This window comes from Muntiacus reevesi, chromosome 6 (genome assembly GCF_963930625.1).
Source record: "Muntiacus reevesi chromosome 6, mMunRee1.1, whole genome shotgun sequence".
NCBI lineage: Eukaryota > Metazoa > Chordata > Mammalia > Artiodactyla > Cervidae > Muntiacus > Muntiacus reevesi.
The window spans coordinates 33,554,193-33,842,550 of record NC_089254.1 but is presented as its reverse complement, the minus strand read 5'-3'; the positions used below and the strand labels follow the sequence as shown (position 1 = coordinate 33,842,550).

The 288,358-nt window shown below is 37.1% G+C and overlaps 1 protein-coding gene and 1 non-coding gene across 3 annotated transcripts; one reads left to right on the top strand and one right to left on the bottom strand.

Annotated features, from left to right (window-relative positions):
• Positions 1–50,843: 50,843 nt before the first annotated feature.
• Positions 50,844–281,445, bottom strand: SEMA3D (semaphorin 3D). 2 transcript variants are annotated; one of them, XM_065939525.1, is made up of 18 exons: positions 281,327–281,445; positions 197,188–197,378; positions 166,888–167,048; positions 145,584–145,646; positions 135,778–135,897; positions 130,814–130,907; positions 127,965–128,093; positions 113,175–113,317; positions 97,832–97,946; positions 96,549–96,618; positions 92,003–92,147; positions 79,970–80,192; positions 77,777–77,865; positions 75,990–76,031; positions 72,981–73,138; positions 70,185–70,249; positions 62,054–62,193; positions 50,844–55,129 (listed from the first exon to the last, which is right to left on the bottom strand). In XM_065939525.1, exons 2-18 carry the CDS (start codon positions 197,336–197,338, stop codon positions 54,704–54,706), a joined length of 2,334 nt encoding a protein of 777 aa, XP_065795597.1. In that variant the 5' UTR covers positions 197,339–197,378; positions 281,327–281,445; the 3' UTR covers positions 50,844–54,703. The 2 variants fall into 2 exon arrangements, with proteins under 2 accessions (XP_065795597.1, XP_065795596.1); XM_065939524.1 differs by lacking the exon at positions 281,327–281,445 and adding an exon at positions 245,275–245,358.
• On the top strand, positions 152,269–152,373 carry LOC136171265 (U6 spliceosomal RNA). The gene has a single exon (XR_010663812.1). It is a non-coding gene; the product is annotated as a U6 spliceosomal RNA (small nuclear RNA).
• Positions 281,446–288,358: the final 6,913 nt, after the last annotated feature.

Below are 288,358 nucleotides of genomic sequence, written 5' to 3'. Positions count from 1 at the left end.
ATCTGAAGGAATCTGTAATTCTCACAGTTCTATAGTTGGGCTTGAACCTTTTTCATTATGATTATGACACTGTTGAGTCCTTAGCTTCCTGTGGTGGTCTAAAGAAATACTGGTTACACAAGCTGATTGCATTCCAACTTGTGTAAGAGTTGTCATCAGTCATACAACACCTTCAAATTTCAACTGGAGGGGTAAACAAGAATGGACGTGAACCTTCCTGAAACTGTTGATAACCGCAAAATTACTGGTTCCTTTCTCTCATGACACCAGTAATTTCCACCTGGAAATCATAAATTGATTCTTTTCTCCATCTATAAATTTTGCAGAACATTATAATTGTAATGCTTTAGCAGAAACAATATAAATGTCCCTCTCTGAATTACAAGTGCTTTTAAGCTAGCTGCTGGAGGCAAATGCACTCCTTGCATCAACAAGTCAGTGAAAGTTGATTGAAAGAGAAGTAAAGCTAAGAGATTCTCTCAGTGATAACTGCAACACCTGTATTAAAGGGCTAGCCGCTAAAAATTATGAGAAGTAATGAAGCAGCAGCAAATTTTACATTTGCTCTTGATTCCTTGACAACATAATTGTGTCTTACTTGCTGTTATTTTAATCATAGTATTTGGAGAACACCCGGTGAAACCAAAAACAAAAAATCGTGAAGACATCTATGTCCATGTTTTTCACCTATAATGGTATATGTGTCTTGGTTTATAGAGAAAGTTGTAGTAACCAATGAGAAGTATGTAACTAAATATATCTTTTACTTCCATCTTGTTTTAAAACCATTTTCCATGGAACTATTTTCAATAGTATCGTTATAAAAACAATGAAATAAAATTTAAGGTGCCAAAGACATATGACATACAATGTAATAGAAGTCATCTATTCTTGAGGTATCTTTGGGCAATAAGTAGATTGTCTTTAGCCATAAATCTTATGTTTTATTTTTACTGTAAATACACACAATGTGAGGAATGTTCAATTGCTCATGACCTATTGGATTTCCCATGCATTCAACTTCTTGACTTTTCCTGATTTCATAAAAAAATAGGCTACAAAAGCCACTGTAAATTAAAAATATTAAAACTTGCCTGTAATGTCATCATTGAACAATTATTTTGCTGGGGACTATAGCCATTCTCAAAATCCACTCAGATTCCACAGACAATGATATAGTCAACTACTAATAACACATCTACTTTAGTATTCCTCCAGGATGAGGGAAAAAGAGGAAATGGAACGTGCTCTCTATTTACATATCAATAACTAACATTGCATTTTCAAGCCAAATTTCTGTCATTTATTATTCAAGATAGCAGAAAACTTCTATAATTATCAAATTAATGGCAATTTTGTGAAACCTTTTATTTTTCTAATTTCTAAACTTCATGGCCTGCAAATAATACTCCCCTAAGAATAACTTGTCTTCAGCAAAAGAACATATTATAGTAGCAATGAACAGTGCTACTCCTGTTTATGTTTTTCTTGCCCTTATTCAAACTGAATCCCCAATGTCTTTTTCTGTACCTCTTATAGCATTGCCAAAATGTTAACAAAGGCTTCCTGGACTATATTTTCCCCAAATGCAACACAATCCTAAATTTGGCATATAGCTGTTTGGCCATATTTTCTTTAAATACTATAAAAGCCAGTTTAACTTCATGGTGTCATTTTGAATACTGTTTCTCTCAATTGTATAATAATATGGTCCCATCAATTATATGATTGGTATTATATTCTTACTTGTGACTGTTTCTAAATCCAGTACCTTGCCAAGGTTAAATAATAATAATAATAATCTTAACTATAGCTTTCTTATTTCTATGTACCATTTTATAGACATCCAGAATTTTTCTAGTTAAAAGTGAACTTCTGTTACCTCTGTTGTCTTCAATTAAACCCAGATTTATTGAGTGTACTCCTTATGTTTTAACATACATTAACATTTGTTGGAACATTTGGGGAAAAAACTAGAAAATTTTAATGAAAAATGTTTAAATAATAGAATATCCATCTTGTACTAATTAACTTCTTTAAGACTTCAAAATACATGGTACAAAATCAAGGTATTTTTAAACACTCTAATATTGCTTTTGAAAAAATTAAGATTCCAATTAAATTATTTCGACCCATTCAGATTATATTTCCACTTGGATACAACTAATTTTTTAATGAATTTTTATTATGTGGTCCCATGGTTGATTTGTACCCTCCTCCTGTTAAATGATGCAACATACTTTGAAACTGAGATGTTATTATGCCTCACACAAATCCAAAACCAACTAGCCACAGGTGTCAACCATGTGAGCTGCTGAAAACAGGGCCATGAGGATTGGTGCATCAAAAATATGTTCATCTTAAAGTGAAGCTGGGCACTGTTTATACATCAAGGTATTTTTACTAGTAGCCTTTGAAATATTTAGGCAGGTGCCTCTGTATGATTTTGGTCTGTGGAACAGATGTGTATCTATCTCTACCTAACAGATCATAAAAGCCTAAAGGTTAATAAAGGGATAAAAGGTATGACCAAGAGGAGGGCTAGGTATGAGTCCACAGTATAATTTAACTGTGAAGTTGACACAGTGTCTAGAGAGGCACACTAGAGATAGCATTTCCTTCCCTCCAAAGAGATACTTAAATGTTTCCATCTCCCTGAGACGTGGTGAGATGCAGCCCTGTGCTAGATTATTTTCAGGTGGTGTGGCGTTTTCATGAAATGAGTGGTGTGTGAGTGAAATTTAGAAGCCAATTTTTCCCTTATTAGAACAATAAAAATCTGATAACACAGAGGATTCATTCCACATCATTCCACAGAATATAGTATTTCAAATGTAATTCAGTATGAGGGACATTTGAGTTTGCTCTTGAAAATTTTAGTTTCTTTTAAAAATAAATTTATAGGAGATGAAATCCAGTTTTAGAAGGCTATAGTTTTGTGCTAATGTTATTGTCATGTGAAGTGTATAATTCTAAATTTGAGTTGCTTTAAGAATCATATTAAGTCACTAAAAGTAATTTATGGAATGCAGTTTGAGTTCATAATGTGAAATAAGGTATTTGTATTAGAATACAGGAATTATTAGGAAAGACCTATCTCTGAAATTCTTTTAAAGTGGAATAAGCATCTGTTATTGAAGCAAGTATAATCTGACAACATGCAAAAAAGAGCCGATACAAGAAATGTTAAAATAATTCATAATTAGTATAGATTAGCAGGATCAATTTTGAAATTATAAACTGAGGACAGGAAGTTAAAATGATCAACATAATTCTTATGCACTTAAAATCACTTCTTTTCAAACTTTGTGCAATAATTGAGATAAACTTGGAAATATCCAGCACACACACACAAGTATGAAACAGTCAGAAATTCATGAATTTGTTACATGTGTAAAAGTATTACACATTTTGGTGTTTTAGGAATTATTTACAATCTTTGAAGTTTCTTTGAAAAATATCTTCTTTCAACTATTCAACAAAATATAAAGCAAGATTATAGAATTGTAACACTGGTTCAAGTCTAGGTTGGTCCTGCATTGTCTGTTGGTTTGCTTCTCTTGTAAACATAATGTTTGAATTTTGTGTAGAATTTGTATGAGTATCTCTGTACGCAAAGTGTAATATTGGGCAATCTGCTAAATGATATAAAGATTTTTCAAAAGGTAAACTTAAACTCACACTGAGTCTCAACAGTGACTGAGGAAAATGCTTTCCACATGACTTTTAACATGCCACAAACCAATTCTCTGCTTTGAAGATGATTCTCAATGGCAGGAGAGGAACACACCAAGGGCAGACTGATTTTAGGTCCAAATCCACTGGCAGTACTCGGCAACTGCAGTCAACAAGGTTCTGGATCCTCAATTCAGTCTTTCTGATCGATTTCTTAGGTACCGCATACTGTTTCTATTTTAGTCCCTCTCAATCAAGTTTTAGAATATAGATTTGCTAGCACACAACGTTCACCAAAAAACAGTTGGGGAAATTGTAATGCCAGTTGGTAGGCAGAATTTGTCTGGATATTTAATTTTTAGTCTCATATTGAAAGCAACTATTTAGTGCTGTAACTGTCTTTCACACAGAGTGAAACTACAGAAAACTTATAAAGAGAACCTCATCAGACTTCAGTTTCCCCAAGTCTGAGAAATGAGATTGAAGTAAAGATTAAATGAGGTGATGCATGTCAAATACATCATATGTGTGTGGTTAACAAATATACGGTTTTAAATATTATTGTCATCATAATTTTTTAATCTGGAGCTCTACCTTCATTTCACAATTCAAAATTGCAGTAGGCAACATATTTAAATGGTTTAAAATTTAAATTAAATGACTTAAAAATGAAGATTAACAAAGAGTATATATTGGAGACTCTTCATTCCTCCTTCTTTCCAACTAGTTGGTTTCCTGTCAGGAGAAACTCATGTGATCAATTCTTTATGTATCCTCCCAGAGATAGTTTGCATATATGAAGGTAAATATAAAAATATTATTTACTTTAATACATGTTGCTGCAGAGTATTCTTAACACATTTTTGCACCCTGCTTATTGTTGGATATATTAATCAGTAAATTTCCCCTCTCTTTATTCAACCTCCCTGGAATTGACCACTAGTTTGTAGCATAGTTAACCTTGTTGGCTATCTCTGGGTCAAACAAGCTCCTACCTTGTCTTCTCTTCTGATATATATAATAGAAGTTTTGCATCCCATCCTAAAAGTTCCCACAATCTACCTTCCCCTTCCCTGGGGGCGGGGGTGGAGGGGGAATATATATATATTCTAAGGAAAACTTTGATAAATAAATCATCCCATCATTTCTTTTTAATATTCAACTAACTGAATATTCATTGCAACTAAATGAGTCTGCTTTGGTTTTATTTCTCTCTTCCCAGATATATAAGGACATAACAGATAATCAGAGAAGTCCAATAAACAAACCTTTTCAGTCTAAAAATTAAGACTTCATAAATCTGTGAGAAGTGGGTAAATGGGGGAGTGCAACACAATAGTCGGGCTTCCCTGGTGGCTCAGACAGTAAGGAAACCTCCTGCAATAAGGGAGACCTGGGTTCGATCCCTGGGTTGGGAAGATCCCCTGGAGGAGGTCCTGGCAACCCACTCCAGTGTTCTTACCTGGAGAATCCCATGACAGAGGAGACTGGCAGTCTACAGTCCATGGGTTCACAAAGAGTCAGACACCACTGAGCGACTAAATACACAGCACAGTAGTGGGGGTCCTAGTTTTTCTAAGTATCTGCCAACTCCATCAACTCATCATCTTCTGTGTGTCCACAATATTATCTCTAAAATAAGGGAGTTGAGCCAAGTGATTTCTAAGTTTTTCAGTACTTACATGATGGTTCTGTTTTATGTTTGCAAAGACCTTTTTGCTTTCATCACACAATACAAATATCAGCAGAAACATGGAGAAATAATGAGAATTGTAATAAGTTCAAGACATTTTAAAGCCAACTGGTACCAGTTACCCCACATTTTCTGAAGAATGAGGCATTATGCTTTGGGTTGAATCATTGGCATCCCTAGTTTATACAATAGAAATTGCTAAAAAGGTGCTTTAAGACCATTACTGTATTTTCTTAAGGTCAAATTCAAAGGTAGAATTTCATTTGTCTTTGAATTGTTTATAACTGGTATAAAATATCCTATAGAAATAAAATTCAAACATGGAAAGGAATGATAAGAGAATTTAAAGGAATGAGATGAAAATAAAATTTAAGTGAAAAATTTTAAATGTTAGGTTCCATCCCCATACCCAGCCACCCAGAAATATCTGCAGATCCTCTTTACTCGATGGATCACCCATTCCCCATCTTCTGTGAGTGTTAGCTGCAGAAGTTTCCCAACATACACCAAGTCCATAGGTCAAGGAACATATGTAAGGATTCTACTAGTTACTAAGTTTGTTTATTCCAGCAAAGAATCCCAGAAGTGAATTAAAAAACAAAAACATAAACCTGGAGTGTATTTATGGACCAGCAGGACTCACCCTGAGATGGACTTGAGCCAACCCTCCATTGATCATGTAGCTTCCATAACTCCAACTCACACTGCTGGGCCGGTGTTAGTGTTTGGTGTATCCAGGAATTAGGGTCCGTTCAGAGCCAGGGCTCAGTAATCCATGAGTAGTTTGTTTATTCCCCCTTCACAAGTGCAGTCACTCTGAAAAATGACCAGAAGTTCTTTGAAGAAGGAGGAAGATTTATGGTATGTTTTTGTCATTATAGCAAGGTCCTTCTTCCAGAGGTCTTGCCCTCTTATATAGCCTAGGGGTTCTGAGTCTGTGAACTGGATCAAGTATAGGAATTGGTGGAGGGATTGTAGCTCTCTATTTTGTTAATTCAAGTCAGACTTCTATTAACATTAACCAGATTTAGAACACTTTTACATATATAAATCAAGTAAGATTTTTGTAGAATGCCATCTATTTCAGTTATAGGGAAACCAGGGCCAATTAACCAAAGGCAAAAATGTCAGCTGGTAAAGCCATTTTAATTACTGCCTTGATTGTAATACCCATCATGGTCACCACAATCACCTTTTCTGTAGTGATTAAGTGCCACTACTTGGCTTCCACTGTCAGGGCACGTCATCCATAGTGAATTCATGGAGTCCAGTTCAATGGCATTCTGAAAGTATCCCTAGCCAGTGCAGAACAGCCTCCACAGAACTCCTGTAGGATGTCAGGACTCCCCTCAACACTGTAGTCCTATAAAACTTTGTAAAGAGAGTGTCCACTAGACACTCCCAGGGGACATATTAAGAGGATGGTTGAAAGAAAGTGAAGTCACTCAGTTGTGTTCAACTCTTTGTGACCCCATGGACTGTAGCTTACCAGGTTCCTCCATCCATGGGATTTTCCAGGCAAGAGTACTGGAGTGGGTTGCCATTTCCTTCTCCAGAGGAACTTCCCAACCCAGGGATCGAACCCTCATCTCCTGAATTGTAGGCAGATGCTTTCACTGGTTGAGTTGACCTTAAATGATAAATCTACTCTAGGCTTCCAGTCTCTGTGAGCTTTTGCATACCTTCCTCTATAACATACCAAGGAAGATCTGCAATTTCAAATTCGTTTGGTGTAGACCAACCAAGAAAACTGTCAGGATCATTCTCTTTGCTTGAGTTAACACCTTAAATCCAGAATCTCTGCTTAATAATATGAGAAGGCAGATTACATTCCTATCAGACTAAGCTTTATTTGTTCCACTACCTTTAGACTTTAGCAAATTCTTCACGAATTCACTCCTCAGTTGGGGCCCGCAAATACCCAGCTTTGTTACTGTCTCTTTGCAGCTGCTAAAAGCTTTTCTGGGATTTTCTTTCCCCTCGTAAAGGCTACTTGCTAAGTCCATTCTCAGAATCACCAGATAGCATGGAAGGAAATAAGCTGCTTCTTGTTAGCTTATACGTGAATGACGAGCATATTTCTGGAATTTTAGCCAGTCAGGACTTCTTTCATTCTACAGATCTCTCATGCCTTAGAAAGTAATATGAACTTTGTAATTTAATCAGCTTTTTCTACCTATCGTAATGAGAAATTTGGTCTTGCCTAGACTTATTACTGGAGAAGGCAATGGCAACCCACTCCAGTACTCTTGCCTAGAAAATCCTATGGATGGAGGAGCCTGGTAGGCTGCAGTCCATGGAGTTGCTAGGAGTTGGACACGACTGAGCGACTTCACTCTCACTTTTCACTTTCATGCATTGGAGAAGGAAACGGTAACCCACTCCAGTGTTCTTGCCTGGAGAATCCCAGGGTCAGCGGAGCCTGGTGGGCTGCTGTCTATGGGGTCGCACAGAGTCAGACACGCCTGAATTGACTTACCAGCAGACTTAGCAGCAGACTTATTATAATTTACATAGCAATAGAACTCCCCATTTGTTTGTGCCAATTAGAAACAGTTTATATTTATCTGGCACTCCTCAGATAAATATGGGAGGGCAGAGAGTCGGTTATTATTGTTTAAAGTTAAAAAACCCAGACCTCTCTATTTTGGGACACTAGATCCCTTAGATCGCTTGGCAAAATTCATTTAGTTTCTATAGAAAAAAATTTTTTTCTGAGTATAGGACCATTTATTAAGGCCTTTGTGACTTCAGAGAAACATGCTTCTTCCATTCTATACTTGACTATAGTGCCCTCCACAGTGCCCATGAAGTAATTTACCTAGTCTTTTAGAAATCTACTGAGATACCTTGTCTGCTAATGCTCAGTAACCATTCTCTTCATTGATGGAAGTTCATTTTAATGAGTGGTCATGGAAAGTAGATAATACATGTGATCAATCTACCACTGGCCCTAGATACCTCCTTCAAGATATTATGAAATATTTTAAATATTTAAAAAATTAGACTACAGTGTTCTGCTATTACATTTTTCAGTGAATATTTAACATACCTTGTTATAGAAAGATGTGTGGTAGAAATAAATGAGGACCACCAAATGAGAACAAACAGAGGCTACTTATTCAGAGCTTGCTATTACAAAGGAGTTGGCCACCATCGCCTTGGTTTGGCAGAGACCCAAAGACAGTTTTATAGTTTAAAAAGGGAGAGGGAGGCTTTATATGATTGAAAGTTGTTGGCAAGGGGAAGCTAGATGAGGTTAACAATAGTGCAGAATTCTATATGGTTCGTTGAGGAGCGCGTTTGACTTTCACTGGTTGATCACGAGTTGGAAGCAGGGATAAAATTGACCAAATGTTGTCTGTTCTGGGCTGCAGAGACCATGGTTTATGGATTGCCTTTCCTGCTGATCATTCAGATTATGAGTCAGGAGTCTTTGTCATATATGATCTGGCCGCTGCCCATTTGTATATCCACTTTCTTGAGATAAAAGTAGTTCCAGGTTTGTTCACTGGCAGTTTGGCGAAAATATTACTTTCCTCCATATTGTATACCATTAAGCAGGTAAATTACTGCAGAGAGAGTGCCAGCTCCCCCTTTTCCATAATTCAATCTTACTAGAAAGTGGCTTTCTAAGTGAAAATAAATGAGAGGCTAACAATTCAAATATCGTTGTTGCTGCTTGATTGCTATCTTGTGTTTGACTCCTTGCAGCCCCACGAACTGCAGCATGCCAGGCCCCCCTGTCCTTCACTGTCTTTGCTCACCGTCATGTCCCTTGAGTTGGCAATGCTATCTAACCATCTCATCCTCTATCAGCTCCTTCTCCTTTTGCCTTCAATCTTTCCCAGCATCAGGGTCTTTTCAAACAAGTTGGCTTTTTGCACCAGATAGCCAAAATACTCAAGCTTCACCTTCAGCATCAGTCCTTCCAATGAATATTCAGGGTTGATTTCCTTTAGGATTGAGGGGTTTGATATCCTTGGTGTCCAAGCAAGGGCCTCTCAAGAGTCTTCTCCAGCACTACAGTTCAAAAGCATCAATTCTTTGGTGCTCAGCCTTCTTTATGGTCCGACTCTCACATCTGTACATGACTACTGGACGTATTCAAATATCACTGACAGCTAAAGGAAAAATCCTAGTAAGTTACTGCATTAAGTTAAATATCCTTAGGGTTTTGAGTTGATGATTGACAGATGGCTTTATTTTGGAAATGTTTGATTGATAGAAAATTACTCCAACCCTTCATGCCTGGACAGGAATTTAAATCAATGGCTTTTAAATTTTGTTGTGCTTTTTATTTTTTTTCATAATTCATTGTCATTCCACCTGGCCAAACCTGCACCACACCTCTTTGTTTTCTACATGCTACATCAGTAATGTGTTTATCATCCATGCACAGATGAATATAGGCTTATTACTTTGTCACTGAAGACTTTTTAAAAATTCTGATTTATCTATATGTCAGAATAACTTTCAATTGATGTCAAACTTGGCATTGTACCAAAATATATAATGAGAAATATTGTCTGTTTATGATAATCCCCTAAGTATACTGTGTATTAAGTCAAATACAAATTAATATAATACTTTGTCCTTCATCTAGCAAGAAGATTCATATACTCTTTCAATAGTATACTGTGCAGAAAGAATTTTTTAAAAGATTCTGATGGTTTATGGATTCTATTTTTGGAAGTTTTTTGTGATTTTTCTTGGAGACTTTTTTTCCTCATTCTGATACAAAGACATCAACAAGAAAACTTAGAGAAAACATCATCAGTTCAGTTCAGTCACTCAGTTGTGTCCAACTCTTTGTGACCCCACGGACCACAGCATGCCAGGCCTCCCTGTCCATCACCATCTCCCAGAGTTTACCCAAACTCAATGTCCATTGAGTCAGTGATGCCATCCAACCATCTCATCCTCTGTTGTTCCCTTCTTCTCCTGCCCTCAATCTTTCCCAGCATCAGGGTCTTTCCGAATGAGTCAGCTCTTAGCATCCGGTGGCCAAAGTATTGGAGTTTCAGCTTCAACATCAGTCACGTTTAGTAGTAAAACACTGAAAACCATAAGATGAGAATAAGGCAAGGATGAATATTGTCTTTCCTGATAGTCCTCTTTGCCTCACATCCTAGGCAGGGACACATGGGGGGTGAGGGGAAGGGTTGCAGGGAGCCAGAAGGACAAAATGGGTTGAAAAAAGACTAAAATTTGTACCAGGATTACAGAGGGGCTTATGCTTTAGTTAAGTGATCTGTTTCTCAAATTGGTTGGTAGGTACATGAGGTTGATATTCTTATTACAGTTTAATATGTAGATGTAATGTTATAAACTATTGTTCATATCAATGTATAGTTTTGAGATAAAGTTTAATCCAGGAAAAACAACAGAGTATTTAATTTGGGTAAAGATAAGGAAATAACTTTAGGCTATTTAAACCAATTACTTTTTTAGGCAGGTGATAATTTAGTCTCATTAAAATGACCACATGTGAAACTACATCATACAGAATGTTGAGGTTTCACTTCTCCTATATTGTCCTCAGGTCTTAAAATAGCTGGAAGAGCACACATTCCCTTCTATTTAGTGAATTCCCAAATGAAAGATTCAATTCCAAATTTCTACATTTTATGTCCCTGTCTACCCAAAACTTTTTGAGAAAGCAGTTGTGACAAGTCTTGGACAGTTGGAAATATAAAGGGAATACTGCTGAAGGAACTGGCACCCCCATCACTATATCATTTAATGGTTTACAAATGATTTAGCAGTAATACCACCAGGCTTCTCAGAGTTCACAATTTCCATTCTCACATCTGAAAATAGATCATAGTTCTGCTAACAGGCCACGCCATTTTTCAAAATAGGTCAGCAGAGCCTTTAATATCCAGTGTTTAAAAGGCATCACCACAAATGCTGTTCCTGCCTACACTTAGATAAAGTGGGGTGATTTGTGAGGTGCAAAGGAAATCTCCTAAAACAGCATAATCACTTAAAAAATAAACTTGGATTGCTTATTTGTCTTACAAGATGCTTAAAAACTTCATCTTCCTATTTAATTGCAAGGAAAATAAATGTAGAGAAATTCAAGTTTAAAGAGAGATGGAGAGGAGGAAACAGTTAGAGGGAGAGAGAAAAAAAATGAGAGTGCAGAAGAGTGAAAATGGAAAGGACAGAAAGGTAAAGAGACAGGAAATAAAAAAGAGAAGGACAAAGAGAGGGAGATTCGGAGACCAAGAGAGTAAGGGAAACTAGGGAAGGGAGGAAGAACAAGAAAGTGCAATAGAACCCTAGGGAAAAAACAAATGATATGCAGCAGATAAGACACACGCAGTCAGTGTGTGTGTCAAATGGCTAATTCAAATTCCAATAACCCATTCAACCATTGTTGTTGTTTGTTATTTGCTGTTTATTGCTAAGTCTAAGTTGTGTCCGATTCTGTTGCTACCTCATGGACTGTAGCCCAGCCGGATCCTCTGTCCATGGGATTTCCCAGGCAAGAACACTGGAGTGGGTTGCCATTTCCTTCTCCAGGAGATCTTTCTGACCCAGGGATCAAACCCACGTCTCCTGCACTGACTGGTGGCTTCTTTACCACCAAGCCTCTAGGGAATCCCCAATCCATTCAAGTAATCACTATTGTAAGAATGATGATCCAGAGCTGACTATTGTGCTAGAACTTATAGCAGTTTTTGGACGGTGGTTGGGCAGGAGGCAGAATCTGCACGGTGAGAGTCAGGGGAGGTAGGAAGAGGAACTGAGTTGACTGGATGAGACAACAGGAATGGATGATGCTGATTTGTGAAATTTATGTTGGAACACGTAGATTAGTGTAGATTAGTGTACTGATTTTTCCAGAAGTGATTTCCATGTCCGTGATGACTGCAAGCCCCTCTATTAGTACAGAGGGGGGAAAAAAAAGACAGTATTTCATATTCAGGGAAGGGAATCTGTCTCTTAATCCCCATTTTCTATGAAGCTTCCTCTGAGCCTGCTGACCCTTCCTGGACTGCCCCATTACCATCACCCTCCTCCACACTGGAAAACATGAAGACTCTGTTTTTGATTCTGACATGAGACTGAGCCCCTGCACTGACATGATTAATATACAGCACAGTAGAAATTACTGGAACCATACTCTGAAGTCACGCCAAACACATGCTCTGTAGACATGATAGCCTTCAATAAAGATCACAAATGAATGTTTTCATTTTCAAGTGAGAGGATTAACTGCAGGATTACCACCCAGAGAGCTCCATTCACGTAGCTGGGGCATGATTATTTTGAAATATGAAAATAGAACTCCTTTCAATCATGTCTGAAATTCCATTCAACCTGGTATGAAAGCAACTATAATACACAGAAATACCTCGAAGGGTGCAAATTAAACCCACACAAAGAGGGATTCGGGCCAGATTTCTGGGAGGATATTCAAGCTTAGCTCATGTCACTGTTGTGCAAACATAAATTAAAGAAGAGAAAGTGCCAATATCCTGACCAAGTAACAGCATGAATCTAGCTTCAGGCCTAAAGTCTAAATTATCCATTAATAATATTTTCAGTTTTATTCAAACCGGGCATGATCCTTGGAGCAATTCAGAAGAGTCTAATGCATGGTGAGCATTACTAGCTCATATAAGTGAGGGAATATCAATCTCTCATGGTAGAAAAGAACAGAGGTAATTTACCAAATGGTACCCTACTGACCCCAGGAAAAATGATTTACCTCTTATGGAGGTTTCAGTTTAGAGGAGATTTTATTTACCAGGCTTCATTGTAAGACCGACATATTGTATGCTGATTAAGAATGTATTGGAATATTTTTCTTCCCTATGGTCATTTTTTGAAGTAGGAAGGTTGATATTTAGTTGCAGGTTACAAAGTGCTGAGTTAATATTCTAGAAAATCATTGGTGTAAAATATGAAAATCATTGGTGTGCTGAAGCATATTGGGCTGTATTCTCATCTGCACTGAGTCAGGATGATACCTATTATGGAATTATTAAAAATGCAGACTGTTTAAAACCCTGAATCACAAAGGAAATTCTTTTCTCCTTGACTTATTCAAAATACACTATTTCAAATTCTGAGTTACTCTATACTGTATGTCCTTTAGAAAATAAATGCAGCTAAATGTGATATATTAAAGGCTTCCATGTCTGTAATTTAGGGTCAGGTTACTAAACATGATACTGTTTCTTTTACTAAAGGGAAAGAGAAAGATTTTGGACAAGGATTTCAAGCAAAGAATTCATATTCTTAGATTCTTAGAAAGAAAGGTTATCACTTGTAGCGCACCGTGTCACTATAATTTCTATTTGACAGAATCATTTTCAGGATAATGTTGAGACCTCTCCAAATTTCTACCATCATAAAAACCAAATTGCTTCTTAAGCCCACAGAGTGGAAAACTCAATTGCCTTGGAGGAGTAAAAGGGAGAAATAATTATTGAAACACAATTCCAAGTGCTGTGAGTATGGCATATCATATTTTGTCCTGTGGGTCTCTGAAGGACTCAACTGACAATAATGCTGTTGCTGGTCCCTATGATACTCCCATGGCATCATTTAGAGCTCACTAATCATTAAATAACAGACATTTTGTGGAGCTGATAAATATAGTCTTCAACATTAACTAAATAATCCTCCAGATAGTCTGGTAAAACAGATGGAGAGAATAAAACAGAGAAGTTGTTAAAGGGTTTAAGTCAGTCCATAGAGACAATCCCATGATTTAGTTAGTACTGGACCTCCCTAGTTTAACTTTATGACACCTTTTCCATTCTTACTTATAAATAGTAACCTAGTCTCCAAACCACAGCTACCCCAATCCCACTCTCTCATGCTTATCCTTCTTTCCATTTAATCAAGAACAGGACATAGTATTGCTGTAAAGGGAATTACAACTTTGTCATGTATACATTTTTTTGTGTATACCTTTAAGAGCCTTAAAATAGCTTTTAATAATATATTTTTTCAAATGGATAAATATTTTATGTTTTCCTTTTTTTTTAAGGGGCAAATTCATTTGAAACACATTGTTTCTATCAATTTCTAAATTATTTTTATTTCTTGTTCTTTGACATAATCAGCTCCTTTTTAATTAAGTGGAATAAGCTGATTATTGCATTTCTTCTTGATGACAAGCGTTTTGTTGGCCACTTGAGGGGCATAAATGAGTATGATATGGCTGCTATCTTGAAGGAAAGCAGAATAGGGAAGGAAATTGATGACTAAATAAATATAACGGTCATAGTAATGATAATAATTCCTGGGAGTTTATTATGTTCCAGACCCTGTGCTGAGATGCCTTCCTTCATTTGAGCCTTTGATGTAAGAGCTGTTTCTATTCTCATTTTTCAAAGACCATGCAACTGAAGCTTGCCAGGTTAATGATCTTACACATTGAACCCATGTAAAAAACAAATACTCCATTCTCCCATTCAAAGTTTATCAAACAATCTTTTAAGATTTCAATTTTTCATATAACTTTTCCACATAGAGCTTGTCTGGCAGTTTTAGTTCTCAATATAATTAATACTTTTCAGTCTGGTTTATATTTTTATGATTTTTTTGGCTTGAATTCTATCCCCAAGTCTAATCAATTCTGGGTCAGTGACAAATAGCATTTCAGAAACTGCAAAGTTGAGAACTATTTTGACAATTATTTTTAGGTCATTCTACCATGTCAGTTTTTGTGGTTAGTGGTTTTTCTCTCAAATACCAACTAATCTTTGGAAACTTTCCTGAGTTTCAGAGGGATGTGAATATTACTTTCTCCTGCTCTTTTAAAATATCCCTACATTGCTATATTTATTTTTATACCTTATTCATATGATATTCTTTATTTTCAAGTGATAAACATCTTCTGAGCTACAAGGGAAGCCTTAAGACAAATTAAATATTCTAAATTTGGATCCTTCAGAATTTAAGTTCAAAGTCTGATATATAGTAAATCTCAGTATTTGTTGAAGTGAATTTTGTTTTCTTGAGAAGAGACCTCTATGAGGTCTTCAGTCTTTCTTTGCATTACCTAATCAATGTCTATCTCTTTTACCTCTCTTTCATTTGTTCCTTCATATTTCAGAGAAGTAAAGTTCTCCCCTCTTTTTCAAGTGTGATCCCACCAGTTTTACATCATGGTTGTTATTGATCTATTTTTCCCCAACATCACTAGTCACTCAGTATCTATGCCTTCCTTTCAGAAACTCTCATGGCCATCTCTTTTGATTATAAGTTTTATTTTGACTTGTCACAATACCTCCCAAAGAATACAGTATGCAAAGGAGGGGGAAAAAGAGTAACTTAATAGTGGGGAAATACTCCCTGAACCAGATGATCAAGGTCAATATCATCAGTGATAAATCATGTTGATAGTATGTGCATTTGATACACTGTGTACTTTATCTCTGTGGTTTTCCTCCCAGGAATGCATATCCCCATTTTAGCGATGAGAAAAACATCAGCCAAGTTCTAATAGAGAGTATGTGAGGAAAAAAACCTGACTGGTACTGTCAGAACTGTCAAAGTCATTGTTTTAATTTATCAGTGAATTGGCAGTGCTGTTCTCTCCAAAGAGGTTCTAGGTGATATTCTGTCCCTTGACTTTTCCAGCTTCTGCATTCCTGTGCTTTTGGTGACATCACTCCAATCTCTGCCTCTGTGATCACATTGCTTCTTCTTTCTCTATTTGTGTCTTCTTTGTTTGCCTCACATAAGGACACTTGTAATTGGATTGAGGGCCTGCTCAGATAATTCAGGAAGATCTCACCTGGGATCTTTCACTGATTGTTATTCAGTCACTCAATTGTATCCAACTCTTTAAGACCCCATCTACTATAGCACACCAGGTTTCCCTGTCCTTCACTATCTCCCAGATTTGCTCAAACTCACATCCATTGATTTGGTGATGTCATCCAACCATCTCATCCTCTGTCATCCACTTCTCCTGCACTTAATCTTTCTCAGCATCAGAGTATTTTCTAATGTCTCTCTGCATCAGGTGGCCAAATTATTGGTGCTTCAGCTTCAGCATGAGTCCTTCCAATAAATGTTCAGGGTTGATTTCCTTTAGGATTGACAGCTTTGACTCCATACTACCCAAGGGACTTTTTTTTTTTTTCTAATCAGCCATGGAGTTATATGTATTCCCCCTCCCAACCCCTCCTCCCACCTCCCTCTCCACCCGATTCCTCTGGGTCTTCCCAGTGCACCAGGCCCGAGCACTTGTCTCATGCATCCAACCTGGGCTGGTGATCTGTCTCACTGTAGATAATATACATGCTGTTCTCTCGGACATCCCACCCTTGCCTTTTCCCACAGAGTCCAAAAGTCTGTTTTGTATATGCAAAACAGAAAAAGAGACCCAAGGGACTTTTAAGAGTCTTCTCCAACATCAGTGTTTGAAGGCATCCATTCTTCAGCGCTCAGCCCACTTTATGGTTCACACCTCGCATTCATACATGACTACTGGAGAAACCATAGCTTTGACCATAAGGACCTTTGTCAGTAAAGTGATGTCTCTTTTTTCATATGCTGTCTAGATTTGTCATAGCTTTTCTTCCAAGGAGCAAGTGTCTTTTAATTTCATGGCTGCAGTCATGGTCCTCAATGATTTTGGAGCCTGAGAAAGTAAAGTTTGTCACTGTTTCCATTGTTCCCCCATCTATTTGCCATGAAGTGATGGGACTGGATGCCCTGATCTTAGTTTTTTTGAAAGTTAAATTTTAAGCCAGCTTTCTTACTCTCCTCTTTCACTTTCATCAAGAGGTTCTTTGGTTCCTCTTCACTTTCTGTCATTAGGGTGGTGTCATCTGCATATCTGAGGTTACTGATGTTTCTCCCTGCAATCGTGAGTCCAGGTTGTGCTTCATCCAGTCTGGCATTTCTCATGATGTACTCTGCATATAAGTTAAATAAGCAGGGTGACAATATACTGCCTTGATGTGCTCTTTTCCCAATTTATAAGAAGTCTGTTTTTCCATATTCAGTTCTGACTGTTGCTTCTTGACCTGCATACAGGTTTCTTAGTAGACAGGTAAGGTGATCTGTTTAAGAATTTTCCATAGTTTGTTGTGATCCACACAGTTGAAGGCTTCAGCGCAGTCTATGAAGCAGAAGTAGAAGTTTCTCTGGAATTCCTTTGCTTTTTCTATAACCCAATAGATGTTGGCAGTTTGATCCCTGGTTCCTCAGCTTTTGTAAATCCAGCTTGTACATCTGGAAGTGCTTGATTCATGTACTGCTAAAGCCGAGTATGAAGAATTCTGAGCATAACCTTGCTAGTAGTTGAAATGAGCACAACTGTGTGGTACTTTGAACACACTTTGACATTGCCTTTCTTTGAGATTTGAATGAAAATTGACCTTTTCAAGTCCTGTGGCCACTGCTGAGATTTCCAAATTTGCTGGCATGTTGAGTACAGCACTTTAACAGCACCATCTTTTAGGGTTTTAAATAACTCAGCTGAAATTCTATCACCTCCACTAGCTTTGTTGGTAGTAATGCTTCCTAAAGCCAACTTGACTTTGCATTCCAGCATGTCTGGCTCTAGGTGAGTGATTACACTGTTGTGGTTGTCTGGGTCATTAATACCTGTTATCTACAGTTTTTCTATGTATTCTTGCCACCTCTTAATCTTCTCTTCTTCTGTTAGGTTCTTACAGTCTCTGTCCTTTTTTTGTGTCCATCTTTGCAGAAAATATTCCCTTGATGTCTCTAATTTTCTTGAAGAGATCTCTAGTCTTTCCCATTCTATTATTTTCCTCTATTTCTTTGTATTGCTCACTTAAGAAGGGTTTCTTATGTCTCCATGATATATTTTGGAACTCTACATTTGGATGGATAGATCGTTCCTTTTCTCCTTTGACTTTCACTTCTCTTCTCAGCTATTTGTAAAGCCTCCTCAGATAACCATTTTGCCTTTATTTTTCTTGGGGATGATTTTGATCACTGCCTCCTGTCCAGTGTTATGAACCTATGTCCATAGTTCTTCTGACACTCTGTCAGCTCTAATTGCTTAAATCTAGTTTTCACTTCCACTGTATAATCATAAGGGACTTGATTTAGGTCATACCTGAATGGCCTAGTGGTTTTCCCTGCATTCTTCAATTTTAAGTCTGAATTTTGAAATAAGGAATTCATGATCTGAGCCACAGTCAGTTCCTGGTCTTGTTTTTGCTGACTGTATAGAGCTTCTCCATCTCTGACCATGAAGAATATAATCAGTCTGATTTTGGTATTGACCATTTGGTGATATTTATGTATAGGGTCATCTCTTTGTTATTGGAAGAGTGTGTTTGCTATGACCAGTGTGTTCTCTTGGCAAAACTCTGTTGGCTTTTGCCCTGCTTCATTTTGTACTCCAGGACCAAACTTGCCTGTTACTCCAGGTATCTCTTGACTTCCTGCTTTTGCAATTCAGCCCCCTATGATAAAAAGGACATCTTTTTTTTTTTTTTTTTTTTTTTTTTGGTGTTAGTTCTAGAATGTCATGTAGGTCTTTGTAGAACCATTCAACTTCAACTTCTTTGGCATTAGTGGTTGGAGTGTAGACTTGAAAAGACTATTCTTCCAGTAAAGACACATTCATAGATTTCAGGAGTTAAAACATGGAAATTTATTTTTGAGGACCACCATTTCAAGGACCACCAAGAATGTCTGAAAGACTGTGACATCCAAGAAGAACCTAAGTAGACATGAGCACTAAATATAATCTGATATCCTGAATGGGGCCCTGGAAAAGACAAGGACACTAGGAAATAGCTAATGAAATCTGAGTAAAGAATTAATTTAGTTAATAATTATATACAAACATTAGTTTATCCATTGTAACAAATGAACCATTCTAATGCAAGATGTTAATAATAATGGAAATTGGGTGTGGGGCATATGGGATCTAAACTGTTCTAAAGCTCAAAGTCTACTTTAAAACAACTCTATGATTAATCCCTTATAACAATTCTGTCAAATAGAAATATAATGTAAACCACATATGTGATTTTTTTCCCTAGAAGTCATTTCAAAAAGTACAAAGAAATAAGTGAAATTAATATTAATAATACATTTCATTTTATGTAGCCTAATATATTCATGAAGCTTCCCAGGTGTCTCAGTGATAAAGAATCAACCTGCCAATGCAGGAGTCACAGAAGATACCAGTTCAATCCCTGGGTTGAGAAGTTCCCCTAGAAGAGGAAATGGCACCTCATGTCTGCATTCTTGCCTGAAAAATCTGATGGGCAGAGTAGCCTAGTGGACTACCGTCCATGGAGTCACAGAGTCAGACATGACTGACTGAGCACATACGCTGGGCTCATACACTGAGCACATGCACGCAATATATATCCAAATGAATATCATTTCAATAATTAATTGACATAACTATTATTAGCAACATTTATCACAATCTTTTCTTGGTAATATGTGTAGTTGTCGATGACACAGGTTATGATAGAACTACAATCTAATAACAACACTACAAATAATGCTCAAAGTGAAACATCACCCTAAATAAGTGAAGTTGTGTTCAGTGGGGGAAAAAAGTACATTGCTACAGCTTTTAAGTTTAAATTAATTAGATTATAAAATTCAAAATTATCCATATTTAAGCAATATTATATGATATTTGTTTTTGTCTGACTTACTTCACTCAGTATGACACTCTCTAGATCCATCTGTGTTGTTGCAAATGGCACTATTTCATTCTTTATAATGGCTGAGTAATAGTCCATTGTATATATGCATCACATCTTCCATATATGTGTGTGTGTGTGTGTATATATATATATATATATATACAGAATAAAAAATAATAAGTGAACTTATTTGCAAAACAGAAACAAACTCACAGACTTAGAGAATGAACTTACAGTTATGTGTGGGGGAAGTATAGACTGAGAGTTTGGGACTGACATGTGCACACTGCTGTATTAAAATGGATAGCCAACAAGGAAGGACATATTGTATAACACAAGGGACTCTGCTCAATATTATATAACAATCTAAATGGGAAAAGAACTTGAAAAATAGGTACATGTGTGTATATATACATATACACACATATATATGTGTATGAATCACTTTGCTGTTCATCTGAAATTAACATAACATTATTAATCATCTATTTGTTGTTCAGTCCAAGTCATATCCAACTCTGCAACCCCATGGACTCCAACACACCAGGCCTCCCTGTTCCTCACTATCTCCCAGAGTTTGCCCAAGTTCACGTCCATTGAATCGGTGATCCCATCCAACCATCTCATCCTCTGTCACCCTCTTCTCCTCCTGTCCTCAATCTTTCCTAGCGTCAGGATATTTTCCAATGAGTCAGCTGTTTGCATCAGGTGGCCAAGGTATTGGAGCTTCAGCTTCAACATCAGTCTGTACAATGAATATTCAGAGTTAATTTCTTTTAGGATTGACTGGTCTGATCTCCTTACTGTCCAAGGGGCTCTCCAGCATCTTCTCCAGCACCACAGTTCAGAAGTGTCTCTTCTTCAGCCCTGAGCCTTCTTTATGGTCCACCTCTTATATCCATACATGACTACTGGAAAAAATATAGCTTTTACTATATGTACCTTTGTTGGCAAACTGGTGTTTTTGCTTTTTAATACTGTCTCAGTTTGTCATAGCTTTCTACCAAGAAGCAGTCGTTCTAATTTCATGGAAGCAGTCACCATCCACAGTGATTTTAGAGTGTAGGTAGAGGAAGTCTGTTACAGCTTCTACTTTTTCCCCTTCTATTTGAACTGAAGTAATGGGACTGAATGCCATGATCTTAGTTTTTTTAATATTGAGTTTTAAGCTGGCTTTTTCACTCTTTTCTTTCACCCTCATCAACAGGCTCTTTCGTTCCTCTTCACTTTCTGTCATTAGAGTGGTATTGTTTGCATATCTGAGATTATTGATATTTCTCCCAGCAATCTTGATTCCATCTTGTAACTCATCCAGCCTGGCATTTGGGTGATGTTCTCTGCATATAAGTTAAATAAGCAGGGTGACCATATATAGCCTCTTTGTACTCCTTTCTCAATTTTAAACCAGTCAGTTTTTCCATATAAGTTTCTAACTGTTGCTTCTTGACCTGCATACAGGTTTCTCAGGAGACCAATAAGGTGGCCTGGTATTCCCATCTCACTGAATTTTCTACAGTTTGTTATGATCCACACAGTCAAAGACTTTAGCGTAATCAATAAAACAGAAGTAGATGTTTTTCTAGAATTCCTTTGCTTTGTCTATGATCCAGAAAATGTTGACAATTTCATCTCTGATTCCTCTGCCTTATCTAAACCCACCTTGTACATTTGAAAGTTCTTGGTTCACTTACTGCTGAAACCTGGCTTGAAGTATTTTGCACATACCTTACTAGCATGAGAAATGAGTACAATTGTCCAGGAGTATGAATATTCTTTAGTACTGCCCTTCTGGAAAATTGGGATAAAGGTTGACTTTTTCCAATCCTGTGGCCACTTCTGGTTTTTCCAAATTTGCTGACATAGTGAGTGTAGCACTTTAATAGCATCATCTTTTAGGATTTTAACTCCAGCTCTGCTGGAGTTCCATCACCTCCACTATCTTAATTGGCATCAGTGCTTCCTAAGGCTCACTAGAATTTACACTCTAGGATGTCTGGCTCTAGGTGAGTGACAACACCTTCATGGTTTGCCAGGTCATTAAGAGCTTTTTTTGTACAGTTCTTCTGTGTATTCTTGCCATCTCTTCTACTTCTACTAGGTCTTTAGTGTTTCTGTCTTTTTTTGTGCCCATCTTTGGGCACAAAATTTCATCTTGCATGAAATTTTCCTTTGCTATCTCCAGTTTTCTTGAAGAGATCTCTAGTCTTTCCCCTTCTGTTGTTTTCTTCTACTTCTTTGCATTGTTCATTAAAGAAGGCCTTCTGTCTCTCCTTGGTATTCTCTGGAACACAGCATTCAGTTCGGTATACCTTTCCTTGTTTTCTCTTGCTTTTCTTCTCTTCTTTCCTCGGCTATCTGTAAAGCCTCCTCAGACAACCACTTTGCCTTCCTGCATTTCTTTTCTTTGGGGTGGTTTTGGTCAGAGTCACCTGTGCAGCATTACTACCTTCTGTCCATAGTTCTTCAGGCACTCTTGTTTACCAATTCCTTGAATCTATTCATCACCTCCACTGCGTACTCATAGGGGATTTGATTTAGGTCATACTTGACTGGACTAGTGGTTTTCCCTGCTTTCTTTAACTAAAGTCTGAATTTTGCTGTAAAAGCTGATGATCTGCAATCATCAGCTCATCATGTCAGATCATCAGATCATTAATCATCTATACTCCTAAATAAAATAGAAAATCAAAAAGTAAAGTGAAGTGCAATTTAAAAAAAATTCAAAATTTCATTTCTCAGGCTTGCACGCTACATTTCAAGTGCTTAACCTCACTGAACAGGATAACTCCAAATGTGTTCCTTGTTGTTGATTTCTATGATCTACTGTATAACAAACTACCCCTTCCCCCCAAAATTATTGCCTTAAAATAACAATAGCTTGTTATATCTCATAATGCTTTGAGTTGACCTTGCAATAATTTTCTATTCTTGCTTTATGTCTCTCATGCTGATGGTGTTAGAGAACCACTGGGGCTGGAATATCCAAAATGGCCTTATCACAGGTCTGGCTCTTTGGCTGGGAGAGCTGGAAGACCAGGCTGAACTAGGCCTCTCTCTCCTGCCCTGAAGCCTCAGGACCTCTGCTTGTGGTCTCTCCAGTAAGATGGCCAGATGTAATATATCTGTGGTTCAGGGCTCCCCAGAGCTCAAAATAGAACCTTCTAGACCTTCTTAAGGATTAGATGTAAGACTTGCCACAGTGTCACTTGTGTACTGTTTCAATGTTATTGTTTAAAGATTTATTATTTAACATGAGTCATGGAGCCAGCAGATTCAAGATGGAAGGAAAATACACAATGGCATAAACACCAAGAGACTTGGAGCCTAGTGTTCTTGAGTGTTAGTTCAGTCTTCAACAAGTATTTATTTCATGAGGGTTGTCACTATTAATTCTCACAATCGTGTACTATCACTCCAAAGTAACAGAGATACAGAAGTTAAGAAACATGCTCAAGCAAGGGTTCCTCAGTAAGTGGGGAACCTGGGCTACAAACCCAGGCACTTTGGATTCCTGAGCCCCTGCCCATTTTGTTCATTGTTTCAGCGTTAAACTTGTTTATATAAACAACTTTTAAGGACAAAAATTTAGCCCTACTAAGAAATATTTTAAATGCTTGATGTTATGCTTGTTATGCTTAAAGAAGTTCTCGTTAACTGAAACTTCTTATGGTCACAGGATTATTTACATTTGCGGTGGAAAGATCTGACTCTCTCTTCTATCTCATGCTTGCTCTTGTTCTCTTTCTTTTCATGGATAAATTGTGATGGTTGTGTGAAAATTTCTGCTTGCTTTACACAAACTTTTCACTTAGAAATTTCAGTAAAATGCATTTTTATCTGATCACCCAGAGCTCTTTCTGCTGACCCTAAATTCTTTCTTACCCTTCATAATCACTGAAGACTCATCAGTGACATTACTAGTTCCGTGTAATATAATATGTTTGCATTCCATATTTTCCTTAGGCAGAGAAATCAACTATGACAAAGTAATGACCTTAACATAACTGTCATTAACAAAAAGGTTACAGTGTTCTCACCAGAATAATAGAGCCAGAAATAATCCTCTCTTGTAATTCTACATCTTACTTTGCTCTGAGCTCTTTAAGCATAACAAATAATCATGCCTTATTAAGCACCTGCTCAGTGAAGTTGGGGAATCAGACTATGGTGACATTAAATCCTGACCTTTGACTTCTTCTGTCAGATGTCAGAATGATTATTTCTACTGGGTCTTGGTTTGACATTAGGGAGCAATTGGCTAATCCTCAGATTCTCCAAACTTGCTCTCTGGTCTCTTGCTAATGCTCATCTTGTTCTGAGTCTTAGATTTATTATGATTTACTCACCTTGTGGAGTAACAGTATCTCCTTTTATCTTAAAGGGAGCAGCATCTATATGATTTTGAGTCTTAGTTCTCAAGAGAACTCAGGGGAAACCTTTAAAAGCTTAGAAATGGGTTTTTATCTCTTCCCTTTGTTTACTTTCCTAATATAGGATTTGGACAAGTGGCTAAGTGAAGAGATGTGTAAAAGGAAAAGACTCTGTGCCTAATTAGTTGGAACAACTTCCACAAAGGGTGAATATTAGAATAGCATCATATCCAGAAAAAGAACTATGGATTTGATAACTTTTCCAAACAATGGGCCTAACATTTGTTTTAAAATGTAATCACTGGGCCTTTAGTATTTTAAAAGCATAGTTGAAGTTGGCATTGCCATTAAATTACAAATGTGATGAAGTCCAGAATTGTGAACAATGTCAACCCAGATTATATACAAAAGGAAGTGTGAGAAAAAGTATGGAAAAAAATTTGGTAGACTAGATAGGAGAGAAGAACCTTGGGGAAAAGATCTACTCAAGCAGAAGATTTAAGAAAAGTGAAACTCACCTTAATTTATCATCTATTATGTGTCAGACGCTGTATTGAGAATGTCATAAATAAACAGGAAAATGGGCAATAGCAGTAACATCCCACTAAAAGGAGCTAGAACAGAAAGAGTAGAATAGGAGAGAGCAGCATTGAAATAATGAATTTATATCTGGAATTTGCTAAAAACACCTGAACTTCTAGAGCACAGCTTCTATTACAGAAAACCCCTAAATAGGACACAGTGCGTGTATGTTTGTATGCTTAGTTATATCCAACTCTTTGCAACCCACTGGACTACAGCCCGCCAGGCTCCTTTGTTCAGGGAATTTTCAGGCAAGAATACTGGAGTGGGGATCTTCCTGATCCGGGCTGGACCCACATCTCATTGTGTTTCCCGCATTGGCAAGCAGAGCCTTTCCCACTAGTGCCACCTGGAAGCCACAGGGCACAACAGAAATCTCCATCCAGCTATAAAAATTCAATAGGGCCCAGCAGCACTTCTCCTACTTTAAGGCACTTTACTAAGCTTCATCAATCTGAATTTGCTTACAGTTCACTCATTCCTTTTTTACAGAAGCTATACACAGTGTTTCTCTTCTTTGCTGCCATGAGCTGATGCTTGTTTGCCAGTAACAATTTTAGGAATTTTGTGGGTTGTTCATCCATGTATCTTAATGCAATCCTTTTAAGGAACTGAAGTGAAGGCTGCTAAAGAAAGAGTTTAGGGCTTCCCCGATGGCTCAATGGTAAAGATCCTGCCTGCCAATGCAGGAGACACAGATTTGATCCCTGATCCAGGAAGCGAAGATCCCACATGCCAAGGTGCAACTAAGCCTGTGTGCCATTTTACTGAGCCTGTGCTGTAAAGCTGCTGAAGCCCATGTAGCCAGAATCTGTACTCTGCAACGAGAAGCCACTGCAGTGAGAAGGCTGCTCACTGCAACGAAGAGTAGCACCCTCTCGCCACAACTAGAAAAAGCCCGCGCACAGCAACAAAGACCCAGCACAGCCAAAATGAAATAAATAAATAAAATTATAAAGAGTCTCGGTTCAGATTCCTGAAGAGGAGGGAGAAAAAGATAGAAGACAGGAGCTGCATGGTAGTAGGAGAGATGGTAGTAGGAGAAACAATCGGGCTTCCCTGGTGGCTCAGCAGTAAAGAATTTGCCTTCAGTGTAGAGAGGCGGCTTCAGTCCCTGGGTCGGGAAGATGGCCTGGAGGAGGGCATGGCAGCCCACTCCAGTACTCTTGCCTGGAGACAATCCCATGGACAGAGAAGCCTGGTGGGCCACAGCCCATAGGGTCACAAAGAGTCAGTCACGAATGAAGCAACTGAGCACACAGGCAGGAGAGACGATAAAATTGGAAAACTTGAAGCGTCCTTAGTGGTTTTGTCCAGTTGTTCTACAGAACTAAGCGCGCCATGATCAGTACTGGTTACTGAATAAGTCAAGTGTTCAAGGCCATCTCAGGCCTTGATATTTCAGGTTCCTTTCCAGACTCCAACTCCATCTTTTCATGTCACAGCTGGCTCATGAAATGTATGGCAAGGAGGGATGAATAGATGTGGTTACTTGCAGCTGGAGAGGATTGACTTTCAGGGTTCCAGCCAACTCCAGATCCTAGGGGTGCCCAAAGGATGAGCAGTTGAGTTTCTGACAATCTGCATGTGTTGTGGCCCACTGCGTGGGAAGCACTAACCTAAATCATGAAATATGCCTGACACATACTTTTCTTCAGGTCTGTCATTAACATATTCTAACCTTTATGTATTCTGTACAGATGGTGCTTTGAAGAGGGGGATGGTAAAAGTGCTTCCCTTCTTTAGGTGGATTCAGCTTCTTGAAACCTACTGCTTGGCACAGGTTACAGGTGCCGGATTCAATCCCTGCTCATTCATCCACTGTGTGCTTTATATCATTATGTCTGCTCAGCATTCCACTGTCCTCTTTCACTCAGCTGATTTTAGGCAATCTCCAGTCTAATGGTCACTAACCACCTTTTTTCCTTTACTTTTAAATTTATGGATTCTGCTTCTTGTCTTCATGAAATCTACTTTTGGCTCAAATTTCTCTTTATCAATCTGCTCAGGCTTCAGAGTTCTATATTCTCTTGAATAAACTTGAAAAGGAGAAAAATAAAAGAAATCTGAAATTTTCTCTTCCCCGTTATCTTTAGTGTTGCCATTTTTGTTTTGATTTGCTTTTTGTCCAACTAATTCATGTAATATCATAGCCTCTGATGAGTCAAACTGGGATCAAAGCCCACCAGCCATGACATCCAAAAACAGACCTTATTTGCCTTGCTATCAACATGTGGATTTTCTGGAGAAGTTTTGGGGGATGAGCGATGCTTATTGTAATATTAGGGTTTGGCCTATGTGATTCCACAAAAGGATGGAGAAAATGGAGGTCTATTTTGGAGTGATTACTCTCAGGAAACAGAGCAGTTCAGTTACAGTTGTCTTAGTCATTTTTATCTGGAAAGAGAAAGGATTAAAGTCAAGCTAAAGTTGTCATTGATAAAGAAGCCGTTGTCCCTTGTGATAATTAGCAGAAGGGCTGTTATTTTTATAGTTCTGGGTATCCTTGTCTCTGTCTTGTTTCAGGCATAATCACTGAGTGACCTCATCTGTCTTGTCCACCATAGTCACCAGGTGGCCAGGTTTGAGTATTGTTTATACAGACATACCTTTGAGATATTTCAGGTTCCTTTCCAGACCACAGCAACAAAGTGAATGTTGCAATAAAATGAATCATATGCAGTTTCTAGTTTTTCAGTGACTATAAAAAGGATGTCTGTACTGTACTATCGTCAGTGAAGTGTGGAATAACATTGTTTAAAAAAAATATGTCTGTACCTTTAGCTGAAAAATACTTTGTTGCTAATCATCATCCAAGCCTTTAGCAAGTCATAGTAGTAATGTCAAAGATCACTGATCACAGATCACCATAACAAATATAGTAACAACAAAAAAGTTGGAAATGTGAAAATTGACAGAATGTGACACAGAGACATAAAGTGAGCAAATGTTGTTTGAAACATGGCACTAATAGACTTGCTTAATTGTCATGAAATTTCAATTTGTAAAAAAATGTAATATCTGCTGAAGGCAATAAAGTGAGTCATAATAAAATGAGGTACAGCAGTATTCTGCAAGCATAGTTTATGCACGGTTGGAGACATTAGGTCTAGCTACCAGCTCATGACTGCCAGACCTCCAACTTTTTCAGTGCAGAATCCTTTTATTCATATGGTTATAGTTCTTGTTCCCCTGTTATTGTTTGCCCCTCCCTTTAAGCCTTTTCTATGGAGATTACTGATTCACAATCAAGCCAGAAGATGAGAAAATCCTGTCAGATATTGATGGGTCTCTTCCTGAAATCTTCAGATCTATCTAAAGAGAAAAGGAAAACAGAGCTACTGTGAATTTACTTTGTAATGTCTGAGCCCTCACTTGGGGAATGAAGACAGAGTCAAGAGTCAGGGAAGTCACAGCATGGAATCTCCTATGAAGTTATCCTGTCCTGTGGCATAAATGAGCCTTGTAGGCTCTGCAGTCTGGCTTGGCTGCACAAATCGACAGCCTCCAATTATCTACTTTTTGGATTGATAATCCTTCCCACCTTAAATTGCACTTGTTGTTTCTATTATGTGTAGGTGATATTAGTGGAGTTTGTCAGTACTCTGAACTTCAGTAATAAAGGGAAAATTCCAAGTATTTTTTACCATGCTCTCCTTTAAACTTATCCCATCTGTCTAGATAAAACAGTTTCTGAAATTTCTGGGAAGTCTTCAGTAATAGACTTCTTTAGTTTTCTGTCCTGATGTAACTTTTTCTTCTTTTTATATCCTGTTGGTAATTTCCATGGGAGGTGGTGGGGAGAGAAGAGTAATTTCTTCGGGAGATAGTCATCACACTCTGTTATCTGGAGAAATGTTTGTGATTTCTAGAGAATGAAAGAGAAAAGATATATCTTCCGGAGTATTTTTTTTCACATGCAAATGGTTGTAGTTGCTGCAAAATTTCATCACCCAAACTTCTCAGGCAAATTTCCCTTTTGAAATAGGAGATGAACTGATTGTAGTAAATAGACTTAAAAATGATCTCAGTACCCTTATGGAAGCCTCAGTTGTCCTGCCACGGAGCCCAGCATTCCAACATACACTAATCTAGTGACTGCCAACTTTTAAACCTGCTGACCTGTTCTTAAGGAAGATTTTTATCAATAGAAGCTAAATCAAGTTAAAGCTAAATTGCCAACATTCGTTGGATCATCAAAAAAGCAAGAGAATACCAGAAAAGCATCTACTTCTGCTTTATTGATTACTCTAAAGCATTTGACTGTCTAGATCAAAGCAAACTGTAGAAATTTTTCAAGAGATGGAAACACCAGAACACCTAACCTGCCTCCTGAGAAATTTGTATGCATGTCAAGAAGCAACAGTTAGAGCTGGACATAGAACATACTGGTTCCAAATAGGGAAAGGAGTATATCAAGGCTGTATATTGTCACCCTGCTTATTTAACTTATATGCAGACTACATCATGCGAAATGCTGGGCTGGATGAAGCACAAGCTGGAATCAAGATTACCAGGAGAAATATCAATAACCTCAGATATGCAGATGACACCACTCTTATGACAGAAAATGAAGAACTAAAGAGCCTCTTGATGAAAGTGAAACAGAGTGAAAAACTGGCTTAAAATTCACTGATTCATGTCAGTGTATGGCAAACCATTACAATATTGTAAAGTAATTAGCCTCCAACTAATAAAAATAAATGAAAAAAAATTCAACATTCAAAAGACGAAGATCATGGCATCAAGTCCCATCATTTCATGGCAAATAGATGGGAAAACAGTGGAAACAGTGAGATACTTTATTTTTGTGGGCTCCAGATGGTGCAGATGGTGACTGTAGCCATGAAATTAAAAGATGCTTGCTCTTTGGAAGAAAAGCTGTGACCAACCTACACAGCATATTAAAAAGCAGAGACATTACTTTGCCAACAAAGGTCCATCTAGTCAAAGCTATGGTTTTTCCAGTAGTCATGTATTGATGTGAGAGTTGGACTATAAAGAAAGCTGAGCACTGAAGAATTGATGCTTTTGAACTGAGGTGTTTGAGAAGACACTTGAGAGTCCCTTGGACTGCACGGAGATCCAACCCGTCCATCCTAAAGGAGATCAGTCCTTGGTGTTCATTGGAAGGATTGATGCTGCAGCTGAAACTACAATAGTTTGGCCACCTGATGTGAAGAACTGACTTATTGGAAATGACCCTGATGCTGGGAAAGATAGAAGGCAGGAGGAGAAGAAGATGACAGAGGATGAGATGTTTGGATAGCACCACCAAGTCGATGGACGTGAGTTTGAGCAACCTCCCGGAGTTGGTGATGGACAGGGAAGCCTGGTATGCTGCAGTCCATGGGGTTTCAGAAGAGTCAGACATGACTGAGTCACTGAAATGACTAATGCTTCAAACTTCCTCCCTTCTCCCATCCAAAAAATCCTAATCACTTGTCCTTGATCCCAGTGAATATTGTTAAAAGAATGTAGGCATTTCCGTGACATGCTCAGAAAAACACAGTTTACAAGTAAGATAGGGAGGACGCAATTTCCATATCCATCAGTGCCTGATCAAAGCAAAGTACCTTAAAATCATTTCTATTCTTGTCATTGTTCACAAATTTAGATGCCATTGATAAAGACAGATTTCTTTTAACTGGCATGTTATCCAAACGCTCTCAGAAAGACAATCATGGACTTTTAAAAAATGAGGAAAAACTTTGAAAGTCATCTGGCTTATAAATGGGTCTAAAAATAGCATGATTCTGGGCATACACACCGAGGAAACCAGATCTGAAAGAGACACGTGCACCCCAATGTTCATCGCAGCACTGTTTATAATAGCCAGGACATGGAAGCAGCCTAGATGCCCATCCGCAGATGAATGGATAAGGAAGCTGTGGTACATATACACCATGGAATATTACTCAGCCGTTAAAAAGAATTCATTTGAATCAGTTCTAATGAGATGGACGAAACTGGAGCCCATTATACAGAGTGAAGTAAGCCAGAAAGATAAAGAACATTACAGCATACTAACACATATATACGGAATTTAGAAAGATGGTAACGATAATCCTATATGCAAAACAGAAAAAGAAACACAGAAGTACAGAACAGACTTTTGAACTCCGTGGGAGAAGGTGAGGGTGGGATGTTTCAAAAGAACAGCATGTATATTATCTATGGTGAATCAGATCACTAGCCCAGGTGGGATGCATGAGACGAGTGCTCGGGCCTGGTGCACTGGGAGGACCCAGAGGAGTCGGGGGGAGAGGGAGGTGGGAGGGGGGATCGGGATGGGGAATACGTGTAACTCAATGGCTGATTCGTGTCAATGTATGACAAAACCCACTGAAATGTTGTGAAGTAATTGGCCTCCAACTAATAAAATAAAATTTAAAAAAAAAAGAAAAGAAAAGAAAAAAAAAAGAAATAAATAGAGTTAAACATGCAAAAAAAATAAAATAAAAATAAAAATAGCATGAAATATGTGTTTCATGTTCAACTAAACTTGTTAAACACATGACCCCGGAAAGTTAAATTGCAGCCTTTATTTAGAGTCTCATTTATAAATATACACTGTGGATTTTCAAGGCCTGATATAAAATACAGTATCTCTCAAACTTATATGATCACTCACCCTCTTTCAGTTTCATATCTGTTAATATTTTTTAGAAGAATATTCTAAAAAGTACTGTTTGGAAAACTCATATTTATCCACACATTCTCATTTTTCTGAAAGAAATCTGATAGAATTAATCTGTTAGAGTCAATTCCCAGAATAGCACCCAGGATCATGATTTCCAGCCTAATTTTCCACCGTATCACATACTTCAAAGATGTACACGTATCAACACTAGATAAGCATTGTTGAACACACTTATCTATATAAAATTATATTGTATCTTTACTATTTTCTAATTTATTAAACAGTTGTTTCATTGTCTAGTGAACTTCCAATCAAGTAAAGAGTCCAAAATTGCCAAAGCTGCTATGTTTTATTCAGCAGCTTTGTTTATATTTGACTCTCTTTTAGTATAAACCAAACGGTGCAAGTGATAGGAATCAATATAAGTTGATTGATTTTGTTTAAATCTTTGATTATAGTCAGCAAAATATGGTCAAATAACTCATGTTAGTCTATAGCATGTTTCTCTTCGTTCCCACAACTGTGCATTTAATCTGAGTCCAATGTTTATATATCTACTGCCTATTTGGAATAAAGCATTGATTGAAGTCCCGTTTATAAATAAGCAGTTTTGCTATTAGTCAAATTTTACATTTCAATAATATACATACTATATTAGTTTCTTGGAGGAAAGTATTGATTATGAGGAAGGATAATTGTATTGATTATTTCTTGGAGGAAAGTAAACCATTATGAGAGCACTTAACTCATTAAACAGAACTAGGTATGATTGTAACTGTTAAAGACTGATTTAGGGAAAAAAATAACACTGTTTTTATGCAAAGATTTTTTGGAACTTTCTTCTAAAGGCTTTTAAACTATGTGGTATATTGAATCATAAGTGAACTTTTATCAAATTGGTAATAACACAAAAAGTAAAATATGCTTTAAAATCTGTTTATTTCCATTACAGAGAATTATTTTTTCAAATCAAGATAACATTTGGATTAATATAAGCATCTTGTGCAATAATTGCATTGTTGTAGTGCCTTCACAGGGAATGCTTCAATATTATTTGTTATAAAAAAGGGAGTTTTTGATTTCAGTATCACAAACACTATAAACAAAATTATCAATTTCTAGTGTACATAAAAGAAACCTATTTATTTTTCTTGCTTGTGATTCTCACACATGGATTTCTTGATCTTCAAGAAACCTGATAACATGTGGTATAAAGAAACAGAAGCTTCCTCCCATCTTTCTCCATGTATGTTGCTCCTTAGCATGCTTCTCCTTTCTATGTAGTCAAAATCTTTCTTCAAGTTCCTACCTGACTCCCAGGTAAATACAATGTAAAACTAGTTCTAGCCTTTACATGTTCTTTTTCTCTGGACTCAGTCTTTAGTTATTCATCCCTATGAAGAATCCCACAATGAACCAGCACTGCCTGATGATTAGGATGTCCAAACTGTGGAACAGTGACACCAAATGCTGGTGAAAATGTGAAGTAACAGGGAATCTTACTCATTTTTGGTGGGAATATAAAATGGTACACCCACTTTGGAAAATAGTTTGACAGTTTCTTACAAAACTAAATATATTTTTACCACATAATCCAGTAATCACACTCCTTGGTATTGACACAAAACAAAGGAGTTTAAAACTTAAGTTCACACAAAACCTGCATGCAGATGTTTATAACACCTTTATTCATAATTGCTAGAATGTAGAAGCACCCTAGATGTCCTTAAGTAGGTGAATGGATAAATAAGAGATAGTACATACAAGCAGTCAAATATTATTCAACAGTAAAATAAATGAGCTATAAAGCCATAAAAAACAAAGAAACTTAAATGCATATTACTAAGTGAAAGAAACCAAGCTGAAATTAATTGAAGAATTTGCTGTTTTAAGAATTCACTACTTTAGGAATTCACTATTTCAAAATTCAAATTCAAAAATTCAAAAATCAGAATTCCACACAATCTGAAATTAATTCAAGAAGAATTCACTATTAATCATCAGTGTCAGAGTTGTTAGAAAGAGTAAATTAAAAAAACTAATGAATATATGTTGAAATTATCACCTCTTACATTACAGGTTATCATAAGAAAACTGAGTGATTTGAGGAATACAAGGAAATGGAAGAAATATATACAACAATTATAGCAACATCATCTTGAACCATGACTGTAAAAGAAAGGAGACTTGAAGAGATGTAACCAGAGAATATAGTCAAGAAAGAAGTAATGTTGAAATTTGATGCTGTAAGTTCTTGGTGACTGGAATGCAAAAGTAGGAAGTCAAGAAATACCTGAGTAACAGGCAAATTTGGCCTTGGCAAATTGAAGCAGGGCAAAGCCTAACAGAGTTTTGCCAAGAAAATGCACTGGTCATAGCAAACACCCTCTTCCAACGACACAAGAGATGACTATATACATGGACATCACCAGATGGTCAATACTAAGATCAGATTGATTATATTCTTTACAGTCAAAGATGGAGAAACTCTATACAGTCAGCAAAAGCAAGACTGGGAGCTGACTGTGGCTCAGATCATGAACTCCTTATTGCCAAATTCAGACTTACATTGAGGAAAGTAGGGAAAACCACTAGACCATTCAGGTATGACCTAAATCAAATCCCTTATGATTATACAGTGAAAGTGAGAAATAGATTCAAGGGATTAGATCTGATAGGCAGAGTGCCTGAATAACTATGAACGGAGGTTTGTGACATTGTACAGGAGACAGGATCAAGACCATCCCCAAGGAAATGAAAGGAAAAAGGCAAAATGGCTGTCTGAGGAGACCTTACAATAAACTGTGAAAAGAAGGAAAGCAAAAAGCAAAGGAGAAAAGGAAAGATATTCCCATTTGAATGCAGAGTTCCAAGGAATAGCAAGGTGAGATAAGAAAGCCTTCCTCAGTGATCAATACAAAGAAATAGAGGAAAACAATAGAATGTGAAAGACAAGAGATCTCTTCAAGAAAACTTGAGATACCAAGGGAACTTTTCATGCAAAGATGGGCTCGATAAAGGACAGAAGTGGTATAGACCTAACAAAAGCAAAAGATATTAAGAAGAGGTGGCAAGAAAACACAGAAGAACTGTACAAAAAAGATCTTCACAACCTAGATAATCACGATGGTGTGATCACTCCCCTAGAGCCAGATATCCTGGAATGTGAAGTCAAGTGGACCTTAGGAAGCATCACTACAAACAAAGCTAGTGGAGGTGATGGAATCCCAGTTGAGTAGCTCAAATCTTAAAAGATGATACTGTGAAAGTGGTACACTCAATATGTCAGCAAATGTAGAAAACTCAGCAGTGGCCACAGGACTGGAAAAGGTCAGTTTTCATTTCAGTGTCAAAGAAAGGTAATGGCAAAGAATGTTTAACCTACTGCACAATTGCACTCATCTCACCTGCTAGCAAAGTAATGCTCAAAAGTCTCCAAGCATAGGCTCAACAGTACATGAACCATGAACGTCCAGATGTTCAAGCTAGATTTAGAAAAGTCAGAGAAACCAGAGATCAAATTGCCAACATCTGTTGGATCATGAAAAAGGGAGAGAGTTCCAGAAAAACATCTATTTCTGCTTTATTGACTATGCCAAAGCCTTTGACTGTGTGGATCACAACAAACTGTGGAAAATTCTGAAAGAGATGGAAATACCAGACCACCTGACCTGCCTCCTGGGAAATCTGTATGCAGGTCAGGAAACAACAGTTAGAACTAGACATGGAAGATCAGACTGGTTCCAAAATAGGAAAGAATTACAACAAGGCTGTATATCATCACCGTGTGTATTTAACTTATATGCAGGGTACATCATGAGAAGTGCTGGGCTAGATGAAGCACAAATGGAATCAATATTGCTGGGAGAAATATCAATAACCTCAGATATGCAGATGACACCACCCTTAAGGCAGAAAGTGAAGAAGAACTAAAGGGCTTCTTGATGAAAGTGCATGAGGAGAGTGAAAAGTTTAGCTTAAAACTCAACATTCAGATAGTTAAGATCATGGCATCTAGTCCCACCACTTCATGGCAAATAGATGGGGAAATAATGGAAACAGTGATAGACTTTATGTTTGAGGGCTCAAAAGTCACTGCAGATGGTGACTGCAACCCTGAAGTTAAAAGACGCTTGCTCCCTGGAAGAAATATTATGACGAACCTAGACAGTATATTAAAAAGCAAAGACATTACTTTACCAACAAAGACCCATCTAATCAAGCTATGGTTTTTCCGGTAGTCATGTATGGATGTGAGATTGGACTATGAAGAAAGGTGAGTGCCAAAGAATTGATGCTTTTGAACTGTGGTATTGGAGAAGACTCTTGAGAGTCCCTTGGACTGCAAGGAGATCCAGCCAGTCCATCCTAAAGGTCCTCGATGTTCATTGGAAGGACTGATGCTGAAGCTGAGATTCCAATACTTTGACCACCTCATTCGAAGAGTTGACTCATTGGAAAAGACCCAGATGCTGGGAGGGATTGGGGGCAGGAGGAGAAGGGGATGACAGAGGATGAGATGGCTGGATGGCATCACCGACTCGATGGACATGAGTTTGAGTAAACTCCGGGAGTTGGTGATGGACAGGGAGGCCTGGCGTGCTGCGATTCATGGAGTCGCAAAGAGTCGGACACAACTGAGTGACTGAACTGAACTGAACTGAATAATTATAGAAGCTAATGTTTATTTAATACAATCTTCATTAAAGTCTCTTAACAATACAATGAAGTAAATACTATTTTAACTTTATTAATGAAAAAACTAAGAATTCCAGAGATTAAGTTTTCCAGTGATATTTTCTTTTACACATAATTTTATAGACACACTTGGTACTAGTTAAAAGGACTTGAGAAATACTAATTTGTCTAACTCCCACAACCTCATGTGAAATGGACTGTTTTCACCCAGATTTTACAGATAAGGTAACTTAAGGCGCAGAGAGGTGATAAAACTTGTCAAAGTCACACAAAGGCAGAGACGGGGTTTAAAGCTAAGCCAATTGGGTCTAAATCATTCTGGGTTCCCTTGCAGCTGCAAGTTGATAAAAGCAAGCTAGCCCTGATGCTAAAGCCCAACTCTTAAACTGTGTTCTGAGAACATTTGTATGACATTATTTCAGTGAAGAAATTATACTTAGGATAATTTAGGTAACAAAAAATTAAATAGTCACACTAATTTTCATGTTGCAGTAGAAGAATTCTTATTAATTGAATTTGTTTTTTCTTTTCTTCTGAGATGATGTCCATCCTTCTCATTCTTTGGATTAATCTCAAAGATTTGGAAAATGCCTTCATGGAGTTAGGAATAAACTGGGTAGTAGCTGGGACACAGGTTAAAATATTCATGTTCATAAATTCAGTTAGTAATGTTACAGTTATGTATTCATATTTGGAAAATTAAAATCTTCCTTTTTATAAATAGTTACTTTTGTGTTTTAACATTACCCTTTCAGCTAAGATCAACTGTGGTTTTTAAAGTATCAAGTAAATATCAAATGAAGATTCCTTTTTACATATGAGAGAGTCTGTTGGTCAAAAGTTAATGCTCTTCTGCTTAGAAGTAGAACTTAAGTGAATTATGGCTCCATTTTAGGAGGGATATTAGACAGAAAGCCTTTGCTGGAAGCTCAGAGGGTTTCAATCCATTTTTCCTTTTGGCATAGATTGCTTTTTTCTCCAGGGAGCCAAGTCTGTAATCAGGATATATGTCAGTAACACTATCAGTTGGAGCAGGCTGTGCTTTTCTGCAGAACAGCATTTGTATATATTCTGTGCTGACCAAGGTGCAGGACTGGTTACACCCAAACATTGCACACAGGAGAATGGAGTGGATTCCAAAAGAAAGTTGCAGGCAATTACTATCATGACTATTTATAAAGAAAATGAACAAGAGAGAACACCTTGTCCTAAAATTTCAACTGACTAGGAACAAATATAGAAAAAAAAAAAGATAAGGGAGGGGTGAATAATAATGCTCTAAACTGTAAGTTTCTGGTGAATGAGAGCCTGACAATTTTACACCAATATTTTATGTTTTTTTTTAAATTTCAAATTGTCTTCTGTCATTTTTTAAAGAAGGGTTTATTATGCAAACACATTGTGAATTAATATGTACTACATAATCATCCAGTATTACAAATAAAGAGTGAAATAATGCAGTTTTATTAACTGTGCTTTATTAACACAGTTTTATTTGTATCTTTACTTTCCCCTTGGACCTTACTTTTGAACTGGAGATATCCCTAAAGCAATAGGATTAGACATATTTTATCAGGAAAAAAAATCTCCTCAGAAACAGAATCTAAACTCCTCAGGGGTGTGTGTGTGTGTGTAGGGAATCTTTACTCATTATTCTGACTTATTGTGTTTCGAAGATGTGTGAGGTAAGAAATAAATCTGGCCAGGGAAAAGAAAGCAAAAAGTGCATGAAAATGTCAATGCTTTTCTAAGAGGACCTTAGTATGCTAGGATGTTAACAGATACCTCTCTCTTCCTCTTCCTGAAATCATCTCCCATATGATTTTCAGAGTTCTTTCTAGCCTAGTAAAGCTCTACAGTATCCTTCCTGGCGATGAGTCCACAGCTTAGCCACAATTCTTGAACCTCATGCTTATTTGACTGAGTAGACATAGACATGCACTGAGTAGTAGGCATCAAGTGTACGTTTAGTTGCATATCACACTCATAGATATAGACATAAAACATGCCCACGTCCAATAGATGTTATGGGATTTTGACACAAAAAGAATTAAAAGAAGTCTAGTGATCAGAGGAAGGGCAATGGGATAAGATAAAAAGGAAGATGGAATTGATGAGACAAACAATAATAGAGATTATGGCTAGAAAATTAACATGGAATAAAACCTGGATGAGAAACCAAGTGTAAGTAAGGCCAGAAAGTGTCTCATTATATGGCTCTCAAGTTCTGAGATTGATTTGGAAGTGATGCAAACACCAGAATCTGGGGCTGTAGGTGTGAGATAGAGAGAATTACATTACATAAACTGTAGGGAAAGAATCTGCTTGCATTGCGGGAGGCATGGGTTTGATCCCTGGGTTGGGAAGTACCCTGGAGGAGGGCATGGCAACCCACTCCAGTATTCTTGCCTGGAGAATCACCATTGACAGGGGAGCCTGGCGGGCTACTGACCATGGGGTTGTAAAGAGTTGGACATGACTAAAGCGCTAAGCACATAGTGGAGTTAGAGTGAGAAAACACTTCTTTCTTCTCCAGGAAAAGAAATAATCCTCAGCTGGAAGGATCCCAGGGATGAAAAATAATATGTAAATTAAATAATGGTACCTCTTACATCCAGGGGACAGACCTGGAGTGACTGCTGAAGGTGAGAAAGAAGGAAGGATTGGGCTACAGCCATGGAGATGACAGAGATCCTAAGTTCTCTCCTTCATCACTGTTAGACTCAGACTCAGTTTTTCTAGGAAAACCAATTGAAACATCTCTAGAAAGTTTGCCTAGCACTAATTTTTTTTTCCTGCAAAATAACCAGCTCTAGTCAAGTTTCCACTCATTTCCAGGTGTACTTAATGGTCTTGACAGTGTGAAATGGAGTTGTTAGAAACTCTCCTCTGACAATAGAACAATTCCTGTCTTTCATCCACTATGATGTTTGACACTTCTGTTTTTAGAAATATGAAGGGTTTTCCAAGGATAAATACTTCTATCTCTTTTTAAATTAAAATGTTTTATATATTTCTCAAAGGAAAGAGACACAGCTGCAAATTTATTCAACCTCCCCCTTATCTATATTACACCTCTACCTATTCTTATCCATTAAAACTGTACCTTAAAATTTGAAGCTAATTTGTCCATTTATGCTCTTGACCTCATCCACTTCTGTCTTCACCAAGAAATTCAGTCACTTCAGTCACTCAGTCGAGTCCAACTCTTTGAGACCCATGGACTACAGTATGTGTTTGAACCACAGTTCAAAAGCATCAATTCTTTGGCACTCAGCTTTCTTTACAGTCCAACTCACACATCCGTACATGACCACTGGAAAAACCATAGTCTTGACTAAACTGACCTTTATTGGCAAAGTAATGTCTCTGCTTTTTAACATGCTATCTAGGTTGGTCATAACTTTCCTTCCAAGGAGTAAGCATCTTTTAATTTCATAGCTGCAATCACCATCTGCAGTGATTTTGGAGCCCCCCAAAATAAAGTCTGGCACTATTTCCACTGTTTTCCCATCTATTTCCCATGAAGTGATGTGACCAGATGCCCTGATCTTCGTTTTCCGAATGTTCAGCTTTTAGCCAAATTTTTCACTCTCCTCTTTCACTTTCATCAAGAGGCTTTTAGTTCCTTTTCACTTTCTGCCATAAGGGTGGTGTCATCTGCATATCTGAGGTTATTGATATTTCTCCCGGCAATCTTGATTCCTGCTTGTGCTTCTTCCAGCCCAGCATTTCTCATGATGTACTCTGCATATAAGTTAAATAAGCAGGGTGACAATAAAAGCCTTGACGTACTCCTTTTCCTATGTGGAACCAGTCTGTTGTTTCATGTCCAGTTCTAGCTGTTGTTTCCTGACCTGCATATAGGTTTCTCAAGAGGGAGGTCAGGTGGTTTGGTATTCCCATCTCTCAGAATTCTCCACAGTTTATTGTGATCCACACAGTCAAAGGCTTTGACATAGTCAATAAAGCAGAAATAGATGTTTTTCTGGAACTCTCTTGCTTTTTTGATGATCCAGTGGATGTTGGCAATTTGATCTCTGGTTCCTCTGCCTTTTCTAAAACCAACTTGAACATCTGGATGTTCACAGTTCACATATTGCTGAAGCCTGGCTTGGAGAATTTTGAGCATTCCTTTACTAGCGTGTGAGGTGAGTGCAACTGGGCGGTAGTTTTGAGCATTCTTTGGCCTTGCCTTTCTTTGGGATCGGAATGAAAACTGACCTTTTCCGGTCCTGTGGCCACTGCTGAGTTTTCCAAATTTGCTGGCATATTGAGTGCAGCACTGTAACAGCATCATCTTTCAGGATTTGAAATAGCTCAACTGGAATTCCATCACCTCCACTAGCTTTGTTCGTAATGATGCTTCCTAAGGCCCACTTAACTTCACATTCCAGGATGTCTGACTCTAGGGGAGTGATCACACCATCGTAATTATCTGGGTCGTGAAGATCTTTTTTGTACAGTTCTTCTGTGTATTCTTGCCACCTCTTCTTAATATCTTCTGTTTCTGTTAGGTCCATACCATTTCTGTCCTTTATCGAGCCCATCTTTGCATGAAATTTTCCCTTGGTGTCTCTAATTTTCTTGAAGAGATCTCTAGTCTTTCCCATTTCTGTTGTTTTCCTCTATTTCTTTGCACGGATCACTGAGGAAGACGTTCTTATCTCACCTTGCTATTCTTTGGAACTCTGCATTCAAACGGGAATATCTTTCTTTTTCTCCTTTTCATTTCACTTCTCTTCTTATCCCAGTTATTTGTAAGGCCTCCTCAGGCAGCCATTTTGCTTTTTTGCATTTCTTTTCCATGGGGATGATCTTGACCCCTATCTCCTGTATACGAATCCATCCATAGTTCATCAGGCACTCTGTCTATCAGATCTAGTCCCTTAAATCTATTTCTCACTTCCACTGTATAGTCATAAGGGATTTGATTTAGGTCATATCTGAACGGTCTAGTGGTTTTCCCCCACTTTCTTCAATTTAAGCCTGAATTTGTCAATAAGGAGTTCATGATCTGAGCCACAGTCATCTCCCGGTCTTGTTTTTGCTGACTGTATAGAGCTTCTCCATCTTTGGCTGCAAAGAATATAATCAATCTGATTTCAGTGTTGACCATCTGGTGATGTCTATAATTATTGGCTATTAATAAATAGAAACAAAATTAAATTTCCATTTATCAGTAATGAGAATACTTATTATAGACATTTTCAATTTAGAAATGGGTCAAGAGACATAACTGTTACTGTTAACAACTTGGAATTTAGAATTAGACAGAGTGGACGTAAATCTTGGTTCTGTCACGTACCAGCTTTGTAATATCTATAGTGACATCAAATCACACTTTTATTCTCTGCTAGTGTCAGCTTCTTCTTTTGAAAAATGTGAATAATTATTCTTGCATCTAAGTGTTTTTGTGAACATTAACTGAGACCATGTTTGTAAAGTAGCTGGTACTGTGTGTGCATTTAATAATTACTGGGTATTAGTAACTTTCATATTTATTGGGTTCCACAGTTTGAAACTCAATTCACATTTTTCCCCAAAATACTATATTTTCAGGTTGTGACCAATATTTTGGAAAAGCCTAGGTTAAAAAAAAAAAAAAAAAAAAAATATATATATATATATATATATATATATATATATATATAAACTGATTAGCTAAAACAAAAGCTGTATTCCAATGAAAACCTAGCGATCTTGAGAACCCTCTGAGGAAATCTGGACCATGAGTGCCTTCACAGGAGGCAGCCCTCTTCTCCCAGTCACAGTCACGGCAGGGTGTTCTTGTCCATGAAGCCGCAGATGCTCTTACGGACCAGCAGGCAAGTGACTGTTCTCTTGGTCTGCACAAACGCAACCCTCCTTCTCTCTCTTGTACCTTCAGCTACAGAGACTTGAGTGGGTCATAGTCCACAGTACATCACACATTATTATCACTGGTTCATTCAAATTCTTTCTCTTCGCTTACTCGCTTGTTTATTTTATCCCCACATCTAGGCTGTGCATGCTAAGTCGCTTCAGTCATGTCCAACTCTTTGCGACCCTATAGAGCGTAGCCTACCAGGCTCCTCTGTCCATGGGATTCTCCAGGCAAGAATACAGGGATCTTCCTGACATAGGGATCAAACCCACATCTCTTATGTCTCCTACATTGGGAGGCAGGTTCATTACCACTTTTGCCTTCCGGGAAGCCCAATATTTGCTGGGTTGGGGCAAGAGTATAAACGGAGGCCTCAGGCCCATGATTCTGTCTGCTTCCTGAATTTCAGGGAACCTCAAGCAGATGCATGTGAATGCCACAGGTTACACGTATATATTCCATCCTCCTTCACTACTCCACATTCTCGGCTTGGGCATGCCACACTAACAAAAAAAAACACGCTTTCCTTGAAAACCTCAGTCAGGCTCCTTGAAGGCCTCTGAACTGATTTAATCTTGGACCTCAGTGTCCATCTTTGTTGGATCTGTGTCACCCCATTTTAGCAAAGATCCTGTCAGGTCAGTTAAGCCACTGGTTTGTCTTAATAGCTTTCTATCCCCTGAACCCAACTCTCTTGTTTCTTGGCTATAAACCTCCACTTTATGTTGAACTTGAAGTGGAACCCAGTTCTTTCTCTCTCTCTCTCTTTCTTTTAATATTTATGGAGGTTGTCCTTAAGCCAATTAATTAACTGTCACTGATTCCTTACTCTTATCAATATCTTCATTTTCTACCACTAATACAAGAATTGAGCACACTTTTATTTCCTTTTGGTCCTTTTCTTCCCTCACACCATAATATTGACATTGAAAAGCATGAATCAAACCTGAACCAATTTGCCATCTTTTTGAGAGATGCAACAAACCACTTCATATCAGTCACTCCGTTGGTGAGATAAAGTGGAAAACAAAGGAAAATTTCTAAATGTGTTTGGTGTGGGGTTCCTACTGAGATTCCCCAGATATGCATCTGCATCATATAAAGTTTCAGACAACTCTTTATATACTCAGAAAGAATTATTTTTTAATTACATTTCTTCACTAGAAATGTAAAATACTGCTATATAAATGCATTTATGAATAGCATTAATGAATATTAACGGTCCAAAATAAAGGATTGTTGCTTGCTTCTGTTTTTATATAGTCAAAGAAAGCAAGTAGTTCCAAGCTTTGCCAGCGTCAACGCTTGTTTTTCTGCTGGTTTTCCGTTGGTTTCTGCTCTAGTTACATATATCATCCTGGGTCCAAATAAAAATCATATGTCAATAATTCACTTTTTAAAAGTATATGTATGATGCATCTTAAGCAATACATCTTAATAGCTCTAAATCAAAGAAACTTTTGCTATTTGATTGATAAAATGTATAAATGTAACCAATATGCCTAATTCAACTATATTTTTGAGAAAATATAAACAGGATGGAAAATGGATAAACAGGGTTATAAGTTTGGTTGACTCTCATTTAATGCTGGGCTGTAAAGGTCTAGTAGAATGTTTTTCCAAGAAGATTTCACTTAGGACTTATGTGTTCTTTAATGTAAACAGTACAGGAAATGCTATGGCACAAATAAAATAATTTAAAGTATTATTATCAAAGAATATCTGTCAGATAAATCTATATTCTTGACTCTCCCATTAATTTAAATCTTTAAGGTTTTCTTCAAAGACCTCTTCAAAGTCCTTGTGTTTAAACAAACCATCTATTACAAATTATATGGACCTTCTTTCTACCAGTTTAAATCTTATACATTATGGCGAATTCACCTCACCTGAATCAAAGAAAAAGAAAAAAACCCACAACACCAGTTTATAATAACTTTGTTTGAAACAGATAAACATTCAAAAGTGAAAATAGACCTTCTTCAGTTTACCAATTTGATTTTAAAAGAAGTACATGGGGTAGGAATTTTAGAAAATGCTTGCAGTAATGAATCATGAGAGTTTTACAGAAAAGTTGTTTCACAAGTTGCTAGAGACTGCACCAGATATGAAGAATAGAGACTTTGTCTTCCAGAAATTAAGTTTCTGGTGGAAGATGTAAGAAAAATTCATGAATTTTAAGCTGTTTGATACCTTAGAGACACTTCATTAGAGAAATTAATGATAACTCACATCAGCATACACACTAGCTTAGGCCAAGTTGACCGCCAGCTCACTTACATTCACTGCACTCCCTACTGCACTTCTTTCATCTGAAAGATGGTTATTGCTGGTTACCAATAACCACAAAAAACTTCAGCTTTCATTTGTCCTGAGCAGCAAATCCATATATAAAACTTTCTACCATTCACTCCTCAAATCATCCGAACTCAGTGTTCAGTGCTGAAACTGTGATCTTCCCACCTTAACCTCCTTTCCTCACTATAATTCCTGGTTTTGTTTTGCTTTTAACTATCCAGTTGTAAAACATAGAAATTTAGGGGTCATTTATCACTTTTTTTCCCCCTCAAATGCTAATTTGATGAAAATATCATTATATCATGTCAATTAAAAATACCAAAATGTCATTCCCTGTCTCCAGGATTAGATCTTCATCTAGTCTGAATCGTAAAGTTTCTAAAAGTCAGAACTTTGCCTTCTTGGTCAGCTTTCTATAATTTCCACTCCTGAGTAAGATATGGTTATTCTCACGCTTAGCTTGACCTGTGAGCACTGAAACTTAAGACTGCTTCCAAATGTCTCTAAAAACTAATTACAGCACAAATTACCACGGGAGATTCGGCATTTTTATTTGTTTTTCAGTAGTAAAAATGACCTGTAGGAAAGGGCCTCAATTATAACTAAACTCGATAATTGGAGATAATTGCCCAATATAATTTGTTTCAATATATTAAAAGCTTAGAGGGATATGGCCCATGAAACAACCCCTTTCCTGATGCTAAAGGATAACTTCCTACCTGGTAAATTGGTCTCATTTTCTTCTTATTCAAGTTTATGTACTTTGAATTAATACTCTCCACTATGCCCCCTTCTACTCCTACAGTGCTTATGTAAATATACTAGCCCCTCATTAACAAGGTCCATTAAAACTGAGAAATTTGCAAAGGGCAAAAATGTTGGGCCAAATCCTGGCCTTTCTCTACACATGAGCAAAACATCCACAGTAGATTAAAAATGTATATTATATTGATGTAGAACTTTTCCTAAACAAAATAATGATTTTGGGATCATTTAAAGGCATTTTACAAGATATAAATATTTCTTCAGGTTACCTAAAAAGCATGAGTTGGTTTATAAATTTTGATATGTAAGCCAGAAAGAAACTCTATATTTTAAATATCAACCTTGAAAAGTGTTCATTCCAAGAAAGGCCAACTCAGCTGTTTGGAGTCCTTTGGCGCATTAAGCACAGGTTTCGATATCCTAGATGCCTTAGGCATTTCCATAACAATAAGGTGTTGCTTTGAAAAATAGACATTATTCCAGGGTCCCTGAGGCCAAGCAAGGTCCTCACTTACATTTTTAAAATAATCAGGTTGTCCAAGAAAGTCCATAATGTAAGTCAGTGGAACTGGAAGTTTGCATTTATTACGATGGCTGCATATCTAGTATTTCTATATGTTATTCTTTTCTCTTTCCCTCTCTTTTTAGATTTTACTATTGAGTACTTTGTTCTTTTACTGCAATTTAAATCTTTCATCTACTTTTTGTTATGAAATATTTCAAGCATGTAGAATTATGTTGAGCAATATATATAAATTATAAATCAACACACAACTTTGTGAAATGCTAACACTTAAATTTACTAGTTACTGCAAATATATGTAGTATATAATATGAAGTTTTTATTTTTTTAGAGAAATAATACATTATTGAAATAGCCAACCTCCTTATTTCCTCATTCTCTTATTTCTTAGGGAAAAATATATTCTGAATATAGTGTTTAACTTTTCCAGAAATGTTTTTTATATTTTTACTGCTTACATATGAATGTATGTATCCATAAGCAGTATCATTTGCTTCTTTCAACTTGAAAACCCAGTATAATTCTTTTTGTGTTCCTATACACTGGGATTCTGTTTCTTTAACACTGTTTCTTAAATTTTTCTTTAAAGATGCACACAGCTCTTCCCCACCTCCATTTAAACTTCTATATCCATCTAGTGACTATACTTCAGTCACTTCTGTAGAACATAGACATTGTTCTCTTTTTTCTATTTAATCTTACAATAAATATTTTTTAAAATGTCTATTACTGCACATGTGGAGAAGGTACTCAAGGATATACTTAATTGTGAAAAATTGGTTCTTGGTGTATGTGTATTTTAAAGTTCATCAAGTATTGTCAAGACACAGTTTTACCCAGTTTCCCCCTCAGGAAGACTCTCTCATCAGGAAGCTTCCATAAGCCTCTTATTCTTCTCCATCAGAGGGCATACAGACTAAAAACCACAATCACAGAAAATTAACCAATCGGATCACATGGACCACAGCCTTGTCTAACTCAATGAACCTATGAGCCATGCCGTATAGAGCCACTCAAGACAGAGGGTCATGGTGGTGAGTTCTGACAAAACATGGTCCACTGGAGAAGGGAATGGCAAACCACTTCAGTATTTTTGCCTTGAGAACCCCATGAACAGTAGGAAAAGGCAAAAAGATAAGACACTGAAAGATGAACTCCCCAGGTCTGTAGGTGCCCAATATGCTACTAGATATCACTGGAGAAATAGCTCCAGAAAGAATAAAGAGATGGAACCAAAGCAAAAACAACACACAGTTGTGGATGTGACTAGTGACAGAAGCAAAGTCCAATGCTGTAAAGAGCAATATTGCATAGGAACCTGGAATGTTAGGTCCAAGAGTCAAGTCAAGTTGGAAGTGGTCAAACAGGAGATGGCAAGAGTGAACATTGACATTTTAGGAATCAGTGAATTGAAATGGACTGGAATGGGTGGATTTAACTCAGATGACCATTTTATCTACTACTGTAGGCAAGAATCCCATAGAAGAAATGGAGTAGCCATCATAGACAACAAAAGAGTCCAAAATGCAGTACTTGGATGTAATCTCAAAAACAACAGAATGATCTCTGTTCATTTCCAAGGCAAACCATTCAATATCACAGTAACCCAAGTCTATGCCCTGACTAATAATGCTGAAGAAGCTGAAGTTGAATGGTTCTATGAAGACCTACAAGACCTTCTAGAACTAACACCCAAAAAAAGATGTCCCTTTCATTATAGGGGACTAGAATGCAAAAGTAGGAAGTCAAGAAACAGGCAAATTTGGCCTTGGAGTACGGAATGAAGAAGGGCAAAGGCTAATAGAGTTTTGCCAATAAAATGCACTGACTATAACACATACCCTACTCTAACAACAACAAGAGAAAACTCAACACTTGGACTTAACCAGATGGTCAATACTGAAATTAGATTAATTATAGTCTTTGCAGTCAAAGATGGAGAAGCTCTATACAGTTAGCAAAAGCAAGACTGGGAGCTGACTGTGGCTCAGGTCATGAACTCTGTATTGCTGAATTCAGACTTAAATTGAAGAAAGTAGGGAAAACCACTAGACCATTCAAGTATGACCTATATCAAATCCCTTATGATTATACAGTGGAAATGAGAAATAGATTCATTGGATTACATCTGATAGACAGAATGCCTGAAGAACTATGGACAAAGGTTTGTGACTTTGTACAGGAGGCAGGGATCAAGACCATCCCCAAGAAAAAGAGTGCAAAAAGGCAAAAGGTTGTCTGAGGAGGCCTTACAAATAGCTGTGAAAAGAAATGAAGTGAAAGGCAAAGGAGAAAAGGAAATATATTCCCATTTGAATGCAGAGTTCCAAAGAATAGCAAGGAGAGATAAGAAAGCCTTCCTCAGTGATCAATGCAAAGAAACAGAGGAAAACAATAGAATGGGAAAGACCAGAGATCTCTTTAAGAAAATTTGAGATACCAAGGGAACTTTCCATGCAAAGATGGGCATAATAAAGGACAGAAATGGTATGGACCTAACATAAGCAGGAGATATTAAGAAGAGGAGGCAAGAATACACAGAAGAACTGTACAAAAAAGATCTTCACGACCCAGATAATCACAATGGTGTAATCACTCACCTAGAGCAAGATATCCTGGAGTGCAAAGTCAAGTGGGCCTTAGGAAGCATCACTACAAACAAGCTAGTGGAGGTGATAGAATTCCAGTTGAGCTATTTCAATTCCTGAAAGATGATGCTGTGAAAGTGCTGCACTCAATATGCCAGCAAATGTGTAAACTCAACAGTGGCCACAGGACTGGAAAAGGTCAGTTTTCATTCCAATCCCAAAGAAAGGCAATGCCAAAATGTTCAACCTTACACAATTGAATTCATCTCACACACTAGCAAAGTAATGCTCAAAATTCTCCAAGGCAGGATTCAACAGTTCATGAACCATGAACTTCCAGATGTTCAAGCTGGATATAGAAAAGGCAGAGGAACCAGAAATCAAATTGCCAACATCTGCTGGGTCATCGAAAAAGTGAGAGAGTTCCAGAAAAACATCTATTTATGCTTTATTGACTATGACAAAGCATTTGACTGTTTGGATCACAACAAACTGTGGAAAATTCTGAAAGAGATGGGAATACCAGACTACGTTATCTGCCTCTTGAGAAATCTGTATGCAGGTAAGAAAGCAGCAGTTAGAACTGGACAGGGAAGAACAGACTGGTTCCAAATTGGAAAAGGAGTATGTCAAGGCTGTATATTGTCACCCTGCTTATTTAACTTATATGCAGAGTACATCATGAGAAACGCTGGGCTGGATGAAGCACAAGCTGGAATCAAGATTGCCAGGAGAAATATCAGTAACCTCAGATATGCAGATGTCACCACCATCACGGCAGAAATCGAAGAAGAACTAAAGAGTCTCTTGATGAAAGTGAAAGAGGAAAGTAAAAAAGCTGGCTTAGAATTCAATGTTCAGAAAACTAAGATCATGGCATCCAGTCCCATCACTTCATGGCAAATAGTGGGAAAACAGTGGAAACAATGGCTGACTTTATTTTTCTGGGCTCCAAAATCACTGCAGATGGTGACTGCAGCCATGAAATTAAAAGACACTCACTCCTTGGAAGAAAAGTTATGAACAACCTAGAAAGCCATATTAAAAAGAAGAAACATTGCTTTACCAGTAAAGGTTCATCTAGTCAAAGGTATGGTTTTTCCTGTGGTCATGCATGGATGTGAGAGTTGGACTATAAAGAAAGCTGAGCACCAAAGAATTGATGCTTTTGAACTGCGGTGTTGGAGAAGACTCTTGACAGTTCCTTGGACTGCAAGGAGATGCAACCAGTCCAACCCAAAGGAAATCAGTCCTGAATATTTATCAGAAAGACTGATGCTGAAGCTGAAACTGCAATAGTTTGGCCACCTGATGTGAAGGACTGACTCATTTGAAAAGACCCTGTCCTGGGAAAGATTGATTGTGGGAGAAGGGGACGACAGAGGATGAGATGATTGGGTGGCATCACCGACTCAATGAATATGAGCTTGAGTAAACTCCAGGAGTTGGTGATGGACAGGGAGACCTGGCGTGCTGCAGTCCATGGTGTCGCAAGGAGTCAGACACAACTGAGCGACTGAACTGAACTGAATATTGTCATATCCCTCTTCCAAGATCCATTTGTACTAATATATACACAAATGACAGGTCTGTGAGCTTCTGAAGCAAAAAATTGTTGTTTACATTTTCATCATCCTAGGCATGAGTTTACTGGACTAGCAAATCATACAAATGCAGGTACCAAGTTGTGTGGTTATAGATGTTTTTGATTCTCAAATGCTAAACTTCTGTCTCCTTTTTTCTCAGGATCACTCCCAAGTCTTACTATAGTCAAACAAATACACGTGGAATTTTTTCAGTTATTAATCTTAGGTTGTATTTTTATTTATAATAACAGCTTGGGTATGCTCTTTAAGAGGACCCTATATAATTTTTTCTCTTTTTAAAATTTTATATATACACATTACCATAAATTCTCATGTTTGAAGCTTGTCAAAGCACTCAGAAAACTTGGCATTTCTTTATATAACATCCCTACAAGTTATTTCATTACAGGTTTGGGATATTATAATATTATCTATTTGCAAATATAAAATATCCTACATGGGTGTACCAAATCAATAAGAAATGTAATTTTCTCTAAAAGAAATTCAAGTAAATTCTTTATAAAACAAAATCAGAAACCTCAACTAGGCCTTTAAAAATTTAAATTCATACAGTTAAGCATACAGATGACTATTTTTAATTTTCACTTATAGAATGGTAATTAGAAATCTTAAAAGTTGTTACTTGAGTAGTAATATTAATTCAGTCTACTCAAGTCTAAATTAAATCACAGTAAAGCTTAAGTATATAATTATAATGATTGGGAAGAGAAAATTATTCCTTTTTCTTCATAAGGGAAATTATCGCATACTTACAGTGCAAAATATATCTACTAAAATTTTTTAGGAGATATTTTCCTTTGTATTTGATTCAGTGTGATTCTATGTGTAAAATTTGGTTATCATGTTTAGGGTTTGAAAACAAAACTTGCACACAAACCAACATTCTGTTTATAACCATAAAACACTAATGTTTGTATTTTATTATAATACAACCAAAATATACATTTAGCAACTTGCAATTATTTTAGATTACAAGACTACATTTCTTTTAAAATAGCAAAACTATAAATTCAACATAGATTGCTAACCACTTACAATTATTAAGAATTAAATTACACAATTAACTGACTGATTTTTTGCCCTTTCCCCCCAAATCACCTATTTCAAACATACCATAAATACTTTAATATGACAAAATATTTAAATGAGAGGTATAAATCATGTATATGTTCCTGTCTTTGCACTGTCAATGTGTCCAATCTTGGAATTTAGATCTTTTTTAACCTCAAATGTAGATTTAATTATTTAAATATTGTCATTTACTGTGAGAAAAACATTTCTATAAAAACATTTTAAATATCTCATTTTTCTAAATTTTCCATTCCCAATAAGGCTAATGAATTCCAACATTTTGTCCAAGACAAATTGGAAAGCTGTTTCAGCTTTCATTTCCACTTTTATTTATGATATTTCACGAGATATATTTAAGTTTTAAAATATCAGTGTTTAATGCTCTTGTTCAATTTAACATTATGTGGACATCTGGAGGCTGTCTAATTGTCCTTGAAATTTTAATTTTCAATATAATGTAGAAATGCAGGCACTGGCAACTGTAAACTTATCTTTTGCTTGAGTTTATACAATTCAGCAGAAACAAAAGTTAATAATAGCATATAAAGAACTGAAACATGGACCAAAGGACCAATTCAAGAGTAAACCCCTTTTGCAGGCAGCATATTGTAGGTAAGCAGTACTTAGCTAATGGATTTGTGAGGTATGGTGTGAGTTATAATTCTTTCACTACTGTTGTGGCTTTTGCACATTTCTAATTTTCTATATTTTCCATTTCTTAAATAATTTGGCTGATTTTCAAAAAATTTTTTTAATAATGTGAATGTGGTGTTTTGAGCTCTTTGGGGAAAAATAGGTTCTACATTAATTATTTAGACTATCCATTTCTAAACAAACTTAAAATTCCCAATACATTGGATGTAAATGAATGCACAGTCAGGATTTAGCAGCATGAAATTCAAATTTAGCTGGAATGAAATTCAAATGATGAATATGCAAGTCAGAGACAAGTATTCAAACACGGGGGTAAAAAAACCCATAAAACTAAGGCTAAACACAGACATTTTAAGACCTCTCCATAAAAAGCTGATTTTTTAGCAAATTTAAAACTATTAACTATAATTTTATTTTGCATTATTTCAAAGAAAATTTGGTAAAAACTTTTAGTGGTGAGGAAGTATACATTGTGTCTTATCTCTAGACTTAATATATTCACACTGTTCCCCTAAGTGTTAGGGGCACTTTGCCCCTACACTTAAAGTGTAGGCAATTAAAAAATTAAAAAATTAAATGTAGCAGCTTAGATGTCTTATTTTTATAAATATACATAAATCTTTGCCAATAAAACTTTTATTTATTACATGACTTTTTTACTAACAATATTTCAAACATATTTAAGTCATTATCATAAAGTAATAGATTTAGATCCAAAGCAGCCATTAAAATTTAGCTGTCCATCAAAATTTCTAACTTTTTTCTGAATAAGAAAGAATTAATTAAAAAATGGCTTGGACATTCATATTTTGATGAAAGCCAAATTTATGTTCACAAGCCAATCCTAACAATTGAGTTTCATATAATTCTCTCAAAGCTATACATAATTTGATCATTACTGTCTAATATACACATATTTGGAAATCTTTTTAAAAAACATACTCATACTTATATGCTTTGAGCTTATTATGAGTTCCCGGAAGATTTTAAGCCAGCAAATCAATAGTTTCAAACACTCTTGTTAGCAGTCTGATCTTGCTTGAACTATTCTTATGGATTACTTTTTAATAGAGTGACTTGTTCTGGTTCACTTTAAAAAAAATTATCTTCCTTAAGTTTTCCTTATAATAAAACATCTACAAATGTTTATAAGTATCCTATCAAAAGGTGACTTAACATCATAGATCAGTGTGACTTCTTTGAGTAGGTAAGCAATGCAAGTACAATGAGTGTAAGAATGTTTTGAGCATAAAGCCAGGAACAGACATGATACTGAACTCTGTAATAAGTTGCCTTCTCAGAGGCTTTTACTTTCAAGACACGTACAATGCATGAGAAACAAGCAATGTCTGCTATTTAGTTTTCTGAAAAGCTGCCTTCTGTATGAGGAAGTGACTAATTTTTCATTTCACACTAAAAAGAGCGTGAAAAGGCAAAACAGAAGAAGGCTAAGGGTTTTGTGTTGTGTGAAGGAAAGGTGAGTCCTTCTTAAACAGGCAGGAAACATACCATACATATTCAGAGGGAAGGTCAAATTGGAAACATTTGAAAGTGCTAACAAAACGTGAAAAATGTTAATGTGAGTTTGTTTTCTTTACATGCAGTAGACTTATTTATTATTAAATTACTAAAACAATGAGATTATACAGCATATAATCTCAGAAATGCAGAAAAGGTTGTGAAAAGATGTCAAAGAGTTAATTTAACCCTTTCCGTTGTAAAATTTTTTGCATTTCGTTATTTAACAAATACATAGTATTCCCACTCCCCACGACTGTTGTCTATCTAATTCTATCTCTCTATATATGCATATATTGTTTTTTTCCTATTCACTCAAATAAAATCTAGTAATTCATTATTTAGGAGAGAATAAAGACACTAAATAGAAATAATTTATAGAGTATGATGAAATTTTTAGAAAAAAGAGAGGCAGTACACACTGAAATTCCATTGGTTGTAAATAAATTTGTGTTCTTTCTTCCCATGATCCTTTAGAAAATGTAACTTTTCCTCGACTTTTGCTTAGTTTCTTATAATCTAGAGTTTTTGTTTTTTTTAAACAGATAAATTACAAATTGGCAGCTACTTATACTCCAGTGCATAAAGCCACATTACCTTTCATCCACTGTGTTTGTGATTGTTCTTCCTTTTTATGGGGATAGGAGTTTCCCCCAAAGCCAGAATTTATGGTTGTCTTTCTTTCTCTTAACAAATCCCATCTGCGTGCCCTTCCATTAGGATGCAGTATACTTCGTGATGTTTTCTTTTATTAAAATGCTTTCCCACATCCTATTAAAATATTTATTAAGCATTCTGTCCCTATATAGCTCAGCATATATTCTAAAAACACATAACTGTACACCAAGCTCTCTCTGTCAACCTGTTATCCTGATAAGTCACAAGGAATCCTGGGAGGAACATTTATGCCCTTCAGTAAATCAATGCTGCAGGACACTAAATTGTAACCCCTGGGGTCTGAAAGGAGTAACGCACCTGTCCAAATTTCCAAACCGTACACCAAGAGCAAATGGCTCACTGGGAAAGTTCCTGTTGATACTGTGAGCCGTATTTTGCATCTTCCCTCCAATCCAACCACCAGGTAGCCAGTTCTAAAGTGGAATGATATATCCGTTCATAAGAACATAAAGCAACAACTGCATGGTAAACTCCATGCTTAAAGGCCATGCAAAGGACATAAAGCACCTTATTTCAATGTCAAATCTGATGCTTTCTTAGCTCAGTTATTTACATAATAATTCAAAAACTCAGAATATAAAACATTTACAAGTGTAAAGCCCCTGTTTTGAGGATAATTCTGATACTTTGCAGGTATAAGTTCTAGTTCTTGGAAAACTGGTTCAGATGAATGATTCACCCTTACTAATGCCATATCCACCATATAGTCTTGTTCAGATTACTGTTCTTGTGCTTTAGCAAAACTCCATGGAAAGCTCTATTGAGTTAGTATAAGGATGAATAAAACAGACAACAGTGTTTTTGCAGGTAAAGAGTTCTTTTCATTAAATTAAATAGAAAACTATGTGGCCACAGCTCTGGGAAGTTCTTCCAGGTCTCTGTGATGTCTCCGATTTCGCTTCTTTTTCATTTCCTGCATGTGCTTCCACTTCGGGCTGCCCTTGTTCCGCTGTCTGCGCTTCTCCCGGTGCCACATCTGCTCACAGTACTGGTCGAGGCTGAAGTTTGGGCTGCTCAGGATTTGGATGTAGTCTTTGTATCTCAACCTTGACTCAGCCAACAGATCCTTGACCCGCCCCTCCTCATGCTCTGCCCTCTGGGTGTTTTCCATCTGCTCATTCTCAATGACATTCAAAGTCAGCTTCACTATGGTGTGGATAAAAGTGTGCTCCTGTGCTTTGCAGTAATACAGCCCAGAGTCCTTCTTCTGCAGACTTCGAATCAGTAGCCCATATTCTGTTTTGATGATCCTTTCATCGGGTTTTACCTGCAGAGTTGAAAAAAGGTAGGTAATAAATGAGAGCCAGAGAGGCTGCATAGTTTTACTTAGATGAATCCAAAAGATCTAGTCCCCATCTCTCTGTCATTAAGCATAATACTGTCAGCCATCGTGAAAGAGAGTGAAAAATTCAACTCAAGTAGCTGCCCCCAGATCGGTTGCATCTGATCATATCTAACTGAGTCTTTGGAATATAATTAGTTTTTCCTCCCAATCTACAGATAGGAATAAAAAGTCATGAAAATGAGGTAAACCTGGAAACTATCAGCTGACCATCTTTACAAGAGATTTCACATACTAATAGGTATTCTAAGAATACCGATTTGTGTCTGAATTTTAGAACTAGAATGTAACATTGGTAGTCACTGTGTACAAAAAGAGCTTTAGTGCACACTACTACCTATCATGTAGAGGAGAATGATGATTCTGAAAGTAATTTACTCTTTTTTCTAGATATTGCCAAATAAATGAGCTGAATAGCACATGGAAACTATAAGTGGTGACTTGTTAAAAGTCAAGTTGAAAGGAATGGAGGACACAGTCTTTGGGATGTTAGAGGTGTAACTGAGCAGGACCATACAGTCAGAAGGTTAGCAACATTTAAAGCTGAATTTGTCTGTTTACTATGAATTGAATTTTGATAGTGTGTGTCTGTATGATACTTTAGACTATGTCATCTGTGAAAATACTTCTCATACCTCAGCATACTATAACATTGTGATGTGACCTCGAGTGTGAGAAAGCTCAATGAACAGAAAGAACCTCCCCTGGAATGTGATGCTCTTTGCCCTTTGAAGCAATAGTACAGAAAGACAATTCAAATGTTTAATCTTGCCTGGCCCCCAGTCTGGTGTGAATAGTGAACCTATCTTCAATAAACTAGAGGCATGTTTACCAACACAAGAGCCCTGTTTAATGTGGAGTATTGTTGAGCGGGCTCGGCACTGAGTGGAATAACGACAACAACAACAAAGAAGTCTGGAAGATTTCCCAGTTTACACATCTGCCCCTGTATTGTGGACTTTGAGCTGATGGAAATCAAAGAGGCATCAAGACGGCTAAATTAAATTTATTCACAGTGGGTGGACTATACTCTGCATCTTTATGTGAAAAATATGTAGGAAAAAATCCCCCTATTCTGGAAATATGAGAAAAGGAAAAGAAACATCTCTGGCTACCAGCCCAGTTAGCTCACAAGTATATGGCCAGCCACCCTCTGTGCCAGAGAAGTGCAGCTGGCGGGGTACCACACGAGGCCAAAGGCAGGTCACAGCTCAGATCCCTGGTTAATGAGGCTGAAGGGTCTCCAGCCCTGCCTTTGCTCTGAATCCACACCATCAGGGGTTTGCTTGTGTCCCTTACTTTGCCTATTTGGTTGAGCTGATGTGTAGTTTTTTTTTTCCTAATGGATTTATTCTAAAGGCCCAGACATTTTAAAATGCTACTGTAATAAAACTCATGTTGAATTCATTTACATTCTTAGAAACTACAGAAATCTCCTGCCTAGGGTAAAAGTTGAATTTGAATTGGTAGAGCTTTAAAAGATTAAATAAAAATAACAATCTCAAATTTAACATGTACTATATTTTATTTTGTTTTAAATAATTTTATTGTAGGAATCATTTTTTAATTTAAATACATCTTAGATCAAGAAACTGAAATTCTGACTCCATAGCCTAGGTTCTGGTTCCTTTCTGCTCTACTTCCTATGACTACTCATTTATCTTCCCTGATTGGTCTCCCATTTATCAAGTTGGTGACACGGCATATGGTATATTTGGGAGGGGGACTGGTTAAAAGTAAAGCTCTTTGAAGGTTAAATGTGAAGTATTATTAGAAGCATCATAGACTACTGCTATTCTGCTGGAGAGGTGATGTTCTGAAGCTTTACTTCTGTGATTTAATGGAAAATGGCCTGTGGCTATTATTAATAGCAAGATGATCAAAGCGGGTGACTTCAGTTACAGTTCATCTTTGGATTTTCTTTTCTAGCTGGTATTCTTGCTAATTTTTTTCTTAATTTATCTGTTTTAATTGGAGGATAATTGCTTTACAATATTATGATGGTTTTTGCCATACATCAATATAAATCAGTCATAGGTATACATGTGTCCCGTCCATCCTATCTTGCTAAACTGTATTTAATGTGACTCTTAGAGATTGTTGCAACTCTGACTCAATACTTTTTATTGTTCTTTTCAAGCTTCTCACAGGAAGGAATGATGACTTTGTGATTTCACACATATTACACAACACTTTATCATTATTTTTGCTATTCTTGTTTTGTGTCCCGTTTACGTTATTTTACTCTGAAGTCTGGCCCCCTTCCCTCCTTTCCAGTCTACTTCTGTCCCTACAGGATTCAGGGTTTCATAAACACCTGGCATTTCATTACCCCATAGCGGTCCTTCACTTTTCCTTTCTATGATGGAATGCTTACATTTTCTTTGGTTTTTGACCTACAGATAAAAAGTTTGCTTTAATAAATTTCTTTTTGGATTTATCTAAATTCTATGAGATAATTTAAGGGATTTTTTTTTCTCTTCCTAAAATTTCAAAAATATGCCTTTAATAAAATGGTATCTCTAACAAAACATTTTTAACTGATAAATTTTCATAGGATTTTTGCAATCTAGAGATAGAAATCTGTGACCCAGAAATTAAGTGGTTGATTAACACTTGCCTCCTTCACATTCTCATTCTCTGTAATGCTTTCATTCCATGCTGGAATAGGATGCATTATGCAGACTACATCTCGACAGTGAAATGTCAGCACAGTCAATTTAGAAAATTCAGCTCCTGTACAAAGAGATAATGTAATCTCTGGCCACTGATTTAAACTCATAGAATTTTCTCCACTCTAGTGATATGTAAAAGCTGCTCAGCCTTACAAATCAAAACCACGCTTGAACTGGGGTCGACTATCCATTTGCCTAATGTGAACAAGGATAATATATCTGGCATTATTAAGTGTGGATCTTCAGTGAAGGGCAATTCATTTAAAATGAAAAGAGAAACATGGAATGGGACAAAGGACAGTTAGGTATTAAGCAGCAGGCGAAGGTCAGGGACTTGATTCTCTGATAACAGCAGCCTAATGGTAACTCCTTTGCAGATAATTCACCTGTCAGCTCTTCCATAGCTAAAGCATGTGTCTTCGAAGTGACTAGGGCTTCAAGAGTATTTCCCGTCAACAAACATAGACGAAGACATTTAAAAATAGTGCTGAGGCAACTGGCTCATTATTTAAAAGAGAAAAAAAATAAAATGAATACATAACTCATTCTTGATTAATATCCTGGAGTAAATGTAAATATAAAATATAAACTGTAATTGTAGGGACTTCCCTGGCAGTCCAGTAGTTAAGACTCTGTGCTTCCATTTCAGGGGGCATGGGTTTATCTCTGGTTGGGGAACTGAGATCCTACATGCCATGCAGTAGGGCCAAGAAAACCCAAAAAAACAAAAAATTGCAATTGTAAAAGTAAAATCACAAAATGATGAGAAAATATATAATGTTTTTATTGGGGAAGGAACTTATAAGCACAAGTGAGAAATCATATAAATCAACAGATGTGTCCAAATGTGTGTGTTATGAACACACAAAAGAATTTTAGAGATATAAAACATAATAAAAAGTTACTTATGCATAATGTTAAATGTTACTATCTAAATATATAAAGAGTTTATTAAAATTTTTAAATGAATGTATCAACATAAACTAAGCAAGTAATAGGTAAGGCAATTTGCCAATATGGTGATTTTGATGAGAAATTAGCAGTATACAGTTGTTTATCCAAAGCTGTAAGAATATTAAAGTCTTTAACTCTCTTATTTTACATTTAAGAATCTGTCCTAGAAAAACAGACAAGTAGGGAAAGATTTAGCTAGAGGAAAATTGATTACTTTAAGAGGTAACACAAGCTATTTAAATAAAACATGGAACATGAGTGGATGATTGTGGCATCAGGCTAGCAAGGGTGTGGGACAGGAAGCATGTAATAAAATTGAATGGCAGGGGAACTTGCTGATAGTATAATCGTTAGTAGGAAAAAAACCTGAAATAGAGATCAAAATATATGTGTGATTAGCTACACTTTGTGATCTCATAGTCTTTTATACGTTACTGTAGTTTCAAAACCATTTATATTGCTTTTATAATAAAAGCAACAAAAATAAAGACCTACAGATAGAAACATACAAACATTTGAAGGTGTTTTTAAAATATTTTAAAAATCCATGGAAAAATTACTATCACAAATGGCATATTATTTATTCAGATCTCAAAAGTTCAATAGAAGCTTGGGGACTGTCAATTAACTTACTGGTTACAGCATAAACATCATCAATTTCAGGGACAGCTCTATAAGAAAGTCAGCAGACAACTGACTCATGACCTTCCCAACAGCACCCAACTGTGAAACAACTCGGCAAGGAAATGTTCTCCTCCTGGCAGAGAATAACCTGGTGACAGCCTCTGTGCCACAGGGGATCCTGGGCCTTCCCTCAGGCTTTTTTTCTTTTTTTGAGTGGAGGAAAGATTTCAAGCTGTGACCTTCTTGGTAAAGAGCAGAGGGTATCCTGCCGGGAAAAATGCTTCAAATCTAGTCTGGATTGTGTCCCTTTCCTCAGCTCAGGAAGCAGTACTGCATATCCTGGACAATGTACAACTGCCTATTTACAAAGATAGATGAAAATATCAGTTGAAGCATTACAGCTAAAATATTTTAAGTATAATTCAATAAATACACTATTTCTGCTCCATTGAAATTTATGGAGTTTGGTACCACCATGACTGTATGATAAACCATTAAAATGTACATTAAAGTAATGCATAGGTTTTTCTGGAAACATAAAATATACGAATGCAAACATGCATAAGCAAATGTATGTATCTATAACTGGCAGGGCACCCCAAGCAGAGTTCAACATTTTTTTTTTAAAGTTAGATTAAATTTGTCATGGAGGAAGAAAATCGTTATTAAAAAATTATATTTAACTGAAAAGAAATCATCAAACTTTATTGACTAAAATTAAAAATAGTTATTTGAAATATTCAAAAATAAAATATTGTAATTTAACTAAAAGAAAACCTGCATGTTAAAAAATTCAGATTAATGTCCTTCCAATATCTCATGGATAAATAATAAATGCTTTATATCTTGAATTTAAATCATTTGTACATCAGGTAAAACTTTACTGTATATTGGTAAACAATGAGACTCTTAAACACTTGGTATAAATATGGATATGCCATATTCTTAAAACTTCTGAATGTAATAGCAAGAGTCAAGTTTTCTAGAGAATTTGACATAAGGACAATTGTTTGTCATATTTGACACGAGGACAATTATGACATAAGGACATGAGACAATTATTCCCTTAGTATTAAATATGTGAAGGGTCAACATTTTGATAGAAAAATTATTCTTAGATGAAGAGACTAACAGCTTCTTAGTTTAACAGTGGACCATACCATAAAAGTTGGTTCTCTGGCTCCAAGGTTTCTCAGCCTCAGCACTACTGACATTTGGGTGGAGCTGGATAGTTCCTTATTGTGAGGGATGGAGCACTGCCCCATGATTAGCATCATCCTTGACCTCTACCTACTAGACATCAGTAGCACCCTCCCTTCATGCAGTCACAACAATCAAAAATATGAATACTTTGGGAGCAAAACTGCCTGAAGTTGAGAACCATAATTCCACAGTAATGTTTGACTGATTACATTTTCTATTTAAATGTTTATAGAGTTAACAAGAAGGCTGATATTTTAGAGGACATCTGGTCCTCCTACTTATATGGCAGAGAAACTGGGTGCTAGAGAAGTCACCACCTGCTCAGAAACCCTCAGCAGTCAGGGTGAACACATCATTACTGCTACTTCCTATTTCACACATCCTCCCAGACAGAGAGTGTCTGCGATGTTATATGAATTATTTTACACTTGTGAGTAATCCTCTGCTTTGAAATTCACATTCTCAGATTTTTTTTTTCATTTTATTTTGACAGGAACTTTTGCATTTATTTTATTTACCTTAGAAAATTTTGGCCCATGGGATTTCAGTAATATTACCAAAGAGTCATCACTCAACTCACCTAATTCTGACCCTGTGTTCATTCCATTACAATTACATTATCCTTAATTTAATACTGGGACTTTCAGATTTCTAGATTATCACTGATTTCTCAAATACTGTCATTTAACCTGTTTCATGATGTTCAAATAATATTAATATACAATTTCTCAGACTACCCAAACTCATCTCATTAAATTCAGTAACATATATAACTTAGCTATCTCACAAAATCTTTGTAATATATTTTAAACACATATATGTGTTAGAAACACCAAAACAGGGGAAAGTCACAAGTAGAGCAACCATGTTACTTTTCCCTCTCTGTTGATTTAATTTTAATACACTAGAGTGAAAAGGTACAGTTGTCTAGATACTTATCCAATGTATTCATGTGATGATATGATAAGATATATATTTCCATTTTTGTACAAACTTGACATGTTTCATTTTTAGTCTAAACTGAATACAATGTGAGTTAGAATTTAGTCATTGTGCTACTGTGAGGGAAAAGTCTCATTCTTGAACAGGAATTGTTCTAAAATATAGAGAGTCTATGAAAAACAAAAAGTTGAGGAAGCATCATGTACATTTTTTTATTTGTCTGCTTCTAAATGTATTTTATTAACACATTTGCATTAAATTGGGCTATTTGTCTCTCAAAGGCATTGTTACCTTGGATACCAGAGTATAAAATTTTACTTTCCTTGTTATCAAGTAGTGATAAGAGCTGCATTTGGCACTAAAAGTTGAACATCTTCTCTCACAACCTAAATTTGATGTAAGTTTTACACTCTTCCCTCAAGGTGATCTTTCTTTGATGACCATAACTTACCTCTTCTCGATGTTCATCTCCTGACCGCTGGATATACCACTTAATAGATGCTTGCTGGGATTTAGGTATACATTCCAGAAAGGTTGAATTAAATTCAATGCCAAAAATCACCTTTTCATCAGCAGCTTCATGACTAATGCCTGGAAAGCAAACATGGAATAGGAGATTAACCTTGACCTGATTTTAAAAGCAATGGGAAAATAGACTGATTTAGAACAGATGCCATGAGGGAAAGATTCATATACATTATTAAAGAGAAATGAAATTCATAGCATAGTATTTGTTACCTGAGAGTAAAATACTAATAGATTAATTTTTAAAACTTTGTCCTAGCATTTCAGTTTTTATTCTTTCATCAGTGTATTAACTTTTGCAGTTTCTTTTTTTAAATAAGAATTCACAAGATATAATGAACATTGAGCCGCTTTGAGTTGCACTGAATAAACTTCAACATCTTTTAACTTTAAATCTTTTAATTTGTAGAAAATATAACCAATTTTGTAGATAGTTCTGCAAGAACAACTTACTTCACCTTTAAAGAGAAATTCATTATGAATTGGTCCACAGAGCTGACCACAAACCGTATGTTATGACCATATGACATTTCAGTATCAGAAAAGTAAGTGCACTTCTCTATACTTGATGAAATTCTATGATGACACTAATACAATTGGATATTGTAATACTCTGAATCAGGATATTATCTACCCCCAAAATGTTCTCTTTTATTCAAAGAGGGATATTATAGCCCCACACGCATCTGCAATGACAGTTAACGGGAGGCTAAAGGATCAGTCTCTCAGACACCTTCTTCTCGTAAATCAACTGCACCATCTGAAATACATTCCATCCAGAGTAGCCAAAGGCTGTGTCCCATGTGTGATCTAAGATCTGTAGCTCAAATTTGATCAAATAAAAAATGACAGCTTCTCAGCCTGGCCCAAACATGCACTTTTTCAACATATATTCAGATGTCTCAATTCTGCAGATGGGCCCACTTAGCATTTTAGGTATAAACCAGAGTAAGGCTTAAGGGACCTAAGTGAATCCTAAATCTAAGCACCCTGAATTATCAGCAAATGGCACGAATGCACATGCATCCAATAGTTAGGTTTTTTTCCTAGAAACTTCTTTTGAACTTATTTGTGCCTTACCAGCAAAGATTAAGTCAAGCATGCTGACCCTATTATGAATTAACCTTATCTAACCTTCAAAACGGAGAAGGTGATGGCACCCCACTCCAGTACTCTTGCCTGGAAAATCCCATGGACGGAGGGGCCTGGTAGGCTGCAGTCCATGGGGTCGCTAGGAGTCAGACACGACTGAGCGACTTCACTTTCACTTTTCACTTTCATGCATTGGAGAAGGAAATGGCAACCCACTCCAGTATTCTTGCCTGGAGAATCCCAGGTATGGGATCGCACAGAGATCCCAGGTCGCACAGAGTCAGACACGACTGAAGTGACTTAGCCGCAGTAGCAGCAACCTTCAAAATGCATGGATTCCACTTGAAATCTGCAGTCTATCAACTCTCTCTCTGCCAATTCAACAGATTACAGCCACAATTTTCTGTTAGTAAATTCCTAATGCACAGGAAGATCACCGGTGCCAATTACAGAGGAGAAAGACATGTATCATTTCATAGTAACAGAGTAACAGACACCATTTTCCTGAGCAAAGGGAGTTCATGAACAAAGCAGGGAGGATGCAGGCTGGTCTTAGGTGAGTGGGCAAGGGCTTGGGAGAAATTCAACTAGACAGATTCAACCAAAGAACTAGTCAATTAAGTAAAGGTTAAATTAGTGAAATCAACTGGAAAAGTGGGCTGACTATATGAAATCCATCTTCAAAATCAGTAGAAATTGACCCTTTGACACAAAGTCATCTCCACATCAGTTTTACTACACATTAATTTACTGAATTTTCCGATAATGTTTATCTGAGTTTAAAATTTTCTACTTGTAAATTTAAACATTTGTGTGTATGTTCAAAAGCATCAATTCTTCAGCACTCAGCTGTCTTTATAGTCCAAATCTCACATCCATACATGACTACTGGAAAAACCAGAGTTTTGACTAGACAAACTGTTGGCAAAGTAAAGTCTCTGCTTCTTAATATGCTGTCTAGGTTGGTCATACTTTTCTTCCAAGGAGCAAGTGTCTTTTAATTTCATGGCCGAAGTCACCATCTGCAGTGATTTTGGAGCCCCCAAAAATAAAGTCTCTCACTGTTCCCCATCTATTTGCCATGAAGGGATGGAACCAGATGCCATGATCTTAGTTTTCTGAATGTTGAGCTTTAAGCCAACCTTTTCCCTCTCTTCTTTCACTTTCATCAAGAGGCTCTTTAGTTCTTCTTCACTTTCTGCCATAAGGGTGGTGTCATCTGCATATCTCAGGTTATTGATATTTCTGCTGGCAATCTTGATTCCAGCTTGTGCTTTATCCAGCCCAGCACTTCTCATGATGCACTCTGCATATAAGTTAAATAAGCAGGGTGACAATATACAGCCTTGATGTACTCATTTTCCTATTTGGAACCAGTCTGTTGTTCCATGCCCAGTTCTAATTGTTGCTTCCTGACCTGCATACAGATTTCCTAGGAGGCAGATCAGGTGGTCCGGTATTCCCATCTCTTTCAGAATTTTCCATAGTTTGGTGTGGTCCACATTCTCAAAGGCTTTGGCATAGTCAGTAAACCAGTAGTAGATGTTTTTCTGGAACTCTCTTGCTTTTCTGATGATACAGAGGATGTTGGCAATTTGATCTCTGGTTCCTCTGCCTTTTCTAAATCCAGCTTGAACATCTGGAAGTTCACAGTTCATGAACTGTTGAAGGTTGGCTTGGAGAATTTTAAGCATTACTTTACTAAGCGTGTGAGATGAGTGCAAGCTTCCCTGGTAGCTCAGATGGTAAAGCATCAGCCTGCAATGCAGGAGACCCGGGTTCAATCCCTGGGTCAGGAAGATCCCCTGGAGAAGGAAATGGTAACCCACTCCAGTATTCTTGTCTGAAGAATTCCAAGGACCAAGGAACCTGATGGGCTACGGTCCATGGGGTCACAAAGAGTTGGATACGACTGAGTGGCTTCACTTTGAACATTCTTTGGCATTGCCTTTCTTTGTGATTAGAATGAAAACTGATCTTTTCCAGTCCTATGGCCACTGCTGAGTTTTCCACATTTGCTGGCATATTGAGTGCAGCACTTTCACAAGTGTTTTATTACTATCCATTTTTAAAAGTACAAAAGTTGCATGCAGTAATGTCTTTAAAGACTAGAATATATATCTTTCATTTAAGTGTAAAATAATTTTAAAGAATATTTTAATCTTTCAGATTGCAGGCAAGAATTTTTTTTTCATAGATAAATATCTGGAATGTTTCTTCATAATACACTTAGGACATGTCACTGATGTCGATACAGCAAGATTATATATAGTTAACATTGTTTTAACAGTATCATTAATAACCATGAAATATCATAGTACATACAATTGATGAACAAAAGAAGGAAGAAAGAAAACATCTACTTGCTAGTTATTCAAAACTTGATTACCAGGTTAATGCAATGCATATTTATGGTGGGTTATAAGCAACTCATCTCCTCTCTTCTTTACCAAAGACAATTGTTCAAATGTGGCCTTTTCTCTTCCTTGAGATTGAAAGCCCTTAGTTTGAAAATACCCTCTTAATTTCTACTTTAATTCTCACAGTTAATTCTCTATCACTGACTTCTCCTATTCCAATCAATCACCAAACTACCAAAATAAATTACTTTTATTTTTAAAAACAACTTTTATTAGTAATATGAAAGAGTTCCTTATCACTTACAGGGTAAACACAAACGCCATAGAATAACATAGGGATCGTCACAAACTTAACCAAACCTATGTAAGTCCTTTCTGATTTTAATACCTGTTACTTAATCTACTTAGGAAAGTGTAATTGTTTCTTTAAGGAATAGCTCAACTGCTATCCCTCCGAGTATCCCTTCCTTCACCTAAGTATGATGCAGACTTTTTTTTTTTTTTTTTTCCTACCACACTGGCATTACTTTCAATGTAGGGAATATATTAGTGATTATTGCAGACAAATTCACCACTTTTATATTCCAGTGACAGAGACAAAGTAATCAAGTGAATGAATCGATAATATAGTATCTTGGCTGTGTTATGCAGTACAAGTAAAAATAAGGCAGATTAGGGAATAATTAGAGATAGAAGGGAAGAAAGGTATTTCAGGTAGGTTGGTCAGAAAGGGGTCTCTGAGAAATTAACACTGATACTAACATTTCAATCATGGAATAAAATGTGAGGATAGAGCCATGTGGATACCTGAAGTGAAGAGTTCTTCAGGTACAGAGAAAACAAATGCAGACAGAGCTGAGATAGGAACCAGACTAATGCTTTTGAGAAACTAATTTCAAAAGATCATGGGCTTCCCAGGTGGCTCTTAATGGTAAAGAACCCACCTGCCAATGAAGAAAACATAAGGGATGCAGGTTCGATTCATGGGTCAGGAAAATCTCCTGGAGGTGGGCGTGGCAACCCACTCCAGTATTCTTGCTTGGAGAATCCCATGGACAGAGGAGCCTGGTGGGCTACAATCCAACCCAAAGATTCTGACATGACTGAAGCAACTTAGCATACACACACACACACTCTAAATGTTCACAGCAGCAATATTTACCACAGTTAAGACATGGAAGCAACCTAAATGCCCATCAATAGATGAATAGATAGAGAAGATTTTCATAATGTTCATACACACACACACACACACACACACACACACAAACACACATATATAATGGAATAGTACATAGCCATAAACAAAGATGCATTAATGACATGTACAGCTGCATGGATGATCCTAGAGATTATCATACTAAGTAGGTCAGAAAGAAAAAGACATATACCATATACCACTTATATGTGGAATTTAAAATATGACACAAACGAACTTATCTATGAAACGGATTCACCCACACAGAAAAAAGACTAAGGGTTTCCAAGGGGAAGGGGATAAGGAAGTGATGGATTGAGAAAGTGGGATTAGTGGATACAAATCATTATATATTAGAATGGATTAAAAAACAACAACAAGGTCCTACTCCTTAGAAGATGACCGCTTTTCAGCAGGAAAGCTATGACAAACCTAGACAGTGTGTTGAAAAGCAGAGATGTCACACTGCTGACAAAGGTCTATATAGTCAAGGCTAAGGTTTTCCCTGCAGTCACATATGGTTGTGAGAGCTGGACCGTAAAGAAGGCAGAGCACCAGAGAGAATTGATGTCTTCAAACTGTGGTGCTGGAGAAGACTCCTAAGAGTCCCTTGGACTGCAAAGAGATCAAACCAATCAATCTTAAGGGAAACCAACCCTGAATTGGAGGGACTGATGCTGAGGCTCCAGTATTTTGGTCACTTGATACAAACAGCTGACTCACTGGAAAAGTCCGTGAGGCTGGGAAAGATTGAGGGCAGAAGGAGAAGAGGGAGTGAGAGGATGAGATAGCTTGATGGCATCACCAATGCACTGGACATGAACTTGGGCAAACTCCAGGCGATGGTGAGGGACTGGGAGTCCTGGTGTGCCACAACCTATGGGGTTGCAAAGATCCAGACATGACTTGGTGACTGAACAATAACAATAACTGTATTTCACAGGGAACTATACTCAATATCCTGTTAAGCCATAATGGAAAATAATATGAAGAAGAATAAATATATACGGCTTCCCTGATGGCTCAGTAGTCAAGAATCAGCCTGCCAATGCAGGAGACGCAGGTTCGATCTCTGGGTTGGGAAGATCCCCTGCAGAAGGAAATGGCAACCCACTCCAGTGTTCTTACCTGGAAAATCCCATGGACAGAGAAGCCTGGTGGTCTACAGTCCATGGAGTCATAGAGAGTCTGACACAACTTAGCAACTGAACAGCAAAATAACTAAATCACTTTGCTATACACCAGAAACTAACACAACATTGTAAATCAACTATACTTCAATTAAAAAAAAAAAAGCCTCCGATAGTATTGAAATGGACGGTGTTAAGGAGTGAATAGACAGAGATGGAATGTTTAGGTAGTAGAATGAAAAGGAAAGCTAAGAACACTCAGAAGGAGAAGCCTATATGGTAAAAGAAAAACCAGAAGTTTTCCATGTGGTGCCATGAAGCATACATGTGCTGGGAGACCATCTCTGTAAACACAAGGCCCTGATTTGTAGTGCTGGCTGATTTTTCTGGTATAAGAACTCTCACCGTGGCTGATTCAAGGTACCAATGGTTTAAAACCAGCTCAAAAAATGCCTACAAAATAAACAATCGGCTCTCATGGGGCCATAAGAACTGGCTCCAGCGTATCACTGCACCACTGCATGCAAGTCAAGTGAAGAAAGTGTTTCGGGGAGGAGGGAGCTAGAGAGTAAGTAATAATGAGTGCTGAAAAGTGTGTGTTGGATTTGGCAAGGGAGGAAATCACTTGGTGATCTTGACAAAAACTGGACTGAGTTAGAGTGGTGATGGTACTTAGAAAACGCAGTGTACAATGGAGCATAACAAGAAGGGCATGTGATGAAGTGGAGAGAGAGACTGTGAGTGCCTTAGACAGCAACAGTGTCTTATAAGTCCTTATAACATGGCATTTATTTTACTTGTTTTTATGTTTGTTGCTCACTCCCACCCCTCACACACACTTAAATTTAAAATCCATGAAGGTGCAGGTTGTTTTCTTTTTTGTTCATTTGTTGTCATTTAGTCGCTAAGTTGTTTTCAACTCTTTTATGACCTGTGGACTGTAACCCTGCCAGGCTTCTCTATCCATGGGATTTCCCAGGCAAGAACACTGGAGTGGGTTGCCATTTCCTTCTCTAGGGAATCTTCCTGACCTGGGATGGAGCCCACATCTCCTGCATTGGCAGGAGGATTTTTTTTTTTTTTTTAGAAGGATTCTTTACTGCTGAGCATATCCACCATACCTAAAACAGTCCCTGCTAATCTCATATGCACATGTGAAAAACTGTATGCACAGCACAGAGTAATGACTGCTAAATAAAACACAGGCTGTTACAGTGAATCACCTGCACATTGGAACAAGAAAACAAACGTCCTATTCTGGACTAGAGCTTGTTTTTCAGAAGAATGATATTTTAAATTATAAACAATTGTGTTGTTTTTAAATTAAGAAAACTCTGCCAGACCACCAGTTACAGACTATGAAATGTGGTTGTTTATTCAGTGGTGGGTGGTTACTAACAATGTGATGACGGGAAGGCAGTTCCTTTCTTCCTCCAGTTGTATGTGTGTTTGTGTGTGTGCATGCACTTGTGTGCATATGTTTTCTATCTGAAGACAGAACTTGAGAGTGGAAAGTACCTAAAGCTCTGGAATATATACGTTTACAGATTGTATTCTCTGTTACCAGAGTCACTCAACAGACTTTCTCAATTTTCTACTCCTCCCTTCTCACGCTCAGACTTTCAAGATCCTCCTTTCCATGACATTTTCTCTGAATAATACAGCCTCTGGTGATCTCTCTCTCTCTTTTTTCCCCCTAAACTCCCACATCACGATTTGTACATTATGACATTTCCCCAAAGAACTGTAAGTTATCTAAGGAGTCTCTTTGTCTCAAAGTATGACCGGGTCAATTATATGCACATGGAACTCACTTAATAAATATTTACTGATTGAATGATACATGAATTAATAAGTGAATACAAATAATGCAGAGGCTACCTAAAGTTTCTTTCTAATAAGTCCAGCCCTTTTATCAAACTTTTCTTGGAGGGTCTCTTCTGGGATGGTCTAAATGTCCATATGTTTTAGACTATATTCTGCTTTATCTCTAATGGCAGTTTCAAACTTTACAAGGATGGACAAGGCAGTAAAAAAGGGCGGAAAAGGTATAGGAATTTTAAAACCCATATGAAGCAAATAACAATATAACAAAGAATTATATTCACTTAGGCATGTGAACAGGGGGCTGATTTATAAAACCTTCTATTGCTTTTCCAGAGCACAAAATGGGATCTTCCTACATAAAAGATATTTTAAGTCATATAATAAAAAAGACACACCAAGGTTAGGCTTACAGTTTTCAGTGAGAGTAAAGAATAATAGACCTATACTTACTGTCTTCTATGTCCCAGCACTGGGTTATTGGGTCCCCATACTTGACATCTTGGCGTCTAGCTCGCCTATGGAAAAGGGATTAAACTGTTTAGAACTTCAAGCATGGTATCTGGAATATGAAAAGTCTATATATAACACTAATAACAGTAGCAGAAGCAAAACTGTACTTGTTTCACTTCTTAACTTAAATGCAGGTCAGTATTCCTATCGCTGCAACATTAATCCAAGTACTACCAGTTAGGTAGAGTCCTAACAGAATGGATCTTGTTTCAGCAATAAGATGGTCTGAATTTTATTTAGCCACCACAATTTTTCTTTGATTTTGACAAATTATTCAGCACAACAGGTTGAATATAAATGTATTCCAGTTTTTATTTACACCCAGTGGGGGGGTAACTATTTGTATCTTCTTTTTTTCAGTCAGTCAATGGAAAGTAATAAGATATAAAAGAGCTTTAGTCAGTGGGTAAGAAAGTATGCACAAATATAAAATGCTTTATCATACGAAGATTCATTATTTATGTGATTAAACAAGATAGATATTATTTGAAACAGAACTACAAGTTTGATATGGCATGAATGGCTAGATGTTATTTCTATCTACTGACACAGTTCACAATGTTTCTCTCATAGTGGTGCTAATGATAGTAATAAAATAATAGCCTTGTACATTATTGTCACATGTTTTCCTTAAGAGAAAATAATAACTATTGTATATTAAAGAAGTCTGCTACATCTAAGTTAAATAAATTTTACACTCAGTGTGCAGTTTCATTTGCTTTGGCTATTTGATGCTGCCCCATCAGAGATCACAGATGTCACAATGAACAGTCTGTGATACTAGGTATTCCTTAAGGGGAATGTTGACTGGATGACAGTCTTGTGGAAGATTCATCTATCACACACATTTTTTGGCTCATACAAACATTATGTTAGGTAAGGGAGAACATCACAGTGGCATGTCTGCAAGATCAGAGATACAGTCCTGGGAAATACAAAAAGAAAAAAATATGATGGTATAAGGTACATAAGGTCAAGAATGTTTTTAAATCTTGGCTTCATAAGGAACAAGATCAATTTATCAAACTGAAGGTTCATTACCAGCTAATGAGCATTCTTGTCTTTTAGGTTCTAGAAAAGAAAAGCATTGCCCAAAGACTACCTAGGATGAGTATATTCTTTGTCAAAAACTAACAAAAATGTTGTGACTTTTTACTTTAAACTTGAAATAATGGTATGTGCCCACTTACATTCAATTCAGAGATTTCAGGGAATATAAAAAGGTCTTGGCATTGTGTCTGTTTTTGTACTATACATTCAATCTGAGATACTAGAATTTACAATTTAACAGATTAGTTAACTTTCAAAAAACAGAAGTGCATATGTAGTAGTAAGATTATTGTATGCTCACCTGCTATCTTGTTAAGATCTAAAGATTAAAAAAATATATATATACAGTTTGCTGACATTTTACCTAGAACAAAACATACTTTGGGTGATACTTTAATAAATAGTGTTACTGTAAACCACATTTTAAAAGAATGATATTTTAATATACCAACCACCATAACTCATATTAATGAGCACTCAGGTTGTTTCCAATAATTTTGCTATTGAAAACAGTGCTGAAATGAACAAACATATAATTTGTGGTACTTTTTTGCCCATGTGTGTATAAATAAATTCCTAGCCTGGGTACTGTTGGCCTACAATGACATTACTTTTAAGAGTACATAAAGCAATAAGTTACAAACAGTGGGACATAGTTTGATATTTAAGCATATCTGGGTGGCAGAAATTGGCCAAGTTGGAGTAAAAGCAAAATTCCACATAATCACTGGGATGTACTGTGGGCTGTATATAATCTACAGTATTACAAAAACATACATTTAAACATTATTTGTAAAGTAGTAACTATGAGTATATGCATATTTATAAATAAGGGAAGAAAGGAAGAGTGTACAAAGGATATAGTAAATAAAGCAAACTTTTTGTGCTTTCTGACAAAGATGAAGGCAAAGGATATAAACAATTAGCAGAATTTTTTAAAGCTCTGAAATCAAGGGTTATCAGTTAAATCCATTAAACCTGTAACCTGCCTTCATTGATCAAGCTTGCTTTAATTGCTGCTATAAAAAGGTGCATATCTTCAAGCCTTTTTGCCCAAGTTGTTGGAGTTGGTTGTGTCCCGTTTGAGCTCTAGCCAGTTAAGACACTGGCCTTCCCTCTGGGCATGTGAGGGTGTCCAGTGACCTTTTGACATCAGAGACCAAAACTCCACCCTCCGAGCATGCATCCCAGGAAGAAGCCTGTAGCTTAGTTCCATCTGCACGGCCATTGCTTACCTCACCTTTTCTATCTCCAATTACCTTTCCCAGGCTCCCCAGCTCTCAGCTTTATCCCATACACATCTTGAGTCCCTCACCTTTGGGGAGGCGGATTTGAGACTTGTTTCCTGTCTCTTCGCTTGACTGCCTCATGAATAAACCCCATTCTCTGCTGCAAACCTTGGCATCTCCACAACTGGCTTGCTGTGCGTCGGACAAACAAACCTGGTTTGATAAAACCTCCGCAATTCTGGATTTCAGAACGTTCTATTTTATCCTCCTTAAATTTAGCTTTATGAAAAATTATAAAGCACTTAGGTTATAATATCCCTACCACAGACCATGATTCCTGTGTGTTTTCTCTTTAAACTAACTACAAGAGAAATTGGCCAACTTTTACTCAAAACTTCATGTGAGCTGTTCATCATGTAAAACGGAAGACTTCCTCCTAACATGAGGTGCTGCTCACCTTTTGGAAGTGGGTGCATATCGAGAGCATGCATGTCCGTCCCAGGCACAGTAGGGGTCCCGGGCAAGACAACAGTCTGCGCACGCTTTCCCGTAAGTGTCGCATCTGTGCAAGGAAAGCTGAACCAATCCGTCTCGGGAACCGACATACAACTGTTGCTGCAAATCAGGCAAAACAAATGCATTAGAAGCATCTTTCAGCCTAGTCTTAAGAACTTCCCTTTCTTGAATACCATATCACAGATCTAAATCTGTCTCCTCGGGTGCCATAGGAAGAGTAAGATAAGTCAGTCTTCAGTCTGGCTGAATGGTGGTTTGAAGATGTTGATCCTGAATTGGACAGCATTCTATAGAGCTAGAGTAACCTTGGCAGTAATTTAAGAAGGTCAAAAACCAGCTGCTAGACTGAGGAATTAAGATGTCAAATTCTTTCTCAATAGTTGAAAATACACTTTGGTGGATTATATCAAGCACAGATGCTATAGGCAACACTGACGGTCTTCTCCTGCCATAAGAAATGACCAAAAGGAGGTTTCTAGAGCTTTTTCTGTGGTTTTAACTAACCATTTCATTTGCTAATGAAGTACAGATCCCTGAAGGAAAGTGAGTTATAAATGAGAGAGAAAGTATTTGGTATCACTGTGAAGAAAGTATTAAGGAGGCTGGTAGGATGCTATATCACATGTGAAAGCTCGCAGGATTCCAACAACTCAGCAAAAAAAATTGCATTTTGAAAATAAGTCCTAAAAATAAGGCATCCTCACATCCTTACATGAATCTGAGGACATGTGGTGGTGGCAGAGAGGAGGGATCATCCAAGTAAACAAGCCATTGTCTGTGCCTTCAAATGACATGCGGTCAAGTCTAGCAGACATATCAAACTTTAAATGGAGGGGAAAGAAATCTGGAAATAGACACTGGTACAAATAACAGATGAGTACTCTACCTATAGCAACCTGTCTTATACCCCTACCAGCCACTAATCTGCCAGTTAAGACCTCCAAGAGGCTAAATGCATATACTGTTTAGTATTTATTTTACTATATAATTCTCTATAATGTCCTTGAAACTCTTCCTTTTCTCCTGTTCTCCCGCTTTATTTCTGTCTAAGATTAGTTTCGTTTGATGACTCCTTTCTCTGCAGTGAATGTTGGGTTTCCTTTTTTTCAGTTCTCTTCTTTACTCTTCTTCCTGTACAAAGACTCAGTGGTATCTTGAAAACAACATAAATATGCACATACTGATTCCCTAAATCTATGCTTCCTACCCTACCTTTCTTTTTATTTTAGCTGTGTGGCATGTGGAATTCTCAGTTCCCTGACCAGGGATGGAACCTGTGCCCCTTGAAGTAGAAGCATGGAGTCTTAGCCACTGGACCCCCAGGGACGTCACTTCCTACCCTACCTGACCAAGAGACAGCATCCCAGTCACCCAAGGCACAAATCTGGGAGTTGTCTCTGAATCTTCTTTCACTCCCATTCCGTCTGCCACCTTATCTCTCCATTCTCTCACGCAGAACTCTCTAATCTACTTCCTCCTCCCTCTCCCCTGTCTTTGTCTCAAGTCCTTATCATCTCTTTCCAGGATCACTTGTAACTGTCCTACTGTTACCCCAGGACTCAATCCATCTTCCACACTGCCACACCAGACTGCTCTCTGTAAGAGGAAAATCTTATCATGACACCCTCCTGCTTAAAATCTTTCAAGGTTTTCACTGTCCTGGATAAACATGTTAAACTTCTCAGGAGGGCATCCATGCAAAGATGTGTCTACTCTTCTGCTGTTTTACTTCCCCAGGTTCCTTTCTAGCATCCTTGCTCCACAAGTACAGGCATGCTCTTTGCTCCCACTGTACACAAACTTACTAGGATAAGTTACAATCTTTCACTCTTTATACCTTTTCAAATGTTCCCCACTTCTACTTGGCTTCTCCATCCCATCCTTCTTTCTATCTGATTAACTGCAAGAGCTTTCATAGCTCAAGTTGTCTTTCTCTTAGCTTCCTCTCCCTGCTCCCCGGCCCCCTTTTCCATCAGTTCCTCTCTTTTCCATCTCCCTAGTACATGGTTCCATTTTTGCACTACTGTGTTTGCATGTGCCTTTGCCTTTCAGCTCCACAAGAGTTTCTAGAGATGAAGACTTATGCCATTCATCCATTTCTGTACCCTCCAAGGGCAGTAGCAGGCCTAAATGTTGAATGAATGAACAAATTAACAGAAAAGACTGAAGAAGAAATCTATTTGGATATTTTCCTAATAATCCTTGTATCATACTAAGTGTTCTTACTCTACAGATTAAGATAATTTTAGCAACACCTTAATGTTGAACATATTATCTATCACGTGTTTTACTTACATATCAAGAGTATGTATAGAAATGGTAATGCAAGTCTGAATCTCTTGAATCAACTGGGGTTTGGAGTATCATATCCAAGAACTGTGACAACATATTAAATATTATTATTGTTATTATTAGCTACCACCTATTTTACACTTAGAAAGTACCAGCTCTCTGTCTAGAATTTTACATATAGCATCCAATTTATTAGGAGGTAGATATTATTCTAACTTTACTGTTGAGGAAATTGACTCCTGGAGTAAGATATTAAGTGGAAGGTTGGAGGTTAACTATTGGGCTGTTTGCCACTGCAGTCTAACTCCTACACTCCCTGATTAAAAACCATTTTTAATGTTTAGTTCTAGTATTCTATTGTTACATGAATTACTTTACAGCCTTGACAGAATGGCATTCTCATGAGACTAGAAAAGTGAGCTCAACTTTCAAGAGCCAAAGAAAGGGAGAATGTATTATTCAATTAATGAAATTGGGTTCCATGTCTCCTAAGGCAAGGCTGAAACAATGCCCAATAATCAGTTACAAAAGAAACAATCTAAAGCTTTTTATAGATTTATAATTTAACTTCCTGCCTCAGTGGATTTTCCCTAAAATAAACTTTGATTCAAACAGTCTTCCTTTTGTGGCTAATTTTTACAAAAATATTAAAAAGTACCTGCTTCAGAGACAACTCCATGTTCAAGATGATTGAGGAATGCTGAAAATAGAAGTTAACCGTTAGTAATCATGAACAGTCTTTTAGAGTAGCCAAGATTTTATCTTGCACCAAAGATAACTGGAGTAAATTTCAAAGCTTTGTTATGTAGAAGAGAAAAAGATCTTAATGTTTGCTATTATCTTCCCATGTGCAGTGATTCAACCTTAATAAAAATTATCAAAATAGTTTCTTATTAAAGAGAAATTACCTAAATATATGTGGAGGAATTCTGCACTGGAAATTGTTCCCAGTTACCCATAAGGTTTCTCCCTCTTCTGACTTTGCTTATCTTAACTGCTTCCATATAATTCAAACTAGTGTTGACAAGAACATCTCCATAATTATTTATTGCCTCTTTCTGCTCTCACTTAGATCAGTAATTCAAAACTTGTTCAAGTAGCAGAATTCTAAAGAGTTATAATGCTCCTTGTGAATGAGCATATTCTTTATAGACCCCTAACACAACATGATGTGTATAATTTCATGGGGAGAAAGTTTTATTTGTAGGAAATACATCTCTATGCAAGCAATATAAAATTTAAAATATGAACAGAAAAGTTCCCAAACTAAGAAAGATGGGATGTTTAAAATTTTTTTCCTCTATCATCAATCTTTCTCTATTTATTTCTCAAAATCGATATGCAAATTTAAGAAATTATATGAAAAAAATGAAAAGAAAAATGTTAAATGAGGAAGTTCTATCAAATAACTTTTTTTTAATGAATTAAGCAGACAGGTTCATTGTTTAATCTTAAGAGTGGAATCCAAACAAATCCTTTTGACCACTAACAACCACTGAACAGACTCAGTCTTACATGCCTATATGTGTTGTGGGGGCTTTATTTTTGGCCTCTGGGTTCACACTTATATTTGACATTGACTTTTCCCTCAGGAACTACGCAAGGCTTTGTTTTCAGTAGATAGCAGACAGCAGGTCTGCTCTTGTTAACTCCTGGACCACTAGTATCATCACGGTGTAAACAGGAACCAATGAAGCCCGGCATGTTAATTAACTTGAGCCCTTCACAGTGGAGGGTTCTACTCTCTTTTATGACAATAGACATTCACATGGAAACAGTATATTTTAATAAACTGTCTCAACAAAAATGTTACAAAAGACACAGCATATTTTTCAAAAGCACTTCTAAGAAATGCAATTTTATTTCTAATTTCATTTTTAGAAAATAACTTTGAACTGAATCTCACTGAACATCTACAAAGAATGCCACAATTCAGATTTACTCTTAAAAGTCTGGATATTCCCCAAATCTGGAGAAATATTATTTTAGATCTACTAACTTTTTGGGTGATTGAGAGGAACTTAGCATACATAAAGATTTACTATCAAGCAACTTTAAAAAAAAAATTTCCTTATAGAAATGCAGGGAAACATGATTTATACACTTTCCAGTTTTCTCAAATTCAACTGAGAAAAGTAAAATTTATAAAGCAGAAAAGCATCTGGATAGTAAAAGAGATCCCGGGCTTTCATCTACTGTAGTGATTTGTCTGAGCATATGCTTAGAAAACTCAGTCATGAGGGGTAGTCCCAGGAGTCCCAAGCTAAGTTATATTCTACAGGGGAAAGTGAGTCCCACTCTTGGTTGCTTTTTAAACTTTTTTTCCTTCACTTAAGGAAATAAAAAATAAAGGAGTTAATTGCAAAGACTTCTCCAGAAAAAGTGATGATAAATTGAGACAAACATGTCCCATATCTTCTCACAGAACTCTGGCCCAAGTCTTACCTTGAATATCTGTAACTCCTCCAGTACTACCTCTTCCATATTCCACTTCTCCTTTGAAATGCTGACAACTTTGAGGACCGTTCCAATGTCTGAAAAAACACATTACCCATGATCCTTCTGTTTCTACTTCAATGTTTAAACATTTTCTTAGCAACCTTCACATTGCTCCCCTCATTTTTTTCTCAATGCCTTTCAAGAAATCAGGTTAAACAAAGCATGCAAGAAATGAAGCTTAATGTATTAATATATGATTCTCCTCTTCTGAAATATTATAGCTTTCAGCTCATAGAACATATGTTTATAAAGAAATTATTAAAAGACACATACTTGGAGTGTATTCCTAGCACAGGAATATCTATGTCTCCTTTAAAACTTAGTTGAAATGATAACAAAAGAGAAACAACATTTTTGGAATTTAAAGGGTTAAAATATATTAACAGTTTTTCTTTCTTTCTAAATGTAAGAAATACTTTTTCAGTACTTATCCAATTCACTATGAAAGACAAATATATTTTAATACTTTTATTAATATTTTTAATAATATTTTAAAAGCTATTTTTAATAATCTTAACAAATGGAGGAGAAATCATTGAGGTATCGATAGGAGAAAAGTGGCCACTACTAATCAAATGTATTTAACTGACAGAAACATTAATGGGATAGAAAGTAAAGTTTTTATCTAAAATTATTTTAGAATTAAAAAAAAATTATCACAAGATTAATAACAGATTGCAGTTCCACAAGGTGGCATGTTATTACAGAAAGATGATCAAAAGAGCATTTTAGAAAAAGAAAAAAAATTTCCATTTGGAGATTAATGTCTAGACTGACCTATATAAAAATAAAAATAGTTGCTTATAAACTTCTGAGCATTGTGGTTGGAGTATGTAAACATGTATGGTAATAATCCTGTTAGCACAAAACAGCGTGAATTGTTTTTAAATGATTCTAGAATCTTTGAAAAATATTAAACATACATTTTCCAAATATCATATTTGGAAATCAGTCTACCTCAGTATCCTTACAATTTTCTCAAAAAAAGTTAGGTAGTACCACCTAGTGGCTAAATGGCGTTTCTGACCCAGAAATGTTGAAGAGCTAGGAATGAGCTTTGGGTGGGCCATGCAATTAAGAGGCGAACTCGTTAGAATTCATGACAAACTAATTATTTCATGTTTTGATGCTTCAGTAGTAATCTCCATAGTCTAGAAAGCATTATTTTTTTTTTCCCTGGGCCTTGGTACCGCCATCTGCAGCATAATCAGGTTTGACAACTGGAGTTCTTGAAAGTCCTTTGAGTCTGTCACACAGATGCTTCCTGATATACCCAACTTTTGTAAAACCAATACACATTTAGAAATAAAATGATCCTAAAATTGTTTTGTAGTCCTAAAAACCTTTTTTGGTAAAAGTGACAATTTCTTCAAAACTCATCAAATTTCTATTTTTTTTAATGCACTGCTTGATCCATCAAATTATACATTATCCAGGATGCAGTGCTTTTGTTTTAATGATACAAGTTATTTTTATTGCCATTAAAATTCACAGTACACTATTAGATATTACTTTCTTGAAATGCACCAAATAAATAATATTTCTTTTCCTAGAAAAAAGTAATCATTTTAATGAGTTGGCAATCAAAAAGTAAATAAAATGGGTTCTAATAATGAATAATTAACCCACAAAATTCAAAGGCAGGAAAAATAATTACCAAGAAGTTTTTACTTTAAGTTCTTTACAAATTAATGATTAACTTTTTTGAAAAGCCATCTTATGTCAGCTAAGTCAGAGATTCTCAAAATTGGGTGAAAGGATCTTTTGGGGTAAAATTGTCAAATATCTCTGTAGAAAGAAGGAAATGTGAAGTTTGAAGATAGAGAAACTTTTCTTTGCCTACTTGTTTTAGTCCATAGTCATTCAGCAAATATGTATTGAGCACCTCATCTATAGCAGGCACACTGCAGTTATAATATAGAAATATGTTTTGAAATCTCACACAACTCTAATGGAGACTGGGAGATAGGTATGATGGTCAATTAAAAGCACTTGTTATGCAAGTTAAAAAAAAATATTGACGAGGTATGAACTAATAATTACTCATTTTGATTTTGACCAGTAGACTTTTCTGAATTTTTTGTTTGTCTAATAAAGAAAAATTCATGTGAAAGAAAGCATAACCTGGCTCTAGCATACCTGTTCCAAGAAACATCACGTCGTACTGGCCATCTTCTGCAACGACGTGATCCACCACGATCTGTGTCAGCCTGTAATCCACATTGATTCGCTTGAACGTTGGTCCTCCCACAACTGGATATACTGATTTATACATCACAGGGTGCCGCTTTATGAAACTGATGACATCATCTGGAAAATCTCGGGTGGATTTGACCAGTGGGTCATAGGTTTTGCTTGGACACTGAAAAGAAATGAGGTGGGGAGTAAAGATATTGTTCATGCACCTGAGAAATTTTCATTTACTTCCAGAGTTTTTAAAGCTTATTACTGGTAATATTAAAGGAATGGTCAATAGGATCAACATGAAGTCACATCTAGATATAAATAAATACAGTTTGCCATGAGTGTATTTAAATCAAGTTTTTGCTTTCAAAAATACTCTAGAATATTACAAAGAAATATTATTCACACAAAAAATGAAATCTTACCTTTTGCAACAACATAGATGGACCTTAAGGGCATTATGCTAAGTGAAATAAATCAAAGAAAGAAAGAAAAATACTGTATGATCTCACTTACATATGTGTAATCTAAACAATGGAACAAACAGAAGAGTTCATAGATACAGAGAACAGATTGGTGGCTGCCAGAAGTTGGGGGTGAGGGATGGGCAAAATGGGTCAAAAGGTATAGACCTCTACCTATAAAATAAGTCCTGGTGATGTATGGTGGCTATTAGTTACAGACACTGTATTACATATTTGAAAGTTGCTAAGAAAGTAAATTTTAAAAGTTCTCATCACAAGAAAAAAAAAAACTAACTATGGATGGCAACTGATGCTAACTAGACCTATTGCGATCATCTTTCAGTTCAGTTCAGTCGCTCAGTCATGTCTGACTCTTTGCGACCCCATGAACTGCAGCATGCCAGGCCTCCCTGTTCATCACCAACTGCCAGAGTCCACCCAAACCAATGTCCATTGAGTCGGTGATGCCATCCAACCATCTCATCCTCTGTCATCCCCTTCTCCTCCCGCCCTCAATCTTTCCCAACATCAGGGTCTTTTCAAATAAGTCAACTCTTCACATCAGGTGGCCAAAGTATTGGATTTCAGCTTCAACATCAGTCCTTCCAGTGAACACCCAGGACTGATCTCCTTTAGGATGGACTGGTTGGATCTCCTTGCAGTTCAAGGGACTCTCAAGAGCCTGCTCCAACACCACAGTTCAAAAGCATCAATTCTTTGGCGCTCAATTTCCTCACAGTTCAACTCTCTCACATCCATACATGACCACTGGAAAAACCATAGTCTTGACTAGACAGACCTTTGTTGACAAAGCAATGTCTATGCTTTTTAAAATGCTCTCTAGGTTAGTCATAACTTTCCTTCCAGGGAGTAAGTGTCTTTTAATTGCATGGCTGCAGCCACCATCTGCAGTGATTCTGGAGCTCCCAAAAATAAAGTCAGCCACTGTTTCCCCATCTATTTGCCATGAAGTGATGGGACCAGATGCCATGATCTTCGTTTTCTGAATGTTGAGCTTTAAGCCAACTTTTCCACTCACTTCTTTCACTTTCATCAAGAGGCTCTTTTAAAAAAAAAAATAAAAAAGAGGCTCTTTAGTTCTTCTTTGCTTTCTGCCATAAGGGTGGTGTCATCTGCATATCTGAGGTGACTGATATTTCTCCTGGCAATCTTGATTTCAGCTTGTGCTTCCTTTCCTCCAGCCCAGCATTTCTCATGATATACTCTGCATATAAGTTAAATAAGCAGGCGACAATATACAGCCTTAACGTACTCCTTTTCCTATGTGGAACCAGTCTGTTGTTCCATGTCCAGTTCTAACTGTTGCTTCCTGACCTGCATACAGGTTTCTCAAGAGGCAGGTCAGGTGGTCTGGTATTCCCATCTCCTTCAGAATTTTCCACAGTTTGTTGTGATCCACACAGTCAAAGGATTTGGTATAGACAATAAAGAAGAAATAGATGTTTTTCTGAAACTCTCTTGCTTTTCTGATGATACAGAGGATGTTGGCAATTTGATCTCTGGTTCCTCTGCTTTTTCTAAAACCAGCTTGAACATTGGGAAGTTCACGGTTCACATATTGCTTAAGCCTGGCTTGGAGAATTTTGAGCATTATTTTATTAGCATGTGAGATGAGTGCAATTGTGCAGTAGTTGGAGCATTCTTTGGCATTGCCTTTCTTTGGGATTGGAATGAAAACTGACCTTTTCCAGTCCTGTGGCCACTGTTGAGTTTTCCAAATTTGCTGACATATTGAGTGCAGCACTTTCACAGCATCATCTTTCAGGATTTGAAATAGCTCAACTGGAATTCCATCACCTCCACTAGCTTTGTTCGTAGTGATGCTTTCTAAGGCCCACTTGACTTCACATTCCAGGATGTCTGGCTCTACGTGAGTGTGAGTGATCACACCATCATGATTATCTGGGTCATGATCTTTTTTGTATAGTTCTTCTGTGTATTTTTGCCACCTCTTCTAAATATCTTCTGCTTCTGTTAGGTCCATTTCTTTCAGTGTATACAAATATCAAATTATGTTATACACATGAGACTACTATGCTATATGTCAATTATACCTCAATGAAACATTAATAGTGCACACATTTTAAATCTTTTATCCATGTCCATTCGGGCTCCAGTTTTTGGAACAGTCTTTTTCAGTTGTATTAGCATAAGTGAAAATTGGTAATTCCCATCCATATCTTTTCTTCCAGGAAGTATAACTTCAGAAAACTGACTATAAAACCCCCGTGATAGATATTTCTATTGTCTTTTACACTGTTCTCTTTTTGAATTAACCTCAGATCTCAAAAGACAACTGTCTTAACTTGTTGGCAGGTGGAATGGCTAATGGTCATCAAAGATATCCTTACAAAACAAAGTATCCTGCTTATTAAAGCTCAAAAGAAATGTCTAAATTCTATCCATTTATCTGTATTTTCTAAAGTTTCCAAAATGAACTCTATTTTTTACAAAGGTACATGGAATTTGAGTTGAAAGAAAGTGATCTATAAACACCATTATTTTCAACTTCCTTTAATTAATGTAAAATTTCAGTTTTAAATTAAAACCATGATTGTTAAAAAATAAAATGGAACAAATCAACATGTCATAAAATTACTTGTAAAAGAGCTTTAATAGTTTGACGTTATAATCATTTAGCTTTTCATTACTTGTGTGAAAATTTACTGTGAACAATTCAACAATTCAGCAGCTCTTTCCCTAAAGGATCTGTGGAGAAACCCTCAGGGAGATTGATTTTTCACTTGTCTTAACATCTCTCCATGTGTGCCTCTTGGCATCCACTAATCAATAGTTAGTATACACTGCCCCCTAGTGGTAAAAGTAAAAAATTTACACTGCTACAAATTAAATGAATTCGATGTGCCGCTATCCAAAAATATGAAAAGGGAATTACTTCATATTTGACTTTTTTTCCATCAAATATCTCCCCTCCCACAAACTAAATCTACTTTATTTATTATAGTTTAGTAATTTATCTCAGAATAATGCTGTTATCACATTTAAATTCTTAATTGGCTAATACATTTTTGGGGGGAATGAAAAAATTTAGCTATATGATGAAAGCATCAAAAAGAAAATGAGCAATATTAAGGAAAGTTTATAAGAAAGTCCTGCTTTCTCCCTATTTTAGCTCTTCAAGAAGTTGGAATCATAATCTGCACTGAACTGAGTTGTTTATAACCAGCACTAATTAGAATCTTGTCAAGGCTGAGATTGTACTTCTCAGTCAAAGCATGCACCATGGTTATTCTATGAAACTAAACATGCTAAAGTTAGTCACAATAAATGACGCTGACCATAAATTTACAGCAATAAAATTATAATAGCTCACCAAATTATAAGAAATATCAGAGAAGTTGTAATTTAAAAAAATCTGTTAATGATTTCCATAAATAACTTAAGAATATATTTATCTGTCATAAAAATCTTGCATGTGAAAAGAAACTGATCTTTTCTTGATCAGTTTTATTGTCTTGTCCCAGATCTGCACCAAAGAGGTTAGAAATGTCCTAGAATGTTAGCCATTTGGTACTTACTGAGCATATTCTTAGCTGGTTGTTGGTCTGAACCTATATCTGTATCTTTAGTCACTGTTTCTTGCACTTTGCTCTTAGCCAAGTGAAATCTGTCCACTAGATAATGGAAGAAACCCTGTATTAAGCAGATTAAGCTGTAACTCAAAGTGGATATGGAGCTCAAATGATACAAAGCTCTTGCCCAATTACAGGCTGCATGTCTGAGTCAAAGGCCATTCATGGTGGGCTTATAGCTTAAAACTCCCGTGGTGCCTTCTGGTGGGTCTATCATTAAAATCAAAGCAAATGCAAGATTTCTGCCTGCATTACATCTTTGAGACAGCTCTCTAAGTTAAGGAAATCAGCTCTTTTGACTGTGTAGCTACAATCACACAGTAGCCAATATTTCAAAAGCTATATCGTACCATTCAAGCCAGATTTTACATCATATTTTCAAATTATAAGAAATTTTAATGTGAGAAAGTATAGGTGAATGAAGCTATGACCATTTACCAAAAAACAAGTATAAATTTTCCTCCTTGCTCACCTTCTGACAAAAAGGTTTAAGTATATTAAAATCTAAGAAAAAATAAAAAGAAAGGAAATCTGGTTTCTATTGCCTATTAAAAAATGATCTTTGAAAATGTATTTTTTTCATATGGCAGCTCTTCCTCATGGCATGCAGCCAGTGTTTGGACAAGATCTTTATCCTCTAGGTTGCTGTGTGTGATCTCTGGTCTGCGTCTCCACTCTGCTTTCACAAATGAAAGTGATTTGGTAGAGATACTCCCTGAGGTTTAAGACAGTACAGTTTGAACCAAATATTGTTATTTTAGTATGTTAAAAACCAGGGGAATTTTCCCCTTTGATATCATATACTTGCATCACATAGAAATCTAAAAGTAATTTGAGATGCCAAGCATCTTATGGAGGTAAATAGAAACTAGGGAAGAATTCCATAAAGGAGAAAGAGAATGTGTGGGGAAATGCTCCATCTAAATAACCAACTTCAATTATCTTCCTTCCACAAGTCCTAGAAGATTTTCCGTTTGCAACCATACATCCCAGGTATTCACAATCTAGTTAAGTTTTCTCTGTACGTATGTACTTTACGTTCTACCTGTTGACTCAGCCCATCTGGATATACTGTACAGGGCAATTTATTTCTGCCCCAGCTTTCTAACATTTGCCTGACTTGCATCACTTTAGCTCCTGTGATTGTAAGAAATAAATCAAGGAACTTATCTGTGTCTCCACCTACTGTTTAGAAAAACTCTGAGTTTAAAATTTGAAGGGTGAAAAAGAGGAGAGAGCTAGTCCCCAAACTCTCAAATGTCCGTATCTTGCTGGAAACAATACCAGCACAAGCGCAGAAGAGAAATGGACCTGGTAGGCAGCTCTGAGATGAGAGGGTAAACCCAGCATCAGTGAACCCTGGTTCCACGCCTCTCTATCTTCCCTGGAAGGCTGCCACCAGACTAGGTGTGATCATGTTATGCTTGGCACATCTGCATGTTTGCAGAGCGCCTTCAATAGTGCATTGGGAAGCAAAGGATAAGAGGAGAAAAATGGGTTTTATCCAATGAGAGAACTTGGCTCCTTGGTGGGCCCCAGACAGCTGTTACAAGTTTTCTCCCCCTGCTGCTTAGAGCTTTTCTCTACAGGTTGCAATTTCCTTTTAAACCAACCAGAGGGATGACCCCGTGCAAGGGAAGACATGGCATGGGGAACAACTGAACCGGGCTTTCATTTTTTGCAAAATGGGAAAAACAAGCTAAATGTTAAAGCAGTCTGATTTTTATTTATAAAGTAAAACATGCAAATTTAATAGGTGTCATCCTAACCCCTTTATTCCTCTGAGAGTTAGTTTATAACATATATGGGCAACAAAGATGCTATATTCAATTTAAGAGTTAGAAGAGCTGGAGGTAACGACAGGTAAATCTCTCGTTTCTGAAGGTTGTCTTTTAGAGAGAATTCTATACCAGAAAAATGAAAACATGATTGAACACAGTCAATAGTCTGGGATTTGGAGAATCTTATTTTAAAAGCGAATGCTAGTCCTTTGGAAAGGAAAGCTGAAAGCCAGTTGAACAGATTGACTTGTTAGAATCAGCTAGAACTGACTTGTTAGAATCTGACCCTGTCAGAGAAACATGTCCTATATACAGTTAAAGGAAAAAGAGAGATATGTTTTGTCATATGCTCGCCTCAGTATATCAGATTAAGGAACCAGGAGTCAGGAGGCCCAGGTTCTAGTTCTGCCTCCACTTCTCCCTTCCAGAATCAAAAACCTAGAAGGATTAGAATTAAAAATATTCTTGGTAATTTAGAAGTGGTAGCTCAGTCGGTAAAGAATCTGTCTGCAGTGCATGAGACCTGGGTTTGATCCCTGGGTTGGGAAGATCCCCTGGAGGAGGAAATGGCAACCCACTCCAGTATCCTTGCCTGGAAAATCTCATGAACAGAGGAGCCTGGTGGGCTGCAGTCCATGGGGTCCCAAAGAGTCGGGCACGACTGAGCGACTAACAACACTTAATAAAGAAACAGCTTGTTATTCAGTAAGTGGAAAACCATACTGTGGACAAATATTAGGGAAAAAATGAAACTGTGACTTTAACATGATAGAGAGGCATCTATGAGGTAGTGACACACAAAATTAATTTCCCCAAAGATTTCCACATACTTTAAATTAATTAGGAACTCTTAAAGGAAATGGCAACCAAATTTTAGACATTTATCAGATGCATAAATGAAAAGACAGGGCAACACTGTGAGGGGATTCTTCCATTACTTTTTTCATCTCGTTTGGTAAGATTCAAAGTCTATGGTTTTCCTGGTAGGTCAAGTGGTAAAGAATCGGCCTGCAATGGAGGAGACTCGGGAAACACAGAAGATTCAAGTTTGATCCCTGGGTAGGGAAGATCCCCAGGAGAAGGAAATGGCAATCCACTGTAGTATTCTTGCCTAGGAAATCCAATGGATAGAGGAGCCTGGCAGGCTACAGTCCAAAGGGTCACAAAGAGTCGGACATGGACATGACTGAGTAACTGAGCACACGTGCACTCCAAGTCTAAGACAGAAAGGAAGTTTAGAATACTTTTTGGAAGCATTTCTCTTTTTGTACCCTTATCTTTGAATCAATCTTAAAACCTTTTTTTCTCTGAAGATAATCAGAAAATCCTTACTTAATGAGGCCAGTCTACATTACAACTCAGATCTAATTTAGGAGATTCATGAAGACATCTATAATTTAGGAAATTCGTGAAGATATACAATTCTAAGAATCATCAGCTCTATAAAAACAATGTTTTGCAGAAATATGTCATTACTCAGGCCAAATATTTTAGGTAGATCAGGAAGAGAAAATAGGGTGAGTTTTGGAACACATGAATTCCATGTTTTATTTCAAACCCCTGCTCTTGAGGACATGGACCAATGTAAAAGTTGGAATTTCTCAGCAAGCATTCTAATAATAAGTGAAGCACCAATGCATATATCCTGTCTGCTCTAAAAACTGAATTATTGTCAGTATGTATTACTATCCTATGATATGATAACCACATCTCCTTAAAACAAGGAATTCAGATATTTTCAGGGTCACCATTTGCATCAACTCTTTCTAATATTTATATACAAAGGAAGAATGGGTTTTGCTGATGTGTAAGGTATTCATGGGAATTTTACTGTATTTCTCAGTCATCAAAATACACATAATAAAAATAAGTTATGAAATTAAAAGGCAATATGGATAATTACATCTTATTGCTCCCTACCAAAAAATGAAGTCTTAGTTGGGAAATTCACATGTAAGTTTGATCTTTAAAATTAAAGCTGAAACATTTAACAATAAAAATGGTAACTATTTGAGAGAAAATGTAATTTAAAAATGAATTGTTATTTTTACAAAATTAGAGGTTTAGAAATTGTTTAAAAACTATGGGAGAATGGTTCAAAAGTAGTGAAACATACAGTCCTTAAATGTTTTAAGTTCAAAAACTTCATACATTTTAGTTATTGTGAATAATGCTGCAAATGAACATGGGAGTGCTAATCTCTCTTTAAGATTCCAATTTTAATTCTTTTGGATAAATATCCAGAAGTGGGGTTGCCGGATCGTGTGTTAATTTTACTTTTTAATTTTTTGACAACCCTTCAGATCTTATGTGAAAACAACCTAATGTTCATTAACTGATGAATGGATTTTTTAAAGTGGTACATATATAGGGAAGAATATTCAGTGTTAAAGGGAAGGAAACCCTACAACTTGTAGATAAACCTGGAGAACATTACACTAAGTAAAATAAGTCAGTCATGAAGGACAAAAATTGCTTAATTCCACATATATATATATATATATATATGTATATATATATATATATATATGTATATATATATACATATATATAAAACATGTCCATGCATGCTAACTCACTTCAGTTGTGTCCAGCTCTTTGCAATCCCATGGACTGTAGCCCACCAGGCTCCTCTGTCCATGGGATTCTCCAGGCAAGAACACTGGAGTGGTTGTCATGCTCTCCTCCAGGGGATCTTTCTGACCCAGGGATTGAACCCACATCTCCTGCGGCTCCTGCATTGCAGGTAGATTGTTTACCACTGAGCCCTTGGGGAAGCCCCATACAGATAACATAGTCAGAAGTACAGAAGCACAGAATAGAACAGTGGTTGCCAGGGGTTTGGGGAAGCGAAGAATGGTAAGTCACCAATTAGTGGGTATACAATTTCAGTTACACAGGGTAAATTCTAGAGAGCTGCTCTACGACATTACAGCCTGTAGATAATAATACAGTACTATACACTTAGAAATCTGGTAAGAAGTGTTCTGACCACAGTAAATTGTTTTCAAAAAGTCCTTTCTTCTTACCTTTTTGATAAGAGATTGTTTTAAAAACTGAAGCTCACATTGAAACAAACATGTATTAATAGTTAACATTTATGCATAAATCATTGGGGCTTCCCAGGTGGTGCTAGCGCAGGAGACATTAGAGATGCAAGTTCTACCCCAGGGTTTGAAAGATCCCCTGGGGCAGGAAATCGCACTCCACTTCAGTATTCCTGCCTGGGAAATTCCACGGACAGAGGAGTTTGGCAGGTTACAGTCCATGGGACCACAAAGAGTCAGACACAGCTGAGCAACCGAGCACACACACACACAAAAACACATAAAAACTTATCAACACAGAATAAAACTACAGAGTAAAATTTTAATAATAAACAAAGTCTCCTGCTATTACAAATCTTCCCCAGATTCTGCTATTTTTTGGCCTGATCTCAATCTGATTTCTATATCTGACCTATTATCACTCACTGTTTGGTGGATTCTTTCATACTGTATTTCACTTTGAACTTATTACCAAGACCCAGCAGTTCAATAATGGTTGAAAAGGCCCATTTATTCAGAGATTTTGTTTGGACACCAGAGGGCAGAAGAATCACTTGAAGGGAAGGAATTCCATTAGCAAATTTTGTGCATTCTTGAGTTGCCAGGCTCATTAACATTGTAGAGCAGTGATAACACCGTAAGGCTAGGAGTTTAGGTTTGACTTTTTATCACAGGAAGTACAAAAGTCTGTTAAACTAAAAAAAAAGAAAAAAGAAGTAGCTACGGCACACAGGAAGTCTCGTGCGTATTTACTGGAGTGATAATGTCAACAGAAGGCGCTGTTGAGAGAACAACTTAGAATTCAATCGTAATAGCAACATGGTTGAGAAAATAAAAGTTGCAAAAGTAGTTTTAAAAATAATCTATTTAAAATTTTTAACAAGTGAAAAAGCCACTTTTCTGACATTTCATAGAAAGCAAATTATTCAGCCCATGCTTTTGATTAAAGTAAGCTGTGTTCCCTGAATTACAATAAAAGAAATGACAAGTGAAATAAGGCTTCAACACTTCATTATTTTTGTAGAGAACAGATTGATCCCTGGAGAAACAATGTAATGTTCTGTTTGGTTGTTTGATTTTATCACTTTGAAGGCAGAATGGCATGGAGGTTAATGACATTTGATTTAGAATTATGTGAATCTAAATTTAATCATGGTCTCACTTCACAAACTATGAGACCATGAGCATATGTCATAAGATTTTCTCAACTAGAGGAAATTTAGTTTAACTATCCTCCTCAAAGTAAATAAATAAAACCCTCAAACTTCATGGACTGTAGTCCATTAGGCTCCTCTGTCCATGGGATTTCTCAAACAAGAATACTGGACTGGGTAGCCATTCCCCCCTCCAGGGGATCTTCCCCACCCAGGGATCGAACCCAGATCTCCTGCATTGCAGGTGGATTCTTTACCGTCTGAACCACAAAGGAAGCCCTATACATGTAGGGCTTTGTGTGTGTGTGTGTGTGTGTGTGTGTGTGTGTAGTCACTCAGTCGTGTCTGACTCTTTGTGTCCCCACGTCTCCTGCCCTGGCATGTGGATTCTTTACCACTGGGCCAGCTGGGAAGCCCTGTAACTGTACATACGTATAGCATGTATATCCAGTAAAAGATCTCCCATGCAAGAGGAAAACAGATATAATTTAACATGACAAGTTTTTAATATAGTGTCAAAGTACAAGGACTAAGAGCTTGGAGTCTGCCGACAGGCTTATCTGAGTTTAAAACTCAGCTGCACCACTCACCAACTTTGTGACCTTGGGCAAGTTTGCACCTACCTGGGTCTGATATAGCTCGTCTGTAAAATGACATTAATAACAACAGAACTTGCTTTATGATGACAGAGTCATCATAAAGATGGCATTAAGATTTGTAAAGGCTTTAGAAGAGTACCTGCACACCTGAAGAGTGCCTACAACCTATGTTACTGTCTAAAAAAAAAAAAAAAAAAAGAACAAGCAAATACAGCTATGATGTTCAAAGAAAATTAAAAAGTGAACACTGAAAACCATAATGTTGCATGCAAAACTTCATTTCCAAAGTTGTGATTACTCTTATCAGTTCAGAAAACATCCGTGAAATAAATTTATGTTGAGGAATTTTGAAACTGAAAATAGTCATGGTAGTAAACTATGTTTCCCCAATTTAATTAGGTTATATAACAGGAAGATGAAAAGAGAACTCAGAAAGCCTGGCTACCAGATGTTTCCTCTTTAAGAACAAACATATGAAAAGATAAAACTCATTAGAATTAGATGGGTTAAATCAGTAACTTTTCTGAGATTTTGATGATTATTTTAGTGCTCTTCGTAGAAATAGTTATAATGAATTAATCTTTTTTAAAAGGCATTTTCCCTTTCTATTAGATCAACCAGTCCTAAAATAGTAACATAACAAACTGTTTTAATCAACAAAACAAAAGCCTTCCATTCATCATGTACAGATTTTTAAACTACAAAGGTTTTTTTTTTTTAAACAGATGCATAAACTCTAAATCACATTTCTTACTTTTTTCACCTCTGTTCCAAACATGATTTATGCTGTCTGAATAGAATTTTGGACTCAGTGCTTCCTAGGTATTTTCCACATCTAAAATAAATTCCAAGGTGCAACATAATAAAAATGAATGCAGAATAAAAGAAAATATAAGTTAAATGAACAATTTTAAGTGATGTATAGTCTTTTTAAAATAGAAATAGGGACTAGAAGCCTCTAGCAACATGCAGAGTTGTATGTGAGGAATAAATACTTATTTGGCATTTCCTTCTAACTTGGAATATTTGTCATTCTAGATATTAAATCATTTTGACAATTCTACAGACAATTTGAGGATAAATACTATATTCCCAGGGTAGTCTGCTCCTTACCACACAGCCCATTATTTTCTGTAGTAACTTATAATTCTTACTCAAAAGAAAAATGTTAAATTCCAGTAAAGGTCAGACATTTTAACACATCGCTGTAAATAATTAGTTATTTTAAAACCACAGTGCATGTTGCTGTGGTGAGTAACATAGTTTATTAGAATTAGGAAGAGAACATGGGCCTAAAATAATATTTTGATTATTAAGTTGAATACATACTGTGCCAGGTCGGGGATAAGGAATCCTTCCATCATACTGTACCCAGCGATGGTCTGCACTTTCCTTATGAGCATAGGGACCATTAAAAACTGCTCTGATGTCAGCCATGCTATACACACACACGGCAGAGCCTTTGAAGATGGAGCTGAAAGAAAGCAACAGGATCCAGTCATTCTCTGGTCCATTCTATCTGGCAGGTGCTGCAGACAAAATGGGCCTATGTCCTAAAGGAGCTTATAGCCAAATAATCCTGAATAAGGTTTGATAGCAGTTACATTACAGGTAATTATAGTAAACTGTAGTATAACTATAGTAATCACAGTAAACTATACACGCAGATGGGTACCCAGTACAATGGTTTCTAGTAAATTTTCAGGGAGTGGACAGCGCCTATATTGATATCTGATGGACAAATAGGAATCACCTAGAAAAACTAGAGGATAGACAGGACTATGAAAGAAATAGTATCATTTACTCACACACTCTTGAATTTTATTTGAAGTTACTATAGCATAATGCCTTCTAAGGAACTTACAAAATTGAGTTACACTACCTACTTTTATAAAAAGGAATATTTAGGTATGGAAATATCTTGTTTATCTACTTTCTTAAAAATGAATGTCCATAAATACTGGCTATTAATAATTTCCTCATATAATTTTTATTAATTAAAAAACACTGAAATAATCTCTTTAATCCCTTTTTGGATTTCTGAGTTTATGTAATTTATCTGATGCTTAAAATTCATCACGATTACACAGGAAGGGGACACATCCAATTCAGGAGCAGAAAAGCTCCATGGGAATTCAACACATGTCTCAAACTGATGATGAAAATTGTTAGCACTGGCAGACATTTCATTTTTGTTTCATTTCTAGAAATTAAAAGACATTTTTCTGAATCTAAAACTTACAGTGATTTGTGTTCTTAAAAATAAGATCACCATTTACACTCTAAGAGGCTCAGTTTGGCACTACACAAATGAGCTTAGAATTCTCTAACATAAGTAACTCAATTATTAATAATTCTTGGAATGACATTAATGGGAGGCATTGGGATCTGACGGTAAACAAGCAGCTGGGAGAAAACTAACTGCTACGAAGGGAAATGATGACCCCCATAAAGATCACATGATCTGCCTTTGATACATTAAAGGAATTATGCTTAATGGTATTGGTGTTATTGCGGATTAATTACATCTTGTCATTGGACCAAGGATGTGACTTGCATCCTGACATTACCTCACTCGTCAGGGCAGCATTAAAAATAAAAAAGCAATCTATAGATTCAATGCAATCCCTATCAAGCTACCAATGGTATTTTTCACAGAACTAGAACAAATAATTTCACAATTTGTATGGAAATACAAAAAACCTCGAATAGCCAAAGTAATCTTGAGAAAGAAGAATGGAACTGGAGGAATCAACCTGCCTGACTTCAGACTCTACTACAAAGCCACAGTCATCAAGACAGTATGGTACTGGCACAAAGACAGAAATATAGATCAATGGAACAGAATAGAAAGCCCAGAGATAAATCCACGAACCTATGGACAGCTTATCTTTGACAAAGGAGGCAAGGATATACAATGGAAAAAAGACAATCTCTTTAACAAGTGGTGCTGGGAAAACTGGTCAACCACTTGTAAAAGAATGAAACTAGAACACTTTCTAACACCATACACAAAAATAAACTCAAAATGGATTAAAGATCTAAATGTAAGACCAGAAACTATAAAACTCCTAGAGGAGAACATAGGCAAAACACTCTCTGACATAAATCACAGCAAGATCTTCTATGACCCACCTCCCAGAATATTGGAAATAAAAGCAAAAATAAACAAATGGGACCTAATGAAACTTAAAAGCTTTTGCACAACAAAGGAAACTATAAGTAAGGTGAAAAGACAGCCCTCAGATTGGGAGAAAATAATAGCAAATGAGGAAACAGACAAAGGATTAATCTCAAAAATATACAAGCAACTCCTGAAGCTCAATTCCAGAAAAATAAATGACCCAATCAAAAAATGGGCCAAAGAACTAAACAGACATTTCTCCAAAGAAGACATACAGATGGCTAACAAACACATGAAAAGATGCTCCACATCGCTCATTATCAGAGAAATGCAAATCAAAACCACAATGAGGTACCATTACACGCCAGTCAGGATGGCTGCTATCCAAAAGTCTACAAGCAATAAATGCTGGAGAGGGTGTGGAGAAAAGGGAACCCTCTTACACTGTTGGTGGGAATGCAAACTAGTACAGCCACTATGGAAAACAGTGTGGAGGTTTCTTAAAAAACTGGAAATAGAACTACCATATGACCCAGCAATACCACTTCTGGGCATACACACTAAGGAATCCAGATCTGAAAGAGACACGTGCACCCCAATGTTCATCGCAGCACTGTTTATAATAGCCAGGACATGGAAGCAACCTAGATGCCCATCAGCAGATGAATGGATAAGGAAGCTGTGGTACATATACACCATGGAATATTACTCAGCCGTTAAAAAGAATTCATTTGAATCAGTTCTCATGAGATGGATGAAACTGGAGCCCATTATACAGAGTGAGGTGAGCCAGAAAGATAAAGAACATTACAGTATACTAACACATACATACGGAATTTAGAAAGATGGTAACGATGGCCCTATATGCAGGGCAGAAGAAGAGAACAGACTTTTGAACTCTGTGGGAGAAGGGGAGGGTGGGATGTTTCGAAAGAACAGCATGTATATTATCTGTGGTGAAACAGACCACCAGCCCAGGTGGGAGGCATGAGTCAAGTGCTCGGGCCTGTTGGGCTGGGAAGATCCAGAGGAATCGGGTGGAGAGGGAGGTGGGATGGGAGACCGGAATGGGGAATTCGTGTAACTCTACGGCTGATTCACATCAATGTATGACAAAACCCACTGAAAAATAAAAAAAAAAAAGAAAAAGAAAAAAAACAAACCAAAAAAAAAAAAAGAATTGAATAGAAAAAATAAATAAATAAAAATACATATATAAACAGAAAAAAAAATAATAAAAAAAAAATAAAATAAAATAATCAAGTACACCAAGAACAAAGAGCTCACTTGTAACTTCACACTCTGGGTGGGCAAAAACTTAGTAGTAGAAAAAGAGAACTATCTTGGGGCTATATTTCCCTGGCACATATCTATGCCTTGTGTGTGAAAGGCACAGTGACTTCAAAGCAAGTTCTGTCAATGAAAGGATGTCAAGAGAACCAGGGGTCAAATACTTGAATAACTACAGGCACATGCTCTTCCTGCACCTTTTTAGTTAAGATATAAATTATTATAATAGCAGAAAAATGGAGTTCAAAATAGCAGCTTCCGAGCATATCCTCTCTATCCTTGTATTTAAATATTTCCACCCTATATTTTATGATTAACTAAATAGTATTTTGTTTTCTGATATATTCTGAACCAATAGTCCATTTGAGTTTATTCTTAAGGTATTGTGAACTAAATGACAGCAAATTCTCAGAAAACATAAGTTGCCCACAAAATATTTTAATAATTTATTCAAAAGGAGGCAGGAACACCACTTGTCCAATGCTAATGCCAACACTGACAATTCCTCCAATACTGCAATCAATATACATTCATAATGATTGATAGCAGTACTATGGAAAAAATGAAAAGTATTTCAAAGAATGTAATATAGGCAGTAATAAGTAAAAAGAATAAAAGTACATTTGGAACGGAGTCAAATGTGAGTTACTGAGTTAAATAAAGTTATCATTAAATAAGATTAAGTGAGGTCCAAATATTCTTTGAGAATGCTTCCTGGCTGCTAGGAGAACTTTTAAGGAAGTCACAGAGTCTCAATGACAATTATAGGACAGCATTATGCAGAAGGAAGATAAGAATACAAGTGCAGACGTTAGGAAAGCAACTTCAGCTCTTGTCCTAGTAATTACCTACTCTTCTTCAGTCAAATACACATAATACCAACTTCCTTTGCTTAAGTTAGTAGAGCAGTGATGATGTGGTGATAGTAATAGCCACTCTCCCATCTTTGTAAAGGGGAAGTGCAAATAAGTCCATGTGAAGACATTCTAAAAGTCAAGAGTGTCATCTCCTGATTAGAGCCTAGACAGTATTTTGTTAATGTTACCTCTATGTCATGCAATTTGACCAATTTATTATGATTAATATATGCATGCGCCCTTGTATCCAGTAATTTTAGTCTAGCTCACAGAGATATACTCGCTCCTACAGGGAATAGCATATGTACAAAGTTAGTCACCAACACATTATGTGCATTAGCAAAGGACTGGAAACAATGGAAATGTCTGTACTGGGGGCTGATTAAATAAATTGTGGTAGTCAGTATAAGGGATGTCCTGCTGATGTAAAGAGAACAGAGACATTTTATGTATTGATATCTAGGAAACACTATATGAAAAAGTAAAATGAAAAAAATGTATATATTTTTATACGAAAGAAAGGGGCAAAGAGAACATATAACTATTTTCTTACATACTTAGATCAATTCTCTGGAAAGATTATAGCATTTTTTTTTTAACTTACCTGGTTGTGGTAAAGACTCCATATACTATAGGATTTCTTTCATCTCTTGTGGGAAGTAAGTAAATGTCTTCTATTAACGGGAAAAAATAACAATTCACTGTAATTTGTATTTCTCAATATCACATTTGCTTTTTCCTTAATAATGTAATATTTCTGAGACTCTAAATAGTATGTAAAATTAAGATAACAGTGACAGTCATTACCTTATGACAAAATAAATTAAGGGGAAAGGTCCAGTTCTCGCTAGCTATCTCGCATTGTGTTGAACATTTAACCTCCGAGGTGTTTACTTCAATCACCTGTAAATGTGATGGTTCACTTGATAAGCTCCATGTCTGTTTCCTATTAGGTGTATGTGACTTCATGGAGAATTGAGAATAAAAATGGGTTATTTTTACCCTCCAGTGCTAAAACAAGGTGTTTTCCTATAACTGCACCAGCTTGTTAGTAATTCAATTACCTGTTTGGTAACAATATGAAAACAGCTGGAGTAGTGCATTTCTTGTGCAGTATTATTGGTGTAATTACTTGTTCAACACTGATACTAAAGCAGTGCAAATAATATACCTTAAAATATTATTTAAGAGGTGTGCATGCTTACATACAGCAAGAGAAATCATCCATGAATATTGGACATAGACTTTAATATTGTAAATGCAATGCCGACAAAAATTATTCAATGATACAATTTTTACATTGCATGACAAAACCAAAAAAAAAAAAAAACTTCAAAAGGTAAAAGCTAATGATACTAACTTTATATACAACTGACAAATTCTTTCTAGCATCACACTCAGAGGAGTAGAGAGGGGAAATGAAAGAGAAGAATCTAATGCTTCTTGGCATATCCTTTTTACTAGCAAGTCAGAAGGGACAGAGCTCACCAGATCTGCAGGGCATCTCCAGCAGAGGGCATCTATAGAACGAGGAGCCCACATTCTTGCTACCTACAGCTGGTGGCTCCTTCCAGATAAAAGACTGCATGAAGAATGAATGGACTGTGGGATCCCAGAGCTCATAAGTGTCCATTTCTGACCACAGTTTAGTTTCCATCATAACTTTGAGGGTGCTTACAAAGAAGGGAATTGCTTCATTACAATGTGCACCCATGTTCTTTTGTGTGTGGGAATTTAGTAAGTACCACTCCGGCAAGCTGTCCTGGGCTTTATAATCAGGTATTTGGGGCTAAAATAAAATATATGCTAAATTACTTAATTAGGCAGTAAGACTCCTTTTTTTTTTTTTTTTTTTTTTTTTTAAGAGAAAAGAAACATGTGACTTACGAAGCTCATCAAAATGAGTATCTGCCCCATCACTTCCAGGAATTGAGCAAATCAATCTGGCCTTGAGAAAAGTGGTCCATTTGTTTATCAGGCTGCGTTGTCCTCCTACATCATTCTGAAAAAAGAAAAAGAAAAAATAAGATACAGATTTACCAACATGATTTTATCACCAACTAAAACTGGTGGTTACTATCAGTTCAGTTCATTCGCTCAGTCGTGTCCGACTCTTTGCGACCCCATGAATCACAGCACGCCAGGCTTCCCTGTCCATCACCAACTCCCAGAGATTACTCAAACTCATGCCCATCGAGTTGGTGATGCCATCCAGCCATCTCACCTTCTGTCATCCCCTTTTTCTCCTGCCCCCAATCCCTCCCAGCATCAGGGTCTTTTCCAATGAGTCAACTCTTCGCATAAGGTGGCCAAAGTATTGGAGTTTCAGCTTCAGCATCAGTCCTTCCAATGAGCACCCAGGACTGGTGGTTACTATAAGCAGTGTCTTATTGATGTCATTGCTTATTCTGTTTGTAAGCAATTCAAGAGCTTTCCTCCTTGAATTTTTTAAGGAAGGAAAAGGCAGTTTTGTACTTCAACATTAAATGCTTTTTTCACAGTTAAATGTACAGTGTAAACACCATAGCTCTGCTGAATGAGCAGATGCGTGCAAGCCAACAGTAAATAATACAGGCTTGGAATCAACTCCTATCTGTCAATTTTCTCTCTATGACTTACAAAAGGCAATTTAATTCTCCAAGTCTCTGTTTTCTCATTGACAAAATATGATAAATGCCTTGAGATATCATTATTTTGATGATTAAATGGAAAAAATTTTGTCAAGTGCTTAGAAAAGGCCAGAAAACTTGTATTCAATAAATGTTAGCACTGATTTGTACATTAGTCATATGATTTAGATGAATTATTTGCATTCTTTAGAAATATGCTTTGGTATGACCTAAAAATAGCCTTTTCCAAATTTAATACTCTACTAATTAAATGCAAGACAACACAACGTACACATAATAGGATAAAAGCAATCTTGTTTTAAATACTAATTGATTTTTTCCCACACTATTTTATTCTGAAAGATTTCATTAACCATGTTCTTTAGTGGTAGGTGAGTGAAATGGGGAAGGGGGTCAAAACGGACCAACTTCCAGTTATAAAATAAGACATGGAGATATACCAGACAGCATGGTGACTATAAATAATACTGTATTTCATATTTGAAAGTTGCTAAGAGTAAAAAATGTTGCAACTATATATGATAATGGACATTAAGTAGACTTACTGTGGTGATCCTTTTACAGTATATACAAATATGAAATCATTACGTTATCTACCTGTGACTAATGTTACATGCCAACTATACCTCAGAAAAAAATTGAAAAAATATATTCTTTAGACATTTAGCAAGATGTAGGCATTTAAATCAATAAGGTAGAATAAACAGGGTTATGCTGTTCAATAATTCACCATAAAAAGATATTTTTCTTATTTTTAACTTAATATCCCTGTGAACACTAAATTAATATGATTTTTTTATTTGGGTCTGCTAAATCTGCTATGCTTATAATAAATAAATAAGACTTTCATGGTATAAATGCATTCAGTACTTAATTTTGACTTTCAAAAATTATAAAGTCATGATTTCCATTACTATATTTCCATGTAAAGATAAATTATATGAATGACAACTCCAAATAGGAGAATTCAAAAACATATACAATAAATAGTTGCTTTTTTTGAAGAAAGAAAAGGAGAGGAGGAGAGAGAAGGGAGAACAGGAGAAAGAGATCAGTTTGAGTTTTAACATGGGTAATATGGAAATCTAGATTCTCAGATGATGTCCTAACAGACCAGAGCAAATCTCAGAGGGCTACTGAATCTGTGGCAGAGCTAACAGGGCAAGCAAGGCCCTTGAGACTGGAGACCAGAGCTGTCTTTATAACCAACACCAAGGGTGTACTGTGACACCCAGAGTGAGTGAATGGTGTTTCACATCCACATCCATCTCTGCTAAACAACAGAAGTAGTTCAAGTATAGCTCCATATAGATGAGTAATTATTATTTGCTTGAATTCTTTAGGTTTATAACAAACTACTTAAAAAAATAATTTAAAATTTTAAATACATTCAAAATCAATAAGCAGTATGAACTCAAGTTTGCCCTTAATGAATAAAATGTCACACCTCACAGCTTGCATTGTCTCAATGTTATAAGTTTTAAATAACTCCAAGTGAGTGTGAACCTACCCTTTCCTTTTTATTTTTGGCCTCATGGTGAAACTTGTGGCATCTTAGGTCCCTGACCAGGGATCAAACCTTGGCCCACAGCAGTGGAAGTGTGGAGTTTTAACCACTGGACCACAAGGGCATTCCCTCAATGTGAGCTTACCCTTGAAATGTGTGTAGCTGAGTTCATTTGTGCTGGGAGTTGATTATACATATACATGTAAGTATACATAATAGAAACACAATGGTAACCACAGCAATTGTTTAGAACTTGGACAAACAGAAGATATTTCTGGCAATAATATTCTGCCACTGACACTGTATAGAACTGTTAACACATGGCAATAATAAAAAGCAAAATAACTTCTAGTTGATTTTTCTGAGAGTTTTTAATTCTCATCAGAAAATGTATCCTTATTCTTTTTATCCAACATCTACTCCAAATATACCAGTAACATCCTGACTGTCAGGTATTTATTAAAATATACTGAATAATTAGTGAATAAAAATACAAGATAAAGTTGACAGAAGTCTTTAGAAAACGTACAGATAAAAATAGAGATAAATGCCAAAACAATCTGAGTCTTCTCTGAAATTTGTTGGGAAAATGAGGACAGAACTCACTAAGATTTAATATTGTCTAAGATTATGGGTGGATTCACACATTCAGAGATTGGTTCAGTAAATATACTAGATGCTGGAAACGAGGGGCAAAGAACAACTGGGAAAACAGAGATGGGTAAGGTGAACCAGGACAAATCTGGTTTAGATGAAGACTGGGATAAACTGAAATAGAGGAAAATATTACAAAGTAAACTGGGGTTAAGATCAAGGAAGGCTCTGATACCGGACCAAAGCATCTGTATATAATTTAGTACATAATGAAGAATCACTAAAAGATTTAGTAATTAGCAAAGAAGTGAAAGAAAATGAATACATAATATATTTTATATAATAACCCTCTAGAAGCAAACATGACTGTAATTGCTCTTAAATTCATATTTTGTATATTATGCCTCTATTACCTGAGTTGTTGTTGTTGTTTAGTTGCTAAGTTGTATCTAACTCTTTGTAACCTCATGGACTGTAGCCCACTAGGCTCCTTTGTCCATGAGATTTCCCAGACAAGAATACTGGAGTGGGTTACCATTTCCTTCTCCAAGGGATCTTCCCGACACAGGGATCTAACCCACATCTATTATTTGAGTATCACTGCTCAATAATAAAAATATTTCAGCTAGTTAGTAAATGATTACCAATGTCTGCAGATACAAAGGCAGATTTTCCTAGGCATAGTTTTTACTTATACTGCTAATAGCCTCAGATCACTTAATGTAAATCTAGATGTTAATACTAATGCTTCCTCCTAAGGTAACAATGAATTCTGTATAATGTTCTGTATAACGCTTATGAAAAAAATATGTTATCTGTAATTATTCCAAAAGAAAGATTTTAAATAAATTTAAAAATAAGTTATCTCCTCATCTTTCTAATGACCTTTAGTCTTTTTAAATTCTCACACCTAGCCTTTATATATTTTACTTTAGCAGAGCCTAGATTGTACTAAGCAGAACTCTAAAGTCTATTTTAATGCATTCTTCTTACATATTTATGATATTTATAAAATTGTCATCACTTATATTTGTACATTTTGGGAGTCAGTAATAAGTACTAAAAATAGGACTGACTCAATGTTCATGAAGAAACAGAACAACTATCATAACTACAATACTAGGGATCATGTTTGGTTCACTGATTTACCCCTAGCATTTATCCAAATGATTTTGCTAAATGAATAAGCAGATAGTATCAAGTACTTGCTCCATGACATTACTATGTCATCATAACATTGAGCAATCACATTTTCTTTTCAACATACTATTAGATAAAAGTGACAAGAAATGGCTGTTTTTCAAACACCATCCCTCTATATGTTTGCATTATAAACCATATTTTAAGATAAACCATCAAAAACTCTACCTATTCTCTTAGCTCCAAATTTGTTGAAAAGAGATTTATACTGTACCTGAATTTTTTTTTTTTCAATCTGACAAATAGAAACTGAAGTCCTTTGAGCAAAAGAATCTTTAAAGGCTCTCGCCTACCCATTGAGCCGCCATGCGTGGCCTCTCAAGGAATAAAAAGATAAAAACAAACACAAAAATCCAGGTCAAAGATGAAAGCCACCTGCTGTCAACAGGAAAACAAGTATGGTTTCTGGGATAATAGCTCAGGAATGGATTATAAGCTTTAATGACTGGATAGCAACTCTTACAGACGTCCAGAAGCATGACCTGGGATGGCAAAGTTCAGTTCACAAGGAGCTGAATTTCTCCTGCAGATAAATGTCAGTTGACTGATTTTGTGGGCCAGCTCTCAGTCCCTGGATTTGTTTGCAAATCCACAAAATCCCCTCTGAGAACTTTAAGCCCAGTAGAGGGCTGAAAGGGAAGTAGCCACTTTTGTACTAAACTGTCACCTCCTTGCTTATTTTTTTGAGGTTCTAAAGAACACAACTATCTCACTAACACTGTAGATTTATTATGGAGATGTCAAAATCAGCAGCTTTTAGTCACTGGTCAATTCTGTGTGTCTCCGCTCCACAGCTTCTTTGTGGTCAGACTGCTAAAAGCCTTGCCATCCTCTCCACAAAGATGCAGATGCAAGTAGCAATGAAATTAAATGTAAACAAGCCCAACCACATGTGTACAATGTGGGTAGTGAGTGTAGAAGGTGCCTGTTTTTTCATTCTCTATAGTTTTTTATATGTTTGCCATATTCCTTAATTTTAAAGTGATTAATGAAAACCAAAAATTTTAAAAATGAAAAACAATTCACAATCTTTGTGCAGTTTAAAATAGAGTATCTCTGAATCATTTGATTGGGTGATAGCTGCATATTATAAAACACTATGATCTTCTAATCCTGGAATCTCCTAATGGGGAGATCAGTCAGGAGGCAGGTTAATGGTGATTCCATTTTCCTTCTTCTGTCACAGCAAACTCAAGTCCTTATAAATCTTACATGGACACATAGAGTAGCTACAAGCTGTCACACATGAACTTTTATTGAGTGTATCTTTTGACCTTTAGGTCACTATGCTGGGTTCATCTGTTAAACATGATTTTATCTCTGTACAGCATCCTCTCCAAGGATCTCTCAACACTTTATAAATATTGTCATGTTCACCTTTATACTGAGAAACAGAAGCTCTTAGAAAGTGTATTAACTGCTGTTCAGCTCCTATGCTCTTAAATCCTGAAGATTCTGTAAATCAATGCATTCTCCAAGACATTTGTGAACATTGAACACAGTGTATTCAATTAAAATACAGATGTGCATTCAGAAATCTGTAACCCTATTAATTATTTAAATTTGAAGGAAACCAGACTTTTCAAATAAATAAACATCTTAAACACTTAAGAAAAACAGTTTGATGGTTGAGTCAGAGGTTATAAATTCTCCTTTGCTTAAAAGTTATTTTGCCTAATGGAACTCTCCTGCATCTTTGTGCAGACAAGAGAATGCAATTCCCTGAAGCACTTTAAAAACCATAATCCATGCATGTTTATGCACCCCTCTTCCCCATTCTAGCTGTCAATAACATTTATACTCAGATATTTTATCTTGAGCTAACACTACCCACTTTCTTCTGAAGTATGATCTAAATATTAAAATACAAGACACTTGTTTTTCTATAACTGACACTATCACATTGAGACAAATATATAGGCTTTCTATTGATCCTTTTTACAAATATAAAAATATTAAGGCAAGTTAATACTTCTGTGTCTTTAATGCCTGTTGAATAATATTTTAAAACATCATCACTCATATTCTGTATCTGATTTGTCATTTATAATAACAGCTATACCTTGCAGGTTTTAAATAATCTTGTGTTGAGATATAGCTTCAAATCACCCATTTGTGCCAGGAAGTTCTGGAGATAAGATCAGAGTAACTAACATTTCAGAGCAATTGTTCAATGTATTTCTCTCTGGGTGCCTCACTCTTCACTGAATTATTCTAGGGGCAAAATTTAGAAACTCTGTAAACTTAATATAGATGATCTATATAGGCTATATATATCAATAATGATAAGGGTAATCCAAATGCAGGATGGCCTATTTAGAAGCTTGAAACTATGATCATCATGAGGTAGAAATAAAAAGTCAAACCCAGAGTAAGATTCCCAGGAGACTAATTAGAAAGACATACCATATATATTAAAATACATTGTTATACTGCAAGGAAGAGCTTAAATGAGGATATTCTGATACATTAAAGAACTCATGGAAAATAGTGACATGAAACACACTGAATCAAATGAAAGAACTATGTTTTACTTTCCTTTTCAGCATTTGACTTCTTCAACAATATGTCCTAACTATGTTTCCTTTAACTATTTTATTGAGATGCAAAACAAGTTATGACCACTAAAAATAAAATCAGAAAAGGAAAATAATAATGAGTCTTCTATTTATCTACTAATAATCTTGAAATACTTTAGTAGTAAAAGAAGCAAAACTAGGGAAATTCGAATATCTCAAAGGGGAGAGGGAAAAACAAACAAAAAACTTGGATGACAGGTATTAAACACAGTTGTTTTTAAGGGATAACTTCTGAATAGGCTTTCAAGACAAAAATTTCTTTTCTTTTTTTATTTTGAAAAGAACTCTAGTGTTTAGAGATGATTGTTTTTGATTTGTTGTTGGAGAACCAAAATGGAGAACATGTTTTTCTAACTACTTCATAAAGATTATTAGAAATGCAGGACTCGGGTAATACTCTGTGTTCAAAAAATCAGTGTCTAAGAAGATTTAACAGATTAAATTTAGGCAAATCTAGGCACATTCAGCAGTCTTTTTCAGGTAGGATCAGAGTTCATTAAATTAAAAAAAAGTAAAAAAAGCTATAGCCAACAGTATAAACCCTTGCCTAGGAATTTCTGACAGGAAGACAGATGGAAGTGAAGCAAAAGCCCATCTGTAACTCTGGGCTCTAAATCTCTCATTTAGGTTGTAAGCGACAAGCTGTAAGTAAGCAAAAAAAAAAAAAAAAAAAAAAAAAAAAAAAACCTACAACAAGGGGGAGATCGATAAATACAAAAGTGTCATCAGCCTAAAAACACAAATCTTCAAAGGCAGTAATTGTCCAAATAGGACCATATATCAAAATAGACAATGCAAGTAGAATTGAAGCAAAAGGGCTATTAATTAGACCCCCAGGCAAGTTATGTGAAAGGTCCATCCAAGCTGAATTCCTGGCGTGGACAAAAGGAAATACCGCAGGACAAAAAGAGAACTGGCACAACCTGCAGCTGGAATCTGGAGTGGGCTAGCATAAGTAAGCTAATAGACATTTCCAAAAATGAATAGAATCCAAAAATAATGCAAAACAAACTTGAGGCAGAAAGTTGCGAGCGAGCTCCACTAACATGGCTGGTATCTCCACACATTACAAGATGGGTTTTGAAAAGAAACACAGACAGACAGACAGATACACACAATAATAAACATCACATCAGAAAGGACTACCTTGCAAAGTAAATAGACATAAATCTTTTCAGAAGGTTTATTTCATGCAGTTTCACCTAGTCTTCCAGTTAGCATTTATTATCTCACCACAAAGATCTGTGTAATTTACCATCATGAGAGCAGTCCAGGGTATACGGTGTACCATTTAGTACTTGAAAATACTGACTGTTCAAATCCAAGAATTATAGAGCCTGGCAAAAACTTTAGAAAACACTCTAGGCCAAACACCTTATTTTAAATTTGAGAAAACTGAAGTAGTTTGACCAGAAAGTAGTGACACTACTGGAAAACAATTCATTAGATTTACTGTCGTTTATAATGATAATCATACTCTGCAAGAGATTCTTTGGATGAAGGTACTTACTCTCCTGAGGCTGTCATTGATCAATAGCACCCTAAGAAATTATATTCTAGGTGAGTTTCTTTACTATTTACTGAATCTCTCTGTTCCTATTTTTTGTCCAAAATTTGCATTGTTTAAATTGTTCACATAATTTTCACCAGTGGGTGTTAGTTGCTCAGTCATGTTTGACTCTTTGTGACCCCATGGACTGTACTCCACCAAGCTCCTCTGTCTATGAGATTTTCCAGGCAAGAATACTGAAGCAGGTTGTCATTCCCTTCTCCAGGGGAACTTTCCAACCCAAGGATTGAACCCAGGTCTACCGCATTGCAGGCAGATTCTTTACCATCTGAGCCACCAGGAGATGTCTGCACATTCTTTGACTCTATGCAGAAATAAGATCCATCCTCAAAGCACAAATATTGCTAAAAATGATGGGAAAGTAATAATAGTAATTTTAACATTTAAAACTAGTAAAATACCATCTCTTCTCAGTAACTAATCTGCCTCTCACCACCACCAAACTCCCCACAATAAACACACACTATTATCTTACACTCCTAAGCAGTTAATTGATCTGACTCCAAAAATGTGTACATATGACGTGTGTGTGTGCATACATGATTTTTGACATGTAACTCAAGACAGTATGATCATGTACTCACATTATTTACATGTCAGTCTCTTAGATGGTTAACTGCTTGAACACTGGATAAGTATCCCTGTTTTCTAGTACTTTCCTCTGTATATGTCATATCCAAATTCATGTGATCCCATTTAAGCCTTTCATTTGTGTGGTAAACCAGTCATGGGAGAGTTGAGTGTCCTCATTATCTAGGCTAAGAAACTGAGCTAGAAAAAGTACAGCAGAGGTGTAAGCCTAGATTTCACTTTAAATTGGGCAAATGATACGTATCATTTGGGTAAAAGTTACTGGTTATATTCTTACTGCCAAAACTAGTACCTAAATTTTAGTCATAATTATACCTGACAATGTCAGATATGTTGGTGTCTGACATTACTGACAACTGCTTTCTTCTTGAAACAGTTTTTATCCCTGACTTGTGACAACATTCTTGTCTAGTTCTCTACATGCTATCAAACCGTTTTTTCTCAATGCCTTTGTGGACATTTCATTCTGCTCTTTCTCAAGTGTTATTGTCCCTCAGGATTTTGTCCTTGCCCATTGATCTTGTACTACAAACCTTCCTGGGTAATTTCAGACATTTCCATGGCTTCAAGAACTATCAATACACTGGTGATTTCCACATTCATGAATCTAAACACTACTGAGTCTCAGGTTTTATATTTTCAACTGGTTATTATGGCAGCACAACTGAGAACATCAACTTCAATATGTTCAAATAAACTTTTCTTGGTGTTTCTTATCTTAAATATCAGAATGTATCTCTTTGTGCATTTTCCTAATATCTGCCTTATCTTCTGGAAACCACAGTTACTAAGAGTATAGGAGTCTCTTGTCTATACAACTAGAATCAAGGTCTCTGAAACAGCAGTAAGGGAGAATTAAAATGCATGGAGGATCTAGTAAGATAGGAAATTATTGCAGCCTTTCATATACATCATGGAGTCAATACCTGCAGTATCAGTCAATTCTAATTATGGTCAGGGGAAATAAGACTTCTGAAGACTGGTGAAATTTTATACATGGTTTAAAAGGAAATGGCCACTATCCTGCTAATTTTCAATGCATCTATTTTGCTCCAATCACAGTAAACCTCTTTTTACTTAAGTGCTTTTTCCCACCTCTAAGATTTCACATGTGCTTTTCCTTCAGCCTGTGATGTTCATCATCCCTGTCATCTTTGCCCTGCAACTTCCTAATCATTTTTATCATCTGATTCAAAAGTCAGTTTCTCAGAAAGACCCTCCATTTCCAATCTAAAGTTTACTTATTTTTCCTAATTGCACCCTGTGATTTTTCTATTATAGCATTTATCACACCTTCCAATTATGTGTTAATCTGTGTGCTTTCTTGTTTCATTCAGATATCATGCACTAGGTTATAAGTTCAGTGAATCCAAGTGTGATTTTTTTTAAACTTCTATCAGACTATTGCTTAGAAATGCCCTGTAGAGGGCTGTTTACCAATAAATGTGTTAAGTAAATAAATGTTTTGATAGTCTGTATTTATATTGTAGCCACTAGCCATACAATGCTATTTAAATTGGAATTAATTAAAATTAAATAACACCAAAAATTAAGTTCCTTAGCTATATTAGTCATATTAGGCATATGTGATCACTAATAGCCACATGGCTACTATGCAAGAGAGTTTAGATACAGAACATTTCCATCATTGCAGAAAGTTCTACTGGACAACCCTTTTCCACACCAGGCAATTAATAAAAGAGTGGTAATAAATTTAGGACCTTTTAGAAATTAGCATACATTCTATTTTAGAAATATCTCTTGAACTTACCTGTATCTCTTCATTCCTACTTTCTTTGGGAAACTACCTAACAGGTCTCTCAGTCACAAATATTTCTCAATGCAGCTACATTCCTCAAAGAACTGCTAAATACCTAGAGGTCACTTCTCTTCCTAAAAACATTTATAACTTCTCATTGTCTGCATGATAGAATTGAAACTCCTTAATATGAAAATAATACTGTTTATCTTCCAATTAACCACAATTTAAGCAATAACATTGCTACCCACCATCTCTCAATTTCCACTGACAACAAGATATCATTGTTTTGTAAACAAAATGTATTTTGTCACAAGGCTGCCTGAAATGCCTATCCTCCTCTCCTGCCATTGGTGTAGTCCTCCTAGCCCTCATTTATTAGGCTTCATGGAGTGCATAGAGTTCTCAGTCTGACCTTGATCACATTGCATTGTGATTATTTGCTTGTATCTCAATTACTCTCAACTGTATTGTAAGGTGTTAAAGAAGACGGACAGTAATTTACTTACCTCCCAGCATCCAGTGTACTGCAGTTTGCACAGAACTTAAGTTTGGTTGTTGAAATAATGAAATGATAAAATAATGAAGGAATGGGTTAAAAAAGATTCACCCTTATCCTGTAAACAGTCCTTTGTTCATTTTTTGTATAATTTTGCCTATTTCCAAAACCTCCTCCCTGCCAATCACAATATACCACTCAGTCAGTTAAGTCACTCAGTCATACAAGGCTATTTAAATTGCAATTAATTAAAATTAAATAACACCCAAAATTAAGTTCCTTAGCTATATTAGTCATATTAGGCATATGTGATCACTAATAGGCACATGAACCGCAGCACGCCATCCCTCCCTGTCCCCCGGAGTTTACCCAAAGCCATGTCTACTGGGTCGGTGATGTCATCCAACCATCTCATCCTCTGTCGTCCCCTTCTCCTCCCTCCCTCAATCTTTCCCAGCAACAGGGTCTTTTCCAATGAGTCAGTTTGCATCAGGTGGTCAAAGGATTGGAGTTTTAGCTTCAGCATCAGTCCTTCCAATGAACACCCAGGACTGATCACTGGTTGGATCTCCTTGCAGTCCAAGGGACTCTCAATAGTCTTCTTTAACACCACAGTTCAAAAGCATCAATTCTTCTGTGCTCAGCTTTCTTTATAGTCCAAGTCTCACATCCATACATGATTACTGGAAAAATCATAGCCTTGACTAGACAGACGAACCTTTGTTGACAAAGTAACGTCTCTGCTTTTTAATATGCTATCTAGTTCGGTCAAAACTTTCCTTCCAAGAAGTAAGCATTTTTTAATTTCATGGCTGTAGTCACCATCTGCAGTGATTTTGGAAACCCCCAAAATAAAGTTTGTCACTGTTTCCACTGCTTCCCCATCTATTTGCCATGAAGTGTTGGGACCAGATGCCATGATCTTAGTTTCCTCAATGTTGAGCTTTAAGCCAACTTTTTCACTCTCCTCTTTCACTTTCATCAAGAGGTTCTTTAGTTCTTCTTCACTTTCTGTCATAAGGGTGGTGTCATCTGCATATCTCAGGTTATTGATATTTCTGCTGGCAATCTTGATTCCAGCTTGTGCTTTATCCAGTCCAGCGTTTCTCATGATGTACTCTGCATATAAGCTAAATAAGCAGGGTGACGATATATAGCCTTGACGTACTCCTTTTCCTATTTGGATCCAGTCTGTTGTTCCATGTCCAGTTCTAACTGTTGCTTCCTGACCTGCATACAGGTTTCTCAAGAGGCAGGTCATGTGGTCTGGTACTCCCATCTCTTTCAGAATTTTCCACAGTTTATTATGATCCACACTATCAAAGGCTTTGGCATAGTCAATAAAGTAGAAACAGATGTTTCTCTGGAACTCTCTTGCTTTTTCAATGATCCAGCAGATGTTGGCAATTTGATCTCTGGTTCCTCTACCACTCAGTCTAATAGTAATTCCTTTGTCAGGTCAATAAAACAACTTTTACTTTAGTAGCTGTAGAGATAGGGAGCTCTTAAATTGTCAACAGTTTTTCACTGAAGGTTCTCAGGTAAAACTGAAAATAAAAGTCTCTCAGTCATGTCTAACTCTTTGTGATCTGTATAGTCCATGGAATTATCTAGGCCAGAATACTGGAGTAGGTAGCCATTCCCTTCTCCAGGGGATCTGCCTGCATTGCGGGCAGATTCTTTACCACCTGAGCTACCAGGGAAAACCAAGAATACTGGAGTGGGTAGCCTATCCCTTCTCCAGCAGATCTTCCCAACCCGGAAATTGAACTGGGGTCTCCTGCCTTGCAGGCAGACTCTTGACCAGCTGAGCTACCAAGGAAGCCCCCCCCAAAAGAAAACAAAACAATAAGCAAGAAAAACAAAAACTTAATATTTCCCAGAAAATATCCTTGTGGAATAAGGATATCCTAGTGGAACAAATAGTATAAAGGACTCTCATGTTACTGAAAAGCTTTGTAAATTCAGTACAGAGGACACAGTTACTCTTAACTCTCTCTAGCATGCTCTCTTCCTTCTTAGATCTTTGTTAATTGAACATCATTTTGTTTTACAGCATAGGCATACATTATGTTACTATTTGTTGAAAACAGAAAAACAGTATTATAATAACCTCATGGAGTTAAAAAAAAAAAAGAAACAGAGAAATACATATATTCCCAAAAAGTCACAAAAATATTTTGTATGTGAAAATAATGTATAACAGCAACAATGATGATGCTCAATAGTTTTTTTTTTTTTTAATTAAACTTGCTATTCTTTTGCAGGACTTTTTTTTTTAAGATTTCAAATCATTTTTAATCTTGTCAGTGAAATATTTACTTAGGAGTGCTCACTTTTTACTAAGCTAATCCTAAATTATTAGGTAAATTAGTAGAAACTTGGACAGGGCAGGAAAGAAATTAAGAAATTACAAAGATGCATTTAGAACCAAATATTGTAAACACTGACCAGTGGATCATATGTGTAGCAGGAAATTTTGAAGAAGGTGCTAACTGAAGACAGGGATTGAGTAAAGAGATGCATCAATTTAAGAATAACCTCTATTATCTCTTTTTTTTTTTTAAAGGAAATTCATCCATCACACGTCTTTATTTGATCTCACAATTTGTTAGCTTTTTTTATCCAAACACAATAGCATAGTAAAATCTCGCTGTGTGGTCGGGGAAGTTTTTTGTGATGGAAAGACTCATATTTTAGTCTGTTTTTCCAGTTCTACAGGAGTTTGTTCATAAATAAAATAACCCATGCTGATACTTAAAGTCTAGATTATATTTTTATAATACAAATTTATAAATGGGGCAACCTGTGTATTTCTCCACCTCTAAAGTTAACTTTCAATATATTTAATATGAGGGTAAAAACCTGACTTTGTTATAAACAAATTTCTATCAAATAGAATCGACCTATCAAGAAATAAGTATTGGACTGGTTCACAAAGCTAATACTTTTTATATGTGTTCATCACAAAGTGACTCTTAAAATACATCTAACTGTTGTAAATCTCTTATGACATACTTGTTGTGGCTCATTTACACAAATGATGTCCATCCACAGCACAGCCTCCAGGCTGGGGTACTGTTGTTCTAAGGCATGCTTCAGTACACTCACACACTAGGGCTACTCCAAGCAATGGCCATTCATCTCCAGGAGAGAGACTTCAAGAGAAATGACTGTGAATTCTTAAGACTCTGAAAGAATGAGGATGCTTTTCAGAGACTGTCCCCTGGGGGTGAAGGGATCAACGGGAGACAGCATTACTGGCTAGAACACTAGATAAAGAATGATCTGCACTCACAAGTTTGGCCTCTTTCAAAACCCGTGTTTTCATTAGCGCTGTTAAGGGCAATGAAGGTTTGTATTTCTGTCCATGAAAGTGTTCAAAAGCCCGAGGGCACAGGTTGAGAAAAAAAGTGATAGGCTCAGATGGAAGAAAATGAAAAGTTTGTACAAGACCAAAGAAACCTTCCCGCTGAGAGCATTTATTAAGTTAACAGCTCTTCCTCTTAATAACTGAGTTAATGCTGAAGGTGTCTGGATATTTAAGAAAAGTGATTTTAGTGAAGATAAATCCAACTAACAAAAGAATATGCTGTAAAGAATGACTGCAGTAGTATTTTTATTTTATAAAGCTTGTATTTATTTACATGACAGCTTTGATGGCACAAAATAGAGGTGTTTCATAGAGTTTCTGTTTTCTTGTAATTTTCACAAAATGGTAGTATTAAAAATTTCAGTTTTCTTCAAAATAAATGTTTTGCTTTTTGGTTTATTTGTGTTTCCTTCTTATCCTGTTTTTCTCTCAGAACCTAATCTAGATTAATGCTCTAGAAAAATATCTAAATAGTAAGATTATAACCACATTTTCAACTTATTATGTAAAAATATATAATTTTACATGTGATGTGTTTTGATAAAAAATATGGGATATGATTCTGCTAGTGATACTGTTACTTTCTGTTTCAAAATAAGATTATTTGATGTACAAAACATTTTAACATCCATGGATCAGGACAATGCAGTGGCCTTACTGGGAATAGTGACAACTGGCAGAGGGATAGCCCACCAATAAAAGGAGCAAACTGCCAAGCAGAACTAACTCAAACCTGCAAACAGCTCAGGGATTGGAAAAAATAATTTTTAACATTGGACAATTTTTAATTCATTTGGATCTCAAAAATTATATGTATAAGATAACATGAATTTACTCTGTCATTTATGAATAATGGAATTAACTTCAAAATTACATGGTTAATTCATACATATATACATATGCCTAAACTAAAATAAATATATCTTACCTTACAAACTCTTCCAACTCGAGAAAGGATGGTCTTATCAGAAGTACTCCCTTCTTGAGATGATTCACGAAAAAAGAAATATACTTTATCATCATCTGGATTATAGGTGTCTGGGATGGGGAAAGTTCCAATAAATTTTGCTCCTGTTTGGAAGAAAAGAAGCTCTATATTAAAATACTGAAATAATTCAGCCACAATAATACTGGTATCTTTTGTATGTAAAACAATTAACAGCAGAATAAAAAATATGAATGAAATGTGGAAGTGAGGTATATGCACAAATAAACATGACACAAAGTAGGAACAGGTATTAGTACATAGAAGTCTTGAACAAGTTCTTTAGGACTCCAGAGATAGGTGAGAACATGACTGGCTGAGATTCATGATTATCTCAATTCAGCTGAATTACACATAAAGTCCTTTTTTCAAACCTGGAGATTCAATCTGATTTTATATTTTCCTTTTTTATGATTACTTTTTTAACCACAGTTTCCATTATGAAGAGATTAGGAAAAACTATAAACATATCTCAAATTTTGATATATTATGATGTTGTTTGTTATAGTTTGTGTAATTGCCAAAAAAATTCAACCAACCAGTAAAATGCTTGGGTTGACTTCAGTGTTGGCTCTGAGGACACCCTTTCCAAGTTTATATCTTGTCTCTGACACTTACTGGAAAGGTGACCTTACGCAAAAAATTTTTTACTTCTCTATTCCTCAATTTTCTCATACCTAATATGAGGTTACCAATATCATCATATCTAGGCTCACTAATATGATAATCAAGTAAATTAATACATGTAAAACATTTACCATCCAGTAGTGCCTGACACATAATAAGGATTTAATAACTGTTATTCATTATTAAAATGACTGGGATGATAATAATAATGATTACTAGGGCCACAAACAAGAGAATGATGGGAAATTGAGCATATTCACACAATTTTTATCAATAGTATAACATGTAGTTATTAAAAATGAAGCAGTTCTAAATGTACTGGCAGGGAAAACTGTCCATGATGCATATCAAGCAAAAAAAAATAATGGCAATACAATTAATTCCTTTGCAGTTGCATCAATGACAAGTCAATTTGGGTTACTAACGCCTTGTTTAAAAAGTACTTGGTCTTTTAAGTCTTGGTTTTATATAAATGGGAGTTAACCAAGTAACAGATCTGTAATTGGATGATACTAGTTCAGAAATAAACATTTTGATTAATAATAATCATTTGATTAAAACAAAGACAAAAATTGGTTAAGGAGGAATAAAGGACTTCAATTAAGTAGAATATACAAGATGCCTGGAGGAAAGCACAGAGCACTCTTTAGGAAGTAGAAGCAGGAGCGAGAGAAAACCAAGCTTCCCAAAAAATAAACATAACAAGTAGGAGGTGAATAAGTAACACTGCCTTTGTTTTGATCAGGGCCCTGATTGCTGGGTACCCCACAGTATTAAAAACCATGTCCCTGCAAATATAGAACAGTTGATCAATAGCCCAGCAAACAAGACTTCACAATAGACTGCTTCAACAGACAAAAGTTAATGTTTGATTCTAAGTGATGAGTAGTTCAGTCTTTATCATCCCAGGCTCTCTGGGTCAACCCTGGGTTTCCCATCCAGTCTCTTCTCTGCTTACATGTGAAACCTTAAGAGAAAAAGCCTGGAGTGGGTGGGTGGGAAGTATGTGCATGAACTTTCTCCCTTTTATTCTTTATTTCCCTGTTCTTTCCCTGGAACTTAGAACTCCAGTGGATTTTTATGTTCTCAATAATCTCACTTTGATATGGCTCTAAATTACACAAAAATTAAATTTTAGAAAATCATGTAGTTTTAAAATTTTTTTTAAAATTAATCTTAAGTTAGCCAGGTCCATTAACAATTCTACTGAAGGCTTTTTGTTTTTAAAAAACAGCCCTGCTTTTAAATTGTTGATACATCACAAACAGTTTTGAATCCCTGAGCAAAGTTAAAATTCTTTTGTAGTCACAAATTAATTTTTGATTTAAATATATCATGTTTTCTTTAAAAAAAAATTCTCTGTGGAAACAAAATTTCTTATAAGTGTACCATTAGGATTTTAGCATATTCATGAAAAGTAAGGATATATTTGATTACTACTATATGCAAAGGCACTTAGAACAAGAAAAACTTCTAGGATCAAAGAACACAAAGTGAGCAAGAATTGACTCTGCTTCAGTTACAATCTGGATTAAGAACATACTGACATAAGGCCAAGATACGGCTAAGAAGAAGGCCCAGTCTTGATGTTTCCTATGACTTGAAAAGAGATTGCAACAATGAGTAGAGAAAAGGACAACCAATTGTGGGTTTCCATAGGCACAGATCAGGTATTGATAATAATATATATCACCTTTTTGAATTTACAGATGCCTCAATTAAATGCGATTGACCTGGATACAAATCTGCTGCACTGGCATGTGTATTTTTAAAATATATAAATAAAACAAATAAAACCCTATCAGTAATTTTTACAAGGATTTGGGTTTAAGAGTCTCTGCCATAGATTGCCATTTCATATACAGGAAAAGGACATAGACAGGACTCATTAACCCTAGGTCAGTCATGCAGATGTATGGATGGACAGAAGGAGTGAAGACTTTAATACAAATTATTCATATTTAGATTGGGACAAAAAAGGGATAAAATGGAAACTATAGAGAAAGATGAACTCCCCAGGTTGTTAGGTGCCCAATATGCTACTGGAGATCAGTGGAGAAATAACTCCAGAAAGAATGAAGAGATGGAGCCAAAGCAAAAACAACACCCAGCTCTGGATGTGATTGGTGATAGAAGCAAAGTCCAATGCTGTAAATAGCAATATTGCATAGGAACCTGGAATGTTAGGTCCATGAATCAAGGCAAATTGGAAGTGGTCAAATAGGAGATGGCAAGAGTAAACATCGACATTTTAGGAATCAGCAAACTAAAATGGACTGTAATGGGTGAATTTAATTCAGATGACCATTATATCTACTACTGTGGGCAAAAATCTCTTAGAAGAAATGGAGTAGCCACCATAGTCAACAAAAGACTCCAAAATGCAGTACTTGGATGCAATCTCAAAAATGACAGAATAATCTCTGTTTGATTCCAAGACAAACCATTCAATATTATGGTAATCCAAGTCTATGCCCTGACCAGTAATACTGAAGAAGCTGAACGGTTCTCTGAAGACCTATAAGACCTTTTAGAACTAACACCCAAAAAAGATGTCCTTGTTTCATAAAGGGGACTGGAATGCAAAAGTAGGAAGTCAAGAAACACCTGGAGTAACAGGCAAATTTGGCCTTGGAGTAGAGAATGAAGCAGGGCAAAGGCTAATAAAGTTTTCCCAAGAGAATGCACTGGTCATAGCAAACACCCTCTTTCAACAACACAAGAGAAGACTCTACACATGGACATCACCAGATAGATGGTCAATACTGAAATCAGATTGATTATATTCTTTACAGTCAAAGATGGAGAAGCTCTATACAGTCAGCAAAAACAAGACCAGGAGCTGACTATGGCTCAGATCATGAGCTCCTTATCGCCAAATTCAGACTTAAATTGAAGAAAGTAGGGAAAACCACTAGACCATTCAGGTATGACCTAAATCAGATCCCTTATGATTATACAGTGGAAGTGACAAATAGATTCAAGGGATTAGATCTGATAGACAGAATGCCTGATGAATTATGGATGGAGGTTCGTGACATTGTACAGGAGGCAGGGATCAAGACCATCCCCAAGAAAAGGAAATGCAAAAAAGCAAAATGGCTGTCTGAAGAGGCCTTACAAATAGCTGTGAAAAGAAGAGAAGTGAAAAGCAAAGGAGAAAAGGAAAGGTATACCCATTTGAATGCAGAGTTCCAAACAAGAGAAGGAGAGATAAGAAAGCCTTCCTCAGTGATCAGTGCAAAGAAATAAAGGAAAACAAAAGAATGGGAAAGACAAGAGATCTCTTCAAGAAAATTAGAGATACCAAGGGAACATTTCATGCAAAGATGGGCTCAACAAAGGACAGAAATTGTATGGATATAACAGAAGCAGAAGATATTAAGAAGAGGTGGCAAGAATACACAGAAGAACTATACAGAAAAGATCTTCATGACCCAGATAATCACGATGGTGTGATCATTCACCTAAAGTCAGACATCCTGGAATGCAAAGTCAAGTGAGTCTTAGGAAGCATCACTACAAACAAAACTAGTAGCGGTGATGGAATTCCAGTTGAGCTATTTCAAATCCTGAGAGATGATGCTGTGAAAGTGCTGCACTCAATATGCCAGCAAATTTGGAAAACTCAGCAGTGACCACAGGACTGGTAAAGGTCAATTTTCACTCCAATCCCTAAGAAAGGCAATGCCAAAGGATGCTCAAACTATCACACAAGTTCACTCATCTCACACACTTGTAAAGAACGCTCAGATTCTCCAAGCCAAGCTTCAACAGTGCATGAACTGTGAACTTGCAGATGTTCAAGCTGGATTTAGAAAAGGCAGAGGAACCAGAGATCAAATTGCCAACATTCACTGGATTATCGAGAAAGCAAGAGAGTTCCAGAAAAATATCTATTTCTTCTTTATTGACTTCGCCAAAACCTTTGACTGTGTGGAACACAACAAACTGTGGAAAATTCTGAAAGAGATGGGAATACCAAACCATCTTACCTGCTTCTTTAGAAATCTGTATGTAGGTCTGAAAGCAACAGTTAGAACTGGACATGGAAGAACATACTGGTTCCAAATAGGGAAAGGAATATGTCAAGGCTGTATATCGTTACCCTGCTTATTTAACTTGAGTACATCATGAGAAATGCTGGACTGGATAAAGCACAAGCTAGAATCAAGATTGCCAGCAGAAATATCAATAACATGAGATATCCAGATGACACCACCCTTAAACGTGAAGAAAGTGAAGCAGTAAAGACCCTCTTGATGAAAGTGAATGAGGAGAGTGAAAAATTTGGCTTAAAGCTCAACATTCAGAAAACTAAGATCATAGCATCTGATCCCATCACTTCATGGCAAGCAGATGGCGAAACAGTGGAAACATGGCAGACTTTATTTTGGGGGGCTCCAAAATCACTGCAGATGGTGACTGCAACCATGAAATTAAAAGACACTTACTCCTTGGAAGAAAATTCATGACCAATCTAGATGGCATATTAAAAAACAGAGACATTACTTTGCCAACAAAGATCTGTCTAGTTAAAGTTATGGTTTTTCCAGTGATCATGTATGGATGTGAGAGTTAGACTATAAAGAAAGCTGAGCACTGAAGAATTGATGCTTTTGAACTGTGGTGTTGGAGAAGACTCTTGAGAGTCCCTTGGACAGCTAGGATATCCAACCATTCCATCCTAAAGTAGATCAGTCCTGGATATTCATTGGAAGGACTGATGCTGAAGCTGAAACTCCAATCCTTTGGCCACCTGATGTGAAGAACTGACTCAGTTGAAAAATCCCTGATGCTGGGAAAGATTGAAGGCGGGAGCAGAAGGGGATGACAGAGGATGAGATGGTTGCATGGCATCACTGACTCAATGGACATGAGTTTGGGTAAACTCCGGGAGTTGGTGATGGACAGGGAGGCCTGGCGTGCTGCAGTCCATGGGGTGGCAAAGATTTGGATACAACTGAGTGACTGAACTGAACTGATACAGAAATAATAGGAATACAATTGGCTTGTTTTATCTCAACAAGTACATAAGCTTAAAATGGAGATGACACAAGGAGAATTTATCATAGTGCTTAAATATAACTTAAGTGGAAGTTATCTCCATGCAGCCTGATGATCCTTTGTAATTTCAGTATCAGAACTACTGCCATGATTGAGTTGAATTTATACTATTAAAAATAACAAAGTGTTAGTCACTCGGTCATGTCCGACTCTTTGCAACCCCACGGACTGTACAGGCTCTTCTATCCATGGGATTCTCCAGGCAAGAATACTGGAGGGGTTTCCGAAATGGAAACCTTCTCCAGGGGATCTTCCTGATGCAAGGCTCAAACCCGGCCATTCCACCTCACAGGTAGATTCTTTACTCTCTGAGCCACCATGGAAGCCCATGACTGAGCTAAATTTATAGTTTTAAAAATAACATAGTCGTACAAAATTTGCAGTCTTCTCTCTTCAGAGAGAAAATGAGATCTCAGTGATTTAAAACAGAAAATCATTACAGGTAAAAGGATTTTACTGTGAGAGAGAGAGCTGTTTGTAAAACTTTCCTCAGACACACAGATGGAAGCAGCAGTTACATGGGCTGATTGGTGGTCTCTTTTTTGCAGAATTCAACAAACAAAACACAGCTCTTTAACAGAATGGAATGTACTCTGCCTAAAAGCAATACAAATAAACATGTTAATTCATATTTTATTGCAGAAATGCACAGAAGAGTCTCTTTGGTTATGCAAAACATTTTCCAGGTGTTGTTGCCAGGTATTGTCATTTGAAAAGGTCAAAAGTTAGAGTATGGTACTAGTCCCCATTTCAGAAATTTCATTATAATATTAGCGGGGCAAAATAGAGTAGATATTTTTTCCAAGTTATATTTCTTTTAAATTTCAACTAATATATAAATAGATGATCTTACTGTGTTTATTCAGTGACTGTGGTTTTATTGGACTCTTAAATGTTGGTTCTTTTTCAAGTAAAAAATTATTACTGTAAGAAAATTATTTTGGAGTACTGTAAACAAATTAAGTTGTGGAAGTATTTAAGCCAAATATTTATTATTATGTGAAGAAATCTAATTATGAAAAAAAGCATTAGTATCCAACAGTACAGTATTCTGTGATTTAAATAATAAGTAATTTTGAGTTAAAAATAAATACCAGTTTTAAGAAAGAGAGTTTTCTTTCTCACAGATTCAATTGAGGTCCTGTGTCTTAGAATATTGATATTAGTATTTTATGATAGAAACTCTTTTCTGACTTGCTGCCAAGCTTATGTAAAAATAGATATCATTTCGCCAGTATATGACATACATAGTTGGATTAAATAATTTAAAATCATACCAAGAGACACCTGTGCTTTATTAGAGTACATTTTTCCCATTTGAAACACATGCCTTAATAGGGATGGGGTTTGAAATCGTGCATTTTCACAAATGAACTTTTAGCATGACATCAAGAGACACTGCCAAGTGAAAATGGCGTAAACCCGTATGACCTGCTGCAACGCACATCACTCTCATTTCTCCTTGTGCACATTGTTTCATCTAGATGAGCACACCTACTTCAGGACTTAAGACATAGCGAGTTCCTTATTTTCCTTTATTTCTTCTTGTAGTATCTTTTTCCTACCACTTTTGAAAAATGTTATCCTTCTGTGTGGAAAAACAATTTATAGACAACAGGATTCCAAGAGAAACTTCAAATGAAAACTGCCTCCACATGTTGGAAATAAAAATTTTAAAACAAAAATTCTCATCTACTCCAGGAAAGAAAACAGAAACATATGCAACTGAGGCGTCACTGTTTGTTTTCATTATCCAAATAGTCATACTTCTTACTTTTATCTCAAAATTCTCATTAAAAATGTCAAATGTGTTTGAGTAACCCTCTGACTTGTATCTTTCCTTATGTGTTCTAAGATTAAGTTGATAAAAGTGTGGAAATATCTAAGACTTTGTGTAGAAAAGCCATAGCGTTCACTTTCATAAGTTTTCACCCTCCTGGTGAGGGATTTAATAGATGGATTCATTTCTCAAAGAAGGAATCAGGATTCATACTTCTTATGTCTTTTGGCATTGGATTAGATAAAGTAATCAATGATACAATAATATATAGAGGAAAGTATTTAGACATTGACACTGGCCCCATTATTTGAAATATCAAGTACCTATCAGTTCTTAGTAATTGAACAAAACCCCAGAGTGAGTTTCATATCTACATGCTAAATAAGTAGTCACGAAAATTTACACGTTGCATTATATGATTGTGGATTGCACTGTGATACGTGACAGGTATTGCACTATCTGATTATGCTATGTACATAATTAATAAAAAGTACACTTTAGACCAGTGCTGTCCAATAGAAATTTCTGTGATGATGGAAATGTTTTATATCTGTGTTGTCCAATAAAGTAGCCTCCAGCCCACAGGGCTATTCTTGAAACATGATTAGAGTGACTAAGAAATTAATTTTATTTAACTTTAATTAGTTTAAATTTAAATAGCCACGAGTGGCTACTGTCTACCATATTGGACAGAACAGCTTTGGAGCAAGTAGCCTATATCAGCAACTCTGCTGTGTCAGGTCCAGTTTAAAGAGGAAACAGTTTTTATCTCCATAACTGTCACCAAAATTCAGGAGACGTGATATGATACTTTTGTCAGCAGTTTGATATTGTAAGGGAAGGATGGACCTGGAAGTTAGGAGACCTGAACACATCCCTTCTTCACACTGAGTCTCAATTTGTGGAATGTAAGGTTGAATAAGATAATGTCTAACCCCCAAATCCAGCTCCTTTAACAACCATTGCTTTTTTGTCTCTCTGTATTCCTGACACTATCCAGACAACTCCTCTGACCTCTGTCTTTGGATACTGCTGCTGCTAAATCACTTCAGTCGTGTCCGACTCTGTGAGACCCCATAGACGGCAGCCCATTGGGCTCCACTGTCCCTGGGATTCTCCAGGCAAGAACACTGGAATGGGTTGCCATTTCCTTCTCCAATGCATGAAAGTGAAAAGTGAAAGTGAAGTCGCTCAGTCACGTCTGACTCTTAGCAATCCCGTGGACCACAGCCTAATAGGCTCTCCGTCCATGGGATTTTCCAGGCAAGAGTATGGAATGGGGTGCCATTGCCTTCTCCGATCTTTGGATACTAGGCTGGCTATATCTGGAAAATAGCCACTTCTCAAAATGTAGAATAGAAATGTCCCCCCCAAAGTCAATCTTTTCCCTTAGCATGTCTTTACAATAATCTCATGTAGTTTCTATCATTTTTCCTTTGCTCCGCCATAGTCTCCTTGGAGCAGGAAGCTTCTAACAGACGGAGTCTCCTGACGCACTGTGCTCTTCTGATTCTGGCCAGCCTATCCCTTAGCAAATGTTCACAGTATTGGCTACAGCTGTGGAGGGCTTCCACCTCGCTTGCCTAACCCACATGTTCTCTATTTGCTGTGGCCTCCACAAGCAGACGCACATCTTCAGTTTGCTGTTGCTCAACATGGCATGGAGATGTGGACCCTGGCTGCAGTGAGGCTGCAAGAGCAGCAGATGGGCAATCACGAGATCAGAATTGAGGCTGATGGGCTGTATCGTACAACGGAAAGAATAAAGTGTCTAGAGCTAGAGACACCTACCTGAATTTCAATCGCGCAATAGCTGTCTCACCACAGACTATTAATCTGATTTCTAATCTACCCCCAACTATAAAGTGGAAATAGTAGTTCTCTCAAAATTATACCACTAACTGGGATAATACTTTAAAAGTGCCTAATAACAGTAAGTGGATGGAGGCTATATAAAATTAATTTGAAGCAGAAGAGACCAGAGATAGGGAAATGGGTTAACAAACAATAAAATAATGGCAATAAAACAGAGACAAGGTGATAGAGACCTAAAGAAAGATGGTGGCCATGGAAAAAACAAGGTCAACAGATATTTTGAAGGAAGTAAAGGCTCTTAGTGATAGATTAGATAAAGGGAGATAAAGGAGAGGAAGAAATTAAAGATAACTTCAAGGTTACTGGATGGATGAAATTAAGAACCTTATGATAGATTAAAATCAGGAAATAGGTATTGAAGGGCAGTTTAGAAAGGGAAAACAAGAAAATTTTAATTAGATTCCCAGGATTTTAGATTTTAAATCCAATTATTGCTTTTTGCATCTATTTACTATTCAAAAAAACTCAGGCAAAAGGTCACTAAACAACCTGTATAAATCTCAAATGATTTCAATGGCACAATCAAGGCCAAGGCTAAGGTATCTTTATTCCCATATTAAGCAACTAGTTCCTTTTATTTAAATTGAGATGAAAATGTAAGACATTCAAATCAATACTTTTAAGAGAACTTAGTTACAAGAAGGGACTTCCCTGGTAGCTCAGCTGGTAAAGAATCCGACTGTCATGCAGGAGACCCCAGTTTGGTTCCTGGGTTGGAAGATCCTCTGGAGGAGGGATAGGCTACCCACTCCAGTATTTTGGGGCTTCCCTGGTGGCTCAGATGGTAAAGAATCCACCTGCAATGCAGGAAACCTGCATTCAATCCCTGGGTGGGAAGATCCCTTGGAGGAGGGCATGACAATCCACTCCAGTGTTCTTGCCTGGAGAATCCCCATGGACAGAGGAGCCTGGCGGGCTACAGTCCATGGGGTCAAAAAGTGTCGGACATGACTAAGTGACTAAGCACAGCACAGTTACAGGAAAAGGTTGGAAATGCAGTTTGAGAAAACACTAAAACAGAGAAAACATTTAAAGCTATTAGAATAGATAAGATCACAGAATTACAGAGACAGAGGAAGAACAGATGGTTATTATCTAAAAATGCTAAGTATTAAACAGATGTCAGAGAATCAGAGCACCCAGGTCTTTAGTCCCACCTGCTGCTTCTCTCACCTTCAGGAATAATGACAATGAGGGTGATGATAATATTGACACTAAATTGCTTTTACAATTGTCTTTAATCAGACTTCCCTATACAATTTAATTTTTGTAACACCCTGGGAACAGATACTATTATTATGCCAAATTGTTATTTTTATTTTTAAAATGTATTATTTATTTATTTTGGCTGTACTAAGTAGCATGTGAGATCTTAGTTTCCTGGCTAGGGATTAAATTTGGGCCCTCAGCAGTGAAAGCACTGGGCTGCCAGAGAATTCCCCAGAGAATTTATGCCAAATTTTTAGACAAAAAATTTAAATATTCAGAAAGGCTTGACCAAAGTCACAAATAAGTGATAGTCAAGATTCAAACTTCGGTAATTAAGTTACACAGAAACAGAGCTGTAATTTGTGTCTAAACTCGGACACCTCAGGGTTACAGAACAGCAGAGGTGAACTGGAAATGTCCAGGGCAGACTAGGTTATGCCATCCCTCTTATCATGAAAATTAAAAGATGCTTGAAATTAAAAGATGATTGCTCCTTGAAGAAAAGCTACCACAAACCTAGACAGCATATTAAAAAGCAAAGACATTACTTTGCCAACAAAGGTCCATGTAGTAAAAGCTATTGTTTTTACAGTAGTCATGTACAGTTGTGAGAGTTGGACCATAAAAAGGCTGCTGCTGCTGCTAAATCGCTTCAGTTATGTCCGACTCTGTGTGACCCCATAGACGGCAGCCCACCAGGCTCCGCTGTCCCTGGGATTCTCCAGGCAAGAACACTGGCGTGGGTTGCCATTTTCTTCTCCAATGCATGAAAGTGAAAAGTGAAAGTGAAGTAACTCAGTCATATCCAACTCTTTGCAACCCCATGGACTGCAGCCTACCAGACCCCTCCATCCATGAATTTTCCAGGCAAGAGTATTGGAGTGGGTTGCCATTGCCTTCTCCAATAAAAAGGCTGAGCGCCGAAGAATTGATGCTTTCTAACTGTGGTGCTGGAGAAGACTCTTGAGAGTCCCTTGGATTGCAAGGAGATCAAACCAATCAGTCCTAAAGGAAACAACCCTGAATATTCATTGAAAGGGCTGATGCTGAAGCTGAAATTCCAATATTTTGGCCACCTGATACGAAAAACTGACTCATTTGAAAAGACCTTGATGCTGGGAAAGATTGAAGGTAGAAGAAGAAGGGGACAACAGAGGATGAGATGATTGTATGGCATCACTGACTCAATGGACATGAGTTTGGGCAAGCTCAGGGAGATGGTGAAGGAGAGGGAAGCCTGGTGTGCCGTAGTGCATGGGGTCACAAAGAGTCAGTCACAACTGAGCAACTGAACAACAACAAGAACAAAGAAATCTGCCTTAAACATTCTACAAGTATAAATGGTAATTCTAATTCTTCATCAGTTTCCTGCATTCAATTCAGTGAGACTTCTACTTTCTCCTTCTAATTACTTCCTTTCCACTGACTTCCAGTACCCCAAATCTCTTGCATTCTTGCTCATATCCTTGGTTTCCTCTATTCCCAAACAATATCTTCTGTTTCAATTATTTGTTGCTGTATATTCCCACATCCACCTCCATTGCCACCACTTTTGTTCTGTTCCAACCTCATTTTACTATCTTTGGTGTAATGGGCCTTCTCTCTCTGTCCTCCTTCTTACTTCCCTTACTGTAAATTATCAGTTATCTCTATAAAAAACAAAGATCTGATTCTCTGGTTAAGATTAGGGAATTAGTAAAGGCAGTCCAAAAGATACAACTTTCCAGTTATAAAATAAGTAACTTTTGGAGATGTAACATACATCATGAAGACTATAATTAATAACAGTTTATTGAATATTTGAAAGTTGCTAAGGGTAAATCTTTTTCTTTTTTTTTTTTGAAAGTTGCTAAGAGTAAATCTTAAGTTCTCATCACAAGAAGGAAAATTCTCTATAGGTGTTGACAGAAGCTAGCTAGATTTATTATGGTGATCATTTTACAGTTTATACAAGTATCAACTATTATGTTATACACCTGAAACTAGTGAAATGTTATTTGTCTATTATACCTTAAAAAAAAGACACACAGAAAAAGAATTAAACCCATCAACAGATGAATAGATAAAGAAAGTAAAGAAGATGTGGTATATTTATATACAATGCGATAATATTCAGCCATTAAAAAAAAAAGAAATAATGTAATTTACAGCATTTGGATGGAACTACAGATTATTATATGAAGCAAAATAAGTCAGAAAGAGAAAGACAAATACCATATGATATCACTTATATGTGGAATCTAAAATACTACACAAATGAACAAATCTGTGAAATAGAAACAAATTCACAGACATAGAGAACAGGTTGCCAAGGGCAAGAGGCGTGGGGGATGAAAGGACTGGGAGTCTGGGATTAGGAGATGCAAACCAGTATAAACAGGATGGATAAACAACAAATTCCAACTATATACCATGGAGATCTATATTCAATAGCTATATTGAATATATCTGATTCATTTTGCTATATAGCATAAATTAATGCAACACTGTAAATCAATTATACTCCAATAAAATTAAAAACTGAAATAAAAAATTAAATAATATATAACTTCACAATAGTTTCAGGAAAACATTCACAGCTTTTCAGTCCCATCAACCATCTCTTCTGATGCTTTGGGCATTCATCATCGAGGAGGTTGGCAGCCTTCACCTATAATCCCTGCAGGTCCAATGGGCTGAACCGCATTCAGTATATCATAGGACTGTAAAAGCTGCTCATCAATAACAAGTTAAACCAACACAAGTTTCCTACTTTGTAATTCTCTTCTCATAGCACTAAGAACAGCATGCTAGACAAATAAAAGCTGAATACATATTTCTAACATTTATTGTCTTAGCAATACTGCTGTCTTCTACTGGACATGCCACTGGTAAGGAAAAAATAGAATAATCTCTTAAATGAGTGGCAATATGATGACATTTGCCATCCCAAGACTGGGAAATACAATTTATACTTCACTTTAAAGTCATACTATTTTGTTACCTGAACAGATAACTAAGCTTTTCTTCTGGTAAAATCTATGAAGTCATTCTCAAACCAAGTTATTGGCACAAAAACCTCACAATAGTCAAGGATATGGTCCTGCTTTGCACAAGTGTTAAGAAGTTAACAGTTATCACTTAGTTGGGGATATTCTAAGTTTGTTTACTCTATTAATAGGGTTCTCTCTTGGTCAATGGACCACATTGTTGTGTAAACAAATGGATCTGGAGGTTTTGACTAAAGAAATGTTTTAAAAGTGTTTTTCCCTTTTGTTTATGTTGTCACTGCTTGAATGATACTGAGAGATACAGAGATAGCCCCAAGGAAATCTCTACCCAGTCCTCCTCCACTAAAACCTAATATTTATGGGTTTTAGTGGGAATGGGAAATGCTGTGTGCCTGCTTAAATAGCGGTGTTATTCTGCTATATGGTGAAATAAGTTCCTATGTTAACTAGAAAACTGTAGAAAATCATGATAAAAACCTGACCTGTTGGAAGGCAGTAGGGCAAAAGGAAAAAAAAAGGGGGGGAGCTTTCACCATTCCTTCCATTAAATAAATTCATTTAGGAGGTCTTTTTTGTTGTTAAAAACTAAACGCTGTATGACCTTAAACACAAAAGTAATCAAATTAATATCAATATGCTTAAAATTTTGGAGAGACATGTTTTAACCAAAAGAAAAATTGTTTTTTTAAGCAAAAGAAGTCAGCATTACAATCTAACCCCTTTCTATTATGTTCATAGACAGTATTTGGCTTAGTCATTAAAAAACAGGCTATAGGAGAAAGACTGCCAACTTGAACTCCAGCTCAGCAACTAACAAGTTCTAAGATCTTGACCAAATTACTCAACTTCTTTCTACGTCAGTTTATTCATCTTTAAAAAGCACATAACAATAATAACACATCCCTCACATTAAAACATTGTGAATATTTTAAAAAATCAAGTAGATTATGGAACAATGTCAAGGACCACAGCACAATAAACGTCAGCTATTATTATTATTATTATTATTATTATTATATACGCAACAAGTCCTGGAGATCTGTCTAACACAGTGAGGAACTCTTTCAAATGTATTTTATATATTGAGCTAAATAACTTCCAAAACACATCTGAATGAATAATCCTGAGTTTCTTATCTACCCAAAAGCAAAGGCAAAAAAAATCAAAAGTGCAAAAATCACTAACCATTGAGCCAGTGGTGCTCTGAAATGTCAGTTCTGATGTAATGGTGGTCATGAGTAGGCCCAAGGGACCGCGTGAATGCAGTATCCTTGCCAAGGAAATCAGAAGCTGTTCCAGAGTAGAGGTATTCATCTGCAAGGGAGAAAAGAATACACAGGACTTCTAAGAGTTTACCAGCAGATACTACTGACAACAGACCAATTTCACGACATGAAACCCAAGATGTTTACTGCATACATCAGAATATATTGTTTTGTAAATTTCTCCTTCAGATTTTGAAAAATCTGCTCAGCTGAAGAAAAAAATAACTCAATAAACTTTGGTCAGGTGATTACAAATACTTGAATATAAGAAAGGCCAAAGTCTCCTGAATTAATAATTGCACATGCATTTAGCTTCTGTTATGGAGGAGCTCCTCTTCTTTCCCTCTCCTCACAAATAATTCAAAGATATGTCATAATTAGGAGTCCCTCTTTGTAACAACACACACAAAAAAAATTAAAAAGTAAACGCCATAACGAGGAATGGATTGTGTAATTAGTATTTACTTAACCGACACAACCTCAGTGACCACAACTTTTCTTTACCTAACCTCTGCTGAAAGGGAGCTTTCAGCACTGAAGTCATACTTTGTAATTATAACATGTTGCATTCCTTGTAGCTAATCATGTTTCTAATAGTTCTGATAAACAGGAATTTCTGAAAAGGGAAAGATGTGGCCATTACCGCATACCAAACTTCTTTGTCCTGTTATTTGTGTAAAGTAAATATCCATGTCTTACCAGAGACAGGAGAGAGAGAAGAGAAGAGACGGAGGGGTGCCAGAGGCAGAGAGAGGTGGGGGAGGAGGAGGGTGGAAAGAATGAGGAAGAGAGGGCAGAGGAGTTTACGATGAGGGAGAGGAGAGGAAGAAAGGACAGAAGGGAGACAGGTGGGAGAAGGGGAAAGAAAAGGATGCAAGGGGCAAGAGAGGGGAAATGGGAGTGGTGGTCCGCGTTCCTGACGCAAGTTAGCACATTGTTAGAAGCGGGGTATGGCAGGAAGAATGCAGTCCCCACAGTAGAACATGCTGCCCCTTTGAGAGCTAAGCCTCTGTTTCAAGAAATCTTTATATTCAACTACTTTGAGTTACACTTAATAGACTAAAATTTTAAAAAATAGCTAAATCTCTACAGAGCATTTAGGTTTTTTAAAGCCAATATAAGAACAACTACAATCACTAAAATTCAATTTTCTCAGAAACATATCTTTAAAATTCTGCCTTTGCATAAATAAGTGATTCAGATATTTTAAAAAATCCTCCAATTACATCCACTGAAATAAGACTTTTAGTGAACAATGTGAGACAACCAACCTAACTATTCATGACAATAGTCAACTTCCAAAGGTGGGGGCAGGGGGAACACACACACACATGCACATAAAAGAGAGAAATCCAGTTATGTAAAGTACAACTATTTTTTCAGGGTGGGGGGGGCACACAGTGCAACATATGGGATCTTATTCCCTGACCAGGAATTGAACCTGTGCCCTCTGCAATAGAAAGGCAGAGTGGTACCACTGGACCACCAGGGAAGATCCCAGTTATATAAAGTAAAGGTAGACATCTTACTGATTCCATCTCTTAAAAACATATGGTGCAAGACAATATTTCATTGTGGAGCAAATTTTTAAAAATAGAAGAACCAAACAACAACATCATTAGAGACATAAAGGAAATACACCATTAATTTGAAACATAAAACTGCAAACATTCATTTTGCCAGGAAAAAAAATGTATATTTCAACATAAAAGTTGGATCTCTATATTCAGGTTTTAAAAGTGTCTTCTTTGTATTTAAATTACTTAGGGGTTCAGGGGTCACCAATGTCTACAGTCTATTGTTAAAGGTGTGTCAACTCCATTTGACAGATCAGAGTCACAAATCATCGACCTCATTTTCTGAGGATAATGACTGAACATTAGTCACATAATTTTCAAAACACACACACTTTCACTTCAAAGAAGAGCACTGCTTCTCACAAGGTGAAAATTAAAATGTCATGGTGTGTCACTCTTGATAGTCTATTCAAACACCTGATGGACAAGTTAAATGAAAAGAGACTAAAGTCATGAACAAAACCAAGACAAAAGCAGTCCTTATAATGGCTGAAACTTAGAGGTCAGAGGTCATGTCGACATTCCTCAGAAAAGACTTCAGACCACACAGTACTACCTTCTTTAAACACGATGTTCCTCCTATAAGAGAATTTATGATGTATGCAAAGCAAGAGAAAACTGAATGTGACAGCAAAAATGTCACATTTCTATTAATTCAATCAGGTTATGGTGAAATTGAGGGGAGAGGAGTTACAACATTCTATTGTTTGTGTTCTATAGTTTGATTTATTTGTTTTATTAATTTATTCACTTACATCTTATTATTACTTCTCCCACTCAAATCTTCAATATTTTGTAATATATTATGTTCAAGGAATTGCTAAATTTAACTGCCATAATGAACAACCAAATAGGAGCATATAAGCTAAATATAGGAAAATCTGAGTTACCTATATGTAAAATTATAGCACATATGACTGTCTTTTGCATTAAACACATTTCAGCCTTTTCAACCTGAAGTTCATTTAAAATGCAACTGTGCAGACATTAAGGATTACTGGAGACTCACTTTATGGATAAGGAGCTAAGTACAGAGAGACGTGACACTAAAAAATTACCACCAGTACCATCAAACAGTCAGTGGATGATTAATCCAAAATAATCTTTAACTCACTAAGACAGTGTGGTTGAATCTACACACACCTTTTTAGAAAAAGACCTAAAAGCAAGAAATATCCTTTGCTGCTCTTACCTGTCATTACTGAAGCAAAAGGCTGCTGAGGATCAAAGGGACATTTCAGTCTGCCAGACTCCAAATGGTGTGTGTCTAGTCTGAAAATAACTTCCTGTTAAGAGAAATATTAACAGAAGGGTGATTTTTTTAAAAAAATATCAGAATCGGTAAGAACATAGGAGATAAGAACTAAATTCTAACTCATTAATTCAATAAAAACTGAGCACATAGCATGTCCACCAAGCTGTGCTTCTTAACTCTTCCACAAATATTATTTCTGGCAAGACTCAATTCCCATGTTTTGGTCTCCATTTGCCCTAAGTAGTAATTATAATAATGAATGAATTTTTCAATGCCTTCATCAATTCATTTAGCCTGGACCACTATCATCACCAAAATCACTATCAAGCAATCCTATATCTTAAGCCTAATAACTAATTTACTGAGTCTAATAAGCCAGTTTCCTCCTCTGAGAAATAAATTTATTAATCATACTTTCAGCACTATGATGGTCTATCTACCTAAGCATCTGCAACTATACCATATTACTTAAGCCTTATGATACTTTGTAATTTTAGTGACATAATAGTGTTGTAAGGCAGGCAGTTCATTTTCAGAGCTATTGATACATGTGGGCAAAAAAAATTCCAATGTAGTATTTTCACTATTATGAAAACACTATGCACATTAAAGCCACACAGTTATTTTGGCAGAAACATTTATTTTTATAATAGTGGCCACAGACAGAATGGCATTGGCAGACTTCTAAAATTCAGGGGAAAAAAAAACATCTTAAGTTGAACTTTCCAAGAAAAATATGAATGTATAATGAATATGGCCCCATGAGTTTGAGTGTTTCATAACAATGACAACACTGCATCCAGCAAAAAGACTGATGACTCAGCCTGCAAACGCGCTAGGGAAATTCAGCATTTCTGACATTCTCTCTAGATGGCATATCTACAGAGTTATATCAGAATACACATGCAATTAAAAGGAATCATTCAGTGCCACTTATCTAGGAAGCAAGCAAAGAAGCAAAAGGGAGAGAAAAAAATTGATTATTTGGATTATTATTTTTGTATGATGTGACATTTCATATCTTTTTCTTTTAAACAGTACTGACAGTAACTACTGCCTTACTAAAAAATAGCAATACTAATTTAAATAGCATGATTAACAATTGCTATTTAATAGTTTTAAGAAAATAAGCTTTAATACTAAGAGTGATGGTATTTAACAGTTAATACATACTAATCATGAGCAGGAATTTCATGTACATTATCTCACTGAATCATCACCATAAATGTAAATATGTGGCTACTTTATGAATTCCATCTTTACAAGAGGAATATTGAGAGTAAAAGGGAGAAGGATCTTGTTCAGCATCACATAATGAATAAGAGGCAGAGGAGGAGCTTGAACTCAGGGTTGTCTCCAAAGTTCGTGCTCTTAACAAATCTAATCTCAGGATTTCAAATTCACGGATTTAAAAATGTGCTGAAATTAATTTATAGAGTCACCATGACCATGTAACATGATCAAGCTCAAGTATGTTTAGTTAGAACAGTTCAGCTAATGATAAGTTGTGATAGTGGCGCCTAGGCATGAAAAAAGTCCAATGAGAACACTTTTAGGGCATGTTTCCCAACTGTGGATGGGGCTATAGATATGTCAGGAAAAAACACCTACAGATCACAGCCCTTAAGAATGTTTAAATATCATTAAGGGCACATTATTCTCCACAGGTCAAACAGAACTGTTGACTCTAAAGCCTATAATGGGACGCTGTAAAGGGAAAAAGTAAACTGAATTCTGGTGTGCCAGAAGATTATCGTAAAAAGCTAAAAAAGAAAACCTAAGAAAGTATCTGGGACAATGTCATAGTTGATGCAAAGTCCTAGATAAATCCTTATAACTGTACAGACTCCTGTTGTCAAAATGTAATATTTCATGAAATTCTCAAGATAAGCCCATAAAATTGTTATCTGTGGAGGCTAAGGACAAGGTCTCCCTTATAATCTTCTGGAGAAAGGAGAGAACAGGAAAGCAGGTTTCCTTGAGCTGCAGTCAAGGACACCAACAGGAAAATGATGTCAAAAATAAAGGCTGATACAATGGACTTCCTGAGATAAACTGAATTACATGACATTTTAACTTTTGAGACAATTTTAATTTTATAAGATTGGCCCCACCTAATTCATTACACAAAAAGCACCTGTCCAAACTACACACAGAGAAATACTATTGAAGGGAAGACAGAAGAAGATAAGAAAGGGAAATTTTAATCATCATAACTTGGCAAAGTTATTGTTAATATCATATTAATTATTAATACTATTAATATTTAATATGAGGTTTGCAGTAGCAAAGGGAGATTCCAGAGGAAAGAACATGCTCCCAAGCTAACTATTAAAAAACTATCAAGCACCCCCAGTATTGTGGATAGATAGATGGCAGATATTATTTTTAAATAAAGTTTATATACATACTTTGCAAATACTTGCCTTTTTACCTTTCTGTGTTCTTGTTGCCTAATACAGCTGAGTATTAAGAGCCCAGAATGAAGAAGTGATATGCCAAAGCTCATGCAATCGTTTTCTCATTTTATTCTTAAAATAACTCTGAGTTACTATTACTATCATCATCCTTTTGCTGAATAAACAGAAGCTTAGAAAGTATATGCAGAAGGCCATGGAGCTGGTAAATGACCAGGGCCATAATTCAAACTCTGGCTCCCCATGTTCAAATTCTCAGTAGTTGTGAACAGCCCTGACTTCTATCCTGAAATCTAGATCCAACTGTCCACTTGGCATGACCTACAGAGCATTTCTCAAAAGCAGAATGTATAAAACTAACTCACCATTTCTCCCACAAATTTGTTACTCATCTCACCTCAATAAATAACACTATTCTCCAGCTCACTGCCAAAGATAGAAATCTGGGATTCATTTCAGTTGTTTCCTCTTTCTTCTCATTGCCCCCGACACAAAAGAGTGTCCCCCAAGAAGGGGGACTCTACACACTTCTCTCCTCCATCTCTGTGTTACTATTCCCTCTTCCAGGTCATTTTAGAAGCAACCTTATCTATTTGAGAATGTCATGCCTTCCCTCTGAGCTGGACAGTGAATCCTGGGACTAATAATTCATTTCAGAAGTGGACAGTCTTCAGGCAGTGTTGCCATACAATTAATTATCTGTCTTCCAGACTAGTGAGAAATTCACAAGGCTCAATACCCCTGTTCACCTATAACACTCTCATTCAGAGAACCTGTAAGTTTGACGGCCCCAGGGCTTTTTGACAGTTTCAAGCTAAGTAATTAGCTCCTTCTAAATTCCTTTTCAGTACTTTCCACTTTTAGGAGTTAAAGAACACTATTTGCATCCCTCAGCAGGTTGTGAGTTTGGCCTTTAGCCCCAGGCCTCAAAATACATCCAAGTTGTGGGGCTATCCCATATAATTACACCCTATGCTATGAGCCACTGTTATATATTACCCTTCATCAAAGCCAGGCAACAGAACATTACACCAGCAACAAAGAATGATGGATTCAAGTTGCCAAGTCTCCTAGTGGTTCAGAGATTTAACTATCAGGGTTGCTTTTCTTTCAGACCATTGAGTCTGGGCTGGTTAGACAAGTTGGTTAGAGAGAAAAATTTATCCAGCCACAGTTATGGGTTTGATCTCTGCTTGAATCAGTTAAATCAATGCAAAGAAACCTGTACTATGAGCCCATACTTTACTTTCAAACACACAGCCAAATACCCTTAAAATATGTGTGGTTAGTCACAAGAAGTATATAAATAAACATAAGGATGACAGTGTAACCCATCAACATCAACCCATACAAAGTAATGCTTTAGAGTACAGATTCTAAAGCTCAGATGGGCATGCTTGCTCTAGAGATAGACTACTTGGGTTCAATTCCTTGCTAGACCATTTATCAGCTGGGTAATCTTAGGCATGTTATTTCATTCCACTGAGATTCCATTTTCACCAATTTGCAAACTGGGAGTTATAAAGGTATAAAGGTACAAAAGATCCTGGTGCTGGGAAAGATTGAGAGCAGGAGGAGAAGGGGACGACAGAGGATGAGATGGTTGGATGGCATCACCGACTCAGTGGACATGGGTTTGGGTGGACTCCGGGAGTTGGTGATGAACAGGGAGGCCTGGCGTGCTGAGGTTCATGGGGTCACAAAGAGTCCGACACGACTGAATGACTGAACTGAACTGAGAGGTACAAACTTCATTAAGAGTGTTGCAAAATTCCAAAACACAATCCATGTAAAGTGCCTGGCACAGGCCATGACACAAATAAAGCACTCTAACAAATTAATATTGATTAAATTATTGCAGTATGTATGTTTCTCATTTATTGAAATGCTCATTGATAGATGGAAAGCATTACTCCTAATTAATACTTCCTACATTTCTACTATGCCTATTTGGTCTGGCAGAAATAAGTCCAGTATGATAACAAGTATGATAACAACTAACTATACAATTTTAAGAAAATCATTAAGATTATCTGTATTTAGTGTCTGCTATTGTAAACATATGCAACAGGTCAAATTTGTTGGATGGGAAAAAATTAAGTTATTTAGAAGATACCATTCTGTCACAAGTTCTTACAGGAAATTAATTTTTACCGACAGCAACATCATAAATAGATCTAGTTATATAGGAAGCTCAAGAGAAAATAAAGCTGTACATAGAGCCTAGAAAACAAGCACGTTCAACATTTTACACCATTAATTTTATTCATGTCACTAAAAAACTTTTAATAGAAGAAGTTTTTATTAGGTGGATAAAGCAGATAATCAAAATGGTAATAATCTATAAAGTGGTGGGTAACATAAGTTCTTAGTTCATACAGAAAGTGATTCAACTTTTATATTCAAATCTACTTATTTTATGTCATAGGCAGTAAATAATATGCTATTATAGTAAATTCTTTTCATGCTATTTCACAATATTACCTCCTTGTAAATTCCAAGATCAATATATCCACATATTGGATGAAACGCTCCAGTTCCACACACATAAACGTGAGTTTTGTTATAGGGTTGAAGTACTCTGATGAAATTTGCACATTCTGTCTATTGGGCATAAAAAACATAAAAGCATTAGCATATAATTCAGGTATTTCAAAGCATCATTCATACCACCTACTTTCCAAGTAGATTGATCATCAAAAATAAGTGCTAAAATAAAAAAGATTTATGAGAAATGCTTAACACTTGACTTAGCAAAGGAGGCAAAACAAATTAGAAACTATGACTTGAAGCTTTTTTTTGAAGTTTTATGGTTTTGAAGTAACCAGAGTACTTCTGTGCATTCTGAAGTAACAGAATGCACATTTCTACTGTAGAACTCAATAGGACCTACAGAATGAATATATACAGAGTATGAAAGAGGTATTTATACTTACTTTCAAGAATTACGTACAGAACCAAACTCAAACCAAACATTATGTTCTGATGTTCCTACATTTTCTGTCCCATATAGATCATATTGTGTGCAGTTTCAACTGAATCAGCTACACTAAACATAACACATAACACAGACGTCTTCCTATATATTATTCCATTCTTATTTTCCAGAATGCCCTACCACTTTATTTCCATTTTTTCCCAATGTTACAGAGCCTTTAAGACTTAGCTTAATTCCAGCTTATTTTAAGAACTTCTGTTTCTTCCATAAATATTTTTTAATGCCAAGTCAAAATTTTAAGATACTTATATTTCTGCCTCTTTTCCAAATGCTTGAGCCTAAAAGTGTTCTTTGAAATGTGTATCTTTATAACTTAATTATTTTCTGTCCCCGAACTGCTTGCAAATAGTGACTCCATTTTTCAGAATAGTCATTCTTATTATTTTCAATTCATCTCCTCTAAGCCATCCCTTACCTTTACATAATTACTGGAAACAATTTTTAACTAACTTCATAATCCCTGGACCCAAAGACTCCAAGAAAACACTGGGCAATAGTATACTTTTATTTTAAATCAGCTATACCTAGGAGATGGACAAGTGTTTACTAAGGAGGTTGGAAAACTATGAAATCACTGAGATTCAGAGAAAAGGTCCATTTTCTCTTGCCTGAGCGGCCACAGGTCCCTCACCTGTCAGGTCACTGTTGTCATTAGGGTTGTTAGGAGGAGAATATTAAAAAATAAAAAAGACAAAAACCAACTGGTAGGATGATTTTTTTAATTAAATAAATATTTTTAACAGCAGATGATAACTTAGCTGATAGGATTATGATTGTTATGTGGATGAAAATAAAGAATATAACACTTAAAAATTGCTTATCACATACTCTGATTTTGATCTATACAAAATAATCAGTTTCTCAGTGGCTATTCTGATTTCCGGGGAAATAGCTATTTCTGCATAGCTGTGGTACAGAGGTTCTAGTACCTAGTTCTTTTTTGTCCAGCTGGCCTGACAATCTTATGTCTCAAGAATTTGAGGATCCCAGTGAATAAAATCTGCACATTCTACTACAGAAAAAAAGTTAGTTCTATAAAGAACTAACTTACTGAGTTTTCTGCTCTCTGCCTCCATACAAACAAAGCAGTTGCTTAAGACTAAATGAGAGGACAGTATCAGCCAGTCCCTCAGTTAGCCATAGAAGAGAAGGATGTTTATCATATAGGAAGAGTCAGAATTCTCTAATAGCAGCAGGACAACCACATATGGTTACACGTTTGTGCTGCAAAAAAAGAAAGCCCTATTTTACCATATGCAAATCATATTGTAGAATCCTTAATATCCTGCATATTTTCATACATTTAATATATATCATATAAGTATTATATGTAGACTCCTATATTCATTGAGACAATTTATCTGGCAGACAATCTTAACAAAATCATATCATATGTTTTTCACCCTTCCATCAAGGTATCTGATGAAGAGAATTTATTTTTTATTGACACAAAAGCACTGTAGAAAACTAGCTTCATGTACTTTTATATACTGTTAGACAATTGCAAATGAAAACTTAATTCAGAGAGAAAATTCGCCCTACTACTGGTTTTGAACAAATGGCTCAGTAACATGAGATAAGCAAAGGCAAGAAAGAGTAAAAATGTAGGAGATCATCAGATAAATTCTAATGATGGCTTCACTGGTAGGGTAAGAGATCCTAATATTCTCCAGCCTTCATCTTGCTCACTCATGTTCAGTGAAGGGACTTCTACTTATTAGTCTTTTCCCCACAAGGAGGTTTATTCAAGGTTAAAATCTATACAAGAAACAGTACACAGGTTGGGGAAGAGTGTAGCGGGATATGCCTGGAGTGAGGTGGGATTGCCTCACTGCTAGTAGTTACATCATTTTTCAAAAGTTGTTTTACCAGAGCCATAGAATTTAGAGAAAAATGGTTATGGAGTGAATATTTATGTCCTCCCCATATTCATAGGTTGAAACCCTAACGCCCCCAGGGTGATGGTGGTCAGAGGTCAGGTTTTTAGGAAGTAAGTAGCTAGAAGACTTTTGGGAGTCCCTTGGAAAGTAGAGAGATCAAACTAGTCAATCTTAAAAAGGAAATCAACCAGAATACTCTTTGGAATGACTGATGCTGAATCTCCAATACTTTGGCCACCTGATGTGAACAGCTGATTCATTGGATAAAAACCCTAATGCTAGGAAAGATTGGAGGCAGAAGGAGAAGAGGGAGACGGAGGATGAGATGGTTGGATGGTACCACCAATATAATGAACATGAACTTGGGAAAACTCCAGGAGATGGTGAGGGACAGGCAAGCCTTGTGTGCTGCAGTCCATGGGGGTCGCAAAGAGTCAGACATAACTTGGCAACTGAACAATAGCAACAGCCTTAGAAGAGGTCAGGAGGCTGGAATCCTCCTGACAGGATTCATGCCTTTATAAGAAGAGACCAGGGTAATAATAAATAAAAAATAAAAATAAACACAAGAAGAGACCAGGGCACTTGCTCTCACTTTCTCTGCCCTGTACAGATACCACCAGAAGACGGCCACCTATGAGCCAAGAAGAGAATTTTCCCTAGAAACTAAGTCGGCCTGCACTTTGATCATGGACTTCCCAGGCTCCAGAATTGTCAGAAATAAATGGCTGTTGTTAAAGCAGCCTAGTTTATGGTATTTTGTTATGGTAGCTCAAGCCGACTAACACAGTAATTTTACAAGACTTTGAAATAAATATTTGTATAAAGAAATAAAACAACTGCCTTTCCAGATTATAAATTATAAAGTCCAAAAGATTAGAGACTGTGAGACACAGCACTGTTTAAAAAGACAAATAAGGCCCAGAGTGAAACATCACACACAAAGGAGATATAATTTGAGTGATGATAAAGAAAAAGCTCTGAATCACACCTAAAACATTCCACATCCTTTAACTTTTCTGGGAGTACTTATTAAGATGCAGCAAGCCCTGGAAAGTAACCCATTATGCTAGTTCCTGACTTGGTGAGATATTACCAAGGATTTATTTATGAAATTCCTCCCTTCTCTCAGATTGGGCTGCCATGGAACAGAACACTGTAGAGACAGTCCTGAATTTTCCGACTCAATTTACCCAAAAGTTAATTCTGCCCAAAGTTTCCTGTCGACGAAGTTGATGGCAGACAGTTCTCTAAGAAGACTGGAGGCAATGAAAAGGCATTGGTTACCAGAAGGAAAGAAACCTGGGAAGAGATTCTAAAAGATAAAGTCTCTTATTTTAAATTTTGCCTAGGGTGGTCATTTCAGCCAAACACTAGTGCCTCAAGTGAAACAAAAGTCTTTCTCTTTTAATTTATAACATTTTTTAAGGCTCAAAGATTCTGTGTTTTCTTTTTGTGCACAAGTTTCATTAAGTTTTGCTTAAATAGCACGAGCAATAATTAACTTGATTTAATTCACTTAGCAACCTGCATAGCTATTATAAGGGTGGTGTAATTCTGTGAGGCATGAAGAAAGAAAACTCTGAGAAGCAGCTTTTTTTAATTTTCCCTGAAAGCTGACTAATTTATAGCTATTGCCACAATGGTAAGGGTTGCTGCACATGATCAAACAATTCAACTCAGTGAGTGATATACTCAACCTTGGAAGAGAACTGAATTTCTCCTTCCTTCCTATGCTTCCTACCTACTCTCTTTCCCACCTCCTCAACTCTCCACTATAAGACAGACTGAAAAAGACAGAATTAAAAACAAGTACCAACCTCTGGGCTTCCCAGGTGGCACCAGCGGTAAAGAACCCACCTGCCAATGCAGGACACTTAAGAGAAACTGGGAAGATCCCCTGGAGATGGCACAGCAACCCACTCCAGTATTCTTGCCAGGAGAATCCCATGGACAGAGGAGCCTGGAGGGCTACAGTCCGCGGGGTCGCGCAGAGTCGGGCAGGACTGAAGCGACTTAGCATGCACACAGAATAGTGACGGCTCAGTGGTAAAGGAATCCGCCTGCTAATGCAGGAGTCCCAGGTTGGGTAAATGGGTTGGGAAGACCCGATGGAGAAGGACACGGCAACTCACTTCAGTATTCTTGCCTGGGAAATCCCATGAACAGAGAATCCCATGGGAGGCTGCAGTCCATAGCGTTGCACAGAGTTGGACACGACTGAAGCGACTTGGTATGCGCACACGGACACCGACTTGCTGATTTTTTTCAAGTAATATTACTCGTTTCAATATCTACCTTTATACATATTTCTTTCTGTTGCTGTTCAGTCACTGAGTCCTATCTAACTCCTTGTGACCTCATGGACTGTAGCCTGCCAGGCTCCTTATACTATGAGAGTGCCAGGGCAAGAACACTGGAGTGGGCTGCCATTTCCTTCTCCAGGGGATCTTCCCGACCCGGGGACTGAGCCCATGTCTCCTGCACTGGCAGGTGGATTCCTGACTGAGCCAGCAGGAAGCCCCAAACACATCCCTACACACATATATAAGTGGATATATAGCTAAACAAATAAAACAAATATAAAACTCAATACTTAGGAAAAGACAAATACCTATTAGTTTATGTATTAACATCTAGAACTTGTTTCCCCCTAATATTGGAAAAATATTAGCAAAACAGAAGTACTTGTACGTGTCTAATCTTACATGTAGTTCAATTAAATCCAATACAGCTTTATGTGTGTTTCTGATAACTGACTTATAATCATTAATTTAATTTATTTAGGTAATACATGAAAAGACACTTATGATTAAGAATCTGGTCAGTTTTTGTGCTTAGTATATTTTGCAGAATACTGTGATCTTCAATTTTTTTGATCCTGTGCCACATGCCTATCATTGTGGTACATCTTAGGTTTGTCAGGTAGACCTCTGTTAAAAGTCTGTAAAGATATCTGTTTAGGTCTTATAATATTGAAAACATGTTAATAAGTTGTCAACACTTCAGAATAAGTATATGAAAATCCAAATATCACATTTCTCACAAAAATGAAATATCAAACAGGTTTCTACCACTTATGGTAGAAGGGGAAAAAAAAATTAAAGGAAAAAAATTGAGAGATGTGCCTATAAAAGTCTAAACACCAAATAGGAAAACTAGGAAAGGATATTTTTTACATAAGTGGGACACAAAGTAATCATATATGAATATAAATCTTAATTTTACAAATACATAGGATATTTAGTGTTTATAGTAATGAACGAATTTCAAGCTAAAAACAAAAATAATTTTGTTGGAAAAAATTAAATATATTTATTTCATTCATTAACATATTAATATTAAGCATTAAGTATATGTTGTATACAGCATTAGCAAGGGTATGGGGAAATATACCCTCTTAAGAGCATGTACTGCTAGTTGAAGTATAAGAAGCTTAAACTTTCTGGAGGGCCATTTTACAATGCATAAAGTATTTTATATCCTTTGACCAGTAATTATACCCAATAACCAAAGGTGCTCACAATATTTATATATAAGGTTTTTCATGTGTGGGATCATTTATAATAGTAAAAACTGGATATAAACCAAAATTCTAACAATAGGGGATTGATGAAATAATATACAAAGGAATGCACTGCAGCTATTAAAAGTAGTGTTATAAAAAGGAATTTAATGACATGGGAAAATGCTCATGGCAGTCTGTGAAGTGAAAAAAAAATGTTTTAAGGGACTATGTATACAATGATTTCATTCTGAAAAATAGTAAATAGATAAGATAGAAGAATAAACATCAAAATGTCACCAGCTATCTCTGGGTAATGTTCATGGGGAAAGAAATATTTACAGATGAATCTATATAATTTGCAAACTTTCTACAATGAACACTTTGCTTTACTTTTAGATGTTCTTTAAAATGGAAAATAAATGTAATCAGAGAACTTTAGAGACGGAAGATCCTTTAACTCTATGCAGTGTCTCTACTGACAAAGTTGTGTGCCCTGATAGTTAAGCTGATGAACAGCCCAGGCTGCCCACACCCCATCCATTCTTTTGCCAGGACTGAGCTGTTTACCCCACTGTTCTATCGCGGGACCATCTATTTCTATAGTAACTTTCTGTTGAATAACATTCTAAACAGAAACAAAACAGACCAAAGAGCTTCCTGTCACCTCTTCCTTCCCTGGATTAAAACTGGGGACTGTCCTCAAACAAGAGGACTAGTTCTCTTCGGTATCCTGTTCTTCCACCCTCTCCGCACACCAACTAGCTAACTTTCATTATGGTAAATAATTCACTATTCTTCAGTTATACAGTATCTTTGTGTAAAGGGATAGTCTTTCTAAACACTTGTTAATTCTCAATACACTCTTGGGAAGTAGGTAAAAATTACTAGAGATGGGAGAGAGAGGGTAACGCCAAAGGTGGTAAGAAATGATAATAAAGCCACACACTAGTCTCAGTTTTCTGTTGACCAAAATCTATGTAATGATGTAAGATGAGGATCTGTGTTATGGTGACAGTGAAGAGAGAAATGGTTTGAGGGATTCAGTTTGTAGACCTTACACATAAAACTCAAATCTTGATGTGTAGATTATAGTATTTCATAAGAGCACAGATTGTGAGGCAAGCCTTCTGGATTTAATTCCTGGCTTTGCTATTTACTGAATATGCAATATTGGGCAAGGTAGTTAATTGTTCTGGTTTCAGTCTTCTCATTTGGAAAATGAGGAATAATAATAAAATCTAACATATTGCTTTAAGGATTAATCAAGATTATAAGTATAAAGCATTGAAAGCTGTTCCTAGAACATGATAAGTACTATAAATATGTTACCTATTCTTAGTAACTCTAAAATATTATTTTAAAGGGACAAATTAAAAAAGGAGACAGACACTTTTATTACTCCTACATACTTCAACAGCAAACTTTACAGACTTCAGTAAAAAGAAAAAAGTTCCCCAAAACTCTAATCCTAGGTTAATAGTAGGTATTAGAGGTGACTATCAGCTCTCAAATACAATTGAATTGGAAGAATAGATTCCATATACTGGTTCTTATGTGCTGTCTAGGACACTACCTTCAAAACAGTTTATCACTCTTTGCTTTAACTTAATAAAAGGGGCAACTGAGTTACTATATAACTGGAATTAGTGAACATACTGAAATGAGAACACTGACACAATTAAAACCTTCACTGACTGTCTGACCTTGAGAGCTTATCCCTCATCTATTCCATGGGAAAACTGACACTATTTCATTGCAGTACATTTAAAACAGCCTTTTCCTCCTTGCCTCTTCATCAGACACTCAATACTAGTGATATACAAAACATTAAAATGTTCACACTGTTTAGGATATACTTCTATTGTTATGCAACAAAATAATTTTGAAAAATCATAACCAAAGCATCTATTTTCCCCATGAGTTCAAAAAAGTACTGCTGCTTTTTCAGACCTGGGCACCTACTCCCAGGGTACCTGACACTGAACAGGGTGAAGAGATTAGAGACATGAAAGGAAGAATATATTCTAAATTAGTCTAATCTCTTTCATTTCTAGTAAAATAAATATAAAAACGTTCTCCTGTTGCATCTGAAACAAACACTCCCTGATATATTTCTGCTAACATTAGGTGCCCGAAAATATCACATTTAACACTGATTGAATACAAAATCAGGCATAAGCAAAAGTTTCTTTCTTTAGTTTTGATTATTTTGTTTTGCAGGACAATCGTCCTTCAGTATCCTTAGGGAATTGGCTCCAAAACCCTGACAGATATCAAAATCTGAAGATGCTGAAGTCCTTTATATAAAAAGGCAGAAAAACCTCTACATGTCTTCCCATATACTTTATCTCTGGATTACTTATAATACTTAATACTATGTAAATGATACATAAACAATTATAATATAAACAGTTGTAAATACAATGTAAACACTATATAAAGGTTCCCAGAGGCAGTACATTCAAGTTTGTTTTTTGAGACTGTCTGGAATTTCTTTTTTGAAATATTTTTGATCTATAATTGGATATATAGGTCAATATAACTCAAGAATATAGCTATACATATTTAGGCTCTTAATAAATATTTGTTGAGTAAATGAATGAACAAATGAGTGAATAAGTCAGTTGTTATGAGGCTTCCCTGCTGGCTCAGATGGTAAAGAATCTGCCTTTAGTGTAGGAGACCTGGGTTCAGTCCCTGGGTCAGAAAGATCCCCTGGAGAAGGAAATGGCAATCCACTCCAGTATTCTTGCCTGGGAAATTTCACAGACAGAGGAGCCTGGTGGGCTACAGTCCATGGGGTCGCAAAGAGTTGGACACAACTGAGAGACTTTCACTTTCATTTTTCACTTTGGATTGGTAGGCTTCTAAGCTTCCCCTTAAATTTATTAAGCAACATATCATGTTGCTTTACCTTTATCACAATATTAAAGTGAGAATTTTTTAATCCAGTTATGCTTTCACACAACACACACTATTTGCTGTTATTAAAGATAAGGGCACTGCTCAGCTTAACATTCTTGGGTTATAGTGGTTGGACCTGAGTTTTAGTAAACTCCGGGAGTTGGTGATGGACAGGGAGGCCTGGCGTTCTGCGATTCATGGGGTCGCAAAGAGTTGGACATGACTGAGCGACTGAACTGACTGAACTGAACTGATAGTGGTTAGGGGAAACATTCCAGGATGATGCAAAGGAAGCCTCATGATATCCATGCTTTTGCCCAAAGTTGGAACTTTGTCATCTTGAGTTATATTCAGGGGGTGACTTATTTTTCCAAAGAGCAATTCTCCCTATCATTACAGTGCAAGAAGTCAGGGCAGAATACAGAGCATCTGACCTGAATCAGAACTTTCAGATTAGAAGAGGTAGTCAAAGCCTAAGCATCACAGGAGATTAAACAGGCAACACAATTGGACAGAGCAAGCAGGACAACCGATCTTTCTTATTATCTCTATAATGCCTACTTTTGAAAGAATTCTTGTAGTTATAAATTTAGCTTCACCCAAAAGTTAATATCAAGTGTGTGTTTGTAATGCTACGACAACTGATGATTTTGTGTGCATTCAAAAAATACATAGATTAGATAAAAATACAAAATTCTAGAAATATAGTATTTCCTGATAGTTTATTTTTAAATATTTTAAATGTATTTTTGGTATTTTTTTGTGTAGAAAATACAATCAGAATTAACACTTTAGAAAGTGTAGTATTTCTAAATTTCTGAGAATAATGTCATTCATTTTGGCAAAGTAGAAATATTTTATACCATATTAATCTTTACACAGACTATTAGTGTGGTTGTAAAAATAATACACTAAATGCCATTCATTCAATAAAATTTAATATAAATATTTGCTATCAGTACCAGTTTAACAAAGATATTTTTTAAAGTCTCATACTTACATTGGCATCTTTCCCGGCTAATTTACACAATTCCACCCGTTCCTTTGCAGCAGGCCAATAAATCTGTAAAACATTTCAAGGTGTGTTAGAATCTGAATATTTAAAAGACCCTACAATTCTAATTAGGAAAGGGTGTGAAATTGAAGAGTGGGTATCAAGCCAAAAGCATGTTGTTAGCTATGATTTAAGAATTTTGAGATTTAAATATTTTCTAAAATCATTCTAAAAAGATATTAGAAAAAACTGGCAGAAACATCCATTTCTATCTGTCAATATTATAATTTCTTTTGAAATGTATTTAATCATAGATAAATCATGTGGTATAATTTCTTATTGTGACTTCAACAGAACTTCAGGTTAGCATTTGCTTTAGGTAAGAGATTCTTTTTATCCTGTTTTTTCTGTGCTTGCTCAGAGCAGTAGTGCACTATAAATGTTCAATGAGGTGTGAGAAACAGCTCTCTGTCACAAGCATAAGTTATCACTTCAATTCAAAGACCAGTGTGAAATTGTTCATAATATTTAACACATATAGAGCTGAGACACATCTTTCATTTAGTTAAACATTAAAATAGGACGATAAGCATTATCTTATTTAAATCTTTCAGTGACCTTTAAAATAGCTATACTTACTCTCACCATTTTGGAGTCAGAAAATTTCTTCATATAGTCATTAAACAACAAGTCAAGGGCCAGCAGACTGGTTTGCAACAGAGCCAAAGCATGACCCAAAGTCTATGCCTTGAACTGGGAGGGGTGGGGGGCAGTCTCAAACACTACATAATAAATATTATTTGGGCAAATGTATACAGACAAAGGCAGGAGGCTCCTTGATTGATCACTTTTAATCAGCTTGAACAGTCCTGAATTTACCACAAATAATTTGTCTTGTTTTTAATGAACTTTAGAAGTTCTTCCAGGAAGTTTTTCAAAACAAAGCCTAAAACTGTTGTAATATTCCATTAGCTTACAGAAAGAATTGTTCTTTGTTAAGCTGTAGGCAAGAAGAAACAAGAAAGTCAAGCTCTGAGCAGCTTATATGTTTCAAGAGTTCCTGACAAACTTTTATTATGTTTCTCACCAATGTTAGCAGAAAATATTTTAATAGGTGAGGAAAAGGGAAAATATCCTGAGGGAATACACTGAGAGAGACTTGTTAAACCTGGAATTGAACAAATGATTTAGAAGTCACAATGTTTATATGATATTATATTCACAGTCAAATATTAGGTTTTATGTTTCTGAACAAAGAGAACATAGAATAGCACTTACATTCTTTGAATAGATGTATATCATGTAATTACTGTGATTTTTAAATGAAGCAAGGTTGTTCATTTAGAGCATTTTAAAAAAAATTTTTGGTCATATCGCATGGCATGTGGGATCTTAGTTCCCTGACAATGGATTGAACCCAAGCCCTCTGCAGACTGGAAGGCCAGTCTTAACCACTGGACCACCAGGGAAGTCCTAGAGCATATTTTAACAACTACAAATCTAACCAAAGAGAGTACACAGATATGGTTGTTGATCCAGCAGCAGGCTCAGGTGACCAGCTAACATGGATGTGGCTCACAATAAAGACATAAAGATGCTATTTGTCCAGAAATGGTCTAAAACACATTCACGTGACTTTGAACAATTGTTCAGTCACCCAGTTGTGGCCAACCCTTTGCCACCCCGTGGACTGCAGCATGTCAGGCCTCCCTGTCCCTCACCATCTCCCAAAGTTTGCCCAAGTTCATGTCCATTGCATCCATGATGCCATCCAGCCATCTCATCCTCTGACACCCTCTTCCCCTTCTGCCTCAATCTTTCCCAGCATCAGGAACTTTTCCAATGAGTCAACTGTTCACATCAGATGACCAAAATGCTGGAGCTTCAGCTTCATCATCAGCCCTTCCAATGAGTATTAAAGGTTGACTTCCCTTAAGATTGACTGGTTTGATCTCCTTGCTGTCCAAGAGACTCTCAGGAGTCTACTCCAGCACTACAATTCAAAGGCATCAATTCTTTGGTGCTTTGCTTTCTTTATGGTTCAGCTCTCACAACTGTATATGACCACTGGGAAGACCATAGCCTTTATTATTCGAATCTTTGTTGATAGAGTAATGGCTCTGTTTTTCAATACACTGTCTAGGTTTGTCATAGCTTTCCTGCCAAGAAGCAATTGTTTTCTGATTTCATGGCTGCCGTCACCATCTGCAGTTATTTTAGAGCCCAAGAGGAGGAAATCTGTCACTACTTCTACTTTTCCCCCTTCTATTTGCCATGAAGCAATGGTGCCAGAAACCATGATCTTAGTTTTTTTAATATTTAGTTTTAAGCCGTTTTTTTTTTTTCACTCTCCTACTTCACCCTCATCAAGAAGCTCTTTAGTTCCTCTTCGTTTTCTGCCATTAGAGTGGTATTATCTGCATATCTGAGGTTTTGAACAACAGCCAGCAATAAAATATGAACGGACTACAGCAATGAAAAGCAGTATGAATGGACCTCAGTAATTCATTATTAGTGAGAAAAGTATATTCCTCAAAATGACCAACAGCATAGTCACCTTAGAATAATGTTAAAAACAACCAAAATAAAAGGTACTTTTTAGGTATGTATGTACGTATAATAAATACATAAAAAGAAAAGCAAAAAAGTGATGAATACAGGATTCAGAAAGATGGTTAACCAAGACTAGTAAAAAGAAAAAGATTAAATTACCAGTAAAAAAAAAAAGTTATTAACAGATTTTAGCTTTTGTTCTGGATGTTGTGTTTTCAGATGTTTATTACTTAGTTGTTTTTAATTATGTAAATTAGTAAATGAATCAAAATGGGCCGGGCATAATCCAGATGACAGGCAACAGTCTGTCATCAACCTGAAATTAAGAAGTCCTAAATCAACTAATATATGAAGAGCAAAAATGAAGCACTGTAGCTATCAGGAAGTTTGAGAATTTCTTCCAGTTGTTTTATCTTATTGTTTGTTTTTACTTTTAGTCACTGGAAGCAACAACGCTGAACTGACTGTACTTCTTGCCCCTTTAAAAATAACACCTTGAATTTATGGAATCTTTGCTTCATACATGAACTTATGAGCTCAAGATATCATCTTTTATCTTGCTGTTTATTTATTATTTTTATTGTGATAAAATATGCATAACATCAAAGGTATCACCTTGCTTATTTTAAGCATATAGCTCAGTATTGCTACATATATTCACTTTGTGTAATCACAAGAATTCTTTCATCTTGCAATACTGCAAAGCTATATTTGCTGATTCTTTTGTGTAACAGTGATTTTACCAAGGATAACTTTGTATCATTGGAATAAAAATAAATGGTACAGGGAATGCATATCCACAATGTGTCAACTTGTTTAATCACTAGTTCATTTTGTTTGGTCTCTAATCTAGATTAATATTTCTTCGAATCCTTTCAGTATGTCAGATCTTGCTCTTTTCTGTTTTATATGATGGTCAGATTTAATCATATTTCAGAGATAAATTTAGAATAAATATTGTAGATTTGTTCAGACCTGAATAGCTTACTGGTATTAGTACTATACAAAAAAAAAAAAAAAAAAAAAAATACAAAGGAAATACAGGACTTTTTTCATATTAAGTGTGACCTAAAAAAAAAGAAAAAGAACATCAATGGGTTCTTTCTTTTACCTTAAACCAATGTACTGGGTGCTTGAGTTGAAGTAAATTATGAGATAAATGTTGTTTCTAAAATTGATTTCTAATATATTTATAGGAGCTTCAAAAAGGGGTTATCTAAAGATTGACAAAATGTGAAAGCAATTTATTTTTTTTTTTATCATTTTTGAAGTCTAAATCAAAGTTCCAAAGTTAGCACAGATTACTTACTGCTCATTACTTATTTGTTCATTAGACACATAACTACGAAAGGGCTTCTGTATACCTGGTAAGATGTGGACTGAGGTCTATGATGTGAGTCGGGGGACAGTTCTGCAAACAGGTTAATGGCATTTCTAGCAGAGATATAAACCAGAGAGAAGGGAGCACAGAGGATGGGGTCAGGATGCTCAGGGAGCCCCAGGAGCACTGTGTGGGAAAAAAGTCCCTACCAGCCCTGACTTCTGAGCCATTGTTTTAAATTATTTGATCTTATAGTTTCAACTCTAATGTAATACTTTAGTTTAGTTTAATAGCTTCAACTCTAATTGTGTCTTAAAGACTTGACAGTAAAATAGTTATTGAAGATTCTTTTTTCTCTTTGTAAAGGGGCACACATTTTAAAAGATGTTTAAATGGTTTTGTTGTACACTTTCAGTTATTAACTTTAAGTCATACAATTTTAAACTGAATTAAAATGTCACCCTAGTAAATGAAGCAATTAATACTTAAATGACAAGCTTCCAAGAACTGAGTTTCTGATTAGTGGGTAAATGCTGTACAAAGATATTCAAGCACTGAAAATTTGTTGGACTTCAAAAACCAGTATTAATAAATCTTCTAATGTCTGTTTACAAAGCAGAATTTTTCCCCAAAATGTTATCTCACTTTTCATAATTCACCTTCAATCCCATAAAGTCTAAAACTTGTTAAAAACAGAAATTATCCCTAGGTCATTATTGTTATTCCAAAGGAATTCTAAGATAGTACCATAAAGACAGTTTTACTTCTTAAGGAAACATTCAAGTCATAAAAATAAAGTTGTTGAGATTATATTGGCTTATTTTGACATACTGCTGTCAAGAATTTAGGAATCACAAATAGAATTATCTTAAGAATAACAATCTAGGAGATATCTGATTATCTTCCAGACTCTAAACATTTACTTAAAAGGAAAAAAAGGTCATTGAAGTTGTGCCAACATTTAAAAGCAATCATTTTAATTATCATTTATGGTGAAATTTTCTTTTACTTGCTACCTAGTCATTAGAATAAGGTTTTGTTTGTTTGTTTGTTTGTTTTTTAAATACTCCCTTTGATCCCTTGTTGATAAACAGTGTGCTGTGCTGGGCTCAGTCACTCAGTCACGTCCAACTCTTTGCAACCCCATGGGCTGTATAGTCCGCCAGGCTCCTCTGTCCATGGGGCTTCTCCAGGCAAGAACACTGGAGAGGGTTGCCGTGCCCTCCTCCAGGATAAAGCAGCAAAATTTCATGCAATTCAATATAAAAATAAAGCCAAAGAAACAAAATTTCCATACATGCTTACATAGAGTTGGCAGAAATGTGTTCAATAACGTATTTGTTTTTCAATTATCTTTTGAAGTAACATATATAATGTGACAAATTTAATATGTTTGTGCGTGTATGTGTGTATGTAGAGAGATATAGAGGGGACAAAACTGTAAGAAATAAATGAGCTGCAGACAGAAAGACTCATAGACACAGAGGGAGAGACAGATTTTTTAATTCTGATTGGAGATAGAGTATTTCACAAATAGTTTCAAGTATCAGTATGGTTTACACAAAAGCCCAGGAAGTACCTGAGTTCTTGAGATTATTTCAGTAGCCCAGGTTTGAGACTGCCTCATGCTCAGACAAAAATCATACCTCGTACTTGAAGATACAAAGTCCATAATATCTATAAAAGGCTCTCTGGATCATTAGGTAATGGGAAGGTTTTCAGGCAGTGATTATTAGTACTCTCACCGCCTTCACTGAATTTATCAGCAGTAAAGTGACACACACATTCTCGTGCACTTTGGTGCCTTGCACATGCAGCAGTCATACCATATTAAGGGCGGCATGTGCAAGGCAAACAAAACACATACCCTTATTTCCAAAAGTTGATGCAGTTGTCATTACTACTTTAGAAAATTACCCATAGACAGTGCTCTTTCACTTATCAAGAGGCATACCAGAAGCTGAGATGTTACTTGCATAACTGCCTTATTTCAGTTGTCCTGAAATATTCCCACATAACACTAGTTCTTAAGTAACATTGTATGATGTACCAGACATAGATCTTAAGGCTCTCATTTCGGTGGGAGTATTCTTCCAGACCTTGGAGCCTAGACATGAAAGACCTCAAATATGTACAAAGCTGATCTTTCCATCCATGCACAGGGCAGACATCAAAAATCAAACAGATCTTTTCTGTGGATCCAGATGAGACCAAGAATTTTTCTCAACATAATTACCTAGGGTGAAGCTACTAATTAAACCACTACAAAATAATTAGGGGTTGCAAATTGGTTTTAATTTGAGTGCTAATCTTAGAGATCAAGTCGATAACAGAAAACTATATGGGAAAGAAGAGAAGTAAATAACTGTATAAAATGTCTCCACTTGAAAATGATAATTTATGAGTTAATGTTTTAAAACAAGTATGTCTGATAAGTCAGTTTCCATATTCAACAATATACTGACTTACCATGTTAGTATGCTTGTCTTCAAAGTATTTCATAATTGAAATTGATCACTTCCAAAAGATTCATCTCTGTCTGTTACACTTGAAAGGATCAGATACTAACTTCTAAATAGATATATGTAGTGCTCACTTTGTCAGCACCAAATGTCAACCTATTCCAGTATTCTTGCCTGGAAAATCCTATGGACAGAGGAGCCTTGATCCATGGGGTTGCAGAGTTGGACATGACTGAACAATTTAGCACAGAGGCTATGCAGTGACTTAAGAATTTTTACTAAGGAAGGAAAATAATCGAGTTACTAGGAGATGGGGAATAGATGAATACATGGATATGTATAGCTGAGCCTGTTGTTGTTCCCCTGACACTGAAATACTAAAGTTGGAAGGATATAGAAAAGATTAGTACGCTCCCTGCACAAGGATGTCATGTAACTTAGTGAAGAGCTACATATTTCTTTAAAAAACGAGTACAAACAGGTAACTATCTGTTTCTTTCATATTTACAGAATGTAGATTACTAGTCGGAAGAGAGACAATACAACCTATGATCTATTAGTCTTATGTTGACTTTATTTGCTTTGTTTTTCAGTCACAGAGTTGTGTCCAACTCTGCAATTCCACGGACTGCAGCACTCCAGGCTTCCCTCTCTTCCTGCCCTTCACTATCTCCCACAGTTTGTTTAAACTCATGCCCATTGAGTCAGTGATGCCATCTATCTTATCCTCTGTTGCCCCCTTCTCCTCCTGCCCTCAATCTTTCCCAGCATCAGTTCTTCCAATGAATATTTAGGGTTGATTTCCTTTAGGATTGACTGGTTTGATCTCCTTGCTGTTCAAGGGAATCTCAAGAGTCTTTTCCAACACCACAGGTCAAAAGCATCAATTCTTTGGCACTCAGCCTTCTTTATGGTCCAACTCTCACATCCATACACGACTACTGGAAAAACTATAGCTTTGAGTAGACGAACCTTTGTCAGTAAAGTGTTTTCTGTACTTCTTAATATGCTGTCTAGGTTTGTCACAACTTTTCTTCCAAGGAGCAAGTGTCTTTTAATTTTGTGGCTGCAGTTACTGTACACAGTGATTTTGGAGCTCAAGAAAATAAAATCTGCCACTGTTTCTACTTTTCCCTATCTATCTATTTGCCATGAAGTGATGGGACTGGATGCCATGATATTAGTTTTTCAATGTTCAGTTTGAGGCCAGCTTTTCCACTCTCTTCTTTCACTCTCATCAAGAGGCTGTTTAACTACTCTTTGCTTTCTGCCATTAGAAGGGTATCATCTGCATATCTGAAGTTGTTGATATTTCTCCCTGCAACTTGATTGCAGTTTGTGATTCATCCAGCCTTGCATTTAGCATGTTGTAGTCTGCATACAAGTTAAACAAGCAGGATGAGAATATACATCCTTGATAAACTCCTTTCCCAATTTTGAACCAATCCATGTTCCATGTTTGGTTCTAACTGTTGCTTCTTGTCCTGTATACAGGTTTCTCAGGCAAGTAATGTGTTCTGGTAAAGTGGTCTGGTATTCCCATCTATGTAAGAATTTTCCATAGTTTGTTGTGATCCACAGGCAAAGGTTCTAGTGTAGTCAATGAAGCAGAAGTAGATGTTTTTCTGGAACTCCCTTGCTTTTTATATGATCCAACAGATGTTGGCAATTTGATCTCTGTTTCTTCTACCCTTTCTAAATCCACCTTGTACATCTGGGAAGTTCATGGTTCACGTACTGCTGAAGCCTAGCTTGGAGGATTTTGAGCATTATCTTGCTAGCATGTGAAATGAGCACACTTGTACACAATCATAAGCAAACTACATTTGCTTATCTCTTTCTAAAATCCAAAATGACTTGCTTTTTTTTTTTGAAGCCTATTTACTTCACTTTGAATACGAATAGGCAAGAGGAGCTCACAGTAAAATGCTGCAATGTCTCTAACAATTACAGTTTCATTTATAAGCTATATAACTTATTAAGAGTTATCACTTAGTAAGGTGAAATGTCAGGCACTTTATTTTTAATTATTTAATCCTAGGCAAGTTACAGAAACATTCAAATAATGATAAGCCCTTATAACAACATCCTAAGGAAATGCTAATTATATCTGCTGTTTGTTCCATCTTTGGAGAAGCAATTTAATTGACTCAAGTTAACAAGTGTTAAGGTCAGTCAAATGCCCTTTGCCCTAATTCAGAGATGTCAAAACAACTGAATGGAATACCAAGAGGAAGTTACAACTTGTTCATAAAATCTAATTAAAGACAAAATTTCAGTCTTAAAAATTCAAGTGGCCATCTCTATTAAAGAACAGGAGTCAAGTTCTTGAATGGTTGTAAAAAAGTTGGGAAAATGCCATTCTAAATGCTGTATGATACAAGGATATGAACAATCGAGGGAGCAGTGACTGCTCCAGAGTCTGGGTTCCCAGGATATAAGAGAGGTAGGCGACCTAAGCTGAAAGAACAAAGTACTGGAAACAAAGACAGGAGGGCCAGAGGTGAAGCTTGTAGAACTCAAACTGGCTAGGATAGAAACTGTAGCAGAAGGGGAAGTTTAAATTCTTAACTTTGGGGTCTAATCTGGGCACACAGCTTTCCTCATGAAGTAAGTCTTGGGTAAGAACTGTCTTTCCCTTTCCTGTTTTAGGACTCAGCTCAAAGCCTCTCTTACCAATACATTTAGTTTTCTTCTACTGCCTACTTCTGAATTCCAATACACTCATGTTTATCCCACCCATCTGCCCCTTTCTTTCTGCAAGCAGATTAAGCTTGGGACCTTTGCCTGGCATAAAGAGCAATTAACTGCAGTGGACTCGCAAGACAGGGGTTCAAGTCTCTACTGTACCACTTGTTAGCAGCTAATGCTGTGCTTTCAACTGTTTTCTTAGCATTATCTGCAGAATTAGCTTTTGTATTATACAAATTAAAAGGAAATTTAAGAAATCCACAGATAGGCTGGTAATTTTGAATTTGTGGTGCAATTACAACTGTGGATAGACTCCAAAATTTTATAAGGAATACAAGTCACAGACTCCATTATCTTCTTCAACAAGTATATGACTCATTAAAGTTAAGTAACCACTGATACCGAGTGACCACGGACATCACTTTTCCTTTCTACCCTCTTTAGCACCTGGCACAGCTTCGCATATAGAATAAGTACTTGAAAATTATTGAAACGTGATCTACACAGTTTCCTGTAAAGTTGGAGACAGAGAAAGAGTTCTTGTCAGAGTTCTGGCAGAGGTCTGAGCTGTCTGACAACATCCTGACAGTCCATTACAGTGACCAGATGGGACCTGCACATCAGCACCCGGGCGGGGGAGCCAGCCCATCCATGAAGGAGGCGATTGTTCCACCTCTGATGACTAGACAGCATGTGTTCTGCAGGCAACAGGAGCAGATTAATCACCATGAAACTAAGCAGGGTGCCTTATACCAAAACTTAATTTATTGGGATGTCCACATGGTTTCCAAGGGTTTATATTTTCTTTATTTCAAGTATTAACTAAGAAAAGAGTGGCAATTTTCTTTCATCAATAACTTGATTTTAAATGAGAAGTTATTTATTCTGAGTCTTTCCCCCTAAATAATAGACTTCCAGGGTCACACATTAGATGAGAATGTCTTATTCAGCCATGAAATGAGTTAATGAAAGAGAGTCAGAAGGTCACTCTGATTTATAAAAGCATTTCTGCTTATACTCAATATAAAGCAAGCAAGTACAGGATTCCCATGTATGAGAAACCCTCTTGTTTTAGGCTTCCCTAAGGAAAGGGAAATAAATTCCTTTCATGCTATACAAAAAAAGGGTGTTTAAATATTCCACTGAAAACTACTGTAGTAAAAAATTATAAACTAATTATTACTTTTCTAATCAAAGTGCTTAAAAACAGGAGCATAGTTTGATAAATTTCAAGTAATCTAACTAATTTTCATAATTACATACCTCATTTTCATGTTACATAAGGAAAAAATAATACAAAATTACATTATGGTTGTTAGGAAGAAGAAAAAACTGCCACATTTATAAACATGGAATGACTATGAACAATAAACTAAAAAAGAAAGTCAAGCTTCTTAGAGTGTCTGAGTTCTAGCTTGTAAGGGTTTTATCTTTATCCAATGTTTTCTTTTAAATAGTTTTGATTATTTTTTGGTTAAATAACTGAAAGAATCTAAAGTTCATAACTGTGGGGATCTAACTTTAGCAAGGTGAAATGAAACTGTCTCAAGTTATTCCATAAAAATATGAAGTCCTCTTAGGTAGGCTATAAAATTTATATTGCTTTGATATATTGCTTTCTCATTTTAAAACCCATAGGAAAAATTCCTTCTGTTCTGCCAGAAATTTATTTGGTGCTTTTTACATTAAAAACAAACATCGACTACCTTGAACATAAAAAAGTTTTAAGTATTAAACAGCTTCTGCCTTCAACTCTGTAAATTTGGCTAATAGGTTTCTCTTGGGGCCTGGTTAACAATCTTCACTTTTGATTAGATAACATAGCAATTCTTTGAACATTTTATGTACAGCATTTAATTCTGACACATGTCTGTTTAAAAATAAAATCTTTTTAATTAATTAAATAACAAGGGAAAAAGATAAGTACTGACTCAAAGTGAAATTAAACTATTTGAAGATTAATGTTTAGATTATTTAAAAATGAATCATTGCATGTCCTACACTCTCATTTATTAGCTTCTCAGTTATGACTTAGCTTTGCTAGAACCCAACAGAAATAGAAATACCATTGAAAAACATGGGAAACAAGATGCAAAACAGCAAATGTTTTGAATAAGGCTATTATTAGCCAAAGTGTAAATTGTGATTAGGATATTGACATTCTCCATTGTTCCTATAATTCTAGAGTGTATACATCAGGGATGATATACAATGAGCTTGCCTGTTTCATTTGGAGGTAAAGCAACATTCTTTTGAAAGCTCGTTTTATGACTTAGTAGAGCAAGATGTTAAAAAAGAAATTTTAGCTGATAAAAAATTGAAAATGATATGTTAGCTCAGGATGCAAAAATCTTCAAAGTAGGTGGCCAAGAATCATATAGAACATCTATGTTCAAGCTATAAAATAGTTGGATCCTGGAAATTAGAAAGCTTTTTCTTTTCCCTTGAGAAGGATATTTTCTCCAAGATAGTTGTATCATGTGTCTTACAAGCCCCAGGGTGAGGAGTAGATGCCAGGGAATCAGCTTTGACGGCACGTCAAGATGCACCAGGGGCTTCCCGGGTGGCACTGGTGGTACAGACTCCACCAGTCAATGCAGGAGACGTAAGAGACACAGGTTCAATTCTTGGGTCTGGAAGACCCCGTGGAGGAGGAAACAGCAAACCACTCCAGTATTCCTACCTGAAGAATCCCATGGACAGAAGAGACGGGCAGGTCACAAAGAGTCGAACATGACTGAAGATGCACTAGCTGTTAAACACGCTCCTGTGGGACATTGCGGATGAATGTGTAAAGAATGAGAGAGAGACTGACAGGTTGCAGCAAAAGCAGAGGCCAGGCTCAGGGGCCGTACTGATTATCAACCTGAAATTCCAGAGTGTGTCCAGGAAAATACACATGATAGTCTCCTAGGGGACAGGTAGGAGCCATGCTCAAGCAAAAATAGGAGGGCATGAGGTCCCCTTAGATCCTATCCAAGACTATAGATTGAAAAGACTAGAAGTTAACACTTGATGGACCTGCAACCCGCTTCAGGAAAAAGAATCAGGACACACTGGTTAGAGCAGAAACACAGTCACGTGTATCCAGAGAACTGCAAGAGAAGAAACTCCAGAAAGAGGACATTCCAGCCACTCACAATGGTGCTTCTGAAAGAAAAGTCACCCTTTAACGTCTGACAAGGCCAGACAGATGAGAACCGGGGTCTCTCCGGTGATGGCAAAAGGTACTTCCCTGAACCCTTTCCTATCCCCTCCTCCTGATATGACAATAGAGGGTCAGACATTGAGTGTAACAGCTCACAAAAGAGGGGGGGTGCTGAGTAGAGCCAGGAGTGAAGACGCCTCTAAATTTCTCCCTACTTGAGAGCCTGCCTTCCCTCCTATGGCATGCCCAAACCGGGAGAATTTTAAATGAGGTTGAAGGCTCTGTTATATGAGAATGGACCTTTTAACTGCTGGATAACAACTGTGTACTACCCAAGAGTGACCGGGAAAGCGACGGGGTCTGCTGAAGTCAGACAGGTCCAGGGAGAAAACCGAGTCCCACAGAATAGATTGAAATGAACTGTGGGAGGTAAAATAAAGTTGTTTATTATTACGCTCCAAAAATTGACATAATGGTTGCTGTTAGGTTAGCAGGTGAAATAAATAATAACTGTAGTTTCAGAATAACTTCATTCTCATTGGTCTATTCATTGGCCTCTATAGCCTACTTGAAAAAAAAAGAGAAAACAAAAGAAAACCAAGAAAAAAAAATGCTTCATTAATAGATACAAAGGCAGTACTTAGTTTAATAAATCATTCCTTTTGTGACCTTTTTGCTACATCCTGGTCTAGGATGGTTTAGGATACTCTACCCAAGCATGGTTTGAACTTCTTCCAAAATGAGTTACATTTTCAGATAGAAGGATCCCAACAATTCATTAAGTCAAGAAGCCAACTAAATAACATAACCAGAGTATTGGATTTTTTTTTTTTTTACTGTCAACTATGATTCCATTAAAAAGAAAGAGTGAGAAGAGAGAGTGAGAGATTTTTAGCTTGTATATATTACTGCTACAGTTTACATAGAGAGAGCTCTGGATTTTACATGAATTATTGCTAGGACTACTTAAGGCTGGCTGAGGTGGAGAATGTTCATTTGTAGTCAAAGTGACAGATGCTGTGTAGTTTAGGATAATTTGCTTAGAAGCCACAGGTCCTTAAACTATATAGTACAACTGTCAAACACTTTCATTATTATGATGTCTACACTGAACAGGTTTCTCACGCATCACTTATAAATGAGTGATAAATGGATATAAATGTCTGTCTGCTGTTGACCACCTTTTTCAAGGACTATATTAAAATTCCTCTGACTCTAGAGATGGGATAGGTTAAGGGTTCAGTTCAGTCAGTTCAGTCACTCAGTCGTGTCTGACTCTTTGCGGCCCCATGAATCACAGCACGCCAGGTCTCCCTGTCCAATACAAATTCCCGGACTTTACTCAAACTCATGCCCATCAAGTTGGTGATGCCATCCAGCCATCTCATCCCCTGTTGTCCCCTTCTCCTCCTGCCCCCAATCCCTCCAAGCATCAGGGTCTTTTCCAATGAGTCAACTCTTTGCATGAGGTGGCCAAAGTATTGGAGTTTCAGCTTCAGCATCAGTCCTTCCAGTGAACACCCAGGACTGATCTCCTTCAGGATGGACTGGTTGGATCTCCTTGCAGTCCAACAGACTCTCAAGAGTCTTCTCCAACACCACAGTTCAAAAACATCAATTTTTCGGCATTAGGGCAGGGAAATCTAGTTTAACTGAGGCCACAGGTGGCGCTAGTGGTAAAGAATCCAGCTGCCAATGCATATGTTAAGAGAGGAAGGTTTGATTCCTGGGTTGGGAAGACCCCCAGAAAGAGGGCATGGCAACCCACTCCAGTATTCTTGCCTAGAGAACCCCATGGACAGAGGAGTCTGGTGGGCTACAGTCCATAGGATCAGAGTTTGGCATGACTGAAGCAACTTAGCATGCACACATGAGAAATTTACGTGCGGAGGGAAGAAATGATTTTTTCCTACCCCATTTCTCAAACACGTTTTTCGCATCCTATGGCTGTAGTCCATAAGGTCACAAAGAGTCAGACACAACAGAAGCAACGTAGCATGCATTCATACCACGTTCTTAGCACCAATAATAGACACTCAAGTTTTCTATGAAAAAGATTTTAAAAAACTGACTTAGGTAGAAGGCCAAAAGAAAAAATTATTCAAAGTTCAGTTAAAAAAAATTATTCCAAGTTTTACTTCTACAAATACATATAATAGGTTTCAACCCCAAATCATTCAAGGCAAATTAGTTTAGATATAATTCTGTTAGGTAATATTCCCAAGGATTCTTAGGTTAAGTCTACTTACTTGATTTGTTAAAAAATATGTTATCTGTACATTAAATATTTAGTGTATAATGTGAAAATCTAGTACTACACAATAATGATATAGTCTTTAATTCTCTGAGTTAAATTGTAATGTAGTCCCTACTGACTGTAACACCTGAACAACAGCTAACAATATTGAAGGGAAAAAACTTACAGGATATCAGCAGATTTGAAAAAAAACCTGCAGCAGATTAGATTTTAAAAGCTTAGATTAAATAATCATAGAGAAGTTTTATAAAGGCAAATGAACTCTTACATAAGCAAGAGAAGTATTTGTAAAGGTTAGCAGGTTTTTCATTTCTTACCATACAGTGTGGAGAAAAATAAATTATTTCAAGGATTTTTACTTGCAGTGAATATTTTCCAAGCTATCTCCTGAAAGAAAAATAAATCCTTCCAGATAATTTCCTTGTAGAACTAGCTAATCTTTATAACTTCCTCCAAAGAGAAAATACACAGTCTTTTTTGATTATCTGAGAAAACTTTCATGTTTGCCTCAGGAAATCTGTTAATAGTAAGAAAAAGTTCCCTAAGAAAATCATTTTTTTCAGAAAACTTGCTTTCTCCTCCATGTCTGTAAAGTGACTGATTTGTGAACACTTCTTCCATCTAAAGCAGCTGACTGATGTAAACAAATCATAGTTTCCCCAACCCTCTTTCAAGTATAAGATTTAGAATTGACATGCTTAGGCCAAGGAGATGCAAGGCAGAATTCTTTAAAAGATTTTCTTGCTCCTAAGAATGAGACATAGTAAGTAATGATTTTTTATTCCTCTGTATTCCCTTGTCTGGATGTGGCCCATGAAACTGCTACAGTCACCTTTTTACAAACCTAAGGATAATGCTAACACCAGTGATGGCAGACAGAAGACACAGAAAGAACCGAATCATTCATATCATTGCTAAGTAGGTGATATTACCTTTTATATAGCCACTCAAACTCTAGACACTCTTATTCTATAATTTAATGTCTTCTTTTTTTTTCAACCAGCCCAATTAAGGTGTCTTTTAAGCTGAAAGCACACTAATTGATTAAAGAATAATATATTGGTCTCACACTCAAAAGAAGATAACAAAATTACCAACTCAAAAAAAAAAAAAAAAGAGAGGAAACATTATTTAGTGTTCTTTATGAGTAAGACACTGTACAATGTTTAAAGGAGAATCAGAAGTACATGTAAAATAGTTCCCCCACTCAAGGAGTGTATTACTAAAAGGGGGATATATTTACACAAATGGATGATAATAGCTTTATCAGACAGGACATCTGACACTCTGTGGATCACAACAAAACTTTGGAGAATTCTTAAGGAGATAGGAATATCAGATCACCCTACCTGCCTCTTGCAAAACTTTTACGCAGGTAAAAAAACCAACAGTTAGACCTGGACATGGAACAACAGATTGGTTCAAAATTGGGAAAGGAGTACGTCAAGGCTGTACATTGTCACCCTGCCTATCTAAATTATATGCAGAGTACATCATGGGACATGCCAGGTTGGATGAAACATAAGCTGGTATCAAGATTACTGGGAGAAACATCAATAACCTCAGATATGCAGATGACACCATCCTTATGGCAGAAAGCGAACAGGAACAAAAGAGTCTCAATGAAGATGAAAGAGGAAAGTGAAAAAGCTGGCTTAAAAAAGTTTTTCAAATGAAAAACTAAGATCATGGTATCCGGTCTCATCACTTCATGGCAAATAGATGGAGAAACAATGGAAACAGTGACAGACTTCATTTTCTTGGACTGCAAAATCACTACAGATGGTGACTACAATCATGAAATTAAAAGATGCTTGCTCCTTGGAAGAAAAGCTATGACAAACCTAGACAGTGTATTAAAAGCAGAGACATCACTTTGCTGACAAACCTCTGTATAGTCAAAGCTCTGGTTTTTCCAGTAGTCATATATGGATGGGAGAGCTGGAACATAAAGAAGGCTAAGCACCAAAGAAGGGATGCTTTTTGAACTGTGGTGTTGGAGAAGACTCTTGAGAGTTGCTTGGACTGCAAAGAGATCAAACCAGTCAGTCCTTAAGGAAATCAGTCCTGAAACATCATTGGAAGGATTGATGCTGAAGCTGAAGCTCTAATACTTTGGCCACCTGATGTGAAGAGCCAACTCATTAGAAAAGACCCTGATGCTGGGAAAGTTTGAAGGCAGGAGGAGAAGAGGATGACAGAGGATGAGATGGTTGGATGGCATCACCAACTCAATGGACATGAGTTTGAGCAAGTGCCAGGAGATGGTGAAGGATAGGGAAGCCTAGCATGCTGCAGTCCATGGGGCTGCAAAGAGTTGGACACTATTGAGTGGCTGAACAAAGTATATAAAATGTTCTAGTAAACACAAAGATAGTTATGTCTTCTGAGGATGAGAAACCCTTGGAGAACAGGATGCTGTAAAAGAGTAAAATCAGATAGATGCCTTCAAAAATGAAGAGTGAGATGAGCAAGAAAGTGAATGGCAATTTCACAAAATTGTAGCAAAGAACAAAGCTTGAATTATTCTGGAAGGAACTAATGTGGCAATTAGAGTAAAGAAAGAGAAAGAGGCAAACAAAGTAAAATGCTAGTGAGGGAACAAGGAAGACTGGGTAAAAAGGAGACTGGAAACAGGGTGGAAATGGACAGGAAGGACTTAGAAGTCAACAGGATCCTGAAGTTTATGCAAGTTCCTGGAAATCAAGAACTGCCAGAAGTCTATAAACAGAGAAGAAATATGATCAGATTTTTATTTTTCTAAGAGATAACACAAAAGGTCATGATGAATGGATGAGATGGAGAGAAAATGGATATTCTCTTTTACAAGATAAATGAAGCTGAAAAATGGTATTATCACTTATACTAGAGGAAAATATTGAAACGTTTGCTACCTTATTAGCATGGTCTGTCAGCTGAGGCTTTTGTTCAGACTGCATCACAGCTCATTTCTCCCTTTGTCTAATGCTACTTCCTTAGTGATGCCCTCTCTTGTGTTGATCCCAAGAAACCCTCCCTTGCAAATACTCTATAAGCTATTCGTCATCTCACAGTCAGCCTCTGGGGGAACTCAACTTACAGCAAACTAGTGGGAGTGATTAAATACAGATCCAGATCTCTGCCCTTGGAATGGGATCCCTTCTGAATGGATCTGATTGCTCCATTTTGATCTAGTGTTGGGGGAGTGAAGTTGTTCAGTCCTGTCCGACTCTTTGCGACCCCATGGACTTTAGACTACCACGCCCCTCCATCCATGGGATTTTCCAGGCAAGAGTACTGGAGTGGCAAATCAGTGTGCATTATCTGTCTCAAACCTTCTGAGAGAAATTCACAGAAACTCACATTTCTGAACTAAATAGAGGACTAACAGACCAACTCTACAGGCTTCCCTGGTGGCTCAATGGTAAAGAAGCCATCTGCCAATGAAGGAGATGTGAGTTCAATCCCTAGGTCGGGAAGATCCTCTAGAGAAGGAAATGGCAACCCATTCCAGTATTCTTTGCCTGGGCTATCCCATGGACAGAGGAGCCTGGTGAGCTACAATCCATGGGGTTTCAAAGAGTCAGACACAACTTAGCGACTAAACAACAACTGATCAATTCTAGAAAAAGCTTCCTTAAATTCTGGGATATCATGTCCCTGGTAATGCTTATACTTGCCTTTAAGTCTATTATGTCCCTGTAGAAATTAAAAAAAAAAAAAAAAAGGGATCAGAGTCTTATCCCTCTTATCTAAATGTCAGAATTTGAAAAAAATTCAGTCCACTTAATTTTGACTTTCTAGATAGAGGAAATACCCTGAAAGGTCTAATTTTGACTTTTTCCTTCTATGGCCATTTTCTCAAAGGTTATTGATCATATATCTGCCCTGTTCATATACCTGCCTCATTTATTATATAAGATTCAAAAATCTAGTCTGAACAGAGTTAAGACCATAAGAAGAATATTATTAAATATTTATGATGAAATGACTTTTTGCTATTACTTTTAGTGATTCCACTCTAAATGCTTCTGGCAAATATGAAATGACAATGGCTATTATTTCAGTAGGCACAGCCTTGTTTGTACAAAAACTTCAAATAAACAGATATCCTAAACTTTGATACTCCAATTAGGTATTTTCTACACAATTTCTTTTTAAATTTCTCAGAGAAAAAATTCCCAACCAGTCACTCACAGTTCAATTATGTGTTGTAGACTGCTTTACTCTATAAAGAATACAAAGGAAATCCTTCAGCCCCACAGAGTCCCAGCATGTGTGGTTTCTTCCACAGAGGAGTCTGGATTTTTGCTGAGGGGCACTGAGCCAACGCAAACCACGTAGGTCTAAACACTGCTCAACTACTACATCTTGACACTTATTTGCTACTGTGAAGTAAGAATCTTTTAGAATTGACATGATTTATATAAATTTTGAAGGTGGATACCTACAAAAATGTAAGTTCTTACCTTTGCATACCTAACCTCTTTATGAATTGTTCATTTTACAAAGATAAATGTCAGTTAAAGAGAAAGTTTCTAGTATAGACCCTACTTTTATAGTATGTTCAAATGACCACTTATTTCAATAACATCATAAGGGAAATCAATATTTCATAAACATTTATTTTATTAGATATTAGCACATTTCAAGCATGGAATATAGCCAAAGAGAGATTTGCTTAAAATAGCCAGAGGAGGAAGTTAGCTATCAGAATTTATTTTAAGCAATGATCTAATACACTCAGTTCAGATAAATGGACTTATTCTTCCAATCCTTTCCAATCTCTGAAGGCAGAGAACAGAACCAGAACAAATTCCCTTAAAAGTATGAATCACTTTTTGTTATTATTCTAAGACTGAGACATATTTGGAAAAATGCTTTGTTAGCTATGTAGTGTCTTTTAAAGCAAAACCGCAAAGTTGAAGAAGATTTTCTTTGGCCTCTTTTGTAAGAAGAGCCATAAAGATATTTACTGATGATTGAGATACTAGTTGATATTATCTATAGCCTCTCCTAGGAATTTTTTTAAGTACTCATACTTCTAAGGAAAAAATACTTCCTTAAGAGGAACTGGGGGACTTCCCAGTTATTATATAAGGGAATTCCCTTAGCATGGAGCTAAGACTCCATGCTATCAATGCAGGAGGTCCAGGTTCAATCCCAATGTTGGGGAATTAGGTCCCACATGTCGCAATTAAGAGTTCGCATACCACAACTAAAGATTACATGTGCCACAGCTAAGACCCGGACAGCCAAATAAATGAATAAATATTTTAAAAAAAGGAATAAATGGAATGGAGCTTTAATGGCAGAATGAAAGATAAGTTTTCTTCAAATTCTATCACACAACTGTTTATTTTATCTTACTGTAAACAATATTTAGGCTATAGAATAATACTCATCTTAAAAAATAAGATAACCTTATGAGTTTGTGTGTTTGAACTGACAGAAGTCGAGAACTACTGGCAATACTGTAGCGCTCATTCTTCTAGAAACACAGATTACACAAAAGGCACACATATACATTTGCAATCAAAGATTATTTCTTTATCATACCTGAGCATGTATTTAAAAAGTATTCCTTTTCCTTTGGTGGGCCTGAAAATGTGTGGAAGTACTACTTAAAAATTAAACGATTAAAAGAGCAAAAACAATATTTCTAATGCAGGTGCTCATTATGCAATAGTAACCCATATGGTGAGAAATATTTTGCCTATGTAGACTAAAACTCTTAGTGCTAATAATATTCAATTAGTGGAACAACTGATATTTAGTTATTAAAAGTGCCTCATAATTAGAGGGTTAAGTTAAAGTGGTCATTGTAGGTGAAAGCTATGTGAAGTTTCAAAGTCCAAGAGTGACCTATAAATAACTCTTTCTGGATGAGATGAAATCTCTATTAACTCAGCGTGTACATGCTAAGTCGCTTCAGTTGTGTTCAACTCTTTGCATCCCTGTGGACTGTAGCCTACCAGGCTCCTCTGTCCATGGGCTTCTCCATGCAAGAATACAGTATTGGGTACTATTGACCTGAAACCTTACAATGATTCCTAGTATTTCTTTTGTAATAGTATTTCTTATGGAAAAGTAGAGAAAGAAAAAAACAACCAAATATACCTTACAGATGCAGAATAGATCATATGTCTTCTCATTAGTCATTCAACTTCGCTAGTCTTGGTATCCATTTTTGTTTGCATAGATATTGATATTTACTAAGTTACAATACTAGTTAATAATAATTAAGACAATGTGGCTGTCCTTGCTTTGCGTATCACAATGCTAGCTGAAAATGTAGGATACAATAGTAATTGCTTTTCAGTTTTGAGTATATATTTCTTTTAAGTGGTAAGATTGTTGTTAATGAGTCCATAATTGAGGCACTGTTCACCCTTACTATCTGAATGTGAGTAATTCATAGAAAAAACCTTTTTAAATGTAAAATTAGAGTGTGGAGAAGACAGTGTGGTTTAAAATGCTACCAGAGTCATACTATCATTTTAAAGTATGCCTATGTGTTCACTGAAAATTAATTTAAAAATTTATAATAATTGCTACAGATATATAAAAGTTAATACTTCATGAATAACTCATTTTCCAGTTTTTAAATCTAAAACTTTGCATTTCTGTTAGCATCCATTTATTAACTTTTCATACCTTTCATTCATATTTTCAAAGATTTTAGTAATACACTCACTGTTAACAAAAAGCATGCATATGTGCTTAAATCCATAAAATCCAGAAGTATGTATCAGAGGCAATGCGTTCTTTTAATATGTTCTTTTTTGACATGCACATGACCTACTGCATTTGATGCTGAATCACTTAAAACAGAAGAGAAGGAAAGAAGCACAGATGAAAATAAATGCATCCAATCAACTAGACAGAAATAAACTGACCTTCTTAAAATTTTTGTTTAAGTCAACCAGACTGAGCAAGAAGATGTGGTCCTTGGCTCCCAGGAGCAACCTGCCCCTCTCCTCATCTAACAGAATAGTTTGGAAATCCAGTCCTTCTGATGAGCCCAAAAAGGGAATACAGCTATTTGAAAGCAGCAAATCTATGGGGAAAAAAAAGGACAGAAAGAAAAAATTCTTATTAAGCAAAATATTTATTTGCTTCCATACACAAGCCGTTCCACTTTGTAAATGCATATATACATCATGAAAATTCCAATTTAGATATATGCAAACCACAGACAGATTTTAGCACACACTTGTTTAGAAAGATTCAACTTATACTTTTATTTTACTGATACATTTATATTATTATCAAAATAAATATAAAACATGTTAAAAGCAATAAATACAAAATTTTTCACAACCCTGTTTGCTTTCTTAAGTTATAAATTAATGCATCTAGCTACAGTAAGATTTGCAAACTGATCAAATGATCAATATGCACAAAGGAAGCAGCCAACTAAGTATACGATAAATCTCAGCCATTTTTTTCCCCCTTCTACTTTTTATGATATCCATGTTTGGAAGATTACACACTGCCTAGTTCCCAGTGGCTCAGTGGTAAAGAATCCGCCTGCAACGCAGGAAATGCAGGAGATACTGGTGCGATCCCTGGGTCATAAAGACCCTCGGGGTCAGAAAGATGCCCTGGAGGAGGGCATGGCAACCCACTCCAGTATTCTTGCCTGGAGAATTCCATGAACAGGGAGCCTGACAGGCTACAGTCCATAGGGTACAAAGAGTTGGACATGACTGAGCATGCACAAAGTTCACGTATACAGGAAGATGCAAACGTAGAAGTAATGAATTCTAAGGAGATGTGATCCTGAACCAGTGATGGAATCGGAATTATAAAGTGAGAAGGGACCTTAAAAGTTAATTCATGATTTTATAAATGAAGGTGTTTAATTCCATCAAGATGAAGCCACATGCCCTAAAGTCACAAAACAACAGTGGCAAAGCTGATAATATAACCTCAGTCCCAGACTCCATTTATTCTGGGCTGTTACAAGGTCTAAGTCTTTCAGTTATGATTGTGATACAGGCAGATTTCTATTCAAATTTAGGTCTGAAGCCTAGTGGTTAGGATGAGGGCCTCACTGCTGAGGGCCTGGGCTCAATCCCTGGTCAGAGAACTAAGATTCCATAAGCCATGTGATATGGTCAAACAAAGCAAACAAAAACGGAAATAAATTTAAATTTAGGTCTGAGTTTACAGGAACCCTAATCTTTTCAATATATTTTACTCCAAGTACTAATCATGCCTTCTCATTTTCTGCAACCCTAGACTATTAAATAACAAGAAGAAAATAACATCACTCATCACTTATTAAAGTCCATTACATTTTACTGGACTTTGCAATTCTGGCTGGATGATCTAGGGCAAGAAAGTTAACCTCTCTGTGTCTTCATTTTCTTATCTATAAAATGGGAATAATGATGGATAGAAACAATGTAATAAATCATGAAAGTGTGAAGAATAATGAGTAAACATATGACAAGCATTAGAATAGTGCCTGGCAGTTCTGTGTAACTATTAGCTATTATAATAATGATTTTTTAAAAACTCTATAAAATCTATAAAAAGGAAGTCATATTTCCCAACTCCAAATTCCCATGATTAAAGGTGGCAACTTATATGAAGTTCTTAGAACAATGTCTTGAAGATAGGAAAAGTTCAATAAATAGTGTTACTTTGAATATTAAACTCTGGTTTGGACCAAATGAGTTCTATTAAGGAGTATCACCTCATCTTCCATTAAATCTGACTCATGAAGATTAGAACATCTCTGTTGTTTTTAAAATAATTTTGGAATAACATTAAAAAGCTATTTTGTCGACAAATATTTATAAGCTTAGAAAGTATTAAGCATGCAAACAAGGTTGTGGATGGCTGAGCCTTGCTGTCAAGGAGCTCACAGATCCATATGCAAATAGATAGGCCTAGACAATACAATATAAGCAAAATAAATTCTAATAGAAGTATACACAAAATGTTAACAGATCTTTCAAGTAATTAATTATGTATCACCTTACAGAAGGAGGTGATATTTATAAACATATTTATAAACATTTATATATTTTTATAAAAATATAAAAAACATTTTACTCCAAGCAGAGGACCACTAGAATGTATTGTACCAGGGTATATACCATCTTATATTATGCTTACGTATTGCATGTTTAATGCATTTCCTACTATGGGGTATGAGTTCTTTCGGGTCAAAGACCAGGTCTTACTTATCTTAGAATCCCCAGCACACAGCTCAGAGTCTGAGACAAATTGAGCACTTAATAAATATGTGTGGAACTGCAGTAGTTCAGTAAGCTGGAACAGAGAGAAGAGGTAGGGGCAGTGAAAAGTGAGGTTGTCTCGAAGTAGTCAAGGTGTAAGCCGTCAGGCTGCAGAGGTTAGGTATTATATAGGTAACTGAAAGCCAATAAAATATTTTATGCAGAGAAAGTGAAAAAGAGTATAGCTGAGCGTTACAAAAATAAGTCTAGCTGCTGTGTTCAGGATGGATGAAAATCAGGAAAGATGGGGGCAGAGAGACTATACAGAAGTTTCTAAAAGATGGTAAGTCCCTGAATTATGGTGGTACTGAGGGGAGGAGGAAGATGTTTAAGGATATTGTATCTCATTTTCTGTCTCTACTTAAATGAGGAAAATAAAGGACATCATCATTTGCTTTATTTTCTTTTACCATAACCAATTTTATCGGGTTTAGTTTCAAACAAATTTGACAAGCAAACACAGCTGCAAAAATATTGACTAACCTTAAGTATTATCATTTCAAAATGATTTAATGTTGCCTTGTGACAGTGTTAGCATCAAACCGATTAGAGCATGCTTTACTGATGCTTCGTAGCCAAACTAAATAATTAGATTCAGACATTACATATGAAAATTTCTCAGGTTGACACATTTTGAAAAGGCCTTGGGACAGGGAATGGAACAGGTTCCCTCTTCCCCAGGCAGCTTATCTTTCTTGCATTTCTGCCAAACCAAGCAAATTCACTTTTGTTTCCACGGGATCATCAACAAAAGCCTAGGAAAAAAAAGTCAAATCCAGAGTCTGTATCTTAACACCTAAAGCTGATATACTCTCAGGATTTCAGGAATCAGATATGAATGCTAGCTCTGCAGGCTGAAAACTCATGCAAGTTAAAGACTAATAATTTGGCAATATATTTTCAAGCTTTATTTTTTCTTTCCTTAAACCAGCAAGTCTTAGGCATATGATTTTTTAAATTGCCCACAGTTTATAATTTTTTTAACAGAGGCTTCATCTTGTTTCCCCCCTCGCCCCACTTTGGTGGTGGATTGAATGGGTTGCTTCATAAATGCCTTTCAGAGGGGGTCTGCTCTGTACTTACCTAACCAGCCCCACCTTTCTGCAGACCTCTCGGTCCTAAATGCATTCTTTGTTCTTCCTACCTAAACCTTTGACCTAAGCCACCATGATCACTGCTTCTGTTCTTTTAGCAGTTCATTTTCCTATCACTTTGTTCTCAGATTGTAATCTCAATCAACCAGGGCCTCAAATTCACATTCTTGTTCTATCGATAGATTCTTAAAAAACCTACAGTTGATTACTTCTGAAATAAATACATCAAAGTTATGATTAATCATTTACTAGTTTAACTATGGAAATCCTGCACAGGATGGATTTTAATTGAATGATGACACAGACAAGATATTCAGAATCCATGATCAAGAAACCACTACAGAGCAATTAGATGGTTCTGCGGTTCAAAACTCCTATAGAGAGCATAGTATTTTCCTATATTTGTATTCACGTGCCTGTATGATAAGTTACTTCAGTCGTATCCGATTCTTAGCAACCTGATGGACTGCAGCCCAGCAGTTTCCTCTGTCCATGGGATTCTCCAGGCAAGAATACTGGAGTGGGTTGCCATGTCCTCATCCAGATCTTCCTGACCCAGGGATTGAACCCGCAAGTCTCTTAGATCCCCTGCATTGGCAGGTGGGTTCTTTACCACTAGCACCATCTGGGAATCCCCTTGTATGTATGTGTGCATTGCTAAAGAGTACATCCAGAGTTCATCAACATCTCCTGTTATCTTACCAAAAGGCACAGATAAATTATATGTCTCTCACATATAGTTAATAGCATACTTAAAATAATTTCTCATCTCTAACACAACAAAGTGAGTCTCTACCCTCATAAAACTAGATTTCTGAAGGCAAACAACTGACTCATCTAAGATCACCAGGTTCTCTGCATATGCTGCAAAAACTCTGCTAACAAATTCCCCTCTTATGGACCTCACAGCCTAGTGCAGAGAAAATACTCATCCACAACAAAAAATGAGAATACATCTTTTTTATTTAACTCCTAGTGGCTGAACACCTTATTTATTTTGGCTATACCACAGGGCATATACTATCTTAGTTCCCCAAGCAGGGATAGAATCCGTGCCCCTTGCATTGGAAGCATGGAGTCTTAACCACTGGACCACCAGGAATGTCTTGAGAATGTACTTGTGACAAAGGACAATGGTACTTACAGTAGTAGATTGTTAAATACTTTTAATGGCAAAATAGAAAGAGCTTCCTGTCTGTTCATTAGCAAGCCAAATAACACAGCTCTTGCCAATATGGTGGATAGAGAAACCAAATGGTCTCTGATCACCTTCCAACACTGACGTTCTGTGGCATTAGTACCATACACTGAACTCTGTTAAAATAGACACATGTCAAATAACAAACTTAAATGGACACATATCAAGTAACTCATTCATCTGTTTACTCCAGGCCATTGCTCTATTCCCTGGAGCAGGTAGTCTCTAAGCTTTGGGAAGAACAGAAATACAGTATAACGTAATTAGAGCTAAAGGGAGATCTTGATAATGCTGTTTGAATTCTCTATTACCAATTCACCAATTCAATGAGGTTCAGAATGGTTAAGTGGGCTTCACAAAACCAATTTGTTCTTCATTGCAGACTATGGCAGCAATGAACCCCCTGACTCACAGCCACATGACCCTCTATGTGAGGGGAAAGTTGAAGATCTCACAGCTCCTATTTGAAACAATAGCTTGTTCTATAAAGAATTCTTTATATCTCCCTGTAGCATCCCTTCATATAATTGTTCTTTCAGCCTGAAGAAACATTTGACCTGATGTTCTACATTCTTCCTCTTCACCCCAGAAAGGAAAGGAGTGGTCAGTCACACTGAATCTAACAAATTTAGGAGTAGGCAATACAGACTTCCTCAATGTTCACTATTAAATGAACAAAATCCCAAACCCTTGAAATCCTGCTTTTATGGCCAGAAATTCTAAACTGGGTGGAGTTGACAATCTCTCTCTTGAGAAGACTACATAGTTAAAAAATGGCTTCCCACATCCTTTAAAGAACACTTGACAGGAAACTCTTTTTTAAAAGAAGAAAATCAAAGTATTAAGGTCAGATTTTCATGGGGTAAAAATAAAATCACCTTTGAGCAAAGTCAGTTTCCAGTCAAATTTCTCAGCAGAAAAAGATTATAGCCAACAATGAATCCAGATCAAAACCCTTCACCCTGGGGATTTCCTGGTGGTCCACTGGTTAGGACCCAGCATTTGCCAAAAAAAAACAAAAAAAAAAATGAAAGAAAAACACATACATACACACAACTCTGTTACTCTTCCCTACCATTCAGGGTATTCCACACAAAAGTACAAATTCTTACCCTACCCACCCATCTTTTTCCTCAAGGAAATAACCATTATATCGTTAGGGCTATTCTGACATTTCTTGGACACAGTCACATCTCCAGTGTGTTCTCTACAACACTGTCTAAATAAAGAGGTAAAGGAGTTTTCATTCCTGCCTTCTCCATAAATTCAGCTTCTTCCTCTTGACTTCTGAATTCCTTGGGCTTCCACGGCTGTCAGTCTCCCAAGACTCCTTCCATGGAACCCCTTCATCCCACAGTTCACAGAAATGTTTTGGCTATCAAACCAACCTCACTACCTTCCATCCCCAAAGCCTGTTCTCAGTTTGGGTCAGGAGTTGAGCAAAGAGAGCAAACTGTTCATTCCAAAATGAAAATCAGTCCCTAATTTTGTGACTCACTGAGTCTCTTTGGCCCTCTATGAACCTGTATTTATTTCTCCTGCTTTTGGTCCAAAGCAAGGCAAGAATTCTTTCTTGGATTTAACCTTTGGAAAGAGAGCTTATCTTAAATTGGCCCCACCAGACTTTCAATTGGTTTTCTGAGGCCTGAGACTATATGAAAAGATTTTGGTGACCAAGATAGCTCACCTTCACCTATCAAACATACTGCTTATTCTCTATGTATGAAGCTTAAGTCTCCTATAGCTAACTCCTCAAAACATATAAAGAATGCTATTCAAACTTAAAATCCCGACAAAAAGACTAAATTATAAGAATATATTACTGTTCTGTTTTCCTAGATGGAAAGTCTAACTCTACTTTGCAAAATAATGCAAGTTCAAATCAGAAAGAAAAAGAAATCAAATTCTCATTTGCTCATCTGCAATGGAATGCTGGAAACCGTTCTGTTCATTAGGTCTCAGACAGACCATTATCTATATCAACAATAAATCAGGTGACACCACATAGAGAAACATACACTAGGAACAAGTAAAGTCTATTATATCATCAGAGCTACATTCTTTCCAGGACAGGGTGTGGAATAGGAGTGCGGTAATTTTACACCATCACATTTTCATCTACATTCATGCTTTTAAATCATAGGTTTATTCTTATTTGGCCAGCTTTCAACAATAGATGCCTTTTATAATTCATCACATGTGAGATTCATAATTTATTATTATGGATCCCTTTTAAATTCTTACTTTGAGTAAGACTGAATCATTTTAAATTCTCAAAAGCTTGGCCATAATAAATTTTGCTACTGACCTATAAAAAAGGCTAACATTATAAATAACTGATACATTTCCAGAAGAACAATGCAATAACAGAATAAACTGCCTCAAAAATACTTGACAGGATAATTCTAGGAAAGATACATTCTACTCTGACAATTATTTTCTTAATTCCCTTTAAGGTATTGAGAATATCTTCCTTCTCAAATCTCAAGGAATACTTAAAATCAAAACACCATGTCACAAGTGAACATAAATTTGTTTTCAATTTAGAATGTGAATTTAATTTAAAAAAACTCAAAAATGTCAAACCTTAATACATCACTTATTGATTCCAAATAGCAAGACAAATATGACAAGAGCAAATAATTCCTCAAGCTAAGATGCATACAAGTTAATTTACAAAGTTATGAAACTAACATAATATTTTACAATAATATTTTAAAATTACATTAATCAAAGTTAAGCATATGTATATATATAAGTAATATTAAGAGGCATATATAAACCCATCTCTTGTCTCCAATTCTCTGTCCACCTCCAATCTAGACTCTATTAACATATTTACTAGTTTATTTTCTATTTATTTTCATATTTACAAATAATATGTATGCACTACTATTTTTTCAATCACTCAGACATTTCTGTTGAATTATTCTTTACAGAAACTGAGAATGTTAGACTTCTTATGCCAACTCTTCCCCTCCAACCAAGTCCCTAACATTATAGAATGTCCATTTTTATGAAAACTATATTTAATCATTCCATTACTAGTGCAAGGTAAATATTCTTCCCTACTTAGAAAAACAGTGTTCTTTAACGATCCTTACTTTCTAGAACAATATGTTGCTTTTGTTAACAATTTCTCAATTGTGACATTTGCTTTGACTTCCTTAAGATCATGGTCAAAACTTTCCACGCCTTCTGAAAACTGTGTCCATAAAATTTTCAAATGAAATTGTCATATGTTTTTGTTTCTCTCCAGGAAAAGGCCCTTCACTCCTAGGCCCTTTCTTCCTCCTGCTCCAATCTGAACTGTCTGTTCTCTGGCCTGAGTAATACTTTCTCAGACTTTTTTCAACTTCTCTCCTAGTATGACTCCCATCTTTCCTGGATTTCATGTCTTTATTCTTTGATTTATTTTCTTATTTTGGTGAACCCATCTCCAGAAGTTTCTGTGACTTAAATTTTTGAAGTTTTCCATATATCCAAAGTTACAGTTTAGAAGTCTCATGCCATCAGTGCCCCAAGATTTTTTTTTTTCTTTCTTTTTCCCTCCTCACTCTGCTATTACAAAATAAAATGATTGGCCTGATATGTCTTTTTTGTTTTTTATTTCTTTTTTTTTTTTTTTTTTTTTTTTTTTTTCTTTTTTCTTTTTTATTTTTTTTTATTTTTTTTTTTTTTAATATTATTTTATTAGTTGGAGTCCAATCACTTTACAACATTTCAGTGGGTTTTGTCATACATTGACATGAATCAGCCATATAGTTACATGTATTCCCCATCCCGATCCCCCCTCCCACCTCCCTCCCCACCCGACTCCTCAGGGTCCTCCCAGTGCACCAGGCCCGAGCACCTGACTCATGTATCCCACCTGGGCTGGTGGTCCGTTTCACCATAGATAATATACATGCTGTTCTTTCAAAACATCCCACCCTCACGTTCTCCCCCAGAGTTCAAAAGTCTGTTCTGTATTTCTGTGTCTCTTTTTCTGTTTTGCATATAGGGTTATCGCCACCATCTATCTAAATTCCGTATATATGTGTTAGTATACTGTAATGTTCTTTATCTTTCTGACTTACTTCACTCTGTATAATGGGCTCCAGTTTCATCCATCTCATTAGAACTGATTCAAATGAATTCTTTTTAACGGCTGAGTAATATTCCATGGTGTATATGTACCACAGCTTCCTTATCCATTCATCTGCTGATGGGCATCTAGGTTGCTTCCATGTCCTGGCTATTATAAACAGTGCTGCGATGAACATTGGGGTGCACGTGTCTCTTTCAGATCTGGATTCCTCAGTGTGTATGCCCAGAAGTGGTATTGCTGGGTCATATGGCAGTTCTATTTCCAGTTTTTTAAGAAATCTCCACACTGTTTTCCATAGTGGCTGTACTAGTTTGCATTCCCACCAACAGTGTAAGAGGGTTCCCTTTTCTCCACACCCTCTCCAGCATTTATTGCTTGTAGACTTTTGGATAGCAGCCATCCTGACTGGCGTGTAATGGTACCTCATTGTGGTTTTGATTTGCATTTCTCTGATGATGAGTGATGTTGAGCATCTTTTCATGTGTTTGTTAGCCATCTGTATGTCTTCTTTGGAGAAATGTCTGTTTAATCGATCAACGTAATACACCACATTAACAAATTGAAAGATAAAAAACATATGATTATCTCAATAGATGCAGAGAAAGCCTTTGACAAAATTCAACACTCATTTATGATTAAAACTCTCCAGAAAGCAGGAATAGAAGGAACATACCTCAACATAATAAAAGCTATATATGACAAACCCACAGCAAGCATCACCCTCAATGGTGAAAAATTGAAAGCATTTCCTCTGAAATCAGGAACAAGACAAGGATGCCCACTCTCACCACTACTATTCAACATAGTGTTGGAAGTTTTGGCCACAGCAATCAGAGCAGAAAAAGACATAAAAGGAATCCAGATAGGAAAAGAAGAAGTGAAACTCTCGCTGTTTGCAGATGACATGATCCTCTACATAGAAAACCCTAAAGACTCTACCAGAAAATTACTAGAGCTAATTAATGAATATAGTAAAGTTGCAGGATATAAAATTAACACACAGAAATCCCTTGCATTCCTATACACTAACAATGAAAAAACAGAAAGAGAAATTAAGGAAACAATACCATTCACCATTGCAACAAAAAGAATAAAATACTTAGGAGTATATCTACCTAAAGAAACAAAAGACCTATACATAGAAAACTATAAAACACTGATGAAAGAAATCAAAGAGGACACAAACAGTTGGAGAAACATACCGTGTTCATGGATTGGAAGAATCAATATTGTCAAAATGGCTATTCTACCCAAAGCAATCTATAGATTCAATGCAATCCCTATCAAGCTACCAACGGTATTTTTCACAGAATTAGAACAAATAATTTCACAATTTGTATGGAAATACAAAAAACCTCGAATAGCCAAAGTAATCTTGAGAAAGAAGAATGGAACTGGAGGAATCAACCTGCCTGACTTCAGACTCTACTACAAAGCCACAGTCATCAAGACAGTATGGTACTGGCACAAAGACAGAAATATAGATCAATGGAACAGAATAGAAAGCCCAGAGATAAATCCACGAACCTATGGACAGCTTATCTTTGACAAAGGAGGCAAGGATATACAATGGAAAAAAGACAATCTCTTCAACAAGTGGTGCTGGGAAAACTGGTTAACCACTTGTAAAAGAATGAAACTAGAACACTTCCTAACACCATACACAAAAATAAACTCAAAATGGATTAAAGATCTAAATGTAAGACCAGAAACTATAAAACTCCTAGAGGAGAACATAGGCAAAACACTCTCCGACATAAATCACAGCAAGATCTTCTATGACCCACCTCCCAGAATATTGGAAATAAAAGCAAAAATAAACAAATGGGACTTAATGAAAATTAAAAGCTTTTGCACAACAAAGGAAACTATAAGTAAGGTGAAAAGACAGCCCTCAGATTGGGAGAAAATAATAACAAATGAGGAAACAGACAAAGGATTAATCTCAAAAATATACAAGCAACTCCTGAAGCTCAATTCCAGAAAAATAAACGACCCAATCAAAAAATGGGCCAAAGAACTAAACAGACATTTCTCCAAAGAAGACATACAGATGTTTTTTATTTCTTATGCGGGGCTTTCAGCATGACATCTGATCTGAAAATTTCCATTGATTCAGGAAAATGTCCATTTGGTTTTTCATTTAGAACAAACAGATGTCAGTTAACCAATGGAACATTTTTCTAGGATTTGTCCAGAAAGGGTCCTCTCTCTTACCTAAGGAAGATAATTCTATAGAGATATGCATGGAATTTGAATCAGAATATGCTTATGGACTTGCAAGAGGGAGATTCAAAATACAGTCATAGAATAATGCCTCCTAATTTAAGTGTGCGTGCATGCTAAGTCACTTCAGTCGTGTCTGACTCTTTGCATCCCTATGGACTATAGCCTGCCAGGCCCTATGTCTATGGGATGCTCCAGGCAAGAATACTGGAGTGAGTTACCATTTCCTACTCCAGGGGATCTTCCCCAGGGATCAAACTTGTGTCTTTTATGTCTCCTGTATTGGCAGGCAGGTTCTTTACCACTAGTGCTACCTGGGAAGCCCCCGTAATTCAGGCAGTAGGGCATAAACAATGAAATAAGCTTTTCCATTTACAGTTTCCCATAAACCGTTTTCTCATAAAGTGTTAGTTCTCTACTGATGATTTCAAAACAGACACCTAAAACCCCACTGCATCTCCCAAGTCATAGTTCAGAATTTCCAATAGCTAGCTTGATATTGTCATTTTCCCCTCAGCCAGCTCATCCTACCAATTATAATGACTTTAATAACATGACTGAGTTCTCAGGATCAGGATAGCAGAATCATTTTTAGTTCTTCTTCCTTATTCCCTTACTCTTTTATTCCCCTATTTAAATAATTAGTACCTCTAAGTCTATTGCATTTCCCTCATATCAACATCCAGGTAAATTTAAAGCCTTATAGATTTTCTCATGTAAATCTTCCATTCTTCTTCCTCAAATATTTATTCCTATTGTCAGCTAGGCAAACAGCCATATTACTACTTCTCAAAACTGCTTTAACAGGTTCCTAAACAACCTTGTTCTCTGCTCCCATCCCTCACCAGTCCCTCTCCAATCCACATGAAGTTATCTATTCTGTTTTTTCCCCTAATTAGAATTGTTAGAATTTCATGATCAAATTATCTAATGCCAACAAAGAGTTAAATTCAATAAACTAAATTTCTTCCAATTTTCCAAGTTCAATTTCACACTCAACCTCCTCTGAAATTCTTTTAAGTGTTTTGATTTATTTACCATAATACTATGACATCAATCTTTTTGTAGTTATTTCATCCTTTAAAAAGACTAGAAGCCCTTGCAGATAAAAATAAGTCTAAATCATCACTGCAATTCATCACCTCTTTTTTCACAGAAGAAGTCTAATAAACATTTAACTGATTTTTTCAAAGGAGTGATTCTTGTTCGTGTTGGTTTTTCTACCTTCCATTTAAATCAGAATTTATTGCAAGCTTATTAATAATTCAGAGAGGCTAACGTGCCATTTGGAGACCCCACTGTGGCTCTAAGGCTCTGTAATCATGAGAGATTCCTGTTGTGACGTCCAAGTACCCCTGTCTGTGTCTGCGTGTCAGGGGTGGTTTCAGAAGTAAGGCACTGTAAAGCAAAGTTTCTCAGAATTAACATGCCTTCAAATCAGCTCAGATTCTTGCTAAAAGAATGGATTCTCACTGAGGCATCTGCGAGAGGCCCTAAGATTCTGCATTTCTAATAAGTTCCTCGTTTATGCTGGTGCTACTGGTCCTTACACTGTAGTTGGAGTAGAAACTTTCACTAAAGGAAACCATGGGCCCAACTGCCCTGAAGTGCTGGACTCTTTCTTTCTTCCCCACACTAGAGTTTCTCTCAAGCCCTTAAATGATGGTGTGTCAATTTACGCAAAATAGCCAAATTATTATTTCCCTGTACAATACCACAGTCTTAGAATAAGTTAGGGATGGACAGAATTGAACAATGTGATTAACTTACAACTAGTTTAATTGCTATAAGTGATAAATGACCTACTTAGTTTCAACCAATGACATATGAAACTTTTTCCCCTCAGTTTTCTCATACAAAGAAGAGAAGTAATCCATTTAACCTGGAAGGTAAATGTGAGGCTGCCAGGGTTAATTCCATGACAGGCAGCCTGGACCTAAGTTTTAGCTTTCCCCGAAATGGTAAGATTCCCCACCCCCATCAGGTAACCTGAAGCCAGCCAATCAATATGCGCCCAGTAAGAGACAAAGGGGAAAGCTGAAAAGCCCGCGAAAGCCCAGGTTTGAGAAAGCCCGCGAAAGCCCAGGTTTGAAAAAGCCCACGAATGTCTGTACCAATAGAATTGCTTTGTAAACATGTAACCAATCCGCTTAAGCCAGCTACTAATTGATTATGCATGTCCTATAAATTTCTGTAACAGCTTGGGCTCAGGGCTTTTCTGACCCTGCACCACTGTGATGGCGGAGGCAGAAGGCCCTGGCTCGAGTCAGTAATAAACTTCCCTTTTTTTGCAAGTTGCATTGCCTTGGAAGCCTTCTCTCTTCCCGTTCGGGGATTCGGACATCGGGCATAACATTTGGGGGCTCGTCCGGGATCCCTTGACCGGGAGAAGAGAACGCTTCCAGGACAAAGGGGGAAGGATAAATAATAACACCGGTGCTCAGGAAAGACCACAGTAAATTCAGGGCCCTGTTGGGGAGCAGGAGGGTGCGTATCTGGCACAGAAGGAAGGCTTTCTGTAAAGGGGGATTAGCCGGCGTAAGGCCAAGGCCAGCGGACGCGCTGGGAGGCAGCCGACTTCGCGGGGAAGAAAGTTCCTCTCCCGACCCCAAGTCTGGTGAACAGCGGACGCCATTCGGTAAGGTGAAATTCAGGGGGCCCGAAAATCCAGCGCTGTGTCGTCGGCCGACGTTTGTTTGTCCGTGTGTTTGTCTTCGGCTCTCCGTGTTTTTGTGTGTGCCGGCATTGTCTCTATTCTCGTTCTCTTCTGGGGCATCATTCTTTTCTCTTCTGACTTATTCTCCTTCTCTTCTCCGATCTCCCCTCCACTCCTTTTCTTTTCGGGAGTTTCAGTGAACAGGCGAACGGTTGTGGGGCAATTGATGAATCCTGGCCAGGGCTACACTCTGGCGGACTCTGAAGGCCCTACAATAAGTGAGCCTCAGTAACTAGAGCCCGACCGGGTGAAACTCTCCTTTAACATCCCTAACTGAGGACGTGGCCTAAAATTCTTCTTGTGGGCACGGGTCAGGCACTTAAAGGCCATTAGGGCGCCTGCCACTTGAAGACTCCCGTGAGAGGATAAGGGGGTCACGGAACGGGCTAGAAACCCCTAGGGTGCCCGCCCCCAGCAAGAAAACTTCCGTGCAACGATGTAGGCACATAAACAGTTCCAAAAGCATACCATAAGCCCAATCTCTTGGCCGCCACCACTCCCGGTAGGATTTTTGGTGGTCGTTCTCAGTGACTTTCTCTCTCTTTCTTCCTTACCATTTATTTTAACCATGGGTCAGAGAGAATCTACCCCACTTTCTCTCATGACTGACCATTTTTCGGATGTCAGGGCCAGGGCCCATAACTTGTCTTTGCTAGTCAAGAAAAGTAAATTAATAACTTTTTGTTCTGCAGAGTGGCCCGCCTTTCGGGTAGGATGGCCTCCGGAAGGCACCTTTCAACCGTCCATCATACAGGCTGTGAAGGAGAAGATTATGGCTCCTGATCCCTGGGGCCATCCGAATCAGGTCCCCTATGTCATGGTCTGGCAGGATTTAGTGGAAAATCCACCTAAATGGTTAAAACCTTTTGTTTATACACTTCCTAGTTCCTCCAATTCACAGGTCCTGGTGATGGAGATCCCCCCGGAGGAAACCAAAAAGAAAGAAGACCCAAAACCAGTCCTTCAGGAATCATCTTATCCAAACCTGATAGATCTAGAAACGGAGATAAGGCCTCCGCCATATGTGCCCTCCTCGCAACCCCCTCCAAGGAGAGAAGTTCCCACGGGTGAACCGAGAGGTTTAAAAGGGCCAACGGGAACTGACCATGAGGGGGGACCGGCACTGGGGACCCGGGGGAGAACTAGGGGAGATAGGGGTGGGCAAGACCCTGGGGACCCAGAGTTACCTTCACCAACTGTTCAGGCGCTCCCCGTCCGAGTGGGACCAGCTAACCCGGACGGAAAGCGAACCTATCAGTACTGGCCCTTTTCCACGAGTGACCTGTACAATTGGAGAACCCAGAACCCTCCTTTCTCAGAGAAACCCCAAGGCCTCATTGACCTCTTAGATTCCATTTTGTTCACTCATAACCCCACCTGGGACGATTGTCAGCAGCTGTTGCAGGTGCTCTTCACCACGGAAGAACGGGAGCGAATCCTGGCAGAGGCACGGAAACGGGTCCCGGGGGCCGACGGGAGACCAACCGCCCAGCCTCATCTCGTGGACGAGGGGTTTCCTCTGTTGCGGCCTAACTGGGATTTTGAGCGGGTGGAGGGTAGGGAGCATCTCCGAGTGTACCGCCAGACTCTAATGGCTGGCCTGCGGGCTGCAGCAAGAAAGCCGACGAATCTGGCAAAGGTAAATCTAGTAAGGCAAGAGCCCACTGAGAGCCCAGCAGCCTTCCTAGAGAGGCTGATGGAAGCTTTCAGGCAATATACACCTATGGACCCCCAGGCTGAGGAGTCACGCGCTGCAGTTCTGTTAGCGTTTGTAAATCAGGCAGCCCCAGATATTAGGAAGAAATTACAAAAGGTAGAGGGATTGGGAGAACAGACAATACAGGATTTACTGAAAGTAGCTGAAAAAGTATTTAATAATAGGGAGACCCCAGAAGAAAGGGAAGAACGAATTCGACGGGAGGAAAGGGAATTAGCTGAGAAGATCAGGAAAGAAGATAGGGAACATAGGGCGAGGGAAAACCGGAAGAACCAGAGGGAGCTAGCCCAGATCCTTTTTGCTGGGATAAAGGCCGGAACAGAATTGAGGGAACCTCGAGACCCCCGGATGGGAGAAAAAGAAAAACCAAAAAGGCAGGCCCTAAAGAAGGATCAGTGCGCCTACTGCAAAGAACAGGGGCACTGGAAAAACGAGTGCCCTAAGAGGGACTCAAAGAGAGGAATGACCCAGAGAGAGAAAATTTCCCCTGGAACTCGAGTTCTATATGCGGGGGAAGACAGTGACTAGGGGAGTCAAGACTCGGTGCCCCTCCCCGAGTCCTGGGTAACCATACATGTGGAGGGGAAACCCGTTGGCTTCATGGTAGATACTGGCGCCCAACACTCTGTTTTAAATAAAAAACTGGGACCAATGTCTAAAAAAACCAGCTTAGTGCAAGGAGCCACGGGGACAAAAAGATATTGTTGGACCACAGAACGGAAAGTAAATCTGGGGACCCACCAGGTGTCCCATTCGTTTTTGGTGATACCAGAATGCCCAGCCCCTCTACTTGGACGGGATTTGTTGACTAAAGTTAATGCTCAGATTCATTTTGACCCGGGGGGAATGTCAGTCACGGATGGACTTGGACAACTGATACATGTCTTGTCCCTAGCCTTAAGAGATGAATACAGACTTTTTGTGCCTAAGCCCTCAGAGACCATAGCACTAGATGTACAACCGTGGGTCCATAAATACCCATTGGCCTGGGCAGAAACGGCAGGGATGGGACTAGCCAAACAGAGACATCCGGTCGTCATTGAGCTAAAGGCAGAGGCAGTTCCTGTGAGGGTGAAACAGTACCCCATGAGCCAGGAAGCTCAGCGGGGGATCACTCCCCACATTCGACATCTCATGGATGCCGGAATTCTCAGGCGATGCCAATCCCCTTGGAACACCCCCTTACTGCCGGTGAAGAAGCCAGGGGGGACAGATTACAGACCTGTCCAAGACCTGTGAGAAGTCAACAAGCAGGTGAGTGACATACACCCCACTGTCCCTAACCCATATACCCTCCTGAGCAGTTTACTGCCTGAGTACACTTGGTATACTGTGTTGGACTTGAAGCATGCCTTTTTCAGCCTACCCCTGGCGGCCCAGAGCCAGGAGATATTTGCCTTTGAGTGGACTGAGGGGGAGGGCCAACCGGTAGTACAATTAACTTGGACCCGTCTCCCACAGGGGTTCAAGAACTCCCCTACCTTGTTTAATGAGGCTCTGAGTGAGGACCTCTGTGAATATCGGGCTTGCCACCCAGAGGTCATTCTGCTACAATATGTAGATGAGCTCATGTTGGCTGGAACCACAGAGGAGGCATGCAGCCGTGCCACTGGGGACCTCTTACAGACCCTAGGCATCTTGGGGTATCGTGCTAGCGCAAAGAAGGCACAAATAGCCCGGCAAGAGGTCACCTATTTGGGGTATAAGATCCGGCAGGGACAAAGGTGGCTAACTCAGGTCATGAAAGAAACAATATTGCAGATACCAGAGCCCAAAACCCCTCGCCAGGTGAGAGAGTTTCTGGGGACTGTTGGATATTGCAGACTGTGGATTATGGGGTTTACTGAGAAGGCCTGGCCCTTGTATGAGGGAAGTAAAGAGACCCCAAACTGGACTTGGACTGAGCCAATGAAAAAGGCTTTCCAGATGCTTAGACAGGCCCTACTAGAAGCCCCAGCCCTTGCCCTGCCTAACCCAAATAAGCCATTCCAGCTGTTTGTAGATGAGAAGCAAGGAATAGGAAAGGGGGTCTTGACGCAACAATGGGGACCATGGAAGCGGCTGGTAGCATACCTTTCGAAGCGGTTAGACCCGGTGGCCGCTGGGTGGCCCCCTTGCCTTCGCATCATTGCAGCTACAGCCCTCCTCGTCCGCGACGCTGACAAGTTGACGTATGGACAGCAACTCTTTGTGTACACCCCCCACGCCATCGAAGGGGTTTTAAAGCAGCCGCCGGGTAAGTGGATCTCCAATGCCCGCTTGACACACTACCAGGCCTTGCTGCTCGATGCCCCACGGGTGCGTTTTCAGACCCCTTGCTTCCTAAATCCGGCCACGCTCCTACCTAACCCAGAGAAGGACCGCCCTCTCCATGACTGCAATGAGATACTGGCTGAGGCCCTGGCGGCACGAAAAGACTTAACTGATGTTCCCTTAAACAACAGTGAGCTAGTATGGTTCACCGATGGGAGCAGCTATGTAAAAGATGGGCAAAGGAAGGCGGGAGCCGCCATAGTTGATGATTCAGGGCAGATGATATGGGCTGAGACACTTCCCCCAAACACTTCTGCGCAAAAAGCAGAATTGATTGCCCTAATACAGGCTCTAGAGCAAGCCAAAGGGAAGAGAGTCACCATTTATACTGACAGCCGATATGCTTTCAGCACTGCCCATATTCAAGGTCCCATATACCAAGAAAGGGGATTTCGGACAGCTGAGGGAAAAGAGGTCAAAAATCTGCCCGAGATTCGCAGGCTCCTGGAGGCTGTCCAACTGCCCCGGGCAGTAGCAATAGTACATGTCCCCGGTCACCAGAAAGGAGAAGACCTTAAGGCGCGGGGCAATCGTGCCGCTGATGCGGCCGCTCGAGAAGCGGCTAGCCGGGACTACGCCGCCCCCATATTAGCTGTGGGACTTCCACCTCCTGGTATGGGGACTCTGCCACCAGTCCCCGACTATTCCCTCCCTGATCTCGCTTGGATCAACAAGGATGCCACCCTCCAGAAGGATGACCAAGATGGATGGTACCGGGACCAAAACAACAACCTGATATTGCCTGCCACCCTGGGTCGTCACCTGTGTGAACACCTGCACACAACTACCCACTTGGGAGAAAAAAAGACCCTAACACTTCTCCAGACGGCCTGCCTGAGGTTCCCTCGACAAAATGCAGCTGTACGAGAGATAATTCAAGCCTGCGAAGCGTGCCAGCTGATGAGGGCAGAGAAGAAGCAGCACTCGGGAATGAGGTACCGGGGGGAGGAGCCAGGGCAACACTGGGAGATAGATTTCACTGAGGTAAGGCCAGGCAAGTACGGGTATCGCTGTCTGTTGGTTCTGGTAGATACCTTCTCGGGGTGGGTAAAAGCTTTCCCCACTAAGGGAGAGACAGCAATAGTGGTTGCTAAGAAGATCTTAGAGGAGATAGTGCCTAGGTATGGGCTGCCAATGACTATGGGCTCTGATAACGGACCTGCCTTTGTGAGCCAGATTGTACAAGGGCTGGCCCAAGCTCTGGGGACAAAATGGAAGTTACATTGCGAATATAATCCCCAGAGCTCAGGACAGGTTGAGAAAATAAATCGGACCCTAAAAAAAACTTTGACAAAGTTGACAATAGAGACTGGCGGGGACTGGGTGACCCTCCTTCCCTTTGCACTCTTTCGGGCGCGTAACACCCCTTATAAGCTGAATCTTACTCCTTTTGAGATTTTATATGGGAGACCCCCTCCTGTGTATCCTATTTTCGAAGGAAAATGCCTGCCACCCCCTACTTTGGGACAATTCCAGCAAACTCTGATGGCATTAAGTAAGGTGCATAACCATGTTTGGAAATTGATTCGAGAGATACACGAGGGCCAAAACAGGAGGGCTCTTCCCTCACATAATATTGGCCCAGGTGATTGGGTTTGGGTAAAACGACACCAATCTAGAGTATTAGAACCTAGATGGAAAGGCCCTTATGTTGTTCTCCTTACCACTCCTACTGCTGTCAAGGTCGACGGAATTGGACCCTGGGTTCACTGCAATCACGTGCGGCAAGCCACGCCGGAAGAACAGGAAAAAGCACGAGCAGAATGGAAGGCGAGTCCTCACCCGTCAAATCCTTTGAAACTGAAACTTGCCCGCCGGGAGGCCTCCTAATTCTCCTGCTGATGGCAGCTCTCATCGACCCAGGAGCGACCAGTCATAACCCCCATCAACCTGCTAAGATCACCTGGAAACTCAACGACGGGCAAACTCATGAGCTGCTCAATGAGACATCAGGAATCCACCCTCCGAACACCTGGTGGCCGGACCTGAACTTCGACCTCTCAAGCCTCTTCGCAAAGCAGGACGGTCTCTATGATAAGTACTATAGGGATGGGATAAAAAACCATAGGTTGGGGTTCTGGGCTTGCCCGGGCTATGTAAGAAATAACTGGAAAACCTGTGGTGGCATAGAAAGCTATTATTGCAAGAGCTGGAGTTGTGTGACCTCTTGTGATGGACCCCAGAGGTGGGATGTCGGAAACAGAGATCTAGTTAGCTTCACCTTCAAGGACCGTAGACACCATGGCCCTCAGGTACGAGTACAATTTAACCAGGAACGGGCGAAAAAAGAAAACCGCTGGACCTCAGGACTGACTTGGGGTTTTCAGCTTCATGTAAATTGGCCCGGCCCCTACCCAGGCGAGCTTTTGATCATTAAACAGGTTATTGAGCCAGTGCAGGTACATAGTTTAGGTCCCAATCTGATCAAAACGTTACAGGGGCACAAGGCAACCCCCAAGCCAACTACCTTCAGACCAAGCTCGCCGGGAACATTTAACATCTCCTCTACTCCGAGCCTTAGAGGCAAATTGACGGAGACCCCTGGCCCTCTGGCTGTTACCATTAGCTCAACAATTCAGGACCCCCTATGGGCCTTAGTGAATGCAGCCTTTATGGTCTTAAACCATACCAACCCTAATGCGACCCAGTCCTGTTGGCTTTGTTATAATCTTCACCCACCCTTTTATGAGGCTATAGGCCTCAATGTCTCTTACCACTTGTCTTCAGGCCAGAACCCGCCCCAATGCCGATGGGAAGAACGCAAGGTTGGCCTCACAATGAATGAAGTTTGGGGACAGGGACTCTGTTTGGGCACAGTGCCACGTGATAAAACTCCCCTCTGTGCCCGGACTATCAGTAACCTACGCTTACATGGCAAAAATTGGATTGTGCCAGAGGCTGGGGGTTGGTGGATTTGTTCACATACTGGGCTAACCCCATGTTTAAATGTGAAGGTTTTTAACCAGAATCAAGAATTCTGTGTCCTGGTTGCTGTAATGCCAAAAATCTTATACCACTCTGAAGAGGTTATGTACTCACATTGGGACCGGGAATTGCTAAGACAAAAGAGAGAGCCAATCAGTGCGATTACCATGGCAGCCTTGTTCAGTCTTGGGCTGGCAGGAGCAGGGACAGGAATAGCTTCACTGTCTCTGCAAGGCCAAGGGTTTTCCTCCCTACGAGCCGCCATAGATGAAGATATAGCTCGCATAGAAAAATCAATCAGCCACTTAGAGAAGTCTCTGACTTCATTGTCTGAAGTGGTCTTGCAGAATAGGAGAGGATTAGACTTAATTTTTCTCCAACAGGGTGGGGTCTGCGCGGCTCTGGGAGAAGAATGTTGTTTCTATGCAGACCATACAGGAGTGGTAAGAGAATCTATGGCAAAAGTGAGAGAAGGGCTGGCGCAATGTAAGAGGGAACGAGAGGCCCAACAGGGATGGTTTGAGTCTTGGTTTCAACGCTCCCCCTGGCTGACCACCTTAGTTTCCACCCTCCTGGGGCCACTTATAGTGCTATTATTAACACTTACATTTGGCCCTTGTATTTTAAACCGGCTAATGTCATTTATTAAAGAACGTCTCAATACAATTCAGATTATGGTATTAAGGCAGCAATATCAGATGGTAGCCCAGGATGAAGAGAAAGATTCCTCTACAGGAACAAGAAGACAGGGGGGAATGTGAGGCTGCCAGGGTTAATTCCATGACAGGCAGCCTGGACCTAAGTTTTAGCTTTCCCCGAAATGGTAAGATTCCCCACCCCCATCAGGTAACCTGAAGCCAGCCAATCAATATGCGCCCAGTAAGAGACAAAGGGGAAAGCTGAAAAGCCCGCGAAAGCCCAGGTTTGAGAAAGCCCGCGAAAGCCCAGGTTTGAAAAAGCCCGCGAATGTCTGTACCAATAGAATTGCTTTGTAAACATGTAACCAATCCGCTTAAGCCAGCTACTAATTGATTATGCATGTCCTGTAAATTTCTGTAACAGCTTGGGCTCAGGGCTTTTCTGACCCTGCACCACTGTGATGGCGGAGGCAGAAGGCCCTGGCTCGAGTCAGTAATAAACTTCCCTTTTTTTGCGAGTTGCATTGCCTTGGAAGCCTTCTCTCTTCCCGCTCGGGGATTCGGACATCGGGCATAACAGTAAATGTAAAGACAAGTTATGATTTATTATTGACTTAAGTGAATTTCCTGTTATTTGTGGCAGAAGAAACTATATCCATGATGCCTAAAGATAATTATATTTTTAAAGGTCTTGAATTTTCTTCACACCTTATTTCAATTAATTCAATAATATATTTGGTTTCTCTCTGAAGCCTATCATAATATCCATTTTGTGCTTTATTACATCGAAGGAGCTTCTCCTCTAGTATTTAATTTGATCCTTAAGGAGAACTAGAAGGATTATCAACAATTTTCAGATGAGAAAACTTAAACTCAGAAAGAGCAAACAACTATTTTAATGGCGTAAGAACAATACATGCCAAAGAGAGAGTTAAAACATATCTAGGTCATCTAACTCTAAGCCCTATCACCTATTACAACTATATTTTGTATTTTAAGATCAATGAGTGCACCTCTATCACTTCCTCCACTTCACCATTCCATTGGGATTATTGAAATATTTGTTTCATTTTCTAGACTGTGCCTGGCTCACTGTGGCTTTAGTGAAATAAACCTTTTTATGGGTATCTTTCTAAGTAAAAAGCACTTTAGTTTTAATTTATGCCTCTTTTGAATTAATAGGATTAAAATAGCATGTTTAAAGGACTCTTAGGAAAATGCAAAAGGTATATTACAAGTTCTTGAGAGGCATTCATCAAATTTTGTTAAAAAGACCCAATGATATTCATTTTTAAAATATCCATACATGTATATTTTACACATATATTGAAAGACCCTCACTGTAAGCAGTCTTTAATAAGACCTAAGGAATTAGAGCCAAATTTTAGGTTAGTGAAGTCATACAAAAAGCAATTGCATACAAAAACTTCTATCTCCTCAATAATTTATAGATAGTAAACTTACTATTTAAAAGGAAAAAAAAATCTATTTTAACCAAAAAAACAGGTTGACCGGGTTTAATACCAGAAAAATTTGCCTTTACTTAAGTTATACTCATAAGTTCCTTCCATATTTATGCACAACCAGGAAACAATCAAAGTGTCTCATAATATAGCTCTCCTTCACCGCACCCTGCTGGGGGAGTGACGCTGCTGACTGCACAGACTTCAGTGACTCTCATATGCTCTTAATTCCAGAACACTTTTTATATGATACATTTGTATGGTGATATTAGTAACTTCTACCATTCTGTGAACCTCTACAGATCAATTACGTTTAGAAGAGTGCTTTACATATATTGCTAAATAGATTTTGTCTGTGTGTGTGTGCTCAGTAGTGCCTGACTTTTTGCGACCCATTGGATAGTAGCCTGCCAGGTTCCTCTGTCTATGGGATTTCCCAGGCAAGAATACTGGAGTGGGTTGCCATTCCCTACTCCAGAAAATAGATTTTAATTATTACTAAATAAATTTTTTGGATACAGGCACGTTGTAATACAGACATTATTGAACTGAAGCGCAGGAGACAGATCAGTTTTTTAATTATCTACTTACGTGACTCTGATGTTATCATTTAATCTTTTTGAGTTATTTCCAAATCCTTACATATAAATTTGCTAAACATATCTGCATATGTTTAGATACTTACAACCTGTATAATTATATCAAACTGAATATATTTTCATATTTATTTAATCTCTCTTTCCACCTAGACAACAGTTGACACTGATAATGAACCAGGTAATAGTTTATTATGCAAAATAAGCCACTTTTATTAACTTATGTTCTAAAAGGAGCCTGATTTTAGAGAAAAAAATTGAGTCTTATCATTATTTTCTTCAATAGGGTATGGATTATCCCATATTGCTCCTGAATCATTAATTATTCCTCACCTAGATTATTTCGATTAACACAAAAATATGTTATTGTTTTACTCATAAAAGGAAAAAAAAACCAGTTTATTGATCTCACTGTCCTTTCAGTTACTATTACCCATGTCTCCATTATAGGAAAACCCCTTGAAAGAATTATCTACACTTATCTCCAGTTTCTGAGTGCACACTCCAGAATGCATCCTCGTGCTCTGGCTCCCATACTTGAAGATACTACTCTTATCAAGGTCAACAATAGACTTTTGTTGTTAAATTTAACGTTAATTTTTACTTATCTTTCATGACAGAGCTAAACAGGGCACTGCTGATGAGTCCTCTTCTTACTTTCTTCCTATAACTTCCTCTACACCACAACTTCTGATTTTGCTCCTCCCACACCTGAGTACTTCTTTTAGTTCATGTTGATGCTCATTCTTCCTTTCTCTAATTCCCTGACTTAAGGAATTAAAATTTATATGTGCTAACTGCCAAATTCATATCTCCAAAGTTGACACTGCCCATAAACTCCAGAAATTATATACTCAAATGCTTTCTTGGCATTTCACTTAGATATCTAATAGACTTCTCAAATAAATATGTCCACTTGATCTTCCCACACAGCAGTCTTTCACAATCTCCACCATCTCAATTAATATTAACCCCATCCTTAGATCAAAAAACAAACACACACCATGGGGATAGGCTTGACGTTTCTCTTACTTCACATCCACCCCATCCAACCCATCATTCACTTCCAATCCATCAACAAACCGTATTGGTTCTACCTTCCCATCTTTTTCTACCTTCACAGAAGGAGTCTGATTCACAGACCATCATTTCCCACTTGGATTATTACAATCCTCTCAGACTTAGCTCCCTAGTGTCCTGATCTCTCCTTTTATTGCACACGATACAGAAGCCAGAGTGATCCTATGATGACACAAGTCTGATACTATCACCTCTGTGTTCAAAATTCTCCAGGGGACTCCCATAACATCCAGACTCAAAGCCAGTGTTTTAATAATGGCAACAGTGAAAGAATCTGATCATCCTTCCCTCCTATTAACTCTGATTTAATCATTTTTCTTATTTCTCCCATTCCATCTCTTTTTAGCCATACTGTCAGTTATTATTTTTTATGAAACATTATTATCTTGCTAGGTATTAATAGTTGTTCCTTTAACTGTCTTCTTTAGGATCCTTGAACATGCCAGACAAAAGCCCAATCCCACACACAGCCTAGGCTTAGAGAAAATATATCTGGGAAAACAAATGAGTTCATTAGAAATTAAAATATCAATGACTTGCTCCATATGGGGGAAAAATATATATACATACATATATGGGAATTCTTCCTATAAGATTGATTATGCTTGTTTGCTATGTACTTAAGGGGAGATATTAAGAGCAAATCATTGATTTGACAACAAAAATGTCCACTTTCGAAAGGAGGGCCTGAATGATTTTACGATTCCTTTTAACCCACTCTGAAGGTTACCAACCACTCAAAGACACTCCTCTTATCAAGGTCAATAATGATCCAAAGTCTTGTTAACTACTAGAATATGATGAAGATAAAAATACTGGAAAGTACCTTCTATAAATTCACAATCTGTGGGTGGTACTGGACTGAGAGAAACTAACTCTAGTAGAAAATCTCTGAGAATAAACAGAAGCAATTTTACTATATGCTGTAAATCCCCAGGAGGAAACTATACAATATTTTTCAAACTTGATTACACAGGGGAAACTGTGGTCTAGGAACAACCATTAATACCTAGCAAGATAATAATGATTTGCAAAAAATAAATGACAGCTAAATGCTTATTATGTCAAACACTGTTTTTCATGCTTTACATGAATCAAGATACCTTCACAATAACCTTATTAAATACATTAATGCATTTAGAAAACTTCAACACAGAAAATAAACATCCAAATATCTCACAGACCTAAGACGTAAGCAGTTTGGCTTCAGAATCTGCCTTCTTCATTTCTATACTCAATTGAGATGAACAGAATCAATATTAGACTAGTAAAATCAAGTAAGTTAGATGCCTCAAATTGTTATCTCTACTTGAGACACGCCACATTTCACAGTTAAACAGATTTCTTTGCAAATAATAAACAACATATAGACTTATCCATTCATTCCTCAAAATAGTCAACAAAATTACTATTCTATCAAATACACTAATGTTTATATAAAGCAGATGAAAATTTTAAAGGCGACATTAAGCTTTTTTTCTACAGAAACACAAATAAATTTGGGAGGAGCAAAAAATAATAGTTTTTTGTTACTATTAGTTACTGAAAAGAGCATATTGTCAAAGATGTAATAATGAAACCTTGTTTTCCTCTTCTTTTATATATCTTGATATTTCTATTTCTGAACATGCAATATCTCTCTCAAGGGCATAAAGTGGCAAGAACATGGGCCTGAACTAGAGAGATGGAAACACACTGTTCTTTCACTTAACAGCTTCATGCTTTAGGGCAAGGCCTTCAAGCTCTGACCTCGTGTTTCTTATCTATAAAATGAGTATAAAAACAATGTTCTTCATAGTGTGCTAAAACTTTGACATGATAAAGACTAACTAGGGTCCTGGATTCAGTCTTTTGCCTTATATCCTGGATGGCACATCCCATGATTTGAAATAACCTTCACTTGTTTGTTTACCTGTTTATTGTTTGCCTTCCTATCTGGAAAAGAAATTCAAAGGACACAGTGGCTTTTCCTTTTCCAAAGTTTTTGTACATTCTCTCTTTAGCTGTATTACCTATCTCATATGTAGTTTTCCAAACACCACTGCAGATACTACTGATTCCTGGGTATGAATATTCCTAACTTGTATAAATTTCTTCATCAGGAGAACAATATACAAAATGTTTATACTAATTTCAAGATTGAAGTTGGTCATTTTTCAAAAACTTTATCTACTACATCTGCAGTAGAAAGTATACAAGTCACTGTGAGAAGCCCACCTTGTAAGGCCATATATGTATCTATATTTTATCCTTATTACACAAAATACAGAAACCTAGATCATCCTGACCTCCAGGTTCCTTACTTACTACTCTAGAAACTGACTTAGCATGCATAAATGTGTAAGAATTCAAAATATTCAACTGAGAGGGAATCTCTTTACACAACAAAAGAACCAAACAAGCTCCTGTGGGTTCAGAGGTTCAAAACTAAGTCTATCAAAGGGCATTCTTTGGATAAAATGGTTATTATATTTCTGTTGACCTTTAAGAAATCCCACAAAATAATCTTGCAGCTGTTCAAAGTAGCTAACTCTACTGATATGGGCTGTGTCTCCAGTCTGCACATAAGGAAGCTTGATTATGGAAAGTAAAGCTGATTTTGTGCTCATAAAAATGAATAATTTTTGAAAATTACAATCGACTTTTCATTTGGACTGAATTTTCTAGCCTCATATCCTGGAAGTGAATAACTAACAGCAGCCACAGGGCACTATTGGAGAGTGGTGGAGGGAGGAGGTGCGGGGGAGAGGGAGTGTGTGTGTGCAATATGGGTGAGTTCAGAGATTTTTAAAATTCCTTCACTGCATTCAATCTTTGCTACTGCCTTTGACATGCAGATAAACTACTTGTAAATAAATACCTAAAAAATATAACATTTGAAAAGTATACTAAATATAAGAACCATAAAAAGAAGAGTTCTTATTGCATTGAATCCAACATTTATACTGGTTCTTTTATATAAGTACTAGGTGCTGGGAGAAGTGAGAATATATAGAATATATATAGAGATAAATAAAACAAGATTTTAAACTCTTACACACTTTTGTACTTTGTATTCCAAATACAAAAACAGATTCAGCTCCCCAAAACTTTCTTGTTAAGAATAAGCTAATTAGCAGCAGTTACCTAAAATTAATGTTTTTAATTCTTTTTAATTTTTAGAACCTGATCCGTTATTTTCAAGTTAGCACATTTGAGTTAACATTTTACAAATGATTGTATAAAATTTTGATTATGACTACAAATTAGCACAATGACAATCTTTACTTCCTATAAGACTATCGGGGGGATGAAATCCCACAAGTCTATAAATCTCTTTTGGCCCCTGAGTAATCTTAAACGGAGACTGCGGTCTTCTTCAACTCCATTTGATTTTGACAACTGAAATCATACAATCAATCAGGTAGGTAAGTGCCTCAGGGAAGAAAAGCTCTTGTCCAGGGTGAGAAATATGAATAGGTACACAGGCTCCCTGCAGCATGGGGCTGACTCAGGAGCTGAGCCACCAACTAATTTGAGACCTTAATTTCTTAATTTCTCAGTATGTCGGTACCCTCATTTACAGGAAGATGGTAATAATCTCCACCTCCCAGGGTGGTGATGTGGATAACATAATTCACACACAGTCCTTATTCCATGCTTTGCTCATGAGGAATCCCAGAGAGTAATCATTAACTATTATTAAAGTTTCTTTCCAAGTCTATTTTTCATTATATTCATCAATGCAATGTTCTGGCATTATTCACTGTTTCACAGAAACCAGGTAATATTGCCTCTTTTTTCCCTTCAATCTATTTTCAAACTTTCTATTTTTTTTTAACTGTTTGACTTTTAATATTTGTTTTCTGTTTTATGCAGAAGTGAAGTGAAAGTTGCTCAGTCATGTCTGATTCTTTGCAATCCCAGGGACTGTCAGTTCAGTTCAGTTGCTCAGTAGCAACTCTTTACGACCCCATGAATCATGTCCACGAAATTCTCCAGGCTAGTATACTGGAGTAGGTAACCTTTCCCGTCTCCAGGGGATCTTCCTAACCCAGGGATGGAACACAGGTCTCCCACTTTGCAAGCGGATCCTTTACCAGCTGAGCCACAAGGGAAGCCCAGGAATACCGGAGTGGGTAGCCAATCTCTTCTCCAGCAGATCCTCCCAACCCAGGAATTGAACAGGGATTTCCTGCATTGCAGGAGGATTCTTTACCAACTTAGCTATCAGGGAACATAAGGTAAATGAAAAGGCATTTGCCTTAAAAACAGGCAAACAAATGGACACGTGCAATATGACGAGTTGTGAAAAGTCCATATTATGTATCCATATCCCTATTAGGATAGAAAACATTTCCATAACTCAAGGAACTTTCCTCTCACATTCCTTTCCATATGATCATCCTTCAACCATGCAAAAGCAATGTCTAGATTTTTTTTTTTAAATCATAGGTTAGTTTTACCCATTCTAGCAATTTGAGAAGAATGTAAAAACTCAAAGACAATGATGCTACCTTAACTTTTTTGTTCATGAGATATAAATTCAAAACAAATACCAACATATGAAATGTGTAATGGATGTAATAAAATAATTCCACTTATGCTTACATTAAGCATAAAATTAGCTTTTACTATTGATTTTAATTTGAGCTGAAAAGTTATCTTTTAAAAGATTATTTAAAAGATTACTTTTTAATCTTTAAGATAAAAAGTTATCTTAAAGATTAAAACTGCCAGCATTATTTTTACCTGTCAAGTTCAGAATAAAGGAGTCTGAATCCCCTATATTCCTCTCATTAGTTAAGGTATTAAAGAAGCCAAGGGGATACCAGGAAAAAAAAAGAAATCTTTGAGCACAAAACTTGGCACATCCTCTCTCTCTCTCTCTCTCTCCATATACATATTTATATATTACACTTACATATAAACATGATGGTTAAATACTAGCATATAAACTTTGCTTTTAAATGTTTAAATTAATATAAAAGCGATTAGATTTCACTTCTTGTTTTCTCATCTCTGTTTTAAGCCTTTCACACTTCTTAAACAATAAAATATGTATATGCTTGAGATATTCAAGATATGTTTGTTAATATTTTGAAGATATCTTACTGTTTTTAAAAAATGCCAAGGATAAGCTAATTAGTAGCAGCTGTATGGAATTAACCATTTTTCTATTTTTGGGGTGTTGGGTTGCTCACTGCAGGCCTAGGAGGCCTCTATTTGCCCAACTTCAAGACCAAAGAAGGAGCCCAAGGTCAGGGACAGAAATAGAGGTTTAACAGAAGGGGAGCTTACATGTCTGAAGCAAGATCTTGGAGTAATACCCCACAGAGGTTATGACTGACCCCAACGCAGAACATGGCAGCAGGCTTCACTCCCAGAGGCCCGGGGTTGGGGGTGGGGGTGGGGGAGGCGGGACGATGTTACCATTTATAGAAAGAATTGACAGGTTGGCTCTTCAGTTCCCAGGGAAATCAGCAGAGGCCCCTTCCTCCGCTTTGATAGGGAGCAATCATTAGCTGGAGCCTAAGCAAGCATGTAGGAATGTCTGGCAGATGTAGGTGAAGCAGATACTGGTTGAGCAGGAGACTTACAGAGAGGAAGAGAAAAACCATCTTGAGTGGCCTGACCATATGTAGGGATTGGTTTGTTTTAATACAAGCTGACTGCAACTTGAGGATAAAAATTTCCTAATTATGCTAATCAATAGTTAATACTTGTAAATAATGAACTGAAAAGTACACATGAACAGTTTTTACATCTATTTTCTTCACTGAGAAAAATAAATAATTGGACTTTGTGTTCTATAATAATATTATTATTAACTGATTACAAACATTTCACTGAACTCAGCATGCATTTCTAAATAAAAGAAGAGATGCTGAAAAACACTGACACATTTACCTTTGTAGGTTAGCTTGAGTCGTGGAATATTTTGCTTAGAAGTTCCAATGACTGGAAGAAACAGCATGGTCATGCTTATCATCATCAAGGCATGAAAAAGGTGAAAATTGTGGCTTCTGGACTTTGGTCTCTCATCTTTAGTAACAATCATGATGAAAACAATGTTCTCTTTCAAACAGTGTTAACTGAATCTAAAAAGAAGAAAAAAACTGTTAATATAGCCGTTTGCAGATTTCTCTATACTTAGTAAATTATAATTTTTTGAATGTATGTTTTTTTAAAAAACTAATTTCTCCTTCTCTCTTGTTCTGCTCTTACAAATTATTGCAGGGGGGATGAATCAGAACTGAGTAATAAAAGTGTAATAAATAAACAGCTGGCTTTATTCAGACATGGAGATGAGTGCAAAACAAAAACTTAAACTACTTAGGTTAATTAGCATTTCTTCTTCTACTAAAGTGTTTGTCTTGTTTTATGCAAATATAGGAGGAACCAGTTCTTTCTGTATCTTGATGGATTTGTGATCAGAAAACAATACTGGTAGAAGCCTACTCTTGCCTCATACCATCCTCAAACTTTTACTCAAGTAAAACTGAATAAAAGCTATCATTTTGAGAGAGTTCTTTTGTTTCTGACCACAGAATATTTCCAAGTCTACCTATAATTGGGACAATTAAATATGATCTGGTCAGGGCCACCAGTACAGATTTTAGACCTGGGACAAGGCAATCTTACCTGCAACCTATATTACTCCACACAGGGTGGCACTGAATATAAAATACTGTAGGAGAAAAAAATTTATAAGAGGAGATAGTTATTAAGTAGGTTGCCACAATCAAGCTGCCTAGGTTGTCTTTGTTAAGACATGGAATAAATCAAAACTCACATATTTCCAACTAAGCCTTGTACTAATAATTATAAAATAATATTTATTGAGTATTTACATGAACCAGGTACTTTTTAAAAAGTGGTGTAAAAATCTTATTCTACTGTTCACTACTTGTTTTTTTACTTTGTTTAAGAATCCATATCTATTTAATTGCATTAACCAGCTTCAGCTGCATGCAACAAATTCTGATAACTTCCCTTTTCATTTTTATTCTGTTACAAATATTTTCTAATTTTCCTTGTTATGGCTTTTCAAACATATCCATCATTTAAAAGTGGACATTTGATTTCCAAATATATGGAGTTTTTAAAATATCTTTGATATTACTCTCTCATTTTGATACTAATTTCTCATTTAAATGCTTTCTTCTCTACAATCACCCTCTGTGTTTTTTTTCAGTCTTTTAACTTTAGTGAGGCTTTAAATGGCTAAGTCAAATATCTCCTTGCAGTTGAAATTATGTGGGTAATTTTCAAATATCTTTTGATACTGATTTCTAACATAATTCCACAGTAATAAGAGAACAGACTCTATATGACTTCAATACCTTTAAATAATCATGAGATTTTTGCACCTTCTTTTATGTTCTTGGATATGTTCCAGTGTCTCCTAGTTTATACTCTGTGGGAACTTGGTCAAAATTTGTATCCTACTATTTTGTGAAAATTGTATAATTCTTAATTACATTGAATTGGTTCATGGTGCTTTTCACGTCTATTACATACTTCTACTTTTCTGTATATTCATTCTATTAATCTTTGTGAGTTTGGTATTGAAACCCCAACTAAAAATCTTAATTTATCTAGTTAAAAAATAATTGTAATATATAGTGGAACTATATGTAACTTTGTTCTATATTTTCCAAGTCTTCTATAACCTGTTATCTCACTTTAATAATTTAGAAAATAAAAAAGAAAGAGAAGAAAAAAGCTGGTTTACATAAATTAAATGACATAATGTTGATAAATTAATTAAACAAGTATGTCATTAGACTGAGGTTTCTCTAATGTCATGATAGCCTATCTAATTGCACAAAGCCTAAGCCTGTAAATGCCTCAAAAATATAAACTTAGAACACTAAGAACAACCAATCAAATGATTAACTAGACTTTAAGGTATAGACAATCAAATAATCTTCCCTGTTTTGGAAATTTTCTTTAGGTATTTCCCTTTATATCCATCTACCAGTGGAGTGCTCCTAACCACTTTCAGTTTCAGTTCAGTTCAGTTACTCAGTTGTGTCCGACTCTTTACGACCCCATGGACTGCAGCATGCCAGGCTTCCATCTCCATCACCAAATGCCAGAGCTTGCTCAAATTCATGTCCATTGAGTTGTTGATGCCATCAAACCATCTCATCCTCTGTCCGGCCTTCAATCTTTCCCGGCATCGGGGTCTTTCCTAATGAGTCAGTTCTTCACCAGGTGGCCAAAGTATTGGAGCTTCAGCTTCAGCATCAGTCCTTCCAATGAAAACTAAGGGCTCATTTCCTTTAGGATTGACTGGTTTGATCTCCCTGCAGTCCAAGGAAATCTCAAGAGTCTTCTCCAACACCACAGTTCAAAAGCATCAATTCTTCAGTGCTCAACTTTCTTTATGGTCCAACTCTCACATCCATGCATGACTACTGGAAAAACCATAGCTTTGACTAGATGGACCTTTGTTGGAAAAGTGACATCTCTGCTTTTTAATATGTTGTCTAGGTTTGTCATAGCTTTTCTTCCAAGAAGCAAGCATATTTTAATTTTATGGCTGCAGTCACCATCTGCAATGATTTTGGAGCCCAAGAAAATGAGTCTTTTACTGTTTCCATTGTTTCCCCATTTATTTGCCATATAGTGATGGGAACAGATGCCATGATCTTAGTTTTTTGAATGTTGATTTTTAAGCCACCATTTTCACTCTCCTCTTTCACCTTCATTAAGAGACTCTAGTTCCTTTTCACTTTCTGCCTAAGGGTGGTGCCATCTGCATATCTGAAGTTATTGATATTTCTCCCAGCAATCTTGATTCCAGCTTGTGTTTCATCCAGCTAGCATTTAGCATGATATACTCTGCATATAAGTTAAATAAGCAGAGTGACAATATATAGCCTTGATGTACTCCTTTCCCAACTTGGAACCAGTCCGTTGAAACAGTTGCTTCCAAATTTACTAGCATATTGAGGGCAGTGTTTTAACAGCATCATCTTTTAGGATTTGAAATAGTTCAGCCAGAATTCCATCAGTCCAATAGCTTTGTTCATAATGATGCTTCCTAATGCCCACTTGACTTCAGACTCCAGGATGTATGGCTCTAGGTTGGTGATCACACCATTGTCATTATCTGGGTCATGAAGAACTTTTTGTATAGTTAGTTCTTCTGTGAATTCTTACACCACTTCTTCATATCTGCTACTTCTGTTAGGTCTGTACCATTCCTGTCCTTTATTGTTCCCATCTTTGCATGAAAAGTTCCCTTGGTATCTCTAATTTTCTTGACGAGATCTCTAGTCTTTCCCATTCTATTGTTTTCCTCTATTTCTTTTCATTGTTCATTGAGGAAGGCTTTCTTATCTCTCCTTGCTATTTTTTGGAGTTCTGCATCAAATGGGTGTATCTTTCCTTTCTTCTTTGACTTTTGCATCTCTTCTTTTCTCAGCTATTTGTAAGGCCTTCTCAGGCAACCATTTTGCCTCTTGCATTTCTTCTTCTTAGGGATGGTCTTGATCACGGCCTCCTGTACAATGTTACAAACCTTCATTCATAGTTCTTCAGGCACTCTATCAGATCTAGTCCCTTGAATCTATTTCTCGCTTCCACTGTACAGTTGTGAGGGATTTGATTTAGGTCATGCCTGAATGGTCTGGTGGTTTTCCCTACTTTCGTCAATTGAAGTCTGAGTTTTGCAATAAAGAGTTCATGTCTGAGCCACAGTCAGATTCCGGTCTTATTTTTGCTGACTGTATAGAGCTTCTCCATCTTTGGCTGCAAAGAATATAACCAATCTGATTTCAGTATTGACCATCTGGTGATGTCCATGTGTAGAGTCGTCTCTTGTGCTGTTGGTATAGAGTGTTTGCTAAGATCAGTGCATTCCCTTGGCAAAACTCTGTTAGCCTATGCTCTGCTTCATTTTGCACTCCAAGGCCAAACTTGTCTGTTACTCCAGTTATCTCTTCACTTTCCACTTTTGAATTCAACTCTCCTTGTTGAAAAGGACATCTTTTTTTGTTGTTAGTTCTAGAAGGTCTTTTAGGGCTTCATATAACCTTTCAACTTCAGCTTCTTTGGTACTAGTGGTTGATACTTCCAGTTTGGTATCACACAATTCAGTTTGATTTTTGCTCAAATAAACTCTTAAAATTTTTAACATGACTCCATTTATTTTTTATCAATGCTACTGACATCCAAGAAAGACAGGTAATTATATATTTTCTTCATTTTACAGATGAGGAAACTGAAGTACACATTTTGATAATTCTCTCAAGGTCATATGGCAAATAAGAGACGAATTAAAACATTTGTTCCAGACTTTAGATAGAATCAGCCTCCTTAGCCCCAAAGTATTTTATGTGCTTTTCATTATGTCACAGTCAAGTTGTTTTCAACTCTTGAAAAGTCTTCCCTCTCCTTGATATTTTCTAAGACATAACTCATAGGAATGATATTGCTTTGCCTGCTTCTGGGAAGGATTCCAGATGTGGTACCTTCTTCAAGTATCAATAATTTCTGTATTTCCTTAGTGACAGTTAAGCAATAATGAAAAGGCATTATACTTTAGTAATTATCTAATTATTTAATATCAAAATAAATACTTTATACCTATATGGTTAATTTTAAGAGAAAGTTTATTAAGAATATTTTTCTTATGGAAGATCAACTCTTTATTAAAATGCTTTTATTAGAATGACATTGAATCAAGATTCCTTAAATTTATCTTAAATTTCAGAAGTCAAAATCAGTCTTGGAAGGTGAAATAAAGCAAATTATATATGTATTAATTTTATACATAAGACAAATATTCTAAGAATACATTACAGATTGTATGTTGTTCATTCATGAAGTGTTCAACATGAATGCTTAATACAGTATATTTTCTCAGTTACTTTAATTACCTGTAGGAAGTACCAAACTATTCTATCTTTGTGTAATCTGTACCTATTTAATTCTTTGATTTAGAAGATTACTACAAATGAAAAGAATCAAGTTGATTTAGATACTCATTTAAGAATAATGTACCAAATATGCCACACATATTTTCTTCACATTTGCTTGAAATTTTGTGATGATTCCAGAGATCTAATTGCCAACATCTCTTGGATCATAGAAAAAGCAAGAAATTCTAGGAAAACATCTACTTCTGCTGTATTGACTACACCAAAGCCTTCGACTGTGTGGATTACGAAAAACTGTGGAAAATTCTTCAAGAGATGGGAATACCAGGCCACCTTACCTGCCTCCTGTGAAATCTGTATGCAGGTCAGGAAGCAACAGTTACAACCATATGTGGAACAACAGACTGGTTCCAAATTGGGAAAGGAGTATGTCAAGGCTGTATAATGTCACCCTACTTATTTAACTTATATGCAGAGTACCCCATGGGACATGTCAGGCTGGATGAAACACAAGCTAGAATCAAGATTGCTAGGAGAAATATAATAACCTCAGATATGCAGATGACACCACCCTTATGGCAGAAAGTGAAGAGGAACTAAAGAGCATATTAATGAAACTGAACGAGGAGAGTGAAAAAACTGGCTTAAAAGTCAACATTCAGAAAATCAAATGGCATCTGGTCTCATCACTGCATGGCAGATAGATGGGGAAACAATGGGAACAGTGAGATTTATTTTCTTGGGCTCCAAAATCACTGCAGACAGTGACTGCAGCCATGAAATTAAAAGACTTGGAAGAAAAGCTATGACACACCTAGACAGCATTTTAAGGTGCGTCTAGTCAAAGATATGGTTTTTCCAGTAGCCATGCATGGATGTGAGAGTTGGACCATAAAGAAAGTTCAGCACTGAAGAACTGATGCTTTTGAATTGTGGTGTTGGAGAAGACTCTTGAGATTCCCTTGGACTGCAGGGAGATCAAACCAGTCAATCCTAAAGGAAATGAGCCCTTAATATTCATTGGAAGGACTAATGCTGAAGCTGAAGCTCCAATACTTTGGCCACCTGGTGAAAAACTGACTTATTAGAAAAGACCCCAATCCTGGGAAAAATTGAAGCCAAGAGGAGAAAGTGATGACAGAGGATGAGATGATTCGATGTCATCAGTGGACATGAATTTGAGCAAGCTCCAGGAGTTTGGTGATGGATAGGTAAGCCTAGCGGGCTACAAAGTCCAAGAGGCTGCAAAGAGTCAGAAATGACTAAGCAACTAAACTGAATTGAATGATATAATTTAAGAGAAAACAGAAATTTCAGTCAGACGTAAAAGATCTATATTATCAGCAGTCCTTAATGAAAATTATAGCTTTAATAATCTAAGTAAAAATATGTATTTTAGAATAAAATACTAATGAAGTCTCTCAGTAAATAACATTTTTAAAACAAACTCTAAAAGACTAAAGTTTTGTATTATATAAAAACTATTAGGACAACACATACACTGTTGGCACAAAACAGTCACTTAATTGATGCACAGAAAAATTTATAGGAATTAGTTTTAAATTATGTGAGCTTTCAATTACTTGGTGTCTTAAAAAATTTATTTCTGCACCTTTTTACTTTTACATTTTTGCCTGTAAGACACAGATACATTCTTTGTGTTATAGATTCTCCTTAAAAACTTGTTTTTTTGCAAATGAAATATTTTTAAGGAATATACACTTAAGAATATATATTACATATATACTCCTGGTCACTAACACCATAACTCATCTCCAAATATTTATTAAGGTGAGAAGAAAGATAAGATTCTTTTCTAAAAAGAGCAGTTGATTAGATACAAGAAATAAACTCTCAAGAAATAACTGCTAATATCAAGATATTAAGATGCTATGGAAGACAATCAAAGGAGTTTAATATAGGTTTAACTAAGACAAAGCTAGTTTCATAGAGAAAGAGAATAAAAAAGGAGAGGGGGGGAAAAAAAAAGGAGAGACAGTTCCAGATGACAATGATACCTAGTGAAGGGTTCCTAAAAAGCTGGAAGCATGATAAAAATAAAACAGGTAAGGGAGGTAGCATGATTCAGTGGGTGAAGGAGAGAGGAAACCAAAGAGGAATTCAGTCTAACACTTAAATGTGCCTCATGCCTGTTCTGGTATCTAATACAGTAGAACTCAAATGATGCAGTTATTCCACACTGCCTCTGGTCTTAGACCATGAGTGCTGTTATCATTCATTTTCATCAGTGCTTTTTTGATCCCACTTGCTTGTTATTTTCAATTTCCCCAACATCCTCATGTTAGCAGAACACGGGTATCTGATCACAGCAGATCCACAGCTTTGCCATACAAACATGCATACTTCCACTTACCCATAGTCTCCAAAAAGAGTGAACGGTTAGTTGAATGTCGGGATTAAACTAGGGCTTCCCTAGTGGTTCAGGGGTAAAGAACCTGACTACTGAAGCAGGAGACGCGGGTTTGATCCCTGAATGGGGAAGATCCCCTGGAGAATGAAATGGCAACCCACTCCAGTATTCTTGCCTGGGAAATCCCATGGACAGAGGAACCTGGAGGGCTACAGTCCATGGGGTCAGAAAAGAGTTGAACATGACTTAGTGACCAAACAACAACAAAGAGTTTAAGTATGTTAAATTTCTCATTAGGTTTTGTTTTCCTGCACTTCTGGACATGTGCAATACTACTCTTTTATGACATGTAACTGTGCATGTAGTGTGAATGCATGTTTATGTACACAGGCAAAAGAGAGGAAACTTTCCGTGTGTGCATTTTATTAGCAATAATGACCTCAGTACAGGACATTTCCTGTGAATTAATGACCAGTTGGGGTTAATGGCCCTTAGCTATGTATTGAGATATCTACTCCTCCAACTGGTCATTAATCGCTAAGACATGCCCTGTGCCTCCAACACTAGGTTAAGAAGATTGATGTTTTGGTTTTCAATGAACAGTAGTCATACTGTTCCCTGTTACCTAACTCATTAATATTGTTAAATACGTTAAAAATCACAGCACTGCTTTCCTTGCTACTGTGACATTCCAGTAAGTGCCCACACGTGCTGAAACATTTGTTAAGGGTGACGGACAAAATAAATCAAAAATTCTGAACCTCCTGAAACGTTTTTTAAAACTTTATATATGTTTCTCATATAAAACAGTAACTCTCTATAATCTGCTGTTCCTAATTCTTTGTTTCTCCTCCCAACCATCCTTTAAATTCAACAGTTAAACTTTTAACTGAGATCATTTATAGGTTAAATGTATTGCCAACAACCTCTCCACTAATCAATTGATACTCTGCTATCTTCCAGTGTATGTTAGTGTGTGTGTGTGTATGTGTTTTGTACCCACAAGAGTGTGTGTCCTGCATCTGGGAAGAATTACAGAAGTAGGTGTGATTTAACCTAAAGTGGTGGATTTGGTGAATTGCATAGGTTATACTGCATGCTACTGTCTGTAACAAGCTCGACCTGGAGCCAATTAACTGCACATAATCTGTTCCAGATGTGCACTGGGACAAACAGCACTCTTGGGGATCTTCAGATGCGAAGCCGATAGGGAGTATTCTGATTATGAGAGAGTTTTACACACTGTTCCACTAAATCAGAGATTCAAATGCATAATCTCACACTCAAGAAGGCCTTGTGCCATTTCCCAAAGGAATATAGAGTCCAGAACTTATTAGATGGATGGTAAATTGTCAAAGATATTATTTGAGGAGCAAGGGATATAAAATTTCACATTTGAACTTCATTAATTTGTCTTATTTATATCTATTTGTTCCAAAAGTCACTGAGGTAAGAATGTATAATTATGGTGAAAAACTATATTCTATGCTTAGGATAAAAATTAAAATACAATATAACTCTTCATACCTGAAAACCCTGAACTTACAATCCTTTCTCAGGGGTGTGTGTGTATGTGTGTGTGTGTGTGTAGGTTTGGGAAAGGAGGAAAACAATCCTTGATTTCTTAATTTATAAATAGCTATTTATTCTTCATGGGTGTCCCTGGTGGCTCAGATGGTAAAGAATCTGCCTGCAATGCAGGAGACCTGGGTTTGATCCCTGGGTCATGAAGATCCCCTGGAGGAGGAAATGGCAACCAATTCCAGTATTCTTGCCTGGCAAATTCCATGGACAGTGGGGTGGCAAAAAGTTGGACATGACTGAGCAACTAAACAGCAACAACTGCCTTCAGATGTCATGAATTCCTCATCAATTCATATATCCAGGGAGTATGATAGATTACCTGATTTTTCAGAAATAATGAAAAAGGAAACTTACATGCTAAACTCAGTAAGAATAAATTATAGTAGTTCCACTTTTATTTTGCAGTGGTTTAAACATAATGTTTCTATTTCTAAACTACACTGAAAGTATATTGTTGAATAAACCTGTGCTCAACAAAGAACCACTGTTACATGTTACTTGAGTTTGCATGCCTTATATAGTTAGTCTTGCACTTAAAGCCTGATTAAATCCTCTAGGATCTTACCCCAGCTGAATCCAACTCAATAAAAAAAAATAGAATAGTGAGATTTCAGAACATACACATGTAACCAGTTAGATTTAATACTGTGGGTTACATTTTTTCTTGAACATGACAGTAACAGCAAAACCACGCTTACACTGTTAGAAGTTAAGAAATCAAGTACCTCCAAGGTTCAAACTGTTCAAATAATAAACACAGAAAAAATTAATAGAATACGACTGTAAATGGCTTTGCTAGTCTTCTTTCTTAGCCTTAAATCTCATATTAACTGGCTACTCAAAGTACTAATGGTTATCAATTTGTAGGGTCAGAAAAAGTAACAAAGCATAATCACAGTCAGTTTGTCTTCAAATTTGATTAATCCTCAATTCAAACGCTTAAGATTTTCCTTTCCATATTCTCATTTTCCTGAGAGCATTCTGATACATGCATCTTTTCAGGACCAAGATAATCTTATTCCTTACCCTTTGGAATTCTGATACACTTTATGAGAATTCTAGGATATTTTGTCAAATGTCTGCATTTTGTATTCAAAGTATAAATGTACATTATTTAAACTGCATACTGTTTAAAACTTAACATCCTACACCTCAAATATTCTGATATGTGCCCCCTGCAGTTTAAAAGGAGATTTTTAAATTAATGAAATATTGAATAAAGCAGAGTAGAAATTACTGTAATTAAGAAGGCAAAACAATTATATTTTCTTGAAATTAAAAAAAAAAGTTATCCATGTGTTTATTATTGAAAGATTCCTTGATTTTATTACTTTTAAGAATATCATTATCATCAAAAACTGACTGATATTTTGGTAAATAATAGAAAGTTTTAGCTTTCTTTCCTAAAAAGTACACATTTACTTATTCATTTAGATATTGAGTTATATGCCCAATATTTTCTCATACTTTACAATACTGATCTACTATTTCTGCTACATGGACAATAAATGGATTTAAACCTTTAAAAAACTGACCCTTCAATGAAAATACATAAATTTTCTATAAACAAACTAATTTATTTATTGGCCCAATGGTCTCTGTATCAGCTGAAATAATCGTGCACCTCAAGTCCCTTGTCTTTCAAAGCAATGGAAGTATCTTATATTCTCCTGATGCTTACTTAAGCGGCACTTGTATAAGGATGGGCTTCCCAGGCGGCGCTAGTGGTAAAGAACCTGCCTGCCAATGCAGGAGATGTAAGAGATGTGGGTTCCATCCCTGGGTGGGGAAGATCCCTTGGATTAAGGAATGGCAACCCACTCCAGTATTCTTCTCTAGAGAATCTCATAGACTGAGGAGCCTGGACGGCTACAGTCCATAGAGTTGCAAAGAGCCCCACACAACCAAAGCGACTTAGCATGCAGGCATCAATATCTAAAAGCAAACTTCTTACTCTGAAAAACAGCATATGGCAGGAAAAATGTGACCCTGAACTTTGTATTCACAAAAATTCTCTAGGAATGTAGGTACTTTTGAGATCAAAGCACTTAACAAGTTAAATGACTTTTTTAAAAAGCAAAAGCATGTGCTAAACACATCAACACAATTTATTTATTTCTTCACTATTTAATGAAATGCCTAAGGGAAATAAACATTTCTAACAATGTAAGGCATCTACCTGCATAGTGAGAAAAGTTTAAATAATTAACTTCATAAACATAACACTATCTGGGAGTAAAGATAGGCTGTGTGTGAAAGGAACTAGGAGTCACATGCAGAATTTAGAAACTCAGTCTTCATATCAGATTTTAATTTCATGATAATTGACCCAACTGTGCTAAAAGGAAATAACAATTTTAATGTAATAAAATGTGAAAGTACTAACATTTTAAAATTTATCTTTAGCAAACTGAATTCAACAACTGATGACTATCAAGTCTTTCTTAGGTGAATATTACAAGATAAGTCTACACATGCTCATAGTAGGGGCTACTAGCCCAGAAAAGGGCTGGGTCTCTGAAGACAGTTATCTGCAATAGAACTCTGAATTTTGCCATAGCTGATCTACCAGCTACTACCAGAAATTCAAAAGTTCCCAAGACTCTGACCCAGTCAACCCTTTCCTATTTGGTTTAGTTCTGCTATTAAAACACTTAAAATAATTTTAAAGTAATGTTATAACTTGAATGTATAAGCTAGTATTATAATTTTCATTTTTTTATCCTTACATGCTTGCTTGTTAAATTTCTTCTACCTACAGTTCTAAACACCCCCAGTTACACCTTCCATAATTCCTCTGGAAGTATACTAACATGGTGCTTGAACACGCAGGTGCAAAGCCTAGGTCTGCCACTTGCCTCCTGATTATTGATAGGAAAGTTACTGAACCTCACTGTGTCTCACTTGTCACATCTGAAATAGTAGATTACATAAGTATTTAACTCTTTTGTTTAAGGATTAAGGTATGTACACCATGCCCAGTACATTGTAAGTGATCAATGTGTATTAGCCATTTTTCAATTACTGTTTGATTTGTCTTAATTTTCTATTAAGATTATTTTTAACTACAAAAGCAAATTATGCTTCTAAAGACATTTAGTAATGATCTTAACATATGCCTACAGTTTATAAGGCCTGTAAAATAAAGAGATCTCAGGAAACTGTTGTATAACCTTCAAGAATTTGAAGACAAACGAAAAAACTAATCACAGGGTGCCACCAAAATAAACAAATGACCACACAAGTAAATAAACTCCATTTCTATGGCTCAAGCAGGTATGGTCTGAATTTTGTTATATAAGGATAGGATAAAATTGTGTCTGGAGTGCTTCCAAAGTTACTCATTTAAATTAAATGATGTACAAAACTACAATGAGGCACCACCTCACACCAGTAAGAATGAAAAAAAAATGTGAAATTGCTCAGTCGTGTCTTAACTCTTTGCAACCCCGTGGACTGTAACTCACCAGGCTCTTCTCTGCATGGAATTCTCCAGGCAAATGGCCAACATTAAAAAGTGTACAAATAACAAACGCTGGAGAGGATGTGGCGAAAAGGGAACCCTCCTACACTGTTGGCAGGAATGTAAGTTGGTGAAGGCACTGTGGGAAACAATATGGAAGTTGCTCAGAAAACATGATACAATGATCTCAGCCCTGAGCATACAGGCAGACAGAACCATAATTCAAGAAGATATATGCACCCTAGGCTCACTGCAGCACTATTCATAATAGCCAAGACATGAAGACAGCCTAAATGTCCAACAGATGAATGGATAAGGAAGACTTTGTTTATGTATGCAAGTTTCAGCATAAAAAGAGCAAAATAATGCCATTTGCAGCAACATGGATGCAACTAGAGATTATCACACTAAGTGAAGTAAGTCAGAAAGAGAAATATAAATACCACATGATATCACTTAAATGTGGAATCTAAAATATGACACAAATGAATCTATATATGAAACAAAAACAGAATCATGGACATAAAGAATAGACTGATGGCTGCCAAGGCAGAGGGGGCTGGGGAAGGAATGGAGTAGGAGGTTTGGGTTAGCAAATGTAAGCCATTATATGTAGAATAAATAAACAACAAGCTCCTACTGTATAGTACAGAGAACTATATTCAATATCCTATGATATACTATAACAGAATATTAAAAATATACATATGTATATGAATAACCCAATCATTTGGTTGTACAGCAAAAATTTATACAATGCTGTTTAAACCAACTATATTTCAATAAAAAATTAAATGATGTTGTTTTTAAAGAAAGATAATATAACTACCCAATCAAATAATGACATCATATAAATCCTTAAAATCAAAATGGAATGAACATTGGTGAATATGTATAATACTTGACCTTAAGATTTTCACTTGTACTAAAAGATTAGATTAAAGGGACTTCCCTGATGATCCAGTGGTTAAGACACCATGCTCCCAATGCAGGGGGCCAGGGTTTGATCCCTCGTCAGAGAACTAGATCCCACACACCTCAAAGACCCAGTGCAGCCAAATTAATGTGGGAGCTTCCCCAATGACTCAGCAGGTAAAAAATTTGCCTCCCTGAACATGGGTTCAATCCCTGGGTTGGGAAGATCCCCTGGGGAAGAGAATGGCAACCCACTCCACTATTCTTGCCTGGGAAATCCTGTGGACAGAGCAGCCCGGCGGGCTACAGTCCACAGGGTTGTGAGGAGTTGGACATGACTACTAAGCAAACACAAGGGATTAAAAGGATTAGGCTTCTCTTGGTCTCTTTTCCAGAAACAGTACTAGTTTCAAAGGAAAAAACAGAGAATTTAAATAACCTATGGGATACTTGGAATTGAACAATATACTATACTCAATGGTATATTCAAAATATAGCAATGACATATGCTATAATTAAATATATCCTTTGCATTGGAGCTTAATACCTTACATATATGTTTTAATTTTTATACATCTATCCATCTTGCCTATTTAATTCAGTGTACTGTTTTCCATTTCTACCCCTCATCTTTGTTTTTAAAATGGGTAGAATGATCTTGCACAAACTGCTAGCAATGTCCTTTGCTTTTCACCTTCTTTAAAAAAATTACTCCAATTATGATGCCACTTAAGTTTATATATTTTATAAGATGGTGACACTCTTTGACATATATAAAGCATTAAGTAGTTAATTAAAAGAATTTTCCTTCACAAAATAATAGTCATTTAAAAAGGTGTATTTTGGGAATTCCCTGGCAGTCTAGTGATTAGGATTCTGTTTTCTCTACCAAGGGCCTTAGTTTGATTCCTGGTTGAGGAACTAAGATCCCACAAGCCACATGGTGTGGCGAAAAAGTGAAATAAACATAAATTTAAAAAATAAGTTATATTTTATCCAGGATCAATTTTACAAGTTTTTTTCACTTACCAAAATTGTTCTTTTATTATAAAGCATATTTTCAAATGTATAACAGCTTACAAATCATGCTTGGTCTAACTTCATTCGCACTACCTATCTGTTTTATATGTGCTCATGTATACGTTTCCATACTACTTTCTCCGTTTATCCCACACTCTCCTCCCCCTCCTGTGTCCACAAACCTGTTCTTCTATGTCTGTGCCTCCAACACAATATTGATATTTTTTAATTATACTGATTCATTATTTTGTAGAACGTTCCTCATTTGCAACACACTCATTTTCAAGCCTCAGTAATCAATCATAGTGATTCCCTGAGATCTCACAGAAATTAGTGGCAGAGCAACTTGTACACAAATAAAAGACAGCTAACTGTAAAAATAAATAAATAAATAAATAACCACCCTAAATCTTTTCTGCCTCAATTAAAATAAACAGGAGATTCCTGAGTTGAGCAGCCAGCTACAGATGGACATTTACTCATTTTATTTTTTATCTATTTCTCTCTTAGTGAAAATATCATATCACCTCTCACTTCTGAGGTTGACTCACAAGTGAAAAGAACACTGGAGTCTGAATTTTATAATACAGAATTCACAGGACTTCCCTGGTGGTCCAGTGGTTAAGAATCTTCCTTGCAATGCAGGGGACATGGGTTCGATCCCTGGTCAGGGAACTGAGATCCCACATGCTCTGGGGGCAACTAAGCCCCTGCCACAACTACTAAGCCTGACAGCCACAACTAGAGAACGCTTGTGCCCCAACTACTGAAGCCCGCCCGAATGCTCTGGAGGCTGCATGCCACAGCTAGAGGGACTGCTCCACAACAGAAGACGCCACGTGACACAACAAAGGTCTCACACGCCACAGCTAAGACCCGAGGGACCCAAATAAATAAATACTCTAAAATAAAATACAGAACTCGCCTCAGACATAATCTCTCAGCATCCTCAATAACTACCCTCATTTATTTTTATCAAGTGTTACAGCAACTAACTTTCTTGACTCTCCCAAGGGTAACATAGCCTGGTGATGGTTTGGGTTGCAATCCATTTTGCTACTTATCAGCTTTATGTCCTGAAAGAATCAACTTCATTTCTCTGATCTCAGTTTCCTCATCTATAAAATAGGATTGTCGGTTCTTGTTAAATATGGTTGCTGCAAGAATAAGATGAGATCACTCATGGAAAGCACTCATGACCGTGCGAAGCACAGAGTTCTCTCTCAGAGATGGCTGGTTCGCAGTTCCTCCACTTCTGCATTAACTATCATAGCAACGATTTTTCCAAAGATATTAAGTGGGGATGAAACTTAAAAGGAAACCTGGAAACTCCCATGTTCCCCTATCATGCTTGCAAATGTGTTTTGTGTAATTTGACATTAAAGTTCCCAACTTTCATCCCACAATGTAAGCTTTTTTCCAGGCACAATTAGATAAGATCCCATAATACAGAAATAATAATACATTATTTTCTCTGAACTTCCAGTTTGTTGACCACTAGCAATGTGCACTGCCAAAATTAAGTCCTAACCAAAAGAACACACTTGCATTATTGGATGTGGAACTTGTTAGAAAATAATAATAAAGGCCAAGTGAAAAATAAATGCTTTTTATTTTAGAAGACTCAATTTGGGGTTACTAAACATGTTTGCAAAAGTCTTGGAACTTACAAACAGTTTTCAGGATAGATCAACCTAAAGATACTTCTGAAAGCTTTTACAGGTTGCGAACTTTAGTTTTAATTATAACTGCTGTGGTTTTTCAAAGTATTCATATCAGTAATCTGTTATAGTATGGTAAAATGGTAAAATCACAGTTTAAAAAATGTTTCCAAATGATATTTAGGCCATTCCCTACATCTCACAAGATTTGCATTTGTACCTTTCAGAACAAGCGTAATTTTCAACAGCAGACACATGTTTCTTTCAGGCTACATGAAAGCAGACATGAATCACATACATAGCTGTATCCCTAAAGCCTAGCACAGTGTCTGGCATGGAGTATGTAGGAGATGAGCATAAATGTGTTAAATAAATGAAAGAAGCAGCCAACCTCTTTCTTTATCCTTTAGCAGCCCACTTATATGATGCATGGTGATGAAGCAGCCAAAATGTCCATATGTCATCTCTATGTGTGATATCATGAATAATTGAAAAGTCTATGCATAAGAGTACCAGAAACATATGGAAGCTTTCGGATCAAACAAGAACCTCATGTCTGCTACAAAGATTCATACCTAGAAAACAGGAGAAATAACTGAGTAGGTCAGGGATATTCTTGGTATTTCTGGGTATCTTTTTTCAAAGAATTTTCAGAATCACATTTTTCTCACTTCACCTGAGAATGTTGCAGAAAACTCCTATATGTAGATGGAACATGAAATAGTAAAAAGTTTGAAATCTGGAGTCAGGTGGGCCTGTGTGTGAGTTCTAACTTTACCACTCTCTGGACAAGAATTTCTTCAAAATTTAGGAAAAACTGGCAACTTCTGTTGTATTCTTTGACTTGAAATACTAAACATTAAATTCCCTTTCTGCATAGTATGTGTAATAATAAACCTTAGCCATTATGATGAATATTCCTCAGTACAGATTAAGATAGTTCTATTCCCCCAATGGGGTATGGTCTCCCAATGAATGCTGTTGCTACCTATGACGGGGAAGTGAGTGAATGCCCATTAGCTATTTGGAAAATATTAAGTTTCACTCCCCCCATATCCCAGTTGGTCTCAGTGGAAAAACTTTTGTAATGAGATAATAATATTTTAATGTGATTCTTTTACTATCACCTTTATACTGACCCCTTGTATCCTTATGTTAATGGTCGTTTTATCTAGAAGGCAAAGCCCAAAATTGAGCTTGGCAGAAATTAAGCACATATTTAAGTACTCATTCTGTTTTTACAACCACCATAGTCCTAAAACATTCACAGCACAAACATTTTCCTGAGTAAAGCCATATCCAGATGAAAAAGGAATAAGAACGGTAAAATATGCAAACCACTGGGAAAAAAAAGTGGAAATGTAGAGATTATTGCTGTCTTGGGCAGGAAAGAATGTGAAGTTCAAATGTAATAGTGCATGCATGCATCTTTTGGAATGTCAAAGAACAACAAATAATTCTTGATCATAAAATGATGAGAAAAAAGATATCTTCCTATCCTTGGCACTTCAAAAAATCAGTTTTTCAGGCACTCTTTGATGAAACTCTTGTATTGCATTACTCTAATAAGGAGTTCTCTTTTTTGAAAGTTACTGTGTAACTTACTATTTTAAGTTTAAGCAAATAAGTACTATTTTACTTATTCATTCAAAAAGGGTTGACAGCCAGGGACTCTGATAAGCATCAGTGTAAAGTAGGCATACAACTTTCATTTTTCAAATATTGCATCTGAACCATTTAAAACAGACACATATATCATCCATCTACTTAGAGCATACTTGTAAATTCATATATTTTAAGAAAAATTATTATCTATAAATGGTATTTTATGATAAAGTTTAAAGCAGTTAAAGTGTACAACTGTCTAGAAGCAAGTTTTTAACTTCAAATGCTATAAAAAGGGCTAAAATCATTACCATTGAAAGGCAAATTATGCCTTCATGCATGCATCCTGTCACTCAGTCATGTAGTTGTGTCTGACTCTTTGTGACCCCATGGACTATAGCCTGCCAGGTTCCTCAGTCCATGGGATTTCCCAACCAAGAATACTGGAGTGGGTTGCCATTTCCTTTTCCAGGGGATCTTCCCAACTTAGTGATCAAACCCATGCCTCCTGCATCTCCTGCACTGAACTACCTGGGAAGCTCTATTGTTGCTAAAAATGAATGTGCATCAACTGGGAGAAACATTCTCGGTAATTTGTTATTTAGAAATTTTGCTATATAACTTTTACTATTAAAATCTGACGTTTTAGTATGTCAGTTTCTCCAGCTATTATTTTATAAAGGACACAGAGGACATGAACAAGGATGAATCACGCTGTAGCAGAAAGAGCAACAAAGCCCTAAGGCCTCACAGAAGTCCTGGCTGCGCCTCCAACTGAACATCTTATCTTCAGGAATTTAATTAACCACTCAGAGTGTTAGAGTTCTCTTATGTAAATATAGTATACCAATATGTTTTCAACCTAACAGGGATATTATATAGTTCTAGTAAAGTGCACATAAATATTATGAAAACAATTAACAAGCAATATACACAAACCTATTTCTTAAAAGAGGTTAATTTTTTCAACTTACTTCAATCTTGTTTGCTCAAGGATTAGGGTTATTGGATCATATCTAGGACAGAGTCAGTTACCAGAAAACCTGCTTTGAGATCTATTCTAATTTCTCTTTAACAAATAGAGAAGAAACATATGTACAGGAAGAAAAGGGAAAGGTATGTCTGTTCTTTACTTAGCAAACAAGCCTGTCATCAGTGTCAGTTGGTTCACTTAGTGATATACAAGCTATTTTATGTCTAGGATTTATTTTTTCTACTCCATTTTCAAAAGGGACCCCTGAGTAGCTGTTGCTATATGCCTGGGTTACTACAATTGGTATTCTGAATTCCAGCTGTAGACTCCAGTCTTGGGAGTGACTGATATTTCCAGATGTGTTTGTTTTTATAAAGTGTTTTCTTTTATAATGCCATCTCAAATTTAAAATATAAACTCCCTCTCCCAGTTCCTTCCTCACATAAATTACTCTCTTTCCCTTCCTCAGTGTGTACTCCCTGTTCCAGTCAAGATGGTCAAGAAACACATGCCATCCAAATCATGTTCATTTCCTTAGCCCTGTGCTTGATATCCTGCTCTCCCAGATCCAATCTCATCCAAAAAGCATTTATGGATAAATTCCAAGGCAAAACATTCACTCTCTATCATGATCACTATAGCACATTTTTTTCTAACACACTAAATTACAGTCAAGTTATCTTGTATATGGCCTAAGCTATACACACCTCCTATCACTCCAAAACTGTTAAAAGGTGCTTAAACACAAAAAATGTGCATTCTTTTAAATCTACCTTAACTATCCCATAGAAGTTGACTAAGCTCAAAGTAGAAGCCTAGTAAATATTTATTACATTGCTTAGAAATGAACAAATTAAAGGGAAAACATAAAAAGTGCTCTTCTGATTTATAAAACACTAAATGAATTTGGAAGATATAAGGGTCTGTAAATTTTCTAAGACATAAATGATAGTCTTTAATAACCTAAAAACATAGGTAAATTTGTGACAGAGAACTTAAGTATTATGAGGAACTAGAGAAATAGATAGGTTATGTTTTACAAATAAGAGAAAATATTGAGCTGTAGATGAAGAAAGAAAGGAAAGATATACCCATTTGAATGCAGAGTTCCAAAGAATAGCAAGGAGAGGTAAGAAAGGCTTCCTCAGTGATCAATGCAAAGAGATAGAGGAAAACAATAGGATGGGAAAGACTAGTGATCTCTTCAAGAAAATTAGAGATACCGAGAACACTTCATGCAAAAACGGGCACAATAAAGGACAGAAATGGTATGGACCTAACAGAAGCAGAAGATAGTAAGAAGAGGTGGCAAGAATACACAGAAAAACTATAAAAAAGATCTTCATGACCTAGATAACCACGATAGTGTGATCACTCAGCTAGAGCCAGACATCATGGAATGTGAAGTCAAGTGGACCTTAGGAAGCATCACTATGAACAAAGCTTCAATAGAGATGATGGAATTCCACTTGAGCTAGTTCAAATCCTAAAAGATGATGCTGTGAAAGTGCTGCACTCAATATGCCAGCAAATTTGGAAAACTCAGCAGTGGCCACAGGACTGGAAAAGGTCAGTTTTCATTCCAATCCCACAGAAAGGCAATGCCAAAGAATGCTCAAACAACCACACGAGTGCACTCATCTCACAAGCTAGCAAAGTAATGCTCAAAATTCTCCAAGCCAGGCTTCAATAGTACGTGAACCTTGAACCTCCAGATGTTCAAGCTGGATTTAGAAAAGGCAGAGGAACCAGAGATCAAATTGCCAGCACCCGCTGGATCATCAAAAAAGCAAGAGAGTTCCAGAAAAACATCTACTTCTGCTTTATTGACTATGCCAAAGCCTTTGACTGTGTGGATCACAACAAACTGTGGAAAATTCTGAAAAAGATGGGAATACCAGACCACCTGACCTGCCTCTTGAGAAATCTGTATGCAGGTCAGGAAGCAACAGTTAGAACTGGACATGGAACAACAGACTGGTTCCAAATAGGAAAAGGAGTACGTAAAGGCTGTATATTGTCACCCTGCTTATTTAATGTATATGCAGAGTACATCATGAGAAATGCTGGGCTGGATGAAACACAAGCTGGAATCAAGATTGCCAGGAGAAATATCAATAACCTCAGATATGCACCCTGATGGCAGAAAGTGAAGAAGAACTAAAGAGCTTCTTGATGAAAGTGAAAGAGGAGAGTGAAAAAAATTGGCTTAAAACTCAACATTCAGAAAACTAAGATCATGGCATTTGGTCCCATCACTTCATGGCAAATAGATGAGAAGACAGCAGAAAGTGACAGACTTTATTTTTGGGGGACTCCAAAATCACTGCAGATGGTGACTGCAGCCATGAAATTAGAAGATGCTTGCTCCTTGGAAGAAAAGTTATGACCAATGTAGACAGCGTATTAAAAAGCAGAGACATTACTTTCCTAACAAAGGTCCATCTAGTCAAAGCTATGATTTTTCCAGCAGTCATGTATGAATGTGAGAGTTGGACTATAAAGAAAGCTGAGTGCTGCAGAATTGATACTTTTGAACTGTGGTGTTGGAGAAGACTTTTGAGAGTCCCTTGGACTGCAAGGATATCCAACCAGTCCATCCTAAAGGAAATCAGTCCTGAATATTCATTGGAAGGACTGATGCTGAAGCTGAAACTCTAATCCTTTAGCCATCTGATGCGAAGAATGGACTCAATGGAAAATATTCTGATACTGGGAAAGATTGAAGGCAGAAGGAAAAGGGGATGACAGAGAATGAGATGGTTGGATGGCATCACCGGCTGAATGGACAGGAGTTTGAGTAAACTCTGGGAAGTGGTGATGGACAGGGAAGTGGTGTGCTGCAGTCCATGGGGTCACAGAGAGTTGGACATGACTGAACTACTGAACTGACTAACTGAGATGAAGAAACATAATGCTATCCCTTAAGCACTAGTTAATAAACTGTTAACAAAGGTGGATCAAAAAGTTTGATAATACAATCACCCTGGAATTGATTAGAAGTTTAAAAAGAAAAATGGGCAAACATAAAATATGATTTTATTTCATGGCTGACAGACAATGTATCTGTAAATACAACAAATGCAGTGTAACTCTACTCAGTGACAAGAAAAGTATATCGTGGAGTTAGTTTACAAGTTAACCTGAGATGACAATACTCATATTCTTAAAACCATAGGATATGCTACCACTCAACACTCTTGTACCAAAATATCATAGCAGTTATAGTATTGTTCATTTTGTGTTCACTTGTTTTTACAGATGACATTAGGTTAGAAGATCTATGTAATACATAAAGAATATGGACTAAACATGTAAACTGGGGTTTAAAGCATTTAACATTAAAATACATGTTTATTTACACATATCAAATCTAATATAATTAGGATATATTAGAAGCTAATATCATACTATGTGATTAACACTCACATTGTTTGAATGACTCCATTACTTTAAATCACATTTCGAGCAATCAACACAAAAGGCAAAACCAAGATATTCCATTGTCACCCACTCAGAATTTTTCACTCTTTTTAACAGCAACCATAGCTGACCAATATCTTCTTTTAATAATGGAAGGGTCTTCAAAAGAAAACATCATGGTGTAAAAAAATATTTGACTATCAGTTTGAAGAAAGACATATCATCATGGATTCCCGATATTAATTTAAGACCAGTTTCTGCCACCAGCAAGCTTTTTCTCCTCAGATAATTGATATGACTTTGCTATGGTCTGAATGTTTCCACCCCCATAAAATTCATATGTTGAAATCTTAACCTTCAAAGATGATGGTGTTTGTAAATGGAGCCTTTCATAGGTGGTTAAGTCCTGAGGGTTCACCCTCATGAATCAGATTGTTGTTGTTTAGTCGTTCAGTTGTGTCTGACTCTTCTGAAACCCCATGGACTGTAGCCTACCAGGCTCCCCTGTCCCTAGGATTTCCCAGGCAAGAATACTAGTGTGGGCTGCCATTTCCTTCTCCAGGGGATCTTCCCAATGAGATACCAAACCTACGTCTCGTACATTGGCAGGCAGGTTCTTCACCACTGAGCCACCAGGGAAGTCTATGAATGGGATTAGAGTCTTATAAAAAGAGGCTCCAGAAAGACCCCCTAGCTCTTCCCACCATGAAAGGTCACAAGAAAAAAGCACTGGCCATGAGCCAGGAAGAGGGCTTTCATCAGAAGGGAACCATGCTGACACCTTGATCCTGGACTTCTAGCCTCCAAAATAGCCAGCAATAAATTTCTGGTACTTGTAAGTTACCCAGTCGGCAGCATTTTGTTACAGCAGTTCAAACAAACAAAGACAGACCTCTCTAGTCTATCTATACTTTTCTTCAAAACATGGAAGCTGGAACTATTGGAATTTTAAGGTATTTTCTAGGTCTAAAATTCCAGTATGGTAGATCTAGTCATGACGAATTGCTTCCAATTTCCCAAAATTAAAAAGCTACACAGACAGTTGCTAACAGACATACAGACATTGCTAACTTCATTAGCAATAAGAACACTAGCCTTTATTTTTAGATTGTATCCTAATATTCATACATATAGTAAGTATAGTATTGACTATCATCTTGTGAAAACGTTTCAGTGATTTAAAAAATCAGCTTTACTCAAGAAAATACAGGCCTATCACAGATATAATCATTCAAGAATTCCAAGACAGGAATAATGACCCATGAAAAGTTTCAATATAGATGCATAAAATACAAAAAGGCTATGATTCAAATTAACTGTTTTTCTATAAAGTTTTGAAATTTTGCTTCACCAAGTGCTTTAAATTTAAAGCTACAATAACATGACACTAATATAACAAGATAGCTATACTACTTGGATTTTGAAAATATTTTTGTTTTTCTCACAAAAAACCTATAGATTGCAAAGTCAAAAAAGAGTAATTCATTTTAATAATTATTATCATCAGGATAGCTTCTAATCATATTTGAAATGGTTGGACATTTATAGAAAAGAAAATGAGGAGGCATCTTGAAATAGCTAGGCTGCTTTTGTTGAAACATACTATAAATATAAACAAGAGTGTTAGAGAAATTTATAATAAATTTGCTTATGGCAAGGGAACAATATGGCAATATTTTTGATATTAAATGTCACTACATAAACTTGTAAGTAAAATGAACAACAGAATTTAGTAATAAAGCAGTTGTTAGAAATCTAAAACAGTTATTAAAAACACTAGAAAAGTCATATGTTCACACATGGTATATTTTTCTGTTAGAGCACATTAAACAATTGTAAAATGAATGAGAGAAACAAAATTATTAAGAAAAAAATGTTGCCAATCAAACTATAATATGGTATTGTTTGTATGATCCATCTTGTTTTTAGAGATGGTAAAACAGGAAAAAATATTCATCTTAGAACTCACGAAATGCTACAGAATTATCTCATTTTTTTGTGGCTAGACTAAGGCATACATTCTATTTCTTTACAAGAAATGAGAAAAATGATAAACATTGTAACTTAAAATGCTTTTGCAGAATAAGCATTTATTCCCACTATGGAACAATAACAAAAAACTTAATCATTGCTTTTTTCTTCTCTGGGTGAAGGTTAAAATCATAGAGCTAAATTATCAGCACAGCAGAAAAAGTAAGAATTATCAAAATGGATAAAATTAATTTTTTATCTGCTGAAATTATTGAGCAGTTAAAATACTGCTGGCAGGCTACTATTAATGTATCCTATAATTTTAATGCACATACATGAAAAATATTTACTGATATACTAGTAAAATTAAATGTCTGATGTGAATTATAATATATAATGGATATAAAATTTTGTTAACATAAGGAGATAAATATTCTATTTTATCTGATTTAAAATAATAATTGAACTACCATGGATGACTATTAATTGACTTTTTCATCCAGGAGAATATTTATTGAGCACATTCTAAGTGTCCAAGTGTCAAGCACCTTTCCAGGCACTGCAGATACCAACTGAATATAGAAAAATATCACCCTTGGTGATCAGATCAATGGTATCTAAAATACAAGCACCAGTATTTTAGAAAACCCAAACAGGAAATAAACACAAAGGAAATATACAATAAGTCACATTGTGGGAACTGTTATAGAGAAAAACAGAAGAGAGAAAGACCTGGGATGGGGAAGTTACCATATAAATGGGACAGCTTAAGTGACATTAAGTGGACTTAACTGTGAACATTTAAAACATTTCCATTCTTCAAAAAAGTTACTGCAGTCAAAGCAATGACAATTCTCATTTGGAGATTTGTACTTACTGGGCATAGAGGGTTAGGAAAAAACTCATGTTTCCTCTACCTTAACTAGGAGAATGATTTTCTTTTTAGTGTAAAGAAATAACCTCTGACCTTACTTCTTCTTTTTTTTTTTAAAACATGGCATTTTTCCTCTCTCAATATACCAGGTGGGATGATAAAAATGTCCAAATGCATTTTCATGATGTGGTTATAAACCATAATGTCTCAGTTGACATGAAAATTGAAAAGAGAAATTCAAAACAAGTTTTTGAAGAATGCAATTATTTCTTCTTGAAATCCAAATCAGATTAAAAATAAAATCAACTTAACTCATATTCAGTCAATCTTGAATAAGACATGACTTCTTGAACTTCATAATTCTTACCATAGTTACGTGTTCCCTGAACATGAGAACTAATTAAATTGAATGATAGTATATGACACTATATGTTATATAATGGGCTAAAATAAAAACACCACATCAACAGAATTGAACTAATGTGTTTGAGGTTACTGTTCTTAAATTTTTAGAGGGAGATATCTGATCCTCCAAGAGAAGTCAGTTTAATATCAAACTTTCATTTGTAACTTCAATATGATTTTCTACAATGTGTATTAATTTTTGCATTTTCCTCCCTTCCTCAAATAGGGAAAACTTTTTAATGTGACAGAGTAAAAGTGCACAACAGTGTAAGTCACATAAATTAAGTTCTGATTTAAGCTCTGCCAATAAATGTCAGTGTGACTGTTGACAAATTATTTTATCTTTGTGAAATTCAGTTTCTTCATCTTTAAATGAAGGGATTAGTGAAGATGGTCTTTAAGGTGTCTTTCTGTTCTAACACGTACAAAGACACATTAAAAGAAGAGTTGAGACATTCTTCATCATGGTGTTACTTCAAATATCAGCACACAATTTGGCGCTATAAGTTACAATAGAGTTCTTCTAATTTATTTCCTAATTCTGTCATTTGTCATTTACTCTACACAATCTATAGTCTACAACTTGCAAGACATGAACACATTACTAACAGTTTCTGATTACCACAGAGTCCTTATTAAGAGTCAAGCCTTCTTGATCTAAGTTTCAAGAAGTTTTCCTGAGGGAATGGCCTCATGTTGAATGAATGAATGCATAACATGATCAGGGATGGGAGTGAAAGGAGTTTGAAAAAGTTTTATTAGAGCAATAATCTGTTTTATAATTTCTTTTGTTACTCTAAAACTTCAAAATGCATTTATAATTCTCAGAAGAAGAACATACCTGTTTTAGTCTTCTTAGTGTAGAGAAAGAGACTTGATGATTATTTCTTAGCAAAGCTCTAGTGTTGCTCTTTGTAAAACCAGTTTATTATCAAGAAAAACAAATTTAATATTAAAACAACCTGTGGTATTCTACACCGCAAAACAAAAACATAACCCAATGAAATGACTGATGTCTAGGGGTTTTTTTACATTTTCACAATACACAATATTTTAGTATAAGTATCAAGGCAAATTTTACTGCTGGTTAATTGTTTTATTAATAATAGATTGTAATTATTATTTAAGTTGCACACTTGCACTCTATACAGTTAAACTACAGACAAGCAAAAAGAAGAAAATAAAAACATCTCTATTTCTATTCACACTCCACTCAGAGATTACCACTGTTAAAATTTTGTTTATCTTTCCATTTATCCTATATTTTTTATCACAAGGAGATCATATCAAATATTCTATTTTGTATAAGTTAATTATCTCCATTTTCCTGTCAATAAAATTTCAATTTATTTAATATCTAGTCCTTTTTAAAATTTTCAGGATTGTCCCCAAATTGTTCTTTACAATTACTTTGTCCAACTTAGGATCCAATTCCATGTGACACACTCTACCTAGTTGTGTTGCTCTCATTTTTAAACTAGCATGCAGATCATCCCTCCCTTTTTCTATGACATTAATTGTTGACAATTAATAGAGAGAAAGATTCAAGTTATCCTTTTAAAAATGCTTTAACCTGTTCATAAATTTCAATGTTATCAAGTTATTTAAAACCCATGTGTTAACTAACTGCACAGGATGCCTATTTCCCAAAGCCTTTGTTGGAATTCAGAGAAAATTAATCATTGTGCTATCAGGGATTTTGTGCTAATCTTAAAAAGATTGTGTGTTCTCCTGACCCTTCTCCACTGGGACAAGAGCATGATGCATGTTCCCTGGCAGAGGAGCACTGCCCTTCATGAATGAGCATGAAGGTATGCTAAGAACAGTCTTAGCCATCACTCAAATTAATGTCCTTTCTTTGTGATCTTCTACAAAGCAATTTTCCCTCTTATATTCTTTCACCCATCAGAATGAAATCTAACTAAGAGCATTTTCCTCTTGGACTGAGTAGTACCAGTTTACCTAACTTAATGTTTATTTAGTATCTAATAATGTTTTCTATCCAGAGAAGTGAGGTTTTGTTTTCTCAAGATTTGTGCCAAGTCTCATAAATCTGGGAAAAGGCATTCAGTGTAATTCCTACTAATAACCAAAGTGGCCACACACAGAATAAACAAGGGCCTGGTTTATAAAGTCGCCACTAAGAGACCTTATTTGGGGTCTCTCATATTAATTTATGATGTGTGCAATGCACTTTGCACTCAAAAACAGAGAATAGGAAAAGAGTTAAAAAATGCATTTAAATGGAGCTTTAATACATTGATGTACTATTTAAATATAACAGCCACCCCACCCCCAAAACAAGAAAAAAAAAAAACAACAATATGTCTCTGTGAATTATATGGAAGTTGGCAATGAATTTTAGTTGCTTTGAGTATATAAGAATTTCTAAACTATGATATGTCAACATCACTAAAACACACAATTTGCTGGATGCTTGTCTCTCAATTTTTAAATTATTCAATGTTTTAACTTAAAGCTTAAAAAGTCATTTCTTTACAAACATATTTTTGAGCCAAAAATACCTAGCAAAATGTTGAGACAGTGCTTAGTTTCATGTACAATTTCAGTATCAGTTAGTTACTTCCATATGAATTTTATTACTTTAAAAGGCAAAATTTATTTCAAGACATGAAATTACAATCTTATTTAAAATTCCACAATAAAAACTTTCTGAAGATGTCATAATTTATTTATAAAATACACAGACTACATCAGGGAAATAAGAAATCTATCTCATGGTGGTCCTATTTTTATTTAATTGTTCTCCATGGTAATACAGCATTTTCCCAATTTGCATTCGTCATGGATCTCAGAGAAAAGGATGTAGACAACTTTTAGAAAGAAGAATAAAGCCTTTTGATATTTGTTTGGTTTCACAGATCCCAGAGAGTCATCATAAGAAAGGAAAGAAGGGCTGCTATTTCTTAATATCTGAAAAAACCCTGTCAATATTTTCTTTAATTTTATGACTCTGTTCATTTTCTCACTAAAAAGTTTCCCAGACAAGCAATATGATGTGAATGTAATAACCTTTTCTCTTTTTGGTTGAGTGATAGTTTCTTAAAATAAATATAACCCATCTTACACATTTTTTTCCTCAATATTTCTCTCTTGAGCCATGAAGTGAAAAGACTTTCTCTTTCAACAGCAAATGCTAAGACATTACCACCTTAATTAGCAAAAGTAACATTAAGAGGAAAAGAAGTCTACCTCCGGTAATTTGCTAACGCTTTTATTTTTTTAACCCTCTTTTCAATAGCTCTCTCTCATACCTTTACCCATGAAGCAAAAATTACTTCCAAGAAGAGCATCTTAAAAATCACTCATTCATAAGAATGATAATGGGTATCTACTACACACCAATCACAATGCTACATGCAATTAGGTATGAAAATGAAATGACATGGCACACTCATATAGTCAGCTACAGAAGTAAGGTGATTACCAGCGTACCTGACATATAAGTGCTGAAGTTAATGTTAATAGTTTTATTATCACAGTAATTTCAAGATAGTCAGAGATAAAAATAACATAAAAACATGTTACTATATGTAATATTATAATGAATTGTGGTGCTGGAGAAGACTCTTGAGAGTCCCTTGGACTGCAAGGAGATCAAACCAGTCAATTCTAAAGGAAATCAATCCTGAATACTCATCGGAAGCAATGATGCTGAAGCTAAAGCTCCAATACTTTGACCACCTGATGCAAAGAGCTGACTCATTGGAAAAACTCTGACACTGGGAAAGATTGAGGGCAGGAGGAGAAGTGGATGACAGAGGATGAAATGGTTAGATGGCATCATCAACTCAATGGACATGAGTTTGCTCAAACTCCAGGAGATACTGAAGGACAGGGAAGCTGGGTATGCTGCAGTCCATGGGGGTTACAAAGAGTCAGACATGACTTAAGAAACTGAACAACAACAATGTAATATTATATTTAATATAATCAGTTCTAAAATATATACTAGTTCTACCCAATAAAAATATACTGAAAGAAATGTACTTTAAAAAATTTTACAGCCATATGAGTTCTGCTTCCAATCCAGGAGATCTAGGTTCAATCTCCAGTTCGGGAAGATGCCCTGGAGAGGGCATGGCACCCACTTCAGGATTCTTGCCTGGAGAATTTCATGGACAGAGGAGCTTATTGGACTACAGTCTATAGGGTCGCAAAGAGTTGGACACAACTGAGCAACTACACACACACATACACACACACACACACACACATAAATAAAAAGTAACAGATGAAATCAATTTTTATATTTGATTCGATTCAATATATTAAAATATCATTTTAATATGTAATCAATAGATCAAGTGTTAATCAAACACTTGATGTTTTTCATTCTAAGTCTTCCTAACCGATGCACATTTTACACTCGCAGCATTTTTCTGTTTGAATATTAGATTTTAATCAGAAATACTTAGTCTGTATTCAGATTTCACAGAATTTACAATTGAAAAAGGAAACTGAATGTGCCCTGTTTCACCAAAGAAAAGTTTTTGAATAAGTGAATTGAGTACCACTTTTAAAATTTAGATTAATTAAAATTCAATAAATAAAAGGTGAAATTAAAGCTAGCTTTGAAACTTCTGTAAAAGATGAGGAGATCTGAACCCTTTATGCTTGTCCCCAGATGAGGAAAACATGCTTTGCTATAATATAGAGGCGAAGGGATTCCCAGCATAGAGATATATTTTTCACCTCAGATTTGACATGACAGAAAAATGAACACAATTTACACAAACACCAGAATTTCTGTGAGGATCTTTATCAAGATTTCCAAGTATTTATACATAGTCTTTTTTTTTTAAAGTCATTCTGCAGTATTTGGGCTTGCCAGGTGGAGTTAGTGGTAAAGAACCTGACTGCCAATGCAGGAGACTTAAGAGGCACAGGTTCAATCCCTGGATTGGTAAGATCCCCCGGAGGAGGGCATGGCAACCCACTCCAGTATTCTTGCCTGGAGAATCCCCATGGACCGAGGAGCCTGGGGGACTATGGTTCATAGGTTTGCACAGAGTTGGACACAACTGAAGTGACTTAGCACGCATGCAAGCACACACAAACATTCAATACTTCTATGTGAGTCTAGAGCCCAAAAATAAAGTTGTGTCCATGCTTATCTCCCTTATGCCCTTCACCACTTACTTTGAAACACATTATTAACATAAAGCAGATGCTAATATCTCATAGGATTTGATTAGGATTCACCATGGATTCTTACTTTTATGCCAATCCATTGATTAACATCTCAAAGGTGGGAAAATTTTCATTTCATAACAACCTGGTTTTGGTGATCATTGTACTTAACTAAGGAGAACAAATAAGTTTTGGAGGGTAATCCTGGAGCAGCTGAACAATATACACAGTTCCAGCTTGGCTTTTATTAGTGTTTAGTTTGGTTTAATTTATTTATTTAGAAGGCAAGGAAGAAAAATATAATCCTTGAAACCTCATTAAGAATGCTTCAAGGCTCTGAATTGTTCAATATAAATGACAGAGTCACAATAATCTATCTTCCAAATTTTTAACCTCTTCCCGGAATGGTTCTGTTGAAGTATAGGAATTAGGAGGTTAGAAGCTTCTACTTTTTATCCTTTATTTTATTCCTATTCTAGTAGAATACTTGGTGTATAAGACATATTCAACTTATTATGGAGAATGAAAGAAACCACGAGTAAGTGAATGGATGGAGCCAAATAAAAATTGTGAAGTATTGATACAGGTGTGATGATCTGAACAACATATTACTGTTTTGGGAGAGTATAGACAAAAGTATGTTTCTTAAATCAAACAAGTATGACAAAAACCACTAGAATATTGTAAAGTAATTAGCCTCCAACTAATAAAAATAAATGAAAAAAAATAATATAATCAGCAAATACTAATGCATTTTATGCTATTGTTGTTATCTTTAGTTCTAAGGGTATCTAAGAATTGAATGACAAATTAGGAAACTGCATTTCTCTCCTTGCCATTTTATAGACAGTTTAAATCTCAATCTGTCCAACATATCAGAGAAACTCGACGTTTGAAAAGCTATCTTGGCTACTTTGCTGGACACTTGGAGTACTGAAAAGACAACTCTTAGGAAAGTACCTGCATAAAAGAACCGGAAACTTTCATGAGTCAATCTCATCGAGCAAGATAATACAGACTAAAAATTATAAAATATCTGGCGGAGAGAAGGACCTATACTGGGGAGAAATTATAGTATATTTGCAAAATGAAGTTATTTTTGATGACCCAAATACAAAACAAACAGAGATTCAAAACACACACATAAAGAAAAACTAGTTGGTATAAAAAGATAATGAAGTCTACCTTATATTTGTATTGTATTCCAAAATTTTACAGTACATATATGTATACCTGCACACATGACATCACATTTCACATACTATTTTTAAATCCTTTACTTAATTCTGCATTTAAAATAGCATGTCATTATATTTATAAAAATAAATTAGTCATATTTTCAAAAGGAAAAACAGCATAGTGGCAGACTTCATAGATGAAAGAAATAAAGGAATGACAAGAACCAGTCTTTTTGCATATTATATATTTGTGTGTGTGTTTGTATGAACAGCAAAATCGTCAGATACTTTTGGTAATAAGGTAGCAACCTTTTGAAGCAGGCTAAAAAACTATGTTGCAAATCTGGATGGGTACTCAGAGGTGTAGCAAATTTAACATGAACACTGCAAGAAAAGAGCCTCAGGAATAGAAGTACAAAAGAAGGCACTTTGACCCAGCAGTTAGGATGAAGTGAGTGAAGCAAGTAAACATTTTCATTCCTCCAGGAAGGGGCTCATTGTGCTGCATACAACAATGTTAACAATATTCACTCATAGTTGCAGGCAAAGGGGTAGAGATTCTGTCCATCGTTCTAATCACCCCTACTTCCAACTATCTGTAAGTCTGTCTCTATCTACAGACCTGTGACTAGTTACCTAGCTAGAAAGCAATTCAATACCAATCATGAAAAATATAATGCCATGATCCATTTAGATGTAACATCTGGAAACACATGTACACACATACACATATGTGAGTATGTATATGTATGTACACATATAGATACACACACTGTATTTCTAACATTTTGGTGGCAGAATTTTATGAAGTTAGAAATATCAAATTATTGTTTCTTCCAGTACCATATTATTTACATATTGTCATTTTCTCCTAACAGTTCACTTCACTGTGTGCATACATAGTCACTTCAGTCATGTCTGACTCTTTGCAACCCCACAGACTGTCACCCACCAGACTCTTCTGTCCAAGGAATTATCCCAAGTAAGAATACTGGAGTGGGTTGCTAGTTCCTCCTCGAGAGGATCTGCCCAATCCAGGGATTGAACTGGCGTCTCCTATGTCTCCTGCATTGACAGGCAGATTCTTCACCACTGAGCTAACTGGGAAGGCCTTCACTTACCTAGATACTGCAAATCACAGTGTAGGCTGTTATTGCTTTCTGCTGTTATAGTTAGACATGGAACAACCAGAGTCAGTCTTGCATATATAACACAGGCTAAATGCCCTTCCTACTACCCTCCATACAGCCATATAGCCTTCATTTATATGACCAACTCCCTGCTACTTACCTCTAGATTTTTAAAAGTTTTTTAGCTGAGAGAATTCACAAGGTCCCAAACAAACCAGCCTGCCAGCACCAGTTCTTGGTTTCATTCCTTCAAACACTGATTATCTAGTATATAAGAAATGATTTCAGTCACTGAATAAAAATTAAACCAGTTATCCCTGCTACAAAAGCCAGCTAATTGTTACCATAGCAGAGATTATGATGACTAAATCTACTCATAGGTATGGAAACTTTATTAAACAAAGTAGGTGGTAGGAAATTAGGACTAAAAAAAAAAAATAAATCTAGATCTACCAAAAGAAATGATTCCAGCTAACTGTTACCATAGCAGAGATTATGATGACTAAATCTACTTAGAGGTATGGAAACTTTATTAACAAAGTAGGTGGTAGGAAATTAGGATTAAAAAAATAAATAAATCTAGATCTACTAAAAGAAATGAACAGATGAGAAAAAAAATAATTCAAAATTTGAATTCAAAATCATGAGGATGTCAGTGATAGGAATGAGGTATCTTCATGAATGATCAGTATTAGCCCCCTGTGAGAGACATGGAAGAAGAGCTCTACATTATTATATTTTGTGTTTCACTTTTCACTTAAAAATTGATCTATATTCTTGATAATTCATTTTAATAAAATTTGCTTTAGTTTTTGATTCTGAGCCTTCAGTTGGGGACACTGATAGCTCTCATAGTTTATTGTTCAGGAAACAGATAACATCATCTAGTTTAAAAATTCTCATATTTGATTTCTTCTAATAATCCAAATAAGATCTACTGAGTTCCTTAGCTAAGATTAAATACACATTTCTATAAGATATTTGTTTTTAAAAGGAAACAATGTTTATATAGTTAACTGGGTAACTGAAATGCAAAAATGAGATAAAATGGAAAATTAGTTCAAATCCCCTGACTTACAGCACCCCAGGGTTTATTTGCAGTTAGGACACACACATGAGAAGATAGAAAGTTTCCTCTCATACATCTCATAGACTGTTGAGAAAAGGTGGTTGGAAAAATGTGTAGTTGGAAACTTTGAAAAACATTTAGTCTAACCCTTAAAATGCCATATCAAAATTTAAAATGTCCTAATAGACGCTGATAATATTATTTTGTTAAAATATATAAGCAACATTTGTGCCAAACAACTGCAGGCACAGTCGTTTGATTTGCTGACATCAAAATTTCAAAGCCACGGAAAATTATACCGTGAATCTTGAGAAATATCTGCAATAACTAGGCTAAAAAATCTAGAAAACTGAGATTAAAGAATAATACACGTTAAAGAATAAAAATGCTTGCTTTACAGTGCTTTTCATTTACTTTCACTCGGCAGAGGTTTTCTGAGTTCTCAATTTTAAGATTCAGGGCCTATGATTCACATCAGCATCTAACAGTCTACATGACTCCAAAACTGCATGCCAAGACATCCTGGAGTGCTAAGAGCACTTACAGGATGTGCTGAGGGATAGTTTAAAACATCAAGGTAAACAACAGCATTCAACATCTCTCAGACACAGATGTTGCATCCTTACAAATTACTAGTCAAGGTATCTCACAGTTTTCATGTTAGAGAGTGCAACGTTCCTCTCCAGGGCAGCATAGCTGTGCAAAGCCGGGTTTTCAGCAGGTCATATAATAAAGAGCAAGTGTCTCCTGAAAATCCAAGTGGAACGGGTAATGAAGATGACAGTGTTCGATTTGTTTCCAAGGTTTGAGAAGTTGTGCAGTGCCCAACACACACACACACACACACCCACCCATCAATAAGTAATTATGGTTATTTAAGAATAAAACTATTAATTTTATTTTTTCTTTTAATTTAGGCTGTCAGAACATAAATACTTGTTAAGTGGCTTGTGTTAGTCACCGAGTTGTGTCCGACTCTTTGTAACACCGTGGACTGTAGCCTGCCAGGCTCCTCTGTCCATGGAATTCTCCAGGCAAGAATACTGGAGTGGATTGCCATTGCCATCTCCAGGGGATCCTCCTGACCCAGCGATCGAACCCAGGTCTCCTACACTGAGGGCAGATTCTTTACTGTCTGAGTCACCGGAACTAATAAGCTGCATGACTACAACTATTTAATAAACAGAATTCTTGCTTTTTGTTCATTTGTTGGTCTAATGGTGCCATGGAAATGTTACTGAGCCAAGGTACTATGAACTGAAAAGCTTTGGAAATTTTCATTCTAAGTGCTTTTCTAGGAAATTTTAAAATGTACCACTACAAGTAGCATTACCCACCAAGTTATATCTGCAGAAGAATTTGCTAATACAACATACAAATCAATTTACTGCTTGACTCTTCAAGCTTTATTTTAATATCTCCTTCATTCTTCTGTATTTTCTAGCTCTTGCCAGATTTGTAGCCAGAAGATTATACTCAATGAAGCTTTTCTATGTTGTTGTTTTCAAGTTTATGTCTAAGTTCACCAGGTAGATAGTAGCCTAGTCTAACAATGTCCTTATTGTGGTACCAAAATTAAGCCCCGCTGGAGACAATCCAAAGCTGACTTTCTTCACATTAACTTCCATTCATGGTGACAGTGTTATTTTGTTTGCTTGTTTGTTTCCTGTTGAGCTCCTTTCATTGGAAATGTGAAATAAAATAATATTTCAAAACAATTTTTCCAGAGTCTTAAAAGATAATTTAACCAGTTATAATATTGAGAAGTTTAATATCAACTTGCTGCTACTGCTGCTGCTAAGTCCCTTCAGTCGTGTCCGAATCTGTGCGACCCCATAGACGGCAGCCCACCAGGCTCCGCCATCCCTGGGATTCTCCGGGCAAGAACACTGGAGTGGGTTGCCATTTCCTTCTCCAATGCATGAAAGTGAAAAGTGAAAGTGAAGTTGCTCAGTCGTGTCTGACTCTTGCGACCCCATGGACTGCAGCCCACCAGGCTCCTCCGTCCATGGGATTCTCCAGGCAAGAGCACTGGAGTGGGGTGCCATCACCTTCTCTGAATATCAGCTTGAACTTCCTTCAATTGCCAAGCATTACAAATGTTTAAGTAGCAATACAAATGTTGCAATGAACATTGGGATGCATGTATTCTTTCGAATCATATTTTTCTCCATATATATATGCCCAGGAATGGGACTGCTGGATTATATGGTATCTCTGTTTTTAGCTTTTTAAGAACTCTTCATTGCAGTGCTATTTGCAATAGCCAAGACATGGAAGCAACCTAAATGTCCCTCGACAGATGAATGGATGAAGATGTGGTACATACATACAATGCGAGATTACTCAGCCATTGAAAAGAACAAAATAATGTCATTGGCAGCAGCATAGATGGACTTAGAGATTAACATACTAAGTCGGAAACACAAATATCATAGGATATTGCTTAAAACTGGACTTTTTTTAAAAAAATGATACAAATGAACTGATTAACAAAACAAAATCAGACTCACTGACTTAGAGAACAAGCATACAGTTGCCAGAGAGGAGAGGGAGCAGCAAGGGATAAATTGGGGGTCTGGAACTGACATGCACACACTGCTATATTTAAAATAGATAACCAACAAGGGCCTACTGTATAGCACAGGAAACTCTGCTCAATATCATGTAATAATCTAAATGGGGAAAAAGAATTTGAAAAAGAACAGATACAGGTACTTGTATAACTGAATACTTTGCTATACACCTGAAACTAACACAGCATTGTTAACCCACTATACGCCAATACAAAATGAAAATAAATAGCACTATCACCTACAATAAAGAAATAAACACACATTTAGGAAATCAGAAGTTATCTAATATCATTGAGACTAAAAGGAAAGTAAAGCCACATAAGTAAATTGCTACAGGAAGTCTATGTAAGAATTGAATACAGAAATGATTATTCACGAAGTTTGTTTATTTTCTCCTTCCTTCTCTTGGTTCTGTACAGTCTGTCTTTTTTCCCTCCTTAATTTTTTACTTTGAAAATCTTCAATAAAACTAGGTAAGTTTCTCTACATTTTTACATATATAAAACAATTTCTGGAAATCTCGTAATCCCAAACTAAAGCAAAACTGAACAAAACAAACATACAGACAAAACAGTGTGATGTTCTTAACAAACTAATAGATCATTTTCAAAATCAACACCAGAGTATACAATTCTTCATCAGAAGATTTAACAATCAGAGTAGAACATATTTCAATATTGAAATTGAGCTTTAAATCGAGCTTGAGCTTTAAAATCTAGCTTTACTATTGATTTGTGTATATGTGTGATGATCATTCAGGCATGCCATTTTTAATTTAATTATTATACTTTATTTGAAAACCATTCTTTTCTACGGGCTTTTCAGGTGGTGCTAGTGGTAAAGAACCTGCCTGCCAATGCAGGAAACATAAGAGATACAAGTTCGATCCCTGGGTCAGGAAGATCCTTGGAGGAGGGCATGGCAACCCGCCCCAGTATTCTTGCCCGGAGAATCCATGGACAAAGGAGCCTGGTGGGCTACAGTCCATGTGGTCACAAAGAGTCGGACACGACTGAATGACCAAGCACACCTTCCTTCTACATCCTCAGAGCATCTCATATAATGCTTTTTGCATTAATATTTCATATTCAGTTACATTGAATGGAAGGTTCTAGGCTATCTTGAGGCTTTATGCTACACTTTTCTTAAAAGATGTTAAATAACTTGTAATTCAAATTATAAACTGACAAATTTTAGAACCCCTCTAAAAAGAATCAAATTTTCTAGCTCACTTGGATTAAAACAATGAAAATGTCCAGAAAACTAATTTTCAAAATAAATCCATTACAAATATGTCCTGAGTGGTTTTATTTACTTTCTAGTTATATTGTTAGGTAGGAAGTTAGGCATGAGCGAAAAGGGGTGGCCTCGCTGAAATGGATTCAAGCTGACCTCTAAACCCCATCCCAGACACACTCAGGAGAGCTCACAGATATGCTACAAAAATAACCACAGAGACTTTCCAACTCCTGTGCACAGATCCTAGGCACACAGTGGGTGAAAAATAACTACAAGGGCTTCCTCAAGTAACCTTAGGAAGCTTGGAGTCCACTAAGGGTTCATAAATATTCGACACATATACACACCTGATTATAGCATACTGAATTATGGGAAGACATACACAACAGAGCCTGTTATATAACTTGCAGCTGCCCATTTGCATCTCCTTTCTTGACTGGTGGTGGGTACAAGCCCTATTTTGCACAGAGCACAACCAAATGGAAAAGATGGGAAGTATAAAAAGGAGGAAGTCAAGAGAGACTGGGGGAACTACTGCTTTGGGGTCAGACTGCTCCCACGTCATAGGAATGTCTGTTTAATAAAAGATCTATCTGCCTGAAATGTTAACTGAGCTATAACTAGTCTGGTTTGGGTTTTTTTCCTTTTTTTTTTTCTTTTTTTTATTCTTTGTAGCCAAAGATGGAGAAGCTCTATACAGTCAGCAAAAACAAGACTGAGAGCTGACTGTAGCTCAGATCAGTTCAGTTCAGTTCAGTCGCTCAGTCGTGTCTGACTCTTTGTGACTCCATGGACTGCAGTATGCCAGGCCTCCCTATCAATCAACAATCATGAACTCCTTATTGCAAAATTCAGACTTAAATTGAAGAAAGTAGGGAAAATCACTATATCATTCAGGTATGACCTAAATCAAATCCCTTACAATTATATAGTGGAAGTGACAAATAGATTCAAGGGATTAGATCTGACAGAGTGCCTGAAGAACTATGGACAGAGGTTTGTAACATTGTACAGGAGGCAGTAATCAAGACCATCCCCAAGGGAAGAAAAAAATACAAAAAGGCAAAATGATTGTCTAAGGAGGCCTTACAAATAGCTGAGAAAAGAAGAGAAGCAAAAGGCAAACGAGAAAAGGAAAGATAAACCCATCTGAATGCAGAATTTCAAAGAAGAGCAAGGAGAGATAAGAAAGCCTTGCTCAGTGATCAGAACAAATAAATAGAGGAAAACAATAGAATGGAAAAGACTAGAGATCTCTTCAAGAAAATTAGAGATACCAAGGGAATATTTCATGCAAAGATGGGCTCAATAAAGGACAGAAATGGCATGGACCTAACAGAAGCAGAAGATATTAAGAAGAGGTGGCAAGAATACACAAAAGAACTGTACAAAAAAGATCTTCATGACCCAGATAATCACAATGGTGTGATCACTCACCTAGAGCCAGACATCCTGGAATGTGAAGTCAAGTGGACCTTAGGAAGCATCACAATGAACAAAGCTAGTGAAGGTGATGGAATTCAAGTTGAGCGATTTCAAATCCTAAAAGATGATGCTGTTACAGTGCTGCACTCAATATGCCAGCAAATTTAGAAAACTTAGCAATGGCCACAGGACTGGAAAAGGTCAGTTTTCACTCCAATCTCAAAGAAAGGCAATGCCAAAGAATGCTCAAACTACTGCACAAGTGCACTCATCTCACAAGCTAGTAAAGTAATGCTCAAAATCCTCCAAGCCAGGTTCTTCAATAGTACGTGAACCGTGAACATCCAGATGTTCAAGCTGTATTTAGAAAAGGCAGAGAAACAGGAGATCAAATTGCCAGCATCCGCTGGATAATCGAAAAAGCAAGAGAGTTCCCGAAAAACATCTGCTTTTGCTTTATTGACTCTGCCAAAGCCTTTGACTGTGTGGATCACAACAAACTGTGGAAAATTCTGAAAAAGATGGGAATGTCAGACCACCTGACCTGCCTGTCTCCTAAGAAATCTGTATGCAGGTCAGGAAGCAATATTTGTAACTTGACATGGGACAACAGACTGGTTCCAAATTGGGAAAGGAGTACGTCAAAGTTGTTCATTGTCACCATGCTTATTTAACTTACATGCAGAGTACATCATGAGAAATGCTGGGCTAGATGAAGCACAAGCTGGAATCAAGATTGCTGGGAGAAATATCAATAATCTCAGATATGCAGATGACACCACCCTTATGGCAGAAAGTAAAGAAGAACTAAAGAGCCTCTTGAAAATGAAAGAGGAGTGTGAAAAAGTTGGCTTAAAACTCAACATTCAGAAAACTAAAGATCATGGCATTCAGTCCCATCACTTCATGGCAAAGAGATGGGGAAACAGTGGAAACAGTGAGAGACTTTACTTTTGGGGGCTCTAAAATCGCTGCAGATGGTGAGCAACCATGAAATTAAAAGACACTTGCTCCTTGGAAGAAAAGCTATGACCAAACTAGACAGCTTATTAAAAAGCAGAGATATTAGTTTGCCGGCAAAGGTCCATCTAGTCAAAGATATGGTTTTTCCAGTAATCATGTACGGATGTGAGAGTTGGACTATAAGGAAAGCTGAGCACTGAAGAATTGATGCTTTTGAACTGTGGTGTTGGAGAAGACTCTTGAGAGTCCCTTGGAGTTCAAGGAGATTCAACCAGTCCATCCTAAAGGAAATCAGTCCTGAATATTCTTTGGAAGGATTGATGCTGAAGCCGAAACTCCAATCCTTTGGCCACCTGATGTGAAGAACTGACTCACTGGAAAAGATTCTGATACTGGGAAAGATTGAAGGCAGGAGGAGAAGGGGACAACAGAGGATGAGATGGTTGGATGGCATCACCGACTCTATGGACATGAGTTTTAGTAAACTCCGGGAGTTGGTGATGGACAGGGAGGTCTGGTGTGCTCAAGTCCATGAGGTCGAAAAGAGTCGAACATGACTGAGGGACTGAACTGAACTGAACTGAACTAGTCTGTTGTTTTAAACCCTTTATTCCATCATTCCAAATTTTTGTTGTGATGGGACAAAAACTGAGGGAGGGAAATAAAACAACCTGACAATATCAAACGTGCATTATGGATGGTTGCTATGGCCTGATAATAAAATATAGGAAAATAGCATCACCCTAAAATTTCCTGCTTCCCTCGCTTTGATGTCTTTCTTGTTACATTTTATGTTTTATTTTACACCTACACTTATTTGTAGGTAAGTATTAGTTTACACAGAGAGGGTGCTGTTTGATCTTAGGTTTGATTATTTCAAACACCTGATGGGCAAATTTTACTGAAATGTGCAAGTAAATAATGAGTGAATTGACCTCTTGCTGATTATTAAACTAAATCAAAGCTGCATATGAAAGGATAATTGTTAACCACAAGCAAATGACAGAGATTTCAACATTCACAACTAAATTTGATCTCAGATGAACAAATTAAGTTTGGTAGTCAAAAGACAGCTATATTCTTGCCTATAAAGAGGACTACCGGTACAGTATGAGGACAACACAAACCTATGTTGTGTTTGTGGAGAAGACAAATTGACAAGGATGAAAATGATCTCAAACTGAAGAAGTGTGCAAAAATGTCTTACAGTAAAAAAAAATGACAGCTATTGATGACACCTGGAAAACAGTGAAACAATAGAGCATTTACAGAGCTAATAATAATTTAATAATAAAAGAACATTTCCAAGATTAGGTACTAGTGATATGCCTTCAAATATACATTGATAATCTCATTATGAAAGTAAGTTCTATAGAAAGTAAAGCTTAGAAAACAGATACAAATATTGATTCAGGTGATAAACTGACCAAATGCTTGCTAGCCACAAGGTAAATTTTGTTATTCTATAAACCTAATTAAATAATAGAAAGCCCTATCATAGTTGTCAATCTTTTGCTATTAGTGCCCATGCAAATCAAATTCAAGAAGCCTCAGAAATTAAGACACTTACACTTGTTCATACTGGAATATTAACAGAGAGCTATGACCCTGATTCTAAGACAGATAACTAAGTATTGACAGGTAATTTCTAATCTTGATGATATTAGAAGTTAGGTGATTAGTAGGTGCCAAAGCCAGAGAAGGCAATGGCACCCCACTCCAGTACTCTTGCCTGGAAAATCCCATGGACAGAGGAGCCTGGTAGGCTGCAGTCCATGGGGTCGCTAAGAGTCAGACACGACTGAGCGACTTCACTTTCACCTTTCCCTTTCATGCGCTAGAGAAGGAAATGGCAACCCACTCCAGTGTTCTTGCCTGGAGAATCCCAGGGACAGGAGAGCCTGGTGGGCTGCCGTCTATGGGGTCGCACAGAGTCGGACACGACTGAAGCAACTTAGCAGCAGCAGCAGCAGCAGGAGCCAAAGCATCATAATGACTTTACATTCAAATTGTTTCAGTGAAAAATACCAGTAGAATTTCATGGCAGAGATTCAATCATCATTTGTATCCAAGGTCTTTTTGAACTGACCACAGTTATAAAGAATACTGCATGTGGAATGGCCATATATTATCCACAGACAGTTAGCTGTGGCAAAGTGTCATGCAGACACTCTCCTCTCTATCTACTCAGCCCAAGGAGGCCCTTATCTCCTCCTCCTTCCTAGCACACAGTGCTAAAGCTTGCTACTGAGCACCTGGACCCCTATCTCCCCTGTGCCTGCTGAACTGAGAAATGTTCAGATGTCACACACCTCTACGTTCCAAACTCTCCCTATGCTCCACTTTCTTAGGATACACAGTAATTAAAGCTCCCAATTAAAGTCAGATAGTAATAATTCATAGTGGCTGATTACACGTGCTGTATACAGACTGTTAAGCATTTTTTTAACTTAAGCTTTTTCTTTTATGTCAGAGTATGGCTGATTAACAATGTTGTGATAGTTTAAGTTAAATATTTTATTTAAAATAGAAAAAAAAAGATGGAACAAAACCCAGAAGGACTAATAGATGAGAGAGAGGGGATGGAAAGATAGGTACACAAATCCTACTACCATGTGGGGCGTCTGCCACTTCTGTGCCAACACTGATCAGGCATTTACTTATTAACACTTCAGAAATAAACATGTATGAAATGCACTTGCCCAGTTTTTTTGTGCTTTTTATTGCAAATGAAGTAATGGTTGGAATGGCAATGGCTTGAAATACAGTAGCACAGATTGTTTCCTTGGTTATAGGAAAGTAGAAGAGCAGTATAAAGTGCACTTTATAAATGCACCAGAGAGAACTATAAAAGTGAATAAGCCCATTGATGAAAATATAACACAAAGTGATAACTTTAGGTTAGCCCCAAATAATAGATGACCATAAAAAATAATTAGGTTTAAACACATAATCTGGAGAAAGAGTAAAATCTTTTTCAAGAAATACATACATCTGAAAGGAATTTAGCTAAAATTCAGATTTACTTTAAAAACATACTTCATATTTTAAAATATAGCATAGCTTATAATTCTACTTATAAGGAATTATATAATGTTATTATTGGCAGCTCCCTTCATATTTTATCACACTGATTGCATTTCAAAAATGATGTAATAGTCTATGTTGCAAATGATTTTCCAAATTTGTGATAAAAAATTTTAAATATTTATCAAATATAAAGTGTACAGCAACATTCACAGACTTACAGCCAGATTCAATGAATAATAATTTTCTATATTAGCTTTACCACATATCTACACACCCTGCCAAACCACCTAATTTTTTAAAATGATGATTTTAATTGTGAGATGAAGCTATCAATATACTTCACCTCTAAACACTTCAGCATGATAGAAATACTTTTAATTTCTCTTGTAAGTTAAAAACATGTTGCTAAGAGATAATAATAACTAATAAAATATATTTATTACTACATACTAAATTACTAGAAGGTTAGTTAATTTGTCCATTAGAACTCAGTAATCATGAGGTGATGGTGTTAATGTTAAACTCCCTGATGGGTCAACTAGTTCTTTCTTTTCCATGGAAACATATTAAATCTATAGTAACACTTAGTCATACTGAAGCCTAATATATTTTCAACAAGACAGCAATAGGTAAGAGTACATGAATGTTTAGTTATAGACAAATCAGTAAGCAGCCCCTACTGATGGTGTTAAAGACATTTTGTAAATGATTGATTTATATATTTAGTGACTGTGAAACATTATTTGAAACAGCATAATAAAATAAGTGTAGCTTTTTTACCTTCTAGGTGTACCATATTTATAGATATTAATGTTATATTTTTTAAACTTTTTATTTTATGTTAGAGCATAGCTGATTAACAATGCTGTGGTAGTTTCAGGTAGACAGAAAAGGAACTCAGTCACACATGCACATGTATCCATGCTCCCTCAAACTCCCCTCCCACCCAGGCTGCCACATAACATTTAGCAGAATTTCCTGTGTGGTACAGTAGGACCTTTTTGGTTATCCATTTTAGATATTTTGATAGTTTATTGCTTTATTTTATTTTGATATTTATTTATAATGCAGGTTAGCTCTTTAATATTAATAGAATGCAAATTATTAAAGAGTCTGACATTAACAAAGTGGTTTTTGCATCTATCAGAGAACAAGTAAGCAGTCTTTGATTTCTCATTTAAAAACTGAGAAATCTGTTTTAATTTCATTTAAAAACTGAGCATCTTAATAAACAATTTAATGCTCAGCTGTTGCAATCATGAGTGAACAATATGACTCATCACATATTTTACCTGATGTGCTTTTAAGTTCAAATTTATTTGAATTTATTCAATCACATTGGTTTTTCTTCTAAAGATTAGTAGTTTTGAATCATCAACTTCTCATATATAAAGTTTATATATATTAGCTTGGGAATGCTACATGTAGACAAAATAAGGTGTTACTATGTTTATATCTCATACTATTCCACAAGATAAAAAAAGTCTTAATACAGCAAAGCAGTCTCCAACTTTTATGTATTTTATAGAATGTTAGAGCTTGATTCTACCACTTAAAAGAACAAGTGGATTTTCAAATGTAACAAAGTTCCAAAATTTTCTCTTAAGAAAATCAAGTCTCTCTTTAGTTCTTATGGTCTTGCTGGCATTCTAATTCAATACCAAAAAAATTTTAAGATGTTTACCAACTTATCAGCAAACTCCATCTCTTCATGTGTTTGTTTAAATTTCCCTCCAAATATATCACTAATATACCACCCATATTCAATCAGTATAAATAATACATTCAAAAAGACAGACATCAGAGGTTAAGAAATTGACATTTCTTTACTAAAGGGCCAATCTGTCTACCCTGCAAATCATTAGCATAATAGATACTGTAAAGAAAATAGTTATGCCATGTGGCTATATTATAAACTATAAAATATAAACCCTGCATGGAAATTCCCACACGAAATCCATAACAAAAAAGTAATGTTTCTAACACATTTTGTTTGAAAATAATGATGCTATTAACACTTGGGACTATGGTTCTCAAATGGAAGTGAGTCTGCATAATAGTTTACTTTCTTCTTTATAAACACAGTAAGTCACTGTGCTGATAGGCTGGCATGCTTCAGGAATAAATGCCATCTTGAGATATAGAAAGCCTCATTATCCCTGACACAAACCTACTTTGTAAGTCAGATATTTTTAAAGATCTTTTGATTTTTTTTTTCCTCCATTTTATGAAACTGTTGGTGGCTCAGACCAACTAATCTGTATTTATTTGGTAATAATAAATAATCTGCCTGCAGAAAAAAATAGTAAATAATCTACCTGCAATGTAGGAGACCTAGGTTCAATCCCTGGATCGGGAAGATCCCCTGTAAAAGGTAATGGCAACCCACTACAGTATTCTTGCCTGGAAAATCCCATGGACAGAGGAGACTGGCGGGCTACACAGTCCATGAAGTCGCAGAGTCAGATGGGACTAAGTGACTAACACAACAAAATTTTATGAAATAAAGATTCATTCTTATTTGCTTAGATGGCTGAAATAAGTCAATACTAAAAATGTGGCAGTAAATAAATTATATCACCATCAAACAAGGTAACAACAATTTTGAAGTTAATGTTGAAATACTGGCGAGTGTGTATGTGTGTGCTCTGATACTTCAATAATGTCTGACTCTTTGCAACCCTATGGACTGTAGCCGCCAGGCTCCCCTGTCCATGGAATTCTCCAGGCAAGAATACTGGAGTGGGTTGCCATTCCCTTTTCCAGGGGATCTTCCTCCCTTAGGGATCAAACCTGCATCTCCCACATTGCAGGCAAATTGTTTACCATCTGAGCCATGAGGGAAGCCCAAAATAAATAAAAAGCATTAATTTATAGCTTTACATGTGTCAGTCGGTCTTCGGGGAAAATAAAAGAGAACAAAACAACAAAACATTTAGATACTTTGTATATTTTTCCCCAACAATATTCTGTTGTCAATTTTTGCTTAAAAATCAGTGTGAGCACACTGATTTGCAATTCCATTCAGAAGTTTTTCTGTTCTACTAAAAGCAGAAGCTCAGAATTCCTAGGTCTCTCATGAACTCCTTAATTAAACTTTTTCAACCATTCCCACTAACTACGCCTAATATGTCTATTGCTTGGTTAACCACATCACTCATTCATCACAGCCACTGATCTTTCCCTCCATGATCCTAATCTCTTGGTCCATTAACCTCCTTCAGGTACTCCTTTTCCTAGTAACACTAGATCTAAAATTAACTGATAGTGACAATGACAATTCTTTCACCTGAAGATTTTGTAACCACTTATAAGCATATGAAGCAATTCAGGGGATTGTAACACTTACAGTTTCCATGACACCATCTCCAAGTACTCCGTTTCAGCAAGTCACAGAGGGATATTCAGGAGTCTGGATTAACCATGAAAACACTCCAGGTGGAAAGACTCTGACCAGCCACTGACTATAAAATTGTTTCCCAAAAGCATAATACCAGATTCAAATTTTCCTCCAAGCTCTAATCCTTATCTGCTTTTACCACCTAATTCCTAAATTACTAAAATATTTCCTTAGCATCTTTTCTTAGCCTTCCTCACATTAATTCTTCCTTCATACACAAACACATTCATACTGTAGAAGGTTTTGATGGAATTCATTTGGCAGGAAGCCTTCTGTTGTTTCACATATAATTTTTTGAGGCTCTTCTCAATCCAACCCTAAACCTTACTTAGGATTTCTGTCTCACTATTCCTACACTTTGTGAATAAAATGCTGCTCTATTTTCAGTCATCATGCTTGGGAACCTCACTCTTGTTATATATGAGGACACAAGTGACAATGTAAGTGATTTGATGTGACTGCACAATTCAACACTCTGAGAACAGGGTCTAGAATCACAGGTACAACAATCTCCCCCTCATACCATCCTACAGATGCCAGGACTTCAGACCATTGTGTGAGGGAAGGAAGGAAGTAGGAGAGACAGGGAAGAATGCAGTGAAGAAAGGAAGGACTAAAAAGTACTGAAGAAACACAAACCACGATTTACACTGTAACTATTTCAGAGTCATGAGACCTATCATATCTTTCTCCAAAATATACAATTTATGGGTTAAAAACTGAACTAAATGTCATTTTCTTAAGTTCCACACAGTAGTCTTAAACAGAATGTATAGCTTCATTCTCTGAGAAACTGATAAAACTAAATTTTCAAACCTAGTAAAGTAATGCCAAGCTACTATTTGATTTGTCTAAAAATGACAAGGTAGGATATTAGATAAACATAAGGAAATAAGAGTATCTTTTCCAATAGAAGAGTGAAGGAAGTCAATTTGACTAAGAGAGGGATGATTTGCTGTAAGCACGAACTGGAAAATGGTGGGGCTGGGAAGATGTTGAGCTAACCAAGAAATGGAGAGAAAAAGGGAAATAAAGCAAATTAATCAGATCATGGGGCAGGCAGGATGAGTAAAATAAACAGTAAAGAATGATACGTACAGACATAGTGAGAGTAGAAGCAAGAAAATGGAGAGTGAGGAGAGAAATAGGGATTTTCACTCTGGAAAAAGGATAAGCCAGGAGAGAGCTGCAGGAGAGCACGGGAGATGAAGCTGTGCTTGACTCTGCCTGTAGAGACAGGCATCATATCTCTAATGAGCACCTAAGGGGACAAGAAACATCATCCTGGAGATGACGGGACCCTCCTAGGCAGGACTGATGGGAGGACCTCAACTGGTGCTCAGATCCAGGCACCTCATTATCCAAAAGGTGCAGAGAAGCTGGAAGGAGTTCAGAGACATGATGGAAGAGTGATTAAGATGCAGGGGAAAAAATGATTTATTGTAAAAGATTAAAGCACTAAACAAGCACTTCTTGGCAGAGCAACAAGTGGATGGGCAAAGCAGCTATCTACAAACAGGCAAAGGACATAAATAATCTAGAGGAAAACCATTATTATTTAAGCTGGTACCAAGGGGAGAGGTTCACAGAAAACAATTTCAAGAAGGCAGAAAAGAAGACAACCCTAAAATTAGAAAGGGAAGTATTAACATACAAATGACAAATCTGCTCACCTGATGTGGAGCCAGGCACGTCCTAGGAAACTGCTGGTATCAGTCTGTATGCATAAGATACAAGCAACTTGACCACTCAGTTGGTTACCACGATTCTAGAAGACAAAGCAATCAACAGAATAAAAAAAAAATTTTTTTAATGAGAATCCTGTTAACAGTTCAAGCTCATTTTCAAAAGAACTGAAAAACAGTTTTATCCTCCATATTTTGTTCATACAAAAGTCTTCATTAATGACTTGAAATAGTATATATTAATTCAGTAGTTTTCATAAGGGAATAAAACGGGATAATAGATCTTTTTAATATGGCTTCCAGTGAGTCTATGTGTTGGTTTGCAATATGGTATTTTTAAAGATTAAACTGTAAATGAATCACTTGTATAATTAGACATGTGGGTAGATATAAAACCTTGAAATTGCCAATCCTGTGGGAGTAAGATGACTCCTCACAGAAGGAAGCAAAGGATTTCCAGGTGGAACTTCACCCATAAGAACACACGCCAATGCATGTCCTTGCCACCCATCTGTGTTATCCCCACGAACTGCACTGGAACAGCCACCCCATCACATGAAGAAATTGTGAACTACACATGGTATTATTTTTGGATTATGATATTCAGATCAGCAAAGCATGTGACCTACCACCCTCACACACTCAAATATTCATAAGCTTATGTAGAAATTTTATTTTATTAAATAAAATCTTAAATGAAGATGTCAATATTTTAAGAAAACTTCTGATGCTAGAGAGAAAATTGTATAAATAAATGAAACCCTTATACAGTTCTAGTCATATTCGCCTTTCATTTTTATTTACATTGGTAGGTGCTTGACAAACTTTCATCTCTGTGCTTTGAAAGCCAATATAATAATAATTTGTACCTGGTTTATGGCAATTTCCAAATTATAAAATATGTGTGTGCTTTTTGTCTCACTTGAATCTCCCCTTTGGAGTTAAGTATTATTAATCCTTCACTTGACAAATAAAGCCGAGAGTAAGAGGAAATATTGTAGAAGCTAAAATCAGGTTGACAAGAACCACCAACGGCAAAGACTCGAATCCTCTGACCGCATGCCCTGTGATCTTTTCACTGCCCTGGATTTCTTATGATTCGTGTCCTCAATCACAGCACAAATAAGCACTTAGAGTTCACTGAATAGTGATTACTGTGAAAAGCCAGGTCCTCATCATGAGCTTCTTGCAAATTACTAAAGCACGATTCTCAAGAGAGGAATGAAGGAAGCAGATAAAGTAGATCAGGCTAAAAAAAAAGGAATAAAGAATCTTAGTTGCTGAAGTTTCCAGAATGTGTAGCCATTGGTTTTCACAGAATGACATGGCATAGTTGATTAAAATACAACTCTTGCCACAATAAAAAAGACAGTGGAAGGTTTGGGTAAATTGAAGCATTCAGAACAAGGGGATATTCTGAAGTGAACTGGGGTGGAGAGAAAACAATATGGCAGATGCATACTAGGTGAGTGAGGTGAAACTTGAAGAAGAAAAATGTAGAAAAAGAGAGGAAATTCGGTGGAGTTTCCAGGGACAGAAAAGCAGGCATATGTACAAAAAGAAATTTGGCAGCTTCATTCCAAATGCACTAAGGAGCAATCTGCAGAACAGAAGGTTCCAGTAGCTTAGAGGAAATACACTCAGCAGAGGCAAACATCATCTTGGAACTGAATGAAAGGAAAATAACATTCAAAAGCTCAGACTCCTTGGAAGACAGAAGTAAAAGAATGGAGTTAGCAACTGAATGTCATAGGGCAAAGAGGCCAAGGACATCCCCAGCAGTGAGTCTGTGAGCTGGCAGAACAGAGACGCAGTAAGAAGTGCAGGAGCACACAGGGGACACATCACATCCTAAAATGTTGATCTACATTTTGAAGGGAAGGGGGATATTCCTTAAAGAAATGAGTAGGACTGTAAAATTTATAGAGAATAAAGGAGAGGGAAAAAAAAGAGGCAGCTTTTGAAAGTGCATCTCTGAGAAAATGAGGTAATATTTGTGCAGCTCTGGAAAGCCTGAGCTCTGAAATCAAACCACCTGGGTCCATGTCCCATTCTTCACACTTTGTGGGTGGGAACTTGGACAAGTTATGTAATCTATGTCTCAGTTTCCTTATCTGTGTAAAGTAGAAAATATCACTCACCACACAACAGAATCATAATTTAGTTAAGAAAATTCTTGCCAAGCAAAGAACATAGTGCTTGTGAGAAAGTAAACAGTAAAACAGCTAAATTTCTAAAAATTCATGAGAATATATTTATCACACTTGAAAAATAAGAAACAGGATCTGAAAAAAACAAAGACTTTAAAAATAGTCACAGGATAGAAAACTAAATATAGAAAGAATCAAATATCCAGCAGAAAGGACATTAAGGAGAGTAAGAAAGATTAAGATTATTTAGGGCTGCATTTTTTAAAGTAATGAAAAAATAAGAGATGTTACTTAAAATTTATCTGATCCAAGACAATTTTCTATGAAAAATGTAAATTCATGGAAAATGGGCAAAGAATCCCATTATTTTTGAAAGATCCAATTCAGAAACCCAGCTTCAATCACTCAAAGAGGGGCCCTTTTTCTCATTCCCAGAATTGCCTTCAACTAGCCAAGTATTTCAATCCTTATTCAAGTAAATAATCAAGCATTTCATGTCTGAATGCCTTTTCAAAAATAGTAGGAAGAAAAAAAAAGTACAGCCTATCTTCCAAGTATAAATTGAAATGAACAAAGTCACAGATGCCTTTTCTAACAAAGAAGCCTTGAATTTGCACTGTAAGTTACAAATAATTATTTTTTAAATGGAATCATCAATAATAATAATAATAAACAACCTCTTTTGAATGCTTACTATATGCTGAACTTCAATGCATTTCAAGTTTCTGCAGGTAGATACTATTTTTAATCCAAATTAGCATATGATGAAACTGATGCTCAGAAAAATTAAGCCAGTGTTTTAGTCAGCAGCAGAGCATGGATTTGAACAAAGTTCTATCTGAGTAAAAGTTTGTTCTTTTAACAATGTTTTTATTGCAAAGCCTTTCCTGAAAAATAATTTGAACTGAGCCACTACATCATATAAAGCCAAGCATCCTAGATTTAAACTAGTTATTTGAGTTAGTATTCTTCAGTCATTTTTAGTTTTGGTTAAAAAAAAAAGTAACATGAAATTTATTATCTTAACCATTGTTAAGTGTAAAACTCAGTATTGTTATGTATACGTACACTGTTGTGAAACAAAGCTCCAGAACTTTTTCATCTTACAAAACTGAAACTCCAGTACCCACTGAACAACTCCCCATTTCTCCCGGCCCCCAGCAGCTGAAACCACCATTCTGCTTTCTGGTTTCTGATACCTCACTGAGGCGCAATGATGTACCATTTGTCTTCTGTGACAAGGTTATTTCACTTAGCGTAATGTCTTTAAGGTTTATCCATGTTTGCCATGTGACAGGATTTCCTTCTTTTTTAAGTCTGACTCACTTTCCATTGTTGTTGCTGTTGCTCAGTCACTCAGTTGTGTCCGACTCCCTGCAACCCCATGGGTGGCAGCATGCCAGGCTTCCCTGTCTTTCACCATCTCCCGGAGTTTGCTCAAACTCATGTCCATTGAGTTGGTGATGCCATCCAACCATCTCATCCTGTCGCCCCGTTCTCATACCACATTTTGTCTGTCCATTTATCCAGTGACAGACATTTGGGTTGTTTCCACATCATGGTTATTATGGATAATGCCACAATAAGCTTACATATGCAAATAGTTCTTTGATATCCTGCTTTCAAGTTTTCGCAATGTATATCCAGAGGTGGGATTGCTAGATGATGTGGTAATTATATTTTCAGTTTCTTGATGAAAACTCAGTACTGTTTTCCTAAGCTGCTAGATCATTTTACATTGCCACCAACAGTGCAACACAGGATTCCAATTTCTTTACATCTTTACCAACCCATGTTATTTCTGTTGTTTGGACAGTAGCCATCTTGATAGATGTAAAGTGATAACTCATGATGGTTTTGATTTGCACTTATCTAATGATTAGTGATTCTGAAGATGTTTTCATATCTTTATTGGCTACTTTAAATATTCTTTGAATAAGCATCTATTCAATCCTTGCTCATTTTTCAATTAGTTTTTTGTTGTTGTGTTGAGTTGTAGGAGTCCTTTATATATTCTAGATATTAACCTTTTTCAGATATATTATTTTCAAATATCTCTTCTATTTCATGGGTTTACTTTTCACTCTGTTGTTTGTTCTGATGCACAGAAGTTTTAAAATTTGATATAGTCCTTCTCTCCTAACCCAGTTAGTAAAGAATCTGTCTGCAATGCAGGAATCTGCCTGCAAGGCAGGAGACGCAGGTTTGATTTCTGGGTCTGGAAGACCGCTGGAGAAGGAAATGGCAACCCACTCCAGTATTCTTGACTGGAAAACCCCATGGATAGAGGAGCCTGTCTGGCTACAGTCCATAGGGTCACAAGAATTGGACACAACTTGGCAACTAAACCACCATAGTCTCCAAAATAGTAAATTTTTACCCAAACCTCCATTTATCTATCTTTCTTTCTATCTGTCTACTTACTTACCCAAACCTTTAGGAAAGTACGCAACCAAATGTCATGAAAATCTAGATGATAGGAAGAATTTTTGGATAGCTCATCTTTTTAAAAGTAATTTTGAGGGGAAGAAAAAAGAAATCCCCTTTGTCATTCTCAGTTCTCATAGTCTAAACATCTCATCAAGCTGTATTTGATTTTCATGTTTAAAGAGGCATGGAATTTTTTCATACAACACAGACTCTAAATAGAAGCCAATTACTTCATCTGTGCTGAAGTGAAGAAACAGTGACTTGATCCAACGTAGAAGGAAAACTTCCAGTGTTCTATATTATTGGCAGACTGAATGTCAACTCCTAATGTGGCACACAAATGCTGTATAATACATTTTACATATAAATTTAATGACTTTTCAGGGTAACATTCACAAGATGTGATTTTAAATATTGATCTTATAACCTGTATAAGATTCAACTCCACTGTATTTTGTTTGTAATTTAGGCAGAATATAAGTGCTATAAAAGAGATATAAAATATGAACTAAATTGTTAAAAATTATTTCTTGACTGAGATAGGAGGGCAATGGAGTAGAATCTGAAAATTTCATAGTAGGGATATCATTTAAGCTGGAACTTGAGAATGGGTATTATTTTAAGAGACATATAAGATATGACATGAGAAAAATGGTGATATTATAATTCTGCGTGGCTAAAATAAGTGTGAACTAAGCAGCAAAGTTAGATTACAGCCAGCTCATACCAACTGAAGGCATTTGAATTGGATTTTGCCATCACTCTGGACAAGAAATGAATGACAACAGTGACATGAGAGTACAGCTGATGATGAAAGAATAACATTATCAGGAGAAAACTGTGCCTTAACGCACAATGATTTCATCATTTGTGATTTTTCAGTAACTTGATGCATATGTACAATTTTTTAAAATTCACAGTCTTTAAGTCCACTTCTGGCCATTCCCTTTAAACAAAGCATCGACTATTCATGATTCTTGTTAATTAAATTGAGACTACTAGTTGGTGACAACAAAAATAAAGAGGTTATAAAGTAAAATCCTGTTTTATTTTACACATTTTATGACATAGAGGGAAAGAAATATGCATTGGTTTTTATGTACAGGAGGGTATAACAGATAACAGACTACAGCCAAAACAACTGATCATATCATCGTGTGAATTATGACTTATAGGTGTTGTGAGTTCAGATCAGTTGCTGACTTTGCAACCACATGGACTTACCAAGCCAGGTTTCCCTGTCCATCACCAACTCCTGGAGCTTGCTCAATCTCATGTCCATCATGTCGGTGATGCCATCCAACCATCTCATACTCTGATATCCCCTTCTCCTCCTGCCTGCACACTTTCCCAGCATCAGAGCCTTTTCCAATGAGTCAGTTCTTCACACCAGGTGGCCAAAGTATTGGAGTTTCAGCTTCAGCATTGGTCCTTCAAATGAATATTCAGGATATTCATTCAAGTCTCTCACTGTTTCCATTGTCTCCCCATCTATTTGCCATGAAGTGATGGGACCGGATGCCATGATCTTCGTCTTTTGAATGTTGAATTTTAAGCCAACTTTTTCACTCTCCTCTTTCATTTTCATTAAGAGGCTCTTTAGTTCCTCTTCACTTTCTGCCATAACGGTGGTGTCATCTGCATATCTGAGGTTATTGATATTTCTCCCGGCAATCTTAATTCCAGCTTGTGCCTCATCCAGCCCAGTACTTCACATGATGTACTCTGCATATAAGTTAAATGAGTAGGATGACAATATACAGCCGTGAAATACTCCTTTCTTGATTTGGAATCAGTCTGTTGTTCCATGTCTGGATCTAACTGTTGCTTCTTGAACTGCATATAGGTTTCTCAGGAGGCAGGTAAGGTGGTCTGGTATTTCCATCTCTCTAAGAATTTTCCACATTTTGTTGTGATCCACACAGTCAAAGGCTTTGGTGTAGTCAATAAAGCAGAAGTAAATGTTTTTCTGGAACTCTCTTGCTCTTTCAATGATCCAATGGATGTTGGCAATTTGACAAATAGGTGTTGTGAATGTGAGTATAAATTACCAAATTTGTCCAAAGTTGTCTGAACATTGTTCTGAGACCAACACAAATTACTTGGCCCAGAGAAATACACATCAGCAAGGATGGCTGATGAACCAGAAGATAAATCACTGGACTCAGATGAATAGAAACCCATGTGGAAATCAAAGAGTCCAAAAAATATATGCACCATTATATAGGAAAATACATCAACTATGTCAGCATATGAGATGTTATAGCAAGCTGAAAACTTTTCTTTGAAATGCCTGGTCTGGAGATCTAGGCTGTATATATAGATAAGTGAAACCAAGAGATTCTGGAAAGATGGAGGACAGTCAAGGCTGGGATGTTCTGATGGAGACATAAATCATTTCAGCACAAGTGAACAAAAGAAAGAGCTAGAATAATAGGAGGTTGAGTTACTATAAATTTCCATCTTTAGATGATACTGTAATTTTCCATGAAGATACTGAGGGAGATTCATTTGTTTGTATTTTAGTAGGAATATGATTATTTTCCCCTAAAATCCCCTGTACCTCTTTTTTCTTTGGGGGGGGGGTGGAGTTTCTGATAACAGAAATATCCTCAGGAAGAGTCACAAGCACTGGAGCTCTATCTGTAAAGAGATACACTCAAAAGACCAATACATTTAAGGAGGGAGAGTGTATTTTCACATCAACTCATCAGTTTTTTTTTTTTTTTTTTTTTTTATACATAAAAATCTTAGGAAATTATTATTCCAGGAAGGATGGAATTTCCCTCTACAGGAAAATATACACGACTGAAAGATGTAATGCAATAAATAAATACATGATTAAGAGAAAAATAAGACTGCACATCTGCTTCCTGGTAGAATTATGATGAATACATTGGGAAATGTTTCTTTTGGTTTCTATTATTAAAGGTGACCACATCAAGAAAGTATGATATTGTGTAAAAGTGTTATCTCTTTTTCTTTGTTCACACCCAGATGATGAGTGGAAAGTGGCAGCATTTTACATAAGGCTACCTCCCACAGACAAAGAACTATAAACAACATATCAGTAACTGCAAAGGATACCATTAACATGAAAATTTTGATAAGGACATTTATTTTGGATTAAAGTCTACACTATTGTTGAATGTTCTGACAGCATTTTGTAACAGAGTTTCATGTTTTAAAATGTGGAAAAGACCTATAACTTACCTGCTGCTGCTGCTGCTGCTGCTAAGTCGCTTCAGTTGTGTCCGACTCTGTGCGACCCCATAGACGGCAGCCCACCAGGCTCCGCCATCCCTGGGATTCTCCAGGCAAGAACACTGGGGTGGGTTGCCATTTCCTTTTCTAATGTATGAAAGTGAAAAGTGAAAGTGAAGTCTCTCAGTCGTGTCCCACTCTTAGCGACCCCATGGACTGCAGCCTAGCAGGCCCCCCAGTCCATGGGATTTTCCAGGCAAGAGGACTGGAGTGGGGTGCCATTGCCTTCTCCGATAACTTAATTACTACTTAGCATTTTGAAGGGGCAAGATGTGCAGTGAGACACTAGTCCTCAGAAAACTTTGCCCTTTATACCAATACAAGCTGGTCAGAACAAACTGTTCAGAGTAATGAACAGAAAATACTACTGAATAACTTTTAACAATGTTTAAGAGTGATCTATTTTTATTTTTTATTTAAAAAAAGCTGAGTTACTATTGAAAGTCTCTCTTTACAAATTAGTTACAGAATGTGCATGAGTGCAAGTTGCCTTCCAATTAGCCTATCTATGATTTAGGTTTCTTGGATGATGGGGTTATTCCAAAATTGAGAGGTAACAATGGAAGTCACAGTGTAAACTTGAATAAGGAAAAAGAAAACAAATCAAAGACTTCCAGGTTGTCTGGAAGAACCTTCTTGAGTGCCATAAACCAAAGACAGATCACAAGAAACACTTCACATACGTTCATCCTATACAAGAATCACTCTTTCCTCTAATGAAGGAGAAAGCAGACAGAACAGCGTCATCTTGAAAGCAGGACTCCATCCTGAGCCAGACTGTGGACTTTGAGCTATATTCCCAGTATTTATGGAAACGACACACCAACTGGAAAACCAGACCCCACCCCTGATGGAAGAGCCCCAGGGCTCGTACCTAGACACTCCATCGCCTAAAAGAATACCCTAATTATCTGAGTAACTGAATAGAATCATAAATTCTATTATGCTTATTGGGGTAGGACCACAGGCCTATTGATAACTGTCTACTATATGCCAGCAAATTTGGAAAACTCAGCAGTGGCCACAGGACTGGAAAAGGTGAGTTTTCATTCCAATCCCCAAGAAAGGCAATCCCAAAGAATGCTCAAACTACTGCACAATTGCACTCATCTCACATGCTAGTAAAGTAATGCTCAAAATTCTCCAAGCCAGGCTTCAGCAATACATGAACCGTGAACTTCCAGATATTCAAGTTGGTTTCAGAAAAGGCAGAAGAACCAGAGATCAAATTGCCAATATCTGCTGGATCATCAAAAAAGCAAGCGAGTACCAGAAAAACATCTATTTCTGCTTTATTGACTACACCAAAGCCTTCGACTGTGTGGATCACAATAAAGTGTGGAAAATTTTGGAAGAGATGGGAATACCAGACCACCTGACCTGCCTCTCAAAAAACCCATATGCAGGTCAGAAAGCAACAGTTAGAACTGGACATGGAAGAAAAGACTAGTTCCAAATAGGAAAAGGAGTACGTCAAGGCTGTATATTGTCACCCTGCTTATTTAACTTATATGCAGAGTACATCATGAGAAATGCTGGGCTGGAAGAAGCACAAGCTGGAATCAAGATTGCCGGGAGAAATATCAGTAACCTCAGATATGCAGATGATACCACCCTTATGGCAGAAAGTGAAGAGGAACTAAAAAGCCTCTTGATGAAAATGAAAGAGGAGATTGAAAAAGTTGGCTTAAAGCTTAACATCAGAAAATGAAGATCATGGCATCTGGTCCCATCACCTCATGGGAACTAGATGGAGAGGCAGTGGAAATAGTGTCAGACTTTATTTTGGGGGCTCCAAAATCACTGCAGATGGTGACTGCAGCCATGAAATTAAAAGACACTTACTCCTTGGAAGGAAAGTTATGACCAACCTAGATAGCATATTTAAAAGCAGAAACATTACTTTGCCAACAAAGGTCCATCTGGGCAAGGCTATGGTTTTTCCAGTGGTCATGTATGGGTGTGAGAGTTGGACTGTAAAGAAAGCTGAGCGCCGAAAAATTGATGTTTTTGAACTATGGTGTTGGAGAAGACTCTTGAGTCCCTTGGGGTTCGAGGAGATCCAACCAGTCCATCCTAAAGGAGATCAGTCCTGGGTGTTCATTGGAAGTACTGATGCTGAAGCTGAAACTCTAATACTTCGGCCACCTCATGCGAAGAGTTGACTCATTGGAAAAGACCCTGATGCTGGGAGGGATTGGGGGCAGGAGGAGAAGGGGACGACAGAGGATGAGATGGCTAAATGGCATCACTGACTCTGTGGGCATGAGTTTGAGTAAACTCTGGGACTTGTTGATGGACAGGGAGGCCTGGTGTGCTGCGATTCAAGGGGTTGCAAAGAGTTGGACACGACTGAGTGACTGACCTGAACTGAACTGAACTACCTAGGTTTAAGGCATACGAACCACGGGTTTAAGGCATATGAATCACATGTTAACTTTGGTTGTATCTTTCTTTTTCTTTGTTCAGACTAGTTTCAGAGAATTTGGGGAGGTGGCTTTGAACATGTACATTTAGAGTATATAAGGTCTTCACAAAAACTGGTCGGGGTCCTTGGCTAAGAGGAGACTTTGCCTTGGGCCCACCGGAGTAATAAACTGAACTCCACTATCTTCATTGTCCTTCTGAGTGAGTTTGTTTCCCAGGACACGTGGCTACAACATTTAGTGCCCTGGCTGGGAAACTCCTCACTTTGAGGAGACAAGTCCCATTTGGGACTACTCTGAGGCCTTGCGGCTCAAATCTAGAAGGGCAAAGGTGCCTCGCCCTTCTGGAAAGATTTTGCTTCTCAATGCCAGAATCCTTATGTTAGCAGGTAGTGGATGGCAGCAGGGGAACTGAGCGCTCAGGTGAGGAGGAACCCACCCGGTAGGGTGGAAGAGGGGGCCTATCACCCCCTGGGAGGGACTAGAAGGGACATGGACCCACAGGGGCCTGGAATAGGCAGGTGGCAGCGATTGTTTGGTACACAGGTTGATGAGTGTGCTAGGGCTTAGGAAGGAAATTTGTGAAGGTCATTTAGGAGGTGGTGTCCATGCCATCTTGGGGAAAATTATTTCCAAGTGATCACCAGGGTATTTTTAGGATAGGCAGGTGGCAGCGATTGCTTGGTACACAGGTTGATGAGCATGTTAGGGCTTAGGAAGGAAATTTGTGAAGGTCATTCAGGAGGTGGTGTCCACACCTCTTGGGGAAAATTATTACCGAGCAATCGCCAGGGGATTTTCAGGAGTAGAAACTTGGTCATTGTGTTCTTGTATTCTGCCCTCCCCCAGGAGGTGTCCCATCTGCTGTGAAATTCTTGACCCCCTCGGAATTGTCAGGCTAGAAGGAGGGGGATACATAAGTGAGTATGAATTGGCTTTTCTGGAGATGGCCTAGGACGTGGGATATTTAACCCATCTGTGTTTTCATCTGCACCTGATCAAGTTCACTAAGGCAGCTGCTGCTGCTAAGTCACTTCACTCGTGTCCGACTCTGTGTGATCCCATAGACAGCAGCCCACCAGGCTCCCTGTCCCTGGGATTCTCCAGGCAAGAACACTGGAGTGGGTTGCCATTTCCTTCTCCAGTGTGTGAACGTGAAAAGTGAAAGTGAAGTCACTCAGTCGTGTCCGACTCTTAGAGACCCCGTGGACCGCAGCCTACCAGGCTCCTTCATTCATGGGATTTTCCAGGCATACTGGAGTGGGGTACCATTGCCTTCTCCCCACTAAGGCAAAACGGACTTTAAAAGTTAAGGGAGAAACAGTCTTGGACCATGTGGTGTGCTGGTTCGGCTGTGCTGACCAGCAAGTGAAGACATGCCGATCCCTCTTCTCCCTCTGGGATCTGGCAGGTAAGGCTCTTCTCACCCCAATTAGGAAGGAGGTGAAATGGCAATTTCAGTGTTTCATTGAGTGGAAATATCAGAAGTACATAGGGTCCCGAGAACTTCGTAGACAGAAGGAAAAGTAGAAGGTCTGAGAAGGTAAGCAAGATGGGGGGAAGTGAATCTAAGGTAACTGTATTGGACTGCATGATTAAAAATTTAAAGAAGGGATTAGGAGGAGCCTATGGGGTGAAGATGATGCCTAACCGCCTCCATATACTCTGTGAGGTTGAATGGCCCCCTATGGTAGCAGGATGGCCACCAGAGAACAACATGAACTTAAAAATAGTGGAAGCAGTCTATACAGTAGTCACAGGAGAACCAGGACACCTGGATCAAAATCCATATATTGACTCATGGCTAGGGTTAACTCAAGACCCTCCTACTTGGACAAGGTTCTGTATTACAGAAGGGAAAAATATTAATGGCACAAAAATTGACTGATGATAAAAAAGGAAATTCTACAAGATTTGGACAGGGATGACCTGACCCCTCCCCCACACTGGATAATGACGCACCGGCCTCCCAGAGCTCCACCAGGACCGGAGGCCGCCTTAATGCCCGACCCAGGGCCAGGTGAAGTTCCTGCAGCAGCCGCTGCTCTTCCTCCAGCTCTCCCAGAGATCATAGAGCCGCCATTTCAGCAGGCTCCGATCCCAGCGATGGAGACCTCTGGTCAACACCCCCAGAATTCCACCTCAGCTGGACCTCCTAGATTGTATCCACCTCTCCCGGTGAGTACAGGAATTAGACAGAGGCTGTGCTCCGCCAAGGGACAGGGGGGAAGAACCCCACTACAGATGCCCCTCAGAGAGCTACAACAGCCTCCGGTTCAGGACGCATGGGGCACTACCATCAGCCCCCTGTAGCCTATTATTACCAGTCATTTTCCTCTACGGATACATTAAACTGGCAGACACACTCCACCATACTCGGGGGAGCCACAAGCCATGATTAGCCTAATGGAGACTATTTTTTGAACCCACCACCCTACATGGGATGACATAATCCAACTACTAGTCTCCCTTTCCAGCACTGAGGAAAGACACAGGGTCCTAACTGAGGTCAGAAAATGGTTACGAGAAACGGCACCTGAGGGCACTGCAAACCTGCAGCGGTGGGGTGGGCAGAACCAGCCACCCCCGATGAGGGGCCCAACTGGGGCTGTGACACAGGGGAAGGGCGGGGCCACCTGGAGAGATCTCGGGCGGCTACTTTACAAGGCCTCAAGAGGGGTATCGCAAAACCCTCCGAAGTGATTCAAAGGGAAAGCGAATCACCCTCTGAGTTTTGCGAAAGACTGTGTGAGGCCTGTAGACTTTATACACCAACAGACCCAGCCAGAGGCTGCTCAGGTCTCAGATGGTGATAAATGCAGCCTTTGTGTCTCAAGCCTACCCCAAAAATGTCAGATGGGGGGACACCAAGTGACTCAAGAATTTTCATACATCCCTGAATGCCCAGTACCTTTGTTGGGAAGAGACTTGCTAAATTGGAGGCACAAGTGACCTTTCCTCCCATGAAAGACTGACTCTTTGAGTGGGATCAACCACCTATTTACTCTACCTCTCAGTAACCCCTCAAGATGAATGAAGGTTGCATGATCTCCCAGAAGGGAAACTGGACGCGCTAAACAGTAAAGAGAGAGAGAGTTAACTCAACAATTCCCTGAGGCCTGGGAGGAAGACAATAACACCCCACCCCCCCACCCCCAGGCTTGCAAAACAAGTCCCACTGGTACTAGAACTCAAACCCAGCACAATTACATCAGCACCCACCTTGGGCCTGCCAGACCTATATGAGCTGTTTACTCTTTACCTGACTGAAAAGGACAAGGTGGCTATGCGAGTGTTGTCCCAGACTATGGGGACATGGGACAGACCCGTGGCTTATCTCCCGAAACGGCTGGACAATATTACCACTGCGTGGCTGGGATGCTTACAGGCAGTTGCTGCAGTTGCCTTATTGGTCCGGGAGGCAACCAAGATGACTTTGGGCCAAGATTTGATCATAAAAGTCCCACATGAGGTCAACACTCCCCTGCGAGGGGACCCCCATAAATGGCTGTCAACATCCCGGATTACTCAATACCAGGGACTGTTATGTGAGAACCCCCATGTTACTATTGAACCTTGCCAGGCCCTGAATCTGGCCACTCTCCTTTCTGTGGGAGAAGGTGGGCCCTCACATGATTGCAAGGAAATATGCCAGCAGACCTGACTTGAGAGACCAGCCAATCCCGGGCCCAGATTTGGTCCTGTACGCCAATGGCACCAGCCTGGTGAAACAAGGACGACTGTCGGGACATGCAGTAGTCATGGAAGAAACCATCACTGAGGCTAGCTCTCTGCCATCACACTGGTCGCTCAATGGGCTGAACTATACGCTCTAATCCAGGCCCTCCAGCTGTCAAAAGGTAAGAAGACAAACATTTACACAGACTCCAGGTATGCTTTTGCCACAATACACGTACACAGGGCTCTGTATAAGGAGAGAGGCCTTTTGACAGCTCGTGAAAAAGATATTAAGTAAGGAAGAAATTAAGACCTATTTCTGGGAACCAGAAAGGGTTGCAGTCATACACTGCCAAAGACATCAAAAAGAGGATACCCCCTGGGCTCGGGGAAACAGACTAGATAAGACCGCTAAACAAGCAGCTGAGGGGGTGACAAGTGAAGCCCCTATTAAAGCTCTCGTATTGGTGGAGCTACCTGAGCTAATGCTGGACTCTCCAAAATACACTGAAGCCCAAAACCAACTAGTCAAAGCAGAAGGGGCCATCAAGACTGAAAAGGGATGGTGGAAATTGCCAAGTGGCAAATTATTGGTACCGGAGGAGCTGGCACCCATTCTGATAAGCCAAACACACGAAGCGAACCATCTAGGCCATGATAAGCTGGAAGAGCTAATTTGAAAATATTTCTTGGTTCCCCACCTCTCTTCTCTAAGCAAGACAGAATCTCAGAACTGTACTGCCTGCTCACAGGTCAATGCTGCCTCTGGCACAGACAGAAATCTCCGCGGCTTCAGCTAAAAGGCACACCTTTGAACACCTGGAAGTGGACTTCACTGAAATGAAACCTCACCGACATTACCATTACTTGCTGGTCATGGTATGTACGTTCTTGGGATGGGTAGAAGCTTTTCCTACCTGGACTGAAAGAGCATCAAAAGTAGTCCGGTGCCTGCTTAGGGAGATAATTCCCAGATTTGGATTTCCTACCAGCATTGGATCGGACAACAGTCCGGCTTTTGCAGCTGATTCAGTACAACAAGTATGCAAAACTTTAAACATCAAGTGGAAATTACATACAGCATATATGCCGCAGAGTTCTGGGATGGTGGAAGGAACAAACCAGACACTTAAAGAGATGCTCTCCAACTGGATCATAGAGACTGACTGCTCTTGGGTGAACTTGCTTCTGACGGCTCTGCTCAGACTCAGGATGACCCCACAGTCCCAAGGCTATTCTCCATACGAAATTGTGTATGGGAGGCTCCCTCCCATAATAAAATAGGTGTCAACAAATTTGCCTCAGGTAAGGGGAGATGAGATTTCACAGCAGATGGAAAAACTGGGTAAGGTAATAAGTCAGGTAACTAAGTTTGTACAAGAAAGGGTGCCACTCCCCCTTGGGGAACAGATTCATGAATTTGTGCCCAGGGATCAGGTATGCGTCAAACATGACTCCTTGGCCCCACAATGGAAGGGTCCATTTACTGTTCTAAGCACCCCTACAGCAGTTAAAGTTGCAGGTGTCACTCCCTGGATCCACATGAGGATGAAGAGAACATACCACGCAGACCCAGAAAACACTGATTGGACTGCACAGAGGGACCCTTAGTCAAGAGACTAAGGTCATCCAAGAAGGAAAAGAAGACCCTGGACGAGCCCCTTCAGGATGAAGCTGCATAATCAACTCCTGCTGCTCAGCCTCATCAACGTGATTTTGAATTTAACTTCTATTTCAACTCAGGACAATGTTTTCATCCATGGGCACATTCCTATGCGGACTTCCACAACACCTCCAACTGCTGAGTATGTGGGGCTATGCCTCTATCAGTGATGGATGGACTTCCTTGGTGGGTGTCACTGCTCTGCCAAGGATATTTTAAACCACTCTGCTCTTTTCTGGGATGACAAAAAGAGACTTTCCTTTCTCTTGTCAATCATAATCTCTCCCTTCTCTCTTGGTAAGCCAGACCTACAGTCAATAGACTTGGGTCATGAGGTTAGGTTTGATGTAAACACCAGTTTCCTAGAAGTAACAAAAGCCTAACCTACAACAAACCCTGGTAAATCTACCTTATTTACATGCCAGGCGGACAAGGTCTGTGTTTCAGTGGTATGAGTATATTGCTACCTTATTCATACCTTCTATAGGGACAACAGATACTATGATTAAATTGGAAGCCTTGACTAATTTCACAAAACAGGTCCTCCTAGATAGTGCTAAAGCCATCCAAGCCTTAAATGAAGAACAAATCCAAATAAAAAAAGTGGTAATTCAAAATAGAATGGCTTTGGACATGCTCACAGCTGCTCAAGAAGGGACCTGTGCTATAATTAAGGTTGGATGTTGTATATATATTCCTAATTTATCTGGCAATGTATCAGCTGCTTTAGATGACATGAAAAACCAGGTAAAAGCAATGTCAAATGAAAACAGTCCTTTCTGGACTTCAGTCCTATCTTGGGTGAAGGGTGATTTGTGGAAAACTATATTTACCATTGTTACAGTTGCCTTGATAGTTCTGCTTTGTGGACCCTGCATTTTACAATGTATTATATACTTTGTAACCCAAAGGTCTGTGTCGTTCTCCCAAATTGGCGGTCAGAGAGCCAGGGTGCAATATATCCCTATGAGTGATGCTCATACTATGAGTTAAGAGCATCAAGAGGGGGGAATGCAGGAGGAAACAGACAGAACAGGCTCCATCTTGAAAGCAGGACTCCATCTTGGGCCAGACTGTGGACTTTGAGCTCTATGCCCGGTATTTATGGAAACCACATACCAACTGGAAAACCAGACCCCACCCCTCCTCCAGATGGAAGAGCCCCAGGGTTCATATCTAGACTCTCCATCACCTAAAAGAATACACTAATTATCTGTGTAACCAAATAGAATCATAATTCTATTATGCTTATTGGGGTATGACCACAGGCCTACTGATAATTGTCCATTGTTAATTATCTAGGCTTAAGGCATACAAATCACGGGTCTAAGGCATATGAATCATGGGTTAACTTTGATTGTATCTTTCTTTTCTTTTGCTCAGACTAGTATCAGAGAATATGGGGAGGTGGGTTTGAACATGTACACTTAGGGTATATAAGGTTTTCACAAAAACTGGTTGGGGTCCTTGGCTAAGGGAGACTCTGCCTTGGGCCCGCTGGTGTAATAAAATGCACTCCACTATCTCCATTGTCCTTCTGACTGAGTTTGTTTCCCAGAATGCATGGCTACAACATTAATACTTACTTATTATCATCATGATGAAAACATGGTGATCAAGATAAATTCCTGACTTCATTCCTGCCTTCATCAATTTCAAGAGAGGAGTGTTACAAAAGGAGAGTTTTAGTTAGCATGATGTGCTTCCATGTTATTTATTGTCATAAACACTACTTTATACAAGAAAGTAGTATATGCATCTTCTGCCTCAGTGCTCTGATTCTTTCTTATCATTTTTGAAAAAATATATTTAATAACTCCAAAACTTTATAGTCACTTTATGTCTTATCTTCTAACATGTTAATCATATAATATACATATGCACATATACACATAAAATTGTATCCTATATAGACTATAATGATATATATATACTATAACCACATATGGTGTATATATAATATATATTCTAAAGGAGTAACATGTTGCATGATAGACATACATGCATATAAATATATATATATGTATGTGTGTGTGTATATATATATATACACACACACATTGTAAAGGAGGAAAAATAATTTCTCTTTATCCTTCTACATTCTTGGCTGAGATGATCCCCTTCCCCTGTAATAAAAAGACTAACAGGAGAAAAACAAGTTTAATAACATGCATACCTCCTGTATACATGGAAGATATCCAGGAAAATTGAGGTAACTCAACAGAACATGCCAAGGTCACACCTTAAATACTTTCTTCAACTAATGACAGAAGAAAGACAAAGGGCATTGGGGAGCCATCTATGGGAGGTCACCAGGTAAAGCACAGTAAACAAAGGTATTGTTAGGCAGATTTAAGTCGGGGCCTTCTCCAGCAAGGAGTGTGAGATTCAGGCATCTTTCCTGGTACAGAGTAGTAAAAACCCTTACAAATGGAGATTTCCTTTATAAACATTAATTGCTTTTACAAAAGGGTAGCTTCTGCAAGATTTTCAAAGCTTCTCCTACAGCTGTTGTCTCTTCAGAACAACCAGCAAGATAACCCTTATGCTAAAAAGGCAGTTTTGGAGGATAACACATTTGCTCTCTGTCAGACATATGCATATATATGTATATATGAGTGTGTATTCATGGATCTATATATTAAAAATTCTATAATAGTAATATAAGGTACACATTTGTAAATGCACCCTTTTTTAATAATTAAAGTAGACAGAGATCAGGTCAAGAGCAGCTGTATAGCATCGATGATCACAACCAGAGCAGAGTTTTTGATTTTCAGATAAGAAAATTAATGTATTATTTCAGAACTGTCATCATTATGTGACTAGCAGCCTTTACTTTGCCTGGGTATAAGTGTCAACAGTTCTCACAGCATGCATTAAATTTATTTTCTAAATCATCTGTCACATTAGTGAAAAGTAGCATGTCTGCCCTTTTAGGAGGGACAAGACTTCAGTTATAATCTCAGCTTTGTGATGACTCAATCGTGTGCCTATGAATACACTACAACTAGTGTCTTATATACATGGATCATGAATTACTCAAGCCTGGGGACATTTCTCTTCAAACAGTCAGCACCAATCTGTGAATATAGAAGCTGTACTTCCATGTTTAAGGAAGGAAGAGAGAGAGGGAGAGAAGGAAGAACTCACATTACTTCATCCTCAGTCCTCTCTGAAAAATTAAGAAGATGGACTAGACATTCAATTAGGCTGTTTTTTTTTTTTTTTTTTTTTTTTTAATTCTGAAATGTCACGAGTCTATGAAACAAAAATTGTCTTACTCTTTATATATTTTTTAATAATAGGAATTTCAAAATAGGTATCAGAAGACTGATGATTTATCAGGCTTACACTCTATTTCCTAGGTTGGAATTCAAACAAATCGAACAAAAGTCCTCAGGTACTAGTTCTTTTAAATAAGTTTTAACAAAATATACCCATGTTAAACAAATGCCGAAATACCATATCGGATAAACACAAATTCAATGTATTTACTTGGAATGTAAAACTGAACTTTAGGAGCACTATTTCTTAAACTGACAGGTTGTCTGCTACTTACACATAGTAACTTTTGTCCTCAACATTCTTTTGAATGCAGGTAATCTAAAGTCAAAATAAACTGACAGTAAAGATCGCAAAGAGTCGGACACGACTAAGCGACTGAACTGAACTGAATTGAACTGAAGGATGCAAAATAGAGCCTGGACCATTTCCACAGGTTATTATCTTAATGGTTCAGAAGGTTCATCTATCACTTAAACATTTTTTAAATTAAACAACAACTGCTATCTGTGAGAATTATTTTAGATGTTTTTGATTGATAAAGGGATAATCGTTCTATGATTCCCAGATTTAACTAAAGCTGAAAAAGAATAACTAAAGCTGAAAAAGAATAACCAAAGCATCTATTTAACTATGCTGACTCAGGATCTTATTTTCAACTCTCACAACTCTACTTGATTTTATTTTTTCACTTGTAATTACAAATCCACAAAGACTGATTGCTATGCTAGATGTCAAGGAGAATGAACCAGATATGGTTATACATTTTCACCCTAGGAGCTGGTGATTTGCCAGAGGTATAAAATGAATTATAAATTAAAATAATTTATTACAAAATACAAATATGTCTGATGGGGAAAATAAGTTACTGAACTTATTTATGTTTTATAAATTGTTATTTGGAGGAAGAATATGAGTTTACATTAGTTTTTGAAAGAGTATCAAGAGAATTAAAAAAAAAAGACAAAAGGATGAATAGCATGAGAAATACTGGGTGCTAAACATTAAACATACATGAAAGCAAAATAAGAAAGCACTTTTATTTTACAAACTAAATACTTAGCTAAGATTTTCACCCGTTTCTCTTTCCATTTCTGTGATGTCTGCTTGAAAGTTGCTGTCTACACAGCCTCTCCATCCTCTACATCTAAGGATTATTTTCTTAACCTGAAATACTTAAAACTTCCTTTAGCAGGAAAAAAATTCATGAGATATTTTATATCCTGCTGGGATCAAGTCTGACCTCAGACTTTATATGTGGTAAGATGTTGTTGCACTGTGAGTTCTAGGAACAATATATATTGGTTTCAAAAAGTATAACATCAGTGAGACATTTTTAATGTTAACATATCTATGCTCTGAGAGGAATATAAAATAGTTCTGAGTCAGGCCGAGAGCAAAGTTCACATTATAATAATAACGCTTTGACTATATAACAGGGAAACATCATGAAACACACAAATAACAAGGAGTAAAAGTCTGATAAGATAGCCCTGTATTTCTCTAGCACCCTTATTTCTATTCTTAACACCATTGTGTCAGTCCAGCCCTTATTTTACCTACAAAGTGTCTCTTAGTTGGTCTCCCTGTAAATTATTCCTAGGCTCATCTTCCTAAAATACTAATTCTTAGGTTATTTCATGGTTAAAAAACTTTCAGTGGCTCCCATGTGCCTCCAGTACAAAACCCAAAGTCTGTACTCTGTCATTTCAAAGCTTTGCTAACCAGTCAAATATGCTTAATGTATATTGGTGAGAAGAAATAAAACTATCAGTGTTGATTTATTAAATAGCCATGGTGTCAGGCACTGGGAGAAATTTACTTACATTTTCTCAATTAATATTCACATGTGTTTTGTATACAGAGCTGTCATTTACCCCACTTCAATATATGAGTAAAACAAGACTGACAGACTTAAATAACAAGTGTTCCCAGATAATAAATTGTGACTCCAAACTGTGCTGCCTTCCCACCACAAGATCAACATTTGTGTATACAAAATCACAACTACATTGCAAGAAAGTACATGATGAGATCATAGTAAGAATTTAAACTGCTTATTAAATGATGATCAATTGCCTTAGACTAGAGTCTACTGGAAAAAGCACTGGCAGAGGGATCAAGACTACGAGAGAGGTCAGGGTTAATAATTTATGTGTCTTTCTCATCTAAATAATAACAGAAATGAGGAGAGTGAGTGGATCAGGGAGAAAGTCTGTAGACCAGAAAAGAATAGAACGGTGGCAAAAAAGCAGTAAGTGGGAGGAAGGGAAAGGGGAACCAGTGAAACAGCAAGAGGAGAGAGCCATCGGACACAATCTAGGAATTATAGGGCCCCCAAAGAAGAATATACATGAGAACCCCTAGACAGTTCCACCTTCTCTGTCTTCAGTCCTGAACTAAAGACCTGGAATAGGTGTTACCTTGGCCCTGGTCACACTTTTTTAATGACCCTGAAACTACCCAGAAAACCACTATTAGCCTGGCTAGTCCTCATAAACACCTAAAAGGAATCATTTGAAATTGGAACTCCCCTGCCCCAGCAAAATACTTAGAAAAGTAATGTAAATTGTCTCCCTTACTTAAAATGTCCTCAAGAAACAAGCCAGGAGATTTATAAATATTTACTCACTAAAGTCATAAAAAGCCAACAGAAGTAAGAGTGAATTTATAAAAACAGAACAAACTAAATTGACTCTGGGTTCTAGTTTTTAAAATTGTTTCCTTCTTTTAATTTGCTCTAATATAATTATCCTTAAGATTCATGGAATAGAAAATGCCACACACTAAAGATATATATATTAATATATATTTGAAACATTTTACATTGATTTACATCTATCTATTTGCAACTACAGGAAATCACTTTACATTCCTGGGATTAGCACTGTGAGAGGTTTTTTAATTATTTAGAAAATATTTAGAAATTATTTCAAGTAAGTCTTATTTATCCTCTCTCTGAAGCATTTCATTTTCTGTGAAGTAGAAATAGGTTATTACATAGAGTTATTAATATGATATATATACGGTTCATAATTTAAGATGTAGAAAATAATTTATTAATTATTAATTATATAAAATATATTGATGGACATTCATAAGCTGACTATGGGAATAGACTAATCTGAAACAATACCAAAAACAGCATTAGAAAAATATTTTCCCATAAAATAACTAGAACATTATTCAGTTTCACTTCCACTTGCTCAGAAGCTGAAGTGACCTTTAAGTTCAATTCCTGGAAAATATCATTGATTAACATACTTACTGCTTCCACTAGTTATATTTCAGAGAAGGGCCAAGAAGGTGAGTCAACCTGAGACAAAGGTTTTCCTTGCATATTAGATTGCTTATATCTAGATATGGGAGCTACTCATTTGTCTCTGGACTCTTCCTAAACTTACACCTTGGGAGATGCTTCTCTTAGGCAACTTTATTCCATAAGTGCTGTACTGCAGGTTCCTTCAGCATCCCCTGAAGCTCAACCTTTAGAAAGCAAGAATCCAGGGACCTCTTGGTAGCTAGATCATGGCATCAAGTTCAGGGTCTAGAAAAAGTCCAGTCCTTGGGCATGAGACTGTGCTACAAGAGATTGTCACTGGGCCAATTTCCAAATCCTCTAGTGGATGGAGAGTGAATTAGGTCACTCTGTTTTCTTTCACTCCTTATAAACGGGACTGAAATAGAATATTCTGAAACCACAAAGTAGTGAGAACATTTAATAAGAAGTTTCAAGCACAATAACTGGTTAGCAGACGTACAAGGACAAGGTAGTGATCAAACAGGGGAAGGAAGCTGAGGGCAGGGGATTAGAATGACAGTAGGCCCACACTGGAGGGCTAAAGAAATATCTGCGTACTGGGTTAAAAAAGAAAAAAAGTCAGAAGCTGGGGGATATGAAGCCTGTTGAACAAATTTGTGTTGTTTATTTGGGAATGGAGCATGTCAAGGAATGTGCAGTGTTATAAATCCAGTAGTAGATGGCTAAGGAATGGTGAACTGCTACAAAATAAACCTGGAAATTTAGATGGGGCACCAAAGGATTTTATTACTTGCTGTTTAGTTTCTACAAGCAGTTCCTGCTTCTGTGACAGCTAGTATTAAAGGGTTCCTTTGCCCTGGATTCTCCTTCACATCCCTATAGCATAGTCAGTCGCAGTGTGCCCCAAATGATGTTTCTTTAAACACACTATTGTGCAAAATAAGGAGGTGGTAATAGTCAATCCTAAAATGTCATTCTCTTATCCAGGAATATACCTGAAGGAGGTCACCAAAGGACCTTTTTCTGAATGAGATTAATGGAATCCATCAGATAAAGAACAAGAAGGCAGCAGAACAGTGTGGAAATGTGTGAGAATCTGATCTATATGTAATTTGCATCATCTTATAAGGATAATGGAAAGATAACACAGTATAATACAACATTTAATCGTCCTATATTAACCCATTTATATCTCACAATAATCCTATGAGATTAGTGCTTTCATGAACCTCCAGTTAAAAGATGGAAAATGGACATAAAAAGGTCAAGTAACTTGTCTAATCACATAGTTCAGAGGTGACAGAACTAGGATCTGAATCCAAGCTGTCTGCTTCCATAGGGCATAACCTTAACCACAGCACCACATTCTCCCCCACACTTGAAAACCTCAGTTTAAAGTTTCACTAATCAAAGACTCTTTCAGTTTCCAGAGTGATCTCCTTTTTACACATAATGTAGAGCAATGAAGACTAACCCACAGGGGTTGTAGTGGTGTGGTGACGTACCTGGGACCTGAGAGAGAAGTCAGGGATGGAGATAATGCTCTGGACATAATCTCCAAAAAGATAAAAGAGGTTAAGGTGAGAAGATGGCATCATTAAAGAAAAGGCTGCAGAGAGAAAAGGCCAAGACTATGAATAGAACTCTTTGCTTTTTGGATTTAATATCATAATATTTTATTTGACCCTTGATGGTCATGAATTATTTCACAGTCACCTGCTTCAGGGTTGCAGCCATGGTTTCTCATCTGTATTTTGTCAGTGACTCATATAGTGCTCAGCATATAGCAGGCACTCAATAAATACTTCTTGAATTAAAGAAAAGATGAAAAGGGAATTCAAGATGGACAGGCATCAAGAGTAACATGAATATGTGAAATAACCTTTACAATGAAGGAATGTGTGTGTGAAAATAACTTCATGAGGAATTATACATCTAAAGTAGTTAAAAGAGGAAAAAACAAAAATGGGGTTCTGAATAGAATAATTTATATTTAAGTGTTAGAGATTGTGTACTTATTACACACAAGACTTGGTGATATGCAACTACTTAGTCCTTATTCTTGAGAAACTTAGTCCAAGTAAGAGAGAAATAGTTATTGGAACTGAAAAAGATCTTATGGACAGGAGGGCAGAATTTAAGTGAAAAGCACTTTTTCAAGCAAGATTCAACGGCCGTACATGAGGGTACCTAGGGGAGTGGGCACTGGTTGGGGGCCAGGAGAAGTGATAGCAGTAAGAGACAAAACTATCCAAGAGAAGGAAGAAATCAGTGCAAAGTCCCAAGAGGAAAGAGTAGAGGATCTGTAAACCCATGTGGTTGATGCTAGTCTGTCCTGTTTATTAATTTAGGGAATTTATAAGACTTTTTTGTTTTTGCTCATTTTATATCACCCACATAAAGCATACTTATAAACCCTGTTTGTATAAAATAAAGTAATGGAAAAAAGAGAAAGTCAAAATTGTCATTTCTGATTATCAGAAATAACCAAAGGTTACAAAAATACAAAAAGAATGATTGGTGACCATCATGAAGATGATGGTTACATATTTGATAAATATTAAGGAAAACTAGATCTGAATGCAATTCTTATTTTTAATGTTTCAAGTGAAACTGCACAGAATATGAATGACCATTCCTTGTTCTCTAAAAAGTTTTGAAATATGGATCAAAAGTACCATTTTCTCGAATGTGAAAGGCCTATGTGATAATGACAAAACAAAAGAGCTCTAAGCAATCAACATCCAGAGACGGAGTAGGGTGAAGTAAGGAATCCCAGGATCTTAGCCCAAGCTCTCTGAAGGGTCTATTGAGTGCACATGTGTAAGCACAGCATTCCTCTTCTATGTAAGTACTTCTGCCAAAAACTTGCCCTTTTAAAAACCTGAACAATGAACACTCTCTGCCAAAACTCATCACAGTGTAGTCTAAGACAACAATCCCCACGGCGCCGAGAAATGTGAATCAAATCAAAGAAAGGGAAATGTTATCCTCTCATCTGTTATCCAGTACAAATGCTTTTGAACAGCTACTTTACAGGTGATAAAAGTCTTCATAAGTTGATACAATAATTTCTTGACTTATTTCCTATTTTATAATTATACATAACTCATCTTAACACTATTTCATCATGCAAATCCTTTTACAGATAGAACAGTCTGGCTACTTCAACCTTCTACCAAACTGCTTGGAAAGCAACTTAACACCCCAATTTGATCATGATAAGAGAATATTTGAAGCTATAAGACAGAGGCTAGTGTGGCCAAAAGAATGAATTTTGAATCAGAAAATATGTGAAGGATAAAGTTAGTAAGTATACAATTTCACAACTGTTTTAAAAACCTGTCTTCTGATAAGAAGAGTCAAACCTCACAATTGATGAGATTTGAGATGATTATTTTCATCTGAAAAGATTTTTTGAAAATAGTAGCCTAGTTATAATTATGTATTCATAAGTCATCAATTACTTGAAAATACATTGATAGGAAATAAAAAAGGAGTCAATGATAGTCCATACAAAAGTATCAATTTCACATCTCTATTATGCAAATTATGCAAACCATTTCTAAAGGTTTTGGTCAGAATTTGTATTTCTGTATTCTTCTTTTTGAATAAGTTGAATTACCATAGACAGGCTCTCTCTTTTTAAAAATTGCATTCAATCCTTTCATGTAACAAAAATGAAAACCTTGTACCTAAGATTTCAATGGAAGCCCAGAGCACACTAGTCATATTTGATCTGGGTCTTTTTGAGACGTTGTCCCTGGAATCTCTGGAAGTTCAGTGGGGTATCACCAAAAAAAAAAAAAAAAAAAAAAAGGCCCTTTAGCCACACATTCTGGGACTGGATTCCATGACTTTCCCCAAACAACTTCTTGAAATGTGCTTCTTTGTGTGCTATGACTCATACAAACTAAAAACAAAAAAATTCAAAAAAGCATGTTTAAACTTTTCAACCACTGCCACAGTAGAGCACAAATTCAACAGAAAGTTGACTAAAAAGCACAGTCAGGTAATTATTAAATAATTATAAATATGAGATAATAAAAAAATAAGACATCAGCATGTATAAAGGTGAAATGAAAGGACTTTGGGTCCAACTATAAGCAAGAGATTTTCCACGTGGCACAGTGGTAAAGAATTAACCTGCCAATGCAGGGGACACAGGTTTGATCCCTGGGTTGGGAAGAACCCCAGGAGCAGAAAACAGCAAACCACTCCACTCTTCTTGTCTGGAAAATTCCATGGAAAGAGGAGCCTGGGGGGTTATAGTCCATGGAGTCATAAAGAGTCAAGATATGACTGAGTGACGAAGCACATAAGCAAGAAAACTTATTAAAAGGGAAAAAATCCTTGGACTTTCAAAACATATGCAACCATTTGTAACACAGAGAATAGAAGGAATAATGTGAGTTTTATAATAGAAAGTATATATGTAAAGTGAGGGAAAGAATTGAAAACACACACACAGATAAAAATGGAAATGGCAACACATATCTACATTTCTGGAATATATTTGAGTCTCAATTTCTAGGAATTTGAAGGGATATAAAAGTCTCTTTAGGTAAATTTTTAATTTTTAAAATAAGCAATGATACACATATTATATATATAACATTTGATATGAAATAATCTTTAACATATTTAATGTAGTAGATGTCCTTGAGATTCAAAGAAGAGAAATAAGAACATAGTCATTGAGCCATTTTGGCAAGAATTGAAAGCACAATCATCATATAGAACTGAAGACATCTGGCACAGAAGATGGATCTTGTCAATATCAATAAAAGAGCAAAAACTAAAGTATGAAAAAAGTGTGTCTTCTCTTTTAATATTTAAGGCTGATTTATGGAACATGACTGATACATAGTTTTCTTTGCACGAGAACCTATCACAATGGTGATGTAAAATTTTTTATTAATCCAAGTAATACATTTTATTTTGAAAAATAAGTAATTGCAAGAACACGTAATTCAAAAAATGCATTTATTATGATATCTATTATATTTAGCATCAATAGAAAAAAAAAAAAGTAGAATAGTTCCACCTTGAACTAGGGGAATAAAGTAAGCATTTAATTGAACAACATTAACCTTTCTGACCAGAGAATGGTTCACCTTTTATATAGTTTCTCACCATGGTTAATCTATATGCTTTCAAGTATAATTTTTACAAATAGATGCTATTTTGTCATTTTTCAAATGATTTTAGATGTGCAAAAACTGAGAAGACAGTACAGAAAGTTTCCTTAGACCCACATCCAGTTTTCCCTATTATTTTACATCTTATGATAGGTAGAATGGACATTTGTTATAATGAATAAAATCAATATCGACATTTTGTTATTAACTAAAGTCCAAGTCTATTCTGATTTTCTTAGTGTTTATCTAATGTTCTTTTTCTTTTTTTTTTCTTTTTTTTTTTAATTTTTCTTTTTTTTTTATTTTTCAGTGGGTTTTGTCATACATTGATATGAATCAGCCATAGAGTTACACGCATTCCCCATCCCGGTCCCCCATCCCACCTCCCTCTCCACCCGATTCCTCTGGGTCTTCCCAGCCCACCAGGCCCGAGCACTTCACTCATGCATCCCACCTGGGCTGGTGGTCTGTTTCACCACAGATAATACACATGCTGTTCTTTCGAAACATCCCACCCTCACCTTCTCCCACAGAGTTCAAAAGTCTGTTCTGTACTTCTGCGTCTCTTCTATCTAATGTTCTTTTTCTTTCCATGGGTCTCACCCAGGACACCACATTACACTTAGTTCGTGTCTCTCTGACTTCTTGCTTATAACAGTTTCTCAGACTTACTTTGGTTTTTTATGACCTTGACCACTTTGAGGAGTGCTGGTCAAATATATTGCAGACTGCCACTCTTTTGGAATTTGTCTGATGTTTTTCTCATGGTTTTATTGGGGTTACAGGACATAGCAATGGAGAGGTTGAGAGGGGGAGTATTCCTCTCATCCTTCATATCAAAGGCACATACTACCAATACGCTTTGGTTGAGTTGAGGCTGTTGAGGCTGACCCTGATCACTTGGCTGAGACAGTCTCTGCTCTGCTTACTTACTGTACTTTTCCCTCCTTTCCATGATGAGTACTCTTTGGAGGAAGTAACCATGCACAGCTCACTTCAGAAGTAAGGAGTTATATGTTCCCCTTCCTTGAGGGCCAGATACCTGCATAAACCATTTGAAGTTCTACTAGATGAAAGAGTTGTCTCTTCTCCTTTATTTATTCATCATTCATTTATATTAGCATGGTCCCATGGATATGTATTTTATACCTTGGGTTATAATCAATAATAGTTTTTGTGTGTGTGTGTGTGGTTTTTTTTTTTTTTTTTGCTCAAATTATTCTAGTGTTGGCCATTGGGAACTTTTTCAGCTGGTTCCTAGATCTCTGTGACATACCCCTATCATTGTGCATATTTGGTGTGGTGAGTGTATGTGTATGTTTGGGACACTTGTTTATTTTTTGCCACAAGATGATCCAGACTCACATACATTTCCTGCCTCAGTCCTAGAATCAGCCATTTCTCTGAAGATCCCTGGTTCCTTTTATGGGATAGTAATGCTAGAAAATAAGATCTAGGCCCTAGCTGTCACATATAACATTTATTTTAAAAATAAATTTCATGTTTAACCTAAGAATAAACATATATATTTATGTGTAGCAGGTTTATGGATAAATTTTTATTACACTTCCTTACTTTATGCTTATCTGTATTTACTGATTTTTCAGTAATAATCATGAATGTGTACCTGTAATGAAAATCATTAATATAAAAATAAAAGTTCTTTTAGATGTACACCCCATTTCAACAAGAAAACACAAATTACTGTCAACTTCTACTGACCTCGTACTTAGTACTGTAAGAAAACTGAGAATTTTGAGGGTTCCAAATTGTTCTGTGAAATGAAATGTTACATTTCAAAATTGAAAGTCCTCCTCCAAGTTAAAAAAAAAAAAAAAGTATTCATTTTTTACCTTAGAACACAATTCTTTCTTTCGTAGAACAATTATTTCAGATATAAACAGCAAATATTTATCTGAAAGCAACAATAGCAAATACCAAAATACAAGAAATGCCTGAATGTCATATTCGTGGACTGGGCTTTAGAAGGAGAGAAAACAAAAAAGAAGAAAAAGCCTCACACTGATTTTATACATTCCATCAAAGAAAACTAGATTATTTAGGTATAATTTGAGATTCAACCAGTCCATCCTAAAGGAGACCAGTTCTGGGTGTTCATTGGAAGGACTGATGTTGAAGCTGAAACTCCAATACTTTGGCCACCTGATGCGAAGAGCTGACTCATTTGAAAAGACCCCGATGCTGGGCAAGATTGAGGGCAGGAGGAGAAGGGGACGACAGAGGATAAGATGGTTGGATGGCATCACTGACTCAATGGACATGGGTTTGGGTGGATTTCAAGAGATGGTGATGGACAGGGAGGCCTGGTGTGCTGCGGTTCATGGGGTCACAAAGAGTTGGACATGACTGAACGACTGAACTGAACTGACTGAATTTGAGACTATGAAGTCATTAGGCAGAGGTTCAGCTGTCAATATAATATGTCTTTTTTTTTTAAAGGCTTCTATAGGACTATTTAAGCAACTTAAGAGGATACTTTTTTTCTGAACATTGCTTTTATGCAGTTCATACATGCTGATGTTAAAAACATAGACTATACTATTTCTCTGTCTCTTCACTAACATAACTCCTGACAATATCTCTACTGAGAAATTGTATTAGTCTAAGGTCTGCTAATCTAATATGCTTGAAACTATATATATTTAACTCAGTTACTAGGTACCAACTATATAGGCTCTGGACCAGCTATATATTTCTGGACCAAATATAATACTATAATTCTTAAAACTGTTTAAGATATACAAAAGACTGATTAAAACAAAAGACCAAGTAAAGTGCATAATTAGTACAGGAAAATAAATAAGACATTTATCTGATGGTAGAGTAATAACATCACCTCTCTGTACAATTTTATTTATTTTCCCTGAAAGTAATAATATTATATTTCTTCTGCTCAATAACCTAGACTTTTTGGCTTGTTTTATTTGACTTTGTTCTTAGTAGTTATGGCCCCATTTAATAATGCTTAATTCTATTTCATTAGAAAAATGCACTAAGTGTTCCCATTTTTTCTATGATTTACTAGAACATACTTGAGATGTTGAAGTTACAACATAAAATGTTGAAGTTACAGTATTATGTTAAATGCCCTATAGACGAAACAAGGGACATATAGTACGTCATTTCTAATTTCTGAAGCAGAAGACCCCATATATTTAAATGGATAACAGATCCAGAGAAACACAAACTCTTCTGTGATTACTTGATCACTTAATTCTACTTATTTTATACATTTTTATAGGAGGGTATTATGTGTGGCTGACTGAGCATGGCAAAAGAATGAGCAAACTGTCTAAATTTACCAGCAAAAGATTAGAAGGTTGGTTAAAGAAGTCCTGGTTCATGACTATTAGAAATAATTAAACATTATTATTTACATGGAGATAAATGATCAAATATTAATGATAAATTAAAAGTCACCAAAATCATTTAAATTTTAAATATGAACAATCTATCTTATTACATATTCCAACTTTTTGAAACATTTAACTGTCTTGAATAATTTGTATTTGTAAATGTCTAATAATGTAAGTATACCTCATTAGTATTACTTAAATTTCAAAATAATTCCAAGGTGTTGCAGTTTCTTATCAGTGCATTTCTTGTTTGCAGTGAATTTGCTTTAGCTTTATATTTCTTGGGTTTCCCTGGTGGTTTAGCAGTAAAGCATTCACCTGCCAAGGCAGGAGACGTGGGTTCAATCCCTGAGTCAGGAAGAGCCCTGGAGAAGGAAACGTCAACCCACTCCAGTGTTCTTGCCTGGGAAATTCCATGGACAGAGAAGCCTGGAAGACTACAGTCCATAGGATCACAAAGAGTCAGACAAAACTTAGTAACTAAACAATAACAACAACTTAAGGTGGAAATAATGTGGACACAGATGATGCAGATTCTCATTTCTTAATTGGCTACTTCTAAAAAATAATAATAAATTCAAAAATAAAATAACTTTTTGTAATATGCAACCTTTTACTAAGTATTCTTATAAACCCTATTTCATATGATCATTACACTGCTCCTATATGGTATGTATTATGATAAAACACTCAGCATCTCAACTTTTTTTTCTATGAAAGGTGAAAACTCATATAAAAGAGAAAACTCTCTAAAATCTCAGAGAAAGTAAAGTATAAAACCAAAGATCTTTAAGCTGATCTTTTATAGGGGACAAAGTGATTCAAAATCATTCTATTAACTGCTTGGTAATTAATTAGATTTCAATATTTGTTAAGCATCTAAATATGTTTAGCATTGTACTAACCTAAAGTTATAAAAAGTTAGATAAGACAAATCCTAACTTCCAATCCTTAGTTAGGAATTATAAAGAAATTTGTAAGAAAACAAATTTGTAAGAAAACAAATGACTGAAAAACTCAGAATATTAGTTGAAAGTTAGGATGAAGATATAAAAATAAAAAGGAATTCTGGCCAAGAATTTAGATTTCCTAGAGTAAAGAAGTATTTTTTAACTAAGTTTTAGGTAATAAGGTGTGGGATTAATAAATTTTTCCCATGGTCTGTCATTATTACTGTTGTTGTTACTACTTATTTCACAAATATAAATGTATTTTTCCTTCAAGGAATACGTTATCGAGTCTTGAAATATTTATTGATTAATATTTTACTTAGGTTATCTATATAGCTCCAAGTACATATAAAAATAGCTTTTCAAACAGAGCTATGGTTACTTCTGTTTATTAAATAAATCATTTATTAATTGACAAGAGTTCTACCCAAAAAACATATATCATCAAATTATTATGTCTCCCAGACAGAACAGTAAAGTTCAGTCACATTTCTTTTCCATAATGAAGTTGTAACAAATAATCTGAAGACATACTAATATTCATTAAATCACCACCAATTGGAACGTTTTCTCCTTGAGATTGATAAGTTGATATTCTAAATTATAAAAATGGGGATGACTTAATCCAGTAACTCTGTCCAAGCAGAAAACAGAGGGCAACAGAGGTACCTGCCAATTCCAGAGGACATCTTCAGATAACTTTCAGGTCTATGATAAACCTTCTGATAGTTAACAAATACCCATGCAGTGCAAAAAGACCACAGTATGAGGAATAAGAACTGAGCACCATGAAACATATAGTTTTAATTTAACTCCAACTCCAAACAGTATATTTCCTAGTTTTGGAAAAGACGTGAGAGTAATTCAGCCTGGTGACTCAAGTTCAAACCTATATTTAATGTGTTAGCCTGTCACTGGAAACAGTACATGTGCTTCCTCTGCCTTTGTAATTGTTTATATTCCAGACCCTCCCTGACACCAAAAATAATTCCCACTCCCACCCTTACCAGCTCCCTCCACACACAAAGGAGACTGAAAACACAGTTTATCTTTGTGCATTTTCCCATGCAAAATTATAGAGCAAATTATCTAAGACTAAGTACAAAGTCTTCAAAAAGGCAAAAGAAAAGATACATAATTATTTCTTTACCTTTTACCCTTAGTTTCTGCTGGTGTTGGTTATAGTTCTCTGAAAATTTCAAAACATTTTGCATTGTGAGGTACTTTTCCTTAATCTCCCCTCTCAGAGAGTCAGCAGGAGGGTAACAGGAGTCAAATGATTACTTCTTGCAAGCAAATGGGCCATAGACACAAAGATGAAATGGTGGTGCCAAAATATGAAGTAAGTCTGTAGGTATCAGGTCCTAAAGGCAGTAAGTTGGCTAAGGTAAACTTCATTAACCACAGAGAATTTTCTCAACACAGTCAAGGGGTTACTATTTGATAAAATGTTTCTTTTCTTTCTGTTTTTCCTATATAAACATTACTAAATAATTCCCTATAAGGCACAATAATCTGTATAAATATGTTATTAATATCATGTACATAAGATTCTTGTTCTACACACTTGTTGTGGCCTATACCCATCTTTAATCCTGAATCCCATTTAAATTCTTGGGGTTTTTTCCCTGTAACCTATAATATACAGATACTGCATCAAACTGATCTTAGAAAGGTCCTTTAAGTGGCGTCATGGAAAGCTGCCTGAAGTTCTTAAAAGGTTACCTACATCCAGGTAAAACAGTTCCAGTCTCAGCTCCACCTCTTACTAGCTTATATTTGAACAGAGTAGCTAACACCTTCATATCTCATGATTCTCATCTCTAAAAGGAAAGTGACTGCTTTGTTTACTCCCTTAACTACCAATACCATTTTTAAGAATTATAATGTTTCTTAAAATTGAAAAAACCAAAATGAGACATCCCACATTTCTAACTCTGTTTCTTTTTTCTTTTTTTTTCATTGTAAAGAAAATGAAAAACTAATTAAACATGGCGTGTTCATGGCTTAACGTAGCACCTTTCCAAAGCATCACGTTTTTGACCTACACTTTAAATTCAATGCGTGCTAAGTTGCTTCAGTCGTGTCAGACTGTTTGAGACCCTACGGACTGTAACCCTCCAGGCTTCTCTGTCCATGGGGATTCTTCAGACAAGAATACTGGAGAGGGTTGCCACGACCTACTACAGGGGATCTTCCAGACCAGGGATCGAACCCTCCTCTCACAATTCCCACATTAGCAGGCGGGTTCTTTACCACTAGCGCCACTTGGGAAGCCCTTAAATGCAACACTTTAACCCTCATTACTGGCTGTGAGGGAGAAAAATCTGATCACAGTAACCGGATGAAGGGGCAAGAAACCTTGCTGAGGTTTCAGACAATGGCAGTCACACAATATAGGTTACTGACTGAAACTAATATAAAGCCTAATAAAATTGTGTGTACAAAAAAAACAAAACAGAAACGTACTGCTGTTAAGAATATTAATGGTGATAATGTACAAAATACCTAGGATGCAAAGTGTTTGTCCCTTCCCTTTTCCACCAGTTTTCCACTTCATAAATGGGCAAATTCCATTTGAAATGTTGGCAGTCCAGATCAGTACCCTTTTATTGTCTCTCAGCTACTTCTTTGACCCTATTCTTATCTCTTGCCACATCACCTTCCTGTATTTCCTGGCCTTTTCTCTTCCAAAGGCCAAGGCCTTTTCCCATCTCCCTGACCTGAACCATCATTTCGTAGCCTATCAGCGACCGCTTCTCTGGCCAGCTTTAGCGGCTAGTACAGGCCTCAGAGATTGTGAGGCGGGACAGAGTTAAAGTAACGGCTGGCTGGGGCTCACCTCCAACCCAGACCTTTCCTGTTCATCCTCCTAGCTGTCTGGCTCTGCACAGCTGGAGAAGCGAAGGCAACACAGGAGTGATGACATGTGATTCTCTCCCTTCCCCACCCTTCACATTTTTTCTTTCCACGTGCAGAACCCGGAAGGCTCTGACCGCTCTTGCCCCGGCGGTTGCCATGGTTACACAATAGCAGCCCCAGACCCCGGAAGGGGGTCTCATCCCGTCTACCCCGCCCTCAACCCTTTCCATCCGTTAGGGACACCCCCCTCAACACATCCACGGGAGAATCTTTCCGGCTAAATTTGACTTTCAGTCCCCTCGCCCCTTCTCTGGCAAATGGCACTGACAGGCTAAGGAAGGATGGGAGGGGCTTTGGTGGGGAAAGAAGAGTCCTCGAGGATACATTTGCCTTTCATTACAGCTTCACTCGGGGCTAAACAACGGAAAGTTCGCCTATTTAACTCCAGTCTTGGTAACTTAGAATTGGGGACCTCGGCGGCCGCAGCTGCCGGGCGCGCGGCTCCGGTCCAGTCCCTTCGAGTCCAGCCTGGTCGCGGGAGCGCGGCGCCTCCTCCTTCTTCTGTCAGGTCCCCTCCGCGCGCCGGGAAGCAAGCGAAGCAACTCAGCCCACGAGGCTGAACGCCAGTCGTGAGGGAAGGAGAATCAGCTGATGCCGAAAACTGCCCGGGCGCTTCCAGGGCGGACGATTAACGCCTGAACTCCCGGCGCGCGGGGAGGGGCTGGGGAACACCCCGCGGGGTTAAATCGGCCGGGTTAAACTCCCGGCAGGAGTCAGATCCGGGCCTTTTCTGAGCGAGCCCAGCCGAGGCTACCGGGGGATGCCCGGCTCCCTCAAGAGTGCGTTTGGCAAGAACCGCCTTTCCCAGTCAGCCAGCTTTGAAGCTGGTGTCGGCTTCCAACTTTGCCCTCCAAGTCTGGGAAGATGCAAGCTCCCGTCAGAAGGAGCGTCACGGTTCCCTCAGAGTAAAAGGCGTCGCCCATCCCTCCCCAAAGCACCACAACCCAAACAACCGCCACGGTCTCCCCGTCCCCTCCCCCACCCGTCGGGGAAAGGAGCGAGCGAGGGCGCAGACGCCCCAGGTCAAGTCCTCCTCAGACGGTCCCCACCGACGCGTCCGCGAATGAACCTGCAGCCGGCGGAGCCAGGGGGCACGTTCAGACGCGCTTCCGGCCGCTAGCGTCCCGGAGGGAACGAGAGAGCGAGCGAAGTTCTGGAGCGCGTCCGGGAGGAAAACTTTTGCCCGATTCGGGCTAAGGAGGCTGCGGCGGTGGCGGCGAGTGTGGGGGCTGCGCCCGCCGCCACGCTGTCCCTGTGCCGCGCGCCGGGCCGTCCCCGCCTCAGCGCCGGATTCTCCGTCTGGCCCCCGGCGCACCCACTCCTGTCAGCTCCCGAGAGCTCTATCCATCCCGTAACGTTCCGTATCTCCCAGCCGCTCGGCATCCTCACTTCAGACCCTCGGCCACCCCCGAATCCAGTCACCCCTACTGAACACCGCGGTCCCCAGGGCACCCTCCCGCAGGAGCAGCAGGTGACCCGAAACCTGCCTTACCTGCTGCGACCTCTTCTCTGCCTCCCTCGCTGCCCGCTGTCTCTTCAGCAAGAGAGGAAGGGGATGCAGGCGGTGCGCGAGCGAGGCGGCGACCCGGGACACCGGCGCGACCTCCTCCGAGCGGCAGCGCTGGCGGAGCCGCGGAGCCGCGGGCGGCCCTGGTGGAGCGCGGAGGCTGCGGCCGCAGAGGGCTGGCCGGGAGGCAGGGGGCGCTGCTGACCCCCGCGCGCCCTGTCGGAGCGGCGCGGAGCCAGGCACCAGCTGGAGCTGAGGGCAGGCGAGGGTGGCGAGGAAAGGCACGCTCGGAGCGGGAGGCCGGCTTTTAAGTTTGTGGTGTGACCGCAGCAGCTGTCCCGGGAGAGACTCAGTCTTTCTAAAAAGGGGATGCTCAAAACGCCGGGGATTACCTCTCCCCTTCCGATCTCCTCCCCCAGCCCTTGGCCCCCCTTCTCCGTGCGCACGCCAGCCCTCCCCAGCGTGCAGAAGTCCATCCCCGTCGGCGCGCGGGCTGTCAGCAGCGTGGATTAAATGTAGCCCCAGCCGCGCTGGGGGATGTTTTTCCGGACAGAGCACTGTGTATGTGAAGGAACTTCTGACGTTTGAGCCCTCGCCTCCGTGAATTTAGGGGCTGTTTATTCTATACCATGAAGTCTCCAAAGACTCCCTGCGGAAGAAACAGGACAAACCTTGTCTCAGAAACTCTAGGACTCTAAAAGAGTACCTGTGTTGCAGTCTGTAAAATTACGATCCACTGTTGCTGTTAGTGGCCTGAAAAGAACTGGCCTTGAAAGATGAGCGACAGAAATCAGCCCACCAATAAAGAGCTGGCACCGAGGGAGGACCAAGCAGAAGGAAAACAAAAAAACAAACACACACACATAGAAGGTGTAAGTCTTTTTTCCTCTTTACCTCACACCAGACCAACAGTTATGTCACTTATTCCTGTCTTCGTTTCCCTTTGTAGATTTGTACACACCTTGGTCACGCAATAGAAAACTTGGAAGTGTATGAGAGATAGGCTGAATCCACATTTTGTGGAGCCTGGAACTCACACGATTTGGAGGATTTGGAATCCTCTTTAAGAAAAAGAATACAGAAATATTAATGATTTGATTCCACAGATTTTAGAAATGAATTCGTTATCAGGCTGACCTCAGGGACATGGAGAAGGGCTGTGCAAATGATGAGTCATGAAACTTTGGGTCTTATTGGCTAGCGTGGCTATTATGGGAACTCTAGGTCCGTGGTCACACACCTTGCACTTATTAGTCTGAAACATAAAACCGACTTGGGGTGGAACCTCTGAAAAAAAGCAGCCACGGGGTCCTGCATTTGTCAGCTTGATTTAAGAGCACGGCTCGTAAGGTCTCAGAGCTCCCTTGGCAAATGACAAGGGGGGTTTTGGTTTGGGGGCAATGAGCAGACAATGGCAACAATGGAAGAACTGGTCTGGGGGAGGAGGCTCTTCATTCAGCCTTCCTCTGCAGCAGAGAGCTGAGGGCTACCAGAGCTAAATGAGTCATTTTATGTTACAGATGGTTGGTGGCAGAGTCAGCTTAGGAGGGACTCAAGTTTCCTAACTCTAACCAAGGTTCTTTCCTGTGTCTCATACTGCCGCATCACTGTAACCTTGGTTTTGACTGTCAACCAACCAACCCCATAATTTTCCTCTTTGGATACAGGAAAATTTACAGACCATTCCAACATATAGCCATGTTTTTTGCTGCATGCTTTCTATTCAGTGTCGTACCACTCATTTTATAGTTAACCATATGCTTGATATGTTTGCTGCATTTTAAAATATTTTTATGTTGTTTTTATTTGTTTAGGTCATTGCCCCCAGACCAAATTGCAAGCTCATTGTGATGACAAAATGCCTCTTTTGTCTCCCCCAGCATAGCTTAGGGTTTTGCTCATGGTGGGTTTGTGATAAGTAGCTTTTGATTTTTACTCTATTAATTTTCTAGTATTTTGTCAGTTTGTTGGCCAGAATGTTGTATTTAACTAGAATTGTGGTTAACTCTGGATTTCCCCTTTTCCCCTCCTGTTTCAAATCCTAGTTTAATATACTAAAGCCAAATGACATCTCCCTTTTGCTACTGTCTCAACCTTTTCCACAAAACCCCCCAAAGAAATAGTCACTCCCTCCTGTTTTTCCAAAGCACTTTGATTTCACTACCAAATACATCTCTTTCACATTATATCATACTAAGTTATGCATTTGTCTGCATCCCATACAAGAGTATCACCTGTTTTGTGTTCTTGTTTCTCTATCTCCTAAAACAATGAATGCCTATGAATTTGTATTAAGCTGATTTAGTTTGAAGTACCCTGACTTCAAATTTAGACTGCATTTTCTAGGGCATCCTGAACATACCATGAGAAGACAACATCTGGAAACTAGGTTCTGTGCTTTCTTTCCTTTTAATTACTCTGAGCACGCAGCAGGCAGAGTCAACCACACAGCTCAGTTGTGATGAATGGCCTCAGCTGTGTCCAGGGCTTTATAATCCTCACGATACTTCTTTGAGTGTCTCGCATATGGTGGGTGCTTAACAAATATTTGGGGGTTAAATGAGTTAATGAAAACAGTGGATGTGATGACAATAATTAGTCACTGAATTTATTTCTGAAATTTCTACTAACTCTACAGGATCCCACATAGTGTGGCTCTCACATATCCCTAGTATGGTTTTACAACTGTTTTTAAGACTTTGAAATTTACTGTTATCTAAAGCAGTTTGGTAATCTGGCCTGCAGTGTTGGTTAATACCCAATCTGGATTCTTAAAATAACATCCAATAGGAAAAGACTGAGCACACACACACACACACACATGAAAAGTATTTTACAGAAAGTTTTTCTTAAAATGTCAGGTGTGTTATATAGTTTAGCTTATCTTCAACGGTGACTGGTCGTCTCAGCAAACGATCCTTAATTTCACTGAAAGAGATGTCTGTCATCATGTGTGTGTGCTCAGTCGCTTGTGTCTGACTCTTTGCAACCCTATGGACTGTAGCCACAGACTCCTCTGTCCATGGGAATCTCCAGGCAAGAATACTGGAGTGGGTTGCTGTGCCCTCTTCAAGGGAATCTTCCTGACCCAGAGATGGAACCTGCATCTCCTGCATTGCAGGCAGATTCTTTACCGCTGAGCCACCAGGAAAGCCAGTGTGTATCATCAGCACTACCTAATTGGTGCTGCTATATCTGTTCTAGACCGAGGGGAAAAAGAAAAGAAAAAAAGGAAAAACAAAATTCCTTCCAGGTGCTTGGAAACTTAATTGAATGAGTAAACTTGTCTTGTGTGTCCAGTTTCTTCCTCTGTGACACACCACTCATCTTCATTAGGGCTCACAGATTGGATCAAAGTCATTTTCACTCTATGGTAGTAGATATACATTAGATAATATGAAATACAGTATTTCTTAAGGATTACATTTTGATACTGAATAATGCTAAAGAATAAAATTCTAATTGTAGAATTTCAAGAATCGTTAATCTATGTTGGAACCCATAAAGGAAGGTAGCAGGGATGGAAAAGGATAGAATAGGTATATTCTAGGCTTTTCCAGTTCCACATATAGCCATCTCTGCCCAGAAGACAGGAGAAAGATAATTACTGGCTCCAGAGTTTAAATCTAGCAGAATCTCAGAGGACTTGACTATACTTTCAGCAGAAAGTACTTTTCTATACAATCTTCTATTGACAAAGCCATGGAAATTAAAAGGAAAAAGACAGATAAAAGAGACTGCAAAGTTCTGTGCACAGAGACAAGGAAATGGAGATGAAACCCAAGCCATTTAGTGCTCACCTCTATAAAACTAATTGTACCTTGGTCAGACATAAAATCTCTCTGCCTTATAAATTAAAATACTATTTTATGAATGTTTTCTCATGTATTAGCACATCAGTACCAACAGATAAAAGATATTGTTATACTCATATAAGAAAACTGGGGTATGTGTTAGTTTATGTCTAATTGAAACAAGTGATGACATGACTTGAAAGCAGCTCACCCAACTCCTAATCTTCTATCAGATACTTTCCCTTTATAAACTGAAGATATTTTTTCACATCTGTTTCATTTGATCATGACAATTCACTCATCACTGGATCATTAGGTAGTAACATATTAAGATCATTATATCATGTTTAGTAGTGGAAAAGAACACACCTGACTTTTACCTTTAATGCAGCATTAATTACACAGGCATAGAACTCTCAGAAATAAATGGATCCCTGTTTCTTATCATCAAATAAAGACAGAAGATAGTTTATAGTTAGTTAATAGGAATGTGAAACTGTAATGTCTTTGTGTTTTAAACTCTTACAACATCGTAATCATAAACATTTAGAGTTAGGAGAGACTTCAAAGGCCCTGTAGTCTTCATGTTATACATGAGGAAATGAAGGACAAGAAGATGAAGTGATCACCTAGCTTCTTGTGACTTGCCTTGATGCTCTCTACAAAATAGCACTCTGCTATGTAGCCCCTTTTTTTTTTTTTTTTGGAAAAAATAAAAATCAGTTATTTTTCAAACCCTTTCTAAGCCAGAATCTTAAGGTTATATTTACTTAGCTGGGTTGGGTGTGGTGAATAATTAAATTCAGCAGGAATGCACTTCAAAACAAAAATAAAAACACAGCCCAACCCCTTTGGCCCAAGTCCTGAGACCTCAGAAAAGAAAACCTCCTTGACTATGAACATTCACTAGAAACTGGAAAGACTTTCTGTGTCTGATATAGGACTCCACAGAGCTATTGCAGAATGGAGGAGTTTAAAATAAAATAAATGACTCTTTTTTTAATTTTTTTTTTATTTTTAACAATGCTCTTATATAAACAAACCATCCCCAAAGAAATATTTTAAGTGAAAGCAAACAACTTTCCTATACATCATATAAGAAAAAAATATCTTTAAGTTTGCTTTTCTTAATACCTCATACCACCACCACTCCACTCTTAGAACATGCTGTGGACACAAGTGTATTCTAAGAAAGTGGGAGAAAGGGAGGGATTCCTATGATACCTAATTGAGGCAAGCCTTATTTATTTAAGAGTGATGAAACCAAGAAAAATATGCCCTCTTGTGGCTTCTTTGTTCTAGTTCACAACCAATCTACCGTGCTCTATTATTTCCTGAAACTCAAACATACCTATATTCCAAGTGGAATTAAACTATTCCTTTGTGCAGTAACTGGAGAAAACAGGTCTGTGCAGACAGCAGGAAGACATTCCAGGACTTCTGCTTTGTTCAAGGTTTTAAACAGCAGCTTAGCCACAACGAAATCAGTATCCCTAAAAAATGGAAAAATTTCCAAAATAACCCACAGATTCTTACCGATATTATAAAAGTACTTTCCAAATAAATGCATTAGATAGAATTTCTTTCCTAAATAGTGAGGTTTGTGTTGGATAAACTTAAACCATCAGTTTCCACAAATAGAAGAAAATTCATGATTTCCTTTCCTACTGTGTTTATCCCTCTAATATATCTTTAGCTGTGGGATGATGCATATTTTTCCATTAAAAAGTAAAATGTATAATAGTTAAGAGAATCCTGATTTTCATTCTCTGCATATTTTTCTCTCCTACTTGTTCTTCAGAAATGAAAATATAACTAACGTACTAAATCCTATGATTTACAGATACAATTTTTTTTGAATGCTCACCATGTTTTCCTAAAATAGCAATCAAGATGGGGTTAGTGGGAACTGATCTCTGGTGATCAAGAGGATGACTGTCATGTAGCTATCATTATCATTTAATAACTTAGTAACTAAGTGAATATAAAAGGTTTAAAACAGGCCAGAATGCTAAATCCTTAATCCATCATTGTTATTATTTTACATACAAAAAAAAATGACTTAAAGCACACATTTTCCATTTGTCTGGATCTGCTTGTGTGTTAAGTAGGCGAGTGGGCCTAATCTGCACCTTTACTTTAGCAAGTTCTCTACTGAAATAGACTGGATTATATCTCACTTATCAAATAAATACAACTTTCCAAAATGCCCAGTTTAACATGGAGTTATTGTTTTTGTAAATTATAAACTTAAAATGGAATCCTATAGCTTAAGTTTATCTAGTTCAGTGATCATTCTGACCCTTGAAGCATAGATACACTTTACCGGAATTTTCATTTGCAAGGAACATTTGTTCATCAAATAATTAAATGTTTTAAATTTTATTTACTTTAATTTACTGAATAATAATGAGCCACTATACTACTATTAAAAAACTGCCTTCTCTTTCTATTTGACATTTCAGTAAAATTATGTTTATCTATGGCAAGCAGTTTTACTTCCCAAAATTTATACATGTGTTTGCCAAAAGAATCTATATTAAAAGTCTATAATAATATGTGTACTTTAAAAAAATTATCTCTAACTTTACAATATGTAAAATTTCCAACTCTAAGAATGGAGCTAATTTTAAGACAAAAACATGACCGTTTAAAAATTATCAAGAAATTAGTATTTCACTAATTAAGACTAATAATAAAAGATAAGTGATTCCCACTAATGAAATTTAATACTGTAAGTATGGTATGATTGATAGCATGTCCAGTATTAAAGATGGTGATCTTTCAATGTTAACTATTAAAATATTATAAACTTATGATATTTGTGTATCCCTGTTATGTATGCTGTTGTTTTGTTCATTTTCATTGCTTTTAGTGATATTATTGTTTGAATGCATCAGGAGTTATCCATTCTCATGTTGATAGTCAGTTGATAACAGTGAGGTATTGGTTAAAGATCAGATAAACAAATAAAACAAATTAGAAGTCTAGAAAATAGACCTAGATATATAATCATGTATATAATGGGAATTTTGTTTTCTGCATCCAAACTTGAGTGTACAGTAACTGTCTTCGTTTTAGGAATTCCCTGGCAGTACAGTGGTTAGGACTCCACACTTTCACTGCCACAGGTGCAGGTTTGATCCCTGATCGGGAAACTAAGATCCCACATCCCTTAAGCTGTGCTACATAGCCACCCCACCTCAAAAAAAGCCTTTTCTAA

Excerpts from the sequence above, each read along its gene's own strand:
- SEMA3D (XM_065939525.1), bottom strand. The coding sequence starts at position 197,338 with ATGATTGTTACTAAAGATGAGAGACCAAAGTCCAGAAGCCACAATTTT. Across the intron at positions 92,148-96,548 it reads GGAGTCTTTACCACAACCAG|CTCCATCTTCAAAGGCTCTG; the intron begins GTAAGTTAAAAA and ends GCTTTCTTTCAG. Across the intron at positions 80,193-92,002 it reads CTTATCCCCGACCTGGCACA|TGTCCAAGCAAAACCTATGA; the intron begins GTATGTATTCAA and ends ATTTCTTTTCAG.